Below are 222,576 nucleotides of genomic sequence, written 5' to 3'. Positions count from 1 at the left end.
AAAGCTCCTCTCTGCAGTTTCAGGTATAGGTTATGCTTTTACGTGATGCTACCGTAACTTTCAATTGTCAGGATCAAACTGGATCCAGCAAATCGCAGGGCGATGCGAGTACTGGAGCAGAACAGAAACTACAGCCGCTACGCGGGAGAAAAACTGTTTTGTAAGTGTGGGTTTGCTTTGCTTGCTTTTTTAATGTGTAACAAACTCTCCGTATTTGATTAATACAAATTATTGTTGTAGACACAAGTGAAATGTCACCCAGTGACGGTAAGCTCTCGTAACCTGCTCACTTACAAAAAGCTTCACCGGCTCAAGGGGATTTTCCTAGGGTTCTCTCTGCACTAGTGTGAACTAAAAAGAAATGTAAGTAAATATCTTACACCCTGGGACTGCTAAGGTGGTTCTAAGCTATGGGGAAGATACGCCTGCGTATTGCTCGTTCCAGCTCTCGCTGCAAAATGTTTAGCAGGCTTTCCTCCTTTTTGACAATGTTTCACCTTAATGAGGCCCTTCTATGGGTTCCAGAAACTTGGCAGTGAAGGGCTTATTCTGACAGCTATTATGAGGAATAAGTGAGAAAATCAGAGCCCTGCAGTGAATGTTTTCATTGTTCCACACGTAAACTAATTTAACATAGATGGGAAAACAGCCGCATCGTGGGATCACGCTTCTAGGTAAAGTCTATGCTATTTGGCAAAGTATTTGGAAAGGGTTGGTTTTTTTTCAGCTTTCTAATATATATTCCTGCAAGACTGCTTGAAATGTGAATAAAAATAAATTGCAGAGATGCCCTCAATGCTGGTTAGTCAACAAAACGTGGCAGGGAGACTACTTCTAAGTATGCTTTTGTTAGCACTGGAATTTGGATCTGATGTGGTTTTGAGCTGTTCTCATTTTAACTCTTCTTTCCAGACTCCGTCAGCGCCCTGCTCCGTGGTGTGTAACACTCCTTTCGTGGTGAAACTACACGCCACGAAGTACCGTCCCTTCTTTCCTTCCTGCCCCCGGAACGCCTTTCTGCAAGCTTTGTTTTATTTAGGGTGGGTGGAAGCCTCGGGTGCTGGAGCCTGCAGTGGTGCTGAGCAAGACTTCATACCCCAGCGTCCCAGTTCTACTTGGGGCTTCTCTGATGTGTGGGGCAGCTCTTGGGATGAGAAAGTGTCAATTCTGTCGCATATTCAAGGTGTTACCTTCTTTGGAGGTGTGATTTGTATTTTAAACAGATTCCCATCTTTTTTTTTCCCCCCTCTCTTTTTTCTTTTCCTGTCAATAGTTTCACCTTCTGCTCTGCCAAGTGCTTTTTGAGGAGTACGCGATACCAGGTGGATTGCTGTCATCTTCACCCTCCCAAGTGGCTGCGGCTCCCTTCAGGTCTGTACGTGAAATGGTAACGCTGCCTTCGGTAAAGTTACTAACTTAGATGTTTTAAAATCAGCCTAAATGAGTCCCTACCAAAGCAAGAGTTGGAACCATGTTTTATCATTTGATGCTTTAAATACTTCCCAGTCTGGCGGGATGGACAGGTGGGCTGGCTCCAAATGCCAGCAGCCAGTTGTGCTGAAGAAGTACGAAAAATCTTTTCCTTAGAGAAGCGGGAATTCTTTGTGGCAACATTCTTCTAAAAGCACATGAATTCTCCAACTGTCCGCTAAGTGTTGCTGCAGTCACGATCTTACTTTTTACTTTTGCACAAAGAGGTGAACAGTCTTTTGCAAAGCTGAGTGGCAATAGAATTTCAAATTTAGATCGGAATAGAGTTTCGCAGGAACGTTTGTTAAATAAAAAGTCGATGGGAGCAGCTTGCTCATTTCCTTTCATTTAAACGCTAAACCTTTGCTTGACTAGGTACATAAGTTTGCGGCACAGTTCTTCAGTTGCGCAGAGCCAAACTATGGCGCGTGCGAACCCATCACTTTGGCATCTTGAAGTCAAGCAGGCTGGTTTGTTTGCTGCTGCTGCTTCCCGGTTCCACCCTGAGTTTTCAGTCTTCCCCAGCAGCTCTGGATCCTGCGTGGTCTCAGGTACTCAAGGTCTTGACTCGTCCTCCTCTGTCTAAGAACGGATCAAAAAGACTTAGAAATGAATGTGCATTAGTACCCTGCACCTTTAAAACCTTGGACTATGATTTTTTTTCCTTTCACTGTCCCTCATGAATTCTTAACTAGGAATCACCCCAGTGTTGTGCTGTTAAGTGTTGTCTTCCGGCTCCCTGCCCCTGGAGATGGACAGCGTAACATTTAAGACAAATATTCACTTAGGGTCAAATCCTGAGTACTTGGTAGAAATCAAAACAAATAGATGTCTCCGTAATTAATTTTTTAAATTAATTTTGTCTCCAAGCTCCTAGTTCTACTAAATTTGGGAGTATGACAACATTGTTAAATGTCTGTTCTCTGGCTCTTCTATCACAAGGGGAAGAGGTGGCTGTAAACTGGAGTCCATATCCTTCCTAGACTTATAGCCCAGGTGAGCACCCTGCAGGGATTAAGCACAAATCATACGAAAATCACACCTGAGGGTCTGAAATTTTCCCAGCACAGAAGAGTGCTTCACCTGGAAAACAGCAGGTTTCACATATTCCGCTGTGGATTCTGTTGAAATCGTATCTGAAATATGATAGTGTTTCAAGGAGAGGTAGGGTCATCATATCTAAAACCAATTTTCAAACACCGTTTAGAAAAGCAAACTCTCCTGTTCGGTAGCTGGCAATGCTTCAATGTGAACAATGAAACCTTTGTTCCTATTTGTCACTCTTGCCCCATTTTTTAGCAGAGAGTAGGTGGTGTCTGTTTACCCAGATTCGAACATCGTTTGTCAGTCTAATCAACAGCATCCTGCTTTTAAAGTATTTGCCTGGCAGCTAGCTTGGGCTTTATGAGCTTTAATTTTGTCAGCTTCCAAAGCTGCATTTCATGCATGTTGTTCAGACTCATTCAAGTAAATATTTCTCAAAATGCGTTGGCCATGTTTTCATTTTAGGTAAGCTTCGTGATGTCTAAATGCAGAAGTTGTCTTATCGAACGTAGATCTGAGTGTTCACAGATTCACACCAATTCCAGTGGGAGAAGGCCCGTCCATCAGTTTTATCTTCTTGCTTTAAAACCATCATTACAGAAGTAGCATTTGGGTCTCAGTCACTGTACAACTACTAATACTTTCTCCAGGAGAATAAGTTGGAGTCACAGACCCTTTATTATTTTATATAATCCTATTGTAATTGTAGAAAAATCCCACTATAAATGCAGTTATGCCAGTCCACGCTTTGGCCAGCGCTTCTTGTTCAAGGCACTTTCAGCGACACTGACTGAAAACCAATGCTGTGTGGTGGCTCTCTGGTTTGATCTGGTCTTCGCCATACTGGTCAGTCCCGCAGCAAAGAGTTTCAGTATTGCCAAATGTTTTTTTGGGGGGGGTCCAAATTGTGGATTTTGTGTATATTTTCAGCAATGCTTTTTAAAAGATCCACATGTACTGATGGCAGGCTGCCACCCTGAAGGCTCCGTCCTCATGAGCCTCAAAGAAGTAGAGGGAGCAAGAGTTCTCTTATGTGTAGCATCTGGGAATTTTACTCCTGACATGACTGTAAAATGAGGAAACTGTTACAAATGTTTAACAGTATGAAAAAAATGAAAGCGTGGTTGGAAAAAGGACATATCTGCTGTGTCCTGTTGCCTAAATATATTTGTGGGCTAGATGTCTGGGCCCAGGAGAGAGTGAGAAAACTATTGCAGCATATCAATGAACCAAAAATGTTGGCTGGTCCTATGGCTTTTGCAATTAAACAAAGGTTAATTACATACATTCAGCTGGATCACCTAGTGTAAAGGTTCCCTTCTCTCTCTGTTCCTGCACAATAGTTGTGCCTATTGCTTGCTGAACTTGGAGATCCCGTTTCCTTGGTGTGCAGAGCTAGAAGGTTAACTCTGGTATTGGCACAGTTCCCTTCTCTGTTACAAAAGCTTCTAATCTCTGACAGCCGGGAGGTAGCTGCTATTAAAAATGCCATAAAAAATTATTACAGGCAATGTGACAACAGGATCCAAAATAGTTTTTCTCACGTGGAAGTAATAAAGGGCGGCCTGCACTGCCTGCAGCACCTGCGCCTATCTTAAGCCCAGTGCTTAAGAATTACTTGTTGTAATTCTTAAAAAGCAAATACATAAAGAACAGGAAACAAATGCAACAGGGCAGGAAACGCTTTCCCTTGATGTTCAGTTCAGCATTATGCTGATATTTAGTGTTTCACTGCTGTTTCACAAATACATCTGTTCTGTGTTAGAGGAGGAAACAAGCTGGTTAAAGAAATCACGGTTAAAGAAATCATAGTTAAAGAAACACAGCCAGTACGCAAAAACTTTACGCGCAGACCCACAGGAGGAAATGTTCAAACAAGGGCTTGCCAGCCCGTGATAACCAGCTGGCAAGTAGAGTGCTGGAGAACAGGTGGAGATGGAGACCAAGGTGTGCTGCTGGCATGTCGCGAGTGTGAAAGGTCAACGTACGCCCGAGAGTGAGAAAGATCCTGATGCGAAGGTTGGAATGAGTTTTATATCACAAGTAACTTCCAGATCCAATGCTAACACTGCCCTCTCCCATTGCTGCTCTTTGATTAATAGACGCTGCTCTTTCGAAAGCTGGAAGGGGCTCTCATGACAGAACAGGATGCTACAGAAAAGAGTGTGAGCTACATGAAAGTGAAAATATTTCCCTGTGCAAAGTATACCAATTAAAAAAAAAAAAAGGGAATTTAGCGAAATGATGTTCCCAGAATGAAGCCTTGTTCTCATGTCTGTAATGTGAGAAAGCTTTACAGAGGAATGGGTGTGTGGGGCATTGCTAGTTTGAGCTGACGGGAGGGCTAGGAAGGTGGTTCAGCTGTATCCCAGGTTGTATCCAGGAGGGGTCATGCTGGGTGCATCGAGGCACCATCCAAAAGCAGAGACCAAAGTCTTTACTCCGTCTCAGACCTCCTGCACCTCCCTGCAGCTCTGGAGCCGTTAACCTCGCATCACCGGGATGAGTAACCTGGCAGAGAGTAAAAGCCGCTTCATTTCCAGCACGACACGTTCTCTGCCTGGCTTTGTACTGGAGATATAGCTTGGGGCCAGGGACTCTCATTTACTGCCACTGCTATTACACCGAGCCCTGACTTCCCTGGGCAGTTCCAGAAAGCGCTCCTAGGCTTGACCTTTGTTGCTAGATGTACATTCACTAGATTCAGCAGTATTGCAATGGTTGTAGACGAAGTGGGGTGCTGCAAGGGGATCCATGATGTGGTTATGGGGTATGTTGCTCTTTGGCTGTCATACTACAGTATAGTGTGTGTAAGGGCCCTTTTTATAGCTGCGTTCCGGCTTCAGTGTAAATACTGTATATGACTTGCCCCTGCATTGCTCAGTATCTGGTTTGCTCAACATCCTGTTTCCACGATGTCCAGTTTAAACATCAGTCATAAGACAACTTATAAATTTGTCACAAAGACTGAGGAATATAAGGCAGCTACGATGGCCAGTAGAAAACGTAATTTTGTAAGATGAATCAAGAGGTGATTTAAAAAGCCCTCAACCAGCCACTGCTGCTGAGCTGAGTTTTGGAAGTTGTTACTTCAATATGATTTGTAAAAACCTGTTGATGTCTTTCTATGTGTGTTTTATAGAGGCATTTTGTTGTTTTCCTCCTGGTGGCACGGTAGGATGAAGCTGTGGTTGTTGGGGCCCCGTACTGCAGCTGCATCATTTAAGACGCTAGGATTTTGTCTCGCTGACACACCAAGTTCTGTAATGCTTGACTTGAGGATGAGTACAACATCCTTACTGCATGTTAACCTAAATTACTGATGTGGATTTTAACTTATTTAAGGGAACTTTTGTTGGGTTTCTCCTCTTAAAAAGGAAAGTTTCAGCCAGCTTATGAATTGTAAACCAATCCAACACATCACCGAGCGTGTCAAAAAATCTCAAAAAAGCCTGACATATGACTACTAAATTCTCAAGGATCCTGCTCAAAGAATGGTTTTCACTCACACAAGTTCACCTGTATGCTCTAGAATATCCAGCGAGTACTGTGACTTTTGGTTGACTATATTGTACAGTTCATCCAGAACAAAAACTGAAGATTTCTATTTGCAAACACGCTGTTCCCCTCAGGCAGAGCGCAGTTCTGCCTCCAGCGCCGCCCTCGTCAGTACGCTTTCTGCTTCTTACAGTGACTTCTGTATTTTGGCAGCCTGCGCCTCAAGTAACTTATGATCTACAGTTATGCAGCATGCAGCCTGATGGAGTCCCAGTCATAGTTCTCTGAGGGTCATTGCAATGAAAATATTAATTTTCAAACCCAGATTTTATACGTGAATCTTATTATGCTTGAATTAATTGGAAAATACAGCCTTTCTGGTCAGCAGAAATATATTTTACCTATTAATTTGCAACGTAGTTAGAACTGATAGAAGCTATCCTTTGAGAAAACACGATGCAGTAGGGCGTTGCCCTGAATGAAATACGAAGTAGCTGACATTGCCAATTATGTCATGATGGTAATTCAGAAGAATTACTAGCTATTTGCTTTCCATGGCAAAATCGCTACTAACTGTCCCCAGCCTCCCTCCCCTGCCCCGCTCTCCCCACCCGTGCCTGTGTGCTCAGCGAGCCCGGGGCACCCCTGGGCCAGCAGGCAGCAACCAGACCACAAAATCCCTGAAATCCTTCTCCAAATCGATGCTGTCCATGTGCCGACCCTCTCTCCCCTGCAGCCCCTCTTCCTCAGCCCTGCTACTTCGGGGACGTACCCGGGCACATCCTGGGCCGGGCCTGGGGGCTTTTTTTGAATTGTTGCTCATTTATTTACTGCTCTGGCAGGTTTTTTTAAAGTGTCCTGAAAGCTTTAAGCTGCTGAGAAAGGAGCACCAGCCCAAACACTTCCAGCAGCACCTGGGATTAACTGGGTTTGCAACAATTTTAAAGTTAATCCAAAACCCTTTTGCGGGGTTTACTTACATGTTCAGCCTTGTGGCCAGATTTATTCTTGTCAAAACTCTTATCTACCATTATTTTTACAACAAGAAATGGTTTTCTTTGTGTCTCAGGGTCAACTGTGCCAGATGTTGGAGAGATCCCTTTTGCCATGACAATAAAATGCAAAAATCTCCCTTCTCCCTCCCTGTCCGCACGTAGAGAGGTTACAGCTGCTGAAAGCAGAGATTGTGAGACAACGAGGAGAGCCCACGTGTTCTTCCTGTCGTCTTAGAAATTGCTCTAAAATAGGTCTTAAGTACTGTTAGAAAGCCAAAATAGAAAGTCTTTATGGATCACATTTTAGGGCCTTACTCATTTGGCTGAATTCCTGCATATTCCTGGTTAGGAGAAAAAAAAAAAGCCAAGCTTAAGTAGAATTTGGCTCAAAATCTGGGTTTTGTTTATCCCGGAAGCTTAGACTTGATTCTGTCCCTACTAAAAGATGTGATAATACTCCTGGAAGTAAAGACACTTACATTTAAGGCTGTCTCAAGTAAAAATCTAATAACTAAGTATGCTTTATATTTTTTTGTCTAGCTACCAAGTATGATAGCTGAAATGTCTGCCTATGTTTGTCTGTGTGCTTTCAAAACCTTGATCTGCTGCAGATTCACCTTCAGCAGCAGCTGGAAGAGCTCGGCAACTGGGAAGGTAAAAAGTTAAGTCTGAGGAGACTGAAATGATTACAAAGGACGATTGATAAGAAGCTGCAGGAGGAATAACAGTAGATAATGGGGATGTCAAAAATCTCAGTGCTGGACCTACAGCACCTCATGTGTCAGGAGGCCTTAGAAAAGCTGCTCTACTGTCCCAGCCCACACACCTGCCCATGAAGACTTTGGCCCTTTCACTGAGGGGTGAAGGGAGTTATTTGTTTTGTTTTTAATAAAAGATCTTTTTAAAAAATTCATCAAGTTACCCGTGAGAACTTGCTTTAAACTATGTGCTGTGAGCTGGATGCCTTTGCAAGCTTCAAGAAGGGTGTGCTGTATGTACAGACGGCACTGAAAGAGCTAAGAAAGCAGCTAAGCAAGAAAAGTGCAGGAATGCCGTGATACATCTGTACTGTCCGTAACATTTTTCTTTAAAAAAAGTGGATGCTGGTCTCAGCCATGCTATCAGTAAAGTCTTTTTTTTTTTTCCCCCCCGCCCTGGAATGTCTTTGACAGCAACTTCCAAATGAGGAAACGTAGTAATCAGTTTTCTGAGGATGTTCGAAACTGCAGTGCAGGAAATGTTGCATATCTTCGGTCAATTTAGGGTAACAGAGAGAAAATTTGAAGGTGTAGGAGAAACGGAGGAGTGCAGACAGCAGGACGGTCCATGAACAGGCAGCGTTAATGCAGTCTGAATGGGCCCTAGGGACAGACAGCGACTGAACTGGGTTAAGGCAGAAGATGAATTCAATTTGATAGCTGTTAGCAAGAGACTGGTAGAGTTTCTCAAAGTGAAAAGCTGCTGCTGTTCTATGATGAACAGGTGGGATGCTATTTTCTTGTTACTTTTCCGAGTCTTTTTCTGAATTGTTAGAAGCAAAGATGTCAGAAAAAGAATTCACCTTATAAGGGTCAGTTCTGTAGAAAAGAAAAGCCTGTGTTATTCTCAACCATTTTTAGCTTTTATGGTTTATAGCATTTGGCCTGGTCTAGCAGAAGATTTAAGAATTTCATGATTAAACTATTCTTGCTTTTAAAATGTGCCTGTGATGTAAAGAAAGGGTTGGTTTGTTTGCCAGTGGAAACCGTAATGCTTTCAGTTAGTAATGCTGTTTTATGATTTTACGCAACTCGAGAATAAAGCAGTGGACATTTTGCAAGAGGTGCCCTCTCCTGGTTTATTGACCCATGACGCCCTTGAGGATGCAGAGCTGGGCGAGGAGACACAGGAGCCAACGCTGCCAGTCAGTGCTTGATGCAGATTTAGAGAAGAGTTGTCCTTTCAGCAGGGACTTAGGAGCTTATTCATGGTTTACTAAGTATCAGAGCATACATTCAGAGTTTGCAGTCTGGGGATTCACAGAAAGACCTGAATAGAAAAGGATGCTTATTTCAGGATAATCTGATTTGATTTGAACAGCATACAACTTTTAGAAAACCTTTATAGCCTTTACTTTTGCTTCTTTGCTACAAAAGTCAATTCTACATGAAAGTGGAAAAGTGGAAAGTGACCTTCTGGATGACACTGGTTTAACTGCATTAAGAAGATACCTTGTATGCATGTTAGAGTAACTGCTGCTTTTTTTGGCATTGCTACGTAACAAACGGTGTCGCTATTTGTACTTACTAAGGTTTGTCAGCTTTACCAGAAAGTTTTGCACTAAACATTATAGAAGATACAACAAATTGAAAACCTGTAACTTACGTCTTCACATTTATTCTCAAATTCATTACCCCCAGTATTTGTTAGACACGCCGTATCTCTTTGGAGATCTGGAGCTGAACCCAACAGCTAACCCCAGCCCTGAAGCAACTGCCCCGGCACAGAAGATTAGAACAAGTTTGAAAGATCCTGCAAATTCCTGGACTTCCTTGCAATTCCAGTGGGCTTTGCTGCTGTGGGTTTCCAGGAGCAGCTAAACCTAAAACATTCCTGGTAGGTGAGAAATGAAGTGGATCCCACACTCAGAGGTTTTTTACAGCTATCCATAAGGTAATCTACAGTAGAGTTTAACTGTGCAAATTTTTCATCTTTTCTAGATGAAAAGATCTTTTCTCTGTATCTTCATCTGGATATACTTGCTTGCCTAGATCAGCGCGATGAATCATTTCTGCGGAAGTGTAGGATGTCACAGTCACCGTTACTGACTCCAGGCTGCTATGGGGTGAGGGTCCTTTTGGGATGGGGGGGATGCTGGTGATTTTTTCTTTTCTTCAGATGATTTTTAATTCTTTTGAGGGTCCTATTTTGTGCTAATCTTTTTCTTAAAAATGTTTGCACTGCTTCCTTGTTTTAATATTTCTTACATTGCCCTTGTCATCTCACTGAAATGACGATCCTTGTGACTGATCGAACTGACTCGATGATCCTTGTGGATCCCTTCCAACTCAGGACATTCTAGGATTCTATGAAATGAATTCTGAATACTGGATTTGAGGCCTAGCCTAGAAAAAAAGTCTCTTAATATATCTTTCAAGTTTGACAATATGTTAACATTATATTTTAGTATGTTTTAAGCTTTGAATCTACTGTTTCCAGCCAATTTGAAAGCATCGTTGTGGCTATCCCTCTTGCTCTTCTTTTTCCCTAAACTTTGTGTTTATTCCTCTCTTGTTTTGGACATCTGTTCACTATTAAAGGTCTCCAGCGCATTGATGTTCTTGGTATGATGGCAATGGCTTTACTACTGAACAGTAGTTTGATTCTTTCCATGGTCTTTTTGCGCCACTAGTAGGCAGTTTGTTTGCTTGAAACCTTTTATTTGACCTTTTATTTTATTTGCTGCTTATGTCCAGCTTTATATGTAGCTGATTTTATTTATCACAAGAGTCCATCTATATCATTTGTTGTACACTTTGAAGCAATTTATTCTTCTGATGCAAAAAACCCTAACAGACTTATTAAAAGTTGTGTCAAAGTTTACTTTCTGATTTTTTTTCTGTGAAAGGAAACTAGTTCTTGATTTCAACAGCTTGACTTTTGTTCTACACCATTGAGTCCCTTCATTTTCAGGATATCACAGGACACGTAGTACAAGGCAACGTCCTTGAGTTTTAGTGTTCCATGTCACGCAGAAATTAATTGTGCCCTCAGGTTTTTTTTGAGTGATCATCATATTACTTCTGAGTATAATACGAGCAGGATGTTTTTTTGGGGCTGCTGTGAGTTTTTTCTTTTCTAATTTGAAACTTGCTAACAAGGCTAGATTTTTGGAAAAAAACCCCAAACTTTTAAACTGTACTTCAAGCACATCTTTCCATAGAATTAGGTTTGCATCCCATCTGCTGTAAACAAGTTCATTTTGCATGGTACATGCTATCATTTGGTTCCATGGTGGGGGGGAACTGTGCAAGCAATTGTTTAAACATATCAAGAATGGTCCATGCTGCCTGTGTAGATACTAGTCTTTTGTTTGCAAAGAAATAACAATGCATGACTCTTTATCAGGTATTGCTTTCCATTTTAATCACATGCTCATCATTTTCAGTTTTAACGATATGTTCATATAGGATTATGGCTAAAAGTAGAAAGAATATAAGTAAACATTTAAGCATCTTTCAGTGCTTTTCCCTTTTTTAATTTAATAGCATATATTAGAGTGAAATAACTTTTTTTTTTTAACACAGAGGCCCTGAGAAATTGAAAAGTACTGACTAGTCTAAAGGACATGAAGAATCCTGTTTTTAGTGTAATCCTGACTGAAAGTCCTACCTTTATAATTGAAAAGATTATATTGATGTTAATCCAAATGTGCTTTAATGGGGGGACCCCCCCCCTCTAATTGCCTATAGCTGCTGGTATTTACATTCCAAAGAGGTACTCTAATTAATGGAAATCTTAATTTATGTCTCTAAATGCTGTATTAAGAGCGCTAATTTCAGGAACCACTTGCTCTTGTTTAAAACTAGAGCATATTTTATTCTTCCACGAGACTAAGAGACCTCTGTCATAAATGCTGTGTAAATACTTTTGACATTTTAATCCTAAAAATAGAATCTTACCATTGCCACATGTAGTAGTAACAAGTTAATATAAATTTGGAGGGAAAAGGTATGTTCCTGTGTGTGTGTATGCGTGATTGTAAGTTATTGCTATGGTGTTGCAGATATACGTTATACAGGAATCTAGTTAATGTGAATACCATAGTGGGGAAAGCAGTAGAGCGTGGTAGTAATATATTCACGTTAACACATCATTTTGGATTCTTCTCAGTCAGTTCTTCCTCAATACACATGAACTTCCAGCTTTAAAATCTCCAAACAGCAGTCATTTCTAGAAGAAATAAGGAATTGTTTAATTTTCCTGAAATGTTTAGAAAAACACATGCTGCAGTTCAATAGAATTTTCCTGTACTGAAAGATGAAATAGAGTATTTAATACAATTTATTGGGGATGAGCTTTATGGCTTTTGTAAAGGAAGTTATGCATTACTGATAAGCAACCTCTCTGAAGTCCATGCCTCACTCACTAGCCACGTGGACCTAAGGCAGTCAGTACAGTCTGCTTGGATTTCCAAAATGTAAGGTCCCTCCCCAAAGGAAAGTTATACTGGTTTGAGAGGGACAGTCTTCTAATTTGTAAAGAATAAATTTGAAAAGAATAAAACAAAGGAAAGGGGATAAATGGTCAGTGGGAAGAAGTCACTGGAGGAGGTATGCTATGGTCTGTCCTACTCAATATAATTGTAAGTGATCTAGGGAAGGGTGTAAAAAGTGAGGTGACAAAGTTGGTGACAATACTGTGTTTCCCTGAAGCAGTAAAGAAAAGGGGTGACTGCAAGCAATTGCAGAAGGACCTTGTGATATTGACTGCATAGGCTGTGAGTGGAAAAGGAAAACTGAGTTTTGATAAATGTGAAATAACATCCAAGGAGAAAAGCGATCATAAATTCACATATAAGATGATGGGTTCTCAGCTGATCCTATAGATGAAGTCTTAGAATGATGATCTATGAAAATATCACCTCCTCTCTCAGTAATGGACAAAAAATCAAATACAATGTTAGAAACTGTAAGATAAGGAATAGAGAACAAAGTAGAAAAACCCACTGTGACACTGTATAAATCCACGACTACCAAGTGCATTTCTGGTTCCACAATCTCAAAAAGGTTCAGACAAACATATCAAGGTTGATCAAAGGTATAAAAGATGATATAATATGTATGTATAGGATGTGAGACATTTAAATACACTAAATCTTTGAGGCGTGGAAAAGAGGTGATTGAAGGAGGACCTGATGGAGACAACTTACTTATCCATCAATCAATGCAGGTTTCTCGACATTCTTTTTCTGTTTCAAATCTATTGTTGGTACCATTACAGCCTCCGTACCAGAACTGGCCACAAGAATTGCCATTCTTGTCATAATACCATTTCACCACGTAGTCCCAACAATCCCCTTGTTTCATAGGTTCCAAGCACCTTGGATCTGAAAGTATATTGGTAAAAGTTAGCTTGGATTCTGGGGATAAGTTACGTTATCCTAGAAGTGCCTCCTTCAGTAACAACAGCACCCCTTTTTTTTTTGTAACGCCTGGGAATATATATGCCTCTCTCAAATTTGTAGCCAAATTCCATTTCTATTAATGAGTTACCTGAACAGGCCTAAACAAATACAGGATTAGTTTGAAATGAGACTGCCGAAATCCTGATGTAAGAACCAAGCTGCTATTTAAATACATAAGCACACAATTAGTATGCAAGGGTTGTTTGTCATCTAGGTTTCAAAATCTGGCCCTCACTGTGTGTGATGTCTGTAGACAGAGCACCCAGAAAAACAAAAGGTGATAAAAATCTAGTAAGTATATTGGGGGAGGGAGTGGGGTTTGCTTGTTTGTTTTTTTTTTGTTGCAGACTTGCTACCCAATATCTGAGGACAGTATTTATTACTTACCTTTTAGGGTTGTTGCTACCTGTGTTTGCAACCTGGTTAGGTGGTGATCTTCAGTAGCAGTTACATTGAACAAAGGATTGACAACTGGACTCTGAGGTCTGATTTCAGATATGTCATAACGCGGGAGAAATCTCAGTTCTCTGTGTGCAGAGGTGGTCGCAGTGTGATCCTGAGCAGGTGGCAGCGGCTCAGTATATCTGGTCTGTGGTGGACTAAGCTGCAAAAGGAGTCAAAATCTTATAACTTAGAATTCTGTCTGGGCTCAGATGCCAAGAGAAAAAAATGAGAGAATTATGTAGGAAACTTTTGCTAAATAATGTGTGAAAAAATACCATTAACAGCAGGTGGGTTCAGACCTCTTTCTACTGATTACTCAGTACGTGATCATAATTTTCTGACTCTGAGAACTGAATGAAAAGGCAAAGTGATGCCTTCGATTTAGTCACTAAGCTGAATTCATTCCATTGAAGCAAAATTTCAGTCACCACTTAGCCTGTAATATAAACAAAACAAAAAATGGAAGGAACTCTGGGGTAAATCAGTGTTTCTTAACATCTAGTACACTCATGGAGAATGATCTGACATCTTCAGTCTGTCAAGAAATGGAAAATGGCAGGCAGGAGGAACAGGGCACTTGTTATTGATAGAAAAACACATGTACATGACGCTCCTCCAAAGATCTTTTTAGATGTGGCATCCCTTGAGTAAAGCAAAAATTTCCAAAACTTGTGTTATGGGAACCACATCCTATTAATAAGATTGTCTCATAGATGTGTCCTTGTCTGTATCAAGCCAAGTGACAAATCGCCCATTGTCCTGTTTCTAGCTAACAGCCAGTTGCTAATCATTAGAATTTTAGAGTTCACCTCGATAGAATTGTTAAGAAGTCAACCCTGCTCTTCAACTTAAGACTATTACATAAAAATTTGCCTCTCTAGGGTTCTAGTATATTCAGGAAGATTTGCAAGGATCTTAGTGCAGTATAATACAAATGACTGCATTAATCCCACATGTTGATTACTTACTGAGAACAGGAAGGAATTTGACACTCTTCAGTATCTTCCCATTTACAGGCCACTACTGACACACTCAGTCAGTTTAAGAAAACTCTTCAGAGTCACCGGGACTCTGAAAACTGAAGTCTAGGTGAAATGTAAATGTGGAGACAATTAATCCAGTCCTCTGCATATTGTATTTCTTCTCCAGGTCGACAAAAAGGCTGCGTTTATTTCTGACAGTAATTCAATAGTTTTGAAGATTTAACTATAACCATGGCCAGCCAGAACCAAGTGTATGAGCATCTAATCACTTAGAACTAATCCTATCTGTGATCCTTATCACACGCTTTATAAATCCAGGTTTACATTTGTTTTTCTTAATGATACAGAATGTCAAAATTGACCCTCAGTGTCACACATATCTGTCTGGAGGTGTTACAAGCCCCAAACCTAAATCAATCACACCTACTGAGGGAACTCTTACTGAAAGAAATTAAACTGAATTTTGAATGTGAACTATTTAATTATTAATGATATTACATAAACAATAGTCCAAAGGATTAATATTGGCTAATCCATTGACTCCTCCACAGTAAGTCAGTAATATTTAATTAGCTCCAATCTGTATTCAGTTCACTTAATATTTAAATGCTAGTATCATGGTCCACTATATCCAGTCCATGCAGCTACAGGGGTTTATACATCAAATATTTCAATAGTTTATTCAACTGGTTACAGGGCCAAGCAACACTCGGTTTTTATCATCAGCTATTTTTAGGCAAAGCAATAAAAACATCCTAGAGAGTTAGTGCTGATATACTGTGAAGTTGACAAATATCCTACTCTGATACTAAGACAGTGGCTGAAAAAGACCAAAGACCTAATAAGGGAACTAAGGTGATACACATTAATTTAAAGCTGGAGAACAAAGAGTTAACATGAAAGAGGAGTCCTAGAAGTACAGCCTCATGTGGAAAGCAAAACAATACTGAAGGCTTAATAACATCTGGAAAGTGCTGACCACCACAAGAAGCATTGTACTAACAATCAGCTTGCACATAAATAAATGCCTTATACACTACATACCTGCCTCAATAGAGATGTATCTGTAAGATCTCTAACTCACTTCTAAGATGAATAACAACTACAAAAAATATGAGAACTGTTGGCATTTATTGCAACTAAGGAACAGTATTACCCTCTTTCTTCTGTAAGCTTCTGTTCTCAACAATTAAGTTCACTCTAACTTTAAAAGTTTTGTTCAAATCTTTTGGTCTAGACAAATGACACATTATTTGCATATTAAAAGACTGGTGAATGGTGAAATAAAGAGTATTTGAATTCAAATAAAGACACACATCTTTTAAAAACATTTGATAACTGTTACTTCTTTACTTACTGGGTAACTGATTCCTTCTGTAGGGAGCGTATCTGAAGTAGTCACTTTAGGTAACTGGCTGTTGGTATCTTCACTAGCAATTTCAGATTCTGGACTTGGAGACAGAGATAAAACATTATCTTTCCTGGTGTAGACTTCAGACACATTCTCACAGATTTTTGTGATCAGTTTATTTTCAAGAGCTGAAAAAATTAACAAAATGATGAAATTTATTAAGAGTAATCAAGAAAAGTCATAACAATTCACCACAAGCTTTTAATGCAGTATTAACCCTAAATCTTGAGCGATAGTGACTTGTGAAAGACTGTCTTCTAAAGTTATGTCAAAATGCAAATGAGAAGTAATAAAGTAATGCACTCTCTGAATTATTTGATTTCAAGGCCCTTTTGTTCTTTTAAGAAGAAACAGATAAAAATAACAAGTCCCTTTTTTAAGCAGAAGTCATAGCTCAACGGTGAAGAAAAAAAAAAACAGAGTGAAGGAAAGAAAGCATTTACATGTAAGAAGGAAAAAGAAAAACCGGGCGACACATTCTACTTATTTGCTCAAAAAAATTCAGCGACTGAGAATACTTTTATGTTGAATGCTGGAGCCTGAGTCAGAGCCCTAAATTTAATACTGTCTGGGACCAGAACCTTAGCTTGGACTCTCTTCTCACTGTTAATGCCTCAAATTCAGACTTGACTCCATCCACAGGCTCAGCATAGCAAAATAAGTTTATGCTCAGGAAAAATATACTTTATAGAGCTAGTCTGCGGTTAGTCTGGATCAATGTACTTTTTTTTTCATGGGTCATTATAGGTTTTCTCTGGATTTTCTCCTGATTCCAGCTGTGGCAACAGGATTTTTTCAAGCCACAGTTTGAAATATACAATGTATTATTAGGCCCCATTCCCTTGTGTGTTGCTCCACCACTTTTCCCCTAGGATCAGGATGAAAGCATAGGTTTCACTATGGCTTTCAGAAAAAAACCCAAAAGAGTGCTTCTAAGAGATGGTGGAGGGACTCCAAGACTGACAAGAGCCACATGAAATAGCGAAAGAGACAGAGATGTTGCATCAAGGTGGAAGGAAATCTGCACCTCTCTGGGATGAAACCATGGCCAAGCACAAAAGGACTGTGAGGGAAGGCTGATGCAAGCTCTCGCAAAAGAGGAGTGCCCCAAAGAAGGCCTTGGCTCAGAAAACTGATGTTCATGGTGTTTTATTGTTTCTGCAAGAGGTAAAAATTTGGCAAAGGTTTCATTTGGCCAAAGAAGAAGAGAAACAGAAGAAAGCTGCATCCAAAAGAGAAACATAAACTGCCATTCAGCAGGCTCCTTTGCCTTGCTATGGGAAAGGCTGAACTATCTTATGTGCTTATTTCAAGTTTCCTCTTACGAAAATAGTTTCTTTTACCTGAAAGCGTCATGAAGTCATCTATCTGGTAAACATGTTCTTCATCAGGGTCTGTTGCAACGAGCTGCATTTCTTTCAGAAAATCATCATAATGAGGATCAGTGCTTTGAACGACCCCAATGACAAATATCTCAATATTCGTAGCATGGGCCTCTCTTACTACAGTGTCCAGTTGTACTTTATCACGAGCGTCTGCTTGTCCATCTGTTATTACAACAGCCACTTTTCTTACTGCCGGGCGTGCTGCCCGAAATAACTGAATGGCTTCTTGGATAGCAGAAGCGGTGTACGTGCCTTCTCCTAAGTAGGGCATTTTATCAACAGCTGATTTCAGGTATTCTTTGCTTGTGTATTGCTTCAGAGAAGACACCAACTCCACTTTATGGCTGAAGTTGATAATGCCAAAGCGGGTTGTAGCGTGGTTGGCCGATACCTTGTCAATGACTGTTTTCATAAACGTTTTGATAATATTGAAGTTATCCGGTCCAACACTTTCTGAACTGTCAGTGACAAATACTAGTTCCAGTGGTGTTACTCTACATCTGATACCACAACCTAGAAGAATAACCATTTCAGACGTTTTATGAGAAACCACCTTCATAAAAGTTGAACTCATATATCAGATTTACACCCAGTTAAAGCTCAATTAATTAATTAATTAATAGTTACTGATACTGATAAATAGAAACAGAGATGGACCAAATTACTTCCAGTATAGCTCTGGCAACATAGTCAGCATTGTTTTCACGTCAATGGAATCCTTACACAAAAACATGCAGAGGACAAATCCATTCAGTCAATATAAATTCAGTGTGTTTTATTACAACTATTTTTTTCCATACTGGAATGCTTACCACATATTTCATTGATAAGTCTGATAACTTCTTCTCTCTGAAAAAAAGAGTATTAATTAATTTGCTGTGTGTTCTAGTTTTAAGAATGTTGAAATCTATTTATTTATTTACAAAAATGCAGGCAATGCAATGCCCCATAAACAACCTTGTGTAATATCACATAACCTTTAAATATTTTCCCAAAACAAACTCCTATTTTTTAAATTAATTCACGTACATACTTACCGAAAGACCAGGTTCACCTTTTCTTCCCCAAATTCCCTGAAAACATGTAGAGTGACATAATTAACAAAAGCCAAATTTGTCTAATTTCTGTTGTGTAAAATTAAATAATATGAAAATGTGTTTTACCTTTGGTCCTGGAGGTCCTGGGTCTCCAATCTCTCCTTTGGTACCTTTGCTCCCTGGATCACCTTTATCTCCATAGTCTCCCTAATTTAAAACAACCGGATTAAACAGTCATTAAACTCCAGTTTTGTTGATAGTCAGAGCTGGAGTTATGGTTCAATAAGCTTTTAAAATAAATTTTCTGATGATTTTTTTTTTGTGTGTGGCTGGTTTATCTTGTATGTATTATGAAGACAACATTGCAAAGCAGGCTCTCAGATAAAGCAAGATGGACAGTAAAAACATCTTTAAGAAATTTCTATGAAAAATTACCTTAATTCAGGAATGAGGGGTAAAGACATCTTTATGCAAAGATATATATAAGAGACTATATCATTTTTTACTCTTCTTTGATTTTCTTGAACTCTAAAACAATGTTTATACTGGACCTATGTTAATTCAGACCTATGGAGAGACGTAACTGCCTCAGATCAGCCCATGTACTGAAACTCACATCAGCTTTGTCTAGAACCCACACAAAAAACTGGGAGCTTGCAAAGAACAGAGGAAAAGGCATGCTTGGACTGTTACATCCATTGGAAAATATGCAGTTTCACGTTCAGAAGCAAGTCTACACATTTTTCCTCAAGTGACTAGACCTTTTAATTTCCAAAAAGAGAAAGGGTTCAACATTATGGTATTTCAAGAGACAGTTTTCACAAAATGCAGGTATGAAATATACTATCAAAAGATTCAGGTTCTACATTAGACATTTCTTCAAGAAGGAGATTGTGCAGGACAGTTTTTTTACTTCTCCCTGGAAGTTACTGACCACATTACATTTCACTTGAAACTTTAAAGCTTAGAAATTTATCTAGATACTGTCCATTATGATATTATTCCTCATTATTACTGTGCTGGTTTTGGCTGGGGTAGAGTTAATTTTCTTCGTAGTAGCTAGTATGGGGCTATGTTTTGGATTTGTGCTGGAAGCAGTGTTGGTAATACAGGGATGTTTTCATTACGGCTGAGCAGTGCTTACACGGAGTCAAGGCCTTTTCTGCTCCTCATGTTGCCCCGCCAGTGAGTAGGCTGGGGTGCAAAAAAAAGTTGGGAGGGGACACAGCTGACCCCAACTGACAGAAGGGCTGTTCCATACCATATGACGTCATGCTCAGCAATAAAACTAGGGGAAGGTTGGCTGGGGGGCTGTTGCTTGGGGACGGGCTGGGTATCGGTTGGTTGGTGGTGAGCAACTGTTTTAATTTGCATCACTTGTCTTTCTTGGGTTTTATTTCTCTCTCTTCATTATTTTTCTTTTCATTATAACTTATTATTATAACTTCTTCTTCTTCTCCTTCTTCTTCTTCTTCTATTTCAATTATTAAACTGTTCTTATTTCAACCCACGAGTTTTCTCACTTTTACCATTGCAATTCTCTTCCCTCCCATCCTGCTCAGGGGGGCAGTGAGCGAGCAGCTGTGTGGTGCTTAGCTGCCAGCTGGGGTTAAGCCACGACGATTACTCAGCCAACGGAGTCACACAGATACCTCCTGTATTACATCGCACGCTGTTTGCCGTGGTGATTGCTATCAATTTTAAGAAACCCTTTTGACTCTCTCAGTCTGATTCTGATCTTATTCAAACTGGTATAAACCTGAAAATTGTAGACAGCTCCTCCACAGCATTAAGAAAACCAGTCTCCACTAAGTAAGTTTTTGGGAGACAGTTTCTCATCCATTTCACAAAATCATAATATCCAGCAAAGGATATTACTTTCCCTTACCTGTCCATGAATTGAATCTAACCTCATCAAAGTTAATGTCAGCATAAGGGAGAGCAAATATGATCTACTGACTGCGGTGGTGCTGCTACTGTCCTACACATAAATATACTAAAACCTGATCTCTTTGGTATTGGCACTTACATGAAATTCCTACTGAACTAAACCATTCCTTTTCATGTGTGACAAGTTTGCCATATTAATAGTAAAGAGAAAAAAATTGTGAGTATTTGGGGAGATTTACACTGGTATATGAAGATTAGTCAAGATACAAGATAAATATGAAGAACAGTGAAAATACTGCAATTATTATTACAGTATGTAGCATTTGGCATCTGAGAGAAAATTTGAATCTGTGTGAAAGAGCTTGATATTCACTGTTGCATAAAAGTTCCAAGCTGTAGCAGAAGCCTGATAACACAGAAGTCTGAGACAGTGCTACATAATGTGAGCTAGTATAGACCATAGTACCACGAACATCATTAGCGCAGGCAACACATGGCTGGGGCTCTGAATGGGTACTGCCTGCCTCAGGTGACTACAGAGGGGACTGAACTCTTACTTGGGTAACTTAAAGTTAGGGAGCCTGATCATCTCTGCTCTCCCACAAAGATTGCCATGGGTTTTTTTCTCAGGCTTTCCAGACAGAGCCTTCACAATAAATTCAATATTTCAGCTATGTTGTAATTATTGCAGAGGGTCTGCCCAGCTGGCCCAGACATATTCTGTGAATTAAAGGTGGTGTAAATCATGCATTTACATCAATGCTCATTCCGCCTGGGCACACTGTTCTTGCTTGTGTATGCACATAGTTGGTCTGCCCATCCACATTGACCAGGACCCTTGGTTTCCTTTGGCTAGGCTGCTCCCATCAGAAGCTGCACATCTGAAAATCACTGATAAATGGACAAAGTATTTAAATTCCCTTTGTGCAAAATTTGTTAGATGGGAATAGGCACGTGTAGGAAATTCTTACAATTTTTATATCAAGCAGGAAGTTGTTCAGCAAGGAAAGATTCAAGCTTGGGCTTCAATTATTGTAAAAAAAATGAGTCAAATCAAACAAATCCCTTAAAAGACATTAGTCAAAAAGCAATTCTTTTTTTTGTCAAAGCCTGGCAGATAAAAGGACGTTTTGTAATACCTGAAAAATATCTAAGATACCTGAATACATAATTTGACTAATATTATTCTCTTGCTAACAGGTATGAATTCATTCTAGATCTTACTTCAGAGCCTGATCCTTAATGACAATTAGGATTTTCCCAGGCTCCAAAGCTGACAATAAGTAATAGGCACTTACCTTGCTAGCTATACAAGGCAATGTCTTTGCCTTCTGTTTATCTTCAAAGACCTGTCACACCAAATAACCAATAAAGGAAGAAAAAATTACCTTTTTTTCCTCACTGCAAACCTAGGATTTACCTTTGGTCCAGGAAGGCCAATTCCTATTGATCCCTTTAATCCAGGAAAACCTTTATCTCCTTTTTCTCCCTGAACAGAATATGGAAAGTAAGTTTACTGAAAATTAAAGTAAAATCTATGCTGTATCTATTCACTTTATAACATTCTGCATCACAGAGAAAGCCAGATATTTGTATTATGAAATGAAGCACATAATTTTCAAGAGAAAAGTGGTCTGAAGCTGGAGAAATAAGCATTGGGTATGATTCAGAATACACATGAAGCCTTTATAAAGTATATAATGAAGAATTTATTCCTGATTAATTAAATGAAATAGGGTCATTTCACTGAAACAGATGAAAGTCAAAAGTAACCTCACTGAGGCTCAGTCAGTTATTCATCCAGTCTACAAGCAGTAAAACGAGGTCCAACACAAAGGTTCTCTAGAAATACACACACACAATCTCTGCAGGGTTGACTTAGTTTTTCTCATCTGAAGTAAATAAAAAGACATGTCTACTTTTCACAATGTGGAAAGCAGAACATCTTTCTGCTAATACTTCAAAAGACAGTATCAGTCCAGCTACAAAGTTCAAATTTGTCTAGAATGATTGTTACACACGCCCTGCTCCATGCACGCAGACTTGAAAAGCATAGTCATGCTAGCAGTGTGGGCATACAACATGTTATAAAACACAGCTGTTATAAAATATGTACAGAAAATTCTTCACAGCATCTGGCTTCCAGAAACTTTCCTGCTTTATTTAATAGGGTAACACAAACATTTTTTTCAGATCAACTGCTGTATACATTGTAAACACAGCTAGAGGTGATTATGTTCTGTGGTGCATAAATATTTCACCATAGTTGACATTACATACATAATTCACATAACAGCAGTGTCCGGTGCAGGTACCAAAACCAGCTCCAGAGCATGTCAATGAGATCAGGAGCAGTCGTCACCTGTATCAAACCTAGCCCATGAGATGCAAGTACAAGGGGAGTTAGTTTTATTTTTCAGTCAAGAGCTCTCAGACTGTCTCACTAAAGCATCTTTTACTGATACTTGTATAGCTGCTCACAAATGGGTCTAAAGGGGTTATATTGCTCACAATGGGCAGAGAAATACAAAAATGTTTCCAAATTTATCAAGACTCCACCCTTCTCCAAAGGCACACTAGTGCAGAAGGACTGACCACTGACCATTCCTGCTGTGCTGGATAGGGGCTTATGGGTGTCTGCAGGCGGAGAAGCAGCTGCACAGGGCAGAGGCAAGTCAACCTCCTCTTCCTTGTACTCAAGGCTCCTGACTCCCATGAGTTGGGAGTTCACCAGGAGTTAGACAATGAGATGCAGCTCCTAGAAGAGGCAGTATACTATGATTCATGGTCCATGGATGGTTTTCCCTGTCCAAATTCCAGATTTGACCGAGATCCTACTGAGATGGGAGCTCCTGCTTGCACACGGGTGTGTTGTGATCTTGCCCCATGCTAGGCAAAGGCACTCACTGCACCCCACCATTCACATCTGCACTGGAGCACTGCCTTTACAGCCCTGCCCTGTGGGAGCCTCTTGGTTCACTAGTCTGTCCTGGTTTCAGCTGGGATAGAGTTAATTTTCTTCCTAGTAGCTGGCATAGTGCTGTGTTTAGGATTTAGGATGAGAATAATGTCGATAACGCGCTGATGTTTTAGTTGTTGCTGAGTAGTGCTTACACAAGCCAAGGACTTTTCAGCTTCCCATGCTCTGCCAGGTGCACAAGAAGCTGGAAGGGGGTACAGCCAGGACAGCTGACCCAGACTGGCCAAAGGGCTATTTCATACCGTGTGACATCATGCTCAGTTTATAAGCTGGGGGGAGTTGGCCGGGGGCAGCGATCACTGCTCAGGGCCTGGCTGGGGATCGATCAGCAGGTGGTGAGCAATTGCATTGTGTATCACTTGTTTTGTGTATTCTTTTATCATTATTATTATTATTACTATTATTATTTTTTTTTCCCTTCCTCCGCTGTCATATTAAACTGTTTTCATCTCAACCCATGGGTTTTACTTTTTTTTCGCCAATTCTCTCCCCCATCCCACTGAGGGAGGGGAGGGTGAGCAAGCGGCTGTGTGGTGCTTAGTTGCTGACTGGGGTTGAACCACAACATAGTCCTAACTTGGGGAGGTAAAATGCTCTGCTCATCACCGGGGCTATCACTGACCTGCTAACCAGCAGCCTCTTGCCTCTGTAGCAGAACGTCTCCCCTTCCCTTCCCCTCCAATTTCTTACAGCAGCAAAAAAACCTATTAGTTAGACTCTGGAGACTGGAAAAGAAACTATGATGCACCAAATTACATAGCTGATTCACTAGGGAAAAAAAAAAAAGAATTTCCTGCAATATTCCTAAGGCAATGGGATGCACAAGGCAATTTATTTTGTGCTGTTGTAGGAATGCACAGTGACTATTTAAGCTAATTTACTTTAAGTCACTTTTTAGCAGGATTGTGCTTCCTGGGTCCTTCATGTAGGTTATTAATGCAAATGGCTTTTAAACACAGTGAAACAGTGTGCTAGCTTGTTTCCGTGTTTGCTGGCCAGCACTGGGACTGACTATCCTTCCTGACTAGGGTCATCACACAGCTTCCTGACTAACACCTTTGCAGATCTGCAGAGCACATATGTATGAACCAGAATTAGGATACGCTGTGCATTCCAGTGGTCCTTCACTATTAATAAATGTCAGATCCGACAAAACTATAGGTTTATTGTTGCCATTTGTTACAGCCCATTTGACATTGTTAGGATGGTGTTCATGCAATGAAAACTGAATGAGACCTACTGTTCTAAAAAAAATCATACCTGTACAGCTGACATTTCACACAGGCACACATGAGTTTTATCCTTTAAAACGTCAACTGCAGAACCAAATCCTGCTTCCTCCACTTGTGCAATCAATCAACATAAGAAAGATTTCTCATAGATACCATAACTGAACATTTAGCAAAACCCAAGAAGTATGCTGTATTAATTTAAAAATATTTATTGCTTTGCCAGTTCAATCCACATACGTAATTAAATTCAAACTTAACCATCAGTCTTATCATAAAAAACAAAGTGGTATGCGTGTAAAAATGCAGACCCTTGGATCCCTGACCCTAATATCCTGCTAGATTACTGATCAATAAGCAGACTTGTATGTAAAAATGTCATTCTATGAACTGAGTGCAGATCTGACAATGTCTAGACTGTGGTTTTGAAAGGAAACCAAGCATAAAAAAAGAAGACCTGTGAATGTAGCTATCAACATAAAGTTACTTGAAAACCATCTCATTTTTGACATTCCGTTCTTACCATATGCAGACTGAGCTCTATGTATATATAAAAAAAAAAACCAAACTTGGAGTGATATTGATAGTTCAAATGCAGGAGTATAATAGCTTTAAGCTGATGAAGAGTGGCCAAAAAGAATGAAGCTTGACATGGCTGTGAAGAGACAAAAGGACAGAAGAGACAGAGAGAAGCTCAACAAGCATCAGCATATGGAGGAAACAGGTACTACAGGACCAAGACAGTTGCCAAAGTTGTTCAGAAAGAAGTTGTTCCAAGGAATTATATAAAAATAATCATAATTTTAAAAAGCGATTGTTAAGGGAAGAAAATTTAAATCACAAGACTGTACCTACACAACTCATGGAATGCTATAGAAACAACACCAGCTGAGTTTGATCCACCACATCATTACAGTTTTGGTTTCCAACCCAAAGACAAAGACTTTCCATAGCCAGAGCACATGTTACTTTCCTACATCCCTAAATTCCACATCCTTAGGTTACAAACATGCCTTCATCCGACAGTGTGTGTCAGTGGCCCGTGTTCTTCCACTGGAAAACTTCCATGATGAAATGGAGTTCTCTATACTTCTAAAATATGCTTTAGATATTTATTCATAGCAGTGCCAACATAATATCCAAAACTCCGTGTGTATCTATATAGAGATAGATAGATAGATAGACAGACAGACAGATAGATGTGTATGTACACACTGGGAATATTTTGACTAACCTTTATCTTTTTTCAGGAACAGAAAAAATATTATATAATCTGTACATTTTTTCATGTATCATCAGATACATCATGTATCATCAGATGCATTTGATTGCTGAAACAGTTCTGTTCAGAATGGCAATTGCGCTTTTATAAATAACCTCACATACCCATAGAATTAACAAAGATATATCCCAAGTATTAGATTCTGGAAACACATCAGAAATGTCTATTAAAGCCAGGCAGGAAATAGTTTTCCTATACCATAAAGCCACACAGAGATGGCAGAATTTTTTCTATTTTCCACAAGAACAGAGAAAAGAGCCTTCAGAGATTCAGCAAACAAAGGAAGACAAGAAAAGAAAATAAGAAGTTCCTTATGCCCTCACATTAAAACACCTAATAGCTTTGTGGTTACTGATAACAGCTAATATAGAAGAAAACTGCAAACAGATCAGAACTAAAGGTCTAGACAGTCATGACTCTAACTGTGTAGAGATCTCTCTCTAGGAAAGTCCTGAGATAAGATAGATCAGAATCTGTTAAAGAGAGTTATACAATAAGGAGAAAAGAAAGAACACAGTAAAGTATGTTTTTGTGCTATGAAACACCTCGCAGTGAAAAAAGGAAGGGCTCTCTGCAGTATAAAAAGGGAAATGATTGAACATGAATAGAAAAATAGAAGACATTGAAGCTGGAATCAGAGCAAGTACTGAACAAAACAAATTCAGAAGGAATCAGTGGTTTTCTGGTAAGGCTCATATGAAGTAATTCCATGCTGAACCAAAGAAAGGTTCTCTGAAACATTTTGCCAACAAGGTACATTTTAATGATTTTTTTGTTTGTTTCAGCATGTCACTATTTTCCAACGAAAACCTATTTTGTCAATGAATTCCCTGGTGGCTTTAGTGTCTACAGCCCACCGCAGTATAGAAAGGCATCTTTCCTAACCCAGCTGAAACAGTGCCCCTCTTACTGAATCATTGATGGTTTGATAACCTAGTGTTGGAGAGCTGAGCCCAATCCTCCTGATCCAGGGAAATATTCAGTCACATGCTCAACTTTAAGCACACTGATTTAAGAGGAGAAACTTGGGTTGTTCTCCACTAGAGCCTCCAATTTTAATAATTTTCTTCCACACATTTATGACAAGGCAATTTATTAACTTTGAATGTTCAGAATATGTTACCATGTTTGTGTTTCTCCTTATAAGGAGAGAAGTTGTGGTTACGGCTGGAACTGGGTGAGTAAAAACCTGATGAAGAGTATGTGGGAGACTGGCTACTTTCTTCTATATTCCTATATGTGGTGTTTGACTTATTTTGACATGGTAGATCTGTTACTGTCTTTTACAAGGGCATTCAGAGAAAACCCTGGATGTTTTCTTCGGAGCACCCTTTAAATCTAAGTCAATCAGTAAGATGTGGCAGAGATGAGACTTTTTTCCCAGGTTAAATGTATTTATAATGACAAGAATAATAGGAGAGCAATTGGGTACCACCAATACTGAAAACTCAACAGTTAAATTAAATATTACACACCTTATGAACAAGAAACTTAAATATACAATGAATACTTGCAGGAGCTCACTGACTCAGTGGCAAAGAGAAAAACAGACAATGAATCTCCTTAAGAGAGAGTTTTGAGAAGAAACTGGACAGATATCACATTAAACTGGATTACCTTGCTTCCTTGTATGCTGTCGCCAGGGGGGCCAGGTGGACCAGGCATGCCTTTCTGTCCCATAATACCCTATAACAGTCAGTGGGGCACAACAAGAAGAATTAGGATGTAAACTCTATTCCTGGTAACACTAAGGAAGTCATCTCAAAGCCACTGCAAGCAAAAAGTAAAACCATGTCAAAGACTCTAGTCCTGATTCTTCCTTGGTTTATGCTTTCTCACTGTGGGCCTTAGTAATTATCCTTAGCAAATTCCCAGGAAAGCAAAGGAACAATTAAACTGAAAATATTTAAAGAATAAAATTTGCCCATGACACAGTGTGGTATTTTCCCCAGGTTTTCCCGCATAGAAACCAAGAGAAACCACCTTTATACAACAGCTTTGTGCAATCACTCCACACAACGGAGGCACAACAGTAGAGGCGCAAAGGACCAGAGCAATAAAACCCAGCACGAGTAAATCTGCCAGGCATGTTAGCTATTTCCTGTGCACCATGAATATATGCTAAGGCCCTGTGGTGCCACAGTCTCTGGGAGCACCAGTCATTCAGAAAATCGTAAGTGGGAGGGGAAGAGAGAAAATCTGAAGCAGAACCTGCTGATTTGTGTCGATACAGTCAAAGCCAGGTAAAGCCCAGGAGGCAGGCTAATCTAACATTTCAAAGTGACAAAGTGAAGCATATCCCTTTGATTACATCAAAACTAAATGTTTGTTTTTCTTTTTTTTTCTTTATTTTTAGTTGAAAAAAGCTTTTGAAATTTGACCAAGCTTCATAAAAGTTTCTGTAGAGTTCACGTTGGATTATTGATTACTGTCTCATAATAAATAATCACCATGCTCCAATACAGTAAATGGAATTCATTCAGTGGTACGTGAACTACCTACATTTTGCATATGTTGAATACTTAGAAAGAAGTATATCAAAACTTAATCATTATTAAATAGAAATATATAGCTCTAAATATTTAACTTCTAGATATTAGTGATGTTTGAAAAGTCATCATTCTCATCTGTGTAGACAAAAAATTTGCCACAAACTTTGACAGAATCTCTTGCGAAAAACACTTAATCTATATATTTATAAGCAGGGATTCACACAAAATGTTCTGCTAAATAGCTTATCTCAAGAACTAGATGCTACGACCAGGTCCTCACCCTGGAATACAAAATATTGTTTCCCCGCAGAGAACACATTTTTTCATTCTCAAAGGTTTTGCGGAAGCAGCACATAGTGTCACACACTTGTAGGATTTTGGTCCAAACTTTTTTTAAACAGTCTGTGTCTGTATGATTTACCAAGGTACTGAAATTGCTGCAGCTTTCAGAAAGCAAGGCAAAGTCAGACGTACATCCTGAGAAAATACTAATGCTCTGTTGCTCATTGCATTTCTGTAACAAGTTGGTAATAGCACTGTTTCTCCATTCAGATACTAGTTTATTCAAGATGGCAGTGTAGAGTTCTGTTAATCTCTGCTAAGGAAATCACAGAAAAAGTTACAAAGGCATATCTATTTTTAACTTAAGTTAAAGTGGAGAAATATACACAATGTTTCTCCTCATTGCCTTTGTAAAAATACTTGATGGATACCCCTATAATAAACAAATCCAGGCATGCATTGAATTTCTTTTCTTACCAATATGTCTTTTTTGAATTACAAATCACTTTAGTGGAGGGAGGAAAAAATTTCCCAGATGTTGCATGCTTGCTGCTTATGGAATTAACTTTTTGTTAAAACCTAATGGTTTTACTAAAGAAATTAATTGGATTCAATTTCATTGAGCAAAAATTGCAAGCATAAAATTCACATTTAACATATTTTCCACCACAAAAGAATCTCTTGGAAACAGAATAGATACAAACAGAAGAAATGCATCATTTAACTAATTTATCAGCCTCATAGTTCTGTTCAATTTCCAGCTATAATCTCATGAAGTTTAGCTGCAAACACCATTTTCATCCCGTTAGTATTCCTTCCTAATCTGGTTGGTAGAAGTGTATGGTCAGTGGCCATGTTTTTATTCTTGATTTCTCCTGCAGTTGCACCAATGTAAATCAATAACTGATGAAGATATTTTGGTGTCTGAGTGATCAGAGTCTGGCAGCCAGCATCACAAAAGAGCACAAAACCTTCAACATGGCATTGTACCAACCTGGGGACCAACTGTTCCACTTCCCCGTGGCCCTGGGGGCCCAGGATAGCCTCTCATTCCACGGTCTCCCTGAAAATAGTCACAGAAATGTCAGTAATTTATCACCTATTAACTGTTACATCTTTCATCCACTTACAAAGCAGTCAGTGAAACTACTGAGTTGAAAAAACAAAACAAACACATGTTACATACCTAAACATTTGCTTTATAGATAGATATCTTAAAAAGCCCCAAATGCAGGCACCCACATTATTTAAGCTCTAGGTGAAGAACCTTATTCCCCAAGCAAAGGTCCATGTGATCAAAATCACCAGCAAAGTTAGGACTCCAATTTGCAAACTTATCAGCTACAGAAGAATAAGAAAGCAAACTCATTTGGAAACACCACCATTTTTCCATCACATTCTGCAGAGGCTTACCAGGATGGACAGGGGACACAACAGTAATCATGCCCTTTACTGACACTGTGCTTGTTCTGAAACTAGCGATATTTAATTTCCAGAACTGTCACACTCATGTATTTATGAAAAATAAATGAATTTTAATAGCATTGATATAGAAGAACAAAAAGAACATTCCTTTCTTTATTTTCTTAAAAAGCCTTAATGCATCCATGTTTAGCTTGGTTTCTTAAGGAAATGAGGCTTAAGTGATACTCTGCCTGTATTTCTGCTTGTCTGTGTTAGTCCTCTTTTTTATCCCAGTATATTTTGAACTCATCAGTTGATTTCAGCCAAATTCATCAGAAATGTAGAGACCTTGAGCATATTCATTTTCGACAGTTTTGGTGATAACTGGAGGCTGGGTAAAGGACAGTGATTCAGTTTATGCTTTTAGTGGGTAAAAAAACACCAGAGGGGGCTGATCCCTTAACCAGCAGGCAGACAGAAGGCAGCAGATGGCTGGCCAGGGGGAACATGGGTAACGCTGAGCCTGGTGCTGCCCATCGTGCTGCAGACAAGCCCAGCAAAGAAGATGGGGGTCAGGGGACATTACTGGTAGGGGGAAGGCATGGGGACATAAGAGGCAGTTTTGTTTTCCTCAGTCCGTAATTGTACAAATGAGGGAACAGGCACACGTTCAGCACATGATCACTAGAAAACTCCCATCAGTTTGAAAAAAAAAAATCTATAACTGATAAGGTATAGATGCAGAAAATTCTGAATCAGGTTTAGCAAGTGTCCCTAAACCTATGCCTGTGTAGGCAAGTGCAAAAGAAAGAAATGTTCTGATAAGCTATTGATCATCCAATATATTAACAACAGAGCCAAGAAGAAATTGTATTTCTTGACAAAATAAAAAAATCATTATAAAAACTCTTCATTGTATCTGTTTTTTCACTTGGAAAAGCTGTAGAAATGGCTGTGCCTGCAGAGGGAGCATTCTAACTAGGAGAGAGCTGCAAGTATGAATCACACAAATCACAGACGATACTTGAGTTGTGGCAGGTGAAAAGAAACAACATATCAAACTGATTAAAAAGGAAGGAAACAAAAGTATAGAATCTTTTACTGACTTCCTTCACTTTTGGGGAGGAATGTGGGCAGTCATTATAACAACTGCTTTTAGATACAGTGCCCAAGGTTCAATCTTTAGTGAGAGATCACTCGACTCTGGTTTTTGTATATGGCTATGATACTCTCATGCTAAGTCCCGACATATGTGCTATGTATGTAAATATATTAGGGCCCAAACTATACTCAGGTTTGATGGATTTGGAGAGGTGGGAACTCTGAATCCAAAGGCTAAGGCTTAGATTGAGCTTATAATGCTTTCCTCCTTGATGTAACATTTGGCTTCTGAATTTATTTCCAGTTCCTCTTTTTTACAAAGCACTGGAGACAGTCCAATTTGAGTCAGGACATAGGCATGGTACATGGATGCTCTTAGCTTTAAATGGGTGTGTCAAGCTGATGATTGGGTTAAACTGATTGCCATGTTCAGTCGGGAGGAAATTTCTCCCCCAGATTTGATCAGAGAGAGGAGTTTGTTGTTTTTGTCGAGTCTGGTTTGGAAAAGGGAACTAAAGAGAGAGCTACTCTCTTTAGTAGTATTCTTTTTCAGATGACCTGAGGCTTTTATATCACACCTTCCCTGCTAACGCAAAGAGGCAAGATATTGGCAATGCCCTTGAACTTTTTTTTTTTTCCAAATTCTAGCTATAAACTTTTAAAGATTACAATCTTAAGTACTTAAAGACTGTAGCACTTAGGTCTGGTACATGGTGCTGGGAAATGCCCCTCTGCAGTGGGATGAATGGTTGATATTCCCGATCTTTTAAAACATGCCCAGTTTCTCAAGTCCTCCTGCAATGCCTTTTCTTACAATTAGCTTGAGATTGTTATATTACTAGGAAATACTGAAAGTCTAGGCAAATGTAGTCATCTTCCTATTTAGTACCATCTATTATCAAGGGAATAATTTTTGGTCCTCAATGTTCCCGCAAACCATAATACAACCTGAAGCTGTTTGTAGGACAACTCTTTATGGGCAGAAGTTGGGCAGAGCGGCCAAAGCTTTCCCTGCCCAAGCCTCACTCTGAAAACTGCCAGAGGTGCCAGAGCTAAGAGGTGGATACATAGATAAGACTTTGCATTATAAGGTTTTTTTAGGAGATCCTGGGCTGCTGTGGCCTGTGAAACAGCCTGTAAGCCACTGTGATGGAAGCTGAATGGGAGGTTACCAAACAAGTAAATGATTCCTTATGGTCCAGTATCCAATATACCTACAACCTGCTCTTAGACCAGCTCTGATCAAAAAGAGCATAAGGGTGACTTGAAGGCATCTGCTGCTTCCTCCCGTGGGTAGCACATTCTTACACAGGGTCGTTGCAGGTGAAGGACTGAATTTTAGCTTCACATGCTTAGTTAATACCAGATGTCTCACTGAAAAGCTCTTTTGTAGAGCTTTATAGTAATCCTCACAGTTTCTGTATTTCTTGGCTTAGAGAAAGTCTTTTATTTTGCTTTATGAGTTGCGAAGTGGAGCAGTTCTTTTTTCTAAGGTGTGACACTAAACTGTCCTCCGGGGAATTAATTTCAAAAAGGATTAGTACTGTTCTTTGATGAGGTCTAATTTATTTCCTGTATTGTGCTTGTAGACAAGCTTGTCATCATCAGCAAAACAGTGAACTAGAAAAAGAGCACTGAAACAAGAAATTAAGAGCTGAGTCAAGACAGTGTAAAGTATGGGATTCCAATGTCTATTGCATACCATTTGTTCAAGAAAATTCATTAAATGACCTAATGGTCACCTGAAAAATAAATCTTGGCTTCCAAATATAAACACCTCATTTACTGTGAAGCATGTGTATTTGATACTGAAACATACAACAGACACTGCAATACTCTTTAGTGAGAGCTAGTGGATACAACAGTATTTGTAAGAACACATTAAAAAAAAAGACATTGCATCTCTACTTTCCACATTTTAGTTCAAATAGACAGGGCCCAAGCTGCAAAAGTTATTTATATTGCAACTGGACACAGCCCAAATGTTCATGCACTAGGGACTACGCTAGGTGTTTTAATAATCCTTCTGCTATCCAGTTACTGAGAATGAAGCTTGCTTTATTTCTAGTGCTGGGCTCTTGCTCTTGAATGTCTGTAATCCACCTCCTGGTTGGCAACAGTTCTTTTAAATCTATTTTTTATTATATTCTGACATTATGTGCTTCTGTTTTAATGCTACAGAAAATAGGGTGCTGCCAGGATTGAATGCATCCCATATGTTCCAATTTTGTTTTCTTGTGAATTTGACCTCTGATATATAGAATTCCTATCTAGCAGTGTGCACATATGTGAGCCATTTCTGAAAGTGGGGAGAACAGAGCTATGATTCAGCTGAGTGGAACATTCCTAAATAATGATACTCAAAGGAATTTCAGATTAACTAGTGTGTAAATTTATGAGTATCTTTTATCAAATAAACGTTCTTTTTTATATGCAGAGCTTGTTGTTGTTCTTATATTCATTTTTGTATGTGGAAGGGATGAAAGGTAGCCAGTGCTTTTAAATTTTATTTGAAAAAACAGAAGATTGTCCATTTTATGAACTAAGTTCTGGAGGAATTCTTGCAATTCAAGTGAATTGTTTTTGCCTGTGGCACCTTTGCTACCAGGAAGTTATGTAGAGACTAAGGATTCAAAACTTTGTATAAGCAAACAGGAGCAAAAAATCAGGGAGAGAGAAGAGATGTTTATATACTTAATTTCTTTTTTTCCAGTGTACTCTACACCATGTCTAGTGTGAATGCACAGAACTAAATCACAGATGTGACTATCTATTCAGCTAATGCATGCTTTGGTGCAGCAGTCACACACGGCAAAAGCAACAGCTGCTCACCACTTATAGAAGCAGTATGCATTTTCCCCCATAGGATTAACCCACAGATCTAGGTGCATCATAAAAAAGAAACTTACCTATTTTAAAGTAAAAAATACAAATTAAATTTTTATATGTTTTTAACTCTTGATTTTTTAAAATTTTCTGACAGAGACTGTTAGATAAGCACTACTCTGAGCAGCCAGATTTGATGGGCAATATCACACTGCAACACAATCAAACCTGTAGATCCACACAAAACTTTTCATACAAAACTTTATGTGAGCTTGATTTGCCCTAATTGTGTTGTGTTACTTGCAAAGACAGTTACTCTACAGGGTTCTTTGTAATACAGCTCCTCCTAGAACAGAATGCCACTTCTCCATAACCCATGGATATGGTGCATTCTGAATCTACCCCACGACTGGTTATTACGAGTAGAAACCTCTGCTTGATAGGCAGCTTCTAACTCTACATGTCCATCAAGAAATAGTGCTACAGGCCCAACAGCAATGAATTTGCAGCCTGATATTTACACTGTGTGCAATGTGAAGATACCTGCCTGGTCTGCTCCTGTGGCCTGATCACCTGCTGGGGGTAGAAGTACTTTTTAAGACCACTTCCAGATCAGATCATCTAGTTTAGCTTCACATGAAGGAAATCCATTTCCTGGGTTGTGGGATCGCTCAGACCTCTTTTTGGTCCGGAACCCAAAGCACAGTAAATGGGTCCACTCTGAGATTCATTTCAACAGCACATTTCTGATCCAGCCTAAAAAGGCCATGCAGATGACCTGAGAAGACTCTGAGTTTGTATGTATGGCTGCCTGAACTAGACCGACTGCACATGCTGAGGTCTTGCTCCTTAGGCTGTTACCACATCCAGCCCCCACAACCACAGGAGGCCCTGTTCTATTAACCTGAAAACGCAGCTTTCTTTGCATCCATGTTTTTCAACAATCTGGTTCTTAGAATCAAGCTACCTAATTCTGACAATTTTTGTGACAATGGAGATGACTTGATGGAAATGAGGAAGATACTTTTAATTTACATGACAACCCTGATCTGACCTGAAATTATCAGAAAACACAGGAGAATAGTGATAACAATTTATCAGTTTGCCTTTGCCTAGTCTTTTGCTGGCTTGTTTATAGAGAATGAGTTAGGATAAGAGTTTCTATTACTAGATATTCCATTATACTATTTCCTGTTGTAATTAAATACTATTAAATTATAAAAGCCTCACCTCTTGGTCACAGCTGTTTCACTTTTGCTCAGTCAAATTCAGGCTGAAGTAATGGGCCTATTTCCAAATTTATTATTAATTGGTGATGTTCAACTAACACAACACAGGTCATATTCCTCCACAAAAAGATACTACCAATAAACCTCCTTTACTAGTACCATGAATATACTTCAGCCCACAGATCTGGAGGGATGGTAATACTTCTTAGGCTGTTCATGGGTGGAGAAGAGATTGAGAAGTAAGGATCTGATGTCTTTATAAAGGAATATGAAGGAATTCACTTCAACTGGCAATGATTTACATCACCTAGAGCTGAAAGTGAAAACTATAGGTACTACAATAGCTAATCTATGACTTAATTAAATATATATGTTATTATATCACAAGACTTAGAGTGGTTTAAGAATAACTGTCATAAAAAGAGTAGATCCCGTGTTCTCCACTGCAAAACTGGATATATTTTCTTTTGCTTTACAACTTTTACCTCACAATTTTTACTTCCTCCTCTCTAATGCATTTTATGATACCATATTGTACTTCCATCATTCATGATCTGCGTTGGAACTTCCCTAATAATTACACAGCTGAAGAATTGCTTGTCCCAGCAATTACATGAATTCATGATTATAAAAACAAAAGGGATTTGTGACCCACTTTTTGATCTCTCATATAAGCCAGGCACTATGATTTCTTGTATATTTGTGATACTTTTCAGAAACACAACCACAAACGTTGATTTTAAAAATTCCAGTTGTGAGACATTTCACTGGAATTATTCTAGTGGTTTCCTTTCACTTAAAAAAAAAATAAAATCTTTTATTTCTATTTTGGATTTAACTCAAATTTCTTTATATTAAACCCTTATATTCCCACTGAAATTCTGATTTATATTTCTAGGGTTTGTAATCTTTCAACCATGGCATCACAGTGGGAGATAATCTTATTTGATTATCTGACATGACCTTCCAATTCCTTTTCTTTGGGAAACACTGCTTTCCAGAATTATGCATTTAGGAAGTGAGGGAGAATTCTAGACATAACGATGCCCTTAGAAATTCTGTAGTCATAAGTTGCATTTTTATCAATATCTGCCTTAATAATTTCATACAAGATTCTAGGGTTTTAATGAAATGTTCTTCTGTAGTACCAAGAAAAATGTCTTATAAGACTGTATTATACCAAGTCTGACATCTCTATTTGGAAAAGATATAATCTCATGTAAAAAAATCTAATTAGTTTAGCCATAGGTACAAATAACATAATTGAAATCAGTTTTAGTTCTTTAGTAGTTCGTGTCATAGGCCAGACCTTGAATTACTTTATGTGAAATGTCTTGTATTGATAAGCGGTAATTCAGAATAGGAGCACAAAGCCAAGTTTCCCAGATCCCATTGTCAGGCCACTCTATGGTCATTCTAAGGTCAGGTCATTCTAAGGATGAATGTCCTTCAGTTTTTCCTTTATTGTGGATATGCTTTTAAGAGGTTATTGTTGTTTATTTTAAATGGGAATTCTAATGTTCTGGGAACTGAAGTTGAAAGTTCCTTCTGTTTGGGAAAAAATTTGTTTGGGCAATATTTATTTTGCTTTCTCCTGCAGCAGGCTGCCTGTTTCCTATTTCACATATGTAATGAGGAAATCATTAATAAAACCACTCTGTGGGATATTTTAAAGCAACTTCTTGCATGATTTTAGTCTTAAGTCTCTTTTTTTTCAACTTTTTATAACATAGTAGTTACAATGCGACTTTTTGGGTCAATTACATACTGTCTAGATTTTTATAACACTTTAGCTATTCTGTGTTTTATGAAAAAAACTTGGAAGTGTTTCAGTGTTGTATTTCTAATCCCTTTATCAGTTTTCTTTTGTGTTTTTTTTTTTTTCTGCCGAGTTTTGCCTCTAAACTAATATTAATTTTAGATGAAGGTTTATAGGAATTAATTTCTAGGAACTTTAAAAATATCTCACTAGTTCCACATAACCAACATTTCCCCTGACTCCTTTGAGGCCTCGTCCCTTGCACTTCTGTAGGAGAAAGGAAGTGCATAATTATTAGGCAATACTCTCCCTGTGTTGGATTCTGACTTCCACATGGAAACTCCATCATTTAGAAATATCCTGGGTGTTTGGATGTATGGAAAACCTGCAGATTTGCATCAAACCTGGGGATAAAGGAAGAAATGGTTTGTATCTATCATGGCAGAAAAGTCTATCGCAAGCTTTTCTTCTAACTGAAATGGAAAGCGGGAGATGAGATCGCAGCATTTTGTCATATATATGCCATTCTAATCTAATGCATTTTTCGGAAGGTGTTTGTCTACCTTGTCTACTAGTCAGATGTATGTACTGCCATTGTACAAGTACCTTTGGTCCAGCATCTCCCACGCCTTTTGGGCCTGCTGGTCCTGGGGGGCCTGCTGGTCCTGGAGGTCCCTGATACAGCAGAGGAATAAAGCATGTCAGTAGTTGTCCTAAAGGAAGAGTACTTGTGTTCTTCAACAAAGAAAAGAATTTCAGCAACAGTTACTAATCTCTTTGGTTTTGCTGCATTTTGTCAAATTCTTCACATTTCCGATGTGTACTGAGCAACAGTCCTCCTCAGTCCCAGATGGAAACCTGAAAAGACCACCCAGAGTGGTGGAAAAAAAGTCCAATTCTTGACTGAAGAACATCGGAGCTGTTCTCAGCTCAGAGAAACCAGTGAGAAAGCAGACATTGCTCCATGATTCGTACACTGCAGACATTACACATCTGGGATACCAGAGCTAACCCATCTAAATTTGGGGGTTGGGTAACCCTAACATACTTTGGTATATTTGTGTTTGATAGTCTGTTCTCCTGAACTCCCTGCTCAATCTGTCACAGCCCCTTCAGCTGCCCTTCATACTGTTGGAGGCAACCCCAGCCTCCCTTTCAGCATTCATAGGGCAAATGTCTTCGCCCCATCATGCTACACAGACTTAGCTACATAAATCTTGTCCATGCCTGCCAGTGGTTTACGTAGTTGGTCTTTCCAGATCATGGGGCATGGAAAGGCGGCCTGAGAAGAGGAAAGATGCATGCTAGAGCACAACAGAACCTTCACACATTTCAAGGATGTGTACTCATGTGCCAGGGAGAAACACAACCAGCTTTTACTGAAGCCTGAGACTGAGTTGCAGAGAAGCATGACTCTTATGCCAGTTGCAGATTGGAATCCTAGAACAGACATGATTTCAGGAATACTACTGCAGAGCAAAGCTCTTTTTTTTTGTTGTTGTCTAGTCACTAATAGAAATGCAGGAAGTGCATACATGTAAGTTAGTCATCCTGTGACTGGGCAGACTACAACCAGCATTTGTATAGTTTTATTAATTGATGGTTACCAAACCAGGCTTCTCTTGAATTCTTTGATTAATTAGAAATTATAAGTTTTCAGCTTCTCACTGACCTCTTTGATTCTGTATCTACAAATACTTCTTTTTCATATAGTTTAAACAGATAACTTGTAAAGCTTAGAACTTCAGTTACTATGAGGCATTTTAAGACCTACTAGAAGTTCATCAGTCATCTGTTTGCATCATTGCCTTCTTCATGATTGCCTTTGCATTTGCTTTTCATTTTTATTTGGGATGACAGTAGGGTTTTTTGACTTGTTTGCATGTCTTCTGTTTAATGCATCTGGGTCTGTTACTGGCACTCCTTGACTCTGCAAGGAGTCTTGAGCTGATCTAGTGTCCCTACGTGCTGTGAAATGTGTCAGGTACATGGCATTACACCAGGAATTCTGAGTGAATGCCCTCTGAACTAATTCTGATCCCAAAGGATCTTCCCAGGAACAGTTTGAAAGCTAGGAAATTGAAGCTGAGCTGACTTATTTGGAAGCACTCAGGTCCCACCTCAGTGTATTTGGGATTGCCTTTGTGGTTGTAGTTTGAAATAAAGCTGGATTACAGACATAAAGAAAATAGTGCTAATAGAAGTTTGACATGTGGTGGTTGAAGGATGGCAACAGTATTTTCACATTCTAGTGAAAGTTGGTCAAACATATCTGTGTGGTTTTGGATGACTGAAATTTAGGATGACATTCCCTTGTCATGGAATGTGCCAGCTGGACTACTCAGGCATTAATGCCCTCTGGAGCTAACCATCAGAAAAGCAAGGTGGTGGTGGGGAAAATCTTCGAAAAAGAGGATTTAAACCCCCGGTATGAAAAGCAGCTGAAAACCCAAGGAATTGAAGGCTGCAAGATTTGGCCAAGCAGATGTTATTAGAGATCTTGAACAAAGAACAGTAAAGGGAGGGAGGGAAGAAGGGAAGGAAAAGAATGCAAAGCAGTGATTATGTTAAACATGTATGAGCAGCCATGAAGATTTTTATGGAATTATACAGTATCCCTTTCATGATGCTGAAATGAGGACAGTTTATATCCAGTTCCGACTGCTTGTAGAACTGGCACTGTATCTAGGACAGGAAAGGACTTCAAAGTATATATGAAATATTTAAATTAGCTAAAGGATGAAAGAGAAGATTAATTGCACTTAGTTAAGTAACTAAATATTGAGTTATCACAAAGCAATTCATATTTTTGTAGAACACAAAGAACACAAAATTAAAATTGTACTTACAGCTTCACCTTTGTGGCCATCGCCTTTTGCTCCACGAGGTCCAGGTAGTCCTGGTAGTCCGCGGTGACCCTAAATACAAAATAGTAAGTCAGGCATCGTGCCAGTAACTGGATCATCATGATATAACAAATATTAACAAATATGTAAGGAAACTATTTAAAACTCTTTTGGAAATATAGAATAGCAGCTACCAGCTCTTGCAATTTGTTCGCAAGGCTCAGGAATTTTTGTGCTTTTTTATTGTTGCTTCAGTTGACCAACTTAAGATTTCAGAAGAATAGGAGTTCTCATTAGGAAATTATTAATTTCTAGATTTGTAGTTGCAGAGAGAAATCTTCAGAACATTGACTTTATCTTCAGCCAATACAAAGTTAAATTTATTTTTTAAAAGTCAAATTTTTATGACTTTGGGGGTAAGTAAGTCCTGACATTTGAAAAATGAATTTAATACTGAAACATAATATGCCAGCCTTAAGCTATCGTATCTTGCACATTTTGTGCTTCCAGGTAATCACATTGGTTCTCGCATACAGTAAAGCAAAGCTGCATTCTACAAGGGAAAGAAGTAAAAGAAAGAAATAAAACTGGTTATAAGAAATACATAATTTCTCTTAGTTTAGCCTAAAATGATCTCTGTCAGGAGACAATCATTCCTTCCGCTGACTCTTCCACTGACTCCCACTAAAGATCTGTGCATTTGCAAAACCTCAATGCTTCCTTTCATGACCAGAAGAGAAGCAAATAGCAATCTTTTCCTCTTCCCTCATTCCAGTGATCATTTTCCTGACATTTAATGAGCAAATTAACTGAGCTTGCAATAGACTGTTCTTCACAGAACCAAGAAAGAAAACATATTACTTTGAGGTATCCCTCAAGACACGCTGGCAGTCTACACTGGTAGATGTTCACGCGACAGCACTGCCAATCAGAAATCCTTATTGATACTTGTAGGCCACACATCCACCCCACTCCTAAGCATGGTATGTATATGGCCATGCAGGGAGAAACGTACACCCTTCACTCAGTCCCACAGAACCAAGAAGTGTAAATGGACTCTGCTGTAGAGTGTTGGAGGGTCAGTTGTTAATATGCATACAGATGACAAATCCTGAAGAATAATTGCATACAAATAGCAAATATTTCCCTGTCTATTCCAGCAAAAATAAGCAGCTACAAAAAAGGAACTACAGATGACTGAAAACTGCTGTTTCATCAGTGCATTGTGCCTGGAAATTTCTGCAATAACATAATGCTTCAAGAAACCACAAATGGAGTCCTGATAGCAACTCAGATCTCAGCGGCTGGTCTGTCTGAATACAGTGTCCATGACTGGAGAACAAACTGACACATATTCTAGTTAGATATCCAACAAAACCAGACTTTGGGTCCAAATTTCCTGTCCCATGAACATCTCTACCATAGACACAAGCAACCAACTTAGCCCTGTCAAGGCAAAATTAAAGAGCTGCTTTGGCTCTGCTAAAGATATACATCAAACATTTATGTTAGGAGGTAAGTGAATGAAGAAAGACAAGGTATAGAATCATAGAACCATAGAGTCGTCATGGTTGGAAAAGACCCTTAAGATCATCGAGTCCAACCGTTAACCTAGCACTGCCAAGTCCATCTATACCATGTCCTCGAGCACCACATCTATCTGTTCTTTAAATACCTCTAGGGATGGAGACTCAACCACTTCCCTGGGCAGCCTGTTCCAATGCTTGACCACCCTTTTGGTGAAGAAGTTTTTCCTAATGCCTAACCTAAACCTCCCCTGGCACAGCTTGAGGCCGTTTCCTCTCATCCTATCACTTGCTGCTTGGGAGAAGAGGCTGACCCCCACCTCGCTACAACCTCCTTTCAGGTAGTTGTAGAAAGCAATAAGGTCTCCCCTCAGTCTCCTCTTCTCCAGGCTAAACAACCCCAGTTCCCTCAGCCGCTTCTCATAAGACTTGTTCTCTAGACCCTTCACCAACTTTGTTGCCCTCCTCTGGACTCACTCTAGCACCTCAATGTCCTTCTTGTAGTGAGGGGCCCAAAACTGAACACAGTATTCAAGGTGCAGCCTCACCAATGCCGAGTACAGGGGCACTATCACCTCCCTGGTCCTGCTGGCCACACTATTCCTGATACAAGCCAGGATGCCATTAGCCCTCTTGGCCACCTGAGCACAGTGTTGGCTCATGTTCAGGCAGCTGTCAACCAACACCCCCAGGTGCTTTTCTGCCAGGCAGCTCTCCAGCCACTCCTCCCCCAGCCTGTAGCGTTGCATGGGGTTGTTGTGACTCAAGTGCAGGACCCGGCACTTAGCCTTGTTGAATCTCATACAGTTGGCCCTGGCCCATCGATCCAGCCTGTCCAGGTCCCTCTGCAGGGCCTTCCTATCCTCCAGCAGATCGATGCTTCCACCCCACTTGGTGTCATCTGCAAACTTACTGAGGTGCACTTGATCCCCTCATCCAGATCATCAATGAAGATGTTGAACAGGACCGGCCCCAGTACTGAGCCCTGGGGAACACCACTCATGACTGGCCGCCAACTGGATTTGACTCCATTTACCACCACTAGGTAGACTCAATGTTCTGGTTAAGATGAAACCCTGAAACCCCTTTAAGATGGAATTTGGGATAGGGATGCAAGCATGCCTTATGCTTAAAGAAAACAGTAGGTCACTCCTGTATGAATCTCTGCCATTCTCCAGTCCAAAGGGACAGTATCACTTGAAGATTTTAAACATAACCTGACCACCAGATTCAAACCACAACAGCCCTGGAAGATGTTTCTTCATGTTTCCTAATATTCCAATGATGGAATTCTGATCCAGTTCTGTGAAAATCTTACCAACAAATGTGCTTCTAGTTCATAAACAGCTTTATAATGGAAAGTCAATTTTACCTCTTCCTCGTTCTTCATATCCATAGTTCTTAAATTGTGGATAAAATGAGAAATGTTTTAGAAATGTTTAATAACTATTTTTTCTAACAAGAAAGGAAACCATGCATCATGAGTTCATCTCTATTTTTACTTCTAATTCCTCTACAGTAAAAAATGGCCAAACAGATGTTTTCATTTAATCTTAGCAGATGATTGTAAATACCAAATACATGTTAACACATCCTCTTCTGTAAGAATTGGGATTTTGTCAAGTGGCTGGTTTTGCCACTAGTAACACAGCAATAAATCTACTTAAGTCAAATCTATGGTCAAATCTGCTATAAGAAACAGCTCTCTAGTCCAGATTATTTAGTTTTATTTTTTTTTAATAGCTGCATCGAAAATACACAAGAGATGGCCCAGGAGCAATTCTGTGATTACTGCTTCCCACAGTTTTGTGGGGTCTGGAGAAGACAATCACAGTGACTCACTCTAATTCAGTGCACTGGCAACAAGGCAAGTACCATTGATGTCACAGATGGCACGCTGAATTCATTAATCTACTTTGCCAACATTTCCAGGGCAGGTTTTAAAGTCATTTTCTGAAGCAGTAATATAGAGATAGTTGCTTCTATGCTCTTTCAAGAAAAAAAAAAAAAGATAAACAGAATATAACATAAATCTTGTGTCCATGGTCATTGTTAAGAAAAAAACTACAACTGCCGTAATCAAAACCTAGATGATTAAGTATATGACTGGACAATTAAGTCATGTTCATCACTTCTTTTTATAAGAAAAACAGAGTGAAGTAGCATTCTAGATTATAGACAAAGTAAATAAATTTAGAGTTTTTGAAAATTCAAAAATACAATCTACTGAATGCATATGGATCAATGCGCTATCCAGCATCCTCTGGTAGGTGTATTGGTAGAAGTCTGTCAAGCCAGGAGTAAAGCATTATTGGTATTCCTAAGATGTTATCACACAAAAGTTATTGCATTAAGTTGCTTTATTTTGAACTACATTGTGTTAGGTACACATAAACTAACTGGTCTCTGAATTTGGGTCTATCAACTATATTCCCAAGAAGTGAAATAGTGGAACTGAGTGGAACATTTCATGTGCAGACATGGTAAATGTGAAAAAAAAAAAAAAAAAAAAAGAGGTTTACTAAGAAGGTTCCTGATTTCAGTCTGGAAAGGAGATCACAAGAATGGTACCTTTCCCAAACACTGAAGGAAGTCTTCCTGAACTATTCCCTTATGACAAGTGGCAGAAGGCTTATAGGAAGTTTCAACCCAGATCATGACTGATAGAAGTACAATATGATATCATAAAATGCATTAGAGGGGAGGAGGTGAAAGCTGCAAAGTAAAAGGAAATATATCTCCAGTTTTTGCAGTAGAGGACATGGAATCTGTTCTAGCGACTGCACTTTTCAGTTTTTCTTAAATAATGTAGAAAAGTGAGTGGCACTGTTTTCTAATGACACCATATTATTCTGATTAGTTAAATGAAAGGCAATGCCAAGGAGGTGAGGAAAAACCCTACTTAAGGGTTTGAGTAATTTGGTGATAAAATATCAGACAAAATTCCATGCTGATAACTGTAATGCATTATGTAAGGAAAAAAAACAGTCATAACTTTATGTACCTAACAGTCATCCTGAACTACTATTACCACTTAAGAAACAGGAGAGACAGAACCATTCTTTGAAAAGGTCACTTCACTGTTCAACAGTGATAAAACCCAATAAATTTCATCCTTTTCAAATTAACCTACATCCTTTAACTTATTTCCGACTGGCAAGAGGATGGTCCTTGGTTTCACCTTATTCTCCGAGCAGCCTTATGTCAACTCATGTGTACTACAGAGGAGAATTTTTCAGTCTCTCACTTTTGCAAAGACTGCAATCTTTGTGTTACCACTGAATCCTCAGTTTTATATCTGGTCTTTCACTTGTGTGTTGATCCTGCCAGTTAACCACTAAAGGCTCAAACAGTGAGCACAGCAATCCCGCCTACAGACTACTGTACTCCTTTCTTGGCGTTGAAGTTAAAAATGTACAGGATATAACTGAGTAAATCCTATTCTGTGACCTATATACAAATAAGTACTTCCAAAAGATCTATTTTTTAAATTCTTTATTTTGGGCCTTATTTATGTTTTTGAATGTGCAAGGTTGGTAATACTGAAACACCATTGTTAAAATAACTAATAACTCTCAGTTTATATTCAGTAAAGAGCATATTGCCCATACAGCGGTATAGAAGACCACATGAGATAATGAAAGGTGGAGATGAATTTGAAGAGGTAGCTCTTGAAGACTTCCTGAGGGAAGTTTGCAGGGTGAGGTACACTGGACTAGTTATTTAATCTATTTTGTGTTTCTTCTTTGAAAAGATAGTAAGTTTATTTTTAAAAATAGGTTTAACCTGGAATGATGGAAAAGTTGAAGAACTGGTCAGTTACTTTCCTGAAAAAGTTGTTCAAGTGGTTTCTACATTTTCATAAGAGTTTTGCATATGTGTCATGTTTCTTTATTTTCCATTTTTTGCCTAAAACCTCCTACCGTTGGTCCCATTATTGAATTTCCAGGAAGTCCATCATCTCCTGGTGGCCCCTTGGGTCCTGGATCCCCCTATCCAAAAAGAAACAAATACAAAACCATACTCATTATTTTCAGCTTTAATTTGCAAAGTTTTATGGAAAAGAACAAGTATTCAATTCTTTCTGACAGTGACAATTATTAAGCTAGGTAATATGAAATCAGTATTTCTAGGGGAAGCTTTTACTACCTTGATTTTGACCTCTCTTATACTTTTGCTTCTCCGCAACTGTATCAAAGACTTTGTTCTGTCTTGATGAATAAGTTGACGGCTTTAGTTTTCAACCAAAGGTTGAATATCATAATTCAGTTTCAGTGGCCAGATTCACCTGTGGCTTCTGCCTACTTTTGCCCACACAAGCAAAACTGCATATCCTTGTTTCTGCCAGAGCACAGAGAGAACATCAAAGAAATTCAAAGACAAGTGCTGACACAGAGTATGTTTAGAAAGGCTACAGATGCAATGGCACAGCACTTCAAAATTGCAAGCTCCACAGTCTGAAGACCCAGGAAGAAACTTGAGTTTTTCCTCAAATATAACCCAATACAACTGTTTGGTAATCTTAGCTCTGTCAGTGGCTTTCCTGGAAAGCAATCAGGCTGAGAATTCAAGTTCCTCATGTTAGCCCTTCACAGAGCAAAATTTGGCTCCTTCTAGTGTTTCATCTATTGGCAACAGATGTTTTACTTTACGTTAAGGATCTTAAAAAGAAAATTACAATTTTCAATGAAACTTTTGCAATTTTTAACACTAGTGAGAAGGACAGGAAGCACTTCAGGAAATATTCACTAGGGAATGCAGATCAAATGTTCTATCAAAACTACCGAGCAGCTGTAACCATGAGAAAGGAATATGAGAAAAAACAGCTATCTAATGTTACTGTCTCCGTATTAGTAACAGCATAATGGTTGTCAGGGGAAATAAAACTATAGTCCTCAAACGTGGGTGTAGCTTAAAATAAATAAATTTCTGGTGGACACAACCATGGCTGTCCAAGGGTTAAGACCTCTAGCAATCACCCACTGCTACATCAAATATTTGAGATGCACTAAAAAGACCTCAGACCATGATAACTCCCAGCTTTGAAAAACATGTGCATGCCCTGTATTAGAAATTTATAATGTCTGGCTTCACTACTGCAGATACCAAGATGTTCCAAGAACACACGTATTAGTAACCATTGCACTTTCCACAGTGGAGAGAGAAAACGAACTTGTGTAGCCTGTTACATCATTGAGCAATTGTCAGAAACATAGCAGATATTTGTGTAAACAAAGAAATTATTATGGAGCTAAAGAGACAATGTTTTGTATATTTTCTAAAAATCAACTTGCATTTTATAATTACCCAAATTACTTGTTTTCTCACATCAGCCACTGCACATAAAAGCCCTAATTTAAAATTTAATAAAGACTTTGGAAAAACTCCTACAGACTCCACTGGATTTTGGATCATGGCCAATCTGCTATGAAAGTGTTGTGGTTTAACCCCAGCTGGCAACTAAGCAGCACACAGCCGCTCGCTCACCCTCCCCTCCCTCAGTGGGATGGGGGAGAGAATTGGAGAAAAAAAAAGTAAAACCCGTGGGCTGAGATTAAGAGAGTTTAATAGGATAGCAGAGGAAAGAAAGCAATAATAATACTAATGATAAAAGAATACACAAAACAAGTGATGCACAATGCAATTGCTCACCACCCGTTGACCAATGACCAGACAGTCCCCAAGCAGCAATCACTGCCCCCGGCCAACTCCCCCCAGTTTATATACCGAGCATGACGCCATATGGTATGGAATAGCCCTTTGGCCAGTCTGGGTCAGCTGTCCTGGCTGATCCCCTCCCAGCTTCTTGTGCACCTGGCAGAGCAGGGGAAGCTGAAAAGTCCTTCACTAGTGTAAGCACTGCTCAGCAGCAACTAAAACATCAGTGTGCTATCAACATTATTCTTACTAAATCCTAAACACAGCACTATGCCAGCTACTAGGAAGAAAATTAACTCTATCCTAGCCAAAACCAGGACAGAAAGTGATATGAACTGTACTGAACAGAATGAAATCAGAGTGAAAAAGGCAATAAAGTCTAAAAAGTTCTTATTTTTCAGCATGAATTTTATCAATAAACAATCTTGACTCATTCACTGGTCCATTCAAAAATGTCACAGTAACCAGGAAAACGTGAAGAAGGGAGACCAGTGTAGTGAAACCTGTCTTCATACAAGTTGTGCCTTATAGCAAGCCACTTATATTTTCCTGACATAAAGTCTGGCACATTATTATGGTTTTAAACCAATCTAAGTGGTATGAGCACCCCACAATCCTCTCCTTTCTTTCTTCTCTGTGGTTGCATTTTTACTCCAGGTGTACCCTGAGCTTCTTGCGTTCCCTTCATCCTTCTTCCTCCATGCACAAGCAAGTCCAAACTACATCCTAGCCCTCTGTGATGTCCTGTTGCCAGGCTGATGAGTACACTGTATGTACAATACCTACATGTGCTTGTGTGTGGGGGCACACATATTTTTAAGGAAGAAGAAAAATGGGGATGAAATTACTTCAGAGCGATAGGATGTACATTAATGATTTCTCTACCCTAAAAACTACCACCAAAGATGAAAAGCATCAATTAAAATTGAAGTTAACTGACATACTATAAAAACAGCAACTATTTTATTTTTAAAATAAAAATAGGGTGGTAGTGAATTTTCAAATGTTTTTAAAACCTTCAAAATTAGCTTTACTCTTCCTGAATCTGCTTGTTTTACTCAGCAGGACAAGTCTCACTCATTTTGGGTACATTTCCCATAGGGAAAATGAGGTGGATGTAGCTGTTCACTTGAAAGTGACATACAAACATTCATCTCCAAAAAATAATCTAGTTCAGCATATAACTCCCTAGAACTACACATAGACACATTACTGCAGGGATTTACTGCCACATTCAGGAAATGTTTAGTTTAAGAAATAAAATGCATAGTAAATTTGAAAAAAAAAAAAAAAGACTTTAAAGTGGTTAATTTCACAGGAGGGGCCAAAACACAACAGAAATGTAATAAAGATTTTTTTTAAACAAATGGCTTCAGAAGGCAATAACGCATACTAAGTTCAGCATCCTGTTAAAGAGCCCCCAAAACTCTGTTTATTTTTAGTACTTTTGAGTCCTTATTTCTAAAATTCAGTCATCTTTGTTATTACAACAAGGAATTTTAACTTCTTTAACTTACATTCTTTTAACTTTGACAGAAATGTGCAATAGAAATTTTCCAGTCTCTGGTCTCCAGCAAACACATATCAGATAATCACCTTTGGTCCAGCAGGTCCCTGAATAGACGATCCAGCGACACCAGGTGGTCCTCTCTCTCCCGGTTCACCCTGTTACAAAATGGTATCATCTAGATTTAAACAGACAGTTTCATTTTCTGCACAATTAGTGAAAAGTTTTTTCAACACTTTATATTATAAAAATATCTACAATATAGATCTATGCACAAAATAGACGGTATTTGGGAAAGACCATAAATCAATTTATTGTTCTTGTGAAAGCTGGTCCAAGTTTCATGTTGTAAATAACTATTGGTTGAACCATGTATTTGACTTTTTAACTTTAATTAATTTTTAGTGCCCAGCTTACAAAGCCAATGGAATAAGCAGAACACTTGTATTATTTCAATTTCTTTATCATTCAGAGTGACACTTACTCACAAAATATTATAATAGAAAGTTAATGTTTCAAAGTAAAAATTAGTGAAATTCTCATGGTTAGAATCACCTGGACAACTTTCATTTAGCTTCTCAGTGCTCACGCATAACTATAAGGTCTGTAATTATATGTTTACCTGTTCTTCTTCTCCTTGGGACTTTTGTGTCATTCAGGACAGAGGATGGAAATATTTCTGCTTTTCCTTCGTTCTGTTAAGTCTCCAAGCATCAGATGCTTGAGAAATTTGTACATTACATAAATTTCATAGATTCTTTTATAAAATACAAAGTGAAGGGTTACCCTGGAGGAACAAGCTTACTTTTGGTCCAGCTGGGCCTTGTACTCCTTTATAACCAATCAGTCCTTGGGATCCTTTTTCTCCAGGGTCACCCTGATGAAAACAAACCTTTTTTTTCAATCACAGCAAAGATTCATTCACAACAAATAACCAAAAACATGACAATAATGACATCCATAATTAGAAAGGTACTTAAATGCTCCACTCTAGCTGAAATTCCACTCAGTTCTAGAATCTGCCCCTAATGTCCTAAATTTAACCAGGTGGGAGATACAAGGTGTCTGTCTACTAATACATCTTTCCAGGCTTTTACTTTAACATTTAGGTATCTAACTAGTCACCTAATTTCTCTTAGCTCCTTCTCTCTCCGTATCAGCATACTGAGATAATTTGCTTCCTCTTAACTTTAATGAAAACTCAGTACTGAATTTTTAGGAAATCTCTACTGCCCAACTAACCTTAGGGTCTATGTTTATAGTTTGATTTTCCTACACTTGTTCAGGCTAAGGAACACATCGCTCTCTCTTAAATCCTTTAAAACCATCAGTTAAAATATAGTTGCTACTTAAGACATAATGAATGATAAAGAGGCCAGAATCTGAACTCTTATGAAACAAGTCCTTTCTTCAGTGTGCATGTCAAGCCATACCTTTTGGCCTACATCTCCTTTGCCAGGGGGTCCTTCTGGGCCTCTTGGACCTTGATCTCCCTTTTCCCCCTAACAGAGATTAGATGGTTAATTAATTTTAATGTACTTAATTTTATTGAATCAATAGACTTATGAGAAACAATGCTTGCATAAACACTTTTCCTAAAAATGTCAGTAAATATCTGGTTATTTTTTTTCCTGCAAAAAATAAAGTATTCTGTCTTCTTAAACCCCTTCCACCCTCCTGCATTCATATTCCTTATTTTCACAGACATTTGTAATAGTGCCATTTGCAATTGCATCAATCTTTTGTAAGAAGAATTGCATGCATATACTCATATGAAGAAGAAAAATGCTTGCAAAGTTATCAGAGAAGGTCTTGGTTGACCAATTCTAAGAAAAACAACTTTTAAGAAGCAGTAACTTTAGGCAACTCTGTAGCCAAAGGCCAATCCAGGCTGCAAATATTTGCTAGAAACATTGCTTCAAATAATGCACAAATAATCCACATAAAACATTCTATTAAGGAACATTATCTACAAAATATTTATGCATAATATAAGTCAGACTAGTATATCAGAATGCCTGTAGGTAATTCAGAAAGTGAAAAGTAGATTAAAATGAAGTTTAAAGATCCATTTCTGATTTGAGCTGTTGATGGAAGTGGCATTACACAGCTTGTTGTTGACAAACATCAGTCTGGATCCCACTTCTGTGAGACAGCTTCACACCTGCAAATAACAGCTGTAACATCACCATGCTACTCACCGCAGGCATCAAGCTGTTCTTTGCACTGTCCTGAATATCCAAGGTAGCTGCTCAGTACTAATATTTTCACTTATAATGACTTATGACAGCGAAAGTGACAGCACCAAGTTGATCATCAGAATAAAGTCAATATGCAAGAGAAAAAACCCCCAGCATTCCCAAATACAAAAGCCACCTGTAACTTTAACCCAACATTTACTTTTAATTCTGATGTTTCACTTCTGATACACTGGGATCTTAATTTTTGAGCATTTACACAGTGGGTGATTTCAATTTTTCAAAAAATAATTAAGTAGCAACAGAAATGCTACATATTTTTCCACAGTGGAAGGCTTACTGCCTCAGGCTGTAGCTTCTCAAACTGGTATTTGCACTGCCCTAGTAGATGAAAAAAAAGTGAAGATGCATTCTTAACAGATGTTTATTACAGCTATTCAGATATTTTCTGATTAAAGACCTGCAGTCAAGAAATGTTGATTTGCTTACTCTGAATCATGTTCAGTTCATCAATTCTACATGTTGGCCAGCTGCTACCCTCATTTAAGAGCTGCACAGTAGCAGAGTTTGGAGGCGCGTGGATTCTCAGCAGCAATTCAATAATCAGCCAAAGCACTGAGTTTTGCTCACTCAGCAGCTCATTCTATTTGGAAAGAGTAAAATTAAAAGCCTCCATTTAACTTACTCTAAAGGAACTATTTTGGGCACTCTGCTTTGTACCACTCTAAATTCCTTTCCACCATTTTGAATTTATGCTTCTTTTTCCCAGTGTGGCAGAGTTTCTCTTAAAATCTCAGAATTTCCCTTGGAAACAAGCAGCCCTGGTTTCAGCTGTTTGTGACGGTTTCTGTACCAGGCTGACAGGTTTCAGCCACAGCTCACCACACTGCTAGATGCCTTAAGTCACATCAATTTGAGCATGACTTCTTGGTGTCAGGAAAAATCTGACCAGGCTGTAAGGAACAGGCTAAAGACATGAGCTATCTGTTCTCCAAGAAGATCATGAAATTTAACAGGAGTCAATAACCCACAAAAAGCAGGGCAGCTAAATCAGTTGCAGATTCAGATGGTAGCCACTGTTAGTACAGTTTGTTGGAAACATCTCAACTAGCCTAGCCCCTTTTCCCTGGCAAAAGTATTGGCACATGCCCTCTTCCAGGTTGAACTCCTTGCCATTGCATACCTGCAAATAATGGCTTGTTTTTCTTTCGTCTACACCTTTTACATGTGGTAAAATATATTTCCTTACCTTTTTCCCCAACTTCCCAGGATCTCCCTGCACCCCTCTCGCTCCTGGGAGTCCTGGTGGACCTATATCACCCTTAAAGAAGAATAAATAATGACATCTGAATACTTCAATAAATTCTTTATTCTGTAAAATGGATTTAATAGTGTGTTAAAATATTGATATACAATATTTTTGCTCAAATAAAGGTTTTTATTCCCAGTAAGTTAAATATTCTATAGAGCCAGTAATTTTTTCTACTCATACAATCTAAAATAAGTATTTTAAATTTCTTTCCAACCTCTCCACCTGCTTCTTAAATCTCGGTTTTGTATTAAATAAATTTACATTTATTCAGTGAGTAAAAACATGATTGAATGCTGTTTGTTATTCTGTGCACAAGACCAATATGATACAACTGTAATTTACTTGGAAAGTCAAACATCTGGGACTTAAGGAATGGTCAGCAAAGAATGCCTAAATGAAGTTGTTGACTGGAGACTAACACCTTGCTGGTTTTACAAACTGGTCTAGGCATTACTTTTAAGACTTGCCACAGAGTTGAAATTATCCATAGGAACTAGTCCTTCCAACCGCTTCTTCCGTGATCTTGGGAAAAAATCACCAAAACCAAGATGTCTACGTCATCTTACCCAAGATTTTGGAAGCCCTACTTAAATCATTAAGGACATGGCATACAGTCTTCAAAATAGTCGCTGAAGTCAAAGCTTTAAGTGCTTAACAACTCTGCTAACACATAGGCAGTATGACCACTGCTGTCACATAGACTGTTTTTTTTCTTCAAATCATTGCAGAGGAAGAGAGGTAGCAACGTTTCTAACGGGCCTTGGAAATACCTGACTAGCTTAGAAAACATGGGGGAAAACTCTGTTCCAGTTATGGCTGCAGTAATGATTTTAGGAGAGAGGGTTGGAGCTCTAGCGCAGCATTTTGAGTTTAAAAGCTAAAACTGTGAAGTTAAGTGTATATCTGTCACTGGAATTCCTTTTTATTTTGATCATAGTCAATCTATACCAAAAAATCTTCTACTTAGTTTATCAGCAACTAGTGAAAGAATTAGAAGACCCTGTAAGGAGCAGTTAAAAATAAAAATAGGCTCACTTTAAGTCCTCGTACGCCAATTCCTGGAAGTCCTGGTTCTCCTTTTTGTCCAGGTTCACCTGGTTGACCCTAGTAACCAAAAGTCTTTTGTTTAACACAGGAACACAATTTAGCTTCATTCATTACTTGCACTATTTCACTAACTGTTTTACACATAGAAGTGGACTTGATGATCCTTATGGGTCCCTTCCAACTTGAGATATTCTATGATTCTAAGTGGTCAAGTTTTCAGCCAAGCTGTTTTCAACTGGAAAATTCTGTTCTTCAAAAACCTCAGTAACTTGTAGGACTGCATCTATTTTATTTAACCTTGCAGTGGACAGAAAGTCTAAGTGAATCATTCCAGCTTTCTCCTTTTTGTTTCTATACATTTTATTCTTTACTTTATACCACTATATCAAAAATTCTTTGGTCACTGACTGAAAAGTGAGTCCAAACAAAGAAAAATCAGACTTTGTTTAAGACAAAGTTTTACCCTCACAATTCTTCCTTCCAGTAGCTCTAAAACAGTTAAAGAAATAGGAATACCATTTTTCAATTTTGCATTTTAAAATACTTTTTCACACTAGGAAAATTGTCCTCATACATATCATGTTTCACAGCTGCCTATTTTTCCCTACATTAATATTAAACATTGCTGCTGTAACTGCTACTTACATGCCAAAGTAATGTCCAGAAGAAAATGACTGTATTTCTCTCTGCTTTTGCTACAGTGACTAATGTCTTCCTTTTGTAAATCAAGGTGATTACAAAGCACATTTCTGCTTTACAGTTCACTCCATTTGCTCTCCTTAATATTTCAGCAATTCCCTTTTTCTCCTCTTACAGTGCTCACCTGACACTGTATTGCTCGCAGCTTGAGCTTTGACAGCAGTAATGGTTTACCCCACTTTCCTGTTCTCTTCCTACTTTTCCTCCTTCTGTGGTGCAGTGTCAGCTACTAAGTACATTTACGCTCTTTTTTCTCTCCTAGTGTTTCTATCTTTGGTTTGGTTCTTTCTCATGATGCCCATGGAAGGCTGAAGGACAGGCTGAAGGCATGGTGGGACGAGCTGTAAGTCTCAAAACCATCACTGGTTTACAACTAAGTTGTTTGGTAAAATGCTTTATTTGAACACAATGTGTATGTGGCACCAAACTCATTTGATATAAACATGTGTGAAAGATACTTTGTTTATAAATTTGTGTTCATTTAGAACCTAAAATCCACATTCACAAAGGTTAAGGGCTGACACTAAGCAGAAGCCATATGCTCCATTTGGGGAACACCTTGATAACATGGGTGGCTTTCCCTCAAAGATTCAAAAGTGAATTGTTATCTCCGATGAAGAGTTACATTTTCATCTCATCAAACACATTCTTGAAAAGCCTGGCAAAGATATGTTGCTTGTTGTTTCTTGCTGGTGCTGTTTTTAAAAAATAACGTCTGAATCATTACCTTTGGACCTGGCAGACCAAAACCTTTAGATCCTTTTGCCCCAGGGTTTCCTTGTGGACCCTGTATACCCTACAAAGCAAAATAAATGAGTTAGTGCATTACACTCTTCCACACCTGAAATTCACCATGTGTCCATCTTCCAGTTAATAATGATCTTATCTTTAAAAGAAAACAATTTGCTCGCCTCTCCTCAGGCTTAGTTCTGAGATCTTTATTTTATTTTTCCTTTGTCACTATCCTGTGGATTTCACTGATGTATCCAAGTGTAATGACAATTACTGTTTAGGGAGAAAACAAATGAGAAGTGTTTCAGTATCTGCATCTAAGCCCTGCTTCAATGGGATAGTATGGTGGACGCATGAGCTCTTATCTTTCAAAAAAAACAAAAAGCAAAAGGTCTTTTGGGATGTTTCAGTTTTTCTGTATCCAGCTGTTAAAGGCTGTGTTCAAGCTTCAAAGGGCTTGAAATTCAGAAGTGGTGGATTCTTACCTTGTGAAACTCTTATTTATAACATGTCATCATCCAAGCAATGCATCTGATTTATCTCCTATGCAAACTAGTATGCAGATTAGACCAAATTTCTGTTTGCCTGATTCTAAGACCATTCAAATCAGTTGGAATTACTTATATTTACAAGCTTTGCCTAAAGACTAGTTTGATACTTTTTAAAATGAAAAATCACTGTGAAATTGTTAATGTCTTCACATCAAAACTAGAGCTCTGATAAAGTACAAAACGAAAACTACATGCGAATGCTCATTACATGTCCAAAATGTAGACTTACCTGGCTTCCTGGATTGCCTATTCCTGGTGGTCCTGCTGGGCCCTGTGGTCCAACCTGGCCTTGTTCACCCTATACAAAAAGTATGCCTAAGAGCTATATTGCAATAGTCCATGCTAGTCGACTAACATATTTAAACTAAACACATAGCAACAGTCCCCAAGCTATATTATCTTGAAGTTTGCTGCTTCAATTTCAGTTAAATGTATTTGTTTGGAATACCTGAAAGTCTGCCTATGGCAATTCATGTAATAAAAATAGTACCCCTTCCTACCTACAAACTCTATCTCATTTATAACATTAGATGACCACAGCTGTAACTTTATTATTAGAAGGATCCATAGTTTATCTTTACATACTGAGATTAATTTTGTTTTTCTTGTATGGAAATATGTACAGTTTCTTGCACAATACTCAGAAGAAAAACTTGCAAGTGTAAACAGAGCAGCTGGAGAGCATTTTTGAAAAATCCTTGTCACGTGGTATTGTAATGGTATTGTACAGCACTTGGGGAGGGAACAGAGGAATTATGGCAGAGGGAATCATGGGACTACAGGAATATGGGGAGGTCACGTGGATATTGGAAATGGCACAGACCCATGAAGGTGTCAAGGATGTGTGACACCAGTCCCTAGAAAACAAAAAATAATTAGTTTCATTTATTCCAGAAACACTTATTTACTGAAATGGTCCCAAATGCTTGCTGTCCTGGCCATCGCTGCATTTTTCCTATACAGACATGGGAATAAGATGACTCATTCCTGCACAGATAACAACCTCTAACTAAGGCCTCGACCAAGATGGTCTGGCAGGTGCTCATCAAGCACATCTCTCACAGACAGGCCAAATCCGACCACACCACACCACACCACACCACACCACACCACACCACACCACACCACACCACACCACACCACACCACACCACACCACACCACCTAGGTTGCTCTGAAGATTCTGGAGAGACATTTGACCAGACAGCGAGATGAGTAAATTCAAGTTAAACTTCCCACATCCGCGAAGAACTCCCTGCTGACTAAGCTGTCAAAGACTTTGGGTGGGAGCAGTGTCCTCTCCTCTCACTGAAATTGAGTGTGGGGCAAGGAGGAAAGCAGGAGTCATGCGGACAGGGGGGAAGGAAAACAATGGGGAGTAGGAGGAGGGCTATGGCACTAATAATAAGAAGGAAGATCTGGAATCACTGTCTCTGCTCTATAGGATATTTGGACATATTGCATCAGCCACTCTCTGGGGATGCACAAGATACAGCCTGGAATTTCATTAGGCCAAGGGAATGAAAATTGTTCTGGATACCTCTTTCGGGGGCTGGGCACCAAAAAGCTAACAAATTTCAAAAGCCAGAGTGTTCCTCTGCCTGTTCCAGGTCCATGAGATTAGATGACGCAAAGGGTTTTTTACTATTTTTTAACATTTAAATAAAATTGTAAAGATTTTAAATACAATATTTCTGAAAAAAATTTAGGAGGAAAACAGTCCATTTCTTCCCTCATACTCCCAGCTGCATAGAATACAGTCCTTAGTGACCTCAGTTAACACCAACAGGCTCAGCTACTTGTATAGATGAGTGCAGACTATGGAGCTGCATGGAACAGTGTAGCATAGTTCTTCCGATTCCAGGTAAAACATACCTTTGTATTGTTGTGATATTGTGTGAATAATTAATCATTAATTTAACTATAAATATAATTAACTATAGATACGATTAAAAAAATACTCTGTGCCTCACCTTGTCACCTTTGATCTGTTGACCTGGCAGTCCAGGAGGACCAGCTACACCTTCAGAGCCTTTTTCACCCTGGAAATATGTGACAGTTTTGTAGCAGTATTTGGGAATTTATAAAGAACACCATCCTAGACAAACTGGTCATCACAATGTGGGTAATGAGGAAAAACGTATTCCTTCACAAACAAACAGGAAAAATATTCAATGGAATCATCAGTATTAGAGAAAAGCAATTCAGTTACAATTCATAACATGCTTCATCTGTATTCATTGTGTTGTTGAACAGAGGACTTCAAAAGAAGAATATGAAATAGTAAGAAGAAGGAAGCTACATTTTGAAAATGCGATAATATGTTCATTAGTCAGAGAGAGCAGTTCAGAATCTGGTGCAAGGACACGACTAACATCTTTCCCATAAAAGGAAGAAAAATCTTCTTTGCTTAGTAGTTCAAGGCCCTAGAGAATCTTGAAGCCACTAAAAAAGAGGGATAAATTTTGATGGGAAGTCCAGTTGTGATTTAATCATAATTCTTTGCTTGCTTGTACTTATGTTTAAAAAAAGCAATGTTCGCATATATTAACTTAGCAAGTGCCCTTAATGAGGTAACTGTCCATAGAGACTCATACAACCTATCTTCTAGTTTCCCAAAATGGTAAGACAGAATGAAAACAGTTCCTGAATGTTTTCTTCCAATACAGAACATAAATAGCTAAGTAGTCTTTCAGAAGACAATTTATCTCATTAATGCTACCAAAATAATCTTATTAAACACATAAATAAGAGAATCGTTAACTTCGTATTGTTAGAGGGACCGTACAACATTTTGTAATTATATTGATAGTTTCTGAACTCAGAGGGATATTGAGAGAGCACAGTGATCCAGAAGACCAAGATCCATCAGCTGACATTTTATACCAGTGAAATAACTTAGACACTACTGCAGATTTGGCCCACAATGTTAAAAAAACTAATTTCCATAAAACTACCTTTTGGCCTTGAATGCCCTCTCCTGGCAGACCTTTCTCACCTGGCAGACCATCAGGGCCACGTGGTCCCTGTAAGAAAAGAAAAATATAATCAGACTATATCAGCAATTCCATTTTTTGTTGACTTTTTGTCTAACTTGCTAGTATAGGTTCTTGCAACATTTATGACACCGGTAAATAAAAATGCTTCCGTAACAGCTGGCTGAGCCCAGGCAATTAAAACGAAGTGTAGCAACCCTTAATTGGAAGATTTAGATTAGAATAAACTAATGCTGAAACAGTGTGAATTACATAATTAATGTCTAAAGATTGTAACTCTTTAAACTCAAATGAACCTGTAGATTAATTTATAATAAAAACATTTAGCACTGTGAAATTTATTCCCTATAATTTCATATAATTCCATGATTTTCATAATGAAAATCATTAATTTGAACATAGGTTTTTTCATACAAAATGGCAAGTTAAACATACAAAATTAGAGAATGCCAATTTTGTTGTAAACAAGTGCAGAAATAATTATTTTTGTAATACTTTCTGTTCTTCCACAAAATTCAGCTATCTTTCATTATTTAAAGATAATAAAGAGTTTTTAAGGATGATCTTGATTAAGCAAAAAGTTTCTACATTTTTTGTGAGAAAAACAGTCTTTTACAACCACAAAGTGACTTTCAAAAATACTATTAGAATGAATCTAACACCCACCCACATTCATGGCTTCTTAATTAACCATCTCTTTCAGGTTTTTAATGAAATACACAAGAAAAACATACATTTTATACATTTCAGGAAGAAAAAGGAGCCAGCGAGCACGAACTCAACGTTACAAAAATCTTGCTAAAGTTCTGTAATGCAGAAGTTAAAGATATAACTAAAAGCATATAATTTGAGTCTTTGTTTGTGATGCAATCCAAATTACACACAGGAGTTGAGGAATGCCTCAGCTCTTGGATTTTCTTCTTCTTAAAGTTTGATTTTATATAATTTTTAAAGATTATCCTCAACTCAAACAAGTAGGGGTATAGCTATTTATATACAACTCCATGTCTTTCTGAAAACTGGATACTGCAATCCTGCTCACATGGACCAAGTAATTTTTTATTTCCCCAAAACTTGTTTGGACATGGCTTTATTCTCCTACTTGGGCAAGCCATGTGCAACTACTGTCACAATACTGGGCTGGCATAGCCAAACACACTTCTGCTGCTCCAGGCTAGGTCCAAGGTGGTTTATGGAATCAGTAGCCAATATAGCTGCTGTCAATCAATCACACTCACTAAGACTTATTTTATTATATTTCCACTTCCAATGCATATATCACTGACTTACAGGTAATCCTGGCTCACCAATTCCAGGAGGTCCTGGGAATCCGGTTTTACCTTCTTGACCTTGAGCACCCTTGTGAAAAAGAATATTAGAAAGTTCAGTCATAATTCAACTCAATGCTTTTGAAAAGCATAACATTTACATATAGATGACTTAATAATGTCATCAGAAAGGTCTGAAATCAAATGTGTACCATCTCCTGACGTAAAAAAACCATAAATAACAATTTAGAAACATGTGAAAGTACCTTTTGATTAATACTTGGAGCACTAGATCGCATTCCAGCCCTCACGCCAACAGCAAAGGAGTGTCATCACTTTGCATAGGGGTAACTGTTTAAAAGTGCAGGACCTGAGAGATGACAGGGATGAGGGAGCGAAGCCAGGCTAAATTTGGTTGCAGTACAACCCAACCATGAAGCAGGAATGCTCACGTGTGAGGGATCCTCACCGTAGCCTCTATCTAGGCACTTGAATTGAAGCCTGCTTCAGTGGAATATGGGATTACACGGGAACTCCAGGAACTGCTTAGTTTCTGTATCTTCTATTTATAAGGTGTCATAATCTTCTCAATTCCTCCAGTTTACTGAGGACTATGTGCTTCAAGGATAAGAGCACAGAGGATTTTTATCTCTCCCCAGAGTAGTACAGAGACTGGGAGTGACATTCCTTCTCCATAAAGTATTTTCCCTTCTGGAATGACCCAGTGTTGTTCCTTGTATGGCAAATTACTAGCTCCTGAGCTATATAAACCCTCTCTATGTTTCCAGGTCTGCCTCACTGCACAGAAAATATGCAGAAGTTCAATGAATGTACAAATTAGAGCAGTAAAAGCAAAAAAAGTGTAGGTATTTTAGACATTGGAACTTGGCTCCAAAAAATAGGGGAAAAAATGGCATAAAGCAACACCAAAGACTTAGCAGCCAGAAGAACTAGGCTGAGTTCTAGCTCTGCCCAATTTAGATTTCTTGTTTGAGTCTGAGCTGTAGGTCTCTGACAAAACTCTCATAAACTAAGTAGTCATGTTTCCTATGTAGATGCTTTTGCAGTTTTCCAAAAGGAGATTTGGCTGACCAGCATATGCAGATATGGCTTTTCCCAATAACAAGACTGGATTCCACCTTCTAGTCTTTTGCAATAAAATAAGATGGAGGAATTAAATGTTGCATGAGAGAGAGAATTTCATAACCTATAAGAATATCTGTTCCCTAGTGAAGAAATAACAAGGCCAATCTGTCACCTGAATGTGTATCACAGTGACTGAGATGTATTTCTATGCCTTGAAGTATGGTTTACTCATTAGGGCAAGCATCTGCTAGTGCTTGAAAATGATCTCACATATTTAACCCCCATTTAAATGGCATTAATTATTTCTGACTTCTATTATATCAATGGGATCATAATAAAAACTTAAGAGTTGCTGGAAAGGCATGTCTGTTATCTCCGTTGTATGCAAATACAAAAACCTGTCAATATTGTATCAGTTCTACATTTAGATGATAAGAGTTTGTGTCTGATAAAACAGCAGGTGAGAACTTTCATCCAAAAAATGACTGCCCACAGTTAGCACTTTAACAGACATGTTACTGAGAGTTACCTTGGGTCCTGGCTGTCCAACACCAGGGAGTCCTGGAGGACCATAGGGACCTGAAGGGCCTTGCTCTCCCTAAAAGAAAAAAAATTGAAAGAAACTATTAATGCAAATGGAACCCTAACCAAATTCTGCCAGAGTGTCTTTCCACAGCTTCATTTAGGGCTAGAGAAATAAGTTTTAAAAACAAGCCCAAACCAAAAAAACAAAACCCCCAAAAACCCTGTCTTAAAGATAAATGTTTAGATTAGGATCAGGGTCAATATCCTGGCCATACCAGTTGCTGGGACAGATAATAATTTTATAAAGCCATTCGTTCATATGCATCAGGAAAGATAAAGAATATATTTATTCTTTGTCATATCTTTGGTCCTGACTTTATCCAAAAATTTGGTGCTTCTTCAGCTTCTTTCTTGCTAGAAAGATGAACATTTGGAAACTAAGCAGTGCTTATGCTTTAAACATTGCACTCAAGTTTCTTCCCATAGCAGCAATTGCATATTATGACTTGTTCCTAATGCTATCTTTGACTGCAGCTCCTAATTCTCTTGCGTGTTTAACATGTTTCTAACAAAGCCAATGCAGGCACACAATTATTAAAAAGGCTTTTTATCAAAATGCGTTTATTTTCTGGGGAGGTATTCATGTTTGAGGGTTTGAAACTTTGTATATACTGAGAAATTTTATATGCAGAGTTCTGAAACCTTTCAATGAGGTTTTTGCACTTGAGAGGACAATGGAAGTGTAAAAAACTACTTCAAAGCCAGATATTTCTCCAGAAGTCTACCAGTTTGTAATCTGCCAAAGAAAGAAGCTAAGACGCAGGAATGGGAATATATGGTGAAAGTAAATAAACAGATTATCCTTGAAGCTTAATTTCTGATAACTATGCACTTGGAGTGCTACTACTGCAGCTTTAAATCTAGAATAAAGTGAAATAAAGGGTATCAGCAACACTGACATTGCTTCAGTGTGGATTCTGTGCATGTAGCTGTTGCCAAAATAAAGAACATAAGGGGGCTGGAAGTAGATGATCTTTAAGTTCCCGTCCAACACAAACCATTCTATGATTCTATGAAAGAAGTTTATTGTATTCCTAGGTAGACCTTATTGTTTGGGTTTCCTAATAATATTTTCATGAAGCCTTTGGACCAGAGTCACAACTCAGTTGATGTGTATCCAGATTATCATAAATGATGCAATGTTTACTGCTATAAAGCCAATTAGAAATTGACCCTTTTTGTTCATAGCTGTTTTTTTCCTCCTGTGTTTGTTTTGAAACTGATCAAACAACAACAACAATTCCTCAAATGGCCCGTCTTCTAGAGTTCCAGTTCTTCCATGGGATTACTTTGGCGTTGAACAAACTGTCCTTTTAAGATCAGCTGATTAAAAATAATTTTTATTAAGTGTTTCCCATCAGCAGGGAAAGCAGGAAATTTAGCGAAGGCCAAGAATAACAGAACCAAAGCTTGCACTTGTATCTTTTTTAATTCTCTTTGCAAATTCTCTAACTACTGTTGTCCTTTAAGCCAACAGTTAGCTGAATTTCAGGGCTTTTGGGGCTGATTCTGTTTAGACAAGAAATAGGGTAAATATGCAAGGAAATGTTTTATATTATTTCTTTGGAAAATAATATATACTAAAAGCACATTTGCAGAAGGGTTTTAGTGACTTAGAAGCCTTCATTTCATTTCCAATGGTGGTAATTTAGGCTACTGAATTTCATTCATGCCAACAGGTTACAAGCATCTAAGCATCAATGGAACGGCAGCTTCTGGTTGTGCATCAGTATGTAGAAGCGCACAGGCAGAATGGTATCAGCAAAGCCACAGTGCTGTAGTTATGCACACCCAGCCCCGTGGTGTGCTCTGCTTCCAGGGCAAAATCATCCCCATGGGAGCTATACAAGTAAAACTGTTGTATTAAGGTTTCAGTAGAAAGTTTTGCAAGCAAATTTCTGTGCATAGGCACTCCCTCAAGGACAGAGATACTTCTGCCACTTTTACCCATAGTTGTGTTTCTTGCAAAGCTGGTCAAGATGCACAAAGGATGGGTTTTGGAAGAATGTTAAGCCAAGCACATCAGCCTGGTGCCCAAGAAACATTGCCTTTCAGCCTATAGGCTCCCTTATCTCACCACCAACTCTCAATTCAATAGCTCTCCACTTCACAACCAACATGAACAGATACAGCTCCATGTAGCTTTAGGGCCTAGAGACAGGCAGGCTAGTTAGGGATGGACTTCCCCACTTCAAGGAAAAGGTGCCTCAGTGAGAAAGAAATAGGCACAGGCTGCTGTAAGGTCAGGCAGTATGCTAAATATTAGCTGTTCAAATTCACAGTCCTCATTTCTTTCATGGAGAAGGCAGCCTTGGAAGTGTCTTCCAAATTTTTTGTCCTGTCATCCAAATGGACATTGTGTTTCATATCTATTTCTGACAGGCCCTGCCAGAATTTCCCAGGGACAGTAACTCTGAGGGATGCTTCCTATCGCAAATCATTCACTCCTTCACAAGCTCACCCACATGATAGATCTATGGTAATATATGTGCTGCCTTGAATGCAGATGGGAGTCCTACTGAAATTAATGTTTTTCCAAAAGCTCTTATTTTAACCATGATAAAAACATTACATAGTTTTCTTCCAAGTGACTAGTGTCCTGTAATCTGTCTCACAGCAGCTGTACTAGTAGGTACTGGTGTAGGCAGCGTAAACAGCCCTTATGATAAAAAGCATGTAGGGTAGTATGAAAATGTTGTTCTGTTGAATGCTTTCTCACTGATAGCAGAGGATGCCTGAATAATAATGGAGAAAGAAACCCCACCTTCTACCAGACAACATGCAAAACTTGGAAACTTAAACTATTCAATCTATTTTAAAGACTGTATATTTCAAACTTCATATGGCTATTAGTAAGCCTGGCTTTTATCTTCTACGGTCTTGGGGCTATAGGTAATGTGGAATTTATTAAAACCATGAAGTGCTGGCAATAACATCATTATCTCTACATGTAGAAGGAAAAGTTTGCTTTTCAAAGTAGCTTCTTTGTAATTATTTTCTTTGTCTAACACCCTGCTCAAATTCTTTTTTCTCTCACTATTGGGATTTTCCTTCAGGTGGCATCTAGTATCACCTAGAACAATGGGAAGGAAAACAATGTAAATAATTTCTTTACTTTTAAGAAAGCACATATATACAGTCTATAATGTGATAATGATTAAGCTATAGTAAAAAATAATCTTTCAAATATAATGATTTTATCTTTAAGGTAAACATTAGCAACAACAATGCAAGTAGATATAGATATTTTAACAGATATTATTGATAATTTGTATTTCTAAGCTAGTTGAGGTACCTAGGAACCATACTTCTTAACAGGGAAACTGGATTTTTCAGTCTCCTGGGAAAGATGTAACTTGCCACATAAGTAAGGAAAGAATTTATAAGTCATCAGAAAAGAAGCAGCATCCCTTAGCAGTTCATTCAGGGACACATTTTCAGAGAAATATGCAATGATGGATTTTTCACAGCATTATCCCAAGATGTTTTTATGGGAATAACTGCTTTGAATACCCACATTCAAACTTAACTGTTTCCTTAAAAGTCTGAATACACGTCTGTTCATACAACTTTAGAGTCTAATTCAGAATCTTACTATGCATATGAAATCTTCCAGAGAGGCTCTTACTATAGCAGTGGCTTTTAAGAATGTGTTGTTTTCAGTCTTTCCATGAATATATCATGGTTTCTAGAAGCGTGTACTTTATTTCTAGTGGCTGGTCTAAGAGTTTAAACAAACAAACCCAATGTCCCTTCTGAAATGATAACCGTAAGTACTCCCTGTTCATCACTTTCTTCTTTATGAATGGAACACAGGTCATGCCCACTTCCTGATTTTATGCCCCACTTTTATAACCTGTAACCATACCATTCTGTTTGTAAATTGTCCACTGAAATTTGCTAATAGTCACTATTATTCCCCTCGCTAACAAACACATTTTCAAAATTATCCTGACTATAAACACTCTCACGGAACCTTACTGGAGCTATTGTATAGAATACATTGTTGTGGGTTTTTTTGTAAATAGATATTAGTTAAGCATTTTTTAATAAATTAATGAAAACAGACAAAATAATGCCTACAATTTTGAATAAATTAATAGACATATGCATGTTCAAAATTCATTTTTTATCTAACACCAAGAGTACTAGGGGAAAGTGGATGTGCACATTTTACATTGTTGACCCCAATAAGGTACTTTAGCTTTGCAAAAATGTAAGCAGCAGAAATCTAGGGCTCAGAAGTTTGTTTGACCAAAATAAAGGGCATTATGTTAATTCTTAGAACTCTGTTTTCCAGAAGAATCATGGTGATTCCATTTCCTTTTTAGAGAGGAAACCAAGATGCATGAAGTCCTTTTGTGTTACAATATTTGCATTTTTCCTGTTTTCTATTGCTATTGAAGGGCAAAGCTGTCTTCTAATGAGAACATAACCACATAATATATGCAGTAATAAATAAATCCAACAAAAGTAAATGCAGTAGCCAGTTAGGACACTATTTTACTGTGTTAACCAATGCAGTTAAGAGATATGTAAAACCTAAGTATGAAAATGACAGAAAACAGGTTACTGGGAATGTTGGAAGATAAATGGGATTCTCACTGGATAATGTTTCTGGACAATACTGCTTATGACAGAATATATTACCTTTATAGATCAAATAAATCCTTTGTTTCTATTAATAGGGAATACTGACTTTATGTCCTGTGTCCCCTTTTGAAAGCCTATGGCTCCTGTAGTAACTTCAGTGTGATCTTTGAGAAGCAAACCAAGCAAAAGCAACCACAACTGATTTAATTCCCAAACCACCTGTTAACCAGCCATCCAGCCAATTCCTGGCCATCCAGGCAGGAATATGGCATATTACTGGAGCAGAACCAAGCGTGGCATGGCTTTTTTCTTTGCTAAATTTCTGTTTCTGATACTTCTAGTCTTACCCTAAGTGAGACTTTCCCTAAGTCTTCTGGGTTTTTTGAAACAGTTGCATCAGCCAGCAAAATCCTATTGTTGGCCATCCTTGCATTCTTAGTGAGACAAGGAACACAAAATCTGAGTTCCTTGCTCCTACAAGCTGCAGTTTGACAAGAGCTGAGTGTCTCTACATTAGACCTAGGGTTATAAATTGGTGTTCTGCAAATTCAATTAATTAATTGTGTGTGATAACTTAAAAGAACTACAAAAACTTTTCCTATCGGGTTTTTGTAATTTCTTTACATGTTTTATAGTGCAATGAGGTATATGGTACACTTTGATTCAAGTTTTTGTTTTATGTTACAATGAAGATAATATGTGGTGGCTGATGAAGCTGAAGAATGGCTTAAAGTGAAGCAAACGTCTAAGAAAATATAAAGCACAGCTGTGAATGGTATTTTTTTCTTGGAATTTTAAGTTAATGAGAGAGACAATAACATACAATTTGGCTTTAACAATATAATTTTTCTTTTGTAAATTCAACATCTTTCTACTGAAGCATTGCCAATAGGCAATAGAAAGTCAGTAAAATAGAAAACAAACAGAACAATCCTGGTCCTTTGCTCAGGACATGCTTGGGGAACAGGACAAAGATGACTGCTTCAGAAGACAGGAGATTCACAGTGAAAATAGCCAGTTCCCAACTCCTAACTGTGTTTGAGTGAAATGTCCTGTTACTCTCTAATGTTTTTCTCTTAAACTTATTATGTTTTACACTGTGTTGTAGGTTTACTGTTAACATGCAAGTTCAGCATTTGGTTAAATGGAAATATATTTAGTCAGGTAAATTAATAATAAGATGAGGTAACATGTATTTATATTTTTATTTTTATAGAAGCACAGTTCAAATTTGTCATTTTAAATGCCCCAGCCTCTTTATGGAGAAGGTTTGTCTATATGGTAATAAAACTGTTTAGATGTTTTTGAGATGTTATAATTTTACACAAATGCAAATAGAGAAAACTTTTTTTAAAGTTTGCTTAATAGCAAAAACTGGTCTTAGTTAACACCATGCTGAGCTGCATTCTGTCCTGGATATAGGTTGTTCAACATATTCATACGTGACTTGAAAAGAGGGTGAAAGTAAACCGATGAAGTTTGCTTGATATTAAAGAGGTTATTAAAGATAAGGATTGATTGCAAAGTGCATCAGAAAGACTTTAAGAGGTTAACGATGTGATTCAGCTCCATATGATCACTCCTAAACTTAGGTGTCTACATGTTGGCTGAGTTTCTGTTGTAGTCAGTGGAAAGCTGGTCAGTGCAGGCAGTGGGACTCTGAGAGAGATTCAACTCATTACTGGCAAAATGATAAGGCAATATCATGAAAAGGGATGGAAGTAGAGTATTGTGCAGCCAGTAAGGCTTCACACTGATAGATTAGCCAGCAGCTTCAGAGAGAATAAGAAAATGCATATGACTAACAGAAGAAGCAAGGTATGAAAAGTTCTTTTAAGTCATTTGTGGACAATGTTTCTGGACTCCATGCTACCTTGCTTCAGACAAGTCAAATTAAATTAGTTGAAGTTGCAGTGCCACCAACCCTGTCCTGCTGGTGGCTGCCAGAGCCAGCTGCATCCAGACAGCACACAGATGACACTGTCCCCAGCTGCGTCTGCCGCCTGGTATTCCAAAGCAAGAGAACACGTACGGCACTGCCTTACAGAAGCGTGGGATGGACTGAGCTGGCCAGATATATGAGTGAACTGTAGACTTCATAAATGAGACCCAAAACATCTGTAGGCTGAGCTTGATCCGGAGTTTATATTTTAAGGAACTGAATCTCCCCTTTCAAACCTCAACATGGCCCACTAACAGTGAATAAAAGTGTTCAGCAGCAGTGTTCTGCATTATGTCACATTGATATTAATGCCATGCAACTGCCTTTAGCTCTGCTAAACCGGGGAGAAGTCACTAGTTAGCTCAAAAAGCAGAAAGTATTAGCATGGAAAGGCCATGGGTATAAGGAACTGCACTAAGAATAGACTTAATTATTTTATCCAAGGCAGTCATAAATAACTGCCACTTTTCAGAGATACTGTATTATGTGTCATGAAAACTAATTTTAAAAGAGCAATAGAATAATTCTTTTGTAAGGAAAAAACATATTGGAAAGACTCTTATGTCTGAACCAAAAAAGGCCTGACCTTTACCAGCTGAATGGGTGTTTATTAAGCTGTAAACAACCACTGATTATCTGTACTGATCATTAAAAAATTTCTCACTCATCTCAAATAAGCTCCAAACCTCCAAAGGTTAGCTTTGGCGCTAGGTATGGACAAGAGATAACCTCTAAACATACATATGTTTCTGCTATACTCTTTAAGTGTAATTACCTAAGCATATTAATTAAACTTGCCTGGCAATATTTTTATTATGATATATGTCTGATCCCGGAAAAAACTCGACTATAGACTTTAAACAGCAGGTTGCAGAGTTGGAAGCTGAAAAAAGAAGGAACTTTGTTTCTTATTCTTACTGAAAATCTGCAACTAAAGTATAACAAGAGACCATAAATATTATATCCAGGTGGATGAATTCTATAGAGAGCTGCATGTATTTTACAGATATGAAAGTGTGAAGAGACTGACAGGAGGACAAACAACATTCAACAAATACAGTTTCGTGTATAATAAAAGCATCTGGTGGTACTATCTTGGACTCAGTGTGAAAGGACAGATAAAAAAATTACTGTCATTTGCTGTGCTGAAGATCAAGAGAGGCATGACTTTTCCACCACATGTATGAATAGCTTCTTTCAGACCCATTATCCTCTTTCTTTCCCCACTTCTGAAATATTCTGTAGCAGCTTTCCTAATCAAGCATTTTGTTGAGAAGATGAAGAAATATGAAAAAGCATTTGTCAGGAAGAGGAAAGTCATGATGGATTCTAGTATTTCATACTTTTTACCATAAACGTTTCCCATATCTGAATTTATTTCTGTGAATCTCCAAATAAAATTGTTGCCTAAGAAACAAAACATGACTGTTTAAATATTGCATCTTTGGCAAATTGCTTTGTGTGAATTTAGTTGCCTTGTGTAACTTAGATATGGCATTGCATTAACCAGGCTATCAATAATCCTGTGGTAGAAAGTCTTTGTCATTAGACATTACATTTTCAAACTGATACATTAAAGAACTTTCTGTACCGAACAATGATGTTAATAGCTGTCCCACGGGCAAGATAACTGTATTCACATAAAGCAATTTCCCAAAGGTTTGCAAACTAGAAGACTGCCTAAATTAATCAGATACTTTATCCAACTGATTTTGCTTGACAAGCTGTAGTCTTTAACTCTAAATGATCTATTTTAAGTATAACTAAGGCATTAATTGTCATAAAATCTTACACCTCTACCAATTTCAAAGTTGTCTTGAGTTTTTACAGTATACAAGCAATTAAAAATGACTTTAAAAACTCAATCTGAAGATTTTATAACCACTATCTAGAATTACTTAAAATCTTTAAACACAAGGAATTTTAGTCCAAAATATTCCAGAAAAAACTTCCCAAGTGATGGCAGAAGCCAAGACACATATTCAGGTGATTTAAATTCCAACCTAAGTGCTGTGGCTCTAGGCAGGTCCTTGGTAGCTCCCTATTGTGGCCCTACAGAATGCTCTCCCAAGCTCTGATGGCTGGACTTGGAGACCCAGATGGAAAACCGGCTGTATGTGCCAACGATACAAAACCTTCATAACATGATGACACTATGGTGCACCAAGCAGGTGATGTACTTTATTGCTGTGCAAAGGACACCACTAACAAAAAACTACTGAGGAAAAAGGATAGTAGAGTATAAAGATTCTACACAGAGTTTCTGCATCCTCTCTCTCTCTATAAATAATATCTACACATATACAACTACATCTTACCTTGCTTCCTTGAATGCCTTTCGGGCCTGGCTCACCTGGAGGTCCACTGATACCCTACACAAAAGTCAAAGTATAGAATGAGTTGCCTTTGAAGACGCATGTAAAGTTTCTTTTGAATTTGGGCTGAGCAGGGTACAGTAAAACGTAGCACAACACTAAGCTCTAAAGGACAAGAGTTTTCTGCATCATATCCTGTGAAGTGCCCAACATATTGACTATTGTTCATATTCAATAACCAGTGCTGGCAGAAAGGATATCTTACTACTCCCTGTGAATTGCATCTGTTTTATCCGAAGCTTTCCATTCCTTTCTTCTCTTGCTCCTGACTTTGCCATATTTTCATATTTTCTCTTCTGCCCAAGCAAATAAACTAAGCTGTCACATCCTCTTTAGCTCCATTTGTAAGAAATCACTTCCCCTACATCTCTCTCTGATGATGAGCTGAGATTAATTTTAATTCCCTGACATTACTAGAAACATTGTGTCTGCTCACACAAGGAAATAGTTAATAGCTCTTTGGAAGAGACAGAGCAGGTAAGGTACTCTGTCTGGAGCGATGACATTTCAGGAGGTCCCTTCACCAATACAATGGCTGGTACAATGGCTGGAAAAAAGTAGGTCTGATAATTATGAAGAGCAATAAGATCACAAGATTAATAGATTACACCCAAGTCTGGTGTTAAAGCTTTAACTCTTACTGAAACGCTCCAGTTCACCGACTTGTGAGTTACTGAACATCCCACTGGCATCTGCTGGGCTGCCCAGTTGGGTAAGACTGGTCAACACTGTTGCAACTACCACTAACAGAGCTGATAATCACAATGAAGTGGAAGCCTCATGGTTTTTTAAGTGACTGGAGAAAAAAAAAGTCATGAGCTGTCAAAAGAATAACATCGCAAAATTACAGTTTATTGTAGTAAAAATGCTGGGTGAATATGGATAATTTTATGCTTATAAAAAGACACAAACTGGCCCAAATCTAAACGTAATGGTTTCATTGCTGACACAAAAATGTGCTCAGAGTGTGTTCATTCCCTTTCTTAAATATGATAAACTACAGGAAACACATGACTGTCCAAAAAGAAAGAAAAATAATCCCTTTCAGCTACCTTCATTAACAGATAAAGTAAATCCTCCAAAATATTGTGTTTTGGCTCAGAAACAGATATGAAAATTTTGGAATATCTGTAATTTTGTATCTCCTATGGATTTCCAGTCAGAAAAAATATATTTATTATTCTCTCCTTTCCTTTTGTAGCTTTTGCACAAAGCATGCAAAAATGCAATCACACACCTAAGTAACAGTTATATGACCAAAAATCAAATATTGGGGGGAGAACAGTCAATGAAATGAATATAGTTAGTGTTCCAAATTATGCTGAAATCATAACTTTACAAACTAGGGAATAACTGTTTCATAAGAGCACAGTGATGTCCCAAGTGCTGTATTGTACACAAACTCACAGTTATATGGCCTTGCTCCTTAGTTTATGCATTTTAATTGAGTACTATTTACTAAAAGGAATCTTGCAGTTTTGTTTGTTTTAAAAGAAGCAAACTCTACTTTATTCTCTCAGTACCTTGCTGTCATATATAGAAACAAAATATTTATTTAAAATCACTTAGTACTTGAAAAGCATTTCCAAAAGAGACTTTGAAAAATCACACTTTTATAAGCTATTCTTCCCGACAAAAAAATTATGATCATGATGTGAGTTGGACAAATGTCCCAGCAGTAAAATGGAAAAGTGCTTGAGGCAGTGTGTGCTAATAGAAATACATAATATAAGCTGTTAATATAAATACATAAGTTAAAATAAATCATTCTCAAGCTTATTGCATGCTTTTAGTTATTAAGCGGGTTGTAGTTCCCATGGTAATTACTCTTAGAGGAGAGCTCTGCAGTTGGAGAGCCCAAGTGGGCCACACACCTCTGAGTAACTTTAAGCTGCAGAAGCAGCCAAGATTTTATCCTTGAAAATTTTTTCCAAAAGACAAAGGTTTACCAGATTCTGCTGTCTTGGTCCCTCATGCACCAAACGTGCTGCTCTCCACAGAGCTGACAGGTTGTATGTAGAAAAAACTTACAGAATATAATGTGTTTTCTTTTTATTTGGTAGCTTTTAGTTCCCTTACCTGAGGTCCCCGAGGTCCCCTAGGGCCAAAAGGACCTTCCAAACCCTGAGGAAAAACAAGATTCAATTATGAGATTTATAGGAAATTGCAATTATCTGCTTTAAAGTATTGAAAACCGCAGTGTACATGTAATGACTCATATCTCTGTTCAAGCATTTTCTAGGGAGTTTATTCTCTCTCCAGAGTACTGCTGTTCTCTTTCTGTATTCAATAATTGCCTGTTACATTCCATCCTCAATATTTGGTTAAAATACTTTTCATATACAACAAACATTGTGGATGGCTACTTAACATCTTAGCTATATGATTAACTAGTTGCTATTTGCTGCAGGTCTTTAAATTCAATTTCTAGAAGCATACTAGATACAGAATTCTTAAAAAAATGCTGCAGTGCTTATACCAGAACAACTTCAGGTAATTTTGTCTCACTAACTAAAACTGCTGATCAGTAGCATGGCAGAATCACACTAACAGTTTACAAAAAACATTAAAAATGCATCCAAAAAAAAGTAAAATGCCATATTTTTTTTATTCCATTGGCTGTAATTTTTCCATTTAATGAGTTCTTACCGTTACAATCTACATCGACACGGTAGATTGTTCACAAATCTTTCTGCTGCACTGTTTTTCCCTCACTCACCAGAATGCATATTCTATGGGATTTCACTTCCAGTTGACTCAATACTCAGTTATAATTTATTTCTAAAGCAAAAACAGCTTTCAGCAAATAGTTTACTGGTCTTTTCTTTCTCTTTCTTCTCTTTTAATTAGCATCATCTCCACACACAGAGGCACTGGCATACTGCTGCATTTTTCAAGGCATGTGTCACATTTTGAACCTCTCATAGCCTTGATGAATTTAGCAGTGATACCTATGCAGCCACACTCATAGAATCATAGAATCGTTTAGATCTAAAGTAAAAGACCTTTATGATCATCAAGTCCACAACTAAACAACGTCCCTAAGCATCACATCCACACGTCTTTTAAATACTTCCAGTGATGGAGACTCAACCACTTCCCAGGGCAGCCTGTTCCAATGCCTGACTATTCTTTCAGTGAAGAAATTTTTCCTAATATCCAATCTAAACCTCTCCTGCTGCAACTTGAGGCCATTTCTTCTTGTCCTATCGCTTATTACTTGGGAGAAGAGGCCAACCCCCACCTCACTACAACCTCCTTTCAGGGAGTTGTAGAGAGCAATAAGGTTTCCCTTCAGCCTCCTTTTCTTCAGCCTAAACAACCCCAGCTCCCTCAGCTGCTCCTCGTAAGACTTGTTCTCTAGACCCTTCACCAGCCTCCTTGCCCTTCTTTGGACATGCTACAGCACCATGATGTCCTTCTTGTAGTGAGGGGCCCAGAACTGAACACAGTACTCCAGGTGCGGCCTCACCAGTGCCGAGTGCAGGGGCACTATCACCTCCCTGGTCCTGCTGGCCACACTATTCCTGATACAAGCCAGGATGCCATTGGCCTTCTTGGCCACCTGAGCACACTGTTGGCTCATGTTCAGGTGGCTGTCAACCAACACCCCCAGGTCCTTTTCCGCCAGGCAGCCCTCCAGCCACTCCTCCCCAAGCCTGTAGCGTTGCATGGGGTTGTTGTGACCAAAGTGCAGGACCCGGCACTTAGCCTTGTTGAATCTCATACAGTTGGCCCCGGCCCAATGATCCAGCCTGTCTAGGTCCCTCTGTAGGGCCTTCCTACCCTCCAGCAGATCGACACTTCCACCCAGCTTGGTGTCATCTGCAAGAAGAAGAAGGCCTAAGTCCTACGTGACTATTCTCAGGCGCTTCCGTGGTTTCTAACACATCAATAGCCCTTGAGTCTTTGCTGCCACATGCATCTTCATCCCCTGCCTCCACTGAGATGGCAGACTGAAGGACCTTGCTAGCACAGCGTCCCTCAAACATTGGCATGCCGCCTTCAGGCTTATCTCTCACAAGCCACTCCACTGACAGTCTTCCCCTACAGATTCAGATTCAGAATTTTTTAACAATTCTCTACTCCCTGGCATTTGCTCGCAGGCATCAGCCACCAGAGAGAGCAGATAACTCCACTCAGTTCAAGCCCATTTACAAAACTACACGAGCAATGGATGGCACAAAGAACAATATGCTGATGCAATGATAGCTACTTTTGGTAGAATACACATACATGATTGGAGTCAGTTTTTATTTCAAAGCCGAACACAAACTTTCTGAATTTCAAGCCTGATTAGCTTTTGAAGAAACTCAGATTCACAGCATCAAAACTGCTGCTGAAGTCAGCTTGATTAGTAAGACTGGAAAACGGCAGGGGAAAAATCGAACATTTTCAAATCAGACAACACTACTGCCAATTACGTTTCAATACCCATCACTGCAGTTAAAGATCCACCACAGAATATTGAATTTACATTTCATAGAGCCATAGAATCATAGAATGTCCTGAGTTGGAAAGGACCCACAAGAATCATTGAGTCCAACTCCTGTCCCTGCATAGGACAACCCCAAAAATCATACCATGTGTCTGAGGGCGTTGTCCAAATGCTGCTTAAATGTTGTCAGGCTTGGCGCCGTGACTGCCTCCCGGGGGAGCCTGTTCAGTGCTCCACCACCCTCTGGGTGAAGAACCTTTTCCTAATGTCCAACCTAAACCTCCCCTGGCGTATCTTCCTGCCGTTCCTTCAGGTCCTGTCATTGGTCGTCAGGGAGAAGAGATCAGCGCCTGCCCTTCCTCCTTCCCTTGTGAGGAAACTGTAGACCGCAATGAGGTCTCCCCTCAGTCTCCTCTTCTCCAGGCTGAACAGACCAAGTGACTTCAGCCGCTTCCCCTCTAAACCCTTCACCATCTTTGTGGGTCTCCCCTGGACACTCTCTAGTAGCTTTGTATCTTTTTTGTACTGTGGTGCCCAAGACTGCACACAGTACTCAAGATGAGGCCGCACCAGTGCAGAGTAGAGCACCAGTGCAGAGTAGATCACCTCCCTTGACCGGCTAGCAATACAGTGCTTGATGCAGCCCAGGACATGGTTGGCCCTCTTGGCTGCCAGGGCACACTGTTGGCTCATGTTCAACTTGCCATCGACCAGAACCTCCAGATCCCTCTCGGAGCATTTGGCCATGTATGTTCTGTTTCTGATGATTTTGTCCAGCATAGACTACTTTCATTAAAAAAAAAAAAAATCATTTTGTTCTATCTTCTGCATTTGTAAATGTGAAGCTGGGAATTCTGGAAGTGACTATAATTTTCATTTGTTCACTAAGTTCTTGAAATCCATTATAACCTCTGATCCTCTGCAGATGTGAAACTTTTTTCATCACTGCCCTGAACAGAAATGAAACAAGCAAATTCCCAGCAGCCCTGGCATATGTTTTCTACATCCAGATTTCTTGGCTGCTTTGATTATGTTCTTTGCCAGCTTCCTTTTATCTTCTTAGTAGACATTTCACATAACCTTGTGCTATTTCTCACATATTGCCTGGACAAAGAAGTTATGATCTTTCTTTATTCCTCTGAGAGATGCAATACTTTCTTTTTCATTGATATTTCAGTCTTTTCTGACTCACTTGCTGCCATTTTGAACCCCAGCATCTCACAAGATATCCTTAGCCTTTACATTTTTATTATAGTATAATGCCCTTTTTCCTTTGCGACAAATACTGCTGCTTTGAATACTTCCTAATTCTAACCTGAAATTCATCATTAAATAACAGGTTCCAGGAACCGCAAACTGTTCAAGCTGGTCTTTGATAAAGGTAAGCATAATATGGATGTTAAAACTGAAGAAATGTGCTTTAATAAATGATAATTGCAATCTAGTTGGTAGTACTTAACAGCTCTAACTATAGATGAGTGGTTTGTAGTACATATAAGTACAAACCTGCTTACATGAACTCAATATACATTATTATCTCACTCAGGAGTACATTATCTTTCCATCTTTCAGAGTGTAAAAAACAGGTGAATATCTATATTAACTTGTATCACTTCTGCACTTGAGGTTAAAAGAAGAGGAGGACTAGATAAAAGTGTGAATGCATATCAGCACAGATGGGCTGGTAGACCTGAAAGTTGTTCAGGTTGTGTAAGAACCTGCTTCTATTGTAATGTAACTTCATACACTTGAATTACAATTAACATTTTAAGGAAAAAAATATGGTGAACCCTGTAACATGCTCACATTCCTTTGTAAGTAGGGCTTGGCATTGGTCAGGACAGCTTTTGTTTTAGGTATGTGACTACATTTCTTCTGCAAAATGGAAAAAAGGATATGGTGAACTGTGGGTTCAGTTTCTATGAATCGTATTTCTACTATGAACGTACCTCTACTACCAGGGAATTATAAGATGTTCCAAATTTACAATAATCTTTACAAGCTATGTTTATGAATATGTTACATGATTTTCTAGTATCTTCATCAACGTGAAAGCATTCAAATAAAAATTATACTTACCCTTTCCCCTTTTATTCCTGGGGATCCACATTCTCCTCTTTCACCCTTTATAAGAAATCAAAAGGTTAACAGCTAAACAACATGTTTTGATTACACTACATGCATTAAAGACTGTGCAAGCAGTTCAGTAGCACAAGAGGTTTAATAGATTCTGAGGACCTGAGAGCGACATCATTAGATATGGTCTGTAGAAGACACAGTCTGCTCTACTCAAGATAGATACTATTTCTCTCTGAGAATGCCTACAAAATTTCCAACCTACATCCTAAAAGGATAATACATTTAATATCTAATAAGTTTTGCTGTGTTTTTCCACCTTGCTGCGCTGCCTCCAGAGATCCTCTCTGTATTCTGATTTCATTACTGTGATGTCTGAGATTTTCCTGAATAACAATCGTGAGATTGTAGAAATGGAATGAAGAAAGAGACTTACTAATGCGTTCTACTGATGATTTAACATATTAATAGACATATGAAAAGCAGACATATGAGTCTACTTTTCCCATTTCCATGAAATGTTTCCATAAAATTGACTGAAGCATTTTTCTAATGAATACAAAGATTCAGAGAGGCACCGCTTTTATTAACAATCCTTGTAGGGAGATAAGTGTCCAAACCAAGCAAAGTCAAAATGGAATTATCTCTGTTTCTGTCCTGCCTATGATGGTCCAGTTTGCAATGTAAATTTCGGCTCTAGTATCTTGCAAGTCATTGAAGTGTATAATTTTTTTAGCTTCTTGGAGAGCCTACCTTGAAATTTTTTTTGATCAAGCATTAGCCCTTGCAGGTTATAATTAGCCTAAAAGTAAACTTCCTTGTGGTAAGTTTTTTAAAAGCTAATGATAGCCACATCTATTTGTGTTTGTAGTAAACAATTTCACATTCTTTCTATTTAACTTCTTATTCAACCCTCAACTTTCTTTTTCCTTCCAGCAGCTCTATTTGTGGTCTTTGACATTTTTCAGTTTATATTTAGATTACATTTTCTGATCTTTTTTTTTTTTAATTCCAACAAGCCAGTCTGCAAGCATTTATGTAAGTAATTAATTTACTTCCAGGGATTGCATTAGGAGCTCTCATGACAAAAAGACAAGACAAGCTCTTCTTTCCATTCTTTCACATACACTGTCAGCAAGTGCCAATCTATTTTCAGACTACTTATATTCTATAAAAATCTTACCTTGTCTCCCTTGTAGCCAGGAGCTCCCTATTAAAAAATTAAAAAAAAAAAAAAAGGAAAAAATCATAAAAGAGAAAGCAAATACGTAACATACTGCTAATTTAAGTAGGAAAAAAAACCTAGTAAAGAATTACGTTTCAGAAGTTTAATTATTCACAACAATAAAATATCTCTCTGGAATCATTTCACATCTAATTCTCCACAAATTTACATGTGTATTTTTCCTCATAATATTAGCTGTAAATATGTCACTCAGTTTGCCAGCCTCTTAGCAGATATACACTACCATTTAAATGGGACTTCTAAACTGAATTGATCTTATGCATGGAGTAGTGTTAATCTTTCTACTGTGAATCAACAAGAATTCAAGCCGAGAAATACCAGATGTCAGAAGCCACTGGAGGACTATCTAGACATTTTTAGTGATGACATTTTCAGTTCTATCTTTGGGATAAGTCTAATGCAAGTCACTACAAAATCACATAGCTTCAAAAGTTCCTTTTGTCAGTAGCATCCCATCTCTACACTTAAGCACATGGCTAGACTGTTTCTCTCACTATAGATGCTTCTCTAAACCAGAACTTAGCTGAGGTGCTCTAAATAATTGAATAAAGTAGACGTGTGAAAAACGGAAAACACATTTTCAGTTCAGTGGAACTAAACTGTGAATCAGGGTCTGGAAGATAATCTGAAAAGACCAAATACGATTTAGCACTGTAGTAGTCACATACCTCTTCACCTTTTTCTCCATGATCTCCTTTTTGAGCATCACCCTATTGGAAGCAAAGGAATACAACTGAATATGTATTGCTCTTTTATTTATCACTATTACACTAAAACCAAGAACACTGTTTAAGGAGCAGAAGTTGCTTTGCCTATTTATGAACATCCACAGTTCCCCCCACAATCAAGGACACACAATTCCTGAACATTAACACAGAAAACTACTGTTATTAGATGACTGAAATCTTAGTCATCAGAGCAAGCTGTTCTGCTCAAGAGATTTGTGTACTGTTTGAAAGCCCTGTGGAGCTTAGAGAGCCTTCAGCTAGATTCAAAGACCTCTGCTGTCAGAGAAAAACTGGAATGATAGGCAGTGTTAACTTGGTAGCAGTTTAGTTTCAAATTTTTCTCTCTCATTTCTAAGGCAGCTAACTATAAACCTCTCAAAGCAAAAGTCAATCTTTCAAATCATATTTTAACATACTTTTCTTTTGCTATATTCAATTCTATGGTTTGAATACAACTAGATAGAAATTTGCTTTATTTTTTAAATTCACTTTACCTTGTTTCCTTTTGGTCCTCGCTCACCTTTTTCCCCTCTGTTACCAGCACTGCCCTGAAACAAAGCAGGAAAACGTCACTACCATTGTGAGGATAAAATTCTCCAGTTTCTGTAAGACTGTATCTTGGGGGCAGGCCAAAATCATTCTGGAATAAGCTTACGTAGAAACCCACACTCATTCAGGTATGGCATGTGTGACACTACTTTCCCTTAGATAAAAAAAAACCCTGGTATTATAAGGTATCTGTGAATTTTTTAAATCAATATTCAATGATAAATACATTTTCTACAGAGCATTTGAAAATCTAACCAGGATGTTGTCACAAAAAACATACACAGCTCCTCCTCCCCATTTTTCAGAGTTACCCACCCCTATCTGATCTTCTCTGCTTAAAAAAAAGATATGCACAGAACAGCCTAGTGTCAATATTCAGCAGCCCCAAAATAAAAAAATACTACACCATTATTCCTGTTTGGAGGATCATGAAGGTGGGGACTAGAAAGCTTGGTGTATATGTGTATATATAAAAAATACATATATAATAGGTTGCATCTAATCCTTTCAGATAAAATAACTGAAAATTCTTGGATCTTAAATTTTAAATTGGAAACAGGGGTTTTAGTTCCAGATGCACATTATCCCGAGCCAAGGGACTGGATGATAGGCCCTGCTGTCATAACCTGCTACACATACGGTTGATCAGTTGCTTAGTGTCTAGGGAGAAAGGCAAAAACCTCTGTATGTACCTTGGTTGTCTCTGGAGGAGCTGTTAAAGATACAAAAGGGATCAAAGAGGTCACACACTATCTGAACTCCCGCTTCTCTCGTCTTTACCAGTGCCAAGAAACAGTTATGTGTTGAAGTGTCACAGGAGAAAAAAGAGTGTTGGAGGCAGAGTTTTAGACTTCATTCTTCATATACGCCATCAGCCTCAATCTTTTGAACCTTTAACCCTTAGACAAATAGAAGCTGCTGGTGGAAGTAAACCTTTTGTCTAATGGACCTTTCCTTCCTCATTGTAAGATTCAAGAATAACTTTTTGATTTGGGCTTCAAAATCATGTACCTATTTATCCACAGTGTTTTATTACCCAATAATATAAATATATTTCTAAGATAGTATGTGATTATGGATAGATTTTTTTCTGAGCTTTTATAACAGTGTCCTTTCACAGTGATACGCTATGATACATCACTTCTTTCTGCAGTACATGCACAGCTAATGTCTTGATTTTTACAGACACAGTAACCAATTCTGGAGGCTTTTCAAATGAATGCATACTTACAGAATCACCTTTGTCTCCTTTTACTCCCTTTTCACACCAACAGTTCTTCTGCATACACTAAAAGGTTAATAGAAACATTAAGGAGAACATTTTTAAAATGTGTTATTTCAAATTCTTAAAGCAAAAACTCTGGTTTTGCCTAGCCACAGACTAGAGAACATAAAAGTGGAATAACAGGAAATAAATTATCTTCTAACATATATATTTCTTATATGATCAACATTACACTTCTATATAGCCTAATCAAAATCAGTTGCTTGATTTATTTATAACAAAAACAAATAAATCTGTTGCTACTGTAACTACAAACGTTTAAGGTAGCATATACATAGTATATAGTACCGTAAAATCCTACATAATTTTTGGACAATTTTGATATTGCTATTGTTTTCTAATGAGACCACTGATGAACTTGCATGTGTTGTACTAGTCCTGTTCCACTCTGGTAGGAAGAGTTCTTTATGTCTTACTGTCGATACTACCCACCAATGAACAGAAGCTGTAGATTTCTCAGGCGAAGGGATGGAAGAAATGGATGAAAGTTAAAATAAAAGCAACCACGGTTGGAAACTTTACTCAGGGAAGGAAGGTTGATTAATCCTGGAGTATTGTTGCATTACAGAAGAAGCAGACATCAGAAGATCTAGTATGAATAAGAGTAATCAAAACACACAAAACTCAAAAAACCTACCTGCTTCTGAAGCATGGCTTCCTGAAAAGAAAAGAAAAATATTACTTTCATATAGATTTATTTTAACAGAGTACTAATTTAACCATTTTTCTTCTCTAGTTTACAGAATTTCCAAGGTGAATGGTAAAGAATGTGAATACTTTCATCCTTCATCCCTTCCTCACAGTGGTAAGAACCAGCCTGTGGAACTACTCATATGAAAAAGGGCTCTCCGGTAGCAATAGGGGGCTGCTTCACGTGACCCATAATGATCAGAAAAGAAATGAGATGTAATGGGACAGCTAAATAGACAATATTAAGGCACAATGCTAACAAGGGGAATATGAAAAGACTTCCTAATGAAAGGCCTTACTATGGAAGGTCTTACTGACAAAATATATATGGGAAGGACTCAGTGATTTTATGAGGCTTATCCATGAGAACAAGCTACCTTCTAAAGTATTATCATACGCTCAGAGACACACTTCACATGCTGGAAAATACCCTCTCCCTCCATCAGTGATCAGTGCAGCCGAGCTATTATTGTCCAGGCACGCAACTCCTTGGAGAGCGGCTGGGAGGAGGAAGCTCCCTCTGTCTTGGCTCCTCACATAGCAGAGACACGCACCACAAAAACATACTTCACGACAGCACCATTCCGTGAGATCTCAGGGAAGAACTTTTCTTTTGTAAATATATACCTTCCCAGGTACAAAACATAGACTTGTAACAACAGGAATTATTTCAGAAATGCCTTTCACTTAGTGTATCTGAGATTGCTAGCCATGTGCTTAATTGCACAACATAATCATTCATTTTTACACATATCAACTAGAAAGTTTCCATTTCTGACTTTAAATTTTCCAAATTATTTTTTTACCACCTTTAGGAGACAACAGAAATATTACATAAATTCTGTATGGACTACTCCCTAATTAAAGCCATTGCATTTTCTAAGACTTATTTTCCTCCAAATTGCCTTAATTTATTATTTGCAAAGTCTTCTATTACTTAAAAATATTTTCTAGGATTTTAAACCCCAAACACTTCCTAGGCTGCCCTAATACTTTGCACATTATTGCTTAGAAGTGAGAAAGGTCAAGTCCAGCTGACATCTCTCTCACAGAAACACTTTTGTCTACTCTAAACTAAGAAATTAATTAAGCAGTATTCCCTGCCTTTTCTTATGTGTGCCTTATGCCGCGCTAGAAGGGCAGAGAGCTAAGGCCCTTAATGAATAACTACAGTGGCAGATTTACAGTACTTTGGAAACCCGATCCCACTCAAGTCAATTAAAAAATTGTATTGGCTTCATCAGACTTTCTTGAAGTTAAATCTTAAGCCCATAGTTACTGACCTTCTCTGCTACCAATGCTGGAGCCCAGCTCTTGCAGATGTCCCACATGATCTTTACAACCTCCCTGAACTTCCAAACCTGAGGCCAGCTCCAGCCCTGGTTCACCTGCAAACCTCTGCACTGCCTTCAGGACTTACCTATCGAAGTTAAATGAAATCTGCCATGGATAGATGGGTGACAAGATTAACATCAGCATTACTTACCAGTTCCAATGCTACATCAACTATCAGGTTCTGATCATCCAGGCATAAGACATGTTTAGAGGATGAATCACCAGATATCATGCGCAATTTTTCTTCTTGGACTTTTTTCTTAGAAAGGCCAATGGTAAAAAAATGTATTCCAAGACTCCTAGCTGCTGTGACTATATCCTGGACATTAGGGCTGTTTGGATGATCTACACCATCAGTCATCAAAAAAGCCACTTTCACACTTCTTCTACGACCTTCGGTTTTAAACAGCTGAGTGGCATTGGAAATTGCATAATAGGAGTAGGTGCCGTGGCCAATAAAGCCCAGAGACTTGATCTTCTCTTTAAAATTCTGCACGTTTTTCCAGGCTGTAAAGGGATGATCAATGCTGACTGTGCTGCTGAACTGCATACTTGCTAGTTTGACATTATACTTCTGAGACTTAACTGCCTTCATCTGGAAAATGCTGTCAGTTAAGTTTTGAACAACATTCTTCTGTAAATCAAACAACTGATTTTTGGCACTTTCTGAACTGTCCAAGATAAAGACTATATCAACGAGACACATATCACCTGTAATGGAACAAGAAAGTTAGATCTATGAATAATGGGCACACCTGCACAACACATTTCAGATAATTCTCTGCAAGAATCCCAATCCTGAAATCATTTCCCAAGGATTCCTCTGTCTTCCCAGTAAAAATTCTAAGGATACATTTCACTGTAAATGCCAAGAAATTCTACTGAAGTCAAGTAACTAAATTTAAGTTACTTTAATTCATAGCAGTATTATTAAATACAGCGTACAGACAAAAACTTTCAAATTAGGGTCTTGATGGGATTGTTTTGGCATTTTAGTTGATTTTGTATACAAAATTTCCCACATGAAATTTCAAACTAAAAATTAGGCTTGTTATCATTTATCTTAAAAGAGAGATGCGTGTCAATGAAAATCACAGATCAAACTGGAGTCCATGACCAAGTAAATGTCATCACAGTACTTTCCAGGCCTGATAATCAAAATAAATCACATTTTATAAATGCATACATAAATTGTCAATTACTAGCTAATTATCCTGAAATATGTGGAGACATAGAACATGATCAATCAGAAATTTTAAGAAAATGGTTCTACCTTCATCTTTTTGCATGAGAGAGTGAGAATTCTTTCCTTTCTTTCTGTTTTGCCCATATACTATCTGGTCTGTTGTCACAGCCAGAAGTAAAAAGCAAAAGAAAAAATATTTTTTCCACATAGTGACTTTGATCCCAAATTAGATGACTTTTCCTTCCTGTTAAAAGGAAAAAACCACCTGTGAATACTTCATTCATAGATGCAAATAAATAAATACAGATACTTTACATACAGCATACACATTTGTAGGAGGCACAATTCTAGAGACAACATATAAAAAACAATTATAAAAAGTCACTGGGTAGGTGATCTAAGCATAGCTGCCAGTACAATCCCAACTGTAGCTCACATGTATCTTAGAACCTGTTTTATTAGGGAAGAAATATGGGTAGAACAAACAGTGGTCCCTTTTCTTTCTTAAAAAAAGACAGTGCTATCTTTAGCTTTCATTTGAAAATTTAACAAAGAAGGGTAAAAGAAATTGTTACTAATGCATATTGCTATTAACATACTTTGTTATTAAAATAATTATATTAAATTAGCAGAAATATTACAGAAAAAATAGAATATAGTTTGTTTCTAGAAATCCCTAATCGTTAGCAATAAACAAAGATCTGGGTGTTTTGGGATGCAGATATATTACCTAGGCCTGGAGCACCAGTATGAACAACTAAGAAACTTCTAAGAAACAATGGCTTAGTAATGAAACTCAATACATGAATGCATTATTAATGTTACATGGCTGTAACAGACTGTGTGCAATATTTTCCATAAAGACCATATTCTATTATAATGACAATTTAAACCAATAAAATGAACATTACAACATTTAAGCCAGTGATTCAACATATTTCTAGAGAAAACTGAACTCCATTAAAACTGATTTACAAAAAATGCCTGTAATTTACAATAATTAATTTTAAATATCATTAATAACAAAGATAATATACTAAATTTAAATATTCTTCCTAAATCCTCTTTTCAAGTCCATCAAGCAGTTACATATACAGAAACCATCAGTGCAGTCCTCTAAAAATAGAAAGGAAATAACTAAGTCTCTTACCTTTGAAGGCATTCAAAAAGCAATTTGTAGATTGAATAAGCTCTCAGTGTTGAAAATATGTCCAGCAGGTCATACTGGAAAATATGTTTTGTTTACAAAAATAAAGCATTCTGTAAATAAATAGTCTATCCACTTGTAAATGGCTCTACCTTGCATCTAGATCTTTTATGGTCCATTATTGCTGTTTAGTTGGCCAAGGTTTAAACAAAGATAGTCAGGCACTTAGCCAGGGCTGATCGGGAGACCAAGCCATTTTATTAAAGAGACAGTGTCAGTCTGAGAACACAAGTGTTTTCTCATTTTAAATAACTGAACTCTTACATTAAAAAACTCACTTCTAGACAATTTGCATCTTTATCCATCACTTTGCAAGCCACACCTCTTCAGTTTGCCCGTGTTAATGTTGCAGCACTGGCTAGATCAGAGATGTGAGATTAGTACATTACCATTTGTAGGCTAGAACTGAATTCTGACCCAAGGATTTGTGAGACTGCCAGGACCATGAGCATGTCTCAAGGATGGTAATTGCACTCGCAATTACAACAATAAAAGACAACTTAAAAAAAAAAAAAAAATCCTGAGCTGTTTTCCTCAGAAATTCTTTCTGCTCTTTAAATCCTCTAAACGGTCACACACAGACAGCATATCTAAAAGGGGGTTGTCATTTAAGTAGCTCTCAGCATGCTGCATGCAAATTATATTTGTTCTATCTAATGGCAGGCTGCAGAGTAAAACTGTAATTTTACTCACAGTGTTAAGTAAACATATTTCTTCCCTAATAAAACAGGTTCTAAGATACATGTGAGCTACAGTTGGGATTGTACTGGCAGCTATGCTTAGATCACCTACCCAGTGTTAAGTAACTTACAGTGTTAAGTAAAAAATCAGGGTGAGAGAAACTACGTCAATGATAAGTCTCAAGGAATCATGACATGCCTTGAGGGAGTTTTGTGCAGATGCCCAGCAAAAGGTCAGTTCCCAGCCTCCAGACAGGCACTGCCTATGAGGCAAGACGTCCCTTGGCTCATTGGTGGCAGGACAAAGTGGAGAGCTCCTTCACGTGGTGCTGCAGAAGGGAGGACTCAGGTTTCATCACTGGGATGCATCAGGGTCCCTGAACTGCAATGTGATTAAGCATTGCAATGTGTCAGTTGTACACTGAAAAACTCAAGTGATATATGAATAATTTGGGCATTTCAAAAACACATGATAAAAAGGTACTTTTGAGTGAAAGAGATTTTTTGGCAGAGGTCCAATCTTCCATCAAAAACTTAGGGTTGAAAATTTATAAACAGTCGTTGATTAACCATCCAACTATACTGAGTAGCTTTAAAAAAATCTGCCTAAATACTATATAAGTTGCACTCTTTAACTTTTCTCAAGACAGATTTTCTAGACTTGAGATCACCTTGGTAGCTTATGTCTCGGACATTATTTTTAAACATATACACCAAAACTAGACTCAGTATCTAATTCTACAGGACAGTAATGTTGTCTATTCATTGCTTTTTTGTGTTTAGAAATCCAAAGACTGTGTTTGCTCTTTTTGTTCCAGCACCTGATGGAAGTTTCACAGTGAAATGAATACCTCTCATTACCCAGAAGACACTTTCAGCATGGCAAATAGTGGGCAAAGCTTAGGAATAGTTGTCTTACCAAAAAAATATTAACATTGAGGCTGTGCATTCTCTGTCAGTAATTTCTGCTTTTTTAATTCTGTAGGAAAAGCACAGCTGAAAGATTAAAAGACAGAGAATACAGAAGTTCTAAACTTTCATTTTGATATTGCAGATTTAATCAGGTTATTTAATAGAAACAGAGTGAATACCATGTTTATCAATTGCCATTGATATGTCTTCCTTGAAGGCATTCAACTTTCAAGAAGTGTTAAAGCACATCTGTTTATTCTGCTTCAAGCATAGCTCTTTCACAGCATGTCCCTTAGAAAGTTATTAGACCACAACATGGTAGAGTGCAAATACTTGCTCTCAGAGAATTCCCTGTCTCCCGATCAAGAAATGTCATTAACAAGGCTGATGATTTGCTATGATCCAGATTTTATTATACGTAAAATGGAGAAACAGGAAGAAAAAGAGAGTGAACTATAAATCAAAAGATTAAGGTTGCTTCATATGATAAATTAAAAATGCAAAATGGAACATATTAAAGCCGTTTAGTGATTCCCAAAGCCTAAGGCAACAAGAAGAGCTTCTATAAGTACACATAAGTACTTCTGTAAGTTCACAAGGCAAAGATTGGCTTTCTGTGATTATAAATTCACTGAACAATGCCTGCATCAGTCTACCTACTACACCCACATAAAACCAAATATGTTAAAATTAATGGGGGATATTTTCCCTACAGCAGACTAAACAAGGTGGGGAAAACTTTTTTTTCCCTCCTGCAGAATTCTCAGAGCCTCTTTTCTAACGTAAGTGAATTTCATGCTGTCAGCCTTTGAGTTCTTTGGCTACTTTCTACCTGATTTAAAATAGAGTTACTAAGTTTGTGCACCTTTAGTAAGTAACAGGAGGCTTGTAGAGAATGCAGCACTTGGTGGCATCTACCACCACCACCCCCTGACACACACACACATGGCAAAGAGAAGTCTGCCCTTACTTGAGTTTTCCTCCACCAGCTGCTCCGTCCAGATGAACTCCTGAACTTGGCAATCAGAGCCCAAGGTTGCAAACCAGACACATCATTTGCTAACTCTTGCCTGAACAGAGCAAAAAGATGTGGGTGGCTGGTAGGGGTGGTGGGAGCAGTGAGGACAGGGAAGGGGAATAAAGACAAGGAACTTCAGTAATACGGGAAGGGAGGAAAAGTACTGTAAAAGAGGACTCCAAGCACTGGAGGAGTACCTGGGTGCATTGCAATGAACAGAACTACTGGGAAATCTGAGGTTACTGTTGTGTGGCTGGGACTGTAGGGGATGTACGACTCAAAGAAAACCAGTGTTAGTTTCATTGCTTATCAAACAACTTGCTGTACTACAAGGCACATTTCATAAACCTGGATAAAAATATTCGTCTTGAAGGAAGGAAAGAAGCAATCCACTCAGGAGAGTAACATTCTAAAATTCAGATTACCTTCAAATTCTGCAATATGAAAAATTCATGTTTTCATATTGCAGAATTGAAAGACCTCAGTGAGGTCTTAGCTCTTCACAAAGATGGAGATAACCCTAATCTGGTTGCATGGGAGAGCTGTAATCTGCCATATGATTGTACATAGAATTGTCAGTCTGTGCATGCTCTGTTAACATGAAATGTGCTGGAGGATCATGCTGCTACCAGAAAAAAATCATACATGCACTGCTGCTCACACTCTTTCCTCAGTGCAACCAAGGAAGGATTAGCTGTCCCAGCAGCTGCAGCCTGCTCCTGAAAGGCCTCCTTCCTAGAAACCTCTACATTATCTCCTGTCAGATGACGGATAAGTATGTGTCACTTCAATTGAGGTTAATTGTCTTCATTAAATAAATGTTGCCTTCATTATACAAACTGAGACTAAAGAGTTTCAATGGAATACAATCTTTTACACTAAATATCTGTTAATGCTATATATAAATGATAATTACTAGCAGCATTCAGCATCTGTTGGATCAGACACAAGGGTGATGATTAAGCATTTCATTACTAACAAATTAGTCACATGGATCACTCATACTGTTTACATACTTATTCTTACCCTTATGCGTGCTTAGATCAAGACTTGTAAACAGCCTATCCACCCAGAAACAGATCGTCAGCTATAGAAGAATGCTTTTTCCAGCAGTCATCAAGGTTTATCTGCACTATGTGCCAAAACAGAATTGAATGAATGGATTTCCAGCTGTGTTCAAAGATTTCTCACTTTTTTTTGGACCTGCAAACATGACTCTCGTCTGGCAGAGATCAGAAAATGTTAACATTTATGATTTTTAGACATAACAATTTGACTGGTCACATACATATATAACCTGGTAGTTCTCACAAACATCCAGTATTCAGATAGCAATGGGGTCAAGTTTGGTTGTATTTCTCTAGCTAGAAAATCTGTATATCTGTTACATGTTTTGTGTAATTGGTGTCCGGAAACAGCTCAAGCTCTTCTTCACTACTTACTGTGCTTTGGAAGTACAATAAGGATCTTGATACTTCTGTTACAGGACTGTAGATTTACAATTCAGAGCTTTATTTTTTCACTAGTCTTGCCAGTATATAGCTTCATAAATTTATATTCACTTAGAAATTAAATCTGATGGAAGTAATGCCTCCAGATTTACAGCATTGTTTTTAACACTATTAATACTTCTTGCTAAGCTGTTTAGTACAGCAGTGTTTCAACGGCTGCTCTGAACCACATGCTCTGAACCAGATGCTCAGTACATCTAGCTCCCAGGACTATTGAATCTGTCTAAATGCATTCATTACATGACCATACTAAAGCTCTGGTCTGCAATACAAAGTTTTATCTGTAAAACTCCTCTTATATTGCTATTGAATTTCGAGTTAGAAAGTTCCTGCATTCATGCTAAGTCACCTATTCTATTGGAAAAAATCATATATCAGCTTTCTTTCCTGACACAATATCTATCCTCCTTGAATACTTCCTGCTATTCTTGTTACTGCAATTCAAAAATGGTAAAGAAGAAATAAAAAGAAACAGAGAGAGCTGACAAAGCTCTGTTAAAATAGCTTCAAAGATAGCTTCTGTATGAAGACAGACAAAGTAAATTATGATTCTGTAGCTTGGAAAGCCGTAACCAAATGCAAATGTGATACAGATCTATAAAAGTATGAAAGAAGGTGACCATTCTATAGTACACAAATGTAATATGTCAAAGGTCTTACACTTTGGATTAGTTTGGTTGATGATATTAACCAAAATGGACTGCCCTAAATTTCGATTTTTTTCTCCCAGTATGCTCTTCACTCAATAAGAATGACAACAGTTACTATAAAGAATGGTAGATTTTTTTTTTCTGGCTAGGAGACATAACTAATGGATGCAACTTGATGGACATATTTTATACAATTTTTAAAAACCACTGTTCCTAATACTAGATATATCTTAATTCAGTGCCATTGTTATTCATACACTATGTAAGTAAAGGCATGATTCTATGCCTTTTAAAAATCAGATTGCAATAAATGTATCAAAAGGATCATTTAGTTGCTGAATGCAATTTATGAAAGCTGTAAAGATATTTACGCTATCTAAATCCTGCCCTCTGGTGTATCTACATGATAATGCATAATGATAGTATTTCATACTGGGTGACTTACTCATCGTTTAATCAGGACACAGCCAGTAAATGAGGCTACTGTCTGGGCAAAACATTTGTCCCCTTGTAACAGAAGGTGGAAGCTAAAGACTGAGATATTAAAAGACTAAGATACAATGCTTCAAGGGGGGAGGATATCCCCTGGAAGAACTAGTTTTACTCCTTAGTACCTATCCGATCCTGAGAAACTAAATACTCATTTCACACATTCCTCTCTTTTAGATACCCAGATTGGGAGTGCCAGTACTTGATACATGGATCTTCCGAGCACTACAAAGTCAGTGAAAGCTGAAAGTGATCAGTGAATGTATCAGCAAGGTAGTATGATTTGCTGAAGTAAGTACAGTTCCGGGTTTTCAGAGAATTCAAATGACAGTCTTGCTGTGTCACTTTGGAACACATGTAATACGGGCCTTAGTAGCGTTCCTCATTAGTCTTAAGATAATTTATTACTTACAACTATAAAAAATCAGAGCAAGCATTAAAACAGTAACTGTTCCAGATCAGGTTTAACTTTACTTCCTGGCAGTTTGGTTCCTGAAATTCCACAATCCCTTTTTGGACCAGGCTCACTTTGCTGTCCCTAAATAAAAAAAATAAAAAAAAAAAAAATTTGAATTTAGAATCATTTTTATAAATGTTTGACTTCACTGACAGCTTAAAGCAAAGATGACCAAAGTTTTTATGTGCAGTGATCACATCACATCATCTGTTGTGTAGCCACTTTGTTGCTACAAAAAATTATTAGTTTGAAAAAATGCTTTGGTCAGGCTCAGCAGTGAGGAACCTGGTTTGAATACAGCGTATTTCATCTTCAAATCCTTTAAAAAACCCTTTTTAAAGCCTGTGCACTTCAATTTATTTTTGTAAGCACCTGGTGACCAAGGTTGCTTATCATAACATACGACATAGTTCAAGAGTTCTCTCTATAACAGTCACCTGCTGATAGTGATCCAAACCTTTTCTTTCATGAATTTCCCTAGAAGAACAGGAGCTCTAAATGTATCAAAAGGTTTGTCCTCAGTCACATATATCCCTTGCTCTGTCCTTCTAAAATCATGCTTTTTGTTCACAGGTTACCTTTGGACCTTGAACACCCAAACCTTGGGATGCCTTTGGTCCAGGTATTCCTTCAGGACCCTGGATACCCTAAAAAGATAAGGTAGGAGATGAATTTCAAAACTTTCATAGATTAGTTTTGCAATTAATAAAATGAAGCAATTACCTTCAAAAGGAAATAAAGGTGTCTGTGAAAGTCTTGCTATTTTTATTTCAGTTCCCCTCACTCACATTTCTATGCATCTCAGTGAATAACAAGGATAGCAACAGCAACTGATATTAACGAAACAAGTGAAGCTGAGAGGTTCTTCCACTCTCATCCAACCCTATGCGGTGGCACAGGATGCTCTGCTGTCTAAAAACAGTCACCTTCCTTACTCGAAAGGCTTATTATTTTGAATGCCTCAGTTAATGAATGCCCAAGGTGAAAGACCTGGTGGGCCAACTGGACCTACTGGTCCCTCAGAACCTTTTTCACCCTGAAAATACATGGCATTTGAATACAGTAACTTGCATGAGGATTTTATTATGAAATCATATAAAATTGGTAATCACAGCATATACAAAGAATGAAAGTATGATCTGTACAAACAAAAGAATTTTCAGAGGAAATACTAAAGCCTAGAGGAAATAGTCTTGCAACCTGTACCTACAACTTTTGCAGTCACGCTGCTGAATCTGTATAATTTGGCAAATTTTAAAAGGACATACATTTTACATTGACTGAGAGGAGTTTGAACCCCAGCTTCAAATTCCATATGTAATTAATACTGTCTCTTACCCAAAATCAGATAAGCCAGTATGCAGTATATAAAGGTATGCATCATGGCATGGAGGACTACAACAGCACATCTGAAACAGTCTGCTAGGCTCCATCAAGCAACAACTTTTGCAAGTTTAAGTAATCGTAATCCAAAACAGAAGTAATGTGAACAACAGCAATGTCAGACTACGTATTTTTTTCTTTTTCTGCAAAGGGAAGAGCAGCAGTAGACTTACATAACTTAATTAGAAATTGCCATGTCTTTAAAAAGTCAGTGTTTACATTGTGTTGCAACATGCAAAACTTCAGTATTATTTCGGTGTTGTGTTTTGGTATTCCTGAAAGGATTTGGCTAGTTTGGCTAGTCCCCCTTGGCCAGACATGACACAAATACAATAAATCTCAGAGATGGACCTAAACTAAAAGAAAAGCCAGCCCTCCAGGAATCAAATATGGAAAAGCATAACAAAGTTGTAGGGAAAAAACTGTTTCAAATTAATACATGAAAAAGCATTACTTAATCTTGGTATACCTTGATCTCTTATGAATTTTAAGAGATCTTTAAAGAAAAAAAGAAGCTGAAAATGGAACTTCCACTGTACAAAGTCCCTACATGATTAAAAATTCTTAAAGATCTCATACACTTGTACATAGAGCAAACTTGGAATATTCTGTAGTCAGAGTTACAAAAAATGTAAATTTATACCTCATCTATGAGGAGAAATTGCTGAAAATAGTTTGAGATATAACTGCATGAAAGCAATTCTCACATATGGTATTAGAATTAAGCAGATCTTACAAGGAATATAAAAGGGACTGATCAGAACTGTAAGCAATGTCTGAGAGGTCAGAAAATGTATGATTAAAATGAGACTTGCCAAAAGTCAAGCCGAATTAGATCCTTAATGATTTTTTTTTTTTTAATGTGCAAGTTTATTTAGCCATATCAATTATGAGGAACAGGGAAATATAAAAAGCAGCTATTACACAATGGTGATGAAGAGATTAATAATCATCTAGGTACAACCTCAAAACTAAACAAATATTTTGCATTATTCATAAATAAAGATGCTGCTATTGCACAAAGGTCCAAATACAGAGATAGCTACAGGAACACTAAAAGTGAAAAATCAGAGTGCGGAAAACAGAAGCAAAGATCCAAGAGTTTAAAAGGCTCAGAAACTTTTGACAAATTCACAGCATCACTAATCAAATACTGTTCCAGCATTTATTTTGAGATCAACATAGGAAATATAACTTCTGAGTATGGTAGAATGATCAATTATAAAACGTGTATGTCCCAACAGTTCATGTGATCTAGTAACTGTGACACAGTGGTCTCTGAGATGGCGAAATTCTTTTGCATTCTTAAAACACTGAGTAGCTCCTGTGTTTCCATTAAACTTGCTTGGTACCTGTCATCAGAGTAACAGCATTTACTGGTTCAAAATACAATTTTTCGTTTTAAAATTGCTCTGAATCTCTCTTGTGCCAGAGACACAGGGAACATCTCTTCTGTAGTTTGTATGTTAGTAGTGTATTTGGACCATCATTAGGACTCAAGAAATGAGTAAGGTGTCAGGTATTTAAGCTGCTGATTCCCTAGTACCTAAAGAACTTCCTCTTAAAATCAACGTTAGATGATGTGATTATTGCAAGTATTAACTAAACTCATGTCCCATACTTTGCTATGGAAAAATGTTAGGGACACACAAACTGAAGTTCCTCTTTGTTATAAAAAGAACCAGTAGGTGATTATTGGAAACAGATGTGAAAAAGTCACTATGTTCCACTTCAACAGTAGCAGAGGAAGTGGAATGATGAAAAATGAAACAGATAAGCATGAAAGTACAGGCTGCCAATTTTGCCTTTGATATATGATAGACTACTCTATTTGAATTACTCTTAATCTTTCCACACATTTTGGCCTACTTTATTTATCAAAACAACTGCTGAGATTACTAATCCTAAAGATTACTATTATTAAGGAAAAAAATGCTGCTTTTATGAGAAAAAATGCTCTTAAAATGGAAGGAATATTAGAATGAAATCTAAGCCAACTAATTGTTGTACCATTAGACCACATTTGTGGCTTAAATTAATAAACCCTCTGAATATATAACACATGAAATGTAGTTTCTTGAAGAATACAAATTCTCCAGTATGTTTAGAGACAAGAAAAAACAGCCAGCAAATGTTAACACAAACAACGGAAAAAAACAGTCCATCCACATGTTTTTAAACTAAAGGCACTGAATACAGGGAAATTATTGGAAGGATGGAAGAACAATGGCTTATGATATGTTTTCTTTAAAAGTTTTGCAAAGCTATAAAAACATTGGGAAGACCATTAAAAATTATTTACTGTAATTCAAAAGAGAAAGTAGGAAAATATTTAATATGGAAGCCAAAGACTATGCATTTTCTTTGTTTTCTGAGAAAAGAAAGAAATATGAGTGGCAGCTAAAATAAGGAAATAAGATCCTGACTCTAACAGTGCCAAAGAAGCCATTAAAAATGTGACATTTAAATATTTCCAGGCCAACTATCAGCCTTGTATCTGAAGAAGGAAGCTATTCAGAGAGAACCTGAAATTGTACAATTAGTACTTCAGCTTATAATTTCTATATTTCAGACAATTTCAGAGTTAATAACAAATAAAGGAGAAAAAGTAAAAGTGCGCATCTCCATGGCTTGCAGAAAAGCAGGTTCTGAAACCCTAAAATCACACAGGACCAAGGAAATCTTTTTTTTTTTTTTTTTTTTTTTCCAGGTAATTCAGAAATAAGAAGAAAACTATTACTGTGAGTGTGACCAAATACTGGAACAGGTTGCCCAGAAAGGATGTGGAGTCTCCATTCTTGCAGATACTCAGAAGCCAACTGGGCAAGATCCTGAGCACCCTGCTCTAGCTGACCCTGCCTTGTGCAGAGGAGCTGGACTAGATAATTCCCAGAGGTGCCTTCCAACCTCAGACATTCTGTGATGCTGTGATACCAGGACATATTCCACTGAGAAACTAACCCATACTTCAGGAATCTCACTCAAAGTACAAAAATGTTCTCATAAGTGTACCTTACTCCCATTGCAAGTCCTCAGCAACTGTGCGGGTTGGGTTGCAGACTTATTAATGTGTACCTATTTCACCTGACTTTTCAACTATGATGTTAAAAACCTGACTTCTGATCTTCTGTGTATGACATGAAAATGCTTATCATCCCTTCCTCTGTTAAACAAACAACAGGTCTGACAACCGGACAAACCATAGAAAAATACATCATTACCCAGAAGCATTAGAAGTCACAAATCCAATAATGAAAAAGATAAGCAAAGCAAATTTTTGCTTTGTCAAAACAAAATTGATGACCTAACCATGCAGGTTTGGAAAGAACTGATCAAGAACCCAGGCATGTTAGAAACAGCATGCTCCAATACAGATGTCTCCCTGTTTTAAAGGTCTGAGATCAGGTAATTTGCTTAAGAGGAAAGGCAAAGACATGTACATGGGTTAGGGTAGGCTTGGTTACCTATTTACTACCTGGTTTTCCTGCACTGTAGTTTTGAGCTGACCACTAACTGAAAATGTTACCAGCTATTTTAACAGCTTTTCTCTTTCAGTTAAATAATAAATTCTACCCTATTATGTTAATACCTAAGGGACATGGAAAAATCACCAACATCTTATGTAAAAGTCTCTTACAACTCAAAAACTGAAAAAGTACTCCAAATCATCACTCTTTTGTGTGCCATTTATTTTCCTTCCTGAAATAATGGAACTTACTAATATGCAATTGTCTATAAATAAATTAATATAAATTGTTATGTTATTTATTGCATGACATATTCATTTATTAATTTATATATATTCATTGGGGGTTGGACTAGATGACCTTTAAAGGTCTCTTCCAACACAAACTATTCTATGATTCTATCATTTATCTGCCCATGAATAAGTAATTCATTCCCACTATTTGCTGTTACAGTAAATTATTGGATCAATCCTCTGTTTTAGTAGAATATTAATCCACTTCTATTTTTCAGTAGTTGTTTTGTTTGGTATGAGAAGTCTGTCAAATATAAACAGAATGCAGGCTGTAGCATTACGCAGCATTAATGCAAGGCTTGAAATAAAGAGATCATAGAAGTAATAATCAAAATCACTAGCACATACTTAAAAGAAAAAGGTAACTCAATCTAGCCTGCTTCCACCTTAAAAAATTATTTTAACAGAAGTTAGTTGTGACTTCACCTGGAAGACCAGCTAACAATTTAAAGTATACAAATTGAACATTGCAGTAACAGCTTAATTTCTGCAAGGAAATGCTGACTCCTTTGTTTCTCTTGTTAATCCCTTTCATGGCAGATCTTAAATCTCCCAAATCCCTAATGCTCTTCTTTCATAATTAGGAAGAATAACAAATGTTGTTTTTTCTTAGACAGCAAAAAATTTGGTTTTGCTAAAAATACTAATTTTCCATACTATCATAGAAATGACACTGTCCATTATAGGGAGAACTGAGTAATATTGCTTTAAACTATGCAGAATGGAAATTATGACTAAAGGTTCATGTTCTGACCCGAATAAATTCTCCTTAACTCCCTACTCTCTTTCCCAACATCAACCATTCTGTGAATCTGTGATACTTTGTATTTGCTGTACTGTTTCATCCACTCCAGAGATGCTCATGTCCAGGCAGTCGCACTGAAGTGGAGTAGGAAAATTCTGTCCTCTCTTTGTCGATATACAGAGCTAGCAGCATATGACAATGTTTATGAGAGAGATCCCTGTCACAGTAAGCAACTCTCTACAGATTCCTGACTCCCCTCCAAAAAGACTGTAGAAGTTAAAATACCCAACAGCTGCTATAACACTGTCCAGCAACTGCCGAGACAGAAAGCATCGGGAACCTACCATTGACAACAGCTAATGAAAAAAAAAGTGTGTTGGGCAATTGCTACCAAGGGAACTCTTTGTTTTGATTTTTCTCTGATTCAGCACAGCGTTATTTAACAATCACAGCATTTTTGAGACTGCTTTATTGGTTTCAGTCTCTTCGGCTGTTGGAGAAGTTACTTTGCCAGTCATTTTGGGACAGTGTGGAAGCTGCCACTTTGGCTACTTGAGTAGCTCGCCAGAAATTCCAGCAGCACATCCTCAGTGAAAGGAAAAAAAAATCATAGCACATACAGAGGGCTCAGATGAAGAAGCTGACTGCACCAACACAGCTCTGTGCCCCATACCAGATGTGCAGCCCTTCTTAGTTCATTATAGTTTCTGATACTTTATAGATGACAAATGCTTGTTTCATCATTATCTTTTACAAGTTACCTAAAAAAGTTTTATAATCCGCCCCAAGAGATTCTATGTGCAGTTTTCCTGGCTGCTTTTTTGTTGTGTTCAGGCAGCCTTCAAAACATGCCCTGAATAATTTCCTGTTATCTGATACAAGTTTCCTTGGCCTCCTAACAGCTTCTTAAAAGGTTGTTTAAGACATGTTGCCCTTCTCATATGAGATATTAAGTACTTCCTCTCTAGGTCGATGTTTCAACTTTTTTTCTCTGTAATTCCCTTATTCCTGAAGAGATGCTACAAACCCCAAGGGAGACACGAAATTTCCTGTGCCTTCAGAATGTTACCATGTCGCAGATGATTTTTTTTTTCTTTTGACAAAACTTTTTGCTTTCCTTTGAGCTCTTTGTTGAAATACTTTGCTTAATGACTGCTCTCTAGGAATTTACAAACATTTCCATTTTCTCTTTGATATAATATATAAAATAGAAGGAAAAATACTCAGAATTACCATTGACAGGATTTAGTTATGATCCACATGATAAAGCTGAGCAATGACAATAATACCTATTTTTCAGTATTTTTTACTTACATAAGTGAGATAACTTCGATTTTATTCTACATGTCTACGTAGTAAGGCCTCAATTGTTCTTCCTCTGGGCATGTGTCTGAGTCTACAAAGTCAAAAGAAGACTCCTGTTTGGCATCTGCAGGGCTTGGATTAGACTCCATATCCCCTTGTAATTCCCATCACAGAGCACATTTGAAACCAGAGATGAAACAAAGGACCCATCTAGAGAGCGTGCATAGGACACATCTGCATAATTACTGACAGGCTGGGTACCACGCCCTTTTATCTAGGTTGCCCAATATTCCCTATTTAAGACTCTGGGTTTTGTTGTTTATAGCTTTATGTAACTTTACAGACATAAACTGAATTATTCCTGCCAGATGTCTTTCCGTCTAAATTTTAGCCAAAGCAATCCAGTCATTTCCAAGAATGAGACTAACGAAAACCAGGTGTTTTTCTTTGGTTAAATAAACTCTGCATCCTTAATGTTTTAAAGCAGTAAGGTATGCTTTGGGAAGTACAGAGCTTAGAGGAGGAGAAAGAAGGTGAAAGAGGGATGTATTTGCTGTAGTTCTTATGCAAATCTACTGAATTTTGGCCAAACTGTCAGCCTTTGAAACATAATCTGCACCCAGTTGTGAAACACTTGGATTGGAATAGGGGAAAGAACTTGGAAAGAGAGAAGCTAAGGGGACTAAATGCAAAAAGGGCTGAACATGAAGCTAAACGGGAGTTACTGCTACCAGAAAACTTGGGTGTCACGCCCCCATTCTGTGTAGGAAGGACTCTGGAGAGCCACTCGGAAGGCAAACGGGCCACGGAAGGCTCCAAAAAGTGACATTCTCTGAGGTTCTGTCATCTCAGTTCACGCCCGCTGCATTTTTCAGTGTAAGGAATACTGTCCAGCTGTTCCTGCTTCCTAGTTACTTCCACTCGTGTCTCAAAATCGGCACCGTTGCCACCGTTAGCCCTTCTTCCACCTCTCACTGGTATGTTCAGCAACACTTTTAATGACGAGACATTGCACAATGTTACGTAAAGCAGTAAGGGTATGTCAACAAATAAAAGCAGAGCGGGCGCCAGGCGACCCCTCCCCCGCTCGGCCACTGCCTCGCGGTGTGACCCGCGTGCGTTCAGCCGCACGGACGCTCGTGCCTTTGATTACAACCCCAGCCTTTCAACCGTGACCAAGCCACCCCACCCTGGGGCTCGACGCTGGCCAAGCCACCTGCACCCCGCAGCCCCCGCCGGGCGTGACGTCACAGCGCCCCAACAGCCGCCGCGGCACGGGGCGAGGGGGTAGGAAGCTCCCGCGGACCAATGAAAGCAGCGCGGCCCGAGGCCGGAAGTGAGAGCACGGCTCTGTCCGGCGGAAGGCGCCCTGCGTGGGCCGACGCTCACCTTCCCTGCCGCCCCGCGCGCCGGAAGTGCATCAGTTTTCTTTCCCCGCGCGCCGGAAGTGCTCCAGTTTTTCCTTCCCCGCTGCCCCCGCAACCGGAAGCCCTCGTGCGCCTCCCCTTCCTCCTCCTCGGCCGGCGGGGCCGGCGGGCGGTGTCGGAGTCGAGCGGGAGTCGGAGTGCGGGCCCCGCGGGGTGGGTGAGCAGCTGCCGCGCCCGGGAAGGGTGGGAGGGTAGCGGTCGGCGCGGCGCTCCGCTCCGTTCCCGCCGCCGCGGTGCCCCGGCGGGCCTCGGCGGCCTCCTCGTTCCGGGGCGGGGAGCGGCGAGGCGGGCCGGGCTGCGGGCAGGTGGCCCTGCGCCCCCCGGAGCGCGTAGGAGCCGGGCTGGGGGGTAACCAGCAGGCACACAAAGGAGGCCCGGAGAAGTAAATAACGCTCCGTTGGCACGCTTCCCGACCTGGTGTGTCCCTTTCTCCATTATAGAAGAGGTTTATAGGATCTGTGGGGTCTTTGCCTGTATAGGCACGTGTAGCGATTCTTGACATGCAGCTACTGAAAGTGTAAATGGACTTTAACAGTAATGTACATTTATGAACGCTGCTAGCCCAAATATGAACGAAGACAAGGTAACGCTGGGGCCGAAGGTGCGATTAGGCACAGCAGAATAAGATGAGGAGTGGAAAGTCATATTTCTGTAGAAATCTTCAAAGAGGGCAAGCCTTTCTGGGCTGTGGAACAGACTTCAGACAAAACAGACAGGCTTTAATTTTTGTCGATTAATACACTTCAATTAGGTAGAGAAATTTTCTTCTGTGTGTTTTAGGGAGTGGCTCTTTACCAGCAGCACGCCCACATATCATGCCACATCACAGCTTAGTTAATCCCTTCTCCTTAATACTGGTCTGGAGTTTGTAAACACAGCAAATCCCGTTGTCGGTTTGCAAGTGGCTATGTTGGTTCTGTCTCAGTAGATATATACCAGCAAAAACAAAGTGTGCTGTGGGGAAGGTGATGCAATGCAGAGAATGCTTAAGGTTTTGGCCTGAACTGTATATGTGTTAAATCCTTAAATGTATATGTGTTAATGTATATGGCTAAAAGTCATTCATAACTGTATTTTTGTTTGTTTAAAGATGATCTCAGATTACAAAGGAATTTGGGTTTTGATAACATTCCTGCAAATTATTTTCTCAACAGTTTCCATATGCATGGATATCACCTGAATCTCCTTACAAGAGCTTAAATTGTGTGTAAACTTACCTTAAACATGAGTGGCTCCAAACCTGATATTCTGTGGGCCCCACACCACGTTGACAGATTTGTTGTATGCGATTCGGAATTGAGCCTTTATCATATTGACTCTGCTGTAAGTTCAGAACTCAAGGCAGGGTCCTTGCGGTTATCAGAAGAAACTACAGCTACGCTGTTGTCAATAAATTCAGATACACCGTATATGAAATGTGTGGCTTGGTATCCAAAGTACGATCCTGAATGTCTCCTTGCTGTTGGACAGGCCAATGGTCGAGTGGTACTAACTAGCCTTGGTCAAGATCACAACTCAAAATCTAAAGATTTGATAGGAAAAGAGTTTGTTCCCAAACACGCACGGCAATGCAATACCCTTGCGTGGAACCCACTAGATAGTAATTGGCTTGCTGCTGGGTTAGATAAACATCGGGCTGACTTTTCAGTATTGATCTGGGATATCAGTAGCAAATATGCCCCAGAGACTGCAGTTGCTACAGAGAAAGTAAGACTTTCATCAGGAGATCCAGAAGCAGGACTGGTAGTAACAAAGCCATTGTATGAATTGGGACAGAACGATGCTTGTCTCTCTCTCTGTTGGCTTCCACGGGATCAGAAGCTGCTTTTAGCCGGAATGCATCGAAATCTGGCTATCTTTGATCTGAGAAACACAAGCCAAAAAATATTTGTGAACACCAAGGCTGTCCAAGGAGTGACTGTTGATCCCTATTTCCACGATCGTGTAGCTTCCTTCTATGAAGGTCAGGTTGCCATATGGGATTTAAGAAAGTTTGAAAAGCCTGTTTTGACCTTGACAGAGCAACCAAAACCCTTAACAAAAGTCGCGTGGTGTCCAACAAGAACTGGACTGTTAGCTACTTTAACAAGGGATAGCAATATCATTAGACTGTATGACATGCAGCATACTCCCACCCCTATTGGAGATGAAACTGAGCCAACAATAATTGAAAGAAGTGTCCAACCGTGTGAAAACTACATTGCTTCATTTGCCTGGCATCCCACCAGTCAAAATCGAATGGTAGTAGTGACTTCCAACAGGACTATGTCTGACTTCACAGTTTTTGAAAGAATTTCTCTGGCATGGAGTCCAGTGACATCCTTAATGTGGGCTTGTGGGCGGCATTTGTATGAGTGTACAGAAGAAGGAAAGGCTAGTTCCTTGGAAAAAGACATAGCAACCAAAATGCGGCTCAGAGCTCTGTCAAGGTATGGTCTTGATACTGAACAAGTTTGGAGAAATCATCTCCTAGCTGGAAATGAAGATCCTCAGCTGAAATCGCTTTGGTACACTCTGCATTATATCCTTTATTTTACTGTAGTTTATATCCTAAAGAAGTAACATACCTTTATATGTAAGCCAGTTATATGAAATGCATGAAAATCTTTAAATATAATGCAACATCCTGTAAATACTTTGCATATGTTAATAGGATGTGACTTTAAATTTAAAAAAAAGTTTTTCAAACACTTGAGGAAAATTAAGCTTCCTATACATGAAAATACTTATGAAGCAGTATACTGAAGATATGGATCAAAAACTTACAGGAAACAAAGGTCCCTTAGTTTATGCTGGCATTAAATCAATTGTGAAGTCATCTTTGGGTAAGAATGTTCCAACTTTGATAAGTTCTATTGTAGTATGTTTACAGAATGATGCACTCATAGGTTTGTCTTTAAAAATTGTTGAAAGAGGCTATTTAAAAATGTAGAAACAAAGTATTTCTGTTTGTGTTTTAATATATATAACTTAACAGTTTATACTACAGTAATTTCCAGAATTTTCAGTGTTCTTGGAAAGTCAGTAATCATAAAAACAAAGTATCCTCAGATGTAAATCTTCAACTGAACTGTTTCAAACATTTGGGTTTTTACTATGGTGCTGAAAATTCTCGCTCTCCACATAACTTATATTTTTTTAAGTTTCACATAGGGGTGTAGTTCTAGGAAGCTGACTTTACTGTAGTTGCTGCTAATGTACTAAGTACATTTGTAGAACTATGTTTAAATAAGCTGTCTTGTTCTGAAGTGGTGATCACCCCTGGTGCATCACATTATGCCTCTCATGCTCAGTGAAGTTTTTATTAGTATAATCTATTATTTGCATCTTTCCTTCTCTATTCATTATGTGTGTTATTAATATTTATGCTCCTTGGAGCAAAAAATAACTCTTCAGCGGTGGGAAGGCTTCTAGCACGTTGATGCTTGCTAAGAAGAAGAGAATGGGTAGAGCAGGAGCTTGACTTTGTATTATGTATTTTCAAATTGAACATACTAACAACTCCTGTCAACTGTAACAAGAACCTCCAAAATCATAGGAGGTAGAGGGAAAAAAAAAAGGCTTAGTGGGGAATATGTGTCAAGTTTAGATGCATGATTTTTAGCAGATCAAAATTATTTTGTGTATGCTGCTCCTTACCATGGAGTTTTTAGTGCTGTTAATTTAAAGTACTTGTTGTGGTTTAACTCGGCAGGCAGCTAAACACCACACAGCCATTTGCTCGCTCCCTCCCTCAGTGGGATGGGAGAGAGAATCGGGTCAAAAAAGTAAAATTTGTGGGCTGAGATAAAGACAGTTTAATAGGACAGCAGAGGAAGAGATAATAATAATGATAAAAGAATATACAAAACAGGTGATGCACAATGCAATTGCTCACCACCTGTCAACTGAGGCCCAGCCAGTTCCCAAGCAGGGTTCGACCCCCCGGCCAACTCCCCCCAGTTTGTATGCTGAGCATGATGTCGTATGGTACGGACTAGCCCTTTGGCCAGTTTGGGTCAGCTGTCCTGGCTGTGCCCCTCAGCTTCTTGCTGACAGAGCATAAGAAGCTGAAAAGTCCTTGACTCGTGTAAGCACTGCTCAGCAGCAACTAAAACATGAGTGTGTTATCAACATTATTCTCATACTAAATCCAAAACACAGCACTATGCCGGCTACTAGGAAGAAAATTAACTCTATCCCAGCCGAAACCAGGGAGTACTAAAATATGATACTCGGCTTTTGTACTCTACTTTAGGATTGAAATCAAAATGTTGCATTGCAATTGCAATTTAAATTGTGATTTAAACACAATTTAACTTGTTTCCCATTTCTAGGAACAACAGAGAACCTCAGGCACAGCAGGAGTGGATCTGATAGACAGGCAGATATTATTCAGTATCTGAGTGAGGAGAGATCCTTGGCTTTGCAGCTCTGTGGGTGGATAAAGAAGGGAACAGACTTAGATGTGGAACCTTTTTTAAATTCATTGGAACAGGAAGGAGACTGGGAGCGAGCTGCTGCTGTAGCACTTTTCAACTTGGACATTCGGCGAGCAATACAAATTTTAAATAAAGGGGCTTCCTCAGGAAAAGGTGCGTATTATGTTTAGTATCTTTTATTTTGGCATTATGTCACCTTAGCAGATTTTTTTTCTGTAAACAGAATTATGGAAGATAGTATGGAATAGATGCCTGTTACCTTATAAAATAGTTACTTGAAGTGGTTGTATTGGAGCCTGAGAATCTGACAAATCCTGATCTTTCACTCCTCAGACTATCATATCTCTTACTGTCTAGTTAAAATAGATTGCATGTTTCAGAATTTCCTATTGATGCATACCCCAGAAAGTATTACACTCGGAACTAGCGGGATGCTTTTATTTTAATGGAATTGTGTCTTGGCTAGCTGTCACATGTATCTGCTTCTGTTGGGCTGTATGCAGCTTTCTGCCAGTGCAATGGCTGTGGAATAACTGAAATGTAATATTCAGGGTCTGCAGAAAACATTAGTTTTGGAGTAATGTTTGGTAAGAGTTGCAGTGTATGAGGGAAAAGTTAAGATACTGGAGCCAGGAGATGGAGGTATCTTTGTTCTGTTTTCTTGCCAGTATTCCTCCTACAACTCCGATTTGCATCTGTGTTCTCTTATTAAATTTAAAAGACTGTCTTGCCACCAAGGTGCGTAGGTAAGACACAGAGGAAGCTGTGAAGGTTCTTTTAATATTGCCCCTTTTTGGTGGGGGGAAGTGTGTGTGTGCTTTCCACAGGGAAGGTTCAGAGCGGAGTCATGCTGTCTTCAAATTCAAAAATAAAGTTGATCTTTCTGACAGAATGAACATTTAGATGAAATAGATCTAATGTTTTTAGGAAAATTGTTAACTTGAAGCTGCTATAATCATTTGTCATCCTCCAGCTAAGTCTGTTCAGTGATGGCTATATATACAATCCTATCTTTTCACTTCTTGTGGGTATGAATTACGGTAATGACAATCTTTTATGATAGCGATAGGAACACATTTAGCAGTTCAAAACTATTTCAAAATACCAAAACCAGTGTGATGTTGCTTAAAGTATAACTCAGGCTGTCATGCATGTGGGCTTGTGACTTTTAGAGCTGTTAACTTACCTGAACAGAGGCATTTAAAGCAGAAACTAATAAATGCTAGTGTATGCACATTTATTTTAGCCAGTGTTAATTCTACTACATTTTGTCTTGCATCCTGACAAAATGTTCTGTTTCAAACTGATGCTTTCAATTACAGTTTTAATTGGATTTTTTTAAGTCCTTAACTTGAATATTGTTTCACTGATTGTTTTTAATAAATCAGGTGATCTGAACCTTAATGTAGTAGCAATGGCTCTATCAGGCTACACAGATGAGAAGAACTCACTTTGGAGAGAAATGTGCAGTACTCTAAGACTGCAGTTGAACAATCCCTACTTGTGTGCTATGTTTGCTTTCCTGACAAGTGAGTCTGGTTCATATGATGGTGTTTTGGTGAGTAAATTTCAGTTATTTTAAAATTCCTTTAAGTGATAGGTACATATATATATACACACACATATGTAGGGGAAGTGCTATATACTCCATGAATTAATCAGATTAGAATGTATTATTTTCTCCTGATGCTGGCAGATAACATTTTTTCCTGCTAACCAGACGTCTCATATTAGTGCGTGTTATGTTAGTGAACAAAACATGCATAAGCAGCCAAAATATCCAATATAGTTCACACGTGTTTTAGAGGAAATTTTTTTGGCATGCAGTTATTAAACCACTAGAAATACAAATGATACAAAATGATTTAAGCAGGGGGAAAAAAGGGGAGAGAGGTTAATAATGAAAAAGCACAGAACAGAGTAAGTGCAGGGGAGTTTGCAGGACTTTCATCAAGCTATATTTGCACTGAATTGTGTTTTATTTTTCCTTGTTCACTTGTTAATATAATTTCACTGTGTTGAAACAGTAAACAGAATAGTTTCACATCTTCTGAAACTGGTATAAAATTGCCATGTGATGAGCAAACTAGAGCTTTAATTATGAGATACTTTGAGCCTTTGGAGGAGTAACACACTTGATCCTTGGTTAGAGAACAACAGAAATACTTGATTCAGTAGGAATTATTTAGTCCAAGAGAGGACTCATGTAATGCTACAGGGTAATTAGCCTAAACCTGTTGGAAACAGAGTTGTTATAATATGATGCTTTTAGGGTATTAAAAAAAAAAAATAAGGTAAGAATCCCGAGGGGAGAAACCTGAGTCTTTTTTTCTCTCTTCAAGAGAGAATGTTCTTGTTCTCTGGATATTAGGTAATAATTTTATAGTTTGGGTTTGGGGTTCTTTTTGATGAATTAGAAACTGACAAATCATAAGGTGGGTTTTTTTTTCATTTTAATTTTTACTTCAGTGAGACCTGTTGAAGTTTGCATGAAAGAGATTTTGCCAAGCACATCTCCTTGTTCTGGAGCGTCAGTCACAATTTCTGTTCTGAGAATATCAGGAGGGAAAAATATGGGCACAGCTAAGTATCAGAATTAATCTAGTCAAGGATTTTTTTTCTTTAGTGTCGCATCTAGTAAAAGGGTTAAAAAGCTGAAAGTAAATATTGCATTGCTGCACCTTGAGTGCCAATGTACTTGTGAGAAATCCATGTTCTGGGTGTTTGGAGTTAGTTTTTTTGGGGTTTTTTTGTTTGTTTGTTTTGTTTATTAACTTTTAGTTGTGATTTTAGGACGCAATCGAGTGGTTAGGATAGTTATTTTGTAAATATGGTAAATGAAGGTTTGTTTATTTTTCTTCCCCCTGTGACTTGGTGAGACTCTTGGCTATATGTGCTAGAAGCACTAAGCCCACTTCTACCTGACTTGCAAAGTTTCTTTTTCTAGAGTTTCATAAACCACGTAGGATGTGTTGTACCAGGCTTTCCCGCCATTTGAGTAGATTGTTTCAGGAGCCACAGTCTTGCTCTGATACCGGTATCTGAGTATAAGCGATTAATCTGACATTTAGTGTTAGCTTTCTTCAGATGTGATGTTTTCTTTGTACATAATCGATTTCATAGTATTAGTTATAGTTATACAGTAGTGCAAATGTTCTGACTTTTACAAACAATGTATTGAAAAAGTGGAAAGTTGCATGTGATGGTGGTATTCCCATTTTTCTCTCCAAAGTATGAAAATAATGTAGCTGTACGAGACAGAGTGGCATTTGCTTGCAAGTTCCTCAATGATGCTCAGGTAAGTTTGTGGTTGCACATTTAAGCAAACTCTTAAGCTGGGCTTTATTTAGAAGGTGGAAGAAACTCTGGGGTGGAGGGGTGAACAGTGGCAGCAATGAGTCATGAGTGATTTGGGTTTTCTCATACAGTTTTTCTCATCATAAGGTATGGTGTAATCTGGTCTTCAGTTTGTACCTTCAGCTTGATTTTTGTTTTTTCTTGTTTGGTTGGTTTTTTTATTAGTATTCATGACATGCTAGTTTGTTAAATGCTATTGCATTACCTATATGTCTGTTTTACTGGAGAGTATTTGTACTCATTTGGTATTTATTTCCAGATATTTACATTCTTTCGAATTAAGGCTTGGTTTTACAGCAGGAATGTTTTATTTTAAATTCACTGAAGTATTTAAAGAATACGTAACCTCCCTCTTTGCACTTCCTATCAGGAGGCTTAAAGTTTGTTGATAAATACTTGAATTCTTTCAATATAGTGGATATAGCCACATAACTTTTTTGTGCCTAACATCCAGTAAGCAGCATATTGTTAGCAGCAGACACTTTTAAAGAAAGCTATTCCAATCGTGAAAAGTTTTTGTCACATGCCAACATAAATGAGTTAAAAAGGTATGAACAGATGGCAAAAGTTAAGTAATATTTTTTTTTTTTAATAGCTGAACAGGTTTATTGAAAAGCTGACGAATGAAATGAAAGATGCTGGGAATTTGGAGGGAATACTGTTAACAGGGCTGACAAAAGATGGAGTTGACTTGATGGAAAGTTATGTTGACAGAACTGGAGATGTCCAGACAGCAAGCTATTGCATGCTACAGGTTAGTGTTTCACTCGAAAATAAATCTTTATAGAGGAGAATTAAACATAGTTTCTTTAGCAGTATAGTACTGAATCTTGTGAACTAAAAAGTATTTTCTATAATAAATTGGGACAATATATATCATGCCTGTTTTGTGGAATCATCTGAAACACTCAATGTTAACTGTAAACAAGTATCTTCACTCTCTCTGGTTCAGATAGCTTGAGGAGATAGTAGGGGAAGGAGGCAAAAAGAAAAGAGTCCTTTTCACTAGCTGAACTGGGAATACCCATTCCCCTGCTTATTGCTGGTGTGTTTCCTGACGGGTTCGTTTTTGTTTTTGTTTTTTCCTTCCAGGATTTCGATAGGGAACTGAGGTGAGGTTTTTTGTTTGTCTGTAGGCATTGGATTTGTTTTTCTTTATGACGGACTTGTCTTGGCCCTTACACAGTTGTAGGTGTTGCCAGCACTGTGTTTAACTGCATATGTAATCATAATAATGATATAGACTGTGATACATAACAGAATTTCGTAATCCTTCATCTGACAGACACGACTTTTTAGGAGACGTGGCAGCACAAGTATTTTCAACTGGAGAGGCAGACTGCAGACATTTTTTTTCAAACTCACATTACAGTTTAACAAAAAAATTAATCTTTTTCAAATTACACTGTGTTATTTCTCATATCTTGAAGTATGCTTTGTAAAGCCTTTTGAAAGAGTGAATAATATGCATTGTGTATCTTCAGTGTGTGTCTGACATGTTTTCCTGCCTGCTTTAGGGTTCTCCATCAGAGGTACTTAAGGATGAGAGGGTTCAGTACTGGATCGAGAACTACAGGAATCTTTTAGATGCTTGGAGATTTTGGCATAAACGTGCAGAATTTGATATCCATAGGAGTAAGCTGGATCCCAGTTCAAAACCTTTAGCCCAGGTAAATGCAATTCTTGTATGAAGTATGACCAGTTCAGAAAGGAAGGTGGCGTGGTACTTCTGTAGAGAAAAAGTTGCTGGCTGCACCTTAGCTTTCATGAGGATTCATGTGCAAAAGAAAGATTTCAACTAAGGCTGCCCTAAAAAAGTAGATGTGTTTTTTTTCAAAATATTTTTTAGAAAGGACTTGATAACTGTTTTGATAGAGAGTTCGGAAATACTGTAAACAAATCTACTTTTCTTCATATCTGATATAAGAAATCAGTTCCCTACCATTTTATTTGTGTTCTTTTTTTTTTCTTTTCTTAAATCTTTTTCTTTCAAATAACAAGTTGTCTTTCAGAAACTGTAACTTTTCAACACTTTTTCTGGGGAAACTTTTTTTTTTTTCCCCTCCCATGTTGAAAAACAAAATCAGAGATGTATCATCCAGCTGAATTCAGCATCAGGGTGAGGATGATGCTGAAACCAGGGAACTGAACCAAAAATCAGTTCAAATTGGCTCTGTTTGAATTGAAGCAAAGCTCAAAGCTGTTTTGAAGCCCTTGAACCTTAAACTAAAAGCGAACAGCAGCAACTTTCATTATCAGCTCTGAACATAAGCTGAACCAAAAACTAATGCCCTGTCCAAATGCTATCTACTGAACATCTGGTGGGATTTTTAGCCAACGTGGTCTTACCACAGCACCTTCCACTCTCTCATGTCTGCTAAGTATGCGCATTACAAGCCTTAGGGCCCAAGGGTTTCCAAGGAAGGCTGTTTTTGAATTCATGTATCTGTCACAGCTGTTTAAGGAGAGCTGCAGCCGTACTGCTCCAAGTGGGAGGGAGTTGAGCTTACTGCTCCTTCCTTATGTGATCAACATAAATAGTCCCTAAAGAGTTTAAAATGTGTGCTCCTTGGTATCAAGTCACAACTTGTGGCATAAGGTATGGAGATAAAGATTATCAGGAAACTCTAGAGTGGGTCACCTGACTATAAGGAGGGAGAGACCAGATTGAATTATACAGTAAGTAACTTAATTTCTTTCGTTGCTGCAGATATAGCTTTTTTATTATCTTAAATAATACCTTTCCAAGTTTTAGCAATTGTGAATGTTTTTAAGTGCTTTTGAAGTGAGCGAGCATCATTAAGGCCTACTTCTCAGGACTGTGTGCCACATCTATAACCGAAGACGTTCGGAACTCCTTCACAAGTAGCCTTGGCTTTCCAGGGCACTCTCTAGAATATCTGGTAAATAAGTGTTTGCTAGCTTGAACGAATTCACTCATAGGTGTAGCAAAAGTGGAACCAAACAAAAAAATTAATGGGCTTTTGTTCTCTCTAGGTGTTTGTGAGTTGCAATTTCTGTGGAAAATCAATCTCTTACAGCTGTTCAGCTATTCCTCATCAGGGGCGAGGTTTTAGCCAATATGGAGTTAGCGGTTCACCAACTAAGTCAAAAGTTACAAGCTGTCCTGGTTGCCGTAAACCCCTTCCTCGCTGTGCACTTTGCTTGATAAATATGGGAACACCAGTTTCCAGCTGTCCAGGTATGACATAGTGGGTTTTAGTTATTCGGCTAGAGTACTAGTTAGAGGCCTAATTAGCAGTCCTTGTTGGAAGATCTTCTGTTGCACATTTTTCTTTCTGTTTGTACTCATACTGTAAATATTCATACTTGTCATTTTAAGGGAGGAAGACCATAACTGAAAACTTTTTACATCCCATCTGATTTTATGATGAAACCTGTATCTCAGTTCTTTGGTGTCAGACAGTATGCACAGTTGCTTGGTTCTGACAGTTTTCCCATTGAGATTGTCAGTGAAATTCCATGGTTAGACAGATGAAAAGATTCAGGTATTGGGGTGGCCAGTATTATGAGCTTTAAAACTGTAAGAAATGGGAAGTGTGTTGTCTTGAGATCATTTGTAGGGATGCTACAGAAATCTTGGAATGTAAATGAATTGATTTTTAGCTGGAAGAGGAAGAGAGAATAAATTTAATGTGGTACACTTTCTGTCACTAAGTATGAAAGAATGTATGGATCATGCTGTCACAGCTAAGGAGTATTATGGCTAGAATCTTTTGGTTCTAAATATCTTGGCTCAACACTATACAAGGTCTAAAATGAAACTGATTTTGTCCACTGATTTTTAGGTCACTCTTGTTATGGAGCCATGAGCAGCTGTGCAGTTGACATCTATTTATATATCTCTTCTTATTCTTTCACTGATCTGTGTTATGACTTCTATATTGTAATTGTTCCAATTCATAACTTAGATTTTGTTGATTTTTTCTAAAGCAGAACATTTCATGTGCAGTAAAACAGGCCCATAATTCACTGGAACATAAATCACTGTTGAAAGACATTCTGTCTGTAAAATTTGTTTAATAGGCAAGTTTAGCATGTCTGTAAGATGTGAAACAGCAGCTCAGCAATATAATTCTGGTTTTGGTATTCCACCCGTTCTTAATAATTTTACTGACTTCTGTTTTAAAATCAGGCCACTTCTTCACATAATGTTCCTCATTTCAAATTTATTCTAATAGCGTTACTGGGAGTGAAATACAAATGAAAGATAATAATGGTTTACAAGCATATTTGTGGGGGTGGGTTTGTCTCTGCACAGGAGGATCCAAGTCAGATGAAAAAGTGGATCTTAGCAAAGACAAGAAGTTAGCCCAGTTCAACAACTGGTTTACTTGGTGTCACAACTGTAGGCATGGTGGACATGCTGGGCATATGCTTAGCTGGTTCAGGTAAGTTGATGTTAAAATCTTTCTTATTTCACATACGTCTGCTGCATTGAGTAGGACATGCCTCCTTTGCTGTATCTATCATTATAATGTTTTGTTGGTTTAGAACATATGCAAAACTTCACTATGATGCTGAGTTTTTCTGAGATACTATGTCCCTGCACATACTTAAATGTATAGATTACAAAATTCTTGTTAGTCTTACTTTACCTGTTTTTTCTTTTTTCTGCTCTTGCTATATAGGGACCATACCGAGTGCCCGGTTTCTGCCTGCTCCTGTAAGTGTATGCAGCTGGATACGACAGGGAATCTCGTTCCAGCAGAGACTGTCCAGGCATAAATATTGTTTGAAAATGTGGGGCTTTCTAATGGATGTCCATCATAGTCCAAGCATATATTTTAGACAAAGGTCATTTGTGACTTACTGACTGTGAAAAAATAAATTGCTATCAGATTAGTAAAGTGATGTGTGTATGACCATGCTTGGTAGAAACAGGTATTCCTGAAATGAGCCTCTGGGTATAGTACGTGGTCCTTGTTCGGAGGATTGAAGCAGTTCAGTTCAAAAGCGCTCCCAGAGTTGTGGACTCTTTGGATTTGCTAAAATCCAAAGAACTTTTAATAAGGTTTTCAGGGTAATGCTGATCGGCCCTTTTATTTGTTGTCCAAACAAAGCAGTGTTTGTATGCTGTGAAAGTGGGCCTTCAAAATAAACACCTGAAAAGTGTTCTTCAGAAGATCGCAAAGTGATGCTGTGGATTCCTCTGTTGATTGATGGATCACACTTTCTTGTATGCATATGATCGTTTCCATGTAAGTTCATTGAAAGTGCCACTGTTAATTGTATTCTAAAGATTTTTATTTTAAAGAAAAATCCATTTCTTTCTGTTCCCAAGTTTTGCTAATAGTAAAGCAATGTCTTTGCAATTCAAGGTTTTATTTAATTTACCTACACACCTAGCTGATGTGAATTTTAATGCTAAAGAATTGGGGGGTTTTGTCTCCTAGCGATATCTATATCCTAGAAGAGTCCCCTGAAAAGTCATGTGTCTGTTTCAGTGCAGAGTGCAGGTAAACTATAGGAGGTTTCATTTGATTAATTTTTAACATAGTACTGTGAAGATCTGAAATCTAAAGGACTGGAGACTTGTAAATATTTAAGTTTTAAACTACATGCTGAGTTTTGACTACAAAAATATTCGGAGACTTTTGGATAATCAGCATTTCCCTGTGCTTCTGAAATACGCTGGGAAGTGTGAAATCAACGTGTATAAACCCTGCTTCTGGTCACTAGCGGACACCAGTCTGCTCCCAAAAGGCTGCACAATTTTAGGTCATTGACCAGAAGTAGTTCTAGATGTGTTACCAGCTGGAATTAAGATTATTTATTAACTTGGGAGAGAGTCAATGATATTTTGCTAATACTGTGCTAGGAGCTAATTGGTATTGTTGTCCCTGATTTTGTAGGCAACAAAATTCACACAAATTAGGGAAAAAGAAACCTGTTTTAAGGTATGTGATAATAACATCAGTTTACTTGGTGTGTGTTTATTTACTAGTCAAAACAGTATATGACTTACTTAACACTTCCGTGCTATGAAATACTAAATGGAATGCTAGCAATAAACTGGTACTGTATTGCCAGGACTGTGAAAATTGGTGTTTTAAAAGAGAATATATTGTAATACACCACTAGTTCTAAGCGCTCTAGTGTAGTTGCAACAAGATAGAATGTGGAAACATTTTCTGTAGATGTACATGATTACGTTCAGGACTTTGGGTTATATTTTCTGATTTAGCATTAATGTTGTGATACATTTGCTCATTTAGTCTGATCTAAAATTCTTGCCTAATTGACAAAGATCTTTTTTAAAATTAAAAATCTAAGAGGTACTTGATATTTGTAGGCATGGGAGAGCAGTTACCTTTTTCTTGTTAGAGTATTTATTTCTCTTTCCAGTATTTTTGCACACTTCATGTTGCTGTTGAAGAGCTCTTCAAAATGTTCTCCATTTGTAAATGTAAACTGGGGTTTAATGTAAGATACCCTATTTATATAAATACAGGCAATAAAACTTTTGCTTTATGGAAGTGAGGATTTGTAAGTGTCAAGGATATATTTTTATTCCTCTGTTGTAACAACTTTTAGTAAATTTTCCTGGTAAATTCCATGTCCAGGTGACTGCAACTATAACTTACAATGTCTCATTTTCTTATGTAAAGAAACGTTTTCGACTTGACTATACCTGTTTGTGTCAAACTCTATAATTTCATTAAATTAGATGCTTACTTTGATACTCAGCCTGTCTTTGAAATGTTTAGGATTATCAATGTGCGCATATTCTGGCACAGTATAACTATCAGGTTTGGCTGTTGTAGTTGGTAATCAGGCTTTCAGGCCAGTCATTACATGATTTGTGAAGTTTACAAAGTAAGAGGTGCATGTTTTTTAATGACCAGATTTTTTCCTTGTTTTGCTTTTAAATTAATAGAGCTGTGATTTTGGGGGTGATTTTTTGTCTTCTAACAAAGACCAGACACGCCAAGGAGAGGTTTGGCTGGAGAAAGTGGGGGCACCTGGCCTGCAGCCCGGCCCTTGTCACAGTGGCAATCTCTCGTGGCTCCACACCAGGGCCGGTGGGATGCAGCTGTGCCCTTGCCCTCCCAGAGTGCAGAGGTTCTTTCATCCCGTGTGTAGGTTCCCTAAATAAGGGTCTCCATCACATCTGTTTCATAATTTTTGTTTGCAGTTCAGCCTGCTGGACAGCTAAAACAGACCGATGGTTTAAGAATGGTCAGCAACTCACAAAGCCACCATTTCCCATTTTATTATCCACGAGGCCTGGCGGTTTCTCACACGTTCACCTTGTTAGTGCCGTCCTAACTGACGGTTAGCAGCCCCATGGTGATTCATTTCCCTTGGGTATCTGGAAGGGCTGGCAGTTTCCCACACTGCTATCCTGGTAAAAGCATATATGACCTGAGCGTTACTTTAATATCAAGAATATTTTACAGTTCCTTGCATTGCTGTCTTGTTCGTATAGCCATATAGCCAGGGTAGGCCGTTTATTCACAAACCTTGACAGAGAAGCAGATGAATTAAAGCACGTAGCGGAAACTTCTAGTTGTATACTGCTTGCTTAGCCATCTGCCATCGTGGCGGGACTGGATGAAGAAGAGTCTTGACGGACAAAGGGAAACTAGCACTTACCCCTCAGATGTGTTCAAACGTTGACGCAAGACCACAGATCCATGTCTCGCTCTGGGGGTGACGTGCTGTAGCCACCTAGTGGTAGACTATTTTATGAGGCCTGGATAGTCTTGATAACTAACTGTACGTAACATTCTACAGAATATACGTATGTGCACGAAGTAGCAATTTTCTAAAGTAGAATAGTACAAAAGACTTTTAAATGCTAGGAAGACATGCATGCAGTTATTAAGAATGACATTGTATTCCACTGAGCACTAAAATGTAGCGGTGATAGCACTGCAGGACGGAGCCTGGTATCATGCCACATGGACCTCGCGTTCCTGTTTGGTCTATGAGACTGACTCCTACTTCAGAAGTCCTCCTTCCCCATGAGAGTAACTTTGTCATTGTCTGCCTGCTCAGTAGAGAGGGGGAAAAAACATCACCCGTTAACTTGATCATCCACCCAGTTTGTAGTAACTCCGATAAAAAGTCTTTAAAACATAAATTCCTTGACTGAAAACGGAGATGTCTATAAATAAGCACAAAGCTAGCAATCTTAATAAGGCACTAAATCTAGCTTTTAAACTTAAAACCTGTTTGTATGAAAGGTTAATGAACATGGCTAAGGTTTATTTAAAATACTTTGAAATACTTTATTTATTAATTCCCGGAGACTATTTCCAAAGTTAGATTTTACTTTGACTGTGTTACCTTAGGAGATGTAAGGATTCTGCTACGTGCTGTAAGCAGCCTGGATAGTTACAAAACTGGGAACTGTGTGGAGGTTGATACGGCTAAAGTCATCATGACAAGCTGCATGAATCCTGGTACTTCTGCTCAGACTCCCACCAGGAATGAAGGTTGTGATGGGAAGTCAACTGCGCTTGAAATCCCCAGCCCTGAGTAGACATCTTCCAAGAGTTTAACGTCAGTGCAAAAGGCAAGCACCTCGTACTCCACTTTGTTAAAATTACCTGTCTCAGGTAAAATAGAACAGGAGTCACCGTATATCACTGGAAACAGCACTCTAACATGTAATACTGACACGAATAGTTAAATGTAGTCAGATCTTTTTTATTGCAGAAGAGACCATTTTCAAGATGCAAAATATCCCCCCCATGTCCAATAAATTTGTATCAAAGCAAATGAAATTAAAAAATCTTTACATTAAAACCCCACCAAATGTCTTCAATACAAGTTTCCTGTAAAGTATCCTAGAACCTGTACACCATCAACAAAGAGATGCCTACAAAACTTCAGTTTCTAGCAAGTCCGATCCAACAACAGAACACTCCTCATGGATGTGAAAGGGTTAAATATATACAGACAGTCAGATATCCACAGAAGTGTTCTCCTTCTTGCTGAATAAATACATTTTCAAGGAAAACATTCTTCACTGGCAATACATGGCACACGGAACAGCATCTTGTCAGTGTATTTGTTGGAAATAAATCCAACTGTTCTCACGCTGTCAGGCAAGAAAGCTACAGTGCTGTTGTCCCCTCTGAAGCTCTAAATATACACTAAGAAAAATTAATTGTTCCTCCCAGTGCCGAACGGGAAGTATTCAGGGAATTCATGAATAATTTTTAGTGCTTCATTGTAGAGTTCCAGATCTGAAAGAGGGCAAAGAAAATGGTTACAATGCATAAGTTAAATTCCCCACAAGCAAACGACAGCATTAAAGCACTGCTTATTTTAAAGCTGCATAGCTGAGCGTTCCCAGTCTCCCTCATCCTCCTGTTTTCCCAAGGCAGCTGTGCTCTCATTGCTTGCTTTCTGGAGGGTTACTTTTAGGCCTGCTAGCTGCACAACCACACAAGGTCTGAATGATCAGACCATGGCAATGATCTAGACTGGCTCCAGCTTCGAGTTAGTCCCTACAGTTTGACAGTGAAACTGTATATTTTGTACAGAATTTTTTCCCATGATACTCTCCTTTTCTACGTTCTACTCCGTATCTGGCAGCTTGAATAAAGACCTTGTCCTTCAGAAAAGATAATCAGGCTCTCCCTTCTTACTTGTTGAAGCAGAGTTCAGAACTCAAAATGAATTTGTCATAATATATATTCTTACTTACCAAATGGACTTTTATCTTCTCTGAACTGGACATACGACATGCACATGATGGTTGCCTGATTTGTTACTCTTCCCACTACTTCAAGAACTCCTGAAATCTCTTCATCTAGCTAGAAAACATATCAAATACGAAATTAGTATCACTAAGTTAGCTGCTGTCTCTACCGCACAGCACTTAAGCTAGGAACTCTCCACAACTGATGGTTTGTTCATGACAGATTCTGTTCCATGTCAAACGATACAGTACTACTGAACAACCCTCCCCTCAAAAAAAACTCACAGAAGCCTTGAGCCACTTCCAGATTTGCAGTTTTTGTAACAGCCAATTTAGTACTGACACAAAAAAATATACGAAGAAGCATCAGAGGGAAGACACCAGTTTCTAAGTATATAAAACCATGCCATTTAATCACTGAACAGAGACTGATCTAGGACACAGAGAGCAGAAGAATCCGTGTTTTAATGTGCTGCATTCAAACCTGAGTGAAGTATAGAACTCTGTAAGAGCTAAGGAGGTACCACACATACCAGAGAACAGTTCCAGTATTCCAGATTCAGGAGGTATAACTGGAAATTATTTCTTAAGTAATTTGTCAGTAAGTGTTCAGAATAAAAAGACATTGACAATAACAAGCCTTTGGTTGAACAAGGAAAAAAAAGGGCAAAAATCTTGCTCCAAAATCATATAGCTTGAACATGTTTTCTTTCTTTCTTAAGATACTGATTTTAAGAGTGCAGTACTATTTCAGTACTGTTCTTCCAATACCTAACTCTTACTTTTAACTTCCTAGTAAGTCTCCTTGAACACAGCAATAGATTCCCTCCCCTCTGCATAATTTTGGGTTTCTCTGTTGAAAGAAGGAACTACACACATGCAAACAAAGGAATCTATTAAAGGAGAAAAAAAGTTAGAAAGCATTTTGATTAGCAAATCTAGGAGTTCCTCCATTCACATTAGGCAAACCAGAGAGACAAACCTGGAGTGTTTTTTCTGCTCACACCAGTTTCTCCTACAGCAGTAGAACACAGACTGTGAAGTGCCCAACATTGCAGCTATGCATTTATGAAATTCGACCATTTACTCTGTTACGGAAAGTTGTGGGATTTTTGGTCAGATGCTGACATCTGAAGTTTTAACAACCCAAGGCAGGAAACCTTTTCGTGAACTCAAGATTGGGAGACAGGCAGAACTTGTAGGAAAGACATTTTCTTGCAGTTTGAATTCAGCATGCTTCACATTCATAAGACAAAACTCTTTGCCAGATTAAAATGCATTTCTCATCAACAAGGAGAGACTCCTGTCTTGAAAGTCAGAGAGCACCATGTGCAATTATTTCACATGGAAATGGCGAGATTTCTCAGCGTTTAACAACTCATTCAGAGAAAAAGATGTGAAGACTACACATATGCTCAGATAAGCTAGAGCATTTGCCATCACAACGAAAATAATCCTTTAATTACAACATTTGCTAGAAGGAAAAAAAATACTTAAAGACAGAAGAGAATGCCCGGTCCTTTAGTGGTACATGATAACAAAGGAAGCAACAGTTTTGTGCAACAGTTTTGTGCAATAGTTATAAGCATATCTTATACCCATTGCATTAATTGCTTGATTTTTTATTTTTTAAGAAAGAATGCTTCAAGCTAACTATGAAGTTTACTGGAATGCTATGACAAGTGTTCTAAGAGGATACAGAAATGACAACTCAAAAAAAGTCTTGAGAATACTATATTCTTGGGTTTTTTGGATTATCGACACAAAATATTCTGTTAGGCATATAAAGGCAATAAGAAAAAAGGAGGGAAAAGTGAAATTAAAATAAATCTAATACAGGTAGTGGGATATATTACACTGTAAACAACGAATAGAGTAAGACAAAGTAGCCAGATAGGGATGTCTCTGACAAGGAATGAGTTCTCTCTCTTTAACACCAGCTGAAAATTGATGAAGACCGAGGCAGTTCATGAATATGAAGACTGCAAGTTAGCTGGAAGATTTAGAAGCAGAGGCAATGAAACATAGGTGGAAAAGAGAGAAACCAGGGATTTTTTTTTTTTTCTCCTGACTAAAAACTCAATACACGCAAGGCACGCACAGGTTTTAGAAGGCACAAAACCTCCGGTATCCACAAACGGCAACATCGAGTATTTCCCTTTAACTTACAGGTTCGCTCAGCTCCACAGTCGTATGCTTTCCTTCTCCATCCGAAAGTACGAGAAACTTCCCAGTGGGATGAATCTACAAAAAAACCATCAGGCCCGTGCGCTCAAAAGGCAGCTGTAAGCGTTACAGGTTGAGTCGCCTCAACCAGAACTGCGCAGCGGGCCCTTCTCCGTGGGATCCGACCGTTACGGCCGCCTCCCGCCCTGCCCCCGGGCTGACTGGAGCCGCCGGCCTCCCTCAGGCCAGGCCGCGACGCGCCGCACCAGGCAAAGCGACAGCCTCCCCACACAGGGCCCCAGCCCGCAGCGCACCCCGGGGCGAGGCCCTACCCAGGGCGTCAGGGCCCAAAGGGCAGCAGCCGACCGCCGAGCAGATGACGGACCTTCTCGACGCGGCCCACGAAGCAGACGGGCTTCCCGATGTGCTGCGCCAGGTGACCGGTGGCGATGCGCTTCCGCGGTACCTCATGAACGTCCTCCATCTCGGCGCGATTTCCCGCCCTTTGCGGAGGGGAGGGGCGCCGTTACCCCTGGTAACGGGGGGGGGGGGGAGCGTCGGGGCGGGACTTCCACTTGGCCTGACGCGATCCGGAAGCGGCGGCGGCGGTTGGTGAGCGGCGGCGGCATCGGGCGGGCGGGCCGGCCGGTGGGTGACAGCGGGGCGGGTGTCGCCGCGGCGGGGAGGCCGGCGGAGGGGGGGCTGAGCCCCGGGGAAGCCGGGTCCGCCGGCTTCCCCGGGGCTCAGCCCCCCCCCCGCCGGCCTCCCCGCCGCGGCCCGGCCGGCCCCTTCCAGCCCTATCTGATGTATATTTTGTCATTTAATCCTTTTCTCTTAAATTACCCCATATTTTCCTTCCCCTAACAGCCGTTTTCCCTCTGCCTTTAGTTACTGGTTCCCCTCAGGTCACCGCTGCCCGAGGCTAGTCACCCGTCTGTTAACCCTCGCTTGTTTTACAGGCCGTAGTCGATATCCAAAACGTTGCGTGTTACAGCTGCGATACCCGCGCATTTCCACAGACACAAGTAAAAATTGGGAGAGGGGTGGCTGGAGGGCAGCCCTGCAGAAAGGGACCTGGGGGTGCTGGTCGACAGCAGGCTCAATGCGAGTCAGCAGTGTGCCCTGGCAGCCCAGAGGGCAAACCGCATCTGGGGTGCATCAAACACAGCATCACCAGCTGGTCAAAAGAGGTGATTATCCCGCTGTATTCAGCGTTGGTGCGGCCTCACCTCGAGTGCGGTGTGCAATTCTGGGCCCCACAATTTAAGAGCAATGTTCAGGTCCTTGAATGTGCCCAGAGGAAGGCAACAAAGCTGGTAAAAGGGCTGGAAGGAATGTCCTATGAGGAGCAGGTAAGGACCTTGGGCTTGTCTAGTTTGGAGAAAAGGAGTCTGAGGGGCGACCTCATGGCTCTCTACAGCTCCCTGAGGAGGGGAAGCAGGGAGGGAGGTGCTGATCTCTTCTCCCTGGGATCCAGCGATAGCATGCATGGGAATGGCTCAAAGCTGCGCCAGGGAAGGTTTAGGCTGGACACTAGCAAGCATTTCTCTACCGAGAAGGTGGCCAAACACTGGAACAGGCTTCCTAGAGAGGTGGTTAATGCCCCAAGCCTGTCAGTGTTTAAGAGGCATTTGGACAGTGCCCTTAAAGGTTTTAAAGCAGAGATCTCATAAATGTAACAGTTGGAGCAAGATGCAGCAGGCTGCTGCAAAGTGGCTCTTCTACGGCTATTTGTCTGACATGTTTGAAGGGTCAGCTGTTAGAAAAACACATTGTAGAAGTTCTTACAAATATGTGTCTGTATCATGCTTAGCAGCTGTTGAAGGTCTGCAGTCAAAAGAGAACTGTTCGCAGGGAAAGAAGTAGGTTTCAACCTATTGAGTATTTTATCTAGTAAACACCTAGCTTCCTATTGTATCTAATAAACACCTAGCTTTCTATTTTAGCATTTTCTGTCTTCTTCAGGGTTTTGAATGTTGACATTGGTTTGAGTACTGTTATTTCACTCCTGGCTTTGCCTTTGTCACCTATCCTTTTATTGTCTGACTTGATTGTGGTTGATTTTTTATGATTCAGCATCTTTGAGTGTTTTTATAGTATGGTAATTTCGGTTGCATAGTTCTTGGTATGTCTACTTCCCTTAAATTTTGTGAGAATTTTAAAAATAAATATTCACATTTTATGTAAGTAAAAAAGTCTTTGTTGGTGTGTTGTTATATATATATATATCCCATTTTTGTACCTGTGTTTCTCTTGACACTTATTTTCCTTTCTTCTGTTTTCAAGAAGCACAAACTAAAGGAATATGACTAATGGTAATGCCAGATAAAAGAAATGATATGTTGTATTTTTTTCTTCTTCTTCACATAGTAACTTAGAGTAGGCCAAAAGCTTTTAAATTGTTCTTTTGGTGTCACAGAGAAATCTTTTCAACATGCACGTTCTTGACTCTTAAATTGGTTGTTTTCATGTCATAAGGAGGGCTGTACAGGGCTGTAAACATCTTGCTTTTTTTCTGATTGCTACTTTATTGGTGAATCACAGCAGATGCTAATATGGAAGAGAGAATTGCTGTGATGCTCTCATTTTTCTCTTACCATAGATTATCTAGCTTGAACTGCTAGATATGAAATTCTGGTTCTTTCTTTAAGGTCAGTTTTGTATCTTGTTCTGACCTCGTTTCATAATTTACGTAATTACCGGCAGTGCCACTGCAATTCTATTTTGCTCTATTCCTGGGCACCCTCTCTTTATCGTAGTCTGCATCTTTGGTGTTTTTAATATTAAATTACCTTTCTCCCTCTGTCACTTGTGAACATGCAGGAAAAAGCTGAAAAGTAATGCTAAGTATGCTAGGATCTTCATTGCATAGAAAAAATTTATTGGATTTAACGTATTGGTTTGGCCCAAAGGTCACCCATACTTCTTGTCAAAGGAGACTGACAAAATGCAGGAGGAATAAATTAACCCCTTTGTGCAGCTCTGTAACTCATCCTTGTCCAGTCCCACGTATGTTCTCGGAGCCTCACAGAAAGACAAAATATTTTTTGCAGCCTCACAGAATTGCTATAGTTCACAGTTTATTACTTGCTAATGAGTGAAGCAGTGCCAAAAGCATTATTCTTAACTATCAACGATTGAGATTGGAGAAAGAAAAAATTGTGTTCACTTTTTGGTGAGGGGGAAACATGAGGAGAAGGGAATTGCATATTCCTACCAAGGGAGATTTTTATCTTTGGGCAGTGAATTCAATTTCAAGTCTCCTATAGAAATAAAATTAATCCCATCTGGAAGGGAAAAGTGCTGTGCTACATAGGAGAAATTACTGCAAGAACGTGGTACTATCTCTGAATGGTGGGTGTATTTTCCGTGATTTTGTGCTGACAGCTTTTTAAAAAAAAACCCCACAGCTAAGTGCTTTTTTCTCTAGTGTGTGTGACCATGCATCCAGGTCCACAAATGTAATTTTTACTCTGAAATGAAACTTGTGCGGAAACTGGTTGTTCTCAGCTTTCGTTAACTGAAACCTCATCTTATCTACAAGTAGTAAAACTCCAGCCTGATTCTGCAAGTGCTTAAACTGTGTTCTTATCTTCCAAAAGCACGAGTGTTTCCATTCAGCTCTGTGTTTCTTTGTTGGACAGGGGCTTTGTTCTGTTTTTAACATGCAATTCAAGAAATTTAGTGGTTGCATTTCCTGTTGCTGGAGAGATTTACGTTTACTTTTGAAGTACCACAGTTGATAAAATTCTTAGGAGAGCAAATATCACAAATGTCCCAGCATTGCCTGTCTACAGCTTTTCCTTTACCTATGCCATACTGTATACAGCTCTACTTTTTGTTTCTGTGTCCCCCTTCTGTTTTGTTAGTCGTTCTTTGTTATTTAGTTTAAACTTAATATTGTGTTCAGCAAAGGTACTGAAATACTGCAAGTAGTAGTTGGTGAGCTCCTTCCCCCACATCAGTTATGCAGACCTGAGATCTACAAGCACACGTTTTGTTTCTAAGTGGTGAACACCCCGAGAAGGTAACAGCCTCACTAAGCATGTTAGTCTTTTTAATATGTGGATTCCTTACCACCTCCCCAGCATTCAAAATTACAAAATACAACATATGCTATTGTCTTACCGCTGGACCAGCGGTTTCAACAGTGTAAGAACTTAATGCCTGAGCTTAGGGGGTATTTTTGTTAGCTTTGTTTGTTTTTCTGCTTCAAGCGAAAGGATGCGTGGGGTTTTTTTGTTTTGTTTTCTGTTTGATAAGTACTGCTGGCAGTGGAATTAAGTTAAAGCTACTTCAGAAACTGAAAACTACAAAGTAAAGATCCACCCTCATGTATGTAGATAAGGTGAATTTTGTGGGTTTTAGAAAAAATTGGGATACTCAGGCTGCTTTCTGTCAATGAACGGAAAAAATCTCGTATGTGAAAGTGCTTGTAACATTAATTTGGCTAGATCAAATTGTACTGATTGTTAATTTACTCTGAATTGAAATGTCTGTTGTCCTTTGAGCGGTGAAGTTTAGGTATGTTAAATACGCAGGATTTAGAAGACGACAAACGCATGGTTTCCTATGCAACTCTTTTGTGCCACGTATATACTGATTAAGATGCAAGAAAGAAAGGAAGGGGAACACTGTGATAGAGCAGAAAACTGTACAATAATGCAGATCTCAAAGAGAAAAAAATGTGATTGGAGCAACTACAGCTCTGACACCTGAAGTGGCTGGCTGGAATCTGAGCCTTTACCAAAGCTATCTGTGAGATTTTACACATCAAGTTGATTTTGCATCTTGTTGCACACTTAGGATGAAGGTAAAATTGCATTTTAAACTGTTCCACAACTGCCTCTCCGTCATACATCATCGGAGCAGAAACCTGACTCTTGAGCATTACAGCACAGGTTTTTACCACTTGAGCTATGGGACTGACAACCCTAATTGGTAGCAGGAGAAGACTTACTCCCCGAGGGCTGAAAAAGGAATATGCTGCTGGCGCCATGTGTTGAGCCTGGGTGTGGGGGAAGGTAAGGAATAAATGAGATAATTAGGAGTTTCTACTGTGTAATCTCCACGGAACTGGAAATATCAGTATTTCACGTGGTGAGGTGGTAAGGTAGGAAAACAAGCAAAAAGGAATAAAGTGCAGATAAGTAACGTTGTTTTTTTTTTTTAATTACTGCATACCTGGGATTGGATGGTTTGTTCTGTTCTTGTACATCAGTGTAGTTTATTTGGTTGCTAGAAATTGCACTGCATCAGCATAAGCTGGCCAGCCTGAGGGGTATTGAGTTTTTAAGTGTCAGGTATCAGGCCACAGTTTGAATCACTGCTGCTTTTGCCATGTTCTATTTATATACTGTTCCTGAAAGCCAGTGCTTACACTTCATACAGGACTTTCTGTGATCTGGAGTATGTGTTTGCTATGGCTTGTAACAGCAGAGTGTGAGGCAGTTTATATGTGGTGAATAGTCAGTGCTGATTGTGCAGTTAATTGCTATAGGTCACTGTCTAGGGCAAAAAAAGTCTTGGTTATGGTACCACGAATATTTGGGTGGGAAGTGAGGAATTCCGGCAAATAATTCATCCAGGATTTTTATCTTTCTTTCTTTTATTTTTTTTAAGTCCAAATGCTACATGGTAGCATTCTTCTCTCTGTCCCACCTTCTAAAGAGTCGTCTTTGTTAAATTTAGCGTGAAATAATGTTATCGAAACTTGACACTGTACACCTCTTTTCTTTAGACTGGAGTCCTTTCCTCTGTTGGAGGTGTATATTAGACGTTGCTATCAGTTTGTCAGTCCCTTCTCCTTCAAATGTTGGTGTCTGCAAAGTAAATCAGGATTCTGCTCCTCAAACTCTACTTAAAACTTGAAATTACATTATCCTACTTTTCCTGATTTTATATTGGTATTTTAGTAGAGAAGAGCTTCACGTACCTTTCTTTAAACCTTCCTCTCTGCATTTGGCACACAGTGTGTTTCAGCCAGACCACAGGCTGCTCCATACGTTGGTCTTGTCCAGTGATCCGAGTTCAGCCTGCGGGGGCTGGAGGCGAGTGCACCTTCAAGGGGTGGCTGCTGCTGTGGTGCCTCTTTCCTTTTCTCATTGTCCCAGCGCTACGGACAGAGCTGCTGTTGCGGGAGGAGGCTGGGGAGACTCAGTTGCTGCATTCAGTGGTGCCTGTTAGGTAGAAAACAGAAAGTAGGTGGTGGTACGTTGGTAGTCCTCTCAGTAAGCTGAACCTGTGAATACGTGCTTTGTATAGTTCTGTTGGTTGTTCTTCACAGGAGTGATGCTTCCTTATAAAGCTTTTCTCATAACTTTTCTTGAAAGAAGAGAAACTTCCTTGAGTCTGCATCTTAAAGTTCAGAATAATTAGAGAATTTGCTTAGAAGAATGTTTCATGATGTATTCATGTTTATGGGGTGGTTCATAGGACTTAATTTTGTAAAAGCTGTCCCAGCTGCCTATTTTTGGCTAATGCTCGTGGGGTTTTTAATATGAATTTGTCCTTCTTAAGCTATTCAGAATTGCTTCTATGTGATCTTCCAGTCTTGAGAGAGAAGAGATACTGAGCATAATCTTTTGCAGTTAATGTTTTTATCCCGCTGGTTTCCTTGTTTTGCTCTAGCTGTTGTGAACTCAGAGTTCTTAGCTGCTTTGGAAGATTCTTTTAATGAATTATTGTTATGAAAAAATTGCAACATATTATTTTGTTGCATTTTCTTTTAAGGGAATCAGTGGTAACTATTAATCAAATACACCCAAGTGTTAAGCCATCACTAAGATTGCAAACTGGAAAAATGAAAATAGACACTATGCTAATCTTGTAGGGGTGGGTGGGTTGGTCTTGTTCATTGAGGCACAGACACTTAAGACTGAAAATCTCTAGTGGAATTTGCTTCATTCAAGTATTCCTTCATTATGAAGCTGCATTTTCTATAGGATCATGTTTTGAGCTTCAAAGTTTAGATGCTTTAGAACTAACTCTGATGAGAAAGTGTGTAACAACAATTCAAAGTAGCAAAAAATATGGAAACATGCTGGATAAATGCTGAAGGGAGTTTCCTTCTTTCACTTTCCTTTAGAAAAGTTGAATTTTTTTTTTTTTTAATGGTTCCACTGCATTCATAACTTTATAGAAGAGCCTTTTATACTTCACTCTCTTTTTGCCTGTTGAAGTCAATTGCTACATCAACAAGGTAACATCTGACATACAAATGCCTGATATTTCAAATCTGGTGATAAAGATTAAGGTGTAGTATCATGTACGTGGCCTTTGGCATGGTGTGACCTTCTTCTGGTAAATTCTGTTATCTTATGTTTATTTAATGTGTTTTGTCTTCATTTTAGATAACGACTTAGAAGAAAAAAAATAGAGGCTATGTTCAGCTTCTTCCGAAAAAGTCAAGATTCAAAGAAGGTTACAGTGCCAGAGAGAGAAGCAGATGGATTTGTTATTGTGGGTAAGTGGTGTTTCTGCATTAAGTGATTCTTATCATCTTTGCAATGTAAAAATTTCTCTGAGACGCTTAGACCAAATGAAATGTTAAGAGAAGTCACGATAAAAATTGTTCAGAATTCTTACTTTTCTTGAAGGAGTTCATATTCCTAGTCTCATCATTTGGACTAAATAGCTGAAGTTTTATGTACATAGGTACGAACTCTTATTCAAGAGCATTGAAATTGTAGTTTCTCGTTTTCCTCTCATATTGTGAACAAGGAGAAGTTATGTCTTTACAAAACAAGAAAGCTCAAAGTTGAGGCTTCTAGCTTTATGATTAGAGTTGTGGGAAGAGAATATCTTATTGTAGTTGTTAGAGGACTGTTTTTTTTCAGGTTCCTTCCTTTTAGTGTTACCCCCAAAGTCTTTTTATATTAGAAGCCAAGAAGCATCTGTGTATTTCCAGTCACATGGTGAATGTAGATGTTCTGTCTCAGAATCTGACTCTTGCTCAGTTTGATGAAAATTAAGCATTTTGGGGTTTTCGAAGTATTTTTGTTATTCAAAAACTAATTTGAAGTGTACTCACCTGTGAACTGGCTAAATTTGCAGCTTTAATCAAGCTCTTTCACAGTCCTGTAGGATGGCTCAAGTGTGCTGAAGATAAAGAATTTATTGCTGTCATGCTGTAACTGATCCTTTTCTTTTTCCTCTTTTGAAAATTTGTGTTTTCCTCCTTGTAAATCTGTCATCATCAATATTCAGCTTCTGCTGCTCTGATTTACTGACTTGTTCTTATCAGGTATCTTACAGTGTTTCTCCATTTAAGTGTTACTTCTTCTTGAGCATTTTCAAGTCACGAAAGCCTCTAGATTATAAAAATCTAGCTATGAGAGACTATTGGAACTCTTTCTGAGGAGAACTTATATTCTTTGAGGTAGTTATCCTTGAAATCAAACCTGATTTCACATCTGTGACTCTGTGTTGTCATGTTTAATGGTTCCCTTCCACTAGATTTTGTTCATCTGCACTGGTTTTGATGGCTACATCAAATCACTCCAGCACTTGCATTGTGGAACGGTCAAAGGAGACAAGTCGTCATCCCAAAAAAGTCTGGAGACCATTTAGAGTTTCAAATTCTGTAATAGGCAGAGAGTTCTGCACCCAAATGTTGCTTGTGTCCCACAATTGCTGGTCCTGATTCTGGATTCAATTTAGCTTTGTTCCTTTTTCCTGAAATGCTGTTAGTGACTATTTAAACTTTGTTCATTATAAATTCATATTAAATTAATCTGTTAAATATAAACTTAAGAACTATCAATTTTGCTTGAATCTTCCCTTATTTTATTTCTGTTTATTATTAGTCTTTGCTCAGACAGGAAGTTAATTTAGCAAACTGCAATGAAATGGATTGTAATTTCATCTTGCCTAACTTTTACTGGGCAAAAGAATTGCCGTCAGCCTTGTCAGTGGAGCATATCACTGTCTTGCTAGATGGATGTAGTTGCATATAGGTCAGCACTTAAGTGGATACTTATTTAGAAGTTTGTTTGTCTAGCAATAGTGGCAGCCAGAAAAAAAAAACAAACCCAAACTACAACACCTAGCTATTCTGCTAGTTACTTTTTTATTAGTCAGATGGGAGGTTCTGAATCTTTTTTAAACTTAGGTGTAAAATATTTCAGAATACCAGCACTAAATGTCTGTCTTTAAAAAATTTCCATAGGGTTATAGGACCATTAGTGTGAATACTCTGTAGGCGGTGAACACTCTTGAAGGGAGTGAGAATTTAATTTCTTATGTTTTAAGTTGGTTCCTAAACCCAGTCTTTCATTCAAAGAACAAAAAGCCTAGTTCACTGATATTCTGTGGAAATGGGAGGAGGTGCTTTGCTTTTCTTTCCTGGAGAAAGAAGAGGAAAAATACATCCTCAGGGGACGCTTACTCCTGATTTTCACTGTTGTGGTCAGGAGAGCTTGTCTGTCACAAATCCCTTGCAAGATTGTTCACACCATGCACCACTGATAAGGGCAGCCAGGAGTCTTACTGGAAGTCTGAATGAGACTTATCAGGAAAGAATCAAATGCCGTGTCCATTAAAGTATGAAAGAAATCTATTCAGTAATGTAGTGAGAGTACTGAGCATCACACTTAAATGTAGATAATGAAGTGTGATTTTCCTAACAATATTTAATTATTTTAATCTCTTTCTGTATCACCTGATGTTTGAAAAAGAGGGAAAAAGGTTCAACGCTTTATTGGGAAAGACGCACCAGAGCTATCATCCTGTCAAATCTTGAGGATATTTTTTTTTGTTTTCTGTTTTTTTTCATAACTCCTCCAAGTCCTGTTATATATTGTGGTATTTTAAATCTGCCTTTGCTTGTAGAATACCAACGCATTTGGAATTTCAGTATCTAAATACCTATTCTTTGACTAGAAAGATGACTCATAAAAACACTGGAAGCAACAAAAACAACTTTGCAGCATAGTAGCTGAAAGAAATTCTCTGTTTTAGCTTTTGGGGCAAATACTGCATGTGTGGGAGTCAAGAAAAAAGAATTCATAATTCACTCTCTACAAAATAAATATAAAATGTAATTTTCTACCAGGGACTAAAGCATTTTTATGTCTAACTACAGTTCACTTATTTTCCAGATACTGGTCATCTTATCTGTTCATGAAGCTGTAAAAGCGGTGCTTGTTCTGTAAGAAGCAGAACTATTACTCTGAAAAGGGAAAAGAGGCTCATGAAATACGCACAACACATGCGATTGGTTTTGATGAGTGAATCAATTGCAGAAATATGAAAAATGTTTCTGGTGTTTGCCTGATCATCACAAATAGTTTTTAAAGTTAACATTCTGAATGCCAGAATTCAGAAAACAATTCAGTTTTCAGTTAGCTTGGGGATCTTGAAGAGTAGTTGTTCTTAAGGAATTTCTCATGTTTTGTGGCTTTTGTAATATAGAATAAATTCCAGCCTACCATCCATTGCTAGCCACAGAGAAGAAGACAGGTTAGTGGTAGCATTTTGGTTTGGCACACAACTAAAAATCTCCCATCAGATCTCAAACATGCATGCAACTGGTAGTCCTAATCTCAAGCTAAGATGAGGAATTGAAAAACTGAGACAGCAATGCTGCTTCCCATGTGTGTTGGGCAAGAAGGTCAGAAACTCTGCGAAGATCCACATGGTGCTGGTGGGTGGTGAGTGTCTTTTGCTTGAAGACAACTGAAATATAGAATCATAGAATGGATTGGGTTGGAAGGGACCTTTAAAGATTATCTAGTCCAACCTTCTTGCCATGGGCAGGGACATCTTTCACTATGTCATGTTGTTCAAAGCCCTGTCCAACCTGACTTTGAACCCAACTTTTCTGGGCAGCCTGTTCCAGTGTCTTATCACCCTCATCATTAAAAAAATAATAATAAAAAAAAATTATCACAGAATGTTGTTCTGTATGTGCTCTTTAAAAAATACTGCTAAATGTTAATTTTGTTTTCAGGTTTCGTTTGAGATGCTGATGTGCAGGGTCTCAGTTACTTTTCCATAAAAATTTGAAGTAAGCTTGTGTGAGGGAGCAGCAAGTGCTGGTGGCTCCACTGGGCAGGTGAGCCTGCAGCTGGGTGAGGGTGCCGAAAGGGCAGGGGCTTGGGCAGAGACCTCACCAACGAGGGGTGCGGTCCCACGCTACCCAAGCAAGGACAACAGAGCAGGTCTGGTGATGGTGACCAAGGGTCAGCCAAGAGTCCAGTGATTGCCAGACAAGGCCACAGGGACAAAGCAGATCTGAGGCCAGGCTGGGAAGTCAGGTCAGAGGGTTGGGGTCATCGAGGTACACGGGCAGGCACAGGTATCCCTGTGGAGTGGCTTGGGCAAGGACCAAGAACCTGATGAGATGAGGCTTCTCCTGCAGCTCTTTGCCTGGACCCTGATGGATGTGCTCAGGCTGCACTGTGTCAGTACTGGCCATGGGCATGGACAGCCAAACCCCTGGGGCTGGGGAAGGGGCTGCTGAGCCTGGTGGTGCACTCGGGTCCAAACCGCCAGGATGGTTGCGTTGTCTCTCATTAGCATCTGGAGGAAGCACGGTTCTCTGAGGAGTTCTTGATCTGAGCCTTTGACTATGCCTGAGTTCAAGTCTGCTTTGTTTACTTTTAACTTGTGTTTTAAAGACCAATCTGTTTCATGGATTTAAGAGTTGTTGGTTTTTGTTTTGTTTTCTCTCAGGGATCTTTTAATGTCATAAATTGGAATGGAGTAAATGGCTTAGAGAAGCAGCTCAGTTGCTGGTGTTGAGAAACCTGATTTGTAAATGTATTTAACTTCCGTTTCTTCCTTGAACTTAGGACAGCTTCCTGTTTCATTTTTTTAGATGTAAACTAGCATGGATTTTCAATACTGACCAATGGCTATTATCTCAGAGCTCTGCTCTCAGCCTCAGATGCAGATCCCTAACAGGTGGCAGGGAGTATTGTTATTGACTTACAAGGAGCACTTAAGTGCCATCTGAAGGTTGTTTTCTGAGATTCAGCAATTTTGCTGTAGAGTTTTTCAAAGTTTCAAGGGTAAGTACCCAAGGAAAAATGGACAGGCATGGGATTCTTGTCAGTGTGGGGTGACTGTCACAGACGCAGGGAGGCCATGGCCATGGTGAGAAGGGTTGGTAGGAATTTTATAATGAAGATATACTCCTGCTCTGTAAACCTCCCTTTTCCCTACTGTGCTTTCCTAGATCCTTGGAGGCCATCTAGAACTAGTAAGCAAATTTTGGATTAACACCTATTTGTTATGCTTCTCACTATTGGAGCAAGCATGATTTTTGCCTGCTATGTTTCCTCTCAAGAGAACATAAATAGTCAAAGACACAAGAAATTAAGTGTATTGAAATCTCTTCCCCATAAGGAGAAGAGCATGTGGTATTTAAGTGAGTCTTGGATCTGTCAAATTACCCAACGTGTACCTTCTGTTTCAATGCTGACGTCTGAAGAGAAGGAGCTCTACAGAACAAACGGGGTCAGGCTTGCACCAACATCTAAAACCTCACAGGAAAGGAGGTGAGAACTACTGTTTTTCATCCTATGAGATGAAATACAGTATAAGGCAAATATTTCTTTCTTAATAAGAAAGTAGAAGAGAACTGGTATTAGATGAAAGGTGGAAAGTTGAGGAATTTTTTTGCAAGAAGCAAGGTGTTACAGAATTCATCACTACTACATGCTGTGACAAAGTCAGGAACGTAATGGGATGCAAAGAGAGTGCACAATGAGTTTGATAAATTATGATGGATGATAGCAGATATTCTTACCTTAAAATTTTGGTGGTCAAGTATGACTTACTATTTTAAGCTAATCTCTGCAAGGCATTCGAACTTTGGCTTTATCTTAAATGAGGTACTTGAACCTTCCTCTGATGTATTCATTATATATATTACTGTGTTCATTCAGTATTATAATTCCTTTGTACAGGATCATCCTCATCTGTAGGCAGGAGCATCCTCACTCAGCTGTGAGACCGTGAAAAGTATGATTTGCAGCCAACTGAATGTTTCCCTTTGTTAACTGCAGTTATATTGCAAAAGAACATCCTTAACAAATCAGGAAGTCTGTACTGAAGATCTAAAAAAGTAATATGATGAACACAAGCCAGTCTTCAGTTCTGGAAATCTTGACGGTTGTTCTGAAGAGCAATTTATACTTGTTCCCCTCTAACTCCCCATTTCTGTTTTGCCATGAATTTATTCTGCATGCAGATAGCTTTCGGGGTACTTTTTATTGTGGAAGGAAGAATTGAATAAATTGTATATTTATTGTTTCCATATTGATTTTAGTAATGCAGATCTCTACATATATTTTGAAGAACTCCTTAAGTGTTTGCTTCTGAGAGAAATGTGCAATTTTAAAATCTTCAGGAGTGAGTCTGTTATGAAAGGGAAATTTAATATACTGATGCTCCCAAATCAAAGGACTACCCCTATACTAGTTTATTACTGCAGTTGAAATAGTTTTTTGTTTTCTCCCCTCTGGGTACACACCTCAAAGATTAAACACATCAAGAGATTTGTAAAATCTTAGTGTTACTGCTGCTGTTTGTTTTCTAGCAGCCAGTAGTAATGTGTAGTAGATTCCTGTGAATCTCTACATTGTTTTTTCATTAATATTTAAGGAGCTTTTAGTGGTGCTAGTAAGGAAGGCTGGGCTGCTGCAGTGGTTTAAAATATACTATTACATTAAAGAAATGCACAAGGCGCTGTGCCAGTTGGAAAAAAGCAGTGTCTCAATGCCCTTTCACTTTCAGCATCAATGGGCTTATATTACATATTTTTTATACAACAGTAGGTGCTTGTGTAGTTATTTCCAACCTTGCAGTTTTTGAATAACCAAGCTAGTATTTCATACTGTTGTTTAAAAATATTAAATACTAACTTTATAATAATCTGAGATTTGGGGAAATCTTTTAATATTTTTATCGAAAGAATACTTTATACGTGTCAGCCTGTGCCACTGTAACTGAACACTTCTGATGCACACCAAGACGTTACCGTATTAAGTGACCTGTTTCTTGAACTGCTGCTTTATGGGTTTTATACTTAAAAATCGTTAGTAGCTCATTTGGGCATTGAATTTTACAGTCAGAGTTGACTGAAAAGGGAAGAAGAGAAATTCAGAAGAAACAGTCCTCTGCTGTTACCGATCCTTAGTTGCATAAGGAGGTAATGGCTACCCTTCATTCAGTAATGAAGTCAAACTAATCCTCTTGGGTACTAATTTTGCACAAAAACAAACTGCGTTTTTCAATAGTACCGCTAGATGGGGATTTCTCTTGTATTCAAGAGTTGTAGGGCTTTTCTCTCTCTCTTTCATGCACACACACACAAAGTGGAGTAGTAGTAATTATCAGTACACCATTTTATTAGACTGTAGGTTTTCAACTGATTTATAAAAAGCTTTTTAAAGCCTAATATGAAATCTATAATGGCATTCCAACCTAATAAAAATAATGAAGCTTGAAATGTTGACAGCATGTATCTAGATGTTGGCTTGTAATTCCTTCCAAACAGATCTGTTGAGGCCCATGTGGGACCTAAATAACACAAAGAAGTAAATTTGCATATTTTACAGCAGGGGGAAAAACAGAATGCAAAAACATGAATAATTAGGAGCACAAGCTTCATGCTATATTAATACTGTTGAAAAGCATGTGTTGATTGTATTCTGAAAGCCAGTAGTGATTTGGTTGAGTGAACTCAGTCAGCATCTCTTATGCAGATTAAAGGAACTGGGTTACAGAACAACTGAAATTCATTGTTTTGCTGTATAAGGAGGTATATTTCTTAAAGGAAATTTTCTTTTCTTGGATTCTGTACAGCACAGGGAATCTTTCTTTTTAATGCCTCATCGAAGCATGTTTTTGTTGACAAAGGACTGTGCAATTCTTCATTTACTTGTACACCTCTAGATTTTAAAAATAGTTCTCACAGCCACAAATCAGATGTTAGTATTTTTAGCACTTTAGTATACATGACCTACTTACTTCTCATTCTGTAACATTTCTCTTTTTTTTTTTGCTTTCTAAGGCTTGAGCCCCTGAAACACGTTCATGATGCATCCGTGCTATGAATTTGATTATTTTTAAATTTGCAGAAATGGCCTTCTTTAAATATTAGCATACAGGCCATTTTTGAATCGGAATAATCGGAATCATTGTGTTGGCTTCTGTTGATTGCAACATAAGATGTATAACATACTTTTTATGACAAAACCCCTTATTTACTTAAAAATGGTAAATAGTGTTAAAAGTGATTTATTGATTGCTTTAGCTGAATATTGTCTTGGCCCCTTAACTCACAGCTATCTCAAAAAGTTACCTGGTTTTGAACCTGGAGAAAAGAAAGAAGTTGACAACTTCTTGTTTAACTTCTACAGCAGTTTTAATTCTGGGGAGAAAAAAGGAGTATGTGCTGCTGTATTAGAGAGCTTTATTTTGGGGCTTTAAGACAGACAAAAATGCACAGAACCAAACATTTTCAATCTGTCTTTTAAGCACATCTTCTTAATTTGCATAACCAAAGGAGGAAAATGGTAAAATGTACCAGTCTTTTTAGAAGTTGATGTAATTGTAAGAGGTTAAAGAGGCATCTGGCAAAAGGTTGTTTTGAGGTCACACATGCAGCTGACAGTTTGCTGCCAGCCCTCTAAGAAAATATTGGTTGGAGTTGCGCTCCTGTGTTTCATATTAATTGCCTTCTGACTTGATGTATAATAGTCACTTTCTACATGTCCAGGTCTCCAGACTGCTCCTGAGAGGTTTGATCCTACTGATTTTAACTCTTGCAAACAGTGATGGAAGTAGAATATGCTGAAGTAAGAAAACCCTTTTTTTGCTAGAAATTTTCCTCAGAAAAGATGAAGGCATTTCTTGGACACGACTATTCTGCAGTGATGTTATTTACATAGTCGACATAGTATTCTTTAACCTTTGTTTATAGTAGGGTGATTGCTTTTGACACCTGGGTTCTGACAATTTTACCCCCATACATAGTAGTTTACTCCCTAGTAATAGTGCCTTAGTCTGTTGGTCCGTCTAGCATTCTTAAAGCAATTTGCAGTTGGACTCTAAGAAAGGAAAATAACGATTGCTTATTGTAAAACAGCGTAAAAATAGCAAAATGTAGTGTAAAAGTAAGGATTTTGAAGTGCTGATTGTAAACTTTGTTTCCCATAATATGCTGGGCAGTAAATTTCTTTTAGAATTAAAAGCTTCTTTGCTTTATGATGCAAAGAAAATAGTTCAAGATATGATAATATATTTTAGCCCAAGTTTAGTTTTCCTATATAAGGTGAACTTGCAGCTAGGGCTAACTGAAAAACAAGAGGTGGAAAATGCGTTGCAGGAGTTGCTATTCTGGCAAGTGATAAATTCAGGTTGAAGTCCCTTTTTCAACAATTTACAGCATAGTTAGAAGATCATTCTTTGCAAAGAGAGCCCCAGTCATTAGCCCACGCAATCACTGCCTGTCTGGCTGGAGTCATTCAGACTTCTACAGATGTTAATCAATGTTAATTTTCTCTGAAGGAAATGTTATGTTGAGCTGATTTTACATACACCCCTCTCTATCTCTGGCAAATAAATGTTTTTGTACATTTTTTCAGTGGAAGAAGAAAAATGACTGCCAAAGATACATTGCCTTGTTTATTTTTAATTAGGTAGTATAAAGAAACTCAAGAAGATTATGTTCTGCGTTTCACAAGTGTTTCAAGTCGTGTCACAGGCCTCAATATGAACTAGTAACAAAAGTGTAAATGAAAGATGGCTTGCCACCTTGTGCATAAAGGTGTTTTTGCTTTAGCTGCTCTTTCTCGATATACTAGCTTAAGTACCTTTCAGTAAGGGCCAAAGAAATTAAAGGATATAGGTGATTTATCCAGTCAACTGTTTTGCACTTCAGTGCTATTTCATCTACTTCTGCCATAACATGTGCTTTCTGGTCTCTGCTCACACAGCTGAATGATCTTCAGCTTTTTCATGCTGCTTTTCCCCACAATTGAGGGCTGTGTGGAGTCAGTTCTGAAATTATGCTCTCTTCCTTCAGTCAAAAATAAGCATTTGCTCACGCATTGACCATGACTTGCTGGGGAAATTATACAGTAATCATTTTTTGTGACTATGACCACTTCACTTTGTGCTTTTTATATCTTTTAGTAAATTATTCTAGTGCTATTTCCATTGTCATGGCGATGTCCTTCTACGTGACAGTAAAAAATAAAGAGGAATGCAAAGACCTTCTAGAAGTAGTGGGATGCTCCGTTTGTGCAGTTTGTTTCTTTAACAATTAGCACACACTTTGATGTTATTACAGTTAACCATGTACATCACAGGATGTAATCACAGTCTTAATTCTGTGTATTGTTTCCTCGATTTACGCATGGTTATTTGCTACAAAAACTGTGGGGCAAAAATTATAATGGACAGAAAATCATTCAAAAGCTTAAGTGAGTTTAACTCAGGAATATTGATACAGGCAAGTGTTTCTCTGTCTTTCCCCCTCCCAGCAGTTCAGATAAATGTGGAACTTCAAATCCACTCAGCAGATGTATACAGTCTTTTCATTTTCTTGTTTTTGTCAGGGTGTCTAGGTGAAGCTAGGGGAATATGGATTGGGTGAATATGGATTTCGTATTTTGCCTATATGAATGCAAGTACAAACTGTAAAGAGGGCTCTCACAGTTGGTAGTATTAAGTTGTCAATGGTGAGGTTCATTTGTTTTGGTGGTTTTTTGTGTGGTTTTTTTTTTCTTTTTCAATTACCCCCAGAGTAATGATGAGGTCTTTGAGGATGTGACCGCCATTAAACATGTACAATATACTCATTTTTTTCAGTTAAAATGGGCAAGCTTCCTTAAAATGATCCAAAGTCCCAGATCTTTCCTGAAACAAACATATAAAAAAAGGTTTTTGCTGTTAGACCGTATCATTCTAAATCTCTTTCCGCTGAGACCTGTCTAGACCAGCAATATACTGCAGTTGTTCAGGAGTTTAAGCTCATAGTTTTCCTATTCCAGGGTGAGTAAGGGAGAGGAACAACTTAAAACCCACAAGATTAATTTTTATCCTTCTTTCAGTTTGTATGAAACTTCAGGTTTTTGAGAGGGAGGGAATGGGACTTCATGGCTATTTCTGTGGCATTTTATTTTTTTCAGTGGAAACTTGCCTACATAATTTCTTCTGAATTATTTCATCCTTAGGTCTTGCAGAAGGGGGAAGCTATGACTAAGGAAGATTTGATTTACAAAAGCATTAGCAAAGCTATTAGAGCAGAAAGCAGCCAATATTATCTTTAAAACATGGCTATTAAATACACATACCAATGCACCCTTCATTAGGAGACTGAATTAGGGGGGAGATTTTTTTTTGCTAGAACTATTTTCTTTTACTAACCCACAAGTTATGTCAACACTGTTCTAGAGATGCACAAAGAGCTTTGCTTAGATTGAGACAAAATTTAATATACTTCAGTTGAATATAAACTCCAGTTGGATATACCAGCTCTTATGAAAATTTACTCCTACTTTACCACTGAGTGAACCAGAGGTGAGACCCAGGAAAGAACCAGTAGTAGTTTCCAACTTGTGCATTGTGTTTTAAAAAAATAGGAAAGAGTGAACCAAGAAGTAGAATTAAACATCTCTGAAGTTCAGTTTACAAAATGTGTTTTGAGCATATTTGCCTAAAATGGCCCACTGGCAAAAGCAGAGACAGGCAGTAAGCTTGAATTCTTGGTATGCTCTGGAGCTCAAGTGTCTGAATCAAGGTGCCGTACATCAAGCACGTCCTTCTACTTGATTCAAAACCAAAAGCTGAAGTTACAGCATGTTCTTCTTCAAATATGTTTGGTGTGTACCTGTGCTTATTCAAGCATTCATCCGAGAAGCAGGAGACCTCAAACCTAGTTTTGCATAGGCTTAGCGCGCGGTCAGATGCCCATCTTCTAGCATCAAAGTCTAAAATAGTCCAGTTGGGAGGACCTCCACTGTTTATATTGGCTGCACCATGGTTCTACTTCAATAATGCAAGATGTAGGAGCTTCTCTGATACTGCATTAATCATTGAACTGCAGTGACCTGGGAGTAAGGAGGCTGGAATACTGGTCTCTACTCCCTAGCCTCTCTGTGTTGTGGGTTTGCACTTTTTTTTCCTTAAACTGAAATGACTAAAGGTTAAAAAACAAAACAAAACCCCCCAAAACAGCGTGAAGAGACAAGAGTGTGTTGCCAACTCAGCATCAGGCTCAGACTCTTTCTGATTTGTTTTACCTCTGTCCCAGGCAACCTTTCCTTCAGGTCCAGCTTCAAAAGGAAGGGGAGAAAGGTGCCCCAAGCAAATTAAAGCATAGCTGACTGGGAGAGCTCCCTGTGGGAGGCAGGAGCTTGAATACCTTCAGACTATGGGGCCCAGACCTCAGGTCCATTGCTTCTTGAGTGGGCCAGTTAGAAGGCGAAGGGAAAAGTGGGATCTGCTCTGGTTTCCCAGTTTTAAATTCCGGGGAAAACTTGGCTGTTATGCCTGGAGCATGCTGTGGGGGAGGCAAGGGGAGTCAGGAGTTAAGCTGCTTCCCGATCAGATCCAGGGTGCTTGTGTTCATGTGCAGAAGCGACAGCTAATGAATTTAGATCCCTAATGCATTTTGTGGCTTCTGAGACAGCTGCTTTTTTAGATTATTGTTTCGAGTATGCCTTTCCAGGCATCATACCCATTCTAATCTTGTTGATAGCAAAATATGTGTACTGTGTGAAGATAATGAGTCGTGGTTTGTTATAATATGCTTTTCATTTTAAATAGCATTAAACAGCAGTCAAATTCTATACTTGTGAGTCTTTGCTATTAGACTAAATTACCTTTTTAGGAGTATTAAGAAACTATTAAAAGAAAGAAGGGAGGGAACTCTAAGACAAATAATTGAGGATCATACTTTCGGGTGGTATTCAGCTTGTCAGAGCTGCGAATGCATTCATTATCCGTCAAAAGTTGATTAAAAAAAGCCCTACTTTGTTGCTGGGAGGTGTGTTGCAGGCGCAGCTGTTCGGCGGAAGAGGGTGCGTTTTGTTTGTGCGTGCTCCTTCTGCCGGCTTAGTGTCCGGCAGGCACGGGCCCCCGGCCCCCTCGGGGGGCTAAGGCTGACAACGTTGGCTGATAAAAGAAATGCGATATTCTTCTATGTAACACAATAGTAAAAGGTATCTGGCACATTCTGATTCTGGGTTTGATTATAAGAAGTTATTGAGAACTTCAGATTATAAAATGCTTTATAAATTTTATTCTCCTGCATATTGCTTTTCGAAACCTGAAGCACACAGTACTGCTGTGGAAGTTGGTTTAAAGTTGATCAGGGCCATAGTGCAATAGTGTTGGGTCCGCTCTTTATCCTTATACTCTGAGCTAATTTATCTTGCAGTGTTTGTTGGGTTTTTTTCAGTTTTCTGTTTTAAAACAAAAAGGCAAAGCATTTTTTTTTCTTTTTTAAAGACACCCCCCCCCCCAATATTCTCATGGTGTCTTTTACTAGTTAAGCAATACAGGCTCATACCTGCTTAATGTCAGCAGGTATCTTTCAGCTGCACGTCTTACACACTGACCTTCTTAACAGCTACTCTTGAGCAAGAAATGCTTTCTTTTTGAACCTCTATTTGATGAATCAGATGGAAAGCTAACCATGCCTGTGTTGCTCTTCTGTGTTCTTATTTCAGAAGGTGTGATATGTGTAAGTGGGTCTTGTCTACTACTTCCCTTCTGTCTCTCCCTTGGGTCCAGTGAAACTTCTGAATCATCTGGGTTTATATTTCTTTAAGTCTTCAGCACATTCTTGGCAGCATAAGCCATCTGTTTGCTTACATTCTGTACCTAAAGTCAATGAACTTCTTGTGCAGAGAATGAATTATGAAGTTAAGACATTTCTGGTGAGAACATGTCTAGGCACTTTTGATCTTGACTCTGGAGATCAGGCTTAACATGGGGTACAAATGAACACCCTCTCAGAGTCTCTGGCTTTGAAAGTTCTCTTTCCATTCTGCTACTGATGACTTTCCTCATGTATACCCTCCTTTACCTTTGCCAGCTGGAGAGCAACCAACAATTAATTTTGTTGTCTGTCTGTGTGACTTAAGGTAGCCTAAGTGCTCTGATGTGATACCTGGAGTGTTAAGGACCAGTCTGTTGATGCAGTGTTTCAGGAGTTCAGTATATTCTGCCCCTTTTGAGAGGACTGAACCGTGTGCTATGCTGACATGCTGCAAGCAGAAGATGATAGCTGGTATACTACGGGGATGTTGTTTGACTTTTGCTTTTAGTTTTACTCTGAGAGTATGTCTGGGATGCTTTTTATTACTATCAAGCCACCCAAAAGAACAGAACTGGTGTTGAAGTGAAAAAAGCAGACAGTTTGTGAGAGGTCAGGATTTTGAGTGTATTCTTTAAGATAGCGAAATAGATAAATACCATACAAACTTCCTCCAGAAATCATCTGAAGGTCAGAACATAATGTAACATGGTCCGTGTCCTTCTTTCTTCCCTCCAAAACAGCAACAATTCTAACTGGGAACTCATAGTCTGAATTATAAATTGAATGATGTGTACGAAACCTAGTTGTGAAGTACAATGTGCAGGTAATCAGGATAAGTAATGTGACCCTCACTGCTTTAGAAACATGCTGAAATGCTAGTCAAGCAGAGGCAGAAATATTCTGAAGTGCATTTACTATTGCCAGTTGTTAAAATCCTGTTTACTTTTAGATATTCCTAGCTTCTGATGTATTTATTAACAAAAGACAGATAGAAGCGTCTTGGCTTGTATACTCGATAGACAAAAAGATATCCAAAGGAAGAGCTTTCTATATTGTTACGCTCCTGATGTTCTAGTGGGGTACTAATACAAAGTAATTTTTCTTCTTAAATGGAAACATCTTATTTGTACATATTACCATACACCCTGAAGTGAAGGATGATGCACTCTTCTAAGAGAGGTGGTGAAGAAGCTCAGGAATGGTTTGTAGATTCCTTTGAAACCTCAGGGACGTGTTTGTTCGGGGTCATGTCTGTGGCCTTCCTAATTTCCCAGGGTGGATTTATGTACAATTATTTTTGTCAGTAAAACTGTTGAGGTTCTCTTGCAAGTGAGCATAATCCATGATATAGTCAGGGTGGAAGTGTTTGGATTTTTTAGATCTTGATGTAAACTTTGATGTAGATAGATCAAATAAATACAGTTTGAATAAACGGCATTGCGGATGGGAGAGGCTTTGTTATATTTAGTTTATTGTAAACTGAGTGTCTGGTTACCTTTTTCGCCCTTAAGTTCTGTCCCTGTTTTAGCATGGGAGGGTGAATTGTTGCCTTTTTTCCCCTGCTCACATGATGTAAAGGAAATACTAGACTATGGAGTTGATCCTTATGGAACACTGCTGAAACTTTGCTGCATATGCACCACCTGCTTCTGAACAAAATATTTTTAGCAAGCCATATGTATATGCTTTTCTATTGCCAATGAATTATTTTCTGAACAGTGAATTGAAGGAATAGCCTCAATTAAAATAAGTGTGTGCACTTGAGATAAACTCATTATAATATTAAAGTTTAAAAGATTCAAAGCTAAATGTGGAGTTAATCAAGTGAAGAGGAGCTCTATGGTTCTTGCCTTGTTCCTGTGAGATCTTCCAGTGAAGATCCTCAAACAGCCAAATAACAGGTAGGCAGAGTAGCAAAAGGCTGAAAAAGGTTGAATATCTGGTCCAGTCTCATAACACCATTTACTTCTTGTATCATGGTATTCTTCACTTCAGGTGTTTTAGTATCTTCCATGATCATGCCCTCTTGACAAAGGGAAATTTCAGGATGTTAAACATTGCATATGATGGAACCCCTGCAACAAAATCTTCTGTGAATGCCTTAGAACATGAGAGGAAATGTGAGAGGGACCAAATATGTCTTTAATTTACCTTTGAACTAACTGATTTCAGGTGGCCTGTCCAGTAGGTTCGCTTGTCCATGTAAATTAGAGTGCCCTTTTGACCCCAAAGCTAACAAATTTTAAAGTGAAGAGGCAGACAGATAGAAAAAGCATAACTTACCAAAGACATGATGCAAAGTATTAGCTATCCCTGTTCAGAATTCAGCTTCTGTTGTTCGTAAGACTTATATCTTACAGAAACCAATAGCTCTTGGCCAGTTTCCAGACGCTTGGGGGAAACTTTAGGTTATAATTATGTTTTACAGCTTCTTTTAATTAAAAAAATAAAAAACAACTTCATGTTGCCAACAATTTACTTGTACCTAAGTGATTTCATTAAAATACTGTACCAATGTGAAAATGTAGTTCTTAAGAAAATGAGCCTAATCTTTAGGAGTTCTTATATGTGAATATAATTCACAGAGATATATGATTATCTATACAAATGGTTGGTTTCAAGATTTGGCCACAGTAAAGTTTTCTTTCCCTGTGTAAACTGAAAGCAATGTTTACTTGTTATTTTTTGCATTGGATGTAAGTTGAAAGTTGATGACATCTATTTTGTATGCAGCTGTCTGTGCGTTTTCAATATAGGAGGAAATACAATCAGTTCGGCATGACTGGATTACTATAAATAGTTCAAGAAAATACCTTCATTTCCTCTCCACATTTATTTTTGTCATATGCCTTACCAGCTCTTCAAAAATCTGTATGATGTAATCAAAGTTGAGTGTTATATTTTTATTTTAAAAATCCAAAGTTATGACAGAGAATGGTGCCCATACATGAGAAGAATAACAACAAAATAGAGCCCATCTTATCCAAAAATTTTGGGCATGTTTTACTCATTGTTTTTTAGGGAGTTGAAGAATTTAATTATTGCAGATAATAGCGATGAAAGCAAGACTGCAATATATTCTTGTGCTAAAAATATAAAAAGTTATTTTGGGAACTAAATAGTACATTTCTGCATTAAAAGGAAAAAATATAGATTTCAGTCCTCTTTTTTTTTTTTTTTTTCCTTCTAGTGGAAGCTAATTGGATAAAAATAATTTTACAGTATTTCTAGCTTGATATTCATTTATAGGTGAAAAAGTTGAGATTTTAAATAGGATAGTTATGCTATCTAAGTGTATCATCATCTGCTAAACTAGTGTGACTTGCCCGCCTCTAACTAGGTATAAAAATCATGCATTTTATGAGTCAGATAAGTGCAGGCTGCAATAATATGCAATACATAATGCATCTGAGAGGAAAAGCACCTTTCAAAAGAACTCATTCCATTATGAGCAAACCCCCCTACAGCCTGCTCTCCTGTGGCTTTACTGCTCACTGGCCTTAGCCCTCTTCCCTTGTCCTCCTTCAGTCCCATCCCTTCTCCCCACGAATCTCTCCTTTAATGGCTTGGCAAGGAATGGCACTTCCGAGACTAGCTGGTGTGCTGGTCCAAAGTCACGTAGCCAGCACCCTCAGATAAACCTGATGGAGCGCTTGGCTTTGGGCCGCTGGTGGGTAACAACTGACTTGAGAGGCTGCTCGCACCCATATAACCCTTGGTTGTGCTGATCTGGTTTAGCAGCTCTGTTTTAGGGACTTGGTTGAAGCTTAATTGACACAGGCCAATGATCACAAAAGTTATTAATGAATAACAAAGGAAAACACAAGGGCCATCCAACTGCAAAAGCCCTTTTTTTTTTTTTTTAAAGAACTTTTAGCTGTGTGCTTCTTGAAGCTTTAAAAACACTAATTTTTTTTGTACCCCTTACCTGTAAAAGGGTATGCGTTGCTATTCTAAACTAACTTTTTCTTTTAGAAATATTTTTCAACCTTTTAAAAATCTTTTCCTTTGTTGTAACCATTACGTAATACTTTATTAAAAGTGGGAAAAGTCTTAGATTTTCATGCTGAGTCGCTGTTATTTTTGCTTTCAAAATTTGGTGGTTCAGCAATGTATTCTCTTGTTGGTATAACAGTATTGTTTATGTATACAAGACTTGGTAGATTAGTTTTACATTTGCAAAAACTAAGCTGTAGCTTAGCTTGTTCCACAAACACAATTGAAGTATTGTGACACTGGATTGATACTAATTCTTCTGGTTTGGTTTTTTGACTGATACTATTTTTGTCCTTTATTTGGAATAATTTGCTTAGTACTTTCACACCATAGGGTGGGAAACAGTTGAGAAATTTCTTGAAGTATTGGAGTGCACACCTCTCAGCATGGCCTGTCGGTATGCAAAACGCTTATCTTCCCATTCCCCGCTATCTGTATCAGGCAGAATAAAATCCTATTCACATAACTGCCTAAACTCTGATGGTTTTTACCCCAAATTTAAGTTTGATGGTTTCGGGGTTTGGTGGGGTTTTTTTGTTTTGTTTATGTTTTTTTAACAAAAGCTAGGAAAGTCTATACTTGACTTACCTTACTAAGAAAGCAACTTTCAGGAGAGCTGCAAAAAGATGATATGTTTCAGTTGAGAAAAACATTAGGACTGATTGTTCCCAGGGACTTGATTCTCTCTGTTCTACATGGCAAGTAAGTTTTCCATCATTTGTGCCCATACCAGGGGAAGATGACAAGCCATCTAGGCATATAAAAGCTGGATATTAAGGGGTGTGCCTTCCTGTTACAAAACTTGCTGAAATCCTCCAAATTCAAAATAGATTAGAATGTGTGCGAGACATCAAGAACAACAGAACAAGGGAGTATGAAAAGAAATAAATGTGCTGGAATGTAGATTGATTGGGGTGACTCTCTGCAGAAATAAAGCTATGAACTTTGCTGTCCCTAAAAGCATCTTATTAGGTGAGTTCAAAGCCTGTCACTGGTGAGCTCACTTGTTTGGGTAGAAACAACTATAGGCGACCTGTCTGAGAGCAACCATATGCCAGAAGCTGACTTAAGAGTATGATAAGCCAATGATGTTTCACAGATGCATCTTTCCATAAAAGAAAGATGCTTGCTTTTGCAAATCTCTGTGCTAGCTAGATACCTGGATGGCTTGATATCTCAAATTGAGTGCTTTAAAAGGGAGGAAAGGCAAGTATCCAAGAAAAACATTAAAAAAGTGGGGGGGGGGGGGAGAGGCATTTTTAGAAGTCCCATAAATTGGCAGCAGGATGCCACTGCTTTGTTCCTGAGAACACAAGTTGCCACCTGGAATTGTATTGAAGGTGACTGAGAATAGATGGATGAAGCATGATACATAGTGGAAGAAAGCAGTCAACTCTACAGAGGTATTGCTTGATAGCTTCAGAGCCACCTAACTATTAAAACCAAGCATCATCCAAAGAAAGTAGATCCCTAAATTGATCGACATTGTTGGAGAAAATACTGACATATTGCGTGTATGTATACAGATGCATCTGCATAGCCATTGCAGATTTGTTGCTTAAGCTGGTAGATTCCTGGGTGTTTTCAACTGTAGTTTAGGTAGTTTTACTGGTATGTTTAAGGCGCTTACTGCAGTACCTTGATACATTTAAGAAAACATGTTTTTTAAATCAGAACTTTTTTGCAAGTGGAGTGAAAGCAGGTTTTTCACATTAAATTAAGTACGTTTGCTGTGTCCCACAGTGAATTCAGGTTGAAGAAGGCTGGAAAACTTACTCCAGTGCTAGTACGAAAGATGGCCGATTATCAGAAGACTCAGGTAAAGTTAGAACATTTTATAAGGCTGCAAAAAAACCCTTTAAGTGTCCAAAAAAAGTAGTCATTGTCTGTATTTCTGCTCTATATGCAGAATCTCATTTTTTCTCCTTCCTCCATGTAGACCAAGTCAGCTTTCACTAAGAATTGCAGTCTTGATATGATCAAGTGAAGTTTTTAGAAAGTTAAACAGTTTTGTGTACTTGACACCTTGAGATAAAATGTTTAATATTGCCTATAGATAGTACCTTTAAGTTTATTTTTAGTAAAATAAGTACTTAAGAATTCCCAAGTGCTGAACAGAGCAGTTGTCACCCTGAAAGTTTACAGTGGCAAGTTTTAGATTGTACTAACTCAGACTGGGGAGGAGACATATCTTTTAGTTTATCTGTTCACCATGGTGACTTGTGAGAATGAAACAGTATAGTTGGTAGATCTGGTTTGATATTGAAAGAGTTCCTCCATCTACATTGTCTACATGCATAGACACCTTCTAGTGTGTAAACATTGCTAAATTTTGGTGGCCTAGAAAATACAGAATAGAAGCACATAGCTATTTCTGCTGTAAATTAAAATGTACCTGTAGTTGAGACTTACTCTGAAGTGTGCCACTCACACTTTGAAAGTAGATTTTTGGAAATAGCTGCTTAAGGGCAGAGCAAATACCAAACAAGTGCCCATTGCCTGAAATCTTTGGGCAGAATTTGGAGGCAAAGTAATACAAAGAAATGCTCGGTGTAAAAGTGAGGGAGCCACAGCAATTCATGAGATGGATTGTGTTGAGTAGGTCTAGAAGTTGAGTGTAGGTCTGCCATAGAGAACTTCTGTTGGCTCTGCTGACCAAAGGTTAATGCTAGTATCAGCCAAGAAAGGTTTATTGACTTGTCTTTCACTGTCGTTAATGCACTTCAGTTGATGAAGTGTTCTGTGGTATTTGGACAATGGTAGTAGTATGGTACTTTGGCGTCTTTCAAAGAATGTAAGAAAGGCTGTTAGGAATTCTGGGTCTGTATACTCTTATGTGTTGTTGATCCAGATTTCATATGATGTGTCTATACTAATTATGGATATTCTTTCATACCTTGTTCTGTTCAATCCTGTCTAAGTACATACTGAATTCTATTTCTGTCTTCTAGTGCCACAGCAGGTAGGTGCAGAGAAATCTGTCTATATGTATTAAAATAATTGTTTTTTCTAAGTGGTCAGTACAGTGGGTTCCAGAGCAAGAGAGCTACACCTGCCTGTTTGGCCACATGCTGGCCACACTGGTGTCTCAGAATCCACTTACTCTACGTGGTTGTGCTGGTTTTGCCTGTTGGTGCATCAAAGTGAGGATTTCCTAATAACTGGAAGACAAATGGAGTTGTGTTGATTCTAGAGGGGAACTTTCTAGGTGGAGCTGTTTTAGGTAAAGCAAAGTTTCCCCTCTCTGTGCATAGTCCTCCAGGGGGAGATGAACACCAAAATTTGCCAGAAGAGGAGCATACCAGCAGAGGGTTTGGCTAGGCCAGCCTTTTTGCATCTGAAAGTACAATACCTTGTTGCCACCTCTGTGCCTCAGAATCAAGATGTGGAGTGGTGGGTTGTTTCTTGTACTCTTGAACAAAGAGCAAGGCCATCGCTGTATTTTTACCTTTTTGCTGCTATACCTTTGCTGTGGTAAAACCTTGTAGGAAAGAGAATGGTAGTGACACTGCTGTGGATTTTCTTAAACCTTTCTGCTTGGATGGCCTGTGGCTTTTGCAATTGCTTTAAGTTAAAGGCTTATCTTCAGTGTGTCTGGGTTTGCCTGTATGGATGAGTCCAGACAGATTCCAGTTCATTTTGCCTGAATTCGGCAGTTTGTCTGGACATAGGACTTCTCTACTTTTTAAAATACAACTGTGTTGAACTCTGCTGAGCTGATGACCTGCTGAGAGCAAAGCTTTGATTATCTTGACACTAGTGACACAGCAGCAGAGCTACATTGTTCGGGCTGGAGCTGCCTTGACTTCTGCCAGTGTAGAAGGGTTGGCAAAGGAGCTCCTCTGTCAGCATATAGCTACATAGGCACATCCTCGGTCTCAAGGGCAAGTGTGTTACTCATTCCTGTCTGGAAACCAGGTGGTTTAAAAGACTGTTGAGATGAGGTGGTTCTTTAGGTTCAAGAGACCAATGGAACTTAAAAAAATCACTTAATTTATGACTAGTGGCTGCTACAGAATTTGTACAGTAGCTTTCTTTAGTGTCAGTCCAGTAAAATGTAACACAGGGAGGCTATATTTGAACTAAAGGTCATATGTCTTACAATCTTTTGAGCATGTTCAAGAAAAGGAAGTCCTATTAAATGCCTTTTTTGGGCATCAGTCTTGTTCCAAACCTGTTAGTTTAATAACAAGTTCACTTAAATCTCTTGTCAACCGGTATAATTTTCCCAGGAGTGGCTATTTTTAGTCAAGCATTTTAATTGAAATTGGGAGCTTTCCTTAAAGCTTAGTATTTAACTCAAACACTTTTAACAGTTCATCATTCTTAAAAAGCATATGTCATGATAAACTTTCTCCCTTCAGTTATGTGTCCCATCTTTAGAAACTGAAAGCAGAGTTCTGCTTTTTGAGGGATTTTTTTGTTTGTTTTATGTTGCATCTTATCATTGACCAAGTGATCAGGGACAGATCATCTGATTTTCAGCATATACCATTTCTTTTCCTATGCATTAGTAAACAGAAGAAATAGGAAAAAATACTGATATGTAGATTCTACCTCATTTTAGATCTCTATTTTTAATGGTAGATCCTGCACATTATCCAGGGACACTATAGTATCTTACACAGCAGTGTATCTGTATATCTTTTCCTGGTCTTCATATTTGCTTACCTGAAATCTGCTGGTTTTATAGTAATGATTTCAACAGTTCTGGCCCACTCTTCAGATAAATAGATTGTCTGGAATAGAATGGGAATTAACATCTGAGGATGTTCAGACTCGCCAATAAAATAAATAGTTGACTTCTCCTCAAGGATATGTTTAGCACTTCCTTAAAAAGTGGATATGGAAACTTGCTTGACTGAGAGAAGTTGAAAAGACTGGGCTTCTCCTGCTGTGTGATTCTGATACCAGGGTACAACTGTGCTCGGCTTTTACAGGTGTGTCTGTGGTGTTCAAAATACAAGCTGACAGGGGATACCTAGGAATATTTAGCCATAGGTGCTGTCATGTTCTTTAAAGATTTATTTTTGATGCTGTTAACATTAAGACTGCAGTCATTTCCATTTTATCTTGGTCTAAAAGTGTTTCATATTAGTAGCTGACAAAAAAAATTCAAATTGGAGGGAGGACAGTGTTTTTTCGCCCCTTTGCGTTTAACATAACATAGCAAAATTAGCCAGGTTGGCAGGGCTTGATGTAGAAGTTGTATGAGGAGTTTTCCATTAACTGGAAAGTCCTGTAGATGTCAACTTTAAAGGTAAAATAGTTAAAGTTGTATACAACATGTCGTAAATAGTTGTCAGGTATATTTACATTTGATTTTTGCCATGGTATTTCTGGCCAGCTGCTGATTTTAGGAGAGCCACTAAAATTGCAGATGTGGAATATTTTGAAAGACTCCTTTTTTCGGTTTGCATTTTTTTTTCTTTGTTTGCTCAAGAAATGTTCCTTGACAAATAGCACAAATCTGCTCTAGCGAATGGTTGTACAGTTTATCTGTAGAAGTTCAGTTTGTGTTTGCTAAAGATCTTGTCTGATTCTTTACTGTTTGTTTGATATTAAGGACCAGATTTATCAACTTGGAAGGTATGGAGGAATCCAGGCTCTTACCACTAATTGTTTCCCTCTTAGACTTTTATCCTGATTAGTGAGGTTTATGTTTTGGATTTTTTTATTGTAAATTTATATGGTAAACCACATTAGTTTTCCACTACATCCTGTGATAAGCATGTTTAGCTAGCAAAGAACCTCATCCTTAATCTTTTTCTTTCACTTTTATGTTCAGCTGCTCCTGAATAACATACTAAAAATAAACTAACTTTACTGAGATCTCTTGTTGACATTTGTATTCAGTGAGTCATTGTAGTGTGTTGCTATATGATTAAGGTCTATTTTGGCTTTTAATCATACATCCATGTGGCGTACTCTTGAAAACAAGTAATTGAATGTTGAAAATTCTGATTTCTGTCTTACCAATTTATTGAAGTCTAAATCTCTGCATAATATTAAACTCGGTAGCTGGCTGTTGTCTGAATATATCAGGACTCAGCTACAGTGCATTTTTTTTGCAGTAAAGGCTCAGCACTTATATCGGCAGTAACATGGACGGTTTCAGTGACCCAGTACAGACTCTGTAATAGACTAGACAGGAATTTTCACTGAACTGTGTCAGTTAATGACACTTTTGGTACTTTACGAGGACATCTAGAATCTAGACTTCAGCTAATTAATTTCAAATGAAGCAAATGAGAGAGACCTGTCATAAGACCTGTGGTTTTTTAAGTAAGATTTTTGTGCATACAATGTTAAACTTTCCGTAAAAGGATTGTAGGGCTGATATAGAGGATATATAAAGAAAATCAATGTATATTTGCCAAAGAGTATATATGGCAATTTATATAAATTTATATATAGCATTTAGTATTATCCACATTTGCCATCTTGCATGCTCTTTTGGGATAAGCTGGCAGATAGTTTTTGTTAGTCTATGATTCCATGGTTGCTTTTTGCATGCCTATATGTGTATCCCCTGAAAAGTGGCAGCCACATGCATTCCATGTGCCAACATTGCTGGTGTGGCTGCACACACGCTGGATCAGGGATCTGCTGAATTGATCAGGTACACGCTGAGAGTCTGGCCTGAAGGCGATGATGCAGTCTGGCTGGGGTGCGGATGCGGGTGGAGAGAGAGGGGGTGACAGCACAGCCAATTTCGGCTGCAGCTTGCTCTTAACGTTGGTTAAATTGATTGTGAAACCAGCCCTCAAGGTAAACCTGTAGAGCATATGTGCACTTACTACATTTTTGTAAATAAGCATGCAATGAGTAAAATCTAGTGCTTCTTATAAAATGATTATTAGAGTTGCCTGAATTTTCATAGTAAATGTGGCTGTTTTTCACAAGTGTGAATCAGAAAATGTGTGTAGGCAATGCAAGGGAGACTTGTTTTCAATTGTAGTTCTTTTTCTGAAAACTGGTTTCTTTTAAAATTCAACATAGAAAAAAGTAATTAGAAATATATCTTAGAATTAAGTGGACAATATATTTAACATAAATGAAAAATCAGTTTAAGTTAGTGTATCATGACTATACTGATTCCACTAACACAGTTATTCAGTAGTTAGCTCTCTTAATGGTCTGGCTTGCTGCTCTTACTCAATTTCCTTGTTTTTGTATTACACTGCTAAATCCTTCAGGTTAAATCAGTAAGGAGGTAGAGACCATGATGCATCTGTATGCACATCTCTGACGGGCTTTTGAGTCCATCAGAGGCTTGATCAGAATTTTCTGTAGGTGCAAAATTCTGTCCTGGCACAGTTTAAGGCAAATATGATCCCTAGTTTCTTAGTAAGGAATATATTTTAAGCAGCTGCAAGATTCTTGGTATGAAACCAGAAATCTTCTTCCATTAAAAAATCATACCGACTGAAAAGTCCTGAGTCATTCATTTATGGTTCACTTTGTCAATTTGTGTATGACTAACTAATGGTGTTTTTCACGCAGTATCTTTTTTTTTTTTCCTTCTTGTTTTATTGTTGCAATAGAGTATCACCAAATTGGGTAAAGATTAGTGCATTCTTAACCTTCAGAACTCTTTTTTTCCTAAGCTGGTTTACTGTAAAAATTTCAATCAGTTACACTTAAGAGTTTAAAACCAGGACATACTGCTTCATAGAAAGTCTTGCAAAATTAGGGAGCTATATGTAGGAAAACCCTAGTAAAACTAACTACTTTCTTACACCATGCTTCAGTGCTGTACAACATATTTCAAGGTAGCCAAAGTTAGTGCAGATGTAAGATTGAAGTTTGTATGTATGTATGTATGTGGGAGGGTCCTCCCCATCTCAGCTATAAAAGAGTTGCTGCTCTGTTGTACTAGTGGACTTATTTCATTACCATTTTAATTTTCTATTTATAAAACTTACTGCATGGAATCAGCTTTGTGCACTTTTCTTCAAAACAGTTTTTAATCATATATTTGTACTTTGCAGCTTTGCATAAAATCACACAAATGAAGCAGATTCTTAAATGTCAATGAAGATGTATGTTTTCGTACACTTTTCATACCCATGGTATTATACCTCTGTTTACAGTGATAGTAGGGATGTTTTGAAGAATATAAAATCAATATTTGGGGAATTTTTAAAAATAAAAAGATTGTCTGATTTGTCTAGTTAGTTGATTGCAACTTCCTGTTAAATGACAGATTGTTTAAAAATCTGTTTTTACCGAAAAGTTCTGTTAAACACAGAGCAAAAATAATTTATTCCTTAAAACTGAAAAAGTAGCTTTGTTTTTCCAATATCTATTTGATACATACAGAATGTACAGTTTTAATTGACCAATATGAAGTTGGGGCTTCGATCTGGTCCTGTATATGAAATTCCAGCATTCACAAGGCTCTGTTCACAGAGCATGGGACTAGGTGCGTGGCAGATAGACTTTCTCATCTATTGTCACTGCTCACTAACCTAAAAAAAACCATGCAGATACTGACACCATAGTTTCAATCTTGATCAGACATGCTTTAAAAGTCTATATTAGTTTTTCAAGTGTTAAATCTCACTTTGAGAAATACATGTACATTAGAAATCTGTAACCAGTTCAACTTTCAGTGTGCGAGTAGCAAATGAAGGAAACTACAGAATGAAAGAAAAATCACCTCCACTTTACTGTATAAACAATGTTCTCACAGAGCATTGCTCAAGTAATAAATCTTCATATTTACCAAACTTTCATGTAATAGAAATAGATGTCCATCTGATAAGAGTTTGTTTTTTATCGCTTCATTTATGGCCCTATCACTATCCACAGAACTCGGAATGTAATAAATGGCTCCAAGAAGTAGATCAACTAAATTATAGTTTAATGCAATAGTGCTGGGTCTAGTGGAGGAGTGATTACACTGTGCCTGAACACTCCTGCTGGCTAGTCATTAGAGGAAGGGACATTGGATTATTTTCTGAGCATCTAGTTCTGAAGTCCTCGCTGAAGCAAAACACATTTTGGGGGGTGGGATTTTATTGTGTTAGTAGAGGGACTATAGCTTGAAAAGAAACAGTCCATGAGAGGGAACGACAGGGTAATAAACTGGCTTAATTTCTCCTTTGGCCATGGACATGTTAAAGGCCAAGGCAAGACATGTTTCACTTTAGGGATGGAATAAAAAAGTTGTATATAGCTTTCAGAAAATTGCAGCTGCAGTTACTTATTCTCTTTTTCATCCCATCCCTTTAGTCGTTGTAGTAAAAGCTATATTTCACCTCTGATTTAAACAAAATCGTTGCATAGTAGTAATTCCTGTTTGGTAATAACTTTGTTTTGTCTAGTAGCCAACTTTATGATACAGTGTTATGGAAAGTGTGTGCATATCACGAAAACTCTCTGTCCCAAGAATTTGTCATCTGAAAGATAGATAAGAGTTGCACAAATCAAGAAAAATATGAAAGATTGTGGAGGGGTTTTTTTCTTTTTTAAAAATAAAGCTGGGGTGGTTTTTGCTAAATGGCAAACTGGTGTATGTGATCCAGGGAGAAGAATTTTGGGAATTGTCTTGAAAACTGTTGTGAATTTTGTTCTGTAATTTTTCCCACACATGACTAATGGCATCTGGGAGTTCATCAGAGAAACCAGCTGATGTTATCTTCATGGGTACACTGGAAAAGAAAAATAGCAGCAGTACAAATGGTGAAGGCTTATTCAGAGGAAGGAGCTAACGTAGAAAGGGTGGCAGTGAGGTGTAGTCCAAAAAGGAGCTCAGAATGATATTGGCATCAGCGATAATTTGGTAATTGAGTTATCTGGAGCAAATCTTCATGGTTGTAGCTAAAATGATGGTGACTAGGGGTGACTACAGATTTTTGTGCATTACATAGAGGCTTTTTAATTATAGAGTTACTGTATTAACTGATGCAATGAGTTGCCAGCCACGACAGATTTAAAACCATTTTTCTCAACCTGGCTGTCATCTCAGCAGAAGGTTTGAGACCTGTCCATTGCATGGGCTTTGGATTATCATGCCCCAGACCAGCATATGCTTGAGCTTCAAATAGTGGCTTTTCGGACTGAATTGTTACCTGTGAAGGTTTTTTCTAATCAGCCATTATATTAAGGCCATAACTACCTTTTAAATTACAGGAAACTCAATTAGTTACACTAATTGTTATTAATTTTTCTCCAGGTCATAGTCACAGTATTTTCTAGGGCAAATAGGCCTAACATTTTGCTTTGAAAAGAGATGAAGAACATCAGCATGGTTTCTTCTGCCGGCTGGTCTGCAGGGTTGGCGACCAGCAGCTGTGGGGATGGGAGCTGCTCAAGCTGCTCCAGCTGGTGTCAGATATCCTTACTGCGATAACGTGCGAGACGGTATTGGAGGTTTTGGCCAGATGGTGTCAGTTATGGAACCGAGAATCGAACTCAGGAAATGCTGAAGTTAAGGCTTGATTACACTGTGTTAACTGTTTATCCATACACATCATATTAACGGCTCTAATTAATGACAACAGGCTATTTTGAAATAGAAATGTTTAAGATGTGACTGTAGTTTGCTTTCTGTGCTTAAAAATGATCTTTGCCTTATGTTATGGATTCTTTGCTCTAATGTCTTTGAACTTAAAATTGCAGAAATTTAATTGAATTTGCCTCGTGTTTCAAAAGCAGGTTAGTCTTTGAATTTTTAGTTCAGATTTTCTCTCCCTAAACCACAGTATATGAGAACATACTTGCATGTTATATTGAAAGCTTCTGTATTTCTCCTCTGCTTCTCAAAGGAAATGTTGAATGTTTGTAGCTCTGAGGTAACCTGATCTCTCAGTAACTGGTCTAGAGTTTGTCTTTCAGAATTATTTTTTTATTCATTTAGGTTTTATTTTACATACTTTATATGTTTGTTTGGTAAAATGCCTTTAGTCAGGACAGCTTTTATAGGCAGAGGTACTATCTCCTATTAACCATAAGTATTGCTAGACGAACTAGACTAGGTTTTTGGAGACACCAGCCTTCTTCAGGTGTGAAAATGAAAGCTGCTGCTGCTGCTCTACAGCCCTATAGCACCTGAGACAGTTGCTCAAAATGTAGGTAAACTAAACCATCCTGGGAAGAAAAGAGAGTTGATGCTTTTGAAAGGAGAGGAAGAGCTAGTGGGGGTGGGAGGAAAGGTGATAGGGACCCAGATTTTTGTGGGAGGGAGAGGTTAGTAGGGAATGGGGATTTAGAATTGCTGTAAAACAAAGATCTTTCTTGAGGCCACGATATTTTAATGTCCGTCACAGAAAATAACAGATACTACTTAAACTATGTGCAAACCTGTAGTCAACTCCAGACAGTCATTTTGCACTCATATTCCATTTTCAAACCTTAATTGCTTCTGTTTTTTGGCTTAAAGGACTTCTGTGACCCAAAGCCTAATATTTCTGTCTACTCTAGTTGATCTAAGAAAATATATTACCTTTGCTTATAGACTTTGTCCTGCCTGAGTTCTTAGACCTTTACAACTACAACAAGCCACGACTACAGTTATTTTATTTAAAAGTCGCTTGTTATTTGTCTATACTCTAACTGACAGACATTTATTTTATTCTGGTAGTTGTCTGAGAGCATGCGTGGGAATATTAAGAGGTCGTCTTGGATGTTTCCCCCTTCACTCTTTCTTGACCACCATTTTACATTTAACACAATCTACTGTTTGGGTTCTCCAGCAGGTTAGGCTTGTTTTTCAGTGAGATAAGTAGACGTAATTGTTATTATCCCAGAGATAGGTCCATTGAATTGTTACTGGGCCCAAAGCAAAACATGCACTTAAACTGGCAAGTTGAGCTTATTTAAAGTGCCAGCCCAATTTAACTTTTCTTGCATTCACACTAAATGCAGCACTTGTATTTGTGTGTTTCCAAGCCAATTATTTGCATACATTTAAAAAGCAATCAGATCTGGTCTGTTAGGTCAAGATAATATGAACATAAATGCACAATCTTACAAATAAGCTGCCCTAAAATATAAAGTAGAAAAACAAATGTAGTGTGAAATGCTATGTAAAACGCAGGCATGGTGTAATTAGGAAAGGACAGTAGAAATGCTGTTTGTTAGGACTTGAATAGTAACAGTCAATTAATTTCTCACAACGGGAAACAGCAAAGCATTTAACAAAGCAACATCATCTGTCTCTACAGCATAAAGACTATACAAAGAATCACAAAATTGAGACAATTAATAGATCATAAGTCATTAATTAAAAAAACAGAAGGGACTGACTTCATATTTCTTTGCAAAGAAATCTGTCTGTGTACATTTTAACAATTGATAGTTTTTTTTTTTTAAATAGTATATGAATGATGCTATTTTATATAAAACAAGCACACAAAGCACAGCTAGTTATATATGTTGTGGTAAATAACATGTACAATGTAATTGTAGGCTTGATAACGTAGGCATAGCCATCATTATTCAAACTAACTATAAAAAACTCAGATTATCAGTTCAAAGTTAGCTAGTAAGGATATGATTAATGTTTCTTCCCTTCCTTTTCCTCAGTACCAGAATAATGGAAGTGATCTAAGTTGGATAAACAAAGAGGCAAAGAAGCATTGTGTTAGATGCAGAAAGAAAGCAGTTACAAACATATCAAGACCTCAAGCTTTTGTAATAAAGTCAAATCTTATGATAAAACATTTAGCACTTCCACTTAAATACCTTGAATTGCCCCCAGAAAGCTTTGGTGACCATGTAAACTCACTAGGCTCCAATTTAGGTACCTTCCTTGAATTCCTTGTATTGGATCATGTGGATACCTGTGACAAGCTTATTTTCAGTATATAAACAGTAAAACCTTTCTCCTCCTATAGTAGCCTTGATCTTGCATCGCTAAAGTTAATTACTTTTCATAGGACCAGGAACAAACCCCATGAGAGGATACAAGGATATTCTAAGGGTAACACAATTAAGGGAAGAAATAAAATTCTCTGGAAATGTTCTGTTATCTGGAATTTCTGGCTTACTTCTCTGCAGCTTTTCCAAACATCACACGTCAGGGCTGTTGGGAAAGGTACAACTTTCCATTTAGTTCCCCAGAGCAAGTGGGGATCTGCTTAGCAATTTTTGGAATTGCGGTTTTTCTAAGAAAGGCTGATGCCAAATAGATATTCAGTAGTTTTTTAATAGATGTGCTAAATGGGCTAGCGATACCATGGGTTTTAATGGTGCTGTTTTTTACTCTTGTTTACTTCGTGTTTTGAAAGTCCTGTTACAAAGCATAGGTAACTTGGTATTATTCCTCTGGTTATTTGGAAAAAAAACCCCAAATCCTTCCCTCTTTGTCCACCCAACAAAAAAAAAAAAAGAAAGAAAATATTGGGCCTCATTTAAAATAGAGAGATGAAGGCTAATGTAAATCGATTCCAGAAACAGTGGATAAGGAGGGAACAGGGAGAGGGGGGGGAGAACAACTTGACTCTGCATCGCCTCTTTTACCCACAGAGGAATGTTGCCAACAAGAATATGGACTTGCTGGAAATTAAGTAAAGTGATCCTTCTCGGAGCACAAAAAAAGTAAAATAAATACGTCTGAGTTGCTGATTTTTTCGATGTTTTTTATATCTGCTTCTGGGCCAATGCAGCAACGCCGTATTCATTAGTCACGGCAATCTAGTCCAACAGTCATACACAGAGTGTAATAGGCTTGATCTAGTGGTGCTGTGGTCAGATATGCGCATACAAACCTTGTCCAACTGTTAATGTTTAACTTTACTGGTTTGCTTTTGGTTTGCATGTTTACAACTGTTTTTTTCTTCTGCAATGTTTTTAGACATTTGTCCACTGTATAAGTACTTTAAGTGTAATACTGGGGAGCAGTGGCAACATCTTGGAAATTGTGAATGCCCCAAAACACTTGGTAATAAGAGGTTGAAAATGTACTGGTATCTTGAGAAATTATGGAGTCAAATGCAAATGAAATTTAGGGTATGCACAATGTGACATTTTGTACTAAATCCCAGGCTGCAATTTAAAAAAGTAATTTGGATTCTATTGGACATGCATAAAGTGATTTTTTTTAAAATTCCCCTACTTCATTTTCAGCAGAGCTCTAATAGTTTTTTTTCTCTGTGGGGATGCTATTCTGCCATTGCAACTTTAAAATGCCAGCAGCTTCTGCTGCAAAGAATTTTAAAGGAACATTCTACTTAGGGATAATTTTGAGGCAAGAGGAAGAATTTGAAAACAACCCTTCTTATATGCCCCTGGAGATACCCATCACAAGTATTTAATACTAAATGGCTGACTTCCAGTGCCAAAGACATGGTGCTTTTTGATTGCTATATTTGCATAGTAAAACTTTGTGCAATAAACAGTGTTGCATTATGTGTGACAAGTGATGAAATTTTAAAGCTCAGTGAATTGCTTGCTGATTTTTAGTTGATCTGCAATAAACGTCCATAAGTGTTCACACGCACCCCCTTTCTGAGGTACTAGCTTCAAGCGCCATTCTTGTCACATCCTTCTGTTTAAAAAAAAGAGGAGAGAGAATTTATGAACAATGGGAGAATAACCTCATGGGGCTTTGCCCAAGAGGCTTCCACTTCAGGTGCAGATAGGACTGATGAGTTCATGTAACAGATCACTGTCACCGAAAGGGGCTGGCTTCTTCTCCCCTGCACCTGAGTCAGTCTAGCCACTTGTCTGATTTCTTGATGATTTGATTCATTTCACTAAGCTGGTGAAAAACAAGTCACCTCACTCCCCACCCAGGCTTTAGGGTTTCCTGCCTGCTTAATAAGCTGAACTGTCTCGCCAAAGCATCAGATGAACAGCAGCGGCAGTGTGAAGGACCAGCTCCTTTAGCGAGGTCCTACCTTGGCTTTGCTGTCTTAAAACTACAGGGTAGGAATGACTGCATGGTACATCATTTATAAGAAACAGAATCATGTTACTTCAGGTAAATACTCTGTAAATTCAGCTTGGGATACCATTCAGAGGTCATGTGTTTTGAGTTGCAGTAAAAATGCAAAGACGTTCTGCTGCTGTTGTACAAATATTTGAGCAAAGATGGAGAGTAGTAACGAGTGTAGAAAGGAAGTGCCGTAACTGGGAGATAAAAATGCATAGAAGAGCTTCATTAAGAGCAAAATAAGACAAAAGGTATTGAATGAAGCGGTGGCTTTTTTTTTTTCTACTAACAGTAGCCCTCAAAGACAACTACTGCCATCAAGAGAAGCCAATTTAAGCAGTGTCTGATAGTGCAAAGGAACATGGTCTTCCCAAATGCTGATTCCCATTTGCCTTAACTTTTTCATGGGCCCAAGCAGCAATATTGTACATTTTTGTGCTGTAACATAAATAAATAAATACTTTTTCAAACGTTTAGTCTCTTCAAAACCAGTAGCTTCATGTTTGCATTGCTTCATTAGACTGAAGAGACTTAAAACAGAAATTGATCACTAAACAAATGTTTTATTACTTAAATGGGAGCTTGCAGACAGTGTTTTGCTGATTCTGTGTACGAGTTACTTCTCTAATCTCTACAATGTGCGAGTGGTAAAATCAGCCCTTGCCAGTTCACTGAAACGGTGCAAATTTTGTGAGAAGTATGAACAAAAGCATGCAGAAGCCACTTGGCCACCAATCTAATGCTGGAGAAAGGAGGTCACTGTGCAAACTGGGTGATGAGTGTCTTTGTGAAATTTGAAAGTGGAAACCTGTCCAGGATGGTGACTCGCATAACATAGACCAAAGTCCTCGCATGCAAACTGTTATTACAGAGGCACGGTGCTTTTGCTTTCCGCTACTGCCCTATGTGTCGGTGAGTTCAGCCTCTCAGTCTTGTCTTACAGCTATTTAGCTTGCTGCTCACAGTGCCTATTTATAGACTTACCTTTTCAGAGCAAACTTGCGTTGGTAAATGCTGTGTGGAAAAAAAAAACAAACCTCTACCACCTTACCATTATGAATAAAAAATGCAAGCTCCTGACTCTCTACACAGCCGTTGCTCTAAGTTGTTCCCCCATGTCCTGAATATTGCAGTCCCGGGTAGGAGATCAATAATAGGGGAAGGACAGGCTAAACATTATGCAATATGGGAAATGTTCCATTGCAGTAACAAGAAACTGATGTTGGTTTGCCATATATATCCGTTTATTGATAATATTAGTGTGGTAGTACTGAAGCTAATCTATTGGCTCTTGAAATTATCTCTTTCTTTCACTTGTACACACTGAAAACAACTTTTATAAGGGTTTTTTGTAATGGAAAACATGTTGTAGCTTTGGAATCTGGTGGTATTATACACTTTCAAATATCAGTATCAGCACTGCCACTTTCAAATTAATGGAAGTGCAGATGATTGAGAACAAAGGGTTCATGTGATTTAAATGGTTTTAATCCTGGGTTATTTCAGTCAGAACTCAATCTTAAAATATAATAATACTGAGTGGGAGGGAAATGCTTGGGATTTTACTGCCTTTCATAGTAAATGACAATGTATCTAGCTTGTTTAAAACATTTATCAAGATTTACTTCCTAACAAAGGTTATGATAGTATCCAGTTGATTCCATTATTGCCAGGGTATTTTATCAAAGTGGGAATTGAATCCAAATACTCCCTCTTACCCCTTGAAATACTGTTAGGTCTGCTTATTTCTGATTCTGATCTTATTTTTGATCTAGACTTGTAGTTTGTGCCTTGCACTTTGTCACAAAATCCCTGTCAATCTTAAATAATTGGGATTTCAGAAAAGGTACTTTATAGCCTTGTGATACCCAGTACAAACTTTCAGACCTGCTAAATGACTAACACAATGACTGCTGTATATGCATACTGCATTTTGGTGTCCGTGAAAGTACATTGATTGTGGTTAGTTTTTATTTTACGCATCTAAATGTCTAAGTTTAGCTTCCTTTTGAAGCAGCTATGTATGAAGAATATATACTTGAAAAAGTTGCTTCAAAAAAGTTTTGAGGTCTTACTTTGATTTTTGACTTTAGTTTACGTGCTTCTTACTAGCTTTCTTTTGAGCCCTTAAGGAATGTCACCTGATTTATCTTACTAACATTGCTGTAGTAGCAGGTCTTCCATCTGAGTAAATAGAAAGCTATTATAAAAAGTAAAAACTACAAAAGGAGTTTCATAATACTGTGTTATGGTTAAAACAGCTTGCTTAAATTTGTATCCTAAAGCTGATTCTGCATTTCTTTTAATTCAAAACCTCCAGACTAGAAAATGTTCTTGATGAAACATTTATTAGATTATTAAAGATTAGACTTTCTTGTACGTTTCTTATTCTCCTCATCTAGAAGTATTCAGTTGTCATAAGAAAATGGTGACATGTGATATGCACACATAATAGACATCAAATGGGTTTTTCATTAAAAACCTGTAATGATTTTCTCCCCTGCACCCCTCTCCTGATGAATTCAAGTGAGGCATTTTCCTGCTGATACAAGGCCCAGGCCCATCTGTGACTGAAAATAAGGATTCAAAACGGGGGAACAGCCAGCAAATAAGTAACTTTGCCTCTTTATAAAAACACTGGAGGGCTTGGAGGAGACAAGGATCCTAGAACTTTTTCAAGTAAGCATTATTAAGAGATCTAGTACAATGAGAAAAATGACTTTTTGAAGAAACTAAAAAACCAAAGTGAATATAGGCTCAATATGTAGGTCCACTCGTTCCCTCCTTCTTCCTCCCCGCTCTGCTCCTTGCATGTCAGTTATCCTGAAAACACAAAAAAAAATGTTATTGAGAGTGAGAATTACACTGCTGTCTCTGGGAGGGCTGGAATTATTGTAGTCCTGACTCCTAGGGATTTTTCTCATGATTTATTGCAAAATCTGGCTGAAGGTTTTTCTACAGTTGGAAGCTTAATTTCTGTCTGCACAGCTGCCTTGCTCATGAAATCTGTGAAGATGCAATAATTTTTGAGACTTATATTCTTGTGTCGTTTGGTTGAAATAAGTTGCTTGTTCCTTTTAGAAGACCAGACTGAAAAAGGGGCTGTTGCATGCATTGTGTTGAACATGGTTCGGTTTGCTTTTCTCATTCTTAATCTGGCCTGAAAATTGCTGGAAACTGTAGTTCGGGGAAAATTTTAAACACTGTTTCTTGATTGGGTTACAATGTTTAGAGAAGTGCATATAATTCTGAAAATACCTGAATTTCAGAAACGTTTTCATATTAAAGGAAGGGCTGGGGAACACCAGTGCATCGGGTCCATTGACCTGGATTCCACAGGTGCCGTAACAAATGGAGTCTTTTCCTTGCCACTTTGTGTGGCCTCCAGACAGCCTGCGTCTTCCCTGTCTTCTCAAGTAACAGAATTGAAAATGAGAAGTAGAGCAGGATTCTTCCTTTGGATACATGTGTATACTAGTGTAAAAATCAGATGTAGATTCAAATTGTTAACTTTTGCTCCTAGGAGTATGGATTTTCAACACTTACACTGACTTAGATGCAATCTTACCAAAGTGAGCATACAGTTTGACAGTTACTAAGGAGTAACTTCTAAAATGAAACTAGTAGTTTTGCTTCAAGAAGTTCAAAAGTTGTGCTGAATTTAACTGCCTCAAAGACTGTAAAGAAAAAACCAGCCTGGAAGTGGCACAATAACTTTGTGACAAGAGCTGTGGGAAGACCATTATAAATCCTTGTTTTTCTTAGGGTCAGAACTTGTCTATAGAAAAACAAACAAACAAACAAAAAAACCAAAAAAGCCCCAAACAAATCGGTTCTGTACTATGAAATACAAGATTTTCAAAGTGAAAGTAGTGTTTCCATTGAAATTGGAAATTATAATTTTCAGATAAACATTCACTTTATCTTTCACAGTGTCTTTTTTTTTGTTTACAGAACAGACTAAAAAAACCCTTTAAAAACAATTTATAAATCTGTTAACTTTTTCATATGGAGTCTGTTGACTTGTGAAGCCAAATCTACCAACTAGTTCTTAGAATACTGAGATCTTTTTTTAAGAAATAATCAAAAGATATTTAGTGTTGTTAGTTTGTTATCCAGAGCTGTTACTTTCAGACCACGTTAAAAAAAGCAACAAATATGTAAAATTTGCTTGTAATCGTTCTAAAACACTGCAGTGATACATGTAGCCTAAAACCAGTCCTCATTAATTAGCAACACAAAATCAAACCTTTTCCAACCCCTAAAGGTAGAATGAAAAGTAAGGTAGACTAAGTTTTTTATTTTTCCTCTTTTTTATATGCTAAAAATTGTAATATTCTGAAGCCTTGTGTAAAGTCTAGTCTATACTTAACCTGTTTTTTCTAATCTAGCTCAAGTACAATAGGGATAAAGGCCAAATAAATGAAATGATGATAGGGAAGCTACAGACAATATTTTAAAGAAAAATCCTTAATGCAGCTCAGCTTTTTTTTTTTTTTTTCATTACTGGGAAATGTATGAATTTAAACACCTTGAAGGAGTTGGTTCTCATTTTTGCATCAGTCAACATTAGCTTAGGGAAAACTCGTGAATATTTTCATTTGAATAAAATGGGAAGTGTTTTCAGCTACATCCAGTTTATTTCTGGCTAAGACATCAAATAAATTTCACGTAGCCAAATAACTGAAAAACAAAAATCTGACCAATCAGTCACTATTTTTGAAGTATAAAAGTTAACTTAGCTGTAAAGTGTTTTCTGGACACGTGCTAGCCTGACCACCAAGAAGGTGTTATTAGGATATTGCAGGAAACCTATGTAATGGCTTTGGTTCTGATATTTTAATGAAATCAGCTTCAACAAAGCAGAAAAAAATTCTCTTTCAGCATTTTTGTGGGTGTGTTTTGGGTGTCTTATGGTTTTTATTATTATGAACACTTACATTTTGTTGGTTGTGGCTATCTAAAAAAATGAGGCAACACATACAAACGTTGTGCATTGCAAGTTGTACTAAACATGACTTTTACCCAAATTACATATTATGACTTAATTTGCTGCACCTTCACTGTAATGAGATTATTTCATATGTTGTAGTGAAATGTACGTTCTTGGAGAGCAAATGATCAGGAGTTGATTGATATTTTGTCTTGATGAAGGAACTTACAATTTTTTACCATTGTGTTAATGTATGTCAATAATAATAAAAATAAAAAATATTATTTTTACGTTAGTTATCTTGTCACTGAATACGATGTTTAACAGCTTCAGTAGTGATCAGCTGATTAGCAGTATCTTGGTTTGTTGGTTTTTTTAAAGTTAAGCATTGCAGTTCCTATTTAATACATCTGCAAACTTGCTGTAGATGGTCATTAAAAATATCTACAGGAACCCGTGTGGCGTGTGTATGCTTGGGGGAGGGGTTGGTTTTGGTTTTGTTTTTTTATTCATAGAGGAACACTGACGTAGAAATCAAAAGCTCGGAGTAAAAAGAAAACACTTGTTTCCAGAATAGTGAAGGCTTTTTTTTAAAAGTCTTTGAAAATTTGGAAGTAGTGTGGTTTGTTTTTATTGTGAAAACTCTCAGGAAGAACAATTCAGAGTCGGTGCCATTCTTCCCAGCTGAATGGCACTTGGTTTGTGAAATGGAGCAGCTGCGGTAGTTTTAGCTTGGCTCACAAAACCGTTTGCTTTTTAATCAAGAACTTCAGATTCTGTGGTGGTTTTTCATGATGAAGATGGCCAGCTATGCCTTGTGAGACAGCTGTAGTATAATTGAGACAGACTATGTGAAGCAAATATCAATGCTGGATGGATGTCTTAAAAGCAGAACATTCACTAAACTATAACTGAATTTTTAAAAGGATGAAAAGCATTTATACAGGCAAGAATTTACTACACGTTAAAACATTTTATGTATAGAGATGTTCTTACACATATTGCATAAAACAGGGTTTAAGCCTTCAGCATTAGCATTCAAGTTCTACAGTGCAATAATCCAGGTTTTGGTGAAGTGTGTACATAACTGCATACTGAGAAATGCCACACTTTTCCAAAACATTATTACAAATATAGTTGAGGTCTTTTTCTTAAATTGTCTGGGATGTGTTTTTTGTCTGAATGTATGTGTATATGTCACGTTTATGCACGCGCTTAAGAAATAAAGACACTTACATTTTATCAAATGTAATAGAAGGCTGCTGGAGGCACTGAGAGGAGTCATTAATCTTTGGTGGCAGTTATGGCAGTTACATGTTTAGAAGAACTTTTTAAAGCAGGTAAGTTTTGGGGAAATAAGTGCTCCATCTTGTATAATGTAAAACCTCAGACTGACAGTTTGTTTTAGAAGGGATTTTTCTAAATAGCAGTGTTTGACTAAACCAAAAATATCTTGTTTCGCATCACAAATCAGAAAGTGCTGCCCATATGTTAAAAAAGAAAACAAAGCAAGGTTGAGTTTTAACATTTTGTAGTAATTTTATAGTCACAGTTAATAACTGTTTTGAACTTGGAGTGGCTAGTTGCATGTTTCATGCTGAACTATACATTCTTCATATACGTGACAAGTTTGTTATGGATTAATTATACAGATCAGAATGTTTTGCTCTCTCCAGACAGGCTATTTCACTCTCTTGCTGCCTTTTACATAAAGTTTAGCTTAACTTTTAAAAAAATACTCTTCCCAAGTAATATGAAGGTAACAGTCCTTGTGGCACAATATGATGTTGCTCCTAGATGTGCTCCTTTGTTTTCAAACACTTCGTCCCATTTTATGTTTCCGATGTGTGCAGTCTCAAACCTCTTTGATGCTGACTAATTGGGGGGGGTGGGAAGACAATGGAAAAGGGTTAATCCGTTACACTGGTATTAATGAGTCAGCTGGATCCCTGCCATTCTCTTGTTTCTGGTTCACTTAGCACTGATTAGCACAAATGACACTTAGTTTTGTGGCAAGCAAGCTAGGAGGATGGTAGGTGATGGAGACCTCAGATGAGAACAGCCTGGTCTCAGGTTAATACAGGTAAATAAATCCATGCCATATGGGTTGAGATAAGAAAATAATCCTGTTTTCCTGGTGGACCCCTGGGAACACTGAGAATGTTGGTAGAGCTGGAATATTTTAAGCTCACACGTGGTAGATCAAAAGGTGGTCAGGTTGTTTTCTGAACTCCCTTCTCTGATGTGCTGCTGGGGATTTGAGCTTTGGATATACTCACCTGACACCCATGCATTAGAAGTAAGATGGTGAAAGAAAGTCATTATTTGCATGTGTGCAACTGCGAGCCCCTTTCTTAAATGTGAGACCTCTTGTGACCAAGTTTTGAAAAGGTTAGATTGGGTGTTAATACAGTGGTAGTGTTTTTATGGTCTGTCCTGAGCTTTCAATTTGGGATTCTGCGATGGTAATAAAGAGACACTAATTCTAAGATACATTGTATTTTCATTACTTTTGATTGCAACTGTAAATTGATTAAAGAAGCAGATGGGGAAAAGGAAATCATGCTTCAGAACACACTTATAGTCCAGTTACTTTTTACAATGTTTTTTATTAATTTAGAAACAAATTCAAGCAAGGAAAACTCAGAATCCCTCTCTTACACCTTTATGCAACATATACACTGAAGTTCAGCTGAAGCTTCAACTCCTGTCCCCTGGTGCTTCTGGCTTGGATATTCCTGTGATTAAGGCAGAGACCCCTGTTCCCACTTAATTCCTTCACTGCAGGCATCATTTCACCTGCACGGATGCCTAAAAGAAAACATGTGCAGGGTGGCTGCAGTATAGGATGGACCTCAGGTAACTAGAGGGGGGTTGGAGTGTCTCTTGTGCCAGAGCATTTTCTTCCTCCGCAAATCTTTTCAGTTGTTGGGATGCTCTTAGAGGTGTGCTCGCATCCCATATATGAAACTCTTCTCGCTGTATCAGAGCTTTTCTGATCGCAGCCTTTCAGAACAGCTGCCTGGGTTGGTCTACCCTTCATGTTGGAGAATGGTGTAGAAATCATGGATTAGGTTGCTTATAGCAGTGTTTGACTTCATACGTCTTCATTTGGGAGCAATTCTTTCAATCTAGTCACTGGATGGAAAGATGCTTCCCTGCATATGGAGGAGGTGTTTAACATCAGTGCCTCCTGGTCACCTTTTGGGGAAGCCTGTTAGCAATAGCTGCATGGGGAGCCTGATTTCCTAACTTAGGGGTCTATGTTGCAGCTGTTCCCCTTTCCCAATAAATTTGCCCCAAAACATTCCCTGCATTTGTATGCTACACCTACATTTTAACAAACTCATAACAGGCACAGTCTTCTAACCTCCAAGTTGCTTAGAAAGTTTGAGACTGGTTAGTTTTCAGGCCTTTGTTCCTAATTAATCCCTTTGGGGCAGGACAGTAAAGCAAAGGAATTTTTTCTAGCCAAAAAAGCTTTAAAGTTAAGTACTGTGGGATATCTCAAAGGCAAAATCCTGTATGCTCTCTTCTTCCATGTCTGATCTTATTCATCTAAGAGTTGTTTGGCCAGTAGCAGTTTTGTGAGAAAGGATAATCTGATTTTATCAGCTTGCTGCCACCCAAAAGCAATGGTGCTACTTTCCTCCACTTCACTGAATCTTACTTTGCCCCAGCTCTGGTGTTTGCTGGACTTTGCGAATCAGCAGAATTACCAGAAAAAGATGGATTAACAAGCAGAAAGTCTGATGTTTGTCAGAGTCAGTGCAAAGTCAGGGCCTTTGAGTGAGGGGAAGAGGAATTCCCCTCCTTAGTGGCAGTGAGCGATTATATCAGCTCGCGCGGTCTCACACAATGTCATCTGTATCCAGGCACCGATTAAAGACGGTTGATCATATTGCAAGCAGAAATAGTTGCTCTGTTGAGAAAATCACCCTGTCTTAGGCTAGCTCTGTGTGTAGCTGGGCTGATCTTTTGCCCCCCGAGGGAGGGCCAGTTCCTTCATCCTGCTTCAGACTCTACGCTCTTGCCATTTAATTTTCTGCAATTTTGTGAACTTTCTTTGGATTTGTGTTGTACTGTTCTAGTAAGGTGAATTGGTTTGAAGGCATTGAGTGATGGAGCCAGGTAAGGTAAGAGGGAAGACAGAAATGGGAGGTATGAATGGAAACGCATCCTTGGGCATTGGTGAGCTGCTCGCTTACCTCTTAGTGTTTCATCACACAGTGCTGTTCAGATACCTGATAGGGAGCCAGGTCTGCTTACTAAGGTGAGAGCAAATTCAGCCAGCTGAAACAGTTCTTCTGGATTAGAGAGCTGAGTGGACACCCTGACGAGCCAGGTTAGCCTCAGAACAGACTAGGGGAATGGCAGGAGCAAAACAGCTCAGAGCGGAGAGGAAAGACGGGTCCACCCATTTTGGCAGCATTGAGTTGGTCTGATGGCAACCATGTACGGTATCTGTCCTGCTGCAGTGCTTGTGTGTGTAAACCTCTAGGCTGTAAGCCTGTGGTCCTCGCCTGTTCTCAAAGGAGATATGAAATCAGTTGTCTTCCAGACAGAGACAGTGTCTGTGGGGAAGAAAGGAGTGTCATTTTGTGTTCATGGCCCTGGATTTTTTTCCTTCTAGTTTTTCTGCACATCAGGCTGTATAATGGTTGTGGGCAGATCACAGTGTGAGGGTTTCAGGTTCTGAATATAGGACACGTTCTCAAGTAGAGCACGCGTAAAGCAGTAACTGCATCATGGAAACTGAATTCTCTCTTGTTTTGTGAAAATCATTAATCTACCGTAGGGGCTGCCTATCAGATACAGGAGTTCAGGTCTTTGTGACCTAGAATTTCATCTGCCAATTTTTGATCAGTTGAATAGGTATCTGGTAACACAGCCCTTTGTGCATGGGATGGGTTGGTTCGTTGGCTGGTTTTATAGGGAGACAGAGGGATGGTATTGTTGGTCTGTGCTTTTCTCCGAGTACTGAGTTCAAAATGGAGGTGGTAAGAAAGAATATCACCTTCGCAAAATTCCTCGTGTTCAGGGTTCATGTAAGTGCATCTTAAACAGAATTTATAAAAATTGCATGACCTTACCTACTTTTTTTTACTGCTATACCTGCACAAAATTAAATACTTGGATGGATTCTTTGCATTGACCAAGTGAGATTTCAAATTTTTCATAAAATTATTTTGCCCATATAGTAATTCTTAAAGGCAGTTTATGGAAGTCCTGAAAGAGCTGTCATCCAGACTAATGCTGTTTGCTTCCAGAGATCCTTGAACACAGCAATTCAGCTTTGTGTAGTGGGTGTTCACTTGTCTGATTCTCTGGGGCTGCCAAAGTAAAAGTGAAAACAGGTTTCTCGTGAGAAGAAGGCAAAAGAGAGAAAACTAGTTGCACTGTTGACCCCTTAGGAAGAAAAGGAAGAAAACTAAAAATATGTATTAATCTCTAGTTTCCTACAGCCTACTACTAATAATAACAAAACTACTACTACTAATAACAAATAGGAGCATTTCCTAATACAGTAAGTTGTTTGGTTTTTTTGGTATGTTTAAGAATTTCATCATGTTTTCCATATGTGAGTGCTAGCACACCTTTGAAACTCTCCATGTTGATTTGTATAATGTCTAGAATGGAGACTACATTTAGATCCGAAATACTGCCTTCTGTTTTTTCATGATGGAAAGCAAGACTGGTAACGTGATAGGGTATGTTTCCACAGGACAGCTGAGCCACTTAATTGTCTGAAGGATGGGTCATCCTGCTTCTTGCTTCTGGAAGCAGGATTACTTTCCATCATCCTTCTGCCAGCTCTGCCAGATCATTTGACATCTCTGATTTAGCTCACTAAACTGGCAGAAAACTAACCCAGCAAGAAAGGGAGCATCTTTTTTAACCACTTCAGTGAGCTCAGGTGGCTCGCAAGACCTCAGGAGACTCTGAGAGCCACCACAAAGGAAACAGCAGGAGCTCTGGGGCTGGGGGGAGAGGCAGGACCGCTCCTTTTGGCAGCACTGAGCTGTTAGCCTGACTCAGCCGTGTTGTGAAAACTCACCCTTAGGTAATAGTGTTCACACTACAAGTTGACTGACAGTTCTTCAAATAGTAGCCAGAAGGGAGTTCCCCGATGTGCATGGTTTGTTTTTGTAGAGTGGCTTTGTCTGTTTTCAGTGTGTTGTGTTTTGAAACAGATACTTATTCTATTCTAATCGTGTTATTGCATGAAAACGTTCTGCAGAAGAATTACATGTGCAGGGTGGACCTGTCTGGGAACTTGACGTTGATCAGGTGGGTAAGGAGCCACAGAACCTGGAAGATTTTGTACTTCAGCCTCTGGGACAATCTGCCCATGGGATTTTGGGGAATTCAGAAACCTTTGTACTTCTGATCTGCTGAACTTTGCAAGCTGGAAAGCCTGAGACAAGAGGGTGATCTCTGAACACCAGAAAGTTTTTCTTGGAAGATCTAGTAGCCCCTGTTAACATAGCTGACACATTGCCATGGATCTTGAGTGCCCATAAGTGTGGAGTTCACTGGAAGCTGTGGCTGCAGAGTTTGAAACCCACTACAGCTCACCCCGCCGACTCCCCAAGGCCTCTGGGGAAGTGGGTGGTTGCCATCTTGGGAAACCAGAAACACTCTTTTTTGAAAACTGCCTGTCTGTCTGTGTGCTCTTGAAGCTGATGTGATCCTACATGGATGTTTTGTTGTTGTTTTTTTGGCAAATTGGAATGTTTTGGTTTCAGCTAGAAAATGCCATTTCTGTGCAGAGTTTAGGGAAGGGACTGATGTACAGTGTAGGCATAAATTGGCATAAATAATTGTAGCCCTCAGACAATTCCACACCATTAACAGTTGATGATAAAAGTTACAACCAGCTGTGACCTTTCTTCATTATCTCTATGTATGATAAGAATATGGTACAAAGTCCTGGCGGATTTTTTTATTTTTTAACAAATTATTCCAGTACTGCACAATTTTTTTTTTTCCTGTTTGCTTTGTGGGCAGTGTTAATGTCACTTTTTGGTGTACAGGCAAATGTTTGGAGATTTCATTGAAAGACGCAACTGAAAACATACCAACTAGACTTTTTGATCCTTTGCCCTCATATCTTTGTAAATGGATATTTTGACCTGGTGGGTTTTTTTTTTAGACTTTGTGAACTACATTTCTCTAATCAGCAATTTTCATTTGTCCCGCCCCCCCCCCCCCCCCCCCAACCAACTTCTGCCCTCCTCTTTGGATGATTTTAAATAATTCTGCTAGTGCTTTTCTGGGATAATACTTCAAAATTTTTTGTAACAAATTTCCAGTACTACATTTGTGTAATGTGAAAATGCGATTGAAGGTCCAAACAATGGGTAGAAAGATTTTAAGGTACTAAAGCCAGAAATACTAAACTGTGTGAATATTTAAAGCTATTTATCTCATTGCCTTTAAAATCAGGCAATCTAGCGATAATATGTTGAAGTGAACATTTCCATGTTGTTTACACACAAGTCAAAAGTAAACAAGAAGTTCCATAGCATAGTTTCTTCTACAAAGCTGGCTTTAAAATAAAGTTCCTAGAAATACTAAACCAGCTTAAAGCACAAAAGTAATCGGAAAATAACACTTTAATCCTAGCTAATCCACATTATTGACCTATGTGCTTGAAAAAAAAAAATTATAATTATGTAGTCCTTTAATCATCTCTGTGGAGCTGGTTATTCATAAGAGAGGTCTGATCCAAAGATTAGCTACTGTGCTGGTTTTTGCCATTTCTGAGGACAGGTTAAATGGATTTATGTTTTATTTTTGTGAGAAGACTGCCTACTTCTTCACCTGATTTGTTTGTTTGTTTTTTGGTTTTAGATCCCCTTCCTAAGACTGAGGTAGATCAGAAGGTGGTCGTCATACAATGGAATTAACAGTGTAAACCAAAAGTAATATTTTAAGGAGTTACGGAGGCGGGGATATTTTGTTTGTTCTTTGAATAGTTTGTTAAGATTGCTTTTGGATCTAAGTTTTCCCTTTTTTTAAAAATATATATTCAGAACCTTTTTGTAACAATTTTAGGTGTGTTTATAAACTTGTACTTGCTACTACACAAAATACAAACAGAGAGTTTATACTTCTTTGTAGAGGAAAACAAAATATGCTGTGTTTAGAAAAACTCTGCAAGCATGTGTCAGAAATGCAAAAGCAGCAGTGGATGTAACATAAGGTTTTACACTCAGAATTGACATTATATAGATTGTCACAGTGACATAAAATTGCTGGGCTGCTGTCTAGAAAAACTTTCAGAAAAATGCAAGGAGGGGAGCTTTCTGAGCCAGACTATTTGTAAGCCTTGTCTAAAGTGTGTCTGGTGGAAGCTTAGATATTATGATTTAACTTCCTGCATCACATGTATTTGTGTGACATACAGGCACCAACACATGTAAGCTGTGTATCAGTGTATCTATATAACTTTGTGTGTGGTGTTTCATGTTTTAAATTAATTCTGCTTAACTTTGTTTCAGAATTGAGCGGAGGCTTCCATGCCTCTGAGAGGATGGTAGCACTTTAAGTAGGGAATGATGTTACTTTGGAGAAGAAGTCTTGTAATTATGTTAACTAACATGAATGTTGTAGGCAGCTGCCCACACATGAAGGCTAGTTATTGGGATGAGGTTGTGTATGATCATCTTTGATCATTTTCATCATTCATCATCAGTTTTCATCACTGAGGTGCTGGAGCGTGTCCAGAGAAGGGCAACGAAGCCAGTGAAGGGTCTAGAGCACAAGTCTTATGAGGAGAAGCTGAGGGAGCTGATGTTGTTTAGGCTGGAGAAAAGGAGGCTGAGGGGAGACCTTATCACTCTCTACAACTCCCTGAAAGGAGGTTGTAGCGAGGTGGGGGTCGCTCTCTTCTGCCAAGTAACAAGCGATAGGACGAGAGGAAACGGCCTCAAGTTGTGCCAGGGGAGGTTTAGATTGGTTATTAGGAAAAATTTCTTCACTGAAAGGGTTGTCAAGCACTGGAACAGGCTGCCCAGGGATGTGGCTGAGTCCCCATCCCTAGAGGTATTTAAAAGACGGGTAGATGTGGTGCTTAGGGCCGTGGTTTAGTTGTGGACTTGGCAGTGCTAGGTTAATGGTTGGACTTGATGATCTTAAAGGTCTTTTCCAACCTAAATGATGCTGTGATTCTATGATTCTATCTGCCCATCACAGTGCATACCACAGCATTTAGTGGGGCAAAGATGTAAGTGGCCCTAATATGAGTAGACTGAGTGACTGATTTACAAATTTTTCTGTGGGGTTTTCCTCTCTTCTTCATTATGGAAAAACAATTTCTTGTTTAAACATACCTGAAATGCTATCAAGATAGAATAAAATATGGTGTTCCCTGGAATAGGAGAAATTATGAAGTTCAGTTTCTCAGGGACCTCCTTGAGGATCTCCTAGTCCTTCTACCCTGCTACAAGAGTCTTGGCTATTTCCCTGCATTATTCTAGTGGCCTCCCTTGCCTTCATTCCCAGTGACCAATCACAGCAATATTTTCCAGTTGACCTGCTAGCAGGCCAAGAAGAAAAGAGAGCAATGGGTTTTTCCTTCAGCAGAGTTATTACTCCTGGTCTCTTTTTACTACCCCGCTGCAGATGATTATATTCTGTAAACATCTTCAAGTCTTCTATCTCTGTGCCAGTTTCAACCACACTTGACAATGTTTTCCTGCGTTATCAGGGATGGAAGATTGGTCATGTAAATCTAATTCCTTAGGAAACCAGCTTCAATTTGCATTATTTGTTTTCTAACATAATTTGCATTTATGTAGCAAGCTTCATATGCAAATATTAGGCTATCAGCACCTCAGTTTTTGACAGGCAAATAATTTTAATGCACGCTGGACCTACTGACATGCAAGTTACACTGTGTCACCGAGAGACTGAGCAGGCAAACCACACTGCAGATTTTTAAGTGCTAGGAAGACCTCTGTCCTCGTCAGAGTGGGCTTCACTGTGCTGTTTTCATTCTGGACAAGATTGCCTTTCGAACCACGCCACAAATAAAACAGGAGGAGGTGAGTCCTCATAGTTAAATGAGGATAGTGAAATAATTTCATAGTGAAAGACTGAATGTTACAATAAATAATTACCTTTTGAACAACACTTGAGCCTGTAATCTGAGATAGGTTTTATAGATTAGTTGAACTAGCGACAAGAAAAGTTGCTTACCAGCAGTACTCAGCTTCAGCGTATAAAACTTTTCTTTTTCAAAAAAGTAGATTAAATGGTTTACTTCCCCAGAAAAGTATGATTCACGCGGGCTTGGAAGGTTGCATTTGTTTTGATATGAAGAGGAGGGCCTTAACTGACAGATAAAGTGAATGACAGGAAAATTTAAAGGTTCTGTAGGAATGTCAAGAACTGCAACTTAATGCATGTAGAGACTGGCCTGTGGCATCTAATCTATGCCTTCCAGGCAGTTTTGCAGATTTTTTTTTTTTAGGGACAATGTTCATGATAAATGCTAAGACATAAAAGATATGCTGGGGGCTTATCCCCAGAACAGTATCAGCTGAACAAAGGAAGAGTAATGAATAGTTTTGAGGTTCTCCCTGAGGCATGGGCACACGCACCCAGATAAGCACGATTGCTGGGTCAGAAGACTTAGAGGACATAGGCTTCTCTTGTGTAGCTTTTGTTTTCAACTTCTTTCTTATAAAATGATTGAACACGTCATAAGCCCTTGCTTGGATCTGTACTATGTTGCTTGCTTCAGTACTAAGGATATATTAAGTAGCTGATAAGTTCTATTGCCTGCTCATTCTGATAGCAAAACTAGATAAGAAAGGTGTGGCAGCATCTAGGGTAATGAACTCTAGAATGGGATTTCCAAACGGCAAAATGGAAAAGTGAGATCTACTGAAAGATATGCTGTGATGACACAGTTCAGTGTTTTTGTGGGCTACTTAGAAAGGCTGGTATGCACATATAATGGAGGGGAAAGTACTTGTATGGATGTATCACGCCAGTAAAACAGAATGAGATTGAACCTCAGCATTTCTTTACGTTTGACATGGAAGTATTGTAAGTTAAAACCAAAGTAAAATAAAATTTAATCATAGGGGATCCTGGCTCATGGATGAATGAATTCTACAGCTTTCTTTGAACATGACTGTGGACCTGGAGGTAACAAACAGTAGATGGATAGATATAACTGAGAGCCGAGAGAGGCTGTGGAATCTCCATCTTTGGAGACTTTCAGAATTCAGCTGGACAAGCACCTGAGGAACATAGTTTAACTTTGAAGTTAGCCCAGCACTGAACTGGACGTTGGACTAGTGTGACCTCCAGGGATTCCTTCCAACCAAAATTTTGCCATGAATCTTTGGCTTTTGATTCACCAGCTTTCTGAAAGAGTTGGCCACCTCTTAAAAGAAAGCCATATAAATGGGGGTTGGAGGAGTGGGAATGATTTAGCCTCAGTGAAGTGGTTGGAGATGGAGTTGGATTTCAACTCCAAGGGTTCTTTGGTTTAGGATCCAGGAAAGCTTTGAAAAAAGTCAAACTTTTAAGAAGTTGGAAATACAAAAAAGCACAGAAATAAAAAGCTCTTTGCAAACTTACAAGTATGTAGATCTGAGATACTGAAACTCTACAGGAGCCTCTAATCCTCTCATATTCTTTTTCTATTGCCATCTTCCTAAAATTTTTCGGGGGGGGCGGGGGAGTTTCTGTAGCGGAGTTTTTAATCTGTGGTTTTGCTGTGATCTTGATAGTGGGATGTGGGTTGAGAAGACCCTGACAGAATTGTTTAGGAAAATGGAGACTCTACATTAAGATCATCTGCAGAAGGATGGGATACCAAAATGAAACTGGGTGGCAATTTGGAGTGCCACTCCCATAATCTTCAGTGGCATGTGCTGTAGTTGGATTTGTTGTTCCTCTTAATTGGGAAAGGACTAAACCTTGTTGCTTCATGTCTGTAAATGCAAAAACATTCAGGATAATGTTTACCTTGTTACAGTTCCCCCCCCCCCCCTTTTACAAATCTGAAGATTTGAAGAAATCAGTCTTTCAGTGTTCTCATTCTGCAAGGTTTATATAGATTTGCTCATGGTTCATCAGCATAATTACAGAAGATACTGGTAAGTTTTAATCCTGAACAAAGATTTATTTGTAGGACCCCTTAATACCCAACTATAAAAACACTGCTGAGATTCAAATAAGGCTGCCAAAGACTTACCATGTGCCTGCTTAGGCTAACACAGACCTCTGCCTTAGCACGGGCTTACACAGACTTCCTTCTCATTCACCCTTATGCAGCATAAACTCTTAAACTCTTGTTTTGCTGAAAGTTGCAGCTGTGGAGAATCTTTTTGCTGATATATTGGATTTTTAGGGGGTATTATTAGCTTGTTGAAATGAAACTGCTGTTGATATGAAAAGCTTTAATATGAAACCAGGATGAGGTGACCTGAAACTAGGATGACTTCATTGTTTTGCCAACTATACATATTCTTATAAGGCTACTGTGTCTTGGCCACGTGTGCATGGAAGCTAATGAGGATTAATGTGTAGGTTTTATAGCACTAATGGTAGACAGAATGGTAGTCCCACTTTAAGAAAAGAGAAGAACCACCTGTCCATCAATGTCCCATCTCTCTCATTGAAGAGGACAGCACCTGGGCAGTGCCTTATTTGATTCAGATGGATTATTGAGTGGTCTGTTAATCACCAATGGGAACTGTCAAATCACTTACAGTTTATTATATTTTGCTATAATTGTGTACAGTACATTGCGGGGGGAGGTGGGTGTTGGACTAGGTAATCTATAGTCCTTTCCAACCCAAACCATTCTGTGATTCTATGCTCATTAGCAAAGATTTCTAAAGGTCTTCCCTCTGTCTTCTGTTAATTGTCCTGATCCCTTAAAACCAGCACAATTTTGCGTTCTGGATATTGCCATCAGTGTTCCCTGGTACTGTCCCACTGCAGTCCCTAGCTCACTGGTTGGGCAGGCAGGGGCTGGTAAATATATTTGACTGATACTCTGGATCGGCAGCTCAGTACTCTTCTTTGGTACTAAATGTAGCTATGGACTCTTGTTAAAAGGAACCAGGGCCACTGAGATGAGGCTTGAGGATGGAAATGGCAGCGAGGAGAACAGCAGCCACTGGACATCCACTGCTGATTGCCCGTCTGCTGTATGCACAAAGAAAGGAAAAGAACTTTTTACTAATACGCTTGCAGTGGTGCTGGAAGCAAATGGAAGCTGTGAGACCCTGGCAGTGGGTGCTGGAGAAAGAAGCAGGGCTGGGGAGAGACTGAGCAGAAACACATTTCCGCCCTGCTGAAGGAGCTGGAGGCTATTTAAATGAGGCTGAGAGAACAGCAGAACTCAGAAAAGTGATACTATCCCTTTACACAGAAGTGAGATTGTAGGGAGTCCTGAGACTCACATGTTCAGAGGGGAAAGGGAATTACGGTACTTCTTCAGTATCTCCCTAGATTGAAAGCTCTGCCATTGTCAATGGACTGAAGCCTGAAGTTCTGTTAGTTTATTCTGGAGCCGGGTGACTGACTTAAAATTGGTGCGTTTGGCCTGTCTTTCTTCCTTATCTCAGGGAGAGAGAGGAAGATTTATGAGTAAGAAAGAGGGGCAAGAAACTGCAATAAAACCTTGATGCTTCCACAGAGTCAGCCTCTCCTGTTTTCAGATTCTACTAATCCTCTCTTAAAACTTCTTGTCTTTTTGCTTCCAGGTAGAAGCCAGAATACTCTTTGTTCTTGCCATTTCTATGCAGGATAAAGAAGATAATGACAGGGAACAAAGAGTTAAGCAACTAACTAAAGTATAATGGAAAATAGCTGTCTGTCTTTTGAAGCTGAAGGTGGCATTTGAAAATCCGTGCATTTGGTAGCTAGTTACTGCTTGCTGTGTTGCACATGCTTCACTGTCTCACAGGATTCTTGCACAGACCAGGCCAAATGGCAACCTAAGTTACAGAAGACTGTAAAATATATTTACCATTGCTTTTAATTTTTTAAACTGAGGGTGGGATAGACTTTTAAATGCTGCCTGTTGATCAAGACACTACACAGCTTGAGGATAACAAAATGCTGGAAGAGGAAAGAGTATAAATAGAAACCCCACTTCCTTGTTGAGTAGAAGCCAAACTTGTGGTTGAACCTTTCTACACGAGAGTTTGCGGAGGTCCAGATAGGCAGCTGAATGCAGATTTCTGAAGAAACCAAAAATTCTGAGGTCTGAGGGGAGATGTATGTAGTATCTACTGAAGACTGGACTGGGTATTTCTTTCCTGTGCAACACCTGGCTGCGGTTCTTGGAAAAAGAAGATACCAGTGGAATGCAGAGAATGTTGGTGGAACTCCAGCACCAGCTTGGCGAAAGGAGAAACGTATGTCTGACCTTTCAGTGCATCACCATTCGTTTGGGCCTGGAAGAGGCTTAATATAACTTAAAAACAGCCTCCCATGACTGAGGATTTGAAATATGGGCTCATCTGGACAGTAGGATAAATATGTCTACTGCTCTCTTTTCAAACTTGAAAATATTTTTCCATTGATAAGTAAGGGAATATTTTACAGCAATAAGCATGATTATTTTTTTCCTGATAAATTTTCCCAATGATGTCCTGCATGTCACAGATTATGCTGCTGGTGTTTCAACCATACTACGCTGCATGGAGCACCCTTCATTTCTAATTCTTATAGTCTCTAAATAGTATATGACATTTTTAGATACATGACTTAGATATTTTTTTTTAATAGGAGTTTTAGGACTAAAACTTTGCATAATACTTTTAAACCAAGGGATATATGAGCCAGAATCTAATTGTTTTGTAAAATGAATCATTTTGTCTGTTATCTCTTAATTAAAATACAGCTTTAAACTTGCTCTAGTTCAAACAAATTAATTCAAGAAATCTTATGGCCTATATTTATACAGGAGGTTAGGCTAGATGATTACAGTGGTCCCTCTGGCCTTATCTATGAGCATATTTGAAGTTCAGTTCTGATGAAAGACTTGGGGGGGGGGGGGAGTTGGTAGCCCTGCCTACTAAGGTCATGTGTTTGTGATTTTTTCAGAGCCAGATTTCAGCTGCTTAGTTTGGCAAAGTTGTAATTACATACCTATTTACATCAGGATTGTGAAAGGGGAATTGTTTGCGTTTGGGATTTCTTCTAGGGTCTTTGGTGGGGCGGGGGGTGTGTGGAGTGGTTGTTTTTTTTTTTTCCCCAGTCAAAAACTATCAACTAGAATGTGTGAAGTGCTCAAAAGAACTCACATTAGTTTCTGCTTCCAAAGGTCTGTGCTGTCATGGGATGTCTGTTTATTCGGTGTTTACCTTCATCCACCTTCCTAACATGTAGGTAGACACGAAGAAGAGATTGCAGGGTTGCAGTAGAGAAGAGGAAAAGCCAGATCAGAGGGAAGCATTTGGAAGGCTGAGCCTGAAGAGGGAAGAGAAACTATGACTTCCAGTTAAGGGAAGAGATTAGAATTGAGGTCAATGGGAAACCAAGGCAAGCTGAACAAAAAAAAATTGGGGGTGGCTAAACAAGATGGGTCAGCTATGGCGAGCTTGATAACACTGGGAACTGGGGGAGCTGCGGGGGTGAGAGTTAATTCATTACTTGGGCTAGTAGAAACAAGGATGACTAATCTGTTTGGATATTTGAGATGGAAACCAGTGAAAGAAGCACACTGAAAATACTGATTTCGCTGGAAAACTATTCTATCCTAGTAGACATTTTGGGCAGCTTGGTGTGCAGCTGCCTATAACTGTTTTAACTTCATTAGCTCAAATAATAACAGTCTATACAAAGATTCATGGCTTATCCTTGTAAGACCATATGACTGAAAATTTGGCAAGATGTTGGGGTTTTCCATTTGCTTGCCTTTTTTTTTTTTTTTTTTTAGCAAAGAATTGCTCTGCATTAAAGTTCAGTTTACAAAGTCAGTTTGAGTTGTGAAACACTATAGATATTGCTACATTCTGGCCTCCTTAAGAACTTATGACCTCTGGGAGTTGGATGTCAAAGTTCTGAGTCAAAAAATTTCATTTCTCTCCAAATGAACTGTTCTTATTCTTCCTTTCCTGTGAACATTTTTACATTTTTGACCTTTTGGTCCTGATTTCAAGCAAAGATTTCTTTTCACCTTAAGGAAAACTAATCACAGGAAAAAAAGTATATTCTGGATAGCATTAACACACATGAATTTCGTCTTTTGTTTTTTGCATGTAAAAACTTATGAGTGCTTTCTCAGGAACGGTATGTAAAGGCAAAGAGTAAAAAGTTGGTTCCTGTGTTTCTTAAATCTCCTGTGTAACTCTCTTTCAGTATGTTTATGCATACACCCAACTCTACCCAATATAAGTCATCTCACTGACTTCAATTAGCTATCCCTTTGCTACTGACTGGCTACACAAGCTCTTCCCTTACACGCTTGAGGAGTCTTTGTCCAGCTCGCTGCAGTCTACTTGCATCTTCACAAGTCTCCGTGCAGCCAGCATAAGTTCCTTCGACAAATCCTGATTTTAGGGAGGGGTATCCTGTGGAGTCTTTCCTCCTGCATTGTTCATGGAATGTACGACTAGAAGGAAACACAAAAAGTCATTCATCTTCCTTGTCTTGAGAGGATTGAAACCATTCATGACAGATGTTTCTTCAACCTACCTCTGAAATCTTTTGGAGATGGACCGCTGTTTAGAGAGACCACTTCCTTAGGTTGTTTCAAGTGTTTAAGTAGCCTTACTCCTGGAGAAACTGATTTAGCCTAAATTTGGTACAATTTAAACTTGTTTGCACTCTGATCCACAGCAAATGTACCAAAAATATGTCTTACTGTCATCTTCATATATTTGTTAACCATTTTCATGCCTCCCCAAGTTTTTGCAGTCTTTCACTGCAGAGTGCGTTTACAAGACCTCTGATAATTTTTCTTTCCAGGCCTCTTTACTTCATTACAAATGTAAACTAATGGTTTTACATAATTTATTTTCATGGCTGTTACCTCATTATCTTATAGGCACTTACAAATTTTGTTTTTCACAGTATTGTAGGGTGGAATTGAAGATGAACTGACTCCCCAGCTCCTTTGGTTTCCCTTCCCCCCCCTTTTTTTTTTTTTAAGAGATGGTGTGAATACAAGTACTTTGGAGTATTTCATGTAGAGAATTACTAGTTTACTGAGAAGCATTTTTCAACTCCAGAAGAGATCTTGAGAAGTGTATTAATGACCTATAACAAAGATAATTTATTAATGATTCTCAAAATACACTGTTAGGAATAATACTTGGGTATTAAAAAGCATGCCCGATGACTAAATATTACTGCTTGTTTTCATAAGGTACTTTACCAAATATTGCATGGTACCCAGGGGACCTGGCCAGTCAGTCTTTGGGGGCCAATGACAGCGTGGAGCAAGCATGCATGGACCTGGGTGTCATTGGCTTCCAGGCTAACTGAGCATGGGCAAAAGCTGGCTGCTGCTCCCGACGGCTTCTGCCAGGTGCATCAGCTCTAACTAAACCTCTGGAGAAACTGGAACAGGACAGCCAAAACCACAGGCTTAGCAAAGGAGTTAAACTACTTTCTTAAACTTGAACCCTTTCATTTAGAATTGTTGCTGCAGGACTTTTTAAGGATACAGACTTTCAAAATACCCCATTACAGAAAGCAGTATCAGTTCAAATAAAAATAAAACCAGAATTATGTGACTAAATCTTTCATCTTTCTAAGTTGTCTCCTCTTATAAATATTTGCTGAGTAGCACTAACAGCAGAAGGAGATAATCCACAAAATCTTTACAACTTCTTGTACGCCCTCCCACGGACAAAGACGACTGGAGAAGATAGGCTAGGTGGATATTTGTTTTACAATATCTGAGAAACAAATGCTGCTTTTTTTTTCTTTTACCACCTCTACCTTTTAAATAAAATTAATAATGTACCTTCCGTCTTCAAAATTTAAATACTCTGTCTCTAGTTTATTGCTGTGATCTGCCCATCTTAGATTGGTAGAAGCTGCAAGTTTTGGGATACACTAAGTCATGTCTCCTCAGTAAAATCTTGGGCAGAGGTAGCCACGTCTATGCAATGGGAGGAGGTTAGTGCCCAGCCTGCCAAGTAGTCGTTGCCCGGTATGGTCAAAACCAGGCAATTTCTCTCAGTACATCGCGTCTGTCTGTCAGCACTCATGCACAGATATCCTCTATATGGAAACGAGGTTACAAATGAGGACAGAGTAACGGTGCAGATGTCCTCCTAGCCTAATGTGGGAGTGGGACAGGATGGATGTGCGCACCTGGTATCACTTTCGCACCAGATAGATACTTGTACTGCTATGTCTCGTTTGTTTGACACTTTGCCATTATTAAAATTTAATGGTCCAAAAGTGTGCAAAAATAGGGGCCCTGCTTTTTCTCTTTCTCTCTTTTTCTTTTCCTCTGAATTTTTCCTTTTAACTAATTGACACAGATTTATTCCCAGGTTTTGCAGACTACTTCTCAATGTTTTTCTCTTTCCTCACGTTCAAAATTGTAAAATATAAATGTGGCAGCAGAGTTCCCCCTTTCCCAGGGAACTGTATAATTTGATTTTAGGAAGACTCAAGAGTTTTTCTTATTCCATATAAAATACGAAGGATTTCAGTGATTTAATAGGTATTTTTTTTACTTTGCTAGGTGACACAATTGATGATCAAAGTAGAGAGTCAAAGGACAAAACTTCATTTCCGGAGACCAGACCGATGTACAACCAACCTCCACAGGTAGGAGACTATTTCCTTACACACACATGATGAAATTTCCATAGCAGCTCGTTTAAGGAGCAGAATGTCCTGCAGGAGAAGGTTTCAACACATTCACATCTTCCATAGACTGACTGCCTACTCAGCCTTTCTTGTTGTCTATCATAAAAGAAGCATTGCTGGTAATTAGATGGCAATATTATCAAGGCCACCGATATTGATTTGAAAGAGAAATGGTAAGAAGGCTGGGTTGTATGGAATTGCTGAGTATCTTATTTTTATACTTGAGACATACAAGCATGAAACTGTAGCTAGAATGTTAATGAATTGCACAGAAGCATTAGTGTGGTGGGTAGTGATGGAAAATGTCAAACATTTACATAGGTCATTTATTTCCACAGCTACCATTATAAGTAACATGTTGTAAATGTGTGAGTATAATAGACTGTCTTTATTGTGTGTTTGCTTTCTGTTTCAGTACTGCACGGATGTAAACCTGAACTTCTTTTTCTTCATCTTGTTTATTTAATACTTAATCCATGTATACCAAAAAGGGCTTTTCAGAATATTTCTGCATATGATGCACGCGTATTTTTTTCTCCACCTCCTCTGAAAATGTTTTTGCAATGAGTATGAGCCTGTTTTCCATTGCCATATAGTTTTAGATATTTACAAAATAACTATACCTTATCTCAGATAACTGAGACGTTTTGCTTGGACTTTTGGTGCTTTTGTGGTGGTTTTTTTTGCTTAACCTATACTTTCTCTCTCTCTTTCTCATATCTAGCCTTGGAACAACTGTGTCTCGGTCCCTCTCTCTCTTCTCGGTGCCATTTTAATATTTATTATTGCTAAGTCCCTTGGTATATCAGAGGTGCGTGTGATAATGTTGCATCTTAAGGAGTGGTCAACGTGTGTGTGATCTGTAGTCTTCTTTTTTAATTTCAAATTAAAAGCTGTGTCTGATACAGAAATCTTTAATTCATCATAAGTAATGAGTGGTTTGCCTTCTGCTAACATGGCAGTATGAATTAGTTACAATTAATTGCAAAATTTTAGTCTTGACTACTGGATCCATGCACATCTGAGCCAGGGTGTTTTGCAACTGAAGTCCTGTAATTCTGAGGCAGTATAATGCATTGGTGTTGCGGCTGCCTACTGCACAGACATAGTTTCCCTCAATGTGATGTTCTCTTTAGGTATTGGGAGCTACCAGTTATTGTAGTGTCAGTGGTTTGTTCAATTCTGTGGAATTCCAGTAATAGAGGAACCTGTGTAGATTTTAAGTGTTCATAAGTTAGAGGAAAGAAGCAAAGTTTTCAAATTAAAATAGCAGGTATTACATTGAAAATAAAACAAAAATTTATTTTAATCTTTATATTAAAAGACTTAGTATGTCACAAAAATACTTGTATGAACTGGCTTGCGACAACATCAGTCAAATTAAGATGCAGCAGATACAGCATTTGGTAGTATCTAAGTTATTAATGCCAGTCTCTGGATTTGGGTGTTTGGACTTCACATTTACTCGAAGGAGTTCTCCATTTCTCAAATTAAATAGAGTAACTGAGGATCATAGAAATGAAATGGATAATTCTGGCCATTAGGGAAGCAATATTCCTATTTGCAGTAGTATGTTTTTATAAATTTGGGGGAGAAATCTACCAATTCAGCAAAATTGGAAAAGCATTGTATTATATGTTCAATATGTCATTCAGAAATAGAACATTAATGGAAATAATAAACTTGTTAGCATTAAAACAAGAATACTTCATAAACATAGTACAGTATATTAAAAGATATCTGTTAGACTGCAAAGTAGTATCAGGTATTTGTCATGCAGAGTTGAACAGAAGAGCGTTTAGTTCTTCAACTGCATCTTTCAATTGCTGGAAACTTGCTTTTATTTTTAAATATAATCTATTTTACAATGTAATAGCTGTAGACTTTGGAACACGGAAAGTGCTTTTAGAAATGTGATTTAAAGAAGAATGAAGTAATAATACTTTGTGCATGGGTCACTTCCTTATTCAAAAGGGAAATGAAGTTGATTTTGATTTTTTGAAGAAATTATATTCTGGAGTATTTTTTGTAACTGTCATCATCTTTGGAATTTCCCATTTACTTAGGTACTATTGGATTTGTTTTCTGTAGAATTACTGAATTCTCAAGTACATATTTCTATATAAACTTGCACAACTTATTTAAACTAATGCACAAATAAAAGCTTACACCAGGATCATCTTGCTGCAACTAGCGACATGTAACAGAACCTCTCTTAACAACTGCAGTACTTGCAGTCTGTGTTATTTTAAGAGGTTTTGAGCATGTATGCTAGAGGAACTGCAGATATTTAGAAACTTGTTGAGGAAGGGTGTTCTCAAAGGCCAACTTTAGTCCAAACGTTTCGTCTTCTACAGGGTGGGAACAGAAACTCCTGCTTTGAACAGTCCCATGTGGAGTATCCTCTCCATCTCCGCGAGTACAGATGGAGGTTTGGGAGGGTCGTCTCCCGATGCCGAGTCAGTCCTAGGGAGATGCGTTGTCCGGCTGGGTAATGAGTGGTCTGGGCCTAATCAAGCATGTATGATCCCGCTGACGTTGCTTCAGGCTCATGAACTAAAAGTCATACACACATTTAAGTGCTTTTCTGGATTGGGGCCAAAATGCTTAGCGCTCTGCAGGGCCGAAAACTTAAATTAGTCTCTTTGTGACACTGAAATACAAAGCTTCTAATTTTAACTGCAACACCATCATAATAGAAAGAGATATTATGGTTTTATTTTTTCATGCTTGCAAGTTTTCCATTATTATAGTACAATTTCCAGATAATTCAATCTTTATCTGCTTTCACCGGGAATTTAAGGTTATAGAAAATAACAGAATGGAAAGGTTAGTTTTGATATATGAAGAGTGCTAGAAACCTTAGTAATGTGATGGGGTTATTTTTGATAATGAGCTATTCCATTGGTAAAGCAAATTAGTGCAACCATGTATTTTTGTCCTACTGTGAGAGCAATTATGTAGCATATCTATTAGGAGACATAAAAAATATTTTGGCAGATGGTATGGCTGTGAATTAGGATTTATGAAGATTATTGTATGCCTGGTGTCCAGGACACCTGGGATTATTAAATTGATGTAAGAAACAACAACAAAAAAAATTACATTTCTGGTAATAGCTGCAGTGTTTTGTATCTCCCTACTGTCACCTTAAGAAGCAGCTCGTGTTTATTTGATATTGCACTTCTTCATAATCTGACATGTGCTCTTTAGCAACAGATGTCAGCAGATTTAATGGGTGAAAACCATACCAGTAAGTGTATTAAAATAAACTACCAAAAATGGGAGCTGTCTTTAGATTGTAAACTAAGATTTTTCTCTTCCTGTATATTCTTTTTTTTTGTTGTTTTTCTTTATAGTCCTATTTCTCCCTCAAATACTTAATAGCTACTGCCTTCTATCTAAGGAGCTTGTTATATGTTTTCTAGGGCAAGAGAGAATCCCCCAAGGGATTGCTTAATCCATAATTATCTAATTTATATGTTGTTGTTATAGCCACTCTTAATTATATACCTTGCTGTGATACTTATCATCATAGGCCATAGTTTTCTTTATGAATTGCAATAGTGCTGTTATGATTCTTGTGCCCTTTCTTTTCATAATTTGCTACTATAAGCTGTGAACGTAGCCGATAGATAGAAAGCCTGTGTTTTCTGAAGTAAATTTAAAATTATCTATGGTTTTCTGCATATAGATAGTGGTATGCACTGTTTTGGGCAAGTATCTAAATAAATTAGAAAAAATATTTTTATGTCTAAATTGGCAGATAATATCCTCATTAAATTGATCCTTTATAAAGCTGCTATGTAAGGATTCTGAATAGATGTAAATAACATGCCAGTTTCCTAGGCATCTGGTTAGGGGTCATATTAGTCAGTTGGAAAGGCAGAAATACTGTGAGATATAAAATATCAAGGAAAAGATAATGGGAGGTGTGAGTGCACAGAGTAGGGGAGAAATTAATTTAATTTTCTTTTTACTCATCTAGAGAACTGAGCAAGTACTGCTGAAGTTGATAGACTTTTAAGATATCCTTTTGAGCAGATCACCTGATATAATTCCAGGGCATGAATAATGTTAATGTTATCTTTTTTTCCTTTCCTTTTTTTTTTTTTCTTTTTTTTTTTTCTAAATTAATTGGTTCTTCCAGACCTATTATTGCCCAGTTTTTACTAAAGCTTGGCTGTCTGGATTATTTTTACAAGTTACTGGAAAAGGAGCTATTACTGATCGTGTCTCTGTTCAGTCACCCAACTTTTAGTTTATGGTTCAGAGGGTCCCGTTTTAAAATCTTGAGAAGGGTGTTCTGGGCTAGATTTACTGCATCATTTTAAATTCCCTACATTTGCTTTAGGGAAGGTGGTTTACATTTCAAAATTATTGGCCAATGTTTGTGATTAGTTTGCTTCATTTTGACAAAATATAATGTCTATAGAAAATGTTGCTGCTTAGATTGGCTTTTTTTTTAAGCTCTCATAAGCTAGAATTGTAGTCATGGCCTGGTTAGATTAATTGCTTGTCATATGTCATATTAACTCCAAGATCTTCTTTTTCACCTATAAAGCCCTTAAAGCATGTTGGTCCATATTTTCTCTCTTCTTAATTGGGTATGTAAGCAATAATCACTTAATGAAATTATCCACTCTTAGAAGGGACTGGAATAAGTCTGCAGCAGGTCATCAAGCGCGTACTTTTCTCTGAATGCTGGTACTGTCAGAAGAAAGATCTTATGTTTTACTCAACTATTGTGCATGATCATAAGCTATAAGAACTGAAGTTTTAACATTACCTTTAAAGAAGGATGACTAGTTTTCAGTGTTGGCAGCTGCAATGGACATCATTTTTCTTAGCTCCCTCCATCCTTTGCCTGTATAGTAAATAGCTGGCAGTTCTTTGGGGGATCCATGTGCAGCCACAGATTGAAAGTGCGTACAAAGTAGAGCTGCCATATGATAAGAAGGTCACAGTATATGGTTGTGATCTTACTGAGAACAAAGGTAAATAGCCCAGTCAGCTAAAAAAATCAACTTTTACATATTACAACTATTACTATGCAATAGCATATTTACTTTATAAAGCTTCATTATATTGTAATGTTCATATTGCTATCTGTTTGGTAATTGACCTAAATATTTAAGAGGTCTTTTCCTGTTAGGAAGACCGCCAGAGTTTATGGACCAGTGGACTTCTGTCTGTCCTCCACAGTTGGGCAACTTGAGGGGGAGGGTGTATGTACATATTATATATAAATATATTTGGTACATACACATGTGCTTCTGCACATCACAAAGGATAAGTTGCTATGGCCTCACAAACAGAATTTTATAAACTCTGATTTGTGCGATCTATTGACCCAGGGTCAACCAGTAAGACCTGGGGGTGTCTTGTAAGACTATCACCTTGTAGGGTTTCTCTCAATTCTAAAAGTGAACAGTTCGACTTTTTATCTGTGTAACATGATACACAGCTGGGGTTATTTCAGATACTTAGTAATCATAGTAACTTCAAGAATGCTATGTCAATTGTCTTTTTCTTAAAGGGAAGTATTATATTTTTAGATATAGGGAACTGGAGTGGGAATTGAGAGATGTGAATTAACGTGGTTGTCACCAACTTCCTCTCTGAACTTAGAAACCAGTTCATTTTCAAAAAAGTATTGCAGCTCTCTCTTACAAAGCGTTTTTCTATAGCACTTTGCAAGTGTGAAATACTGTTAAACCCTTTGTTTAACTTGAGATTTCATTAGGACAAGAACCGAGGAGGCCTCACAGTCTTTTAATATGGGACTTGAATGTTCTGTCTGGCCAGCAAATACACGTAAACACAACAAATGGATTGGAGCCTGTGGAGTCCCGAGTCAGTGCTGTGGTCGGTCTGTATGATTGGCGAGGTTTGAGCAACACAAGACAAAACCACCTCCTATAGGGAAAGAATAGCACACAAGCATGGTATATTTTCATCGTTTAGTGCCTATAAATAGCAATGTATGTACTCGCATGTAAAAAGTTCATAAAATAGTAAAATTGGCCTGATTGGCAGCATCTTCATTTTGGGAGTGAGGCTTTAGTAAAGGAACTTATACTCCAAATAGTGACCAAGGCACATGTATCCAGAAGCATAATTTGCATACCTCGCTATTTAGTTTGGGCAGAGACTCACTATATGCTTGACTTAATTGCATGCTTATTCAGTTACATTGGATGGTTATTTGTAGCAGGAGATGCTCAAATTGGGTGTCCAGATGTTCCCATCACATTTTTTAGCCTTTCTCTAATTTTGGGATCTTCTGACTAGCTTAATCCCCAGATAAAACTACTGATTATCCTGTATCTCTTGCCCAAACACATGCAGTTGGTCTAAAAGCCAGTAATGCCGGTTCACTTTGCTGCTGTCAACAAATTGATTGGTCAGTCATCCTGCCTCTGGGAGCAACCCTTGTGGGCTTTCCAAATATTAAAATTGATCTCAAATGCAATGTAGATAGTACATCACTTGATGAGACTGAGTGCTAATACAGCCTGATGGTACAGTGATATTTACAACATTATGCATTAACGTAAAATGGTGGCTGAAAGACTAGTATAGGGCAGCTTATTAATAATTACTCTAAACACCAAGTAAGGAAGATAACAATGTCTTTAGGTTTGTTTCACTGCCACTTTCATGGCAAAAAACACAGACAGCAGTGGGCAGTCCATTTTAATGGAAAGGAAATATGACATGAAAACCATGTCATTTCAGTCCAAAGTGATAATATTGATAAGTGCTAATATTGATAAGACAGGAATATGTTTTTCTGTACTTTCCATCAGTGTGGTTTGATCCTTTCACCGTAATGTGCTACTGCTGTAATTTCTGCCTTAAAAAAAAAATCTCCAAAACTTCACTACTCCTCAGTCGTATCAGACCTGTGAAAGATTGTGCATTGGGTAGCACATAGTCAAATTTTGTGCTAAAGCAGTTTTTAAAACTACAAGATAAAATGGAAATTATTTGTTTGCAAATTTCTTTTCTTTGCTCCCACAGTATTACAAATTTTAAGAATACTTTTCTAGTGTTGTAATGCAAATAGTAGACCTGCTTGATAAAAACAAATTATTTTAAAAGCCAAAAACGTACCCTTCTTGCTTTTCATTATGATCTAGTTATCTTCCTTCCATAGAGAACCAGGAGACTGAAAGAGGCTGCCTTGATTGAACGAGATGACCGATATTTGTTTCCTTTTATTTATTTAGTTAATTATTTGGTCCTTTACTGCTTGAAGAGTCATCATGCTTTTATTCCTGCATCTCAGAAGCCTAAGCAGTAGGTGCTGTGGACAACTCAGTCTTGTTACTGTTTGTAGATTGAAGCTTTACAGACTCTGGCTCCTGGTAAGCTGTTTGCTGAAGGTGCTGTTGACAAGTGCTCCAGCTACACACTGTGTATGGAGGAACTTATAGTCAAATATCCATTCTTCATTTCTCTTATTGACTTGACTCTTTATGGAGAAAGAAGGTGGAAAGTTGTGTTAGGAGACACTTGCCTAATTCACTTTTTCGGCATTAGAATATTTTAAATTTGTAAATAGGACATATTGCTAGTCTTGCCACATGCTTAGATTTCAAGCAGCACAATAAAAACCTCAGAATAAAGCACTTTATGCAGCAGTTTTTATCCACACATCTGCCTGAGAATCCATTTATGTTCTTCAAGACTGAGAAGAGAAACCATTTGGAAGATCCAGGGGTTTAGTTACCTAACAAAACTTATGAAAGCATAGCTGAGGACATTGTTCACAGGTATCGCTGGAGGAAGCTTCACCTGGGTTCAGACTAGTAATTCTTTTCTGTTCACTCTACTTAATTAGCTTTTTGCTGAAAACCAAATCCAAGATCGTTTCCTTTTCCTTTCCTCTTATTGTAGATGGAAATAGTTGTCCCTCTGTCTTTTTCCTCTCACTGATATTAACGTTCTAGGGAGACATTTCACGGATGTTGCTGACTGCCTCAATTGCTCAAGGAGAGATTTCCTTTTCTTCTTGAAACAATAACTTCTGATTTAAGCAGCTTTTCCCAGTTCTTCCAATCTGCTGAAAAATTTATTGACTTTTTTTTGTGAAACAATGTTTGCTAAATATTTTCTTGCTAGTCTTTAATGTTTAATTGCCTAAGTTCTTTTCTTAAGTAGACAGCTTCTTTTGCCATTCAAGTCCTTGGATTTTCATACACTTAGTAAAATAATGAGACAATGCAGTATTATCCCTCTTTTTTAGAGGTTCTGCTCCATGGACATCTGCCACCTCAGAGAAACTGTCATCTTTTTCCTGCCATAGCAGGTTACCATGTTGGAGCTTCTACAATAGCAGAGGTTGGGAGCAAGAGGTAGAGACATGGAGGCAGAGACCCGGTTTGTCTAAGCTCCTCCTATTCAGGACATCAGCTTCCCAAAAACTCTTCAGGATATTTTTTTGCTTGGAGCAGTAGAGAGAAACTCAAATCTTATTGTCACTAACTGCATCAACCAAATGTAGCTGCTAAATTAAAATGGATTATTTAAATACTGTTTATTTCAATATGCAATTAAAGTTTTCTAGAAAATTAATTTCTTAGTATATTCTCTGGCTATATTGAAAAGTTAAAATATGGCCTTTCCTCCTGATTCCAGCTCTGTTAAATGAGTATTTTCTAGGGGCGTGTGTAACATTTGTGTCCTAGTTATTTAAAAATTATTGCCCCACATACAAAGAACTCATTCATGGTTCAAAGTTGCTTCAATAGATAACTGGATTTTAATAGTTAATATCTGAGTTTTGTATTACATCAGGAAAGAAGGTAGCAGCAAAATAAATGTGAGTACTTTGTGCTTTTGGATGACACTGAAGTTACAGAACAAATCCATTATCAGCATTTATCAGACTTCTCTATTCATTTTGCAATACATTGAGTTGTCCTTCACTTCTGATTTGTGGCTGTGGAATGCACTGCTGGATGTCTAGAGCCGCCTGCATTTTCAATTACAGTTGTTCTGGCTTGCAGCTTACTTCTTATAGTAATTTTCATGAACTTTTTAATCGCTCAGCATACATGCTACAGAAAAAAGAAAAAAAAAAAAAAAGAGAGATCTGGCCTAGTTAGTAACATTTCCTGGCACTGGCAGGAGCACAATGTGCTGAATATTGTTCACGTTGCTTATTGTATGAGATCTTTGTGTGAATGATCAAGGTATGAGATCTTTGTATGAATGATCAAGGTATGAGATCTTTGCTATCAACAGCTTTCATAGTACTTTAAAGGAACAGAGGAACTAACTAAACTGTTCCTTACTTGAACCCACATCTCTCTCTTTCTTCTAAGATAATTCTTATCACAATGTTCATGTTGCAGAGGGGGACATTGTCCAAAATTCAGCTGTTAGGACAGTGCCCTGAGCTCAGGGGCCTCCAGAGAGGCACAAGGAGGCAGCAAGAAAGAGGAACCCTGCTACTGAAGGGGCGTAAATGTTGATACAGCTCTTCAGTTATCAGATTCAAAAGTGCTAAAATTGGTTGGGATAGAAGGAAAGATAAGAGAATAATTATTTTAGTTGTGGTGGGAAATGAAGACTTAGCATTTTTAATAAAGACATAGAATCCTTTTCTGCTTCCTTCTTGCTGCTTTCTCTTAGTTCTGCAGTCTTTATTCATGTTGCATCTTATCCCTGTTTATTCACAATTTTATAGTTTCTCATTATAGATGCCCACATTTCAGATGTTATGGTTCTCTGTCTTTAAACAATTATTGAATGAAATAATTAAATAATAGGAATTAGGAATAAAGGAATAAAAGTAGGAATTAGGAATAAAAATATCATTATACAATTTTGGTTATATGAAGTTCAATATATTTGCTAAATTTATCACTACCCCCCCTCCAAATATTTCCTGTGCCAATTGTTATTATAGGGGATTGAGTAAAAACAGAACCTTAATCTTGTTCTGGTTTGAGTTTGCAGAATTTGTTAACGAAGAAAACCAATTTTTTTCTTCTAGGATGAACAAACAAGATAGTTGGTTTAGGCACTAGATATGCAGTCTTTTGTGGTACTTAAGAATACTTTTCAGGGTAGAATGACATTCTGTGTTTCATAAATAAAACTCACAGGCATCTCTAGTGTTTACTAGGATAACTAAACTAACACACTTTAACTGTGGAACATTTGGAGTATCCAGAGTTCAAATGGCAACCTCGTAATTCTTCCCCTCTGCAGAGATTAACAGTTTTAGCAGTTTGAGAGAGCAAGGAGCATGTACTAATTATAGAAAGTTCATTCTGCATTTAAAACACCGAATTGTTCCTATGTTAGAGAAGAGGTTAGTTCTGAATAATTACACTTTTCTAATTGCTTTAATGCCCATAAGGATGTACAAATGTACATCATTATTGATACTGAAAGTGTGGTTTAGCAAAGATTCCCCTACTGTTCTTTGCAGGCCAGGATACTCTGTGGGGAGCTTTGCTATAATAATGAAAAACTGTAGAATGTCAGAGGTACTTTTCACTGTTTCTTTAGAATTTTTTTCTTTAAGATTTCAGCAACATTAACCTGACCTTGATTCCGTTCTAGTCTAAGAAACAGCTGAAAAGCATGCTTTAAAGAGGAAAATGAAAAAGAAAAATATCTAAAATATATGTCACAAATCAGTAAAAATATTCTTAAATGCTTATTTTAGAATCTGGTTCTGTTTTACTCTGAACAGCAATATTGATAAATGGAGAAAAAACATGCTGCCTACTAATCACAAAAAATTTGTACAGGTAGCAGGAGCTCTTTAAGAAAGACAAATCGCTGCTGTATTACAGAATGAGAGCCATAAGAGGCTGGGAAACAAGAGCCCAAAGCAAATGGGAAAGCTGATTTCCATTGACAGCCATTCTTGCTTCTAAAAGCCTCTCCAAGGACTCGATCTTAGCCTGAAGCTTTCAGCGTGGAAGCCTGCCCTATTGCAACCACTGACAACGCCAGTCTTAGGCTAGTATTACAATCCCATTCACTGCATTTCTGTTAAGAAAGAAAGAAAGCGACCAGAAGCCATTTGGATACGGCAACGAGCTACTGCAAGGTCTCCAGCGCTACTTCTTCCATCTACTTTTGTTCTCCCAGATAGAAATAACTTTTTTTCTTGAGTCCCTGGAGGGGATGCTGACTAAACTTTCAAGTGAGCCTTGAAAGAATAGCAGCTCTCATGATTCACATGAGGTTTTCTGAACCATCTCAGGGGCATCTGTACTGTGCTTGTCCGGGTGGGTTTCTTCCCTTCTTACAGTTCTGTAAGGATATAGGCCACATACTTATTGGTGTGTTGGGTGTGGGGGTGTTTTGTTGTGATGTTTTGGGTTGGGTTTTTTGTGACATTTAAAAACTATCATGTCATGTACACTTTCCCCCCCTCCAGCAAGGTTTTACTGATCCTTTTCTCCTAGCTTAAATTTTTAAATGCAAAGTGCTAAACATTCAGAGCGTATTGTGAGTAATTTTTCTTTCCTCCTCTGCTCCTCTTTGCCACTACTGTTCTTATTTGAAAAGTGAGTTGTTGTCATCAATGGGGATGCTCACTCTGGAATTCCTACAAGTTTTCTAAAAAGGCCCAGTGAATACCCTAAAAAACATCAACTCAAACACAATTGGAAGAACAATCCCCTAAGACAATTTCCATTTCTAGTATCGTCAGAAATAATTGCATAATGCTAAATAAATCCTGAGATACATTATGATACACTATTTGCTGTAATACCACAAAATTGCCTGAAATAAAGATAATATTTCTATATCACCAGTAGTGTTGTAGGTCTCTGTCATAATTATGATATTGCTGGATATTTACTAAATATTCTGGAAGACTGAATGTAATGTTTTTTTCTCAAGGCTGTCTTTTTAAGGAAAACGGGTCTGCTTCTGGAAAAAAATCCTTTTTTATTTTACAGAAAGTACAGATTTCTTTAAATGAATCACTTTTTGTAAGAAAACCTTGTTCAATAGTTTGGATGATAATAATGCTAGCACTGATCTTTGGTTTTCCTTCAGACCACTGTAAATCCAGCTTCTCGGTACATTGTAAACTATGCATTTTTTCTTCCTTACGAGACTCTTGGCAGACTTTATGGTTAGCACACAGAGATGCAGCAAATTAGATGTTTCTAAAGGCAGCTGAGAAACATCAAAAAAAAAAAGAGCAAAAAGGAAGAAATTACTTTAGAGGATAATATTATACTTTGTTAGTTTTGAAATAACATATAACGCCCTTGCCATCAGAGCACAATTAGTATCTGGTGGCCAGCTACCATATATGTTTACATACTGTTTCTTTTATCCCTGTTCATTTGGATTGTGAACGGAGAATGAAGAAAACACCTTGCTTATTTGAATTAAATTTGATTACCATACCTTCTGTAATTTTAACTGGTTTTTTGACTCCCTGGTGTTTGGTAAAATGTAAATTGTTTGGTGATCTTCTAAGTGCATTCAATTAATATTTCTCATAGCAGGATTGTGTGTCATAGCATTTGGCAGTGCTTTGTTTAGCTAATGTCCAGAGAATATGCTCTGAATAGATTGTATTCTGGATAAATACGTTAGGCATTTAAGTAGAAACCAGTGTGACTAATGTGGGATATCAAATTCTCTAGGACTTGCAGTTCTATATATGCTTGAAGAATGCATGCGTGAAAACATTAGCCATTTCATAACCTTGACTTTGATTGCATCTCATAGCTTTGTGCTGGTGTTTGCATTGTAACCAGCTTGGGCGATCTCAGCATTGATGGGTGATTGATGTTCTCTACTAGAGTGTCCAGTTCTTCATTGCAGTACCACAGTCATTATAAAAGCCTGCTGGTCAGGTTGGCTTCATCAAGGTCTTTTCACTGATGTGGATTCTCCAGCATATGAGTGAAATGTATCTTAGCCCATTGTCTTTATGATCTGGAAGCACAAAAATATGTCTAGATTGATAAGATCTTGCACATGAGGCCAATATCTAAATATCACTGCAAGAGTGCTCAGAAACAATTCTGCATAACGAAGGGCAATGATTGCCTGTAACGACTGTGCTACGCAGAACTGAAAAATTACTTCTTGCAACCTGAGTTGTTCAGGACAGGAACTTTTTTCTTTGTATGTAGATACCTCATAGATAATATAATATATGCCATAATGCATATGACACACTGTGTACTAGATAAAGGAATGGGCCGCACAATATTCAAGGAGTTAAACTGCAAACGTGACAGAGTTTTCCAGCAGCCTATCTTCAGTTAACTTTCCAGGTTAACTTTGGCCAGCGTTTTTCTACCCTGTTTGGGTTTTGCGTACTGCATTAAAGAACCATCCTCCCTAGGTTTTGTATTTTTCCCATTACATAATTTGTTGGGATGTCAGTCCCAAAATAGTAACATAAAATGCGACTTGCTATAAATGAAAAATCATAGAATCGTAGAATGCTTTGGGATGGAAGGGACCTTTAAAGGTCATCTAGTCCATCCCCCCTGCAACTTGCAGGGACATCTTCAACTAGATCAGGTTGCTCAGAGCCCCATCCAGCCTGACCTTGAATGTTTCCAGGGATGGGGCATCTACCACCTCTCTGGGCAACCCATTCCAGTGTTTCACTACCCTCATTGTAAAAAATTTCTTCCTTATATCCAGTCTGAATCTACCCTCTTTTAGTTTAAAACCATTACCCCAAAAAGTGAATGTGAACATTTTAAAATTGTGAAAAATAGCCATTTTCATGGGAGAGACAGTAGTGGTTTATGTGTAAAACTGCAATAGGAAATCTCAGGTCCTTTTCTCATTTATGCTGTAAACTGATCTTGTCCTATTGGACCCAAGACCTTCTCATGAGGGGTTGTGTAGACTGGGACCCAAAGACCATTGGAGCCGAGATCACATTACAGCATTTGTTATACTGACCTGACGCTTTTCTTTGTTCCTGACTTATCTGTACTATGTTGCTCCTAGCCATTTCAGGCTTTATTTATGATACTGTTTTGACTAGTCAAATAGTATCAGAATCTATAGACTGTTAAGAACCTTGCTGACAGTATGCAGAGATTGAGTATGGTAAAATGATGTTTAACAGTAAAATAATTCTAATGTAATTCATCCTTCTTTACTGCAATCTTACTTTCAAACATGGAGTGGGACCTGAGAGTAAGAAAAGCTGGTTCTTGCTCTGTCATTGTCAATACGTGGTATCTACTACATGCAGAAAGGGTTTTAATTTCTGGGGCTGCCCATTTGGCACCCTTCTAACAAATGTAAGGTTTCTGGAGGAAAAAGAAGATCCAAGATGCTTTGTGCTCTCTCCAATATTTTTTTTCCTCTTTGAAGTTAGTTTTGCCACATGATAGTCTAATTTGCATTGTAAATTGAGTTCATCCAGCTTCTGGGACGACTAAGATATAAACAGGTGTTCATAAAAGTATAATTTGCCAAACAAAATAAACATTAGATTCTAGGGATTTCTGATTATCATCTGAGCTATGGGAATAGGACAGCAAGTGAGGGATCATTTTTCCCTGGAATGTGGGAGCGGGGGGAGGCAGAAGGGTCTTTGAAGATCTTGTTTAATTGATTCCTAGATGTAACCTTTTCCTGTTTTTCATATGGGGCTTTCTGGCTCCATTCTCCCCTTCAGAATATGGGACTGATGTAATACAAGCAAATACCAGCACCTCAATAAATGCTCCACAGGTTATTTCTTTCAAGAGGGAATGTAACAAATTTGTGCAGAGCAGAAATTAAGGGACATTTTAAAGTTTACAGCAGCTACAGATTTAAGTACTTATTTGAAGTATTGTGGGATTTTTTTTTCAGATAAATATCATTAACAGAAATAAATGTTCTGTGTGTTTGGTAGTGTTCTTAGCAAGAGAATATGTCTATAGCAGAAGATGTTTGTACTTTGTTATGATGCACACCTTGAGCCTATTTGGCCAGGACAAGAAGGAGGACTTCCCTCTAAGTGTTGTCAGTTAGCAGCTATAGAAGCTAAGATCCCTTTTAAAGTGAGAGCTGCTGATCTTCGACTTGAAGATAACTGTGCTGATTAGAACAGACAAGTACAAGAGGTTTTAGGGTTTTTCCTGAACTTACAGACTTACGGTGCTATTGCCTGTGTTTTTTTGATCAGGGCCTGAAAAGCTGCAGTAGGAGAACTGTGCAGGCTATCTTCCTGACTTCTCTGCTAGCTTTCCTGCTTTCCCTACCCTCTAAAGATACCAGAAGCAGTAAGGAAAGCCAAAAGAAATCTTTATCAACTCTTGCCTCTGCTGTTGCCTGTAGCTTTCTGAAGAGCTGTTAGCTACTTCTAAGAATAGAGAACTGAGAAAAGGAAAGCTAGGGAAAATAAAGAAGAAGAAGAAACATCTGTAAACTGTAGCTGTAGGAATTATGTAGTACAAACATGTCAGGATTACAATAGCTTAGCCAATATTGTTAAAGCAGGAGAAACCCAGTGACATGCCCTGCCTATCTCCAGAAGGCTCTGAAGTGGCCTAGAAGAACAGACAAAGATGGGACTACTCTTTCCTTTTTGATACCTATAAAATAAAATGTTTTATAGCAATTAGCCAGAAGGTGATCTGAAAGAGAGGGGGAAAAAATCAAATAGGATTTGTACTGGGAAGTGAATCCCAGGAGCTCAGTAGGAAGGTGCTTTTCTCACTTGCCTCCTTTGGAGCTCACTCACTCCTCTTTTGTATTGGATTGTAACCAGTAAGGTTAGTAGTTATATCTAGCAGTCATTCCTTTTAATAAAACTTCTTAATCTTACGAAATTTTACATTATTATCCTGTGACATAATAGTAACAGATCTTGGGAAGTTTATCTTAAGCTTTAGGTTTCTAGTCATCGTGAGTATAAACAAAAGCTTCCAAATGAGGGCCCATTTCAGAGCATGCAGCACCACTAACACCTTCTGTCCCAGTAGCTTATGGAGGAGCGAGCTTCTTCTGTCACCTAAGACAAGTACTGACTCTGAACTGACTTAGATTGGCAAGATTATCTATTTCATTGTTGACAGTTTAATAGAAGGTTTAATGTTTGTTTATCTGTCCTACTAGATTAAACGTTGGGTTGTGTAAGGAATGATTAGTGCTCAGCTTGCGTTCAAGTCAAATCCAGTCCTTCCTTTGAGAAGGAGATGGAGTGCCTTTTACCTGGGTAAATGCTTAGCTGTGTTACGTACTCCTAGGCTAGAAAACAAACCACCCCACCATCCCACCGCCCAAACTGTCCTTCTGTCAAACAGCCACAACCTCAGGTTCTCTGTAACAACCATGGTCTGTAACATTCAACTCCAGCACAGGTCAGATCTTGAGCAGCACAACTCCCCTAAAAATCATGGAATAATTTAGGATGAAGGCAACCTTCATACAACTAGATCCGTTTAACTCTTAGGATCAGTTGAACACCAAATTAGCATTTAAAGCTTTCAGTGCTCTCCCTTCCCTAATAACAGTGTAAGCTTTGGATTTTTCTGGCTGTGTGCTGAGTGTGGAGGGTTGAAAGGAAGAAGTCAGGACTGCAATCAGAAATTCATGTCTCATGTTCTTGGCTCTGACATGACTTGCTAAGGACTTTTGAACAAATTACTGAATATTTCTGTACGTGTGCTTGTACAAAATATAAATCCATATAACAAACATCTTACTCCTAGAGATGACGTGAGAGCTATCAGTTTGCATAGCATTTTATTGCTATAAAGAGTAAAACAAGTTAGATTTTATTTCTAGAGGCAGAGTAAATAGTCTTTTCTTTGTTTTTAAAACAGTAGAAATTTTAGGATAGACACTTAACATTGGTAGGCCAATATCAAAGCTTGCAAGTCTATTGGGTCCAGCATCCTATCTGCTGGCATTTTCTGTAAATTATATTGACTTTTTCTGTATGGCAGAGGTTTTTTATTTCATTGTTGGTTTTAGTTCAGGGGGTTTTGTTGGGTTTTCTTAAGTTTTGTTAACTGTGGTTTTCTATAAAGCATGTATTTGCCAATGCATATATTACCATATATAATAGACCTCACCAGCCAGTCATGCAATTCCATTTCAAATTGGAAAGCTGCATCAATAATACTTTGAAATAACTGGGTTAGGAGTGGTTTTTAATCATCAAAGTCATGCCTTTGTTGGACAACTTCTGAAAAGGCACAGGAGGAACAGAAGATGGAGCTTCATCAGTTTATGAAAGGAATTATATGAAGTAATTTCCCCTAAACAAGCCTGGCCATAATGACAAAAAGTCCCACCAGCCTTGTGGGATTCATAAATGCAGAGAAACATTAGATAGGGAAATCCCACTAATAATTCAAAAAAATCTATTGTTGTTTTAGCCTTAATTCGAGGTATTTAAAAGATGTGTGGATGTGGTGCTTAAGGACGTGGTTTAGTGGTGGACTTGGCAGTGCTAGGTTAACGGTTGGACTTGATGATCATAAAGGTCTTTTCCAACCTAAACAATTCTATGATTCTGTAAGTCAACCTGACCCAAAGAATTATATCTACGTGTATTAAGAATTGCTATATTAGATCTACTTGAACCAAACTCTGAAACTGATTTTATTTATTATTTTTTGTTTTCATTTATTAGTAGGTCATGATGGTTCTAAGTACAAAGCCTTAGCTGCCTGATTTGTAGTGTCTAAATTTCTGTTCTTCTGTTCTCTTTAGATAAATACAGGGCACCGATCGCAGTTGACTGTATCAAGTGCAGAGGTGAGAAACGAAAGGAGTCAAAATTTGGAAAGCAGCCCTTTCATGTCAGATCTTCTGAGTGACGTACCCTTTGCCCTAGCACCACATGTGTTAGCAGTACAGGGCGCCCATAATGACGTTCCTGACCGATTGCTCACCTACGACATCAATGATAATTTATCAAGATTTTGGTATGACTTTACACTTGAAAATTCAGTGCTTTGTGATCCATAATGTTTTCTTTATTTTTTCTGTCTGTGTCAAGGAACAAGTCTTATGGTGAAGATAAAGACTTATTTTAATCGACTTAATATTTTGGGGGCCTGCCACTGGTATATCAGATGCATTGGATCAAAAGGATTATTATTCACAACTGTGTTATATTTCTTAGCTTTAAGTGGACTGTAACTTGCTATGTTAAATATTGTGTTTATCTCCAAAGAAATTAAGCAAAACTGTTTCAGTCTGAGTAGAAGACCGGCTGTTGGTATCTACTTCCAGTAGGCAGGCTGCAGACACAAACATTTCATAACTTTGAGATGAAGTCTGTGCACGTCTGCACTGTTTTGTTATTTCACTCAGATACTAAACACATAGATCCTGTTACACATGTTTCTTTAAGATCACCTCTGATTTTCTACAGATAGAAACCAGTATTAATGCTAAAGCAATGCTGCTTTGCACTACTGGACAGACAGCTTTCCAGTTAAACCAAGTTTTAAAACTCAGAGTTAATTATGAGTACTTAAATAATTATGATGACTTAATAGAATTGGTTGAACTTACCAATTTCAAAGTGAAAATCAGTTGCTCTACTCCTTTTCCAGTAGATGGTATTTTTGTCCATCTCATTTTGTGCCTGGAGAAGTCCTCCCCGCCTGCCTGTTGGCTGCTGTTTGTTCTCATTACCACATGTGTTCCTGATTTATACATAGATCAGCTTTTCCATTTTAACCTCTTTGCCCCCTGAAGAAGGAAATCTCAGGACACGTACTTTTAATGGTCACACCCTTCTTTTTTTAATTTGTGTGCCAGAGATACAGATGGCAATGTTTAACAACAGGAAAACATTACATTGTTTCTTATCCAGCTAAATTAAACGGCTAAGTACCTAAACATGCATTCTCACAGACCACTGTGTCCCCCGCTCACAAGCTTTGAGCGTGTTTTTCCTGACTAAAACCAGAGCTGCTGTTGCATGAGCAACAGCTCTCTGATGTAACATCGTGATTTGTGATGAATAATGATCTGTGTCACACAAAAGACTACACTTGTTTTCTCTTTTGGGGTAGAATATTTATATTGTGCCATATGTTAGTGGGTATTTTCGTATATTTTCTATGCTCTGTGCTAGCTTAAAATACATATATTTTCAGACTTGCATCTTCTTACAGTATTTGAGATAAATACTGTAAATGATGGAGAAATTACATTGTGAATACATCCTACGTTGTTAAATATTCATGTTTTAGATTTTTAAAAATGTATGTATTTAATATTTTTGACAGCGATGTTCATAAATGTTTTGAAGTTATTGTTTCAGGGAAAGTATCTGTGCTGCACTCCAATAAAAGAAATGCTAAATAATAGTTATTTTTTTATGTGTGAGAGTAATTGCTTGGCTTCACCTGTATTGTTTACTATAGCTGTGACCAGTCAGACCTCATGGGAGCTTGAACTTGGAAATTCAGTTTGGCAATCTTTTCAGTATCATTTAAAAAATCGGGGTCCTTCTAATCAAATATATCACACTTTCATCTGATGTATTCTGTGTACTGTGTTGGTGACTTGTGGTGGTTTAGGTGGCATCCATGACACTGCTCTGAGGATAGTACGGCTGTGAGCTTGGAAGTACTCAAACCTCTTAGAAGGAAGAATTCGTTTTACCAAGTTGTTTAGAACTGGTTTGTGTGCTGATTTTTCTAGTTAACACGTACCTGAAGCGCTAAATTTAGTTTTCATGACTGGTTTATATTAAATCATTAAAAAATTAGCCATCCTGCAAATAGCATGTTTCCATTCAAGTTGTCCATTTAGAATCTGAAATGTTTCTGTAGCTCAGCTGGTCTAGAAGCAGAACGGCAAAACACTGTTGAAGAGCCAACAAACTCATTATACTTGTTCTTTCCTTGCTAGCTGACTTAGCATATAATTTTTTGGCATTCATTTTTTGTTTAAAGGTAGATTATTTATCTAAATAATCACATCTTGTCAGAATCACGCTCTGTAACACTCATGAGCCAGTACCCTGTCCTTTCAGAGGAAAAGAAGAGGCAAAGGAGGGTGAGGAAGAGGTTGTATTCACCTATGATGAGAAATATGGATGGTAGGTTAAACATTTGGCTGCATTCTTAACCATATTCCATAAAGGGTAAAATTTACACCTAGCAAGAGTACTAGTAATGAGCACTGGGAATGTGTCTCCTGCCTGCTCTCTCTTTAGCAAGGGCTGGAGCTCAAAGCTCTCCCTTGCTTGACATCATCCATAAAAAGTGGATTGAAGCCTAATGGTATCCAGACAGCAAAGGTGAATTTATTCCCACTGGGATAAGAAAAAAATACACTTAAACTGTTATAAATCAGTAAGATTTATGCATATTACTATTTGCCCACTAATAACATGAAGATGGCATGAATCTCCAGAAAATTAAAGATTTCAAAGAGTCTTAGCTCATATAAAAATGTGAATTGCTTGTGTAAGATATGTTTAAAATCATATGCTAAGTGATTATTGCATAGAACATATGTGACATATAGTAAACATAGTAAACCGCCCTGGCTGTCCTTTCTGTATATTCTGTAGATGAAAATGAGAACTGGAATAGAACTGTTTGCTTTGTGTTATGCATATGTATGTAAATTCTTTAGACAGAACTGAAAGGTTTTTCATAGCTGATGTCATTAATGTCAGAATTAAGACAGGTTGTCAACTCCAGAACTAATAATGAAAGGCTGAGGTGTGATCCTGGGCCAGTGAAGTGCTGTAAACGGGAGCTGTGTCACTGCCATTAGTGGACATATTAGTAGGCCTGCACTCCTTTATTAAATAGTTTATTTCTTTATTTAACTTTGGTTCATGGGAGATTCTGAGTTTCGTTTGCAGTTCTCTACGCTTCCCTTGAAAGAGATGTACTCTGCCTTGTGTGATAGCTTCCTTATGGAACTTTCTAATAAATCAAACATAACAAGACACTTCTTATTTCCTCTGGAAAAGCTGTAAATACAGGCTCTGGAAAAGTCTAATTTTAAATGTAGGAAAAGGGGAGCGAAGCCCACATGTTCAAAGGTAAATCAAAGAATAATTGCATCCAGAGCAGCCCAACAGAAGGCTGATTGGGAGCTGGTCCCTACAGACAACTCCCTGGTGACAAACTGAGAAGTGGAACCAGACAACGCCGTGTCCGGCAGGTCAGTCAAGGAGGTGGTTACAGATCCAGTTTCTGATGTTTTCTGTGAAGTATGATCCAAACCCTGATACTGCAGTACTGCAGCTGGCAAATAGACACTTGTGTGGTCACAGATGAGAGGTTTTGACCCTAGAGCAAATAAAGGAAAAAGGCAAAGAGCCTATTCACTGCGGTAATTACGGTATCTCAAAATAACACAGAGTTTATTGCATTTTTAGCTGGAGAACCTGTTCTGTTCACAAAAGCACTAAAGCAGCCTCCTGGGCAAGACAAGTGGGTTGTTCTGAACAATAGCATAAAACTTGCACTTGAGAAACTGCTCTCGTCTCCTCCCCACCACCACCCTCTTGTTATGACACGATAATTCATCTTGCTTTGGGTTTTCTCTGCTCAGCCCTAGTGAGTATGGAGAGGAATCAGAAGTGCAACTCCTAGGGGTAAGTCCTTCCCTTCTTAGGGAACTGCAACTCTTCTACTGATGACAGGGCAATTCCAGATTAACCAGATTTCCTTTTGAAGGCAGAGAGTGTCTGTTACAGCAACAGAGAGGCAGAAAATCGTCCTTAAAATCCAAAGGTAGGCTCCTGTTTAGTGCTGTAGGAAGAAGAAGGTTTAATAAGCCAAGTTGGGTACGTTCAGCCCGCCTGCTGTGCCGCATCTCTTTGTCAGCATTAAGCTTGACATTCTGTAACGAGCTTGCAAAGTCAGAAGTAGGTACATTAGGCCTGATTTCTTCCCATCAATATGTCAAATTCCTTAAACTGAGGAAAATTATTGATCTCCCTGTATCCTCCATTGAGACCATGTTATTTCTTTAGCAGTTAGATGTTTATGTCCTTTGATTCTCCTAGAGAATTACCTCTTTCTTTTCAACATCCTTCACAGAGATGAGACTGCTTTCTTAAAAGAGACCTGGCTTCTTTCTGCAAAAGTGATCTGTTTCCATAGACACTTTCTTAGCCTTCCTTCTGTCTGAATCACAGCCATCCACAAGAAGAGGTGTAAGTATTCATTCTGACTGGAAGGGGAGAAAAGTCGCTACCTTGTTCCCGTTCTGGTGAGTCAGTTAACTGGGGAGCATTACTGCCCATAGAATGAAACTGAGATTTTTGTCAATTCAGAATTTCATCATTTTCAGATGCCAGGAGTTAAAGAAGTAAACTTGGTCTTCTAGGCATGGCATCTCACTGTCTGTTTAGTTCTGGAGCACAAATTTTAGGTTCTATGTGCAGGTATGTGAAGTTTTTCTTTGCACAATATGATGCTAATGAGTAAGACTCTTTTAATTCTCCTGCACATACTGATGCGCAGGCTGAATGATCTAAAGAGCAGTAAGATCCGAAGCACTACTTTGACCTCTGTGGGTGCAGTCCCCAGTAAGACAACTCTGCGTGCAGAATTTTTTTTCCTCCATGTATGAATGGTTTTAGCATTCAGTAGGACTCCCCCAAAATAATTTAAACTTTATTTTCTGAAACGTATTAATGGAAAGCTTTTCCACCTTCATGGTGAGTGCTACAGATCTTGACTAAGCCTGGCTATTCTATGTGCAATTACCTTGAGGCCATTAAAAATTATTAGTTCTTTACAGGTATCTACCTCCTAGGAAATGGCAGAGTTCTCATGTGTTCATTGTTTCCTTTAGTTGTATAGAAGGAAAAAGATGTAGTAAAATTACATCAAACTAAGGGGAGGGAGGACATTTAAAGCAGTTTTTATTTAACGTTATTTCTGTAGTAGCTAACTTTGGCTGTAATGAAAACACATAAACTAAATGAAGTGCAGGTGGTAAGAATGTGATGACACGATCATACTGGTGATCCGAATCAGAAGTAAATCGGTACTGTGCCCCGTAGTGTCTTTTTTTGTGTGCATGTAGTAGATGGCACAATGGTCCCTAATGCTAATGCCTCTGTACGTTAACATAAATAATGGGGGAGTAACGATGGATCACATACTCCTTTCAACATCTCAGAGCAGATATTTGTTTTCAGTCTGCAGCCTTCCATGCCACAGTCTTTCTAGACTGTTTTGCCAAAACAAGACAGTGAATATTCTATTAAAGTTTACTTCCTGATGAGGTATCAAGGTAGCTCCAAGAGCCTTGCTGTTTTGCTCCGTGGTTTGTCAAACACATCCCTTCTACAGAAGCAAAACAGTCTGAGCACACTGCGTGGTTCATATAACAAACCAGGAGTTGTAAAGCTTTCAGCGTTGTACTGCAGGTTATGATGAGATGTTAGAGAAGGCTTTTTTAATTTCTGTGGCAGAAGAGAGTATCTACCGGTGGAAGTGGAAGTTATGATGACCCCAGAAGGATGCAGCAGCTGTAGAACAGAGACAAGAGAGGGCTTAGTTCTGCCAGCCAATTCAATTCACTTTTCCTTGCTGCAAAGATAAAATAAACTCTTGAGATCAAAGATCTCATTTACAAGGCTGTCCTCTTAAGTCAGTCGACACATGCACTTCAATAACAGAACATAAAAGAAACTGCTCACAAGCAAACAAAAAAAAAGGATGAGCCTCGATTATAAACATCCCTCATCCACCTGTTTGTGGATGTCAGCATTATGGTTAGAGCAGCCACTCACGTCCAAATGTTCGTGTAACCGTTCTGGGAGGTCAGCTTTGGGCACCCAGCTAAATCTCACTGGAAAAGAAGTCTGAAGCAGCTGGGCTTGGAAAACAAAGACTCAGGTGAAACGGACCATCACGGTGAGAAGGGAATTACTTACTTAAAGCAGCTGACACTTGTTAGAACTGAAAAAGACTTTGGGACTTTAGTCTGACCACTGCGTCACTCTTTTTTTGAAGAGATCTGCTGTTTGTCTGTTTTCCTTAAGAAAATTAAGCAACGTGTGATGTTTTGGAAACTGGACAGTAATTTCCTTTTTCAGCTGTTTTTAGAAACTACTGGTGCATCTGCTTGGCTTGTTCTGCTCTTAAAGACATTTTTAGATTCCTGTAACTCCTACTTTGTCCAGTATATGTTTAGATAGGGCTTTTGTCAAAGACTTAATATTTATCTTACCAACTGTTTCAAAGGATCTTTTTGTTGTTTTTTGACTTTTATGTCTTTTGCAGTTTGGTTAGTAATCCTTCAGTTGTCTCTCAAATAAAAAACATCTACACTTCTCCCTCTACTTAATAGGGTGGAATAGAACACATGCATTAAATTTATCCCAGAAAGGACTGCCAAATTTTATTTCAAATAGTATTACAGTACTCTCAGATATTACATATCAATCTTAGTATAATTATGGCTAAAATTGGACATCCAGGGTTAACATATTCTCTGTCTTTTGATGTAGTTCAACTCGTTGTAATTTAACTCATGTTTTGGGGGTAGGCAAAGTGGGAAGGTGTCATATTGGAGACTGATACTGGATTAATAGAGGGATTTAAAATTACTTCCTTTTTATATGTTTCGTGCATGTAGTGTGCAGTAAATGCACCCAAATAACTGCTTCAAAGCTGGAAGTTGCCATCAGATTTTTAAATGGCATCAAATAAGAGGCTGTTGATTGAGAAATGGAAATGTAGTGCTTTGCTGAAGATCTCTAGAATGCTTTATAGTAGAAGTCAGTATTAAGATTCATCTTGAATCTTAATATCATAAATTAAATTGAAGACAAGTTTTAAATTGTAGGACAGCTGTAAAAAATAGAGTGAATGAAGAAAGATGGCTGATGTGGTTTTGTTTACTTAGAGGCTAGCTATTCATGTTGAAGTTATTTCCGTAAAAAATTTTGTATGGCAGACTGTTGTTCTAGCTATTGATTTGTACAAATCTAAGAGAATCTCTATGAATAAAGCCATTTTCCAGGATGATAGGTTTTGTCCAAAACTGTTCATCTTCAAGACCTCTAAGTCTTCTCAAACGAACCCTCTTCACCACCACCTCCAATGGCTGTCTCTCCTTCAGAAGAAAGTTGCACCCTATTTTGGAAATATTAGTCCAATGCCTCCTCTGGAACACTCTACTCCATTCAGTTGGGTCTTAACAGATGCTTTTCTTCTGGGATGGGGCGTATCCTGGTAGGCAGGCATCTCAAGGGTGATAGTCCTTAAAGAAAAGGATGTTGCACATCAATGCTCTGTGGTAAAAGCAAGGCAGACTTGACCAGCTTCCATTCCTATCTCCTATGTGACTAGCCACGCAATGACAGAGACCTGACACAATTGCTCTAAGCACGCAAGATGGTGCTCAAGTCCTACTCTGTCTTCCTGGAAAACAACTTACCTTTAAGAGCTTTGAACTGAGCAAGATCATCTTCTGGTGATCCGCCAGTCTCAGCAGATTGCCTGAGCCATTTCACCCTACTTAGATCAAAGGGGGAGATTTAGGCTGAGATGCTAAAGGCTATCTCCTGGAAGGGGAAGCCATCCCAAGACTGATCCGTTCACCGTAGACATCAAAAAGAAGTCAAGTAAGACTTACTCTGTAAGGATCTCCTGTAGCAATGGAAGTCTCTGGCTATTTATAAGAATATGTGCACAGTGACTAAAAAAATCACTTTTTGGTATTAGATTGGTTTGCATATCCTTGTCTTCATGGCACAGAGTAGGAAAAGTGTTCCTAGTGTGTCCACTGCAACAGCAACCTAGCTGTACAAAGATTATTTTCTCCAAAATAAAAATAATTGTTAGTTACGAAGAATAAAAGCCAGCTAGTACCCCCTTCTTAAACAGATGAGGTAATTCAAGCGAAGGATAAAATCTTACTTGGAAATTTGCAAATAGATTATTGGGGTTTTAGATAAATTGCAATTAACTGAACAAGGCCTTTCTGGCACCTACTGCCTCATCTTGCTTCAAAGAGTTATTCTGGCTCGTACACAAACTGATATTCTGCTTCCCCAAAGAAACAAGTTATGAAGATAATGCTGAAAAAGTTCTCCTTTGCAACACCATTCACTTCTGATATATCACTTTGGTCTGGAAATGATGACCCAGTAATTTGTCAGTCTCCAAGAGAATAGTCCACTCTCTTTTAGGACTTATTCCAAAACTGGTATCAGAACAGACAACCTGTGCAAAACCACCTCAGCAAACTGGATCAGCGTAGGCGTTGCCAGAGTGTTAGAAGACAAGAGACGGCATCCACTGGTGACATCAGCAATTAGAATATCCTACGCTTTTCACTGGGGGGAAAAAAAGGGAAAAAAGAGAGGTGGCAGCTTGGCACTTTGCTCTTATTTTTAACAATACTGAGGGTCTACTTTGTAATAGCTGACAGAAATGTTGTTGAGAACACAGTAACTCAGCAACACTTGGCTTACTCTGTTTACCTTTTTCCCCTGTATATATCTATTGATCTTAAACTCTTCTGACCTAGAGAAAGCCTCTTCTACAGTGTTTATTACATTATTAAGATGATGAAATGTGTGGTAAACAGAGAAGAGGGAGAATTTCCTCCATTGAACCTTTTGCACCCTGGACTTGTAGGTGCCTTTCCTCAGTGCCTAATGGCATGCTGGCTCTGGCCAGGCCAGAAGGTCCAAGCAGGGAATTTCTCAGATACAAATCTTGTCTCTGCTTCCTCCATGCTGATGTGCTTAGTTACAATCCCAGTCATCCTAGTTTCCATCTGCTCACAGGAGAGGAGGGAAAGAGGAGCTCTTCGGCCAACGTTAAGATGAGAATCACCTTCTGGCTTGTCCTCTCTTCCTTTGGCTGTCTACGCAGGGAGCCAAGCATGACTGCTGCTGCCAGAGATGGCTCCAGCAAAGCGCCTGGAAACGGGATGAATTTATCTATCATCTCAGCCTTTTTGTTCTACTTTGCTCCTGATGAATTATTTCTGCAGAGATCAGACCTGTCCTTAGCAGTGGAAGGCTGTATTACAAATGGGAATTCATTTACTTTTAAATAAGTCTTTTGATTTGTTCAAAGTGTTTAAGTCCTGACAATGTGATCTGGGAAAGGTTCAGTCGGTCATTTCTTTGCTCCAAATATAATGAAAGAGCTGGTCTGTTGCCAGCCATGGAAGGAGGAGGAGGAAATTAGAATATGCAGCATTTAAGGAAAAAGTCAGATAAAAATAAAACTTCATTCTCTGGATGCAGTTTTAGTTATGAAGTGAACAGCAGTTCAAAGTAGAGAGATGTAGAGGAAGTTAAGTTATAATGACCACTTCCTAAAATGGATTGAGCCGGAATGCAGAATATGCTGCTTAGTTGTAGGCCAGCAACCAGTGTTTTTCAATCCACTGCTTTCTCCAAATGTGTGAGAAAATGGCCTTGTGAGTTCACATAACTTTCATGAAGCTCAGCTGCCAGTTGGTGCCTGCATCTTGTCCTCAGTGTAGAGAGATTTTACACACACAAAAAAAGCAGTTCTGAAAGGAAAAAGAGATTTTTGCACACGCTTGGGTTTCAGCAAAGTTGTTATCATTTCCATCATCATAACTGAGAACAGAACTTGTCCTAAAGATTATAGAGGAATTAGTGTAAAAAGTTTCAGCAACAGAAATGTGTCATAACCTCAGATACATGTAGAGAGAATGTAGATATATATTATGTATCTGTTTATATATGTAGGGATAAATAGATAGATAGATAGATAAAATTATTATTCGCAAAGGGATGCATTGTGTGAGACTGGTCTTCAGTTCTTCCAGAAGAATTTTCTTACGATGTCCTTTAATTGAGATATCAGATGCTTCACATTACTCTGCTGGCTGGAAACCTCTGTTGTTTTGCCATATCTGCTGTTAATAACGCTGTTACCAGTTAGTCCACATGTAGAAAAAAAAAAAATTAATGTCCAATAAAAAATAGTACTTGAAATTTTCCCATTTGTAACTTGTGTGAAGGGGCTAAGTATAAGTGGCTATATGCATGGATGAAGTTGCAGTTTCTAGACCTGAATCTTTGCTGGTTTCATGTGAACGATGTGCCTTTAAGAACCACTCTCTCTCCTCATAATTCCTTATTATTATAGGAAATTACAGTTGGCAGCAATCAGGTTAAGTATTTAAATATTTTACATTTAATTGAGGGGATTAAATTCACATTTCCAATTTAAAATGTTTTCCCATCTTAACTACAAAACCTGGTTGTATGTTTTAAACCTTTTTTAAAATGTTAATACTGACTTAGTGTGACAATACTTGATTTCATGAACATAAAACTCCCCACGTTATTATCTTGTCATTTAAAGAAGGACACATTCTCTAGCAGGAACCAAATTGTTTGTTATTTTGATTGCTGCCTTCCCTTCACTCCCCTTCTCCATCCCTCTCCCAGTGATTGATTTTAAGTGTCAAATGTGGAGAAAATCCTTATAATGAAAGAACTGGCAGAATCTGGTCTAGAACAGTGATCCCTCTTGGTAGGGGATTAGGTCCAGCTCATTTTTTTGTAGTCTACATTTTCCTACTTTTTTTGAGTCTAAATGACTTAGATATTTCCAAGAATGAGTCTTGGGGAAAAGGAATTGTGGTGACCTCTTCTTTGAACTAAGATTTTAAAAAGGACAGGGAGAAAGTCTATTAAAATGTGGCTGCCTTCCATGCTTTTTAAAAACGTGCTGTTTGTGTGTGCAATGCCTGCCAAGGAGCCCGTCTGCATCTTGTGTGTTCCAGTCAACAGCGCTCGCCCCGCAATTGCATCTCATCTCCATTTTTAGGCAACTCTGTCTCACCTTTTCTCTGTTCTTAGCAAATATCTGAGAAATTCACTGGTATAGTCTTCTGTACTTTTTTCATGATGGTTTCAACAATCAGGCTGGTGAGACAGTTGAACCTCAGTGCTGTTGATAGCCCAGGTGGGGCGGCAGTTTGAGCCAACGTGATGGGTTTGGGGGCAAGAGCTGGGTTCGTGTTGTCCTGGAGTTGTTTTTCTTTTTTAAATCTTGACACTCTCAGCCATATAAATTCTAATCTAAGAGAGCATTAAGATTGCAAAGCTAAGCATGGGAATTCTGCTGGTTTTGGGGGGAACAGCCTGCATCTGGAGTATTTTCAGAAGCTCAGCAAAGTGGCTGTTACCGCAGGGTTCCTCAAAGGCGGCCGACGTGGGAGCTGTGCTTTGTAGGACAGCACGTTCAGCTAATTGCCTGTCTCGCTGACACAGATTGGAGCCTGCAGCCCCTCGCTGGGCTCACCTGCTGTTCCTGGAGACAGAGTAATCATTGATCTCAGTGGAAGCAAGGACATCAATTGGGAGCCAGGAGCTTTTTTTTTCTTACGAAGGCAAAATTTTGCTCCTGTGACTAGTTGTTGCTCCCATTTCCAAGCTCCTGCTGGATCTGAACCCTGCTTCTTGTGGACGCGGACTCCTGCTTCACAGTTGCTTGTAATTATACATCTAATTCAGGGCTCAGAAAGACTTACTTCTTGCCTCAGATACACACCCAAATTGTATCCTGGGTGCACATCAAGACGAGGCCGTGGCGTCTGCTATTTTTTCCCCACGTTGCCTTCATTTGGAAAGAATGTGTGTGGGTAGAGGAGGAGCTGTGGTGCATTTCAGCAGACCCCATCTGGACCATCACAGATCCAGGCCTGTGGGACACAGCATCCCACATCCCAGAGCATCCCTTTCCAAAGTGCACATTCAGCAACAGTCTGATAGCTTTCACGAGGGGCTCTTGACCCTCAGGGTTAAATCCTTGCCTTCCTCCTCTGTTTCAAGCAGAGAGGTATGTGTTCTACCTTTAGAGACTGGGTATAACAAAAGGTTTTGAGAAAAAAAAACAGTCCGAAAAAGATCGTTCAAGTACAGTCTGTTCATAGTCAAAATAAAATACCATTGGAAAACAAATGTTTCCAGGTGTTGCTCAGAGGGAAGGGTGAACTAAGCCTGATGTCACGGGCAAACAAGTTCTACACGCTTGGGTTCACCATAGCAGCACCGCGGCTCCCTTGGTGCCTCAGGCGGACCAGCGCAATCTCTGCACGCTGTGGAAGTACCGCTCCTTGGCAGGAGGTGCTGGGGCAAAAACTCCCGTACCACTGGGACCAACTCCGTTAGGCACTTCGAAAGCCAGCAGAACCAACTTAAAATCAATCTGCCGCTTACCAGGGCAACTTATAAGCTGTCTCAGGGCGGATACGGTGTAATCACAGTTTCTTAACCTGCTGAGCGAGGATGCAGTGGGAGCAGCGAGTAATGGAATAGCTGGGTTTGAAATGCATACAGGATGGTCGCATCTGTGCAGGACAGGAGGTGTTCAGAAAATCCTGAGCCCTATCCATCTCTTAAAAGACATTGGTTTAAGATGATACTCTGGATACTATGCTTTGTTAATACCCAGAGTCTTCTCTTTAGCCTTGTCCATACTACAGCAAGTAGTGCAGCCTCAGAGGAGTGGATCCATAGAGTGAAAAAATAAACCAAGGCTGAGGGTTTAATACCCGCTCTTACAGGCATTTCCAGTTTAGGGTACTGTTGCTCTTGTCCTATGGGCTGAATGTCCCCTGGACTCTGAAGCACATCTTCTGGTTCAGTTCCATTCAGAAGGAAACCAGCTTGCTCTGAGATGGCTCCGTGATTCAAATGGAAACACGGTAAGTTGGGATGATCCGGAGACAGACTCCCAAGCTGAAATGCTAATACATATGCACCCCTTGTACTTAAATAGGACTTCACTGCAAGAGCTTGGCAAGCACAGGCTTGAGCTGAAGAGATGCTGAATGTTCTTGTCAAGTCACAAAACAGGGATTTGTTACAGCAATTATATAATAATTATGTAATTGTTACAAAAGTGGGATTTGTCATAAAATCAGTTATCCTCTTATCCTCTTGATGCAGATCAGATATAACTATATTTTTACTCGAGAATATCATCCAGTTTCCTAGATCCATGAACTTTCTGGATATACTAAAACACTACAATAAATTATTCTGAAATGGCTTTTAATTCTCCATGCTTTGCCTTTTATACACATAACTGTTGGGGAGACAGATTTTATATTTTTTGGAAGATTTTTAAAATTATTATTCCCAGTTGAAAGAAAACAAACTCATCACAGAGTGAAACATAAAAGAGGTCACTTCTGGATTTGCATTACTTGAAACTGTGAAATAATGTAAAAAATCTTTGCCACTTTTAATATTCATTTTTGGCAAAGTAATTTTGAAAACAAACTAAAACAAAATGTTGAAATAGATATTAATGAAAAATTCTTCTTTTCCTTCCAAGTAGAAAGTTGCCAGAATAGTTAAGCATGTGATGAGTTTAAATTTTGATGATGATTGACTTTCTAGTGGAAAATATTCTCAGTAAAACTGATTAGTTCCTTCTTTAAAAGTGAGGAGGAAGATAAACAATGTTTAGTTGGAAAATGTCTTAATTTATCAAAAAGCAAAAGCAACTGTAAGATTTTGAAACCTCCTCCAGGTTCTTCATAATCATTATCTGAGATAGCCTTCAAAGTATCATTGCCACCGTCAATGAGCTTTGTGATGAGGATTTTTAACTGGAAAAAGAAATAGGAATGTGAATTGTGTTTTGTATATGGTACACATGCTTTCATAACTTTTTCCTAATCACACCATGAGCTGTAACATGGCCTGGTAGTGCCTACTAAGAGTTTTGGTCAAAAGAAGCAGCACTTTTCACTGTCCAGCCTTCAGATGTAGCTTCATGTGACTCCTCTATTCATATATGTAGCTTTATATGACTCCTTTATATGACTCCTATATTGAGGAGCTTTATATTTCTCCTCCAAAGATTGTCATCTCCCCTAATCCATACTGTATCAAACAATTTGAAAATAACATTATTAATGGGAAGGCAGTCACCCACAGAAAGCATAATCACATTTGATTTTAGAAAATATTAATAAATTCAACACGCTGCCTGGATCTCCCTTGCCTATTTGCCTTTTACAAAAGGATATATGGGACATGGATAATTTATAAACAAATAGTATTATATTATTGATCACTAATCTCCATGGTTACTGGGCTCCTCCAGTTTCATCTTGGCTTCTATGTAATTAAACCTTGTTGCACACGTACAACAGCGCAAGCTAGATGAGGCTAGAAACACGGGAATCATTACAAAGGACAAAGACGGAAATTTCCTTTGTTTTTCACCCTGGCATAACTGGCAAAGCTCTTTTGTCTCTATGTATGAAATTGGTGAAGAAAAAGCAACATTGTGCTCAAACACCAGAAACCAACTGCTTGCAAGTAACAGTGCACGGAAGTTAATGGTGTGCTGATCAGCTTTAGGTCCTGATCTTTGTCCATAGATTTGTCACAGACCTTTTTGGCATTTTCTGCCTGTTGTCATCCTGGGATCTGTAAGAATACCCTCAGCTTGAGAGTCGCTCTGTTCTAATGTGATTATAAAGTAGCGGCAAGTACTCAGGCTTGTACAGTTAATTTTTTAAACATTTTTTTCTTCCTTCTTGCTGTATGAAAGACCCAGACAATCAATGGCAGTGTTATTGTTATAAAAAAAACCAAACAACCCAACATGAATATACCTACACATACAATATTAAGTACCATAAAACTGAGCTTTCTCCCCCCCTCTATTTTTCAGTTACAATAATCTTGGACAGGTCTTGGATCAACAGTATGGGAAAGTTTAAAGTAAATTCAGTGAAGTTTACTTTTTAACAAACATGTTTTGAATACTATTCTACGTCACCTTTGAACTGACCTGAAGCAGGTTAGTCCTCTTCTAGATACCTTGAGTCCAAGATATCTAACTATGTAAAAATGCAAATAGGAAAGATTGGAGGATGCTTTTGCATCTTGAAATAACTTTAAAAAACCCTCTCTTTTAGTCTCCATGCACTGATTATTCTTTCACTTTTCCTTATCAGACTGTTTTCCATTTAATTTTAGTTTCCCTGTGTCTGGATTCTATTTCCCCTAGCTTCATCTTTGTGGCATATTTATCCTGCCGCAAGCTATTCCCCGAGGTTGTGGGTATCTGCTTTCCAATCTAACTGCAGAGGTAACTGCTCTGAAGGGCACGGTCACCTTTACCATGGCAGCCACCAAAGGGCTCCCTGACTGCTCCTTCTCCTTGCATTTCTGCATGTTTTCAACCAGTAAGGTACTACTTGTTAGCCTTGTCAATACTTCCATTCTCTGCGGCCTCTCTCCTGCCTTTCTGTTTCTTAAAGGCCACAGATTCCTTCCCAAATGAAGCACATTAATGTTGGGTTTTTTTTTTTTTTTCATGTTCCACTGTAGGTTCACTCCCAAATATGGTACTTTTGGCATTTATGGTATCTCTTGAGGGCTTCCAATGGAGTGGATACTCACAACTAGCATCAGATATTAAAAACAAAAATGGGATTTACAAAGAAGTTTTACAGAATGTTCTTCCACATAATCCATTCCAGAAAAAGTAGCAGAAATGAAAGGGTTTAAATACACAAAACCCAGGAAGAGGTCCTACTGTAGTCACAGAAGGACCACGAGCAACAAGGAAATCCACTTTTAAAACACAAAGCATATAGAAGACTATAAAACCCAAAACATTCAGCATATGGAAAAAGGATTTGTGGATGTTTTTGGCTAGAGCAAATCCCAAAAGTTGACAATAGGAGTCCTTCCAGAACTGCATTTAGATGACGCTTTCATAAAAAACAGTGAAGCAACAATATACTTCTATCTACGTTTCTGCACATTTGCATCACCCTCCCCACACAAATGTCTAATTCCCCCGAACTTTTCCCTGTCTTCAAAAATAAAACAGTGGCCAAGAAGTGAGCCCAAATGAGCCCACTAGTGAGGACTGAAAATAGGGGTTTGCAAAGTGGAGTCTATGGAAAATTACCATGAGACATATATATTAAAAATTATTTAAAATGGCTTCAGAAATCAGAGAGAGTAGTTTGGCCTTCACTTCTTTCTAAATAAGAATAACAAATTGCAAAATATGCAAGGCTGGATCACATTAGAGAATTCTCATAAATTATATATTACATAGTTGGACATTAAACTGTTAATACAGGAAAGCTTCAGAGTATGGGTTTCCAATTTCCACTTCATGAATTTTTGTCAGCACAGCTTCCTGTGGTCAGATGACGTATCCTGTCAGTGCCAGGCTTTTTTCCCCAAAATACTTAATTGAATTTTAATGTCGCACAGAAACTCACACACCGGTGTTGGGTTGAAAGGCAGTGCTAGAGACCATTCTGATTTTTTTGCTCCTGATTGTACCTTTGTGATTTCTTACTATATTAATTCTTGTAAGCACGTCAAATATTCTCGCTGAAGACTTAGCCACGTGTGCCTTAATTAAACAATTAGTAGTCATGGAACAATTAAAGTAAGTCTTCAACAGAAAGAATTGGTCTGCAGGGAAGAGGAGCTGTACAGTAAGTGTACTGTGTGCTACCGATTTATTTACAGAGGCCACGCTGAGAAAACCCAAGATCAAATCAGTAACAGTTTGCCTAAAGAAGAAACTATCATGCCTCACAGATTGAGTCACTAAAGTCTTCCTCTTGCCTGTTATTCTTAATACACAGCCACTGTCATGGTGCTTAATCAGAATTCATGAAGCTGCTAAACCCAAGGAAGATTATTGATCTTATTAAAGATGTAGCAGCACCAGACTGAGAAGATGGGGCCTCCAGAGGAAGGAGAAGATGCGAGCCTCCAGGGGAAGCCGAAGCAGCTATACTTCACTCGGTGTTTAGCTGGCAGGCTCACCGCCATGAGAAACCAGAAGCATTTTTCTTCCATAGATTAGGAGCTTGAAATCCTGGGCACAAGTGCCCCATGTTGAGCATCTAAATCTCTTTACCTATAGCTTCTAAGTATGCCTTCCTGGTCATCATCAACAACGTTTTAATTAACTTTAAAGACTCGATTCCTTCTTCAGTTAATCCTGTCTAATGCCACTGAAAACAAAGGAGTGGTATAGGTGTAGCTGGATGGGAATTTAAAAATCGTAGATTACAAGGATGTTACAGATGGCCTAATTTGACTGACACAGCTGGTACTAACACAGAGAGAAATCATCTAGGTGTATTTTTGTATCCTAGGGTTTTTTTGCCGTACTAACTCTGTTTAGAGTGCAAATTGCTATACTTACAGAAACTGTTGAGCGATAACAGTAGAACTAGAACTGTGCAAATGATTTTTTTGGATCATTTGCCAAACCTGAAAAATTAAATAAAATGTTAAATAAAATCTGTTTAGACTGACCCAAAATAAATTTTTTCCATTTTTCCTGATGAAAATAAAACCTGAAAAAGTCCTAATTTGAATAAGTTGTTCCATTTGATGGGAAATTAGCTATTCTATTTAGAGGTAGCTAGAACAAGAGGAATCGAAAGGCTCAATTCACAGAAATTTAGAGTCGGGGGTGAACAGCTGAACAGCTGCATGGTCATGCCACTTCACTCAGTGAGACGCGAGAACCCGGGTTAAATTTGGAGGGATCCTCCAGCCTTGGGAGACAGGATGTTCAGAGCTGAACCTCCCTCAGTTTCTCCTGCTGCAACTCTTCCATCCTACTTCTATATAAAACGCATAATAAATATTAGGTCAGTTGGAGAGCATGCCCATCCCTGTAAGACACAAACTCCTCACTTGTGGCCTTCACATTTTTTTTTCCTCTGCCAAAGGAGCAAAGGGATGGAAAGAAGGATAGCAGAGAAGGAGAGCACTGGCTCTTGCCTCCCTTCCCCAGCTGAGGAGGGCAGAAGAGCCTGCAGCTGGACACCTTCAGGGTGATAACCTGGAGCTCCTCCTAACCTTCCCCCTGCCCTGCTTGCTGAGGTGCTGCTCCACCCTGGATGTTTAATCACATACACAAAATACACCAGTATCAGGAGCAGGGACTGAGAACCCCACCCAGGAAAAGCTAATAACATGATAATTAGAGGACTAATTTAGGTAGGAAATCAAAAATCTGAATTCGAATTAATCTCATGAAGAGGAAGGTCTTGAATATACAGCACCCATGTTCTTCATCATTCAAGTGCTGGGCACTGCATCAAAAGAGGCACAAGCCTTTCCTTTTCCTCTTCCAGCTTTATTTATCTAGGGGAAAAAAGTCAGCTGAAACTATTTGGCAAATCTGACTCAGATTAAAGTGGGGGGGGAACTAAAACCAGTTACTTTTGATAATTACTGTAGTCATCTAAAACATTCACCCAGCTGAACACCTCCATGGTATTCTTACAGCACACCTGTGCAGGCAGGATTGTCAAGCTAAACTGGAATTCATTTTATCTCTCCACGGCAGGTGAAAATTAAAACTCAAAAACAGAAGGCAGTAACACAGGTCTCTTGGCCAGCAACCACTCTCTTGATAACAGGTGACATGCAGCTGCTCTTATCAGGATAAAAGCTACTGCCAGAGAGGTAGGAAAGAATTTTTGGGTTCATTCCCATTGCAAAAGGTGGCAGGCAGGTGCTATGTTGGCAGGAACTGCAGGATGAGCTGTGCCACTGGGAGGAATCCTTTCTGGCTCCCTACTTTTTCCAGAAATCATAGAACCATAGAATCATTTAGGTTGGAAAAGACCCTTAAGATCATCAGGTCCAACTGAAAACCTAACAGTGCCAAGTCCATCACTAAACCATGTCCCTAAGCACCACATCTACATGTCTTTTAAATACCTCCACGGATGGGGACTCAGACACCTCCCTGAGCAGCCTGTTCCAATGCTTGATAACGCTTTTGGTGAAGACATTTTTCCTAATATCCAACCTAAACCTCCCCTGGTGCAACTTGAGGCCATTTCCTCTCATCCTGTCACTTGTTACTTGGGAAAAGCGACCAACCCCCACCTCACTACAACCTCCTTTCAGGTAGCTGTAGAGAGCGATAAGGTCTCCCCTCAGCCTCCTTTTCTCCAGGCTAAACACCTCCAGTTCCCTCAGCTGGTCCTCATAGGACTTGTGCTCTAGACCCTTCACCAGCTTCATTGTTCTTCTCTGGACATGTTCCAGCACCTCAATATCTTTCCCGTAGCAAGGGGCCCAAAACTGAACACAGTATTCTAGGTCCTTTCCACTGCGGTGTGCCCTTACATGCTGGCCCAGACAGTTTCTTGCTTGGTGAGGGGGACCCACATCATCCAATGAGAAGAGAGAGGGGCCCAAGCACTTGCTCTCCCTGTTTGTCCTCCAGGAATCCCTCACTGCAACTGAGTAGTGAGCTGGACCACGGCTGTGCCTGTGCTTACCTGCTGTGCAAAGAGCTCATGGTGTGCTTGATTTCATGCCAGTGACATATTTCCCAGAAACCATGGATCAGGTTAGTCTTTCAGTTCCACTGTGTTATTATGGTAGTGTCGTTATTTTTTCATCTACAATTTATGTATTCTGTATTTATGATCTATCCAACCTATTTGAGAGACTTTTGGTTGTGAAAAGGAGATACAGCTTCAAAAAGAAAGAGACTGGAAAAATGCCGTCTCAATCCTATCAAGCTAGGTAAAGTATTTACGGAGCATGCCCCATTGCAAAGATGAATTTTGTTCTGACTTTCCTAAATCAGAAAACCAAGCTTTTACAACAGTCCTTTGAAATCAGCCTTGATAGTTTCCAGGGAGCGAGGGCTGATCTCAGCTTGCAGCTGTGGATCCAAGCGTGTCAACCCACATATGCCATGTATGTTTTAAGCAAATAATTTCATGCATAATGTCATTTACCATCCATGTCAACCTGAATAGTTAAGAAATTAAAATTCTGTGGTATTATGGATTCACTGGGCTGATAAAACTATTTGCAGCATGGAATCTACTACAAAAATATAGTCAACACGACACGAAAACAGAAGAGGCTGCCCAAATGCATACTATCCTTTTGCAATTTTTTGTGTATCATCACTATACCTCTTCAAAATATTAAATATGAACATAACTAAAAGTAGTTGTAAAGTATTTTCTTTCTAGACTGGAACACCATTCCAGGAAAGGTAGTACAGGTGGGAGGCCAGGAGGGTGGACCTCTGAAGCATTTTTTTCCCAGGCAAGAAAGGGACTGTGATAAAGCTCTCTTTGATCTTCTGGATGTGATTGTAAAAAGACCAATGAAGAGAGACATGACCTGCTCCTAGGTGCAGCAGACGCTGTGTTTCCTTTGGTAATATCTGTGCAAGTCCACTATATGGAGAGCAGTATTAGTCTCACACAAGAAATGAAAGAGGATCTCAATATAGAGTGAGAGACAGGGAATATCCCTTCTGCAAAAAAATGACAACAGGACAACTACATAGTATGTAATACCAGCAATAAGGATACACACAACTAAACACTTCAAAAGAGCAGAATAACCTTAGGTAGGAGTTCTTTGCCTTTCCATAGTAAATGTGCTGTAACCAGTACCAGAACCAGATGTTCTAAGAAATCCTACATAATTAGAACCATTTAGGAGTGATTCGGTAAAGCATGAAAAAGCATCTCATAGGAAATCCATTGACATGTTTTATTGGTGCAAATAGCTACACATTTCTCTGTATATATCATATGCTCAGTATCTCAGGAGAAAAATAAGATACGTGGATATAAAACTTAACTGGTAATTCTGACTCCCATCTTCCAAATAATTTCTTGTAGAAATTTCTTCCTTAAATAAGCTACAGGCTGTATCAGATCACCCTTATTATGTTGTTATTCTATCGGTGTACCATTTTTATTTTGATAACAGTAGATCAAAATCAAGGTTTCTCATTCCAAACTGCTGATATATAACAGAATAAGTTCCTTGGTTTTCCTAAAATTCTATCATTTAATTACTATAAGCACTCCCTTTTCTCTCTGAATCTATATGAATTCATAATAGTGTACTTTTATAGTCAATGTTTTTTTCTAAAGATTTAGGTTTCTTGTTGTGCAGAATCCTTTTAATTAAAGCATGCCCATAAAAGCTGGAATGTTGGAGAACGATGTTTTTTGGAGCTGCTGCTGTGTGCTCGTGAGTATGCTGCACGTCTTGAAAGAAAATGGTGGTTTCAAGACAAACTGAAATGTCTTATAACAGCTTGTTCTGTACCTTTAATTTGTGCTACTTTTTGAACATGTTAAGTTTTAGTCTATATGTAGGCTGAGACCAGTACTTTCCTACCAAGTGTGTAAGGCTGCTGTGGGGAGTGATGCACTACAAGCTATAATTTAGGGGCAAGTGGGAACTGCCTGAAATACGTGCATCTTCATAAGTTATTCCTAAAATGCTATTATTACCTGAACTCTCTCTAGTTTCAGAACTAAATATCCTTTCCTTCCCTCTGCACTGGAGTAGAAAAGCGGTGGGAGGGAAGCAAAGGGTTTTTTTCTTTCCATGGCTGTGGAGCTGTTGCCACTGCCAGCGGCTCCAAGAGCCCACGCTGGCTGAGGGATACAGCCGGGCTGCCGAGGGCTGTGCTAGCTCTGGGCAAAGCAGAGATTTCCCAAACACTGAGGCATCCTCAGAAAGATGGTGTTGGACTATGGGCAGACTTAACAAAGCCGATACACAAATACAAAGGGCCTACCTGCCTATTATAAACGTTTAAAGGTGAGATGGGTGTATTAAGACAGCCCTCAGATGTCACAGCGATGTCCATTCGATGCATCCCAATGCCTGGATCAAAGTGATCACGCTAGTATATGTATTACAGTTTCTAAATACGTTACTTAAAACACTGGTGCAAAAGCTAAACCAATGGGATCTTTGTTCTCATAAACTTTATAGTTATTCTTTACATAGTGGCTTGTACGTAAGACTCTTGTACAGCTATTAAGACCTTGAGTGTTTCTGTGAAACTAACACCAATTAAAATTCTTCACTTGCATATAACAAAGTGGGATATTTTTAGTGCTATTTAACATAGCTAACTTGTATATATGGAAAATAGCAATAAAATACTGAAATATAAATTTAATAAACTGTTCAATGGGAATTTGTAAATGACACCTCTTCTTTGGAAGGTTTTCCATTTGAAAGAAGAAAAGCTGTTTTACTTGGAAACTCAAACCTCCACTGGATGCAATATTCCAGCTTTTCGGACTATTGGATGGACAAGCCAAGCTTCTAAATCTTTTCTACCCCCATGTGTCTGATCACTGTCACTGCTAAAATGAAGCAGCAAGAAGCTTAATTTATAGGTATGTAAGAATAATAAGCGGATACATGAAATGACATTTACACAGCAGTTATGGGCTATTAATCACAGGGCTATGGAGGAAGCAGGGAAATGCCTGGGAGCTGGCAAAACACTAGTAGCAAAAGTGGACTTCCACTTGTATAAAACACAGGAATAGGACTTCTAATTTTTTTTAAAATCTCTTAGTGTTAACTGAAATATTAATATATACTAGGGAGTAACATTTTTGAAAATGTCATCTTGTTTTCATCAGAGACATATTTCCTGAGTGACAGAAGACTAAAATTGGCTTTCTGATAGTTGCTTGAAAAAATAATCAGTTCCCACACAAATTCAGGGTAATATTTAAACTTTTTGTCACCGTCCGAGGATCTTAGTATTTATACTTCAGACATAAGACTGGAAAAAGTTTTTTTCTTTTTACATATTTGTCACATTGATTCAAATTAAGTAATGACTTCTCCATGTTTGTAATCTAAAAATATATTTGATTTGT

At 38.5% G+C, this 222,576-nt stretch overlaps 4 protein-coding genes and 1 long non-coding RNA gene across 17 annotated transcripts; 2 read left to right on the top strand and 3 right to left on the bottom strand.

Annotated features, from left to right (window-relative positions):
• Positions 1 to 11,106: 11,106 nt before the first annotated feature.
• On the bottom strand, positions 11,107 to 97,547 carry COL28A1 (collagen type XXVIII alpha 1 chain). Of its 3 annotated transcripts, none has more exons than XM_087774401.1 (37): positions 97,487 to 97,547; positions 85,443 to 85,629; positions 83,448 to 83,600; positions 82,326 to 82,885; positions 80,787 to 80,807; positions 80,096 to 80,152; positions 78,810 to 78,863; positions 78,256 to 78,297; positions 77,525 to 77,551; positions 76,345 to 76,389; positions 71,907 to 71,951; positions 69,771 to 69,824; positions 60,862 to 60,930; positions 59,269 to 59,337; positions 57,940 to 58,008; positions 56,956 to 57,024; positions 55,213 to 55,281; positions 54,428 to 54,496; positions 52,990 to 53,058; positions 51,892 to 51,963; positions 49,878 to 49,946; positions 49,250 to 49,321; positions 48,534 to 48,602; positions 45,203 to 45,271; positions 39,757 to 39,825; positions 37,514 to 37,582; positions 29,583 to 29,651; positions 27,432 to 27,500; positions 21,744 to 21,812; positions 18,560 to 18,640; positions 18,434 to 18,469; positions 18,209 to 18,245; positions 17,355 to 17,909; positions 15,958 to 16,139; positions 13,561 to 13,777; positions 12,919 to 13,095; positions 11,107 to 11,939 (listed from the first exon to the last, which is right to left on the bottom strand). In XM_087774401.1, the coding sequence occupies exons 3-36, from the start codon at positions 83,566 to 83,568 to the stop codon at positions 12,926 to 12,928; spliced, it is 3,483 nt and encodes a 1,160-aa protein (XP_087630527.1). In that variant the 5' UTR covers positions 83,569 to 83,600; positions 85,443 to 85,629; positions 97,487 to 97,547; the 3' UTR covers positions 11,107 to 11,939; positions 12,919 to 12,925. The 3 variants fall into 3 exon arrangements, with proteins under 3 accessions (XP_087630527.1, XP_087630519.1, XP_087630513.1); XM_087774393.1 differs by lacking the exon at positions 97,487 to 97,547 and adding an exon at positions 90,240 to 90,315; XM_087774387.1 differs by lacking the exons at positions 85,443 to 85,629; positions 97,487 to 97,547 and adding an exon at positions 84,511 to 84,678 and having other exon boundaries at positions 83,448 to 83,604.
• A 1,352-nt stretch (positions 97,548 to 98,899) lies between these two features.
• Positions 98,900 to 114,995, top strand: MIOS (meiosis regulator for oocyte development). Of its 5 annotated transcripts, XR_015708130.1 has the most exons (13): positions 98,900 to 99,057; positions 100,059 to 101,425; positions 101,631 to 101,729; positions 103,221 to 103,478; positions 104,714 to 104,883; positions 106,558 to 106,623; positions 107,278 to 107,436; positions 108,200 to 108,352; positions 109,680 to 109,884; positions 110,965 to 111,094; positions 111,335 to 111,369; positions 111,767 to 111,904; positions 112,559 to 114,995. XR_015708130.1 is itself a non-coding variant. In XM_087774294.1 (12 exons), exons 2-12 carry the CDS (start codon positions 100,129 to 100,131, stop codon positions 111,802 to 111,804), a joined length of 2,610 nt encoding a protein of 869 aa, XP_087630420.1. In that variant the 5' UTR covers positions 98,900 to 99,057; positions 100,059 to 100,128; the 3' UTR covers positions 111,805 to 114,994. The 5 variants fall into 5 exon arrangements, 4 of the variants coding, with proteins under 4 accessions (XP_087630420.1, XP_087630397.1, XP_087630405.1 ...); XM_087774294.1 differs by having other exon boundaries at positions 111,767 to 114,994; XM_087774271.1 differs by having other exon boundaries at positions 111,335 to 114,994.
• Positions 114,996 to 115,340: 345 nt separating this feature from the next.
• On the bottom strand, positions 115,341 to 119,062 carry RPA3 (replication protein A3). Its single transcript, XM_009465204.2, has 4 exons — positions 118,913 to 119,062; positions 118,531 to 118,605; positions 116,368 to 116,476; positions 115,341 to 115,903 (listed from the first exon to the last, which is right to left on the bottom strand). The coding sequence occupies exons 1-4, from the start codon at positions 119,009 to 119,011 to the stop codon at positions 115,821 to 115,823; spliced, it is 366 nt and encodes a 121-aa protein (XP_009463479.1). The 5' UTR covers positions 119,012 to 119,062; the 3' UTR covers positions 115,341 to 115,820.
• UMAD1 (UBAP1-MVB12-associated (UMA) domain containing 1) lies at positions 118,534 to 201,239 on the top strand. Of its 7 annotated transcripts, none has more exons than XM_087774349.1 (5): positions 119,316 to 119,879; positions 123,424 to 123,551; positions 125,880 to 125,992; positions 181,811 to 181,896; positions 199,627 to 201,239. In XM_087774349.1, exons 3-5 carry the CDS (start codon positions 125,911 to 125,913, stop codon positions 199,882 to 199,884), a joined length of 426 nt encoding a protein of 141 aa, XP_087630475.1. In that variant the 5' UTR covers positions 119,316 to 119,879; positions 123,424 to 123,551; positions 125,880 to 125,910; the 3' UTR covers positions 199,885 to 201,239. The 7 variants fall into 7 exon arrangements, with proteins under 7 accessions (XP_087630461.1, XP_087630446.1, XP_087630451.1 ...); XM_087774343.1 differs by lacking the exon at positions 119,316 to 119,879 and adding an exon at positions 122,828 to 123,340; XM_087774335.1 differs by lacking the exons at positions 119,316 to 119,879; positions 123,424 to 123,551 and adding an exon at positions 118,534 to 118,963.
• LOC148057639 (uncharacterized) lies at positions 184,440 to 187,848 on the bottom strand. Its single transcript, XR_015708153.1, has 3 exons — positions 187,708 to 187,848; positions 186,728 to 186,923; positions 184,440 to 184,553 (listed from the first exon to the last, which is right to left on the bottom strand). It is a non-coding gene; the product is annotated as an uncharacterized LOC148057639 (long non-coding RNA).
• Positions 201,240 to 222,576: the final 21,337 nt, after the last annotated feature.

Source organism: Nipponia nippon, unplaced genomic scaffold, assembly GCF_047370975.1.
Source record: "Nipponia nippon isolate SJK-2023a ecotype South Korea unplaced genomic scaffold, ASM4737097v1 scaffold_1, whole genome shotgun sequence".
Classification (NCBI taxonomy): Eukaryota; Metazoa; Chordata; class Aves; order Pelecaniformes; family Threskiornithidae; genus Nipponia; species Nipponia nippon.
The sequence above is the reverse complement of the archived record's forward strand: the minus strand, read 5'-3'. Positions and strand labels throughout refer to the sequence as shown.

Bases quoted from the DNA above. Each gene is read 5' to 3' on its own strand.
- COL28A1 (XM_087774401.1), bottom strand. From the start codon at position 83,568: ATGTGGAAAAAATATTTTTTCTTTTGCTTTTTACTTCTGGCTGTGACA. The intron at 78,298-78,809 runs GTAAAGTGAATT...TGCTTCCAATAG, and splicing joins GAGGACCAAAAGGAAACAAG to GGTGATGCTCAAAAAGGAGA. The intron at 57,025-57,939 runs GTAGTTTTATGG...ACATATTTCCAG, and splicing joins AGGGCATTCAAGGCCAAAAG to GGTGAAAAAGGCTCTGAAGG.
- UMAD1 (XM_087774311.1), top strand. From the start codon at position 177,377: ATGTATGTAGTATCTACTGAAGACTGGACTGGGTATTTCTTTCCTGTG. The intron at 177,519-181,810 runs GTATGTCTGACC...TTACTTTGCTAG, and splicing joins AGCTTGGCGAAAGGAGAAAC to GTGACACAATTGATGATCAA. The intron at 181,897-199,626 runs GTAGGAGACTAT...TGTTCTCTTTAG, and splicing joins TGTACAACCAACCTCCACAG to ATAAATACAGGGCACCGATC.
- RPA3 (XM_009465204.2), bottom strand. From the start codon at position 119,011: ATGGAGGACGTTCATGAGGTACCGCGGAAGCGCATCGCCACCGGTCAC. The intron at 118,606-118,912 runs GTCCGTCATCTG...GTTTTTTTGTAG, and splicing joins TCGTGGGCCGCGTCGAGAAG to ATTCATCCCACTGGGAAGTT. The intron at 115,904-116,367 runs GTAAGTAAGAAT...GCCCTCTTTCAG, and splicing joins AGAAGATAAAAGTCCATTTG to ATCTGGAACTCTACAATGAA.
- MIOS (XM_087774271.1), top strand. From the start codon at position 100,129: ATGAGTGGCTCCAAACCTGATATTCTGTGGGCCCCACACCACGTTGAC. The intron at 109,885-110,964 runs GTATGACATAGT...GTCTCTGCACAG, and splicing joins ACCAGTTTCCAGCTGTCCAG to GAGGATCCAAGTCAGATGAA. The intron at 111,095-111,334 runs GTAAGTTGATGT...CTTGCTATATAG, and splicing joins CATATGCTTAGCTGGTTCAG to GGACCATACCGAGTGCCCGG.